Below are 288358 nucleotides of genomic sequence, written 5' to 3' on the forward strand. Positions count from 1 at the left end.
TATCATGCTATTATTATTGTAATTATAACTGTTCATAGAGTACTGGATAAAATGAAACTTGAAAAGAATAAAATGAGATATAAAAATATTCAAATTGAACTTATATGTATACTTAAGAAATCCAAGGAAATCAAATAATAAAAATTTTTTAAGCTAGTTCTATAAAGAGAATCTATTTAAAAAAGAAGCCTTCTTTATGCAAACAATAACTCATTAGAAAATATAATGGAAGAAAATAATTATTATATCAATATTTAACATTATTGAACATTTGTTAAGTGTCAGGCACTATTGCAAATATCTTAAATTTACTGTATTTATTAATTCACCTTCCAAACTACATTATGATACCATACTACATATGATACCATATTTCATGAAATCTAAGACATCATTGTTAAGACACATCATAATTTCAAAGATGTTTAAAAAAATGGAAAAATGTGTGTCAGAATCACTAAGATACAGTATTACCATTGCTAAAAAGAAGAAACTGAGAGGAGAAGTTAGAAAATTTGCTCAGAGTTACTCAGTACAAAAGTAGAAGGCAGCCTGGTTCACTTTAGCTATTTCTTGTTGTACAAAAATGAAATCATTTTTCTAAATTAACCTTATACCCAGAAACTTTACATTCTAAGTATGTGTCTATAGATCTGTTCTACATTTTCTACTTACACAGTCATAATCTGTAAATATTGATAGTTTTATATCTTCATTTTCCTAATTACATTTACTTATTTCTCTTGCCTTCCCCACTGGCTGAATAGGAGTGGTGATTCTAGGCACCCTTATCCTGTCCTTAAAGAAAAGATCTCATCATTTCACACATAGATATAACATTTTCTGTATCTATTGAAGATGATCATGTTTTTGTCTTTGTTATTCTGTTAATGTGGTGAATTCATGAATTGATTTTCAATTGTTAGGTCAGCCTTACATTCATGGAATAACCCAACTTAGTCATGGTGTATTGTTCATTTTATATGTCACATGTTTGATAATATTTTCTGAAGGATTTTTGAACCTATGTTTCTGAGTGAGGTTGACTTATACTTTTCCTGTTTCTTAATTTCATTATCAAATTGTGTTATTTTTTAATTTCATTATCAGATTTTGTTATTTTCTAAAGTTAGAGTCATGAGTTTAAAGCAAACATAGATTGAACATGTATTAAATATCAAAATTTATGTTTCTATTTTATGTAATTAATTTCTTTTAAAAACATTGTTACCTTGGGTTAAATTTCTATTCTTTAACTTATGATTACTGCTTAGCTTACTCATTTTTGGTGATTCTCCTTATATTTGATATATATATATTTGTGGCTATAAATTTCACTGGAAATACTACTTTAATGTTATTTTGCAATTTTGATATGTCAAAATTTTCACTAGAAATTTGTTCAAAACATTGCTAATTTCACTTGGGTTTATTCTTTGTGCCATGAATTATTTAGAGATTTGTTTAATTTCCACATATATGATGATTTTCTAGCTATCTTTTAGGGTGAGAAATGGCAACCCACTCCATTATTCTTGCCTGTAAAATTCCACGTACAGAGGAGCCTGGTGGGTTACAGTCCATGGGGTTGCAAACAGTTGGACACCACTGAGCATGCACACACACACACACACAAATCTATCTTTTATTAAAGACAAGTAACATAAATTTTACAACATTAACCATTTTTAAACATGTAGTACAGTAATGTTAAATATATGCACATTGTTGTACAACAAATCTCTAGAACATTTTCACCCGGTAAAATTGAAACTCTGTACCCATTGGACATCTTCTCTTTCCTTCCCTACCCCCAGTCCCTGACAACCAATATCCTGTGTGTTGTTTCTGTAAGTTTCTGTACTTTAGATAACTCATATAAGTGGAATCATACAGCATTTATCTTCTTGTGACTAGCTAATTTTTTTTTTTTTGTGACTAGGTTATTTCATGTAGTATAATGTCCTCAAGGCTCATCCATGTTACTGCATATGATAGAATTTCCTTTTTTTGTAAGGCTGAGTAAAATTCTATCATATGTAAAATCCTATCATATGTATACATCAATTTTTGTTATCTGTTCATCTGTCAATGAATATCTAGGTTGTTTCCACATCTCAATTACTGCAAATCATGCTGCAATGAATGCAGGAGTGTGAACTTCTCTTTAAGATCCTGGTTTTAGTTATTTTGAATATATATCCAAAGGGAGGATTGCTGGGTCATATGGTAGTTCTATTTTTAATATTTTGAGGAAACTCCACACTTTTTCACATAACTGCTGCACCATTTTACATTCCCAACAGAGTATACAAAGATTATAATTTCTTTGCATCTTCACCAACACTTGGCACTTTTTCTGTTTTTTTTTTTTTTTTTGATAGAGGCTATCCTAATGTTTTTGTGGATTGGTATCATGCTATAGTTTATTTATTTCCACACCCTTGATAATAGTGATGATGAGAATTTTTTTCATCTGTCTGCCATTTGTAGATGTTGGAGAGATGTCTATTCAATTCCTTTGCCCATATTTTAACTGGATTATTCTTGTTATTATTGTTAAGTTGCAGGTGTTGCATACTAGGATGATTGGCAAATATTTTCCCCTATTTTGTATGTATTTTATTGACTGATTCCATTGCTGTGCAGAAGTTTTTAAGTTTGATGTCCTATTTGTTTCATATTCTTGCTTTTACTGCCTATGCTTTTGTTATTACATCTAAGAAATCACTGCCAGATGCAATGTCATAAAGTTTCCCCCTATATTTACTACTATGACTTTTACAGTTTCAGGCCTTATGTTTAGGCATTTAATACATTTTGAGTTAATTTTTGTACATGGTAAAAGGTAAGGGTCTAAATTTATTCTTTGGCATGTAGAGAGCCAGTTTTCCTAGCACCATGAAAATAGCATGCTTTCCCCATTGAGTAGCCTTGGCATTCTTGTTGAAGGTCATTTGACCATGTATATGAAGGTCCATTTCTGGCTGCTCTATTCTGTTCCATTGACTTACATGTCTGTTTGTATGCCAGCACCATAATGTTTCAATTACTGTAACTTTGCAATATGTTTTGAAACCAGGAAGTGTAATGCCTCTAGCATTGTTCGGTATTCTCAAGACTGTTTTGGCTATTGGGGTTCTTTAAGGTTCCGTATGAATAATATTTTTTATTTCTGAAAAATCAATGCCATTGGGATTTTGATAGGAATTGTACTGAATCTGTGGATTGCTCTGAACAGTACGGATCATTTAACAATATTAAGTCTTCCAACCTATGACTGTCTTTTCATTTATTTGTATCTTTTATTTTTTTTCAGCAATGTTTTGTAGTTCTCAGTGTATTAGTCTACCATCTACTTATTAAACTTGTTCCTAAGTATTTTTTTTTTTTGAGGCTACTGTAAATGGGACTGATTTCTTAATTTCCATTTCAGATTTTTTTATTGTTGGTGTACAAAATTGCTCCAGCAGTGTTTTATGTTTTGATTTGTATACTGACATTTTATGGAACTTGTGCATTAATTTTAACAATATTTTTGTAGAATCCTTAGGGTGTTCTGCATATAAGACAATGTTACCTAACAACTGAGAAAATTTTACTCCTCCCTTCCTGATCTGGATGCCTTTACAACTTCTTCTTGACTAACTGCTCTGATTAGGACTTCTAGTACCATATTGAATAGAAGCAGTGAGAAGGCACCCTTGCCTTTTTTCTAATCTTAGGGGGGAAAGCTTTCAGGTTTTATCACTGAGTGTAAAGACAGCTGTGGGCTCTCCGCTATGGGCTTCATCACGCTCAGGCAATTTCCTTTTCTTCCGAATTTGTTGAATGCCTTCGTCATGAAAAAGCTGTTGAATTTTGTGAAATGCTTTTTCTGCATCAATTAAGACAATCATGTGGTTTTTGTCTTTCATTCTCTTAATGTGGTATGTTATATTGATGGACTTTCATATGTTGAGCCAACATTGCTTTCCATGAATCTCACTTGGTCATGGTGTAGAATTTTTTAAATGTATTATTGAGTTTAGTTTGGATGTAGCTTGTTGAGGATTTTTGCATCAACATTCATCAGGGGTACTGGATGATAGTTTCCTTTTCTTGAAGTATCTTTGCCTGATTTTTTTTTTTCTTGCAGTATCTTTGCCAGGGTATTGCTGGCTTCATAAAATGAACTTGGAAATGTTCCCTCATTTTCACTTTTGTGGTAAGAGTTTGAGAAAAATTGTTAATTTTTAAAATGTTTGGTATAATTCTTCAGTGATGCCATCTGGTCCTATGCTTTTCTTTGTTGGGAAGTTTTTGATTACTGATTCAATCTCTTTATTAGTTATAGGTATGCTTAGACTTTAAATTTCTTCATATTCAGTCCTGACAGGTTGTATGAATTCTAGAAATTTATCCATAACTTGTAGGTTATCCTACTTGGGGCATATATTTTTTTAATAACAGTTTTTGTTATTCTTTATTTTTAGGATACTAGTTGCAACATAATCTCTATTACTTTTTATTATTTGAGTCTTCTATTTTTCTTAGTCTAGCTAAAGAGTTGTCAATTTTGTTGATCTTTTTCAAATAACCAACTCTTAGTTTTGCTGTTCTTCTATATAATGTTTCTGTTCTGTTTTTTTCTGCTTTAACATTTATTATTTCCTTCCATTAACTTTGGCTTTAGCGTATTCTTTTTTCTAGTTCTTTGAGGTGTAAAGTTAGGTTGTTGATTTGAAATCCTTCTTCTGTTTTATTTTTTCCCCATTCATCTAAAATAATTTTTTTGAGTCAACACTATTTTATAACATTATGTAAGTTTCACGTGTACATCATATTTTTACTTCTGCAAATACCACCAAAAATTTAATTTCCACCCCTCACCATACAGTTGAACTCTTTGACCCATTTCACCTTCTCTCTCAATATCTTCCCCTTTGATAACCACTACTCTTTACTTTGGCCACCTGATGTGAAAAACTCTGCTTTAGATTTATGTTTTATGGCTATCATGTGGTTCATATAAAACATTATAATTATAAATAAGATAGTCATTTTCCTGATAGCATCTTATCTTCATTTGCCTATAAAAGTTCTTTTTCTTCTGTCTCTTTTATGTTCTTATTGCCTCAAATTATTCCTTTTTATGTTGTGAATTTTTTACTAAATTGAAGTAGTTATAATTATTTTTGCTGCTTGTTTCTCCTTTAACCTTTACAAATCTATTCTTAATTAGAGTTGCAATTTTCTGATTCTTTACTCAAAATTTTGTGTATATTTGTCATTTTGTTTCTGATAAAGAGCTTCTTTCAACATTTCCCATAAGGCAGATCTAGTGTTGATGAACTCTCTTGGCTTCTATTTGTCTGGGAAAGACTTTATTTCTCCTTCATATCTGAATTATAACTGCAGGATAGAGTGTTCCTAGTTGACCAGTTTTTATTTTTCAGTATTTTTAGAGAGTCATTCCATTGCCTCCCAGTGTATAGTTTCTGATGACATATCTGCTAACTTTATGGGGGTTCCTTTGGAAGTTACCACTTTTTTTTTTTTTTTTTTAAACCAGGCTGCCTTTAAAATTCTTTCTTATTAACTTTGACAATTTTAATTTAATGTATCTTGGAGAAGATCTTTTTGTGTTGAGGTAATTGGGTGCTCTCTTGGGTTCATGGGAGTGTATATCCAGTTTCTTCTCCAAGTTTGGGAATTTCTGAGTTATTAAAAAACAAAAATAAACAACACTCTCTTCTCCCTTCTCCTTTTCTTCTTCTTGAATAATTATTTCTTTATGTCCTCTTCCTAAAAGAGTCAGATAGGTAATGTAGAATTTCTTCATTTTTCTTAAATCTTAATTGTCTTTCTTCTTCTACTTGCATCTTTTCTAGATTTCTGTCTTTGAGTAATATTCCATGACTTTACATTTGGTTTCTGGAGAAGTATTACTTTATGTTTGTGATACAGTGTTACTGTGAGTCTTTATGAGGCTTGATGATTTGTTCCTCATCTGAAGCAGTGAATAACTTTCTTCTTTAGGTAAAACTTTTTTTTTCTTTTTACAATAAAGAATTCAAGATTAGACATTAAAGGTCTCTCTTTTACTTTTCAGTAAGTGGCGCTACAGCACAAGTTGTTGGCTATTCTTACTTGAACAGCCTCTGGTTATACATTAAATATACATATATGTCTATATATAACATTGTAGAGATGGCACTGTCCACCCTCCCTTGCCTCCATCATTCAGAGGTGTCTCCCAGTCCCTTTGTCACTCCTTGTTGGGGCCTTGCTGCTGCTGGTGCTGCTGTCAACATCTGAGGCACCGGGATGATAGGTGCTACTCCTGTGCTGGGGCTCTCCTGAGTCACAGGTTCCGTGGCTATAGCAGATGAGGAGGAACTGGGGTTTTGGGTGCTTCTGCTATGCCTGGAGTTGTTGAATTTGTGGATGCTACTGTTGATGGTGTGGTGGCGGTGGGTCAGGAGGGCCGAAGTCGTGGGGGCATCTACAGCTAGAGAGATAGGGTCACAGGCCCTGGACCACTCTTGCCCAGTTACCTGTGACCCCAAGTACTGGCCTCTTCAGACAGCCATTTTGCTTTTTTGCATTTCTTTTTCTAGGGGATGGTATTGATCCCTGTCTCCTGTACAATGTCACGAACCTCCAACCATAGTTCATCAGGCACTCTATTAGATCTAGTCCCTTAAATCTATTTCTCACTTCCACTGTATAATTATGAGGGATTTGATTTAGGTCATACCTGAATGGTCTAATGGTTTTCCCTACTTTCTTCAATTTAAGTCTGAATTTGGCAATAAGGAGGCCTTACAAATAGCTGTGAAAAGAAGAGAAGTGAAAGGCAAAGAGAAAAGGAAAAATATACCCATTTGAATGCAGAGTTCCAAAGAATAGCAAGGAGAGATAAGAAAGCCTTCCTCAGTGATCATTGCAAACAAATAGAGGAAAACAATAGAATGGGAAAGACCAGAGATCTCTTCAATAAAATGAGAGATACCAAGGGAACATTTCATGCAAAGATGGGCTCAATAAAGGATAGAAATGGTATGGACCTAACAGAGCAGAAGATATTGACAAGAGGTGGCAAGAATACACAAAATAACTGTACAATAAAGGTCTTTATGATCCAGATAATCATAATGGTGTGATCACTCACCTAGAGCCAGACATCCTGGAATGTGAAGTCAAGTGGGCCTTAGAAAGCATCACTACGAACAAAGCTAGTGGATGTGATGGAATTCCAGTTGAGCTATTTCAAATCCTAAACGATGGTGCTGTGAAAGTGCTACACTCAATATGCCAGCAAATTTGGAAAACTCAGCAGTGGCCACAGGACTGGAAATGGTCAGTTTTCATTCCAATCCCAAAGAAAGGCAATGCCAAAGAATGTTCAAACTACCGCACAATTGCACTCATCTCACATCCTTGCAAAGTAATGCTCAAAATTCTCCAAGCCAGGCTTCAGCAATATGTGAACCATAAACTTCCAGATGTTCAAGCTGGTTTTAGAAAAAGCAGAGGAACCAGAGATCAAATTGCCAACATTCGCTGGTCATTGAAAAAGCAAGAGAATTCCAGAAAAACATCTATTTCTGTTTTATTGACTATGCCAAAGTCTTTGACTGTGTGGATCACAATAAACTGTGGAAAATTCTGAAAGAGATGGGAATACCAGACCACCTGACCTGCTTCTTGAGAAATCTGTATGCAGGCCAGGAAGCAACAGTGAGAACTGAACATGGAAGAACAGACTGATTTCAAATAGGTTAAGGCATACATCAAGGCTGTATATTGTCACCCTGCATATTTAACTTATATGCAGAGTACATCATGAGAAATGCTGGGCTGGATGAAGCACAAACTGAAATCAAGATTGCCAGGTGAAATATCAATAACGTCAGATATGCAGATAACACCACCTTTATGGCAGAGAGTGAAGAAGAACTAAAGAGCCTCTTAAAGAGCATCCTAAATAGTAAGTTAGTTCAGTCACTCAGTCGTGTCTGACTCTTTGCAACCCCATGAAAAAGCAAACTCTCTTGCTTTTTCGATGATCCAGAGGATGTTGGCAATTCGATCTCTGGTTCCTCTGCCTTTTCTAAAACCAACTTGAACATCTGGAAGTTCACGGTTCACGTATTGCTGAAGCCTGGCTTGGAGAACTTTGAGCAAGTAATGCTCTTTACTAGCGTGTGAGATGAGTCCAATTGTGCAGTAGTTTGAGCTTCTTTGGCATTGCCTTTCTTAGGGATTGGAATGAAAACTGACCATTTCCAGTCCTGTGGCCACTGCTGAGTTTTCCAGACTTGCTAGCATATAGTGTGCAGCACTTTCACATCATCATAGGATTTGAAACAGCCCAGCTGGAATTCCATCACCTCCACTAGCTTTGTTCAGTGAGAGACTTTATTTTTGGGGGCTCCAAAATCACTGCAGATGGTGACTTCAGCCATGAAATTGAAAGACAATTACTCCTTGGAAGGAAAGTTATGACCAACCTAGACAGCATATTAAAAAGCAGAGACATTGCTTTGCCAACAAAGGTCCGTCTAGTCAGGGCTATGGTTTTTCCAGTAGTTATGTATGGATGTGAGAGTTGGACTATAAAGAAAGCTGAGCACCGAAGAACTGATGCTTTTGAACTGTGGTCTTGGAGAAGACTCTTGAGAGTCCCTTGGACTGCGAGGACATCTAACCAGTGAATCCTAAAGGAGATCAGTCCTGAGTGTTCATTGGAAGGACTGATGCTAAAGCTGAAACTCCAATACTTTGGCCACCTGATGTGAAGAACTGACTCATTGGAAAAAACCCTGATGTTGGGAAAGACTGAAGGCAGGAGGAGAAGGGGACCACAGAAGATAAGATGGTTGGTTGGCATCAATGACTCAATGGACATGAGTTTGGGTAAACTCCGGGAGTTGGTGATGGACAGGAAGGCCTGGCATGCTGCAGTCCGTGGGGTCGCAAGGAGTCAGACATGACTGAGTGACTGAACTGAACTGAACTGAAAAAATACTGGAGTACTGCTGTTGCCAGGAGGCCAGAGTTGTGTGTGCTGCCTTCCTGTAGCTATTGGGTTCCCTAGGGCTGTAGGTTCAGCTGTTGCAGCAGGGACTAGGATCACAGGCACCGCTCTTGCTTTTCCTTCATTTTGCCTTCCCTATGGGCTTGCGTCCACCCACCTTTAAATGTACAGATGTGTGAAATTCTCATGTTCCAGTTTGTTTGGCAGAGCCATCTTGGCCGAGTTGGCTACTTTCCTGGTTGCAGATTAAAGGGGAGTGACAAAAGAGGGTGTCTCACTCCACCACGATGTTGACATCACTCTTTGTTTTTATTGTATGTGGTTACCACTAAAACCTTCCCTTTTGGTACTGCTTTTGTTGCAGTCTATACATTTTGGTACATTCTGCTTTTATTCTGTTTTGTCTCAAGATATTTTCTAATTTCTCTTGTGATTTATTTTGGCCCATTGATTATTTAACAGTGTACTATTTAATTTCAACATATTTGTGAATTTTTCAGTTTTCTCTGTTTTTGATCTCAAGTTTCATTCCATTTTGGTTTGAAAAGATAATTTGTATGATTTCCATCTTAAATTTGTTAAGAAGTGTTTTGTGGCCCAATATCTATCTTGGAGAATGTTCTTAGTACATTTGAGAAGAATGTGTATTTTGTTGTTGTTGTTGGGTGGAGTGTTACTTTAATGTCTATTAGATCCAATTATTCTACAGTATTGGTCAAGTCCTCTGTTTCCTTATTGATCTTTGATCTGATTGGTTTTTACATTATTGAGAGTGAGATATTGAAATCACTACCATTATTGTGTTACGGTCTATTTCTTGATTCACTTCTGTCAATATTTGTTTCATATATTTGGATGCTCTGTTGTTAGGTGGATATAGATTCATAGTTTCATACCTTCATGGTGAACTGACTCTTTTATTATTATATGATGTCCTTCTTTGCTTCTTGTGACAGTTTTTGACTCAAAATATATTTATCTCATGTAAGTATGGACACTCCTTCTCTCTTTTGGTTATCATTTTCATGAAATGGCTTTATTGAAACGTCTACATTCAGCCTATGAATAACCTTATATCTAAAGTGTGTCTGTTGTAAAGGGCATACTGTTGTTAATGTTTTAATACATTCAACCACACTATGTCTTTTGATTTTCTGAGTTGTTCCCCATGTAGATGTAATTTTGGTGTGTTTATAAGAAGAGTTGAGCTACAGGTTCTCTGACTCCACCATCTTGATCTCCCAGTGTGCATCCCTCCCATGTCTTTTGATTGGGAGTTTAATCTATTTAAATTTAAAGCACTTACTGGTAGAGAAGAATTCAGTGTTATCATCTTGTTGTTTATATCTTCTAGTCTTCTATTTATTTTTTCACTCCTTCCTCTTTTGCAGTTGTCCTCTGTGTTTTATTTTTTGTGGTGATACACTTTGATTCCTTCCTCATTTTCTTCTGCATATCCTCTATAGGTATTTTCTTTGTGGTTACTATATTGCATCAAACATCTATAATAATCTATTTTAAACTAATAAAAATTTAACATTAATCACATATATAATTCTATACCTTTATGCTTCTCTGTCCTACTTTATATTATTGATGTCACAAATTATATCTTTGTATATTCTGTATCCTCCTACATAGCTTGATAGTTATACTTTCATGACATTATTTATAACATTCTATGACAGAATTATAATTAATTTACATACCATCATCACAGTATTACAAAACTCTGTATATGTCTATATATTTACCTATATCAGGGAGTTTTACATTTTCAAGGGCTTTAGTGTTGCTGTCTAATATCTTTTTTTTTCAACTCGAAGAATTCCTTTCAGGAATACCTGTAAGTAAGGCAAGTCTAGAATTCTCTGTTTTCCTTTAACTGTGAAGGTCTTTTATTTCTCCTTTTTGGCTTTTCTGTATGTTTAAAATTTTCCTTAATAAAATATTGGAGTAAAATAAAAATGAAGTGAAGAAATTTTACAAAATTAAGAAAAATTATTACTAGCAGGCACACCAAAGCATAATAAAGTATGTTAAAGTTTTAACACAAATGTTATTAACTAGAGTTAAATATTTGTTAAATATTTCTTGAAGAGAAAAACCACAGTGAAATTGACAAACTTTAAGTGCACTATCAACGAGTTTTGACAAATGCATAACTAACATCCTGAAAGTAACTCCACTTTAATTTTTGAAGGATATTTTTGCTGGCTACAGATTCTAGAATAAGAGTTATTTTCATCTAGTGATGCAAAGGATAGAGCTCCATTATTTTGGATTCCATTTTTTGTTTGTTTAAAAGTTAGGTTTCATTCTAACAGTTGCTACTTTGAATGTGGCCTTTTAAAAAATTGTATTTGGACTATTTCTAATTTTTTTCTTTAACTTTTTTTCAGCAGTTTTATTATCACAAAGCTAAGGAAATCAACTCTGAATATTTATTGGAAGGACTGATGCTGAAGCTGAAGCTCCAATACTTTGGCCACCTAATGTGAAGAGTGGACTCATTGGAAAAGACCCTAATGCTGGGAAAGACTAAAGGCAAAAGGAGAAGAGGTCAGCAGAGGATGAGATGGTTAGACAGCATCACCAACTCAATGCATTTGAGCAAACTCTGGGACATAGTGAAGGACAGGGAAGGCTGGCATGCTGCAGTCAGACATGACTTAGTGACTGAATAAGAACAAAAATCTAAATATGGATCTCTTTTTATTTCATTTGTGGTTCATGAGATTTGTTGAATCTGTACCTTAGTGTGTCTAATTAATTTTGTAAAGTTCTCAACTATTACCTTTTCAATTATTCCATTTTTTCTCATTATACATCTCCTGACACCTTAATTATATACATTTTAGATGTTTTCAATGGTTTAATTTCTCAGCTTCTGTGTGTGCTTAGTTGCTCAGTCATGTCTGACTCTTTGAGACCCCATGGACTGTAGCCCTCCAGGCTCCTCTGTCTATGGGGATTCTCCTGGCAAGAATACTGGAGTGAGTTGCCATGCCCTCCTCCAGGGGTTCTTCCCAACCTGGGGATTTTCCCAACCCAGGTCTCTCTCATTGCCAGCAGATTTTTACCATCTGAACCACCAGGGAAACCCGCTCAACCTCTAATGTGTATTTTTTATCTTTGTTTCTCTTCAAGCTTCATTCTGAATGTTTTGACTTCCAATTCACTGAAACACTCTTTGGCTGTATCTATAGCCTTCTGGCAGGACTCTTAGCCGTTGCCTACCCAAATCCAACTACTTATAGTTTATCACTACCATCTGCTATATGACCAAAAGAATTAGTCTTGTTACCCTAAATCTGGGTTTAAAAATGTTACAAGAGCAGCCTCAGATTCTCAGATCATGTTTATTCCATAAACTCCAATCTTCATCTCTATGGGTAGTGAGGCAACCTTTCGCCATCCTCTCTTTTTAACATATTTAATTAATCTGTCTCATTCCATAGGATAAGGGCTCCATGAAAGAAATAAGTTTTGGTTGTCTAATTCATTATTGTTTCCTCACTGAATGAACAGTGCCAGTTGTTTAAATTTAAGCACTAAATAAATGTTAAATGGATAAGTAGTATGCCACCTTTTTAATGAGAAACTATTAAAGTGAAACTTTATGAAAATACTAATTAAAAACTTTATTTTTCAAAACAACACCAAGAACAAAAAGCTACATAGAAGAGCATAACAACTAAGTAAATACTAAGGGAAAAAAGTCACTTAGAATTGGAAAGAAGGGAAGGAAATAATTTGATTGGTTATTTTTATGATCCTCCCCCAAACTGATTAAGTCTATCAAGATGTGGGTTCAAAAACTCTTCTACTGTCCAGCTTGATTCATGACTTCCTGATACGGTGATAAATTGTTGGTAGTACTGAAATATATGCATTAGGGGCAGAAATGCATTAAGTAGCTCTCTAAATTTGGGTGAACATAATGCTTGATTTATTAATCTCCTCCAATGATCATTTATGGTAGCATTAGCACAGCATTACCTAAAGCCAAAATTTATCTGAATCACAAGCTATATCAGTAAGGTTTATAGAAAAAGGTTTTAAAACCTGCTAACTGCCTTGCTCTCTCTCAGCAGATCAGTTTTTTGCTCCTTACCTTGAGGTCAAAGATGGGGAAAGGCTGGGGTTGGATAGGAAAGCTGTGCTAAACAAATATTGATCAATAAAAGTCATCTTTTTATCTTTCTCCTTCTTTTGTCCCTCTGTAAGGAGAGCTATTATAATTATATAAAATATATAATTATCCCATGAATTATTTCAACAAAAAACAAAATTAAATGCTAAATGATCGTAGGGTACTTTAGTAAAACTGGGGCTAAATTTCTGTGAACCTTGACCTCTTTATAAATGCAATGGCTTTGCCAACAATTAATTTGAAATATTTCTCATGTAACTGTTTGACAAATCTAAAACAACTACGTAAGGAAGAAAGAGCTTCTGAATAGTTAAAAGTCTTGATTCTTCTGTTAAAAGTTATGCATTTTAATATGATCTTTTGGTTGATTTATGTAAAGCTTTGTATTTTTCATTTTCTCAAGCCTGTCATGGTAGTGATGTATGGTGTATTTTAGCATCAAGTTTGCCATAAGCAATAAAGTCAGAGCCCTAAAAGAAATTTTAATATATTTCTTCGTTTTTAACCTGGAGCTTTCCATTATTCACTTATTTTGTTTGGGATCCCATGTTTAGTTGGTATAATTTTTACACTCACATAAATAATTTAATATTTAATTCAAAGGTAACATTTAAATAGATTATTCAATAAAAAGTGAAAGGGTCATTATATTTAAAGTGAAAATCTTAGCAATAACTTAAATTTCATACTAACAACCTCTCTAAAGGTTGTATGCTATGTTCCAGAGTGCTTGGAGTATTTTATCTAACAAGATAAAAGAAAAATAAACAAGCAAGTGACTTTCATTAAATAATATGAAGCATGAAATGGAAGCATGTTTATAAAACCTTACATGAAGAAAAAAAAAGAAGTATGGAAGTAACAAACAGTTAAAAGTTCTTACTGCAGAACTAACTGCTGTTGTAGGAGCTATGAGATGAATAAAGAGGAGTCCTTCAGAAATGTTCATCCTAGTGGAAATAGTAAGTCTGTAAACATCCTGGTGGCTTAGAGGTTAAAGCGTCTGCCTCCAATGAGGGAGACCAGGGTTTGATCCCTGGGTTGGGAAGATCCCCTGGAGAAGGAAATGGTAACGCACTCCGGTCTTGCCTGGAGAACCCCATGGATGGAGGAGTCTGGTAGGCTACAGTCCAAGGGGTCACAGAGTCTAAGAGGACTGAGTGACTTCACTTACTTACTTACTTAAACATCTAAAACATAAGCTGCTTAAGTTAATTATCACAAGAAAAGGCAAAACAAAGTGTTAGGGCAGTTTATCTGATATGGTTAAGTCTACCTCAGTCTTATATAATGGACAAGATGTACACATTTAAAGAAAGGGAAGAAGAAAGTAAGATAGGAAAATAGAATAATCAAAGGCTGGGAGGAGGAAGCAGAAGGCCTGGTAGGGCATTTATTCAATGGTTCTTTATAACCAGAGCAAAGGTACATGTGGGAGAATCCTGGGAACAAGACTGAAAAAAAAATATTATGGCAATAAATGTGAGGTGGCCCTCAATTCATGGCTAAACATCTTATTTATTAAGAAAACCATGTGGCACCATTATGGATGTTTGTGCAGAGAAACAAAAACTAGAAAGCCAAATCTAACATGGCAGTGGAGTAGAATGTGGGAAGAATAAAAGCAATGAATCCACTTAAGTTTTATCTTGTCCAAGAGTCTGAGCAAGATACAACTTTAACTGGAGAGATGGGCATGGAGATGGAACAGTGTGACATTAAAACTAGTTTACAAGGAATCAGATAATCAATTGAATGCTTATGGTAAAGGAGAGATAGTCCTAATAGGTGGTTCATTTCTTTGTGTGCCTGAGTTACTAGGTGGAAAACAGTAGTGCTAAATAACAAAAAGAAATTGTGCACTTGGAGGGGAAAATGAGTTGAAAGTTGGTACATAATGAGCTTGATCCTTATTGGCAGTCATGTCCAGCAGCCAGTCAGAAATAGGGATGTAGAGTTAAGGAGGAAAAACAGATATTAGTATAAAGACCAGAAAGAGTGTGCCTTGAGAATTATCTATATAGAGGTAAAAAGTAAACTTGTAGGACAAGATAAAATCTCAGAAAGAGACTAATTCATCAAAGCAATTGATCAAAGTAATTGACAAAGCTAGATTGCAAATGTGTTATAAAGTATATAGAAAGTAAAGAAATTTTAGGAACAGATATAGATTTTCGAGTGGTATTCAAGGTATACATTCATGGTCTCACTATTATTTGGGGTAGAGTGTTAATTTGTTAATGAGTTTGAAATGACAATGTGATTTTGATAAACATGTGGAAGTCTATCATTTTTTTTTTGGCCATGCTGTGTGACACGTGGGATCTTCCAATGACTAGGGATCAAACCTGCATTCCCTGCATTTGAAGCACAGAGTCTTAACCATTGGATTGCCAGGGAAGTCCCATATCTGTCATTTTTGCCTTCTAGCATTTAACCATCTTTCTTTTGTTAATGACACTTTGTTTTCATTCTATAAAATCCCCTTCTCTACTACCTGAGAGGGCTCAGGGGTAGAGCTGGTGACTTGGCCAGTGCTTTACTCAATTGATACATAGTACAATTTCTGGGAAAGGAACTCTTAATTATTTCTTTCCTGATTCACACTAAGAATACTACCTTGATGTCTGTCATTTGCAAAAAAAAAAAAGTTGAAAGGAGGCAATATTTAACATATTAGGTTAGAATAATGAAAATAAAAAGAATATTCAAGCATATATACATAAAACTGATGAAATAAATCAAAGAAGAATAAAATAAGCAGATATCTCAAGGTCATGGATAGTAAGATTCAGTACTGTTAAGATGTCAGTTCTTTCCAACTTGATCTATAGATTCAATGTTATTCCATTCAAAATCTTACAAAGTTGTTTTGTAGATATAAAAAATGGACTCTGATGCTTAAAGGGAAAAGTAAACAGGTCTAGAATAGTCAATACAATATTGAAGGAGAAGAAGAAAGTCAGAGTGTGACATTATCTGACTTTAAGATACACTACAAAGCTATAGTAATTAAGACATTGTGGTATTGGCAAAAGAATAGACAAACAGATCAATGGAACAGATAGAGAGCTGAGAAATAGGTCTATACAAATATAGTCAACTGATCTTTGACAAAAGAGAAAGGAAATATAATGGAGAAAATACAGTCTTTTCAACAGATGATGCCAGAACCACTAGATATCTACACATAAAAAAATGAATCCAGGCCAAACCTTATATCCCTTTACAAAAACTAAGTCAAAATGAATAACAGACCCAAATGTAAAATGCAAAAATATAAAAATCATAGAAGATAAAATAGGAGACAATCTAGATGATCTTGGGTTTGGTGATGACTTTAAGATATAATACCAAAGACATAATTGATGAAAGAAATAATTAATAACCTGGGCTTCATTAAAACTAAAAACATCTGCTTTGGCAAAGTTATTGGCAAAGAATGAGAAGACAAGTCATGGACTACAAGAAAATATTTCCAAAAGACATAGCTGATAAAGAACTATTTCCAAAACATACAGAAAATTCTTAAATCTCAATAATAAGAAAACAGAGTTCAAATAAAAAATGGGCAGAAGGTCTGAGCAAATATCTCACTAAATATAATATAGAGATAGCAAATAAAATATATGAAAAGATGTTCCACATCATATGTCATCAGGGAAATCCAAATTAAAATATCAATGAGATACTATTACACACTTATTAAAATGACAAAAGTCCAAAACACTGACAATATCAAAAGCTGACAAGGATGAAGAGGAATGCAAATAGTGAACAGAGGGAATAGGAATAGAGAATAGTGAATCTCATTCACTGCTGGTGGGAATGCAAAATTGTACAGACACTTTGGAAGACAGTTGGATAGCTTCTTGTGAAATTAAATATACTTTTACCACATAATCCAGCAATCATGTTTTTTGGCATTTACCTCAAAGAGTTGACAAGTTATGTCCATACAAAAACTTGCATATGGGTGTTTTATAGTAGTTTTATTCAAAATTGCCAAAACTTGGATGCAACCAAGATGTTCTTAAGTAGGTGAATGGATAAATAAATCATGGTATGTCCAGACAATGGAATACTATTAAGCATTTAAAAACTTATGAAAAGACACACAGAAACCTTAAATGTATATTACTAAGGGAAAGAAGCCAATCTAAAAATGGCAACATACTGTTTTAGTCTAACTATATGACCTTCTGGAAAAAGCAAAACTATGGAGATAATGAAAAGATCAGTGGTTGCCAGGGGATGGAGGAAGTAAGTAATGAAAGGTGGAGCACAGATGATTTTTTAGGGCAGTGGACATACTCTGTATGACATGTATAATGATGGATACATGTCATCCATAGAACGTACAATACCGAGTTGATTGTCTATGGACTTTGGGTGATAATGATGTGTCAGTGTAAATCCCTTGTTTGTAACAAATGTACTGTTGTGGTGTGGGATGTTGATAGTTGGAGGGCACTGTGCATGTGTGGAGACTCTCTGTGCCTGCTGCTCAATTTTTCTGTGAATTCAAAAAACAGCCTGAAGTCAACATAGGTAATACTGAAAAATTGTGTTTTTAATCAGTTATAAAATAACCAATAAGAGCTAATGGTATTCTTCCTGATTGTCCAGTAATGTTGAAACAATGAACATATTATGAACAAAAATGATGACACCCAGTAAATGTGATTAACTAAATATAGTGATTGCCTTTTCATCTTCATTTTCAAATGCCTTTGCATCATGGTATCATTGGCTGAGATGAGAGCAGGAACAAGAAAAAGAAAATAAACTAGGGTGATGAAGGCAAAGAAATGTTACGAAGTGAGGACTGCAGATGAAGTAAAGGGAAAAAGAAAAAGTTACCAGAGATGATGCACAGGATGTGTTAACCAATCAATGGTTCTATTAATTTCTGATAAAGTAAATATTTCTAAGAATTAAAAAAAAGGGTAATGAGGAAAAAGTGGTACAAAATAATTAAGACAATGCTATGTAATTTTTTAAATTACATAGAAATAGCAAGTTAGTAACAAAAATGTTTTTCAAGAGTTATGTATATAATTAGATGTTCTGCAGTTGTCAGGTACTGGGGACACCTAAAAAAAAAGGAAACACACCATATTTATTCAGTGTCAATGAGTATTGTATCTCAAAGAAGTAACATTCTTTTCCCAAAGAGGGAAGATGGTCAGTAAAGACTAACGAAATACCCAAACAGTGTGAATAATGAGCTATTTAGGTAGAGCTGAATGTTTAACGGCCAACGTATCTAAACCAGAATTTGGTGGGTTTGGTTTTTGTGTGTGTGCACATGGCAGCAAAAGTAGCAGAGACCTAGAAATAAGAAGCTTCTTTCAGTGGATCTGAAAGAAACCTGGATAGTTTAGCTTCATTGTCTTCAGGGTTACCAGCTTTCGGGTAAAAGGTCACTTAAATAGCCTCCTTCCTGCCCAATTCAATGATCTATTTTCAACCCTATCTTAATTTTTCTGGAGAAATGACAGCAAATATCATTCTCTACTTTTGGAAACTCCTCCTGATTAAGAGATTTCTGGGGTTCCCATTTTTCTCCTTTCTTTGCTGATCATTGAGTCTATTGATTCTTCAGATTATCTATTATATATATAAATCTCTGGGTGTGCATCAAGACTTGGTGATAAAACACGAAAGATGCAGAAGCCTTTTCCCAATCCTTTATGTCTTAAGGAGCAGAACTTTTCATCAAAGGGTCTAATCTAGACCTTAACTACTTTACAAAACATTTAAAAATAAGTCTTCTGCTGTATCTTGACAGTATATTTAAAATAAAACTCTTTATCATATTTTTTGCTGAATTTTCCATCTTTTATTTGTACGTCTGTTCTCTTGTTTATTTTTGGAACAGCTTTAATTTCTCATACTCCTCTTAAATTTTGTATAAGCATTCAACTTATTCTCAAACCTTTCCCCTACAGCTAATGCTCAACAACCTAACTCTTAATTTACTAGAGGATTTGATATTTGGTTATACATTGTCCTGTCTTCTCCTTGATTAATGTATATATGATCCCTTTTCAGATGAACTACAAACTCTTCAGAAATGTAATGTCTTTTATATCATATAGAGCTCTCAAAACCATAAACATTTGAAAAATTCTTAGTTATTGACTGAGGATCTAAAAAAAATCATTTTTTACCTTTGATTTGTTGCTATGGAATTACATATATAGAGATAATGCACATATCCCAATTTTCACTTTAAATCACTGCAAATTTTAGATTACTTGCCTTGTCCTCCAAGTGCAATTCTAAAAAGCGTAGGTAAGCCACAGGTGCAAATGCATCAGCTGAATGTGTGACTACTTCTGATGAATCTCTGAAATAAAATAAAAATTATAGTTTATCTACTATGCAAAATCTGTTTTGTGCAAACTAACTCCTACTAGTGACTAGAAAAAACCAAAAATCCTCATTTATTTCTACTGGAATACTACTGTATACATATTTACTTCACAATTAGTGACTAACATCTATTTTTAATAATTAAATATTTAATTGGGAAAAAGATGGAGGAAACTAAACTTTCAAGAATAAGTAAAGAAACTTTTCATCTTTATGAGGACACACAGTTCAACTTTCAGTTTCACTCAAAGCTCTCTGAACAGTTTTACAACCTGAAGCCTCTTTTCAATTTCATTCTCACAAAGTTGGTTGGTACGGGCTAACCGTTAAACAATAGGGCTTTATCTTCATTATTCTTTTCATTTTCAAGAGGTAATTCATTCACTGTTTCACACAAAATCTCAATTATCCTTCACAAAAGCAGTACTGGTGATGGTTTTAAGCTCTAGATGAACTCTTCACACTGTAATATCATTGCTATTAAAATTGAATGTCTGACATAGCAATTACCACATTCAGGTAAAATAGTATGAACTGCTTGCTGGCACCATATGGATACACATAAATTAAATCAACTTTTATCGAAGATACCCTGTAAAGCACATGTAAATAAATAAGATTATGTGTGAAGTTCTAATAACTAATTATTTTTATTGTTGTTTATTAAGAAGCAGTGTTTTTGTATTTTAACTGAAATTCTAAAAGCAGACATTTCTCATCTCTTTTTAAAGCCTCAGGAACTAGTTGCAGTGTTCATACTAGTACATTGTTAGCATTTTAACCATTGTGGTACAGCAAAATAGATTCTTACTTTGCCTCTTTTCCACTTACATAAAATAATTTTGAATCAGTGTTTGTAATGAAAAGTTATTTAGTGACAATAGAAGAAATCTTAAAATACTAGGATCCAGTATATTAAATTTTCATGGGCAAAATCTGTTTACTTTTCACATGAAAATCAGAGATAGAGAAAAAGCAGTCTGATGATACCACTCATGAACCTTTTGTATTAAATATGAATCTTGTTAGTGCTTTAAATATTACATTAAAATGGGCTTCTATGACATTAAAAGAAAAGTAACACATTACAATAGAAATAAAATCATTAAAGAGTTGCGATCATGAAAGGAAGTAATAACCTGTCTTCACAGACTACCTAAACCAAAAGATGCCTCCCTGTATAATGAGCAAGAGGAGGAGAAAAAGGGAGCAAAGAGGAGACCTCTTGCTTTTTACCACTTGCCTCTCTGCCTTGTTAACCCTAGTTAAGTTGTCCTGCTTATTTACTCTGTACTTGTCTGTCCTGGTTCTATCTTGGTTCATTAGTTCAGTTGCTCATTAGTTCAGTTGCTCAGTCGTGTCTGACTCTTGGTGACCCCAATGACTGCAGCACGCTAGGCCTCCCTATCCATCACCAACCTGGAGTTTATACAAACTCATGTTCACAGAGTTGGTGATGCCATCCAGCCACCTTATCCTCTGTTGTCCCCTTCTCCTCCTATCTTCCATCTTTCTCAGCAACTGGGTCTTTTCCAATGAGTCAGTTCCTCACATCAGGTGGCCAAAGTATTGAAGTTTCAGCTTCAGCATCATTCCTTCCAATGAATATTTAGGATTGATTTCCTTTATGGACTGGTTGGATCTCCTTGCAGGCCAAGGGACTCTCAAGAGTCTTCTTCAACACCACAGTTCAAAAGCATCAAATCTTCGGCACTCAGCTTTCTTTATAGTCCAACTCTCACATCCATACATAACTACCGGAAAAACCTAAGCTTTGACTAGACGGACCTTTGTTGGCAAAGTAATGTCTCTGCTTTTTAATATGCTATCCAGGTTGGTCATAACTTTTCTTCCAAGGAGAAAGCGTCTTTTAATTTCATGGCTGCAGTCACCATCTGCAGTGATTTTGGAGCCCAAGAAAATAAAGTCTCTCACTGTTTCCACTCTTTCCCCATCTATTTGCCATGAAGTGACGGGACCAGATGCCATGATCTTAGTTTTCTGAATGTTTTCTTTTAAGCCAGCTTTTTCACTCTCCTCTTTGACTTTCATCAAGAGGCTCTTTAGTTCTTCTTCACTTTCTGCCATGAATGTGGTAACATCTGCATATCTGAGGTTATTGATATTTCTCCCAGAAATCTTGATTCCAGCTTGTGCTTCATCCAGCCCAGCATTTCTCATGATGTACTCTGCATATAAGTTAAATAAGTAGGGTGACAATATACAGCCTTGACATACTCCTTTTCCTATTTGGAACCAGTTGGTTGGTCCATGTTCAGTTCTAACTGTTGCTTCCTGACCTGCATACAGATTTTTCAAGAGGCAGGTCAGGTGGTCTGGTAATCCCATCTCTTGAAGAATTAATTTTCCAGAGTTGTTGTCGTCCACACAGTCAAAGGCTTTGGCATAGTCAATAAAGCAGAAGTAGATGTTTTTCTGGAACTCTCTTGCTTTTTCAATGATCCAATGGATGTTGGCAATTTGATCTTTGGTTCCTCTGCCTTTTCCAAAACCAGTCTCAACATCTGGAAGTTCATAGATCACGTACTGTTGAAGCCTCGCTTGGAGAATTTTGAGCATTACTTTACTAGCATGTGAGATGAGTTCAATTGTGTGGTAGTTTGAACATTCTTTGGCATTGTCTTTCTTAAGGATTGGAATGAAAACTAACTTTTCCAGTCCTGTGGCTACTGCTCAGTTTTCCAAATTTGTTGGCATATTGAGTGTAGCACTTTCACAGCATTATCTTTTAGTATTTGAAATAGCTCAACTGGAATTCCATCACCTCCACTAGCTTTGTTCATAGCGATGCTTCCTAAGGCCCACTTGACTTCACATTTGAAGATGTATGGCGCTAGGTTGGTGATCACACAATTGTGATTCTTGGGTCATGAAGATCTTTTTTGTATAATTCTTCTGGGTATTCTTGCCACCTCGTCTTAATATCTTCTGCTTCCCTTAGGTGCATACCATTTCTGTCCTTTACTGAGCCCATCTTTGCATGAAATGTTTCCTTGGTATCTCTAATTTTCTTAAAGAGATCTCTAGGCCTTCCCGTTCTTTTTTTTCCCCTTTATTTCTTTGCATTGATCCTTGAAGAAGGCTTCCTTAGCTCTCTTTGCTATTCTTTGGAACTCTGCATTCAAATGGTTATATCTTTCCTTTTCTCCTTTGTCTTTTGCTTCTCTTCTATTCACAGCTATTTGTAAGGCCTCCTCAGACAACAATTTTGCCTTTTTGCATTTCTTTTCCTTGGGGATGGTCTTGATCCCTGCGTCCTATACAATGTCAGGAACTTCCATCCATAGTTCTTCAGGCACTCTGTCTATCAGATCTAATCCCTTGAATCTATTTGTCACTCCCACTGTATAATTTTAAGGGATGATATGATTTAGGTCATACCTGAATGGTCTAGTGGTTTTCCCTACTTTCTTCAATTTCAGTCTGAATTTGGCAATAAGTAGTTCATGGTCTGTGCCACAGTCAGCTCCCAGTCTTGTTTTTGCTGACTGAATAGAAATTCTCCATCTTTGGCTGCAAAGAATATAATCAATCTGATTTTGGTATTGACCATCTGGTGATGTCCATGTGTAGCGTCTTCTCTTGTGTTGTTGGAAGAGGGTGTTTGCTATGACCAGTGCGTTCTCTTGGCAAAACTTTATTAGCCTTTTCCCTGCTTCATTTTGTACTGGAAGGCCAAATTTGCCTGTTACTCCAGGTATTTCTTGACCTCCTACTTTTGCTTTCCACTTCCCTATTATGAAAATAACATCTTTTTTGGGTATAAGTTCTAGAAGTTCTTGTAGGTCTTCATAGAACCATTCAACTTCAGCTTCTTCAGGATTACTGGTCAGGGCATAGACTTGGATTACTGTGATATTGAATGGTTTGCCTTGGAATTGAACAGAGATCATTTTGTCGTGTCTTGGCCCATCAATAGATTCAAATTCTTACTCCTGGATATGATCTCATTTTTACATTAAATTTTGATCTCTCAGGGTTACCATTTCCAGCTTTGGAAACTCACCCTGAGCCTGAATTATGCCTGATGTAGCCAGCTTGGTCTTGATATCCTTGACAATGGATATACCAAAACTATGACTAATCCAAACCAATGATGTGTCAGTAGAAAGGGTTTCGGGCCCTCCCTTCTAATGCCAGTTATCCCCACTAGAAACAGAAGATTGGCAGCAAATGGTTCACTTAATTGATATAATTATCACATTTGAATCAAGATTGTTTTCCAGAGAAAATATATAACAGAGAAATATATATATATATAAAATATATATATAAATTATATATATAGAAATATATAACAAAGAAAATATCTAATTATACTATATAACATAACTAAATGAAGAGGAGTAAGATTTTTATGGATTCTATTGCATACACAATTGACTAATATAATTTCATTCTCTTATACAAAGCCAGAATCAACTGGAAGATAGATAATAGATATCAAATACATAGCTTGTAGCTTCAAAGAGCATAATGCCACTATTGCTCTTCTTTTCTTTCACAAACTGTCACTTGAAACTCAACTTTCAAGGGTCTCTGGTTTCTGTTGGCTTCTGAAACCCAGAACAGGATCTGCGGGAGTATCCTCAGAGAAACCCCGAAATTAAGAACAACTGAACTACAGCAAAAATGCTTTCCAGTTGGCTACCATCCTCCTCTTTCCCTACTGATACAAGTAATCAGTGCAGCCTCGACCTCTTACAGAATGGAGATTTCTCTGCAGTAAACAGCTGGATCTGACATTCCCTTTCACTGCTGCATTAGGCTTATCCCCAGTTACAATTTCAAAAGGACAGCTACCTGAGCCAGGTCTGAGTCTCTCTTCTCTGAGCCAGATTCTCTCTCAAGGTATGAAATCAGGCCCTACGCTCTCACTTCAAAAAACTGATACTTTCTCTTGAGATTCAGCCATGATCTTGGTTCCTACTTCTCCTCTAAAACACAGCCACACATAGATATCCCCCATGAACTCACACTTATGCTCACATTTCTGTGAAACCTTGCCTGACATCCTCACACAGTGCTAGTTTTCTGCTTTCTGTGCCTTGATCATGCATGTGTGTGTGTGTGTGTGTGTGCGTGTGTGTGCACGCGCACACACACTCAGTTGCTCAGTTGTGTCCGACTCTTTGTGACCCCATGGACTGTAGCCCGCCAGGCTCTTCTATCCCTGGGATTTTCCGGGCAAGAATACTGGAATAGGCTGCCATTTCTTCCTCCAAGGGATCTTTGCAACTCAACAGCCCTTTCATAATACATCTACTATATTAGAATTATGTTTCTGTGCTTGTCTTCATTTTCAAAGAGGGACTAAGTTTCGTTCATCTTTGTCTGTTCCTCCATATTTCGCCTCTGGCTCAGAGAAGAATATATTGCCAGGTATTCACTCATTTGTTGAATAAAAAAATTTCTGTACAGTTTAACTTTGTTAAACATATTTACTATCAAAAATCCACACAGATTTTTCAATTACCTATCTTTATATGAATATATACATTTTCATACATGCATGTTACTTGTATACATATAGATGAACATAATCACACATATATATCAATAACATCATATAGCACCTCTGGCATAATAAAAATAATTATATAAATTTAAATACAAGGAAAATTAGTTCATAAATTTTAGTTTCCTGAGTGATATAGGAGAGACATGAGAAAGTAGATAAGGAAAGTACTTGACTCATCCCCACTGCTAAATGTGATATTAGGATGCTCTGGGCTGAGTTATGTCTTGACTTGAATAGGTAGAAACTAGGAGTGAGTGGGGAAAATGAGTGCATAGTGTTTTAATCATAGAATTTAGTTCTTTTTATCCCTTCTTCCTTCCCACTGTTTCTTCTATCCATCCACCCATTCCATACATAGCAACTGTGTAGCAGTAGTATATTAATATTGTAGTTCAAATGAAATGTGGGGCTGTATCAAATACTGACATTAAAGATGTGTGCATCAATAGCAAGAGGAAAATTATCACTTTCATTAATACAGTACTGGGACTTTAGTTTTTACTTTTTTCCCTAAAATATTGGCTATATTCTTGTGTTTCACTTCTTACTTTCGATATACATACATACATATTTCAAAGTAATAAACAATAGGAAAATAGGTGTATTATTTTTAGAACCTACAAGTGTCTTCTTCTCTTAAAGACTAAGCCATAATTTTTTTTATCAAGGCTCCTCAGGAAAAAACTCATTTTCTGATGTAAAAATTTGTATCGAGAGGTGGGTAGGCACATCGTAATTGATCTGAAAAGTATATTGTAAAATGTTCTAGTAAAAATTTTTCTAAATTACTTCTAGACAAAGACTGGTATGCTAGTCTCTCCTACAAGATTTTAAAAATGTTAATTGGAATGTCTCATAGTACATCTCATAATAAACTTCAAGAAAGTGAAAGTGAAAGTCACTCAGCCATGTCCAACTCCTTGAGACCCCATGGACTATACAGACCATGGAATTCTCCAGGCCAGGGATACTGAAGTGGGTAGCCTTTCCCTTCTCCAGGGGATCTTCCCAACCCAAGGATCGAACCCAGGTCTCCCAAATTGCAGGTGGATTCTTTACCAGCTAAGCCACATGGGAAGCCTAAACTTCTAGAACCACCTCATTTGTCTAAATTACTTCATTATACAAGAGAGTTAATCTGTGTTTAAAAAAAAAAATCACCATTTATAATCAAATAATTTTACATGAAAAACTTTATTTTTTTCTCCTGTTAGATGTAATCTCCTTTTTAACAATAAAATTTTGAGTCACAAATTTAAAAGGGAACTCCTAATAATCAACTAGTTGTATGCTAATTGTGGAAGATCACTACTATATCAAATAGAACAGGAAATAGCATAAATTTGTCTCCCAAATAAAGTCCAACTTATAGGATCCAGGATGATTAATAGTCAGTTGTTAACAAGTAGTTACCTGGTTTAAACTTATCATTTAACTTTATCACATGGACAACTATCTCTAAGTGAAATAACTTAATTTACATAATGGTTTTAGAATGTGCAACCCTTGTTCACTCACACCATCACATTCAGTGCTTATCAGATAGGTATGGTAAGGACATTTTCTATTTTAAGGTGAAGGAAAGATTTTATATATAGTGGGTGATATTCTTTTTCCATTCAACTACTATAACCTGTAAGTATAACTTAAGAAAGAAATGCAGGGCAGCAGCCTGCAGAGTTCCACCCACATAATTCTCCTCAACATTTGATTACCCAGTTCAACTGAACAGCTCATTTTGGAACTAGAGGGTTCTAATATGCTTCCCCTGACTTCCCTCTCTTTAACATCATGACTAACTTCCATCGTGCCATTGTCTCAGTTAGGTTGAGGTTTCCTTATCTACAGAATGATAACGTAAGATTCGTTTTTCAGGTCTAAAGTTTACTATGATAAACAAACCTTCTGGTTATGTAATGTAAAGCAGTACATTTCTTATAATTCTAGGTTGTCCATAAAGACTTCTAGGTGCCCCAGGAACTCAAGTTGTCAAATAAATAGAAAAAATATTCTTCTTTGGCCTTTTTTCTCTTATTGTGATTTTAATTTTTTTCCTAATTTTGTTAGTCCCATATTAATAAGTAAGTATATGTAAGTTTCCCATTATAGAGCAATTTCACCTGAGCATGGAAATGCCCTTCTTGAGTAACAAAACAGTATTTTTTCACAGAAGCAATACCTAATGCACAATTCAATCATGAATTGTTTTGTGATCACTGAAGTTAGGAGAAATACCTCCTATTTATGAAATTTTTCTTGTGGCTCTTATTCTCTACCATTTTGTGTCAAATTCTATGCAGATGTGTCGTCCTCCCATCATTTTGGAGACAGGAACTATGTTCAACATCCATTGTGCCCAATAGAATGTTTCAGGCATAATAGGTATAATAGGTACATATTTGCCAAATGCACTGTTATGTTGATGATTATTAATAGGAAAGAAGTTAGAAGAAATGAGAAAAGCAAGAGTGGGTAAATATTGCAAAGGATGAGGTCTTGGCTATGTTTCTCAAGATAAAGGTATTTTTTAGAAAATTCACCTCGAGTTGTCTTCACTTTTTAGAACACTCCTTCCCTCATTATTAGTATGTACAAAGAAATCACCTTTCAGTGTTGAAAACATTGAAGCTTTTCATTCAATCCAAGATTCTAATCTTTTAGCAGATGAGGTTTCTGAAATCAAACATAATTCTGACAACCGTTTCAAGAAGCTAAAGAGCTTAGGAAAAGCAAATAAAATGCTCTCTTAGCATATGAGAAGAGTGATATAAATTAAGAATATGGGTAATGATGTAACGAACTGAAGAAAGTCCCTGTCTTTTACTACACAGATTTTTAACAATTTATGGCAAAGAAATCACACTACTCACCACAAACAGAATTCATTTTTAAGAAGTTTATATGTAAAAATAACCCCAAATAATTGAAGAGAACTGTTTAGTATAACCATTCTAAGTTATTAAAGCCAAGAAAAAGGAAAAAGAGGACGGAGTTAATGGAACCCACAGGCTACTGATGTGGCAGTTTATCAAATGTAGCTGTAATGAAAGATAAATAATACAGGCAATTCACACTTCATGAAAGGATAAAAGTGTCAGTGTGTAGGTACCAGTTTTACTGCAGGCCATAATCAGCAAGTAAACGAAAGTGCAATGTCTAAAAAGTTTATAGGCTTCTATGAAGGCCTCGTCTTGTCAGGTATTGATTTAGGTATTCAGACGACTTCACTGGTATTAAACAAATTGAGTGTTTGTGAACTTGGAGGACATGTTCTATTTCTCCCAACAAAAGTTGCCTCCAGCTTAAAGTTAAGTTGCTTCCATCACTTAAATTTGAGGAAGGGGAAGAAAATGCTGAAATGATATCTTACACAATTATTTTCTTCTTAAATAGAGGGCAATCCAAAGTGAACGTTTCATATTCTCCACCTTCTCCACAAACATGGACTCCATATTTCTTAGAAAGCTGAAAATAGAAAAAAAAGAGAAAGAAACAGGAAAATTAAAATTTAGATAACAAAAATGTTCACTTATTTTGTCCTAAAAAAAATCCATGTCAGAAACTTTAATTCCAAAATAGACTGTGAGCTTTAGGAAAATGACTGTATATTTCTGTTTAAAAACTGTTGAAAATCATTTGAAAAATGTTATCATAAAGCACAGCATTTTAAATAATCCCCAATCCTTATAAAAAGATATACTGGACCAACATTTTTATGTATAATGAAAAAGCTTAAAGATTACTATAAAGTTTGACACTAGCTTTAGCTTCAAAAGGAGGAAAGATACTAAGTCATTATGTACTAAATGAGAATACATGCAGCCAAATTGTGCTTTCCCTGCCCTTTGACCTATATGTGGAAGGGGAAAAAATGTGTCTGGAAAATTTCTCAGACAACACAAGAGAATGTAATCTAAGGCCTTACCTTGGGCCTATGAACAAAAGGAAGTCATAAACATGGTTATTATGCTTAAGGCTATTATTAGTAGTAAAGTTCTAAGAATATCAAGATCTAATGAAGTTCCAATGCTACAGACAAGCCCTGGGAGGGTCTAACTTCAAGAAAGGTTGGAATAGCTTATAATGTTGTCTGATTAAGCCTGAAAATTAAAAAAAAAATAAGCACAGAAACAACCACCCCCCACCCCAACCCCGTGCTTTGCATGAAATAGAAGTTGTTATTCAAATGATCCTGATACTGACAGTAAAATCCTCTCTTATTGGGCTGGTGCAAGGCTGGAATCAGAGCTGGGGAGCACTCTCACTGGCTGTGCAACAGAATCTTTCTGGTCTTGTATGGAGGATTTATCACTGCGATTCTATCTCCTTCATTCTGAATTTCATAGCTTTTCCTGCTTATAGCCTCTCCTAGCCCCAAATCCTCATAGCCCAAAGGAAGAGTGACTCCATTGATGTTCTCTGTTACTGCCAGTGCTGGAACTGTGGCCTAAGTTTTCAGTTTTACCTGCATAAATATTAAACATTTATTTATTTGGTTATTTTTATAGTTGTGCTACCATTCCAACTCCATTACATTTCATCTATTGACTATGTGCCCTTCGGGACTGAAAGGATGGATCTATGAAAATTCTATTCCCTCTAAGGATGTGGTAATGTGAATGACCTGTAAAGCAAAACAGCAAGAAAAGTGAGGGAAAGAAAATGAGGTGGCATTTAGTATATGAACTTGCAAAAACTTAGTAGATAAATTTTCACCATGGTGGGTCATGAAGTAGGGAACTGGCAAGGCAGAATTATGGCAGCTGGTCGTTATGAGAGCAGCTAACAGGAATAGATTACAGTAGTAAACCAAATTAAATTAATGTCTGCTTTGCAGTAAAAATGTAGGAATAATAATGGGATATGGATTTCAAGGGCGTTTCCTTGTTCTGTCAGCTAGTGCCCGACCCCTTCTGTGCTCATCTCCCTTCACTGGTCTTCTCATTCTAGTGACTTTCTGCAAAGGGAACCTTCTACTCTCACCTTCATGGTCAGTCTTTTTTATGTGGGAATATATCTTAATAACCACAGACTTCTTTTTATTAGAAAATGTATAATTGAAGCTTTGCAAAATTTCTATAATTTACCACAAAAGCATAACTGGATTTTTTTTTTATTAATGTTGGCATAGCTGTTATCATACTGAAGTAATTCTGTTAGTCCCTAAGTAAAAATAATGTAAGCTGCTATATTAAACCAACCAGCACTAGGAAATCTAAAATTTGGATATATCCAGTGGTATTTTCAATTCACATAAAATATTTCCATAATATTCATCCAGTCAGTTCTTCCACAAACATTTACTGAATAGTGATTATTGGGCAGGCTTTGCTAGATGAAAAAGTTCCAGGAGTAAACAAACAATGTCCTTGGTCTCTAAAGTTTACTAAACATATTGCACCCTATATTTCAATACCACAGTATCATGAAAAAGTGATGTTGATTCTGTAAATAATATGTGCAATCTTTTGCCTCTCTGCCACTCATTGACCAGCATGGACACAGAATCCAAGTCAAGAAAGATTCTAGACAAGACAGATTTCAAAACTCCAGAATCCATGGGTTCCAGATTCCAAGAGTGCAGTGGATTTTATGGCTGATGAAACACGAAGTAGCCTATGAATCCTTAGGATGTCTTTTGCAGCCCCTCTAAACTCTATTAGCTTAAAGCTCTAGCAGACATAAGTATTCAGAAAAATTCCATCTTTTTTGGCTTACATTTGGCCAGTACGAAGGCCATTTGATGTCCTGAGAGAACCTCCTCAAGAAGCAAAGCCTAAGCTAGCCACTTTCTTTACGGAATCTTGAGCTAAGGCATAGCAATCAACAACCTGTTGTTAGAAATCAGCAACCTGGTAGCACAAAAGCGTGAGGTGTGCATTTGACTGGGCTTCCCAGGTGGTGCTAGTGATAAAGCACCTGCCTGCCAATGCATTCAAGCCCTAGATCAGGAAAATCCCTTGGTGGTGGGCATGGCAGCCCACTCCAGTATTCTTGCTTGGAGAATCCCATGTATGGAGGAGCCTGGAGGGTTATAGTCCAAGGGGCTGTAAAGAATTGGACATGACTGTGATGGACAGGGAGGCGTGGTGTGCTATGATTCATGGGGTCGCAAAGAATCGGACATGACTGAGCGACTGAAATTAATTGAACTGAAGTGACCTAGCATGCATGTGTGATTTGATTTTTTTAAAAAGGGGTCAATAAAGGTAAGTGGAGAATCTAGAGACATATTTGTGGTATGAGATGTTCAATCTGCTTTTCTAAAACATAAAACACTTGCTTACATAAGCAAGTGTTGCTCATATCTACATTACTCATAGAAAGTAGCAACCTCATTCTACATAGTTCAGGTCTGTGTCTGGGTTTCAACTCAGTATTATTGTTTTTAAAAAGGGGTCAATAAAGGTAAGTGGAGAATCTAGAGACATATTTGTGGTATGAAATGTTCAATCTGCTTTTCTAAAACATAAAACACTTGCTTACATAAGCAAGTGTTGCTCATATCTACATTACTCATAGAAAGTAGCAACTTCATTCTACATAGTTCAGGTCTGTGTCTGGGTTTCAACTCAGTATTATTGTAGGCAAGCACCTACTCATTCCAAATACAGTTTCTGCAGTTCACTTTGATAGTTTTTCTGTCAATATCATTGTAATTGAAAATACTGGATTGGTTTTCCTAAGGTTTAGTTCCTTACTGAATTATTGTGATTCTTTCCATAATTTAAATGAATAAGATAGCAAACTATATTGAAAAATTAAAAAAAAGTGGTTTTTCAAGTTGCTTTTTTCCCACTGAAGTATGATATAAAGGATTAAGATGTTCCTTAAATAGTTTCAGTTGGTATATAAAAAATGGGAGCAGACAATTGGTGTCATCATAACACCAGAAATATGCAAGATCAGCTACAAAACCACACCTTTGTGTTTTACATACAGAGATCTGAGAATGCAAAGGCATCTGGATGGACTAATAGCAGATAAGGATAAGCTTTTCTGAGATGAGTGAAGATTCATGGCCACCTTCCTAATGGGGCAACAGACAGAGCAGAAGCAAAGCTCCATGGATGTGGGATGTCCATCAGCGTATGTAGAAAGCCAAACTCTTGTGGACCTCTGTGATGGATTATTAAGAGTCCTGAAGAGACCCAGGGAGTATGTATAGCCTACCAATTATTTTTCAGAGTCTTAACTAAGTGCACACAGTGGCTACCTTCAGAAAACTGCCCCTCTCCAGGGCAGGAGAGAGGAGAGACAGAGATCCCTTTGATAACATCTGCCCATCAAGTCTTTTCTATTGAACTTTCAAGGCACCAAGGGGTGGTGACAGGGCAGGAAGATTGAGAGATTTCACCCAAGACTTGGAAAGCCATAGAGAAGGCAGAGAAAGGCTGAGAGTAGTAAGCCCTTGAAAAGGCACAAAACAGTGGTGAAGGACTTTAAAACATGGGGACAGGGTAGGGGGAAGAGGGAGAGAGAGATCTCTAGACTCATTGGAGAATAGATCACATGCCCTGATAAAGCGAGAATCTTTATCCTGCTTTCAAAACATTTCAAACAAGTAGCAAACTGAAACTAAACAAAAATCAAACCAGACTCACCTCAACTGGAGAATAGACTAAAAAGAATAAACACTTCAGACTAGATGTCACAGAGAGGAAGTGGTGTGACTTTTCTGGAGTAAATATTTACTTCAGTCTCTATTGTTGTTTTCTATTCATTATCTACCATAAAATATATAAAATAAATTAAGAGATAAAAAGTGAAAAATGTGATTGTAATCAGGAGAAAAACAAACAAAATAGAATCAAACCCACACATTAACCAAATATTGAACCCAACAGACAAGGACTTTAAACATAAACTATAATTATACACTAGAGATTTACTGGAAAAGACAGATAAAGTTTATGAACAGAGATTAATTTCAGCAGAATTGGAAAACTAGGGGGAAATATCTTTAGGTTCATATTCTGGTTCCAACATGTATTGGGCACAGGACCTGGGATGAACTGCTTGTTCTCTGAATTTCCGCTTGCTTAGGGAAAGCCTGCCCTCAGGGGGATGCTATATTAAAAAATATAATACATACAAAGTTTTAAATCCAATGCCTAGTGCACAGAAAGTAGTTGACATATGTTATCCTTTCTCTATTAGTTTGCCCTTCCCTTGGACCTTCTGCTCTTTATCTATATATACCTTCTTTGAGGATCTTGACTCCTACAATATCTATCATCTCTACTGCAAATGGCTCTCAAAGTGAAAACCTTAGTTATTAAACTCTCTCCCATGTATCTCCTCCCCCCACAACTCCAAATACTTATTGAGTGTTTTACTTGGGAGCATTGATGGGAAAGACTAGAGATCTCTTCAAGAAAATTAGAGATACCAAGGGAACATTTCATGCAAAGATGGGCTCAATAAAGGACAGAAATGGTATGGACCTAAGAAGCAGAAGATATTAAGAAAAGATGGCAAGAATATACAGAACAACTGTACAAAAAAGATCTTCACTACTCAGTTGATCACGATGGTGTGATCACTCACCTAGAGCCAGACATCATGGAATGTGAAGTCAAGTGGGCCTTAGGAAGCATCACAACAAACAAAGCTAGTGGAGGTGATGGAATTCCAGTTGAGCTATTTCAAATCCTAAAAGATGATGCTGTGAAAGGTTGCACTCAATATGCCAGCACATTTGGAAAACTCAGGCAGTGGCCACAGGACTGATAAGGTCAGTTTTCATTCCAATCCCTAAGAAAGGCAATGCCAAAGAATGTTCAAACTACTGCACAATTGCACTCATCTCACACGCTAGTAAAGCAGTGCTCAAAATTCTCCAAGCCAGGCTTCAACAGTATGTGATCTGTGAACTTCCAGATGTTCAAGCTGGTTTCAGAAAAGGCAGAGGAACCAAAGGTCAAATTGCCAACATCTGCTAGATCATCAAAAAAGCAAGAGAGTTCCAGAAAAACATCTATTTCGGCTTTATTGACTATGTCAAAGCCTTTGACTGTGTGGATCACAATAAACTGTGGAAAATTCTGAAAGAGATGGGAATACCAGACCACCTGACTTGCCTCTTGAGAAACCTGTATGCAGATCAGGAAGCAACAGTTAGAACTGGACATGGAAATGGTTCCAAATAGGAAAAGGAGTACATCAAGGCTGTATATTCACCCTGCTTATTTAACTTATATGCATCATGAGAAATGCTGTGCTGGATGAAGCACAAGCTCGAATCAAGATTTCTGGGAGAGATATCAATAACCTCAGATATGCAGATGACACCACCCTTATGGCAGAAAGTGAAGAACTAAAGAGCCTCTTGATGAAAGTGAAAGAGGAGAGTGAAAAAGCTAGCTTAAAGTTCAACATTCAGAAAACTAAGATCATGGCATCCTGTCCCATCAGTTCATGGCAAATAGATGGGGAAACAGTGGAAACAATGGCTGACTTTATTTTTTAGGGCTCCAAAATCACTGTAGATGGTGACTTCAGCTATGAAATTAAAAGATGCTTACTCCTTGGAAGGAAAGTTGTGACCAACCTAGACAGCATATTGAGAAGCAGAGACATTACTTTGCCAAGAAAGGTCCATCTAGTCAAGGCTATGGTTTTTCTTGTAGTCATGTATGGATGTGAGAGTTGGATTATAAAGAAAGCTGAACACTGAAGAATTGATGCTTTTGAACTGTAGTGTTGAAGACTCTTGAGAGTCCCTTGGACTGCAAGAGATCTAACCAGTCCATCCTAAAGGAGATCAGTCCTGAGTGTTCATTGGAAAGACTGATGTTGAAGCTGAGACTCCAATAGTTTGGTCACCTGATGCACAGAACTGACTCATTTGAAAAGACCCTGATGCTGGGAAAGATTGAAGGCAGGAGGAGAAGGGGACAACAGAGGATGAGATGGTTAGATGGCATCACTGACTCAATGGACATGGGTTTGGGTAAATTCTGGGAGTTGGTGATGGACAGGGAGGCCTGGTGTGCTGCAGTCCATGTGGTCACAAAGAGTTGCACACACTAAGCAACTGAACTGAATTGTTTTAAATAAAACATAGTTCTTGATTTTTCCTCAAGTTCTTCTCTCCCTGCTCAATTTCTATAATAGTTCAATCAAGTTTGAAATTCTGGAGTTGAGCTTAACTCCTTTTCCTTCTGCCACACAGCCTACATTTAAAATTTTTCTTGAATTTATTTATTGAATCAACAAATATTCACTCAGGACTTATTAAGTACTAAATCCTAGTCTATACATAAGGCATGTGGCAGTGAATGAGACAATGTAAACACTCCCTTCCTTTCTAACACCTTTCCTGATCATTTTGGGCTTTAACTGTTACAGTAATCTCTTGTCTCCCTGCTTTATTTTCACCCCTCTCATCTACCATACATGTTATCACCACACTAACTTTCCTTAACAATATAAGAGATGGCATTCATCCACTCAAAAACTTATGGTGTCAACCATTGCCTACTCAATAAAAATCAAGGTCTATAAACTGAGAGTCAAAAGACTTCAGTTATTTGATCCCACCCTTCACAAGAATACCAAGACATAAAGCTAATATAATAGGAAAATGAAATAAAGATTCAAAAGAATCTTGACTGGCTGAAAAAAAACCTGAGGACTAAACCTTAAAAACTGAAATAAAAAGTAGTAAACATCAACCGCATCATGCAGCTTCTTTCTGGTCTACTTCCAGAAGTCACCATTATTGCCTGTGGAATATCCTGTGCCGCCTTGTGACATATTTCTGTATTGTATCACTATGAATTTCAGTGTTTGCCATGAGACTATAAGTTTCTAAGTTTCTCAAACCCTCTCAAACCCATAGTTCTCTCCCAGTAGTGTGTGTAGCACATGGTACTCAAAGACCAAATGACTCTCTTCTCCACGGTCAAGATATCCTGCATACTTCCAGAAAAGAGTCTAATTGGCCTTGTAGTCACAGAAAGTAAGCCACCACCAAACAGAATTATCAAGTAAAAGGGAGGAGAGAGTTACTGATTGCTTTTGATATACCCTTGGAAATAGGACAAAATAGGATCAACATTTTCTGTTTCTGGAACTCTAAAACTAAATAAAATTTACACATGTTAGTCAATGCTTTTCTCATCTAACCCACTGAATCAAGAATGTTACTATTTTTTACCCATTTTTAACCATTTGGGGAATGTTATACAGAAAAAGATTCAAATCAGATGACTATTTTATAAACTTAATATACCTGCTATTTTGTCTGACATTAGTCAAGTAGTCTCATCCTTCATATAAATGCAAAAAAAAATAAAGCTGATAAAATCAATAAAATGAAACAAAATTTCAAAAGGATCTTGACCAGCTGGAAAGAAATATGTTGCTGTTTTCTAACCAGAAGCAATAAGATCAGTTTTTACTTGTGCCACAATATAATTTTCATTGTATAAAAGCATGCTCTTTGTTTCATATACATCTAAATTATTCTATGTTCTATTTTGAATAAAATGTATAGGGAAGGTGAACATTAATTTTTCAACTGACTATTGTTAAGATAAACTTTCTAAAACACATTTTGAACAGATGTGGCTGACTTGGGTCATTTCATGACTTATAAGAAGTCCTTGGAGTCTGAGCATTTAAAAAGTGAATTCTTAGAGTTAATGTAAAGGAAATTACTAGTATGATTCTATTTTTTCCTGGTAGATTTATTCACATAAACATTCATATTCATAATAACACCATTTGAACTCTACTGATTATTGAACTAAAAAGGTAATCAGGCATCATCATTTTCCTGTTTAATTTTCTTTTTTTTAAATTTATCTTTATTAGTTGGAGGCTAATTACTTTACAATATTGTAGTAGTTTTTGTCATACATTGACATGAATCCCTTTAAAAGATTGTAATGATCATAGTTGTGAGAATTTCTTATTAAATCAAAATATTTCTTCTTTTAAACCTGTCTCATTTGCTGTTAGTAATCTTAAAACTGGAAAAAAATAAAAGAAGGGCCAAATGAAATTGCACTTTCTTCATCCCTCCTACCACCTAGATAAAACCATGATGTTTATAGAACTCATCATAATTTCTTATATAAATATTGTATTTAATATATAAAATAATTTCACCCTGCATATATTCATTCATAGCAGTTATTAAAGAAGTATTTATTGAATGTCTACTATAGGTTTGGCATTGTTTTAAGTGCTGGGAATAACAATAGGAACAGACATAAAACAGCTTACTGTCTGCAGGTACAGGCAGAAAGTCAAACAAGTAGTTACAATAAAGGGTAGGGATGGGTTTGGTGAATGCCTGAAATGCGTGGGACTACAAAGCATGAGATCTAACTGGAAGGACCGCAAAAGGCTTCTAAAAGAATCTAAAGGATAAGTTAACCAGAAAAGTCTGAAGGGAGAGATGGAAAGAGAAAGAGGGAGGGGTAGGAACAGCATGTGTTAAGTCCCAGAGTACATGATGGGTACTAGAAATTGAAGTAAGTTTGGCATTTGTAGTTCAGTTGCCAAGTTGTGTCTGATTCTTCATGACCCCGTGGACTGCAGCACACCTGGCTCTCTGTCCTCCACAGTCTCTTGGAGTTTACTCAAACTTACGTCCATGGAGCAGTGATGCTGGCTAACCATCTCATTCTCTGGAACCTGCGTCTCCCTTTGCCTTCAATCTTTCCCAGCATCAGAGTCTTCTCCAGTGAGTGACCTTCCAGTGCATATTCAGGATTGATTTCCTTTAGGATTAACTGGTTTGATCTCCTTTCAGTCCAAGGAATTCTTAAGAGTCTTCTTCAGAAACACCATTCAAAAGCTTCAGTGCTCAGCCTTCTTTATGGTTCAATTTTCACATCTGTACACGACTACTGGAAAAATCATAGCTTTGACTATACGGACCTTTGTTGGCAAAGTGCTGTCTCTGTTGTTTAACATGCTGTTTAGGTTTGTCACAGGTTTCCTTCCAAGCATCTTTTTAATTTTGGCATAGCCGAAGTATAACTAGATGAGTAATAGTGGAGAGATGAGGCTAAAAATCTAGAAAGAGGACAGATGTTACGGAGCTTTATAAGCCATACTGAGTTATTATCCTCAGGTCAATGAGAACCCATGGGGATGTTTTAAACAGAGAGTTGACCTGATCTCATTTGTCTTTTAGAAACATCATTCTGGCTGCACATGGAGAATGGGCTGGAGGGCAGTAAGTCAAGAAGCAGATAGAACTGAGAGGTCGCTGGAGGAATCTTGGCAGAAGGTGAAGACTTCCTGAAACGGGCAGGAGCACTGAGGATGGAGAGCAGAGGGCAGGTAGATTGACAGAGTTTTTAGCAGGCTGAAATAAGTGAATGGAGAAGTGATGAAAATTTTTTTTTTAAATTAAGAAAAATTTGCAGCTTTCTGCATAGGGAAACTGGACAGATGGTGGTTCTGTTTACTGGTATTTCAGTACAAACAGCAATGGGCTGGGACACTGTCTAATGACTTTTTTGCAAATTTTATGTATCACATCATACGACTGATGTCTCAAATCTTTGTGATTATTTTCCTGAGTCTTCTATGTTACTGTGTTTTCTAAGCTACTGCTAGGCTTTTCCAACTCCTTTCCTTCCTGCTGCTCCAAAATTATAAACATCCTTCATGACTCTCTCTATGCTATATTCTTCTATATCCATTTATTCCTCCTGATAGCTTATGCAATCCATGGGTTCAGCTAATCACCTTTAAGTTATTCTGTTACTGCAAACTGTTGAGCAGACAAACTGATGGTTTGTCAGTACTGATGAACACTGTCACTATTAACTAAAAAATATTTGCTTTATGCATTGAAGTTAAGAAAATGATAAAATTATCTTATTTAATCTTCAAAATGATTTTTAAGAATAAATAAGAGCATAGGCTCTGAAATCAGACATATTTATAGCATAAATTCCGGTTCTGAAACTTCCCAACTCTGTGACTTTGGAAAAGTTACTCACCTTCTAAGTGATCCCTCATTTTTAAAATGTAAAAATTAATAGTAGCAACCTCATAGTCTTGTTAGATAATTAAATAACATAATGCATAAAAAGTACTTAGGTCAGAGCTGTAATACACAGCTTAACTATAAGAGTAGGTAAAGCACATACTGTAGTGAGGCGCAGTGAAAGCAGCATTGTGTAATATATTGGACAAAAGCAGTAGCTCTGGAGGCAAATTGTTCTTGGTTCACATCGTCCTTCATTCAAATCATAGCTCTATCACTTTGTAGCTATGCAGTCTTAGGTCATGCAAATTCTCAGAGCCTCAGATTACTGATCTGTACAAGGGAGAAGACAATAGTATCTACCTCACAGGAGTACTGTTTTCAGTAACAAAACCATGTGAAAAAAAGGTCTAATATATTACACAGCACACAATAGATACTCGATGAAATGGTTACTAATTTTATTTTTTTTCCTTTTCCAGAGACAAAAACTAAATTGATTTGCAAAGGATATGTAGCTTAGAACTAAACAAACCCATAATTTAAAGTTGTGTCCTGACTCATAAACTATAAACCTTAGTCTTTAGCCTGAACACCTCAATTGTGTGCCAACCTCATAGTTTTAAAAACACATGCTTTGGTTTATAATTTAAAACTCAGTATGTTTAAGACCAATCTTATCATGTTCCTTTCAACCCTGTTCTCTGCAAACATGTGTGCTTCTTATTTCCCCAATTATTTGTGTGTGGATTAATCTTTGATTCTTCCTTTTCCAGCTTCTGGCCATTTGGTGCTAATTTCTTTGTCATTCTTCCATCAGAATCTTTGTTTTGTTCTGTGTCTCTATCCCTACTGTCAGAGGTTTCATGCTTTAAGCCCTCAGACCTGTTTCAATAAGAGCATCTTAGACTCTTTGATTTCCAATTTCTTCTCTCCAAATCCAGGAATACTGCCACCACACTAAATTTCCTGATATATCTTTTAATAATAAATACCCCTGTTGATGAGCCTTCCATATCTTATTTCTTACCCCAAATTGCTTGGTTCATCTCTCAAGGCCCTTAATGACTGGGGCCTAAATTACCACCTCACCTGGTTCTTATTAATCTACCAACATGAGCTGTTACTTTCATTTAAATAAAATTCCTTATTGTCCTTACATGTCTTCTTGCCAAGGAATCTACAGATTGATTCACTTTGTTGTCACCACCAATACAAAAAAGGTCTTAATGATCCAGAAAACCATGATAGTGTGATCATTCACCTAGAGTCAGACATCCTGGAGTGTGAAATCAAGTGGGCCTTAGGAAGCATTACTACAAACAAAGCCAGTGGAGGTGATAGAATTCCAGTTGATCTATTTCAAATCCTAAAAGATGATGCTGTGAAAGTGTTGCACTCAATATGCCAGAAAATCTGGAAAACTCAGCAGTGGCCAAAGACTGGAAAAGGTCAGTTATCATTACAATTACAAAGAAGGGTGATGCCAAAGAATGTTCAAACTACAGCACAATTGCACTCATTTCACATGGTAACAAGTTAATGCTCAAAATCCTTCAAGCTAGGCTTCAACAGTAAGTGAACTAAGAACTTCCAGATGTACAAGCTGGATTTTGAAAAGGCAGAGGAACCAGAGGTGAAATTGCCAACATCCACTGGATCACAGAAAAAGCAAGGGAATTCCGGAGAAATATCTATTTTTGCTTCATTGACTCTGCTAAAGTCCTTGACTGTGTGGTTCACAACAAACCGGAAAGTTCTTAAAGAGATGGGGGTACTATACCATGTCACCTGCCACCTGAGAAACTGGCATGCAGGTCAAGAAGTGACATTTACAACTGGACATGGACCAACAAATTGGTTCCATTTTGGGAGAGGAGTATGTCAAGGCTGCATATTGTCACCCTGCTTATTTAACTTATACGCAGACTACATCATGAGAAATGCAGGGCTGAAAGAAGCACAAGCTGGAATCAAGATTGCTGGGAGAAATATCAGTAACCTCAGATATACAGATAACACCACCCTTTTGGCAGAGAGTGAAGAGAAACTAAAGAGCCTCGAAGAAAGCGAAAGAGAAGAGTGAAAAAGCTAGCTTAAAACTCAACATTCAAAAAACTAAGATCATGGCATCCAGTCCCATCACTTCATGGCAATGAGATGGGGAAACAATGGAAACAGTGGCAGACTTTATTTTCTTGGGCTCCAAAATCACTGCAGATAGTGACTGCAGCCATGAAATTAAAAGACGTTTGCTTCTTGAAAGAAAAGCAATGACAAACCTAGACAGTGTATTAAAAAGAGACATCACTTTGCCCACAAAAGTCCATATAGTCAAAGTTATGGCTTTTCAAGTCATCATTTATGGATGTGAGAGTGGACAATAAAGAAGGCTGAGTGCCAAAGAACTGTTGCTTTTGAATTGTGTTGGAGAAGACTCTTGAGAGTCCTGTGGACTGCAAGGAGTTCAAACCAGTCAATCCTCAAGGAAATCAATCCTGAATATTCATCAGAAGGACTGATGCTGAAGCTGAAGCTCCAATACTTTGGCCACCTGATGCAAAAAGCTGACTCAGTGGTAAAGACCCTGATGCTGGGAAAGATTGAGGGCAGGAGAAGGGGGCAACAGAGGATGAAATATTTGGATGGCATCATCGACTCAATGAACATGAGTTTGAGAAAGCTCCATGAGATACTGAAGGACAGGGAGACCTGGTGTGTTGTAGTCCATGGGGTACAGAGTTCGAGATGACTGGAAGACTGAACAACAAAGTATAAGTTTCATCCATCCTTTAGACCAATTTAAGTGCTAAGACTCCCATGACATTGCTTTCAACTATTCTAGGTCAGATGGTCATCCATTTTAAGCTTCCAATTATAGTAAACACCAACTGGGCTTTATCTGATCCAAATTATTAGGATCCCTCCTCATAAGACTCTAAATTTAATGCAAAAACAACTTTTTTACTTATTTTATAATACACACTCGATGAAATGTGAGGAACATGTTCATGATCATATATTAGAAGAGCCACTAACTATGGAGGACCTTCATTTCTTCTCTTTAACTGCAAATGTTAATAGGCTCTACTGTTGAGTCAAATTCCTTAAAGTACACCTTTCAGAATTCCCTTCCACTAAAACCTTTGGTTGTTCATTGCTTAGAAAATTAAATCCTCAATTCAGTATTCAGAATTTCTCACAGTATGGCTTCTAAATTTTTCGTTTCCTCTCCAAGTACTTAAGACATATTCCAAACAAGCCAGCCAGTCAAAAGTTCTATCCCCATTCTTAAAGTCCAGTATGGTTGTCAATTTACCTCTCAATTTATTCAGAATTCTCTCAAAAACATACAATGTTTTCTTTGAAATTCTTTGGTACATATTTTATACTATCTTAGAGTACATTTTTTAATTTAACAGTTTTCATTATATTTTTAACTGGAGGATAATTGCTTTAAAATATATGTTAGTTTCTGCCATACATCAACATGAATCAGTCATAGGTATACATATGTCCTCTCCCTCTTAAACCTAGACTATGGCCTCACTGATTCAATGAACATGAGTTTGAGCAAACTCTAGGAGATAGTGAAGGACAGGGAAGCCTGGCATGCTGCAGATCATGGGGTCACAAAGAGTCAGACATGCTTAGGGACTGAATATTTTAATACTTCTTGTAAATTATAAGAGTCACTGAACATCTCAGCCGTAAAGCTCCACATATCCTTCCAACTCTGTTATATTCAAAATTTAAAATTTCCTCTCAAGGATATTCTACCTTTCTCTTAACTTTCAAGGTCAGTTATAGGTTTTCCTTTCCATAAGTTCAGCAGTGTAGGGAATAAGGCTTAAAGTTCTGTCTCTCACCCACAACATCAAATCAACTTTAGTGAAATTCTTTGTCTTCTGCGTTGTTAAGTGATATGTAGCTGGGACTGTAAATTGTTCTTCTGTCAAACTCATGAGGAAGACAAGTTAACTCAAATAAAAGAGAACTTGAAATAGAGCTTTAAGTTTGACGTTAGCATTAGTATCCTGCTTTAGCTCTTATAGCAGCCACCTGAGCAGTATACTCCTTAGTCAATACATATCTGCTTACCTTTGACTCAAGACTAGAAGTCAGATTTCCCAATTCTATGTGAATAGTTCTGGAAAAAGCAACCAGATCTACATATTCAACATTTTTATATAATATAATACGATTTCACCTTCCATTTAGCAAACAACTTTTACTTGGATGATCTCTTGATTAAAGAGTAACCACTGCTGGTAAAGATAGTGAATTGAATCCACGCACCTACTCTTACCCCCTTCTAAAACTTCCATGGAAGGTATTTCATAAAAAGGCATAAATTCAAAAAAGATGGAGAAAATCAGAGAGCAAGCAACAGAATCAAGAACACTGGAACCTAAGCCAACAGGACAGCATGCAAAGGACTGACCCAATTTATACAGGAAATTAACTCTTTACTCTAAAGCAATAAAGTAAGAGGTTGATGACACCAGTTACTTCTGGAAGTAAAGGGGAAATGTGAAAAGGAAACCAAAATAAGAGGGATAGATAGGCAGTCTGTTTAACAAGCAGTCAGATTCCCTAGATCCTTTCTTTTTTTTTTTTTAGAGACTTAAAAATTTTTTATTTTATTGAAGTATAGTTGACTTACTATGTTGTATTAATTTCTAGTGTGCAAAAAAGTGGCTCAGTTATACATATGCATACAATCTTTTTCATTTTATTTTCCATTATGGTTTACCACTGGATGTTGAATATAGTTCCCTCTGCTATATAGTAAGACCTTGTTGCTTATCCATTCTATATAAACTACTTTCAATCTGCTAATCTGAAATTTCCAATCCATCCCTCCTCCACCAGCCCGTCCCCTTGGCAACAATAAGTCTATTCTCTGTCGAGAGTCTGTTTCTATTTTGTACATAAGTTCATCTGTATCATATCCCACATATAAGTTATATCATATGGTATTTGTCTTTCTGACTTATTTCACTTAGTATAATCTTTAGGTCCATGTGTGTTACTGCAAATGGCATTCTTTCACAATTTTTATGGCTGAGGAGCATTCCCCTAGATCCTTTTCCTATAGGCTGACAACCACCTCTACTTGACCCTGTCAGAACACTGAAGGTTTATTCTCTGCAAAGGGAAAACAAATGAACTAGCCTGGGAGAAACAAGACACAGCTGAGGACAAAGGTACTATAACAAAAATAGAGAGATTAGTTAATATATGCACACAAGATTCTAAGACCTGTAGCCATTTTCTTTGTCAACTCCAACAACAACAGCAAAAACCTGCAGCATGTCTTCACGTTAAGAGGAGGCTGGAGAATCATTTTCTTTGGAATATAACCAGCTCAGATTAAATGACCCATATACACTCCCTTCCAGTGAAACTCAAGGTCACAAAGCTCCATCCACATACTTAGGGCTTGCAATAAAACTTTTAGGTCTCCACTCTTAAATGTGAGTAGAACACCAAAGATTAGCAGAAACATCTATAAGATGAAAGATAGAGATCAAAATTAACAAAGGAAAAGACTGACTGTGAAGGAGAGAAGAAAAATTATTTAAGGATAAAGTATTACAGATTTAAAAAACATTCAGAGAACAAAAATGTGCTTTTAGAAATTAAAAATAAAATATGAAAAAATTTAACTAAAAGTTTAAGTGTAAAATTGTGAAATTCTTCCAGAGAGAATAAAATGATGTGGATGAAAATTAAGAGAAAAGTTAGAAGTTCAAGGAACATCTAAATAATAAGAATCCAAAGAAGCAAAATTGGGACTGGTTCAAAATTGGGAAAGGAGTACGTCGAGGGCGTACATTGTCACCCTGCTTATTTAACTTATATGCAGAGTACATCATACGAAATGCCAGGTCAGATGAAGCATGAGCTTGAATCAAGACTGTGGGGAGTCAACCAGTTATATCAATAACCTCAGATATACAGATGATACTACCCTCTTTGCAGACTGTGAAGAGGAACTAAAGAGCCTCTTGATGAAGGTGAAAGATGAGAGTGAAAAAGCCGGCTTAAAATTCAACATTTAGAAAACTAAGATCATGACATCCGGTCCCATCACCTTCATGGCAACTATGTGGGGAAACAATGCAGACAGTGGCAGACTTTTTTTTCTTGGGCTCCAAAATCACTGCAGATGGTGACCGCAGCCATGAAATTAAAAGATGTTTGCTCCTTGGAAGAAAAGCGATGACAAAGCTAGACAGTATTAAAAAGCAGAGACATTACTTTGTCCACAGAGGTCCATATAGTCAAAGCTATGGTTTTTCCAGTAGTCATGTACAGATGTGAGAGTTGGACCATGAAGAAGGCCGAGTGCCAAACAATTGATGCTTTTTAACTGTGGTGTTGGAGAAGACTCTTGAGAGTCCCTTGAACTGCAAGGAGATCAAACCAGTCAATCCTAAAGGAAATCAACCCTGAATATTCATTGGAAGAACTGATGCTGAAGCTCCAGTACTTTGGCTACCTGATGTGAAGAGCTAACTCATTGGAAAAGACCCTGATGCTGGGAAAAATAGAAGACAGGAGAAGGGGATGACTGAGGGCTAGATGGTTGGATGGCATCACCGGTTCAATGGACATGAATTTGAGCAAACTCTGGGAGATGGTGAAGGACAGGGAAGCCTGGGCATGCTGCAGTCCATGTGGTTGTAAAGAGTTGGACATGACTGAGTGACTGAACCACAAAAAGAAATTAAAAGAAAGAGTAGGTAAACACCAGTGAAATAATTCAAGAAAATTTCCCAGAACTGAAATTTTCAAGCTGAAAACCCTTCCTGTCTAAGCACAATGGATAAAAACATTCATGCCTAAGACATAGCATGTAAGACTTTATAATTCTTGGGGCAAAAGAAGTATCTTACATACTCTTACACAGAGGAGATGGAGAGAGAAATAAATAAGGTTGCATACAAATAGTCAGGAATAAGAATGACTTTGGGCTTCTCGACAGCATACCAAGCTGTAAGGGAATGAAGCAATACTATCAAGATCTGGAAGGGAAAATATTCCTAAAATAGAATTTATGACTTGCTAAAGAACCAATCAAATGAAAGGAAAGAATGAAGACATTTACAGATATGTATACTGTCTCAAAGAATCCTGTGGACTCTTCCTTAAAAAGAAGGTGCTTCACAAAAATGAGATGGAAACAAAGATAAAGACAGACACTGAATCCAGGAAACAAGGGATCCAACAGAGAAGAAAGGTAAAGAGATCTCTTGGATTATGAGAAGATGACGGATGACAGCCTTGTAACAGGCACAGAATGAAACTGACCCAAATTATATACATCTGGTCATAAGGCCCTTGGAAAGACTTCAGGGAGAGGAAACTGAAAAACTATTTAGTATGTCTGAACACCTGGCTAAGAGACTAAGAAACTGTCAGTGAGTAAAGCACTGAATTAGTGATTAGTACATAGAATACTGAATAAATGAATAAACCAAGACAATTATAATTCACATGAAAATATATGAGGATCAAGAAGCAACAGTTAAGAACCTTGTATCGACCAGCTGATTGGTTCAGGATTGAGAAAGGAATACGGCAGGGCTGTCTGCTGTCACCCTGTTTGTTTAATCTATACTCTGAGCATATCATGAGAAATGCTGGACTAGAGTTACAAACCGGAATCAAGATAGGTAGGAGAAACATTAACAACCTCAATATACAGATGATATCACTCTACTGGCAGAGTGAAGAGGAACTAAAGAACCTCTTGACCAGGGTGGAAGAGGACAGTGAAAAAGCTGGTTTAAAACTAAATATTAAAAAAACTAAGGTCATGGCATCCAGCCCCAGCACTTCATGGCAAATAGAAGGGTAAAGGTGGAAGCAGTGATAGATTTCCTCTTCTTGGGCTCTAAAATCACTGTGGATGGTGACTGCAACCATGAAAACAGAAGACAATTGGTTCTTGGCAGGAAAGCTATGACAAACATAGACAGTGTGTTGAAGAGCAGAGACATCACTCTGCTGACAATGGTCCATATAGTCAAGGCTTTGGTCTTTCCAGTGGTCACATATGGTTGTGAGAACTGGACTGTAAAGAAAACAGAACACCAAAGAATCGATGCCTTCAAACTGTGGTGCTGGAGAAGACTTCTGAGAGTCCCTGGGACAGGAAGGAGATCAAAGCAGTCAATCTTAAAGGAAATCAACCCTGAATACTCATTGGAAGGACTGATCCTGAAGCTGAAGTTCCAGTATTTTGGTCACCTGATGCAAACAGTCGACTCACTGGAAAAATCTCTGATGCTGGGAACAACTGAGGGCAGAAGGAGATCAGGGTATCAGAGGATGAGATGGCTGGATGGCATTGCCAATGCAATGGACATGGACTTGGGCAAACTCCAGGAGATGGTGAGGGGCAGGAAGGCCTGGTGTGCTGCAGTCCATGGAGTCACAAAGAATTGGACATGACTGGGAGACTGAACAACAATACAGGAAAGGTTTACTATCAGAGTCTACTACTGAATGAGGAAGTGTTTTGAGTTTTTATAGTTATTGTCATTTAAACACTGACTATTCATACAACCAGAATTGCAGTATTAACATGGGAAGATGGAATAAAGAAAAGGGTACACATATTTGATGGAGACAAAGAGAGTAAAGAGCTAAATCTGCATAATCTAGAGTGAGAGATCAGTAAATAGTGCTAAATTTGAGGGAAATCATTAAGTAATACAAAGACATAGAGGTAAAAATCAACCATAAGACATGAAAGTGAGATGATGAAATAAGTAAAAGGCAAGAAAGACTCAGAGGGTTGTTTACATAGCAAAGTATGAACAATCATTTGAAAGACTGAGTTCAACAAACATTGTAAAATATCACAAAAATAGGAATACTCTTCAAAAGCATTTAAAGAGCAATCCAAAGCTTTTAAAATTTGATGTAATTTTATATTAAAATTCATTTCCTTTTTTGAAAAATGAGAAAATAATCCTGCGGAAAAAAGCACAAAAGATAAAATAATTTTTTAATCCATTGTTCATGTATCAGATAATAATTTAGGAACTTGCATAAATTTAAGAAGCAATGGCTAATAGTTAATTTAGAGTAGTAAATGTATAAGCCTTGAAGTTTTATTTTTTGATCCAGAAATTATAATTCCTAGGAATTTATCTAAAGAAAGTAATAATCAGAAATATACATGAAGAGTTACTTGGAAAAATAACAATCAGAATATTATTTATAATAATTTAAAAAGAAATAACTTTTTAATAACTTATTAGGTTGTTGAAAAAGTAACTGTGATTTCAGATCATGAATTTTAAATCATTATAACTAGACTCAAACACATCTTTATTAATTAAAATAGAAACGATTACAATCAACACGTTTTTGCCAATGAGGTAGAAGTTTGTTTATTCCTGTAGCATAAAAACCCATGCTTTGGGATTTGATAAACTCTTGAAAAGCATTTTCTGCCTCCTGCTAGTTGTGGAAGCATTTTCCCTACAAAAAGTGGTGGAGATGCTTGAAGTGGTACCTGGTTGGTGAGAGGTCAGGTGAATATGGTGGATAAGGCAAAACTTCTTAGCCCAATTTGTTCACCTTTTGAAGCACTGGTTGTGTGACATGTGGTCAGGCATTGTTGTGGAGAATAATTGGGCCCATTCTGTTGACCAATGCTAGCTGCAGGCATTGCCGTTTTTGGTGCATCTCATTGGATCTGTTGAGCATACTTCTCAGATATAATGGTTTCACCAGGATTCAGAAAGCTGTAGTGGATCAGATGGGCAATGGATCACCAAACAGTGACCATGACCTTGTTTTGGTGCAAGTTTGGCTTTGGGAAGTGCTTTGGAGCTTCTTCTTGGTCCAAGCACTGAGGTGGTCATCGTCATTTGTCATATAAAATCTACTCTTTGTCAGACTTCACAATCCAATTGAGAAATGGTTCATTGTTGTTGCATAGTATAAGAGAAGATGACTGTTCAAAACAACAATTTTCTGATTTGTGTTCAGCTCATGAGGCACTCACTTACTGAGCTTTTTCACTTTTCCAGTTTGCTTCAAATACTAAATGACCTTAGAATGGCTGACACTGAGTTCTTCGGCAATTTACCCAGTAGTTGTAAGAGGATCAGCTTTGATGACTCCCTTCAATTGGTAGTTGTCAATTTCTGACGGCCAGCTACTACGCTCCTCACCCTCGAGGCTCTCTTCTCCTTTGCAAGACTTCTGGAACCACCACTACCCTGTATGCTTATTAGCAGTTCCTGGGTCAAATGCATGGATACTGAGAGTTGCCTCCCTGCTTTATGACCCATTTTGAACTTGAATAAAAAAATTGCTTGTATTTGCTTTTTGTCTAACATCATTTCTATAGTATAAAATAAATATAAAATAAACATCAAGTCATTAGCATAAAAACATAAAGTAAGATATGTGCATGAAAATGATGTATAGTATAATCACATTTAAGAAGTATTCCAATCAAATGGAAAAGTTCAACAATGCAAAACTGCAATTACTTTTGTGCCAACCAAATAGAGACAAATATTCCCAAAAAGAAAATATTCATATGTAGAACATGAATATGATGGAATTTACACAGCCATTAATTAATGTATTTTCAAAGGAGATTTAGTTCTGTGGGAAAGTAAACACATCATAATACTATGAGGAAAAAAGGAGACAAACTATATGTATAGTTGAACCAAATTGTGCAAATAAAATATGTACAAATATTTAATGATATGAACTTGAGTGTACAACAAAAGCTCAGGAAATAAAAATCAGGGACTACACCAACACGTTAGCAACATGCATCATGGGGCAGAAGAATTATGCTTTTTTTTGCTACCTTATACTTCATCGTGTTGCAAATTTGCTGTAATAGGTATTTTTATGTCTTATTAAAAAATATATATCTTATTTATTTGTTTGTTTGGCTGTGCCAGGTCTTGGTTGCAGCACACAGAATTTTGATCTTTGGTATGGCATGCAGGGACTTAAGTTGCAGCATCTAATTACCTGACCAGGGATGGAACCTGGGCCCCCTGCACTGGGTGTGCAGTCTTAGCTACTGAACCCCAGAGAAGTCCCTTATGTTGTTATTTTTTAAATCTCCATTTATTTATCAATGAGAAAAGGGATGGGGGATGGGCAACATAGTGGTGGAGAATTAAGAGCTACAAACTATCATATAAAATAAGCTATGGGATATATTATAAAGTACAAGAAATATAGTCAATATTATTTAGAAGAACTGTAAATGGAGTATAACTGTTAAAAACTGTGAATCACTACATTGTACATCTGTAACATATAATACTGCACATCAACTATACTTCAATAAATAAAAAATAAAAATTCCCATTTATCTCTATTCCTTTTCCCCTTTTCCATATCACAGGCAAATATTTAAAAGTATTCCATGTGTATCTTTTGTCTATGTCCTTGCAAATATATTATTATTTTGTGTCCCTGTATTTTTAATTTATTTCAATGGTTCTTTTATTCATTCAGCACTTTGCTACCACTGGTACATTGACAGTAAAATATGAAGGGATTTGAAACTTGAGGAGCAGAGAGGGAATAAAATGGTCATTATGGAGAATGGGTAGAGAATTTTTCTAGTGAAATGTAAGACTGACAGGTCTTGTGAGGAACTTGCTGAAGTAGAATAAAATAATTTCTGTGTTTAAACATCTTATGGTAACACACAGGTTAACTCACAATCAACATCATGGTAATCCTAAAGCTTTACTTGCCTTTTCTAAAAATAATCTACCCGTGCTTGAAACCTGACCCCACAACTTCAAGTTTTAGAAGCATCTTTTGCCAAAACTCCAGTCTCCTATCTCTGAAGTTCCCTTTCTTTCACCCTCATAAGTTTAATTACATTATTTATTTACACTGCTTTTATAGAAGCAAAATTTAGCCTGATGGTAGTGAATAGATGTGAACATAGATATGCTGGGCATAGAACAAATTACTATGAAAAGAGTCCTATCAGAGGGGCATGGAAAGCAACGATGTCCATCAGATAGACTTAAATAAATGATATCAAATTATCTAGAAATCAAAATAATTTGTCACAATTATACAATCATTTCAATTTTAATCTTTTACTATTTTCCTAGTTCATTTTCAAATCTTTTCCTAGCTCACTTCCAAATCTTTTACTATTACGTCGTTCATTGGAAAAGACCCTGATGCTGGGAAAGATTGAAGGCGGGAGGAGAAGGGGATGACAGAGGATGAGATTGTTGTATGGCTCCACCGACTCAATGGACATGAGTTTGGGTAAACTCTGGGAGTTGGTGATGGACAGGGAGGCCTGGCGTGCTGCAGTCCATGGGGTCGCAAAGAGTCAGACATGACTGAGTGACTGAGCTGAACTGAATTGATTTTCTTAGCACATGTTAGGTGCTTAATAATGCTTAATAAGGGGCTTCCCTGGTGGGCTTCCATGGTAGCTCAGCTGGGTAAAGAATCTACCTGTAATGCAGGAGAGCCTGGTTGAATTCCTGGGTCAGGAAGATCCCCTAGAGAAGGGATAGGCTACCCACCCTAGTATTCTTGGGCTTTCCTGGTGGCTCAGTCAAGAATTTGCCTGCAGTGCGGGAGACCTGGGTTTGATCCCTGGATGGGAAGATTCCCTGGAGGAGGGCATGGAAACCCACTCCAGTATTCTTGCCTGGAAAATTCCATGGACAAAGGAGCCTGGTAGGCTACAGTCCATGGGGTTGCAAACAGTCAGACACAACTGAGTGACTAAGTACAAGCATAATGCTTAATAAAACAAGAAATGAGTATTTTAGGGATTTCTAAGCATTTGGTACATAATGATAAGCCATAAAATAATCAAATATCTGAAAGAAAAAAGTGAAACACATACAGTTACTGACAGGTATAACTGCTAACAGTTCATATTACAGCATTGGTATTAACAGTGTCCAAGACAATTTGATGAAAAACATGAGAGGGAAAAATGGTAACTTAGTAGAGGAGTTCACTTCTTTCACAGAAGTAGGGTGATTTTCTTTTTCATTGTTTGTAACTGTAAAATTTCAAAAATCCAAGTTACACTATTCTCGTTATTTCAGAATTGCCATACTAATACTAACATTTGACCCCTAATTCTAATAAAATATAATACAATTAATAGAGTAAAAATAGCAAGATCTTTCTTTAATATTTAAAACACATTTAGACTTTGACAATGATAAACAGCTGTAACCTGAAGCCTTGGGATAATTTGTTTACTACTCGGCAAGTTAATTTCCTAATTGGTAAAAGAAAAGAGGTTAGATTAGATAATCTCTAAAGGAAATTTCCTCTTCCATTTCTGATGGAAATGCACCTCATCATGGAGACCCTCAGGGACTGTACTTTGAAAGTGAAAGTGTCAGACGCTTAGTCGCGTCCAACTCTTTTCAACCCCATGGACTGCAGGCTGCCAGGCTCCTCTGTCCATGGAATTTTCCAGGCAAGACTAATGGAGTGGGCTGCCATTCCCTTCTCCAGGGGATCTTCCTGGCCCAGGTTGGTTAAACCCAGGTCTCTGGCATTGCAGGCAGATTCTTCACTGTCTCAGTTACCAGGGAAAATAAAAGTAAACTTTTTGACAAACAATTTCCTTTTTAATATAGCTTATTTAATTATTCTTTTAGCGAGCTCAACAAAGCAGTCATAACTTTTGTAATTAATTTTAAACACTTTCATACCCATCAGAGGTTTAATTTTTTCACAAAGTTGTATCATCAATGTATCTGAGAATTTCTAAAAATTGATTGTATAACCAGCATATCATGGCATTATTTATTTTCCTCCTTTAGATGCCTGTATTTTGAGAAATACTCTAAATTCTTACCTCTAAGAGATAGGGCTCCATTTGATCCAAGGTTTTTCCAAGATGCTTATCTGGATCTAAACCTGCCAAGAAAGGTCAAATATTTTTTACGTAACTATTAAACTGGAGGTTTAAGAACACATTTCCATTCCCTTGGTTCCTCTTTGCCTAGTGTATATGTATTTTAAGTTGCTCTGATCCTAAAGCAAAATTTACTTTGCTAGTATTTATTTTTCTATTCCCTTTGGGTAACTGCTTTTCTTGCTCCTGAAAAATAAGTTTCATTCCAATTCATTTTAACTGCACTTCATCACTACCAGATCCATTGTTTCAATCCCTTTTTCATTTTTGAGGAACTGTAATTAGGATAAGAAAAAAAACTATCATTTCAAAGATATGAAATTTAAATCCAAGGCATTTTAATTATTATAATTTGTTTTTACTTATGGAGAAAACAGTGAGAATTTTTCTGACACACCTATTTTGTATAAATTTCAAACTTATTTGGAGAATAATAGTAGAAAACAAGAGAGTGGTAGACTGTAAGCCTATATAATTAATTCACTTAATAAGATATGAACAGAAATATTACCAAATTAAATGACAGCTTATTTTAATAACCGCTTGTGTGACAAGTGTTTTCTAAGAAAAAAAGAAACACTCTGAAAAATCATTACAGTACCAGTAGCATGTGCATAATCTCTGATGAAAGTGTTCCAACTGATAATAGCAGAGTTTATGTGAGTGATGGGGTATAGGTAGATAACTGTGGACAACATGAACTCTTCCTACATTCCAAAACTAATCTTCCAAGGGAAAAAAAACACATGCCACAATTCAGCTATGAAATGAATGAACTCATTTTAGATATTTACAGCCATAATATTTGTAGCAGCTTAAGTTTATTTAAATATGTTATTTTTACATTTAATTGGTTTAAAACATTTAGCTCACTGAGTATACAAACTGAGTAACAATTTTCTGCTTCTAGGTGGCTGCCTGTTTTGGTAACATGATATTTGTTATAATCACATACAGAATAATAAAAGGGAAGTCAGATAAAGATTAAGGATTCCTATACAGTAAAGGCAAAGCAAACAACTCAAACTAGTAGCACTAGGTAGACTGAGTCAACTCCCTTCCTCGCACCCTTATTCTTGTGGTGTATTCATTAAACGCAAAATTTCAGCTGGCTAGGTAAACACATTGATGAAGTAATAACTGACTTATTCTAGTCTCTATTCATGTAGACCACTTTTCAAAGTTTAAAATAAATAAGTAAATGAAATATTTTGAGAGAAACACCTATGTAATCATCATTCAGATTTAATAAACATTAATATCTTGCCATATTTCCTCCACAACTTCAAGAAATAAACACCACCAACATAATAGAATTTCACAGTATATCTACCCCTAATTAATCTATTTTCCCTAGTCTTTCAACATGAATAATCACTTTTATCAAGTATTTCCTAACTATGCTTTTATAATTTTATTACAAGTGTATATATCCAAAACAGTATTTGATGTTGTTCATGTATATCAAATTTTAATATTAATGATAACTTGTTTTTTTCCAGTTCCCATTGTTAATGAGAGCTTTATTTGTATTGATTACTGTGGCTCTGGTCCATCCATCTTTACTATTCTATTTCATTATGGAGTTTACATGTCCATTTTCCAGTAGGGGGACAGCTGGGCAATGACTTATTTCTAATGTCTGTTTTTCTACTAGGAAGAACTTTCTATGCTGCAGTATATATGCATTTATGTAAAATTACCATGATAATATAGAAAAACTATTATATAATTGCTATTATATATATATATATATATATATACATATATATATATATGTAATCTTCAAGTCTACTATATATTGCCAAATTGCTCTCCAAACAAGTATTGTTACTTTCTACTTTCACCATCAAGGAAATAAATCCCTAGTTCCCATAATATGAAAAGAGTTTAATATCAGATTTTTCATCTTTGCCAATCTGATATACATAGACATATAAAAAATGTTTTGGATATTTGTATTAATTTTACCTCATGATTACTATTAAAAATAAGCACTTTTCCATATTTCATTGCCCATTCATTCAGGTTATCATTTCTGTGAACTGCTTATTAAAATCATTTGGTTTTTTAAATGCTGTTTTACCTTTTATTTGATGATTCATTGTTCTTGATATATTCTGAATGCTAATTCTTCATCATTATGGGCACAGTAAATATTTTTCTAACCAGTGGCTTGTTATTACACTTTTCTATTGGGGGAAGGTCTTTTGATAAACATAAAAAATTTAACCTTATAGTAGCAAAAATAATTGTTACTTAAAAATGTTTTTCCTTTGTATTGTAATAAATTCTTTCCTTCCCCAAGGAAATAATGTGAGGAAATAATATATTTTCCTTTCAAAGTTTTAAAACTTTGTATTCACATTTAGATATTCAACATATGTAGAATTTACTTTCAGTTATCATAGCTGGAGTGTTAAAATTTTATCTCTTATTTATGGGTAAAGTATTGTTTATGGAATCCTTTCCCTACCTCTGCCAAACACAGCATCTCCATCAATTCAGTTCACTCTCTCAGTCGTGCCTGACTCTTTGCCACCCTATGGACTGTAGCCTACCAGGTTTCTCGGGTCCATTGGATTTCCCAGGCAAGAGTACTGGAGTGGGTTGCCATTTCCTTCCCCAGGGGATCTTCCAGACCCAGGAATCGAACCCAGGGCTCCTGCATTGCATGCAAACGCTTTACCCTCTGAACCACCAGGGAAGCCCATGTTACTCCATTCAAGGAGTAAGCGTCTTTTAATTTCATGGTTGCATCACCATCGTTAGTGATTTTGGAGCCCAGAAAAACAAAGTCAGCCACCATTTCCACATCTATTTTCTATGAAGTGATGGGACTGGATGCCATGGTTTTCGTTTTCTGAATGTTGAGCTTTAAGCCAACTTTTTCACTCTCTTCTTTCACTTTCATCAAGAGGCTCTTTAGTTCTTCTTCACTTTCTGCCATTAGGGTGGTGTTATCGATATATCTGAGATTATTGATACTTCTCCCGGAAATCTTGATTCCAGCTTGTGCTTCTTCCAGCCTAGTGTTTCTCATGATGTACTCTGCATATAAGTTAAATAAACAGGGTGACAAAATACAGCCTTGACGTACTAGAGGTTCCAATTTGGAACCAGTCTGTCGTTCCTTGTCCAGTTCTAAGTGTTGCTTCCTGACCTGCATACAGGTTTCTCAAGAAGCAGGTCAGGTGGTCTGGTATTCCCATCTCCAGAATTTTCCACAGTTTATTGTGACCCACACAGTCAAAGGTTTTAGCATAGTCAAGAAAGCAGAAATAGATGTTTTTCTGGAGCTTTCTAGCTTTTTCAATGATCCAGCAGATGTTGGCAATTTGATCTCTGGTTACTCTGCCTTTTCTAAAACCAGCTTGAACATCTGGAAGTTCACGGTTCACGTATGGCTGAAGCCTGGCTTGGAGAATTTTGAGCATTACTTTACTAGTGTGTGAGATGAGTGCAATTGTGCAGTAGTTTGAGCTTCTTTGGCATTGCCTTTCTTTGGGATTGGAATGAAAACTGACCTTTTCCAGTCCTGTGGACACTGCTGAGTTTTCCAAATTTGCTGACATATTGAATTCAGCACTTTCATAGCATCATCTTTTAGGATTTGTATGCATCTCCGTACATATGCAAATTTGTCATGCTGCCTATAACTTACTTTAAAATATTTTGCAAAACCAATGAAATATACAAGTGTCTGTCTTAGTCTGAACTGGAGTGGGTTGCAATGCCCTCCTCCAGGGGATCTTCCCAACCCAGGGGTTGAACCCAGGCCTGCATTTCAGGTGGATTTTTTTAAGGCCTTGAGCCACCAGGGAAGTCCCAGAGATGGTTAGTTGGCAGCCAAAGGACTCTAATCAGAAGCCATAACTCCAGAGGCTATAACTTCTAGTGTTAACAATTATATTTATCCTAGTTCATCAAGAGAAAGTTTGTTAATTAACACCTGCTAGAAAAGATTTTTCCTTGTGAAATTTATTTTAAATTTTATATTTTTATTTATTTTGGGCTGTGCTGGGTCTTGGCTGTTTTACACAGCCTTTCTCTAGTTATAGCAAGAGGGGCTACTCATTGTTGCAGTGCTCGGGCTTCTCACTGTGGTGGCTTCCCTTGTTGATGAGCACAGGCTCTAGGTGTGTGGGCTTCAGTAATTGTAGCATGCAGGTTCAGAAGTTGTAGCATGTGGGTTTAGTTGCTCTGGCATGGGGAATCTCCCCAGACCTAGGACTGAACCCATGTCTCCTGCATTAGCAGGCAGATTCTAATCCACTGCATCACCAGTGGACATATTTTTAAAATATGTAAGTTATATAGTACTATGTGCAAGACACTATGTGCAAGTGCTTTAATGAATTCTCATAGTGCAATAAGTGGTATTATTATGGCCCCTTTTAACATACAAGAAAATTGAGGCACAGAGAAGCTTAGTGACTCGAAGATCACCCACTACCAACAGATAAACATCAAGATTCAAATGTAGGCAATCTGGCTGTACAGTCCAGGCTTTCAATTGCCAGACTATAGTGTTTTACTAAATTGGGTTAAGGATGTTGACATCTATACTTCATTGGCTAAGATTTCTTTGCTGTTTTCATGATTATACTTAAACTCTGATGTTATATAGCATGAAAGACACCAAATTTTATACATATTTTGTACATATCTACTGAGCTGTGTTCTCTAACATCTTCACCAATTATCGATATTATTAAATTTAAGACTTTTGCTATTTGGATACAAAAATATTTATTTCCTAGGTATTTTTAATTGTGTACCTTTCAAAGAAGACTCTTGAGAGTCCCTTGGACTTCAGGGAAATCAAACCAGTCAATCCTAAGGGAAATCAACCCTGAATATTCATTGGAAGGATGGATGCCTTATGTCAGAAAGTGAAGAAGAACTAAAGAGCCTCTTGATGAAAGTCAAAGAGGAGAGTGAAAAAGTTGGCTTAAAGCCCAACATTCAGAAAACTAAGATCATGGCATCTGATCCCATCACTTCATGCCAAATAGATGGGGAAACAGTGGAAACTATGGCTGATTTTATTTTTCTGGGCTCCAAAATCACTGCAGATGGTGTTTGCAGCCATGAAATTAAAAGACGCTTACTCCTTGGAAGGAAAGTTATGACCAACCTAGATAGCATATTAAAAAGCAGAGACATTACTTTGCCAACAAAGGTCCGTCTGGTCAAGGTTATGGTTTTTCCAGTGAACATGTATAGATGTGAGAGTTGGATTATAAAGAAAGCTGAGCACCGAAGAATTGATGCTTTTGAACTGTGGTGTTGGAGAAGACTCTTAAAAGTCCCTTGGACTGCAAGGAGATCCAACCAGTCCACCCTAAAGGAGATCAGTCCTGGGTGTTCAGTGGAAGGACTGATGTTGAAGCTGAAACTCCAATACTTTGGCCACCTGATGCGAAGAGCTGACTCATTTCAAAAGACCCTGATGCTGGGAAAGATTGAGGGCAGGAGGAGAAGGGGACGACAGAGGATGAGATGGTTGTATGGCATCACCAACTCAATGGACATGGGTTTGGGTGGACTCCGGGAGTTGGTGATGGACAGGGAGACCTGGCATGCTGAGGTTCACGGGGTCGCAAAGAGTCAGCCATGACTGAGTGACTGAACTGAACTGAACTGATGCTGAAGCTGAAGCTCCAATACATTGGCCACCTGATGCAGAGCCAACTCTGTGGAAAAGACCCTGATGCTGGGAAGGATTGAGGGCAGGAGAAGGGGATGACAAGGGATGAGATGGTTGGATGGCATCACTGACTCAATGGACATGAGTTTGAGCAAGTTCCAGGAAATGGTGAAGGACAGGGAAGCCTGATGTACTGCAGTACAGGGGTCACACAGAGTCGGACACAACTGAGTCACTGAACAACTCTTGTATGTAAGAGTAAATGGGAGATGGAGAGTAAAAAAGTCACCTTAAAACTAAATATTAAAATAACTAAGATCATGGCATCCAGCCCCATTACTTCACGGCAAATAGAAGGAGAAAGGGTGGAAGCAGTGACAGATTTCTTCTTCTTGGGCTCTAAAATTACTGTGGATCGTGACTGCAGCCATGAAAACAGAAGTGGTTGGTTCTTGGCAGGAAAGCTATGACAAACATAGACAGTGTGTTAAAAAGCAAAGATATCACTTTGCTGACAAAGGTTTATATAGTCAAGGCTATGGTCTTTCCAGTAGCTGTGTACAGATGTGAGAGTTGGACCATAAAGAAGGTAGAGTGCCGAAGAATAGATGCTTTCAAACTGTAGTGCTAGAGAAGACTCCAGAGAGTCCCTTGGACAGCAAGGAGATCAAACAGTCAATCCTAAAGGAAATCAACCCTAAATACTTATTGGAAGCACTGATGCTGAAGCTGAAGCCCCAATACTTTGGCCACCTGATGAGAACAGATGACTTATTGGAAAAGTCCCGGATGCTGGGAAAGACTGAAGGCAGGAGGAAAAAAGGTAACAGGATGAGTTGGTTGGATGGCATCACTGATGCAATGGACATGAACCTCAGCAAACTCCAGGAGATGATGAGGGACAAGGAAGCCTGGCATGCTACAGTCCATGTGGTTGCAAAGAGTTGGACACTAACTGGTGACTGAATACCAACTCCTGTATGATTGCAGTGGAACATGTTTTTCAGAAATTTGCAGCCAGATTTATAATTTTTATTTTTTACTGTGAAATGACTCTTCATATTCTTCGACCATTTTTCTAATAGACTACTCATCATCTTTTCTTAATAATACTGAAACATCTCCAAACAAAGTCTATTTATTTCATGAATTCACATAGGGTAGAAGACTTTACTGGTGACTGGTCTTTTACTTTAAATAGATTTCATCACATATTTGGCAACTTGGGAAGTTTCATCAAGGTGCCAGTTTTTTGCTGATTTTACTATTTTTTCCAACTTTCAATTTCATAAACTTTACTCTTAGTTTTATTACTTCCTTGCTTCTATTTACATTTATTCAGTAGTTTATCTATTCTAGATTCTTGATTTGAACATTTGATTCATTTATATTTACATATTTCTTATTTTTTAAATAGATTTAAAATACCAATTTAGCTGTATCCCCAAAGATTTGAAAGTGGTGCATTTGTTGTCATTCAGTTGTCAATATTTTGTCACATTTATTGTTACTTAAGATTACTCATGTGTCAAACATGTTTGTTTACTTCTACTACTTTTTCCTTTTAATTTGACTGCATATGGTCAAGACTATATCTTTATACAATAATTCTTCAAAATTTGTTAAAGTTCCTTCATGACTTAGATAATTAAATATTATAAATGCCCCATCTGTGCTTGGAAAGTGGATCTGTTGAGAGCAAGTTCAGTTCAGTCACTCAGTTGTGTCCGACTCTTTGTGACCCTATGGACTGCAGCATGCCAGGCTTCCCTGTTCATCACTAACTCTTGGAGCTTGTCTCAAACTCATGTTCATCAGTCAGTGATGCCATCCAACCATCTCATCCTCTGTCATCCCCTTCTCCTCCTGCCTTCAGTCTTTCCCAGCATCAGGGTCTTTTCCAATGAGTCAGTTCTTCAACTTCAGCATCAGTCCTTCCAGTGAATATTCAGGACTGATTTCCTTTAGGATGGAGTGGCTGGATCTCCTTGCTGTCCAAGGGTCTCTCAAGAGTCTTCTTCAATACCACAGTTCAAAAGCATCAATTCTTCGGCACTCATCTTTCTTTATAGTCCAACTCTCACATCTATACATGACTACTGGAAAAACCATAGCTTTGACTAGATGGGCCTTTGTTGGCAAAGTAACGTCTCTGCTTTTTAATATGCTGTCTAGGTTAGTCCTAGCTTTTCTTTCAAGGAGCAAGCATCTTCTAATTTCATGGATGCAGTCACCATCTGCAGTGATTTTGGAGCCCAGAAAATAAAGTCAGCCACGGTTTCCACTGTTTCCCCATCTATTTGGCAAGAAGTGATGGGACCAGATGCCATGATCTTAGTTTTGCAAAATAAGATTTTATACTTAAACACACAAAATCGTGACCTTAATTGTTAAGTCTGCTGTTCAAATCTATGACCTTACTAATATTTCATATACATGAACTATTATTTAAAATAGAGAGGTGGTATAACCTCTCAGTACTATCTTGCTCTTAATAGTTTGCTATAATTCTGTCAGTTTTGTTTTATACACTTGATACGTAAGTTGTTACATACAAATTCATAATTTCTAAAACTTTTGAGAGTATTATTCCTTTATCAAGAAGTGGTAGGCTTTTCATCTCCACATATGACTTTTATCATACATTCTATTTATCAACATTATAATATCAGCTTTCTTTTGTTAATATTTTTCTCATTTACACATAACCAGGGTTTGAAAATTTTTATTTTATCTTATAAATACAAGTTCACAGAATTGAGCTTAAATATTTTATTTTTATATTCTACATTTTTTTTTCTGGACCCGTTTCTGTCACTTTATTGTGGACTTCTTGTTATATAAACTTTATATATCATTTTTCTTTTGCTATTTTCTGCCTCATACCAAAAAAAAAAAAAAAAAAAAAAAAAGATCAAAACAGTGTTTTGTCTGTTTTCTCGGCTGATTAGAAAGCTGTTTACTGGACTTCTACTCTTTCAGTAATCACTGGTAATTTTTAACACACATTCAAAACCACAGAAAAGTTTTAGTCACTCAGTCATGTCCAGCTTTTTGTGACCTCCATAGACTACAGCCCTCCAGACTCCTTTGTCCATGAAACTGTCTAGGCAGAATACTGGAGTGGCTATCCATTCCCTTTTCCAGGGGATCTTTCCGACCTACGGATTGCCTTCTGGATGAGTTATCTTTTTCTGCTTCACTCATTCTCTCTTTGACTTGGTTCATCTAGAGTTTATTCTGCCCACTGAATATTTTGTTTTTTAAATGACTATATGTCACTGCCAAAATTTCTAATTGTTTACTTTTCACATCATACTGTTGCTGTTTCATTTTGAGCGATTTAGTTTTCAAACTGATTGCTTTTTCTTTAATGGATGCTTTATTTTTATCTTTTTCAGGTTCTCCCTCATAGAGGGCACTTCCAGTCTGTTTTCCCACAGGGCTATGATCATCCAATTACTTTTGCCTATTTCCTGACCCTTGGTAGTACAGCCTCACAACTTCAGTTCTGAACTATTTTGTATTCTGTTCATTCCTAATTCACAGTGATGTTTATAATGCTTTCAGTCTTTCATGACTGAATCTATGAATTTATGTTTTGTGTTCTCAATAAGGATCTGGGAGTAAATAAATGCCTATCTAAAATTCATAAAAAGTATTTTAAGAGCACATGGTTTTATATAGGTGGGCACTGAAAGATCAAATCCAGAGTCTTCCCATTTTCCTTGCAGTCTTTTAATTCACTGCAAAATCATCAGGCCCCAGGTCTGAACTATTAGAGAAATATCTGTTATATCTCATTTCAAAGATGGCTGTATTCCATGACATACCAGTAAAGTGATTTGGCTTGGCTTTAGATAAGACAGTCAGTAAAATATGTAAACATAAGTCACATTGGGAACATTTTATCCAGATGAACTCATATTCATCATAGAAGAATACTGTGGTAAAAATTAGTTGATTATTTCAAGATTTTCATGTATTCAGAAAAATATTTTCAATTTATTTATTCCCAGGATAAGCACTGAAAAGTCTATGGAGCTGAAACAATTAGAATAAATAAAACTTTAAAGCTTTTGGGGGGCAGTCCTAAGATGGCGGAGGAATAGGATGGGGAGACCACTTTCTCCCCCACAAATTCATCGAAAGATCATTTGAATGCTGAGCAAATACCATAAATCAACTTCTGAACACTCACGGAGGACACCAGGCACCCAGAAAGGCAGCCCATTGTCTTCAGAAGGAGGTAGGACAAAATATAAAAGATAAAAAGAGAGACAAAAGAGTTAGGGACAGAGACCCATCCTGGGGAGGGAGTCTTAAAAGAGGAGAAGTTTCCAAACACCAGGAAACCCTCTCACTGGCGGGTCTGTGGGGAGTTTTGGAATCTCAGAGCACAACATAACCGGGAGGGAAAAATAAATAAATAAAACCCACAGAGTATGCGCTTAACTGCAACTCCTAGTGGAGAAGTAGCCTAGACACTCGCATCCGCCACCAGAAAGCAGGGGCTGAACAGGGCGGCGCGGGCTGCAGTGCTTAGGGTAAGGACCAGGCCTGAATGCCCTGAGGGCAATCTGAGGGAGCTAACAAGAGATAGCAACCCAAACTGTGGGATAGCCAGAGAGGGAAAAAAAAAAAGAGGGGAGAGAGAGAGAACTATCCCACAAAAAGCTCTAACCTAAGGCACTGCTGGGCTGCTCACAGAATAAAAGGACTGAGCGAATACCAGAGGAGAGTTAGCTGGCTGTGGACCCACCTATCCCCCACTGGAGACAGGGAGGCAGGCGGGTGACGGTCAGAGCCTGAAGGCAAGGGGTAAACTTGGCCCCAGAGACAGCATCCCCTACCAAACTGCAAGCAGGCTCCCAGTTGATAACCAAGTCTTCCTGGGATCCTGGACAGTTGACATTCATCAGGAGGGTCGCAGCCAGGGATCAGCGCCCCAGAAGAGACAACGGCACACCTGAGACGGCGTTCCCGCTGCACACCCAGGACACCAAGTGGCTGGGAAGAGTACTCCTGCTACGCTCCTGGCCGCCTGAGCTGCTCAGATCTGGGACGGGCACAAAACGCAGGCCCAACTGAGTTTGTGCCTTTGTGGAGTACCTGAGAACCTGAACCTGAATGGCATAGATCTGGGAAGTGCATGCAAGCCAGGGCCCACTTTAGACAGTTCCCTGGCAGAGCAACCTGGAGTCTGACCAGTGTAGACCGGAAAAGTACACACGCCATGAGTGGGGGCAAACCCAGTGTGATCCAGACACCATGAGCACTCCCCACACACACCAGTGATATTTGTATGCAGTGTTCCTCCCTCCCCGCAGCACAACTGAGCAAGTGAGCCTAAATAAATTACCACCTTCGCCCCCTTGTGTCAAGGTGGAAGTTAGATACTGAAGAGATTTGCAAACAGAGGAGGCCAAAATAAAGAAAGAAGAGGCAACAGCTTTGGAAGTGCAGGTGCAACAGATTAAAACACTTGTAATTAGCACTGGCTACATTGGAAGGGACCTATAGACCTTGAGAAGAAGTATAAGGTGGAACAAGGAACTATATGAAATTGAATTGACCATACACTGCCCACAACAGCACCAGAGATATTCCTAGACATATTTTACTATTATCATTTTAAAATTTAAAAAATTTTTATGTTCTTTATTACTCCTTTAATTTTCATTTTTAAACCTACTATATTACCTTGGGGAAAAAAAGACCCTATTTTTAAAGCAAATTTCATATTTTTTATATAACTTTGGTGATTTTTTTTTCTAATATTGTATTTTTGAGAGTCTAACATCTACTCTAAATTTTTAATCTTTGCTTTTTGGTATTTGTTATCAATTGTGTACCTTTAAGAAACCAAAATCAGTACCCATTTTAACTTAGGAATGTGATTACTATCTTGACTGATCTCTCCCTTTTGACTCTCCTTTTTCTCTCCCAGGTCCCCTCTATTTCCTCCCTCACCCTTCTCTTCTCTACGTAACTCTGTGAATCTCTTTGGGTGTTTGGGCTATAGAGGAAACCTAGTGAACTGACCACAGGCTAGATTGGTCTCTCTCGTTTTGACTGCCCCTAATCTCCTCTTGGTCACCTGTATCTCCTTCCTCCCTCTTCTCTTCTCTATGGAACTCCATGAACCTCTCTGAGTGTTCCAGACTGTGGACACAAATAGGGAATTGATTACTGGCTAGACTGGTCTCTCCCTTTGGATTCCCCCTATTCTTCTCCTGGTCACCTCTATCTCCCTCCTCTCTTCTTTTCATGTAACTCTGTGAACATCTCTGGGTATCCCTCATTATGGAGAAACTTATCATCATTAACCTAGATGTTTTATCACTGAAGCTGTAAGGATGGAGAAGTCTTGAGGCTACTATAAGAATAAGACTAAAAGCCAGAAGCAGGAGGCCTAAATCCAAAACTTGAGAACACCAGAAAACTCCTGACTATAGGGACCATCAAACGACAAAATCTCAACCAAAAGCCTCCATACCCACACTGAAACCAAGCTCCACCCAAGAGCCAACAAGTTCCAGAGCGAGACATACTATGCTAATCCTCCAACAAAGCGTGAACATAACCCTGAGCACAAAAATACAGGTGGCCAAAAGTCACACCAAACCCATAGACACCTTAAAACTCACTACTGGACACTTCATTGCACTCCAGAGAGAAGAAATCCAGCTCCATCAACCAGAACACCGACGCAAGCTTCCCTAACCAGGAAACCTTGACAAGTCACTCATCCACACTACCCACAGGGAGGAACCTCCACAATAGAGAGGAACCAAAAACTGCCAGAATACAGAAAGGCCACCCCAAACACAGCAATTTAAATAAGATGAAAAGGCAGAGAAATACTCAGCAGGTAAAGGAACACTTAAATGCCCACCAAACCAAAGAGAAGAAGATACGGAGTCTACCTGAAAAAGAATTCAGAATAATGATAGTAAAAATGATCCAAAATCTTGAAAACAAAATGGAGTTACAGAAAATAGCCTCGGGACAAGGATTGAGAAGATGCGAGAAAAGTTTAACAAGAACCTAGAAGAAATAAAAAAGAATAAATTAATAATGAATAATGCAATCCTGCTGCTAAGTTGCTTCAGTCATGTCCGACTCTGTGCGACCCCATAGATGGCAGCCCACCAGGCTCCCCAGTCCCTGGGAATTTCCAGGCAAGAACACTGGAGTGGGTAGCCATTGCCTTCTCTGGAATAACGCAGTAACTGAGATCAAAAACACTATGGAGGGAACCAACAGTAGAATAACTAAGGCAGAAGATAGGATAAGTGAGGTGCAAGATAGAATGGTGAAAATAAATGAAGCAGAAAGAAAAAAAGAATTAAAAGAAATGAAGACAACCTCAGAGACCTCTGGGACTAGTCAAAAAACCCAACATTCGAATCATAGGAGTCCAAGAAGAAGAAGACAAAAAGAAAGGCCATGAAAAAATATTTGAGAAGATAATAGCTGAAGACTTCCCTAAAAAGGGAAGGAAATAGCCACTCAAGTCCAAGAAACCCAGAGAGTCCCAAACAGGGTAAACTCAAGATGAAACATCCCAAGACACATATTAATCAAATTAACAAACACAAAGAACAAATATTAAAAGCAGCAAGGGGAAAACAACAAATACCCACAAGAGGATCCCCTAAGGATAACAGCTGATCTTTCAATAGAAACTCTTCAGGCCAGAAGGGAAGGGCAGGACATACTTAAAGTGAGGAAAGAGAAAAACCTTCAACCCAGATTACTGTACCAGCAAGAATCTCATTCAAATATGAAGGAGAAATCAAAAGCTTTACAGACAAGCAAAACTGAGAGAATTCAGCACCACAAAACCAGCTCTTCAACAAATGCTAAAGGATCTTCTCTAGACAGGAAATACAGAAAAGGTGTACAAACTCAAACCCAAAACAACAAAGTAAATGGCAACAGGATCATACTTATCAACAATTACATTAAATGTAAGTGGGTTGAATGCCCCAACCAAAAGACAAAGACTGGCTGAATGGATACAAAAACAAGACCCCTATATATGCTCTCTCCAAGAGACTTTAGTGGGAGACTTTAGTACCCCACTCACACCTATGGGTAGATCAACTAAACAGAAAATTAACAGGGAAATATAAACTTTAAATGATACAGTGGACCTGTTAGATCTAATTGATATCTATAGGACATTTCACCATAAAACAATGAACTTCACCTTTTTCTCCGTATGTGCATACGGAACCTTCTCCAGGCAGATCACATCCTGGGCCATAAATCTAGCCTTGGTAAATTCAAAACAATTGAAATCACCTCAAGCATCTTTTCTGACCACAATGCGGTAAGATTATATGTCAACTACAGGAAAAAAAACTATTAAAACTACAAACAAATGGAAACTAAACAACACAGATCAGAATAACCAAAAAATAACAGAAGAAATTAGGGGGAAAAAAAAAGTCTAAATAGGCATAGAAATGAACAAAAATGAAAATAGAACAACCCAAAATCTATGGGATTCAGTAAAAGCAGTACTCTGGGGAAGGTTCATAGTAATACAGGGTTACCTCAAGAAACAGGAGAGAAAACAAATAATAACCTAACTCTACACCTAAAGCAACTAGAAAAGGAAGAAATGAAGAACCCCAGGGTTGGTAGAAAGAAATAAATCATAAAAATGAGGGCAGAGATATATGCAAAAGAACAAAAGCCCAGGACCAGATGGCTTCACAGCTGAACTCTACCAAAAATTTTGAGAAGAGTTAACACCTATCCTATTCAAACTCTTCCAGAAAATTGCAGAGGAAGGTAAACTTCCAAACTCATTCTATGAGGCCACCATCACCATATTACCAAAACCAGACAAAGATGCCACAAAAGAAGAAAACTACAGACCAACATCACTGATGAACATAGACGCAAAAATCCTTAACAAAATTCTAGCAGACAGAATCCAACAACACATTAAAAAGATCATACATCATGACCAAGTGGGCTCTATCCTAGGGATGCAAGGATTCTTTAATATTCACACATCAATCAATGTAATACACCACATTAACAAATTGAAAGATAAAAACCATATGATTATCTCAATAGATGCAGAGAAAGCCTTTGACAATATTCAACATCCATTTATGATAAAAACCCTCCAGAAAGCAGGAATAGAAGGAACATATCTCAGCATAATAAAAGCTATATATGACAAACCCTCGGCAAACATTATCCTCAATGGTGAAAAATTGAAAGCATTTCCCCTAAAGTCAGGAAAAAGACAAGGGTGCCCACTCTCACCACTACTATTCAACATAGTTTTGGAAGTTTTGGCCACAGCAGAGCAATCAGAGCAGAAAAAGAAACAAAAGGAATCCAGATAGGAAAAGAAGAAGTAAAACTCACTATTTGCAGATGACATGATCCTCTACATAGAAAACCCCAAAGACTCCAACAGAAAATTACTAGAGCTAATCAATGAATACAATAAGTTGCAGGATACAAAATTAACACACAGAAATCCCCTGAATTCCTATACACTAACAATGAGAAAACAGAAAGAGAAATTAAGGGAACAATTCCATTCACCACCAACAAAAAGAATAAAATATTTAGGAATAAATCTACCTAAGAAACAAAAGACCTACATATAGAAAACTATAAAACACTGATGAAAGAAATCAAAGATGACACAAATGGAGAAACACACCATGTTCATGGACTGGAAGAATCAATATAGTGAAAATGAATATACTGCTCAAAGCAATCTATAGATTCAATGCAATCCCTATCAAGCTACCAATGGTATTTTTCAGAGCATTAGAACAAATAATTTCACAATTTGTCTGGATTTACAAAAAACTTCGAATAGCCAAAGCAATCTTGAGAAAGAAGAATGGAACTGGAGGAATCAACCTGCCTGACTTCAGGCTATACTACACAGCTACAGTCATCAAGACACTATGGTACTGGCACAAAGACAGAAACATAGATCAGTGGAACAAAATAGAAAGCCCAGAGATAAGTCCACGCACCTATGGACACCTTATCTTTGACAGAGGAGGCAAGAATATCCAATGGAGAAAAGACAATCTCTTTAACAAGTGGTGCTGGGAAAACTGGTCAACCACGTGTAAAAGAATGAAACCAGAACACTTTCTAACACCATACACAAAAATAAACTCAAAATGGATTAAGGATCTAAATGTAAGACCAGAAACTATAAAACTGCTAGAGGAAAACATAGGCAAAACACTCTCTGATATGAATCACAGCAGGAACTTCTATGACCCACCTCCCAGAGTAATGGAAACAGAAGCAAAAATAAACAAATGGGACCTAATTAAACTTAAAAGTTTTTGCACAATGAAGGAAACTATAAGCAAGGTGAAAAGACAGTCTTCAGAATGGGAGAAAATAGTAGCAAACAAAGCAACAGACAAAGGATTAATCTCAAAAATATACAAACAACTCCTGCAGCTCAATTCCAGAAAAATAAGCAAGGCAATCAAAAAATGGGCCAAAGAACTAAACAGACATTTCTCCAAAGAAGACATACAGATGGCTCACAAACACATGGAAAGATGCTCAACATCACTCATTATCAGAGAAATGCAAATCCAAACCACAATGAGGTACCATCTCATGCCAGTTAGAATGACTGCCATCGAAAAGTCTACAAACAATAAATGCTGGAGAGGGTGTGGAGAAAAGGGAACCCTTTTACACTGTTGGTGGGAATGCAAACTAGTACAGCCACTATGGAGAAGAGTGTGGAGATTCCTTAAAAAACTGGAAATAGAACTGCCATATGACCCAGCAATCCCACTGCTGGGCATACACACTGAGAAATCTAGAATTGAAAGAGACATGTGTACCCCAATGTTTATCACAGCACTGTTTACAATAGACTAGAACATGGAAGCCACCTAGAAGCCCTTCGGCAGATGAATGGATAAGAAAGCTGGGGTACATATACACAATGGAATATTACTCAGCTATTAAAAAGAATGTATTTGAGTCAGTTGCAATGAGGTGGAGGAAACTGGAGCCTACTACACAGAGTGAAATAAAGCAGAAAGAAAAACATCAATATAGTATACTAACGCATATATATGGAATTTAGAAAGATGGTAATGATTACCCTATATGTGAGACAGCAAAAGAGGCACGGATGTAAAGAACAGACTCTTGGACTCTGTGGGAGAAGGCAATAGTGGGATGATTTTTGAGAGAATAGCACTGAAACATGTGTATTATCATATATGAAACAGATTGCCAGTCCAGGTTCAATGAATGAGGCAGGGTGATCAGGGCTGGTGCATGGGCATGACCCTGAGGGATGGGATGGGAAGGGAGGTGGGAGGGAGTGTCAGAATTGGGAACACATATACACCTATGGCTGATTCATGTGAATTTATGGCAAAAACCACCACAATATTGTAAAGTAATTAGTTTCCAATTAAAAAAAAAAGCTTTAAAGTTTTAAGGAAGATTTTAAAATATTTTTCTGAAACACATTACATATCATTTCACTAGGAAAAATAGCTAAAATAAAAGCAGTACATTTTTTCTCAGAGCTAATAATGAAATAATCTGAATGTGTAAGTCTTTATAATTTGGTAATAGGGTCTACATTGTGTTTGGTGAGGATGGTAGGCGCTATTTCCAGCCACAGTCTGATGATTTTTCACACAGGGCACACCAATCAGTAATGACACTTCACATACACACATCAATAGATTATTCCAATGGACATGTAATCCCAAGGAAACATGAGGCCTGAGAAACAAACAGTTTTGACACACTGTCAATTTATCAGAGATTGTCTGGTGCTTTGGTAGGCATCCTTGGCCTACCAAATGATTTAACAATTTTTATTATATCTCATGAGATGATACTATTTAAATAGACTAAATTTCATTTCCAAAAAATATCTAAGTTTTAATAATGAAACAACTTGTCTAGATTTCACACAATAGTGTACATATTTATCTCAATCTTTCTACTTCAAGTCAACACTATATATAATACACATTTGTTACTGTGGTTGGTAATGTCTACTCAAGTCCTTTTCTCCTGATGCTTGTTACTCAGCCCAAGTGCAATCTGTCTTTCCTTTCATTTCTCTGTTCATTATAAAGTGACAAATTACTGGGGATCTCATGATCACTACCCATAAGACATGCACTTCAAATTGTTTTTATAAAATATTTTCTTGGATTAGATCCAGAGATCCCTAGCAATTCAAGCTCCCGACCTTGAGAAATCAATGGCCTAAAGCCACCATGATCTCTGAGATCGCTTTTAAATTGGTATACCACTACATGTGCGATGATGATAGTCGGGGATGTGGTAGGAAGATTATTCATACTACCCTGGAATATACTCAGATATGGAACTTTTCTCAAGAAATTTTTTACTGCCTGAAACACTGATGTTTCCATAAATACTAAACTATATGCAAATGAAAACTCTTTGTAACTTATTTTTATAAATATAATAAATGAATATTTAATTTTCTTACACTTACACATTTTTTTCACAAGTTTCTCCATTTAGAAACATCTTAGCATTGTATGTACAATCTTTATGATATTTAATTTCTCTAAATGGAAGAAGACAGTTATTAAGATAATTTTAAAACAAGGATCTGGAGAGACAGATCACTTCAACATAAAAAAACAAACCTGTTAATTTATCTATAATTATGAAGCTCAAAGATGTTAATCTTTATCTCATGTATTTTGGTTTTGGTATTTTTTTAACTAGATGATATGCACAGAGAATTCTGACATTTAAGATCCTTCATAAGTGAGAATGGAAGGGCAGGGTCCTATTAGTATCAATAAAATATACTTACCACTGGATTTATGCTTTAAGCTCTTTAGAGAGAAATATTTTAAATAATAAAGTCAATGTTTGAGCTAACATTTAACATAAAGCTTAACAAAATAAATAACTTCTTAGTTTAATTTACATGTATTATCAACAAGAATTCATTTATATTTCTAAGCTCAGCTAAAGAAAGATGCTAATACACCAATATATTTGCTCTCAAATGACTCTACTATATAGAACCATTTTAGAATATATGAATATATAACAATACCTCAGTAATTTTAAGATCCATCAATATATTCATTCTATTTTCAATTTTTAAGCAGTAGGCATTTAACTGGTAAGTGTAGCCAGCCCAAAGTCATAATCTTCTCTTACTTTGAATAAATGCTAGTATCTAGACCCAATACAATTTCAATATAATTTGAAATGTCTATCCTAATCTTTGTAATTTCATCATTCCCGTTTTATTTTATACAATGTTAGAAACCTTTGAGGGACTGTGAAAAGACTATGAAAAAGCCACAATGGCTCATGGGCTTTTTCAATGCAATTCAACTTTATCTAAAAGCTTCAGCTTATGCTAGTTTTTGGGAAAAAAAAAAGTTTCTTTTTCAGATTCACTCAATTTAGGTGTCTCTTCTCTAGTGAAGGCTGGGTCATGAAAGGACATAAACTGTGCTTCACCAAAACCCTAATAGTCTGTTCAATTTACCTCCTGAATCAGTCAGTTGTGGAATGTGTTTCAGTGTTTCTAGTTCCCTTATGAAAACCTTTATAATCATTGAGATAGTAATATTTAACAACATTTATATAAATGCAAACATCAAAAATATTAATATTAATAAAAATGAAAGTGAAAATGAAATTTACTCAGTCATGCCCAACTCTTTGTGACCCCATGGAGTATACAGTCCATGGAATTCTCTAGGCCAGAATACTGGAGTGGGTGGCCTTCCCCTTCTCCAGGGGATCTTCCCGACCCAGGAATTGAACTGGGGTCTCCTGCATTGCAGGGAGATTCTCTACCAACTGAGCTATCAGGGAAGCCCAATATTAATAAAGATTACTACAATCCATAAGACCCAGGATGATGCTATACTTAAAGTACATTTTAACTCAAATACATAAATAAGTTAAAGTTATTAACAAAATTTTCTCAAAAGTGGAGAAAAATTTACCATAAATCCTGACACCTAAGCATTTATTCATGTATTATAGACATTCCTTGATGGAAGCTGGGTGGATGAATAAACCCACAATAAGACCTAGGCATTGGATAACTCCATGCAGAATTAAGAAATTAATTAGGAGGAAGAGCCATAATTTGCAGAGCTGACATCTATTTTACTTTACTTGCATGTATCAATGGGAAGCAATTACAATTCAATTAAAATATTCAATTTTATTACTTTACTGACTGACCTTGAAGTTAATGCCTGTTTTATTTAATTGCATCATCTATGAATAAATGTTAACCCTACAATGTTATGCCCCATTATTTTCAATGCATTTTTCAACTTCTCAACTGAATTATATCAGTCAATTTATTGTCTACTGTCATGAGAGCAAGTGGAGGTTTATTTCTTTGCGACAGCCCAATATATGAGAGAAACATTACAAAATGTTTGATAATGCTATTTTTAACAGAGTCAAGCAAAATGAATTGTGTTCTCATCTCAACTTTTGTACCCTAGGCTTCTACTGTAAAATCAGTAGGTGATATTAGAAAAGGTATAATCACTCTGAGAATCAATTTATAGTCTGACTGTAATTCTTGATAAATATCATTGCAGGCAGAAACGGAACATCCTGTATATCTTCAGAAGTTAAACATACACACACACACACCCTTACTAATCTCTTCCTATTTTTACCAGGCTCTCTGGCTATCAGAATAAGTGGATTTCATCTAAAAAGCTCTAATGTTTTTGTTAGGGCTTCCCTAGTGTCTCAGTGGTAAAGAATCTACCTGCAATGCAGGAGAGGACGGGTTTGGTCCCAAGGGCTGGAAGATCCCTGGAAGAGGAAATGGCAGACCACTCCAGTATTCTTGCCTGGAAAATCTCACGGACAGAGGAGCCTGGTGGGCTTCAGCTCATGAGGTCTCAAAAGTCAGATACAACTTAGTGACTGAACCACCATCACCATGAATTTTTTTGTTCCCAGACTTCAATTGAGCATACTAGTATCCTACAATTGAGAATTCAATTAATGAAATCACTATATTCATGTCAAAAAGAACAAATAAGAAGACTGATTATGCGATCTCTAAAGCAAAAATTAGCTCACATGTTTTGAAAGTTGACTATTTGGAGAAGGATCTTATTTCAATTTCCAGATTTTCCATTTCTACAATTAGATTACTAAAAGCATAGTTGTCTTAGAGGGTATGTTAGGATTCATCACAACATGTAACTTCTTTCTGAAATCTATGAACTTGTAGCTTATTTCAATGTATGTAATATAAAGGAGACTCAGATACTTAATGGATTCACTTTTGAGATCCATAGAACCCATGAATTGAATGATAAAAAAATCATGTTAAATATAATTATGCAGTTAATGATAATCAATACTGATGATAGCCTAAATGGTCCTTTGTCTATTTTTAAAATACTATAAAGTTTTAATATATAAAAACTGAGTAAAAAGTGAAAGATATGCAAATTAAAGAAATTTTTAAAGTGAGGATTTGAAATACTTATTAAAAATATTTAAGATATTTAACATAAATATCTTCCTAATTTTTCATATTAATTTTTGACATAATGAAAACTGGAAAGTGAAAGAAGCCTGATAATGAGTAGAGACTGCTTAAAGGGGTGAAAGTTGAAGTTAAAAAAGCAGACAAAAGCCAAATCCTATGGATGTTTGTGTTTAATTTTAAAGAGTTTATACTTGAATGTAAGGTCAGAGAGAAGACAGAGGAATTCTAAGCTGAAGATGGCATGATTCAATTTAACCTTTAGAAAGACCACTCTAGCTTCAGTCAAATTCATTGAGAGAAAACAAGACTGACGGTAAGAAGGCAAATAAAGGAACTGCTGCAATAATTAGTGAGGCAGGATCTAAGAGACAAAAGCAATAGGTACGGAAGGAAGGGAACAGATTTGAGAGCAACATATAGTAGGCAGCATACATATTACTTGCTGATGAATTGGGTCTGGGGAATAATACAGGAAAAAGAAAAGGCAAAGATAGGGACTGTCTTAAGATGGCAGAGGAATAGGATGGGGAGACCACTTTCTCCCCCACAAATTCATCAAAAGAACACTTGAATGTTGAGCAAATACCACAAAACAACTTCTGAATGTTGGCAGAGGACACCAGGCACCCAGAAAGGCAGCCATTGTCTTCTAAAGGAGGTAGGACAAAATAAAAAAGATAAAAAGAGAGACAAAAGAGTTAGGGATGGACCCGTCCCAGGTGGGAGTACTAAAAGAGGGTAAGTTTCCAAATACCAGGAAACCCTCTTACCGGCGGGTTTGTGGGGAGTTTTGGAATCTCAAAGGGCAACATAACCAGGAGGAAAAATAAATAAATAAAACCCATAGATTACTTGCCTAATGGCAACTCCCAGCAGAGAAGTAGCACAGATGCTTGCGTCTGCCACCAGCAAGCTGGGGCTGAACAGGGAGGCACGGGCTGCATTGCTCAGGGTAAGGACCAGGTCTGAATGCCCTGAGGGCTATCTGAGGGAGCTAATGTGAGACAGCAACCCAAACTCAGAAAGAGAGAGAGAGACAAAAAAAAAAAAAAAAAAAGAGAGAGAGAGAAATTTCTCATGAAAAGCCCTAATCTAAGACACTGCAGGGCCTGCTCACAGAACAAAGGACTGAGCCAATACCAGAGGAGATAGGTTGCAGACCAGCCCATCCCCCGCCAGAGACAGGAAGGCGGGGGGGGGGGGGGGGTGGGTGGGTGGTGGCAGAGAGAGCTGGAAAAGGGTAATCTTGGCCCCAGAGACGGCATCCTCTACCAAACTGTGAGCAGGCTCCTAGTTGCTAACCAAGTCTTCCTGGGATCCTGGACAGCTGACGTCCACCAGGAGGGTCGCAGCCAGAGATCAGCTCCTGAGAAGAGACACACGGGACACCTGAGACAACACTCCCACTGTGCACCAAGGAAAGCAGTGGCTGGGAGAGGAGAGGCGATGAGAAGCACCACACCTGGGGAGAGTGCGCCTACCAAGCACCTGGCCGCCTGAGCTGCTCGGACCTGGGATAGGCACAAAATGCAGGCGCAACTGGGTCTGTGCTTTCGTGGAGTATCTGAGAACCTGAACCTGAGTGGCTTATACCTGGGAAGTGCATGCAACACAGGGCCCACTTTAGACAGTTCCCCTGCAGAGCAAACTGGAGCCTGAGCTGTGTAGACTGGGAAAGCACACACGCCATGAGTGGGGGCAAACCCAGTGTGTTCCAGACATGCGGGCACTCCCCACACAACCAGTGATGTTTGCAGTGTTCCTCGCTCCCCACAGCACGACTGAACAAGTGAGCCTAAATAAGTGTCCACCTCACTCCCTTGGGTCAGGGCAGAAATCAGACACTGAAGAGACTTGCAAACAGAGGAAGCCAAAATAAACAGAGGGAACCGCTTTGAAAGTCACAGGTGCAACAGATTAAACCCTGTAGTTAGCACCGACTACACTGGAAGGGAAGGGGCCTATAGATATTGAGAAGTATAAGCTGGAACAAGGAACTATCTGAAACTGAACTGACCCCACACTGCCCACAACAGCTCCAAAGAAATTCCTAGATATATTTTATTATTATTTTTTTTAATTTTAAAAATGTTTTTAAATTCTTAAAAAAATTTTAGTCCTCTATTACTCCTTTCATTTTCATTTTTATAACCTACTATTACCTTGCAAAAAAAAGACCCTATTTTTAAAGCAAATTTCATATATATATTTTATAACTTTTGTGATTTCATTTTGTTTTTTTAGTATTGTATTTTTGAGAGTCTAACCTCTATTCTAGATTTTTAACCTTTGCTTTTTGGTATTTGTTATCAATTTTGTACCTTTAAGAATCCAATCTTCAGTATCCATTTTTACTTAGGAGTGTGACTACTGCTTGATTGCCTCTCCCACTTATGACTCTCCTTTTCTCCCCTAGGTCACCTCTATCTCCTCCCTCCCCCTTCTCTTCCCTACCCAATTCTGTGAATCTCTTTGGGTATTTTGGGCTGTGGAGAACACTTAGGGAACTGATTACTGGCTAGATCTGTGTCTCTCCTCTTGACCACCCCCCCTCTTCTCCTTCTGGTCACTGCGATCTCCTTCCTCTCTCTTCTCTTCTCTGTGGAACTCCATGAATGTCTCTGGGTGTTCCAGGCTGTGGAAAGCACATAGGGATTTGATTACTGGCTAGATTGCTCTCACCCCTTTGGATCCCCCCTCTTCTACTCCTGGCCACCTCTACCTCCCTCCTCCCTATCCTCTTCTTCATGTAACTCAGCAAACCTTTCTGGGTGTCCCTTGTTGTGGAGAATTTTGCTCCATTAACCTAAATGTTTTATCATTGGTGCTGTATGGATGGAGAAGTCTTGAGACTACTGTAAGAATAAGACTGAAAACCAGAGGCAGGAGGCTCAAGTTCAAAACCTGAGAACACCAGAGAACTCCTTACTTAAGGGAACATTTATCGATAAGAGTATATCCAAAAGCCTCCATACCTACACTGAAACCGAGTTCCACCCAAGAGCCAACAAGTTCCAAAGCAAGACATATCACACAAATTCTCCAGCAACGCAGGAACATAGCCCTGAGTTTTAATATACAGGCTGCCCAAAGTCATACCAAACTCACAGACATCTCAAAACTCACTACTGGCCACTTCACTGCACTCCAGAGAGAAGAAATCCAGCTCCACCTACCAGAACACTGATGCAAGCTTCCCTAACCAGGAACCCTTGGTAAGCCACTCATCCAACACCACCCACAGGGAGAAACTTCCATAATAAAGAGGAACCATAAACTGCCAGAATACAGAAAGACCACACCCAAAACAGCAATCTGAACAAAATGAAAAGGCACAGGAATACTCAGCAAGTAAAGGAACATGATAAATGCCCACCAAACCAAACAAAAGAGAAGGTAGGGAGTCTACTTGGAAAAGAATTCAGAATAATGATAGTAAAAACGATCCAAAATCTTGAAACAAAATGGAGTTACAGATAAATAGCCTGGAGATGAGGATTGAGAAGATGTAAGAAAAGTTTAACAAGAACTTAGAAGAAATAAAAAAGAGCTAATCAATAATGAATAATGCAATGACTGAGATAAAAAACACTCTGGAGGGAACTAACCAACTGAGGCAGAAGATAGGATAAGCAATGTAGAAGATAGAATGGTGGAAATAAATGAAGCAGAGATAAAAAAAAAAAGAAAGAAAAAAAGAATTAAAAGAAATGAGGAAACCTCAGAGACCTCTGGGACTGTCAAATGCCCCAACATTTGAATCATAGGAGTCCCAGAAGAAGACAAAAAGAAAGGCCATGAGAAAATACTTGAGGAGATAATAGTTGAAAAATTCCCTAAAATGGGGGAGGAGATAGTCACCCAAGTCCAAGAAATCCAGAGAGTCCCAAACAGGGTAAATCCAAGGTGTAGCACCCCAAGACACATATTAATCAAATTAACAAAGATCAAACACAAAGAACATATATTAAAACTAGCAAGGGAAAAACAACAAATAACACACAAGGGGATTCCCATAAGGATAACAGCTGATCTTTCAATAGAAACTCTTCAGGCCAGAAGGGAAGGGCAGGACATACTTAAAGTGAGGAAAGAGAAAAACCTTCAACCCAGATTACTGTACCAGCAAGAATCTCATTCAAATATGAAGGAGAAATCAAAAGCTTTACAGACAAACAAAACTGGGGGAATTCAGCACCACAAAACCAGCTCTTCAACAAATGCTAAAGGATCTTCTCTAGACAGGAAATACAGAAAACGTTTATAAACTCAAACCCAAAACAACAAAGTAAATGGCAACAGGATCATACTTATCAACAATTACATTAAATGTAAATGGGTTGAATGCCCCAACCAAAAGACAAAGACTGGCTGAATGGATACAAAAACAAGACCCCTATATATGCTCTCTCCAAGAGACCCACCTCAAACAAGGGACACGTACAGACTGAAAGTGAAGGGTTGGAAAGATATTTCACGCAAATGGAGAACAAGAAAGCAGGAGCAAATGATACTCATATCAGATAAAACAGACTTTAAAACAAAGCCTGTGAAAAGAGACAAAGAAGGACACTACATAACGATCAAAGGATCAATCCAAGAAGAAGGTATAACAATTATAAATATATAGACACCCAACATAGGAGCACTGCAAAATGTAAGGTAAATGCTAACAAATATGAAAGGGGAGATTAACAGTAACACAATAATAGTGGGAGACTTTAATACCCCACTCACACCTATGGATAGATCAACTAAACAGAAAATTAGCAAGGTAACACAAACTTTAAATGATACAATAGATCAGTTAGACCTAATTGGTATCTATAGGACATTTCCCCCTAAAACAACTAATTTCACCTTTTTCTCAAGTGTACACAGAAGCTTTTCCAGGATAGATCACATTTGGGCCATAAATCTAGCCTTGGTAAATTCAAAAAAATTGAAATCATTCCAAGCATCTTTTCTGATCACAGTGCAGTAAGATTAGATGTCAACAAAAGGAAAAAAGCTTTTAAAAATTCCAACATATGGAGGCTAAATAACACTCTCTGAATAACCAACAAATCACAGAAGAAATCAAAAAAGAAATCAAAATATGCATAAAGGAATGAAAGTGAAAATAGAACAACCCCAAATCTATGGGACTGCTAAAGGGAAGGTTCATAGTAATACAGGCTTTCCTCATGAAACAAAAAATAAGTCAAATAAATACCCTAAATATACACCTAAGCAAGTAGAAAAGGAAAAAATGAAGAACTTCATGGTTAGTAGAAGGAAAGAAATCACAAAAATGAGGCTAGAGATAAATGCAAAAGAAAAAATGAGAGCATAGCAAAAATCAACAGAGCTAAAAGATGGTTCTTTGAGAAGATAAATAAAACAGATAAACCATTAGCCAGATTCATCAAGAAACAAAGTGAGAAGAATCAAATCAACAAAATTAGAAATGAAAATGGAGAAATTACAACAGACAACACAGAAATACAAAGGATCATAAGAGACTACTATTAGCAACTATATGCCAATAATCAGACAACTTGGAAGAAATGGACACATTCCTAGAAGTATAACTTTCCAAAACTGAACCAGGAAGAAATTGAAAAGCTTAACAGACTCATCACAAGCACGGAAATCAAAACTGTAATCAGAAATCTTCCAGCAAACAAAAGCCCAGGACCAGATGGCTTCACAGCTGAACTCTACCAAAAATTTTGAGAAGAGTTAACACCTATCCTATTCAAACTCTTCCAGAAAATTGCAGAGGAAGGTAAACTTCCAAACTCATTCTATGAGGCCACCATCACCATATTACCAAAACCAGACAAAGATGCCACAAAAGAAGAAAACTACAGACCAACATCACTGATGAACATAGACGCAAAAATCCTTAACAAAATTCTAGCAGACAGAATCCAACAACACATTAAAAAGATCATACATCATGACCAAGTGGGCTCTATCCTAGGGATGCAAGGATTCTTTAATATTCACACATCAATCAATGTAATACACCACATTAACAAATTGAAAGATAAAAACCATATGATTATCTCAATAGATGCAGAGAAAGCCTTTGACAATATTCAACATCCATTTATGATAAAAACCCTCCAGAAAGCAGGAATAGAAGGAACATATCTCAGCATAATAAAAGCTATATATGACAAACCCTCGGCAAACATTATCCTCAATGGTGAAAAATTGAAAGCATTTCCCCTAAAGTCAGGAAAAAGACAAGGGTGCCCACTCTCACCACTACTATTCAACATAGTTTTGGAAGTTTTGGCCACAGCAGAGCAATCAGAGCAGAAAAAGAAACAAAAGGAATCCAGATAGGAAAAGAAGAAGTAAAACTCACTATTTGCAGATGACATGATCCTCTACATAGAAAACCCCAAAGACTCCAACAGAAAATTACTAGAGCTAATCAATGAATACAATAAGTTGCAGGATACAAAATTAACACACAGAAATCCCCTGAATTCCTATACACTAACAATGAGAAAACAGAAAGAGAAATTAAGGGAACAATTCCATTCACCACCAACAAAAAGAATAAAATATTTAGGAATAAATCTACCTAAGAAACAAAAGACCTACATATAGAAAACTATAAAACACTGATGAAAGAAATCAAAGATGACACAAATAGATGGAGAAACACACCATGTTCATGGACTGGAAGAATCAATATAGTGAAAATGAATATACTGCTCAAAGCAATCTATAGATTCAATGCAATCCCTATCAAGCTACCAATGGTATTTTTCAGAGCATTAGAACAAATAATTTCACAATTTGTCTGGATTTACAAAAAACTTCGAATAGCCAAAGCAATCTTGAGAAAGAAGAATGGAACTGGAGGAATCAACCTGCCTGACTTCAGGCTATACTACACAGCTACAGTCATCAAGACACTATGGTACTGGCACAAAGACAGAAACATAGATCAGTGGAACAAAATAGAAAGCCCAGAGATAAGTCCACGCACCTATGGACACCTTATCTTTGACAGAGGAGGCAAGAATATCCAATGGAGAAAAGACAATCTCTTTAACAAGTGGTGCTGGGAAAACTGGTCAACCACTTGTAAAAGAATGAAACCAGAACACTTTCTAACACCATACACAAAAATAAACTCAAAATGGATTAAGGATCTAAATGTAAGACCAGAAACTATAAAACTGCTAGAGGAAAACATAGGCAAAACACTCTCTGATATGAATCACAGCAGGAACCTCTATGACCCACCTCCCAGAGTAATGGAAACAGAAGCAAAAATAAACAAATGGGACCTAATTAAACTTAAAAGTTTTTGCACAATGAAGGAAACTATAAGCAAGGTGAAAAGACAGTCTTCAGAATGGGAGAAAATAGTAGCAAACAAAGCAACAGACAAAGGATTAATCTCAAAAATATACAAACAACTCCTGCAGCTCAATTCCAGAAAAATAAGCAAGGCTCAAAAAATGGGCCAAAGAACTAAACAGACATTTCTCCAAAGAAGACATACAGATGGCTCACAAACACATGGAAAGATGCTCAACATCACTCATTATCAGAGAAATGCAAATCCAAACCACAATGAGGTACCATCTCACGCCAGTTAGAATGGCTGCCATCGAAAAGTCTACAAACAATAAATGCTGGAGAGGGTGTGGAGAAAAGGGAACCCTTTTACACTGTTGGTGGGAATGCAAACTAGTACAGCCACTATGGAGAAAAGTGTGGAGATTCCTTAAAAAACTGGAAATAGAACTGCCATATGACCCAGCAATCCCACTGTTGGGCATACACACCGAGGAAACCAGAATTGAAAGAGACACGGGTACCCCAATGTTTATCACAGCACTGTTTACATAGCCAGTATATGGAAGCAACCTAGATGTCCATCAGCAGATGAATGGATAAGAAAGCTGTGGTACATATACACAATGAAATATTACTCAGCTATTAAAATGAATACATTGAATCGGTTCTAATGAGGTGGATGAAACTGAAGCCTATTATACAGAGTGAAGAAGTGAGAAAGAAAAACACCAATATAGTATACTAACGCATATATATGAAATTTAGAAAGATGGTAACAATGACCCTATATGCGAGACAGCAAAAGAGACACAAATGTATAGAACAGTCTTTTGGACTCTGTGGGAGAAGGTGAGGGTGAGATGATTTGAGAGAATATCATTGAAACATGTATATTATCATATATGAAACAGATCACTAGTCCAGTTCGATGCATGAGACAGGGTGCTCATGGTTGGCTCATTGGGATGATCAGAGGGATGGGATGGGGATGGAGGTGGGTGGGGGGTTCAACATGGGGAACACATGTACACCCGTGGCTGATTCATGTCAATGTATGTCAAAAACCATTACAATGCTGTAAAGTAAATAGCCTCCAATTACAATTTTTAAAAATTGCATTTCACTGAAACACACACACACACAAAAGAAAAGGCAAAGATAATTCATAGGTTTCTTACTTGTCAAAGTAAAACATGGTGGCACCAAACACGACTTACTTCAGATATAAAAGAGAACACAAGAAAGTTTGGGAAGTAAAATAAAGGGCAAATTCAATTTTAGACATGAGTTTGAGGTTTCAGGGAATCAACCAAGAAGAGGTATTTAATGGTCAACTAGGAAAATGGGGTGAGAGCCCAGCACAGAAGTCTGGGCTGCAGATACTAACACAGAAACATATGCCATGAGATGAAATCACTCAAGGAGAATTTGTAAAGTGAGAAGATAAAATATATTTAAGAGCTAGGAGGAATACCAAACTTTGATGGCCACAGCAGTCAGAGAACTGTCCAAAATACAGATTTTATCTGATCATCTTTATTTTATAATCCTTATTCATATTTCTGGGCAAGATGGTTATATGAGCACTGGCATTCGATTCTTTCTTTTTCTTCCTGAGATGGTTAATTTTACGAGTTGACCATGGGGTGCCCGGATGCAGCATTTTTTCTGAGTGTCTGTGGAGGACACTGGCCCTTGAATCAGTGGTCTCCCTCTCCCACTTAGGTGAGCAATACTCAGTCTGCTGAAGGCCTGAGCAGAGCAAGGGACAGAGGAAAGAGGAACTGACCCCTTTTTTATTGCCTCACTGTTTGAACTGGGACATTTATCTCCTCTTCTTCTGCTTTCAGACTGGAATGTACATTACTGGCTCCTCTGGTTCTGAAGCCTTTGAGCCTGAACTGAGTTATGCTACTGGCTCTCCTGGATCTTCACTTACAGACAGTAGACTGTGGGACCTCACAGCCTCCACAATTATGTCAGCCAGCACCTCATAATACACTTCTTTTTATATCACATTGGTTTTACTTCTCTGGCGAATCCTGACTAATACACGTCCTCTCCATTCCAAACTCCACTTAAAAGATCACTGAATAAAGGAAGAGGAAAGTATCAGCACTGAAATTGCCCAGAATTTGAACTAAATTTGTTTGCTTGAGTGAAGTTGGAATCAAATTCAGAAGAAAATCTGTCCTAAGACATTTCCAGTGAAAGAATAACTTTCTACAAAGAGAGTACAGGTGACTCCAGAGAACCCTGATTATTGTCCATACCTTAGATCTTACACTGTGAGATGCAAATCTCGCCTGGTTTTTATGTAAATTTAGTCTCTGATCCATAAACATTTCTAAATATTTACCTACATATGTTTGAGATATCAACCAACACCATAGTACCTTTCTGAAAGAGAATTTGTCAGAGGCCAAAGCCCAACAAATGTTATAACATATTCTTGTTCCAAGCAGTTTTAATACATAAATGTTGGGCCCACGCCTATGGAAAAGTTTTGCTGTCCAAACATTGCAGATATAGAATGATATTGGAATATTCCTATACACAAATATCTGCTTAGGCAATACAGTTATTAAATAGTCTTACTACTAAATAGAAAAACAGAAGAAGACTCAAAGACTTATCTTTCCAGGAGGAATTTTCAGTTAATTGTTACATATTAACATGAAAGTTGTTCTAGTGTAAACTGACTAACACAGTCATAAAGGTTACTATAGAGAGACAAGTTTTATAATAGCAAGCATTAAAATAAGATTTTATTTATTTGTGAATATTGTGTTTTGTATATTTTAAAGAACAAAGGGAATTGTAGAGTTGAAGGCAGAAAGACATGTTCTAGAATTATAACACAGTGCATACTTTTTGGAAGGCTATACACACACATATATATGTATACATACAGAGATGGTTGGAATGAATAGAATCTTAATGTATTCAAGAATTCAAAGACTATATCCAGACTAGAACCAAACAGTCATATGAGTAACATTTTTAGACCAGCTTGCCCTACGTGGTGAAGAAAAGATGGGCTTTTCAGTCATAAAATGAACAAAATCAGCATTTATTTCCTCTGCTGTTATATATGTGCTGCCTTAGCCAGCACTCCTCTGCTGTTGTAACCTGCTACTTCCCTTTACAGATTGAGCAAAAGGCACTCTCTATTCAGAGATGGGGACTAGTAGTATTTGTATTTGAACGTTAAGGAAAGATTCTATTGCTTAAATCTGATATTTAAGCCTTGATATTTTTTTCTTTCAATTTAAAATGGTATTTACAACACATTTCCAGGATACACACAAGACGGTGGAGTAGGAGGACATGCACTCATCTTCTCCCGAGAGAACTCCAAAACTACAACTTGTTGCTGAAAAACCATCGACAGGAAAATGTTGGATCCCAACAACAACAACAACAAAAATACCCCACATCCAAGGGCAAAGAAGAGGCCCCAGCATAACCCACCAGAGATCTCAGACGGTTCAAACAAAACCTTGTGTGCACCAGGACCCAGATATCCCACAGAGACTGAGCCAGACCTGACTTTGAGTGACTCCTGCAGAAGCAAGGGTCAGCAGTGGCCTGCCACAGGGACAGAGGCTCTGGGTGCAGCAGACCTGGGACATGTGGTGTGTGGCTTAAGCCCTCTTTTTTGGAGGAGGTTTCCATTAGCCCCACCATAGAGCCGCCAAGTAGACGACCCACAAACTGCAGAACAAGTATACCAAAGAAATTCTCACACTGTTAAGAAACTTCTAGGACCCACAACAGATTTCCCAACCTGGGGATCTGGCAAAGGGACTGAGAACCCCCAGGGAATTTGACTTTGGAGGCCAGTGGAATCTGATTACAGAACTTCCAAAGGACTGGGGAAACAGATTCTTGGAGGGCACAAACAAAACCTTGTGTGCACCAGGATAAAGGAAAAAGGAATAGTGTCCCCACAAGAGACTGAGCCAGACTTGACTGTGAGTGTCCAGGAGTCTCAGGCAGAGGCACGGGCCAACAGTGGCCTGATACGGGGTCAGGAGCACTGAATACAACAGTGCAGGCATAAGTTCTTTTGAAAGAGGTCACCATTACCATTGCCACCATTACCCCTACCATAGTTAGACCTTAGGACAACCAACAGGGAGGGAACCCTGCCCCATCCATCAGTAGAGAGCCCCACCCATCAAAATAAGACCCAGATTTCCCCACAGTCAACCTCTCTCATCAGGAAGCTTCCAGAAGCCTCTTATCCTTATTCATCAGAGGGCAGACAGGATGAGAAACAAAATCACAAAAAACTAATCAAATGGATCACATGGATCACGGCCTTGTCTAACTCAGTGAGGCTATGAGCCATGCTGCGTAGCTCCACCCAAGACAGACAGGTCATGGTGGAGAGTTCTAACAAAACGTGATCCACTGGAGAAGGGAATGGCAAACCACTTCAGTATTCTGGCCGTCAGAATCCAAGAACTGTATAAAGGCAAAAAGATGTGACACTGAAAGATGAACTCCACAGGTCAGTAGGTGCCTAATATGCTACTCGAGAAAAGTGGAAAAATAACTCCAGAAAGAATGAAGAGACGAAGCCAAAGCAAAAAGAGCTCCCAGTTGTGGATGTGACTGGTGATGAAAGTAAAGTCTGATGCTATAAAGAGCAATATTGCATAGGAACCTGGAATGTTATGTCCATGAATCAAGGTAAATTAGAAGTGGTCAAACAGGAGATGAAAAGAGTGAATATCCATGTTATAGGAATTAGTGAACTAAAATGGATTGGAATGGCCAAATTTTATTCAGATGACCATTATATCTCCTACTGTGGGCAAGAATCTCTTAGAAGAAATGGAGTAGCCCTCATAGTCAACAAGAGTCCAAAATGCAGTACTCGTCTAAAATGACAGAATGATCTCTGTTCATTTCCAAGGAAAACCATTCAGTATCACAGTAATCCAAGTCTATGCCCCAACACTAATGCCAAAGAAGCTGAAGTTGAATGGTTTTATGATGATGTACAAGATCTTCTAGAACTAACACCCCCAAAAAATGTCCTTTTCACCACAGGGGACTGTAATGCAAAAGTAGGAAGTCAAGAGATATCTGGAGTAACAAGCAAGTTTGCCTTGGAGTACAAAATGAAGCAGGGCAAAGGCTAACAGAATTTTGCCAAGAGAATGCACTGGTCATAGCAAATACCCTTTTCCAACACAAGAGATGACTCTACACATGGACATCACCAGATTGTCAACACCAATTTCAGATTGATTATATTCTTTACAGCCAAAGATGGAAAAGCTCTATACAGTAAGCAAAAACAAGACCTGGAACTGACTGTGGCTCAGATCATGAACTCCTTACTGCCAAATTCAGACTTAAATTGAAGAAAGTAGGGAAAACCTCTAGACCATGCGGGTTCAGTTCAGTTCAGTTCAGACGCTCTGTTGTGTCCGACTCTTTGAGACCCCATGGATTGCAGTAAGCCAGGCCTCCCTGTTCATCACCAACTCCCAGAGTTCACGTGACTGATAACACATTTGGGAGATATTAAAAGTTTCAACTTCTGATGTTTCAATACTTGAGCTAGAAATTCTATGCTGAAGTACTTTTTGTAAAGGTAAAAATATATTTCTAGTAGCAATTAAATAAGCTTGAATGCACATTAAGTAACCTTTTTTAAACAAAATAATTATTTGAACAAAGTTCAGGGTGAAAAACGTTATGCTAACCACAGAATATAAAAGAATAATGGAATCTGCTTTTAATCTTCACCGTTCAGCATTATTTTCTAGGAAAACTATTGCTTGTGAATGATTTTAATTATGCCCATTATTATCCAAATAAATGACAGAAGAATGCAATGTGTAGAAGCAATAATTAATATGCCTTATCTTGGCTTATTTGGGCAGTTATAAAAGAAAAAGCAGATTAATGCATTGTATAGGAAATTACTGTAGGTTAGTATGTGTAGGAATAAAATGCAGCAACTGGGACATTTGCACAATTAAAGCTTATTTTCTAATTAGTATGGGCATCTCTTAATGTTAACCCAATGAGTGAAACTTTAAAATGACTATGTTAAAAACTTGAAGAGAAGAAATGGTTAGTAGCCTTCTGAGAGGAAAGTAAGGGAGTTAAAAATAATCCAGGCTGCTTGGAAGACATAAAAGGACAGTAGCAGTAAGAGATACATAGCATGCCATTATTTGAAAGGTCAAAGAGAAATCTATGGATAGTTTAAAAAAAAAAACTGGAAATAATTTCACAGAGTCACTTATGAATACATTGAAAGTATTTAGAATATTTTTTTTCACATTTGTGTTTTTTGCTCTGAGTTAAATACCAAAAATATATTGTTGGGGGAAAAAAATTTGAAAATTAAAAGGACAAAAAAAAATAACATGAAGATGAAGTAGCCAACCTGAGTGGCTGGATTAACTGCTGAGTTTCTCCCCATCAGTGAGGACTTGCAATAAGGACAAGTAAGAGAATAAGAAACAGCTGCTGCTGCTGCTAAGTCGCTTCAGTCATGTCCGACTCTGTGTGACCCCATAGACGGCAGCCCATCAGGCTCCCCCATCCCTGGGATTCTCGAGGCAAGAACACTGGAGTGGGTTGCCATTTCCTTATCCTAAGAAATAGCAGAGAAGTTTAATTCCGTTTTATTTGACATTGACCTTTGCTGCACAGCATAGTGGGGAAACGACTATTCCAAGGGCACTTTCTGAGAAAAATCAGTGGGGCAGTAGCAGAGAGCAATCTCCTAGGAGGAAATAATAGAGCGACTTGAGAAATTCCACAGTAATAAATCACCACGGCCAGATGGTATTCAACTGAGAGTTTCTGAAGGAAATAAAGTGTGAAATGGCTCTGCTACAGATTAGAATATGCAATGTATTCAGAAAATCACAACTGTTTTCAAATACTGCTATTTTTCTAATATGGTAGTTTTTCTGTAAGAAATAAAAACAATCAAATTACAATTTATAGAAGTACAGACCAGTGTCTCTCCTAGTGATAATGGAGAAACTGATAGAGTCTAATTAAGAATAGCTTCCTTCAACATCAGGATAAGGTTAACCTGCTAAGGTCAAATCACCCACTGAGTCTATAAAGAGAACACTGTTTCTCTCCATCCTATTAAACTTATCTGGAAATGTCAATAAAATACTAGATAGAAGTAAACCAGTAAATGTAATTTATTTGGGAATTACATGAAGCTTTTAACAAGGTCACATGAGACTACTGGGAAAAATAAATAAGCACAGTCTTTGGGAAGAGAGGCCACAAGAGAAACTTCAGTCATTAATTGTAAAACTTGCTAAGTAATGAAAACAAAGTTTCAGGGCCAATTTCTCTTTTCTTCCCTAACACTGTGTTACCTCTTCCAGACACACAGTTCACCTTTGGTTTAAAAAAAAAATAATTTCACTATAAACAAGATGTGGAGTAACAGTAGGGAAGGACATGTGTACATGCTTAGTCACTTAGTCGTGTCTAACTCTGCGATCTTATGGATTGTAGCCCACCAGGCTTCTCTGTCCATGGGATTTTCTAGGCAAGACTACTGAAGTGCCTTGCCATGCCCTCCTCCAGGGGATCTTCCTGACCCAGGGATCGAACCCAGGTCTCCTGTATAGTAGTTGGATTCTTTACCATCTGAGCCACCAGGGAAGCCCAAGAATACTGGAGTGGATAGACTATCCCTTCTTCAGGGATCTTCCAGACTCAGGAATCAAACTAGGGTCTCCTGCATTGGAGGCAAATTCTTTACCAGTTGAGCTACCAGGGAAGCCCGTAGGGAAATATCCTTCTAAATCATGTGCTTCCAAGTCAAGAAAAACAAACAAACATATAGCAAGAGACCAACAAGCAAGGGTAAAATAAACATGTAACAAAATTTTTACCTAACAAGTGGAATCTATAACTAGTTTAAAGTTCTCTTCATGTTCCATGTAAGTTTCAGATTTTAATGAAAACTAAGAAGTCATAATGAGACTGATTTTTATGTATTTAAATGAGGGCTGTCACCTTCACAGTGGCCACCTTTGCATACTATATATGCTTATTCCAGTAGAATACATATTCGCCTTTAATCAATCCATTTCCAAAATTCTCTCTATAGAGCTGCCCTCAGAGCAAGTGGCATATTGTTCTAAAGTTACCTAATGGGGGCAAAACTTTACCCTTCATGAATAGAGCCATAAGTCTTTGGGGAAGGATAGAATTTCCTCCCCAAAGCAACCTTAGTCAGCTCAGTTCTTCAACCTCAGATTACTTCTTTTTCAGCATGAGGGGACAGTTTTATATAAGAAAGAGCAAGGGCATGCAGTAGAAGCTTGAAGAAAGTCACACAAGGGCCTATGGCAACCTCCTAATGCCACTATTTGAGAGCTCCAAATGTCAAAAAGTTCTGATACCAAACCAAGATTTGCTTCACTATACAGCTTCCACTTTCTCTTAGAATTGTTCTCTGAAGCAACAGAAAGTATCATCAGACTTTCAAATACTATGGACTGCTATAAAAATATCCATTCTCCTTGGCCCAGTAACCTGCTGCCTTCACTTCAGCCTAAATATATGGTTCCTTTAAATAGTCCTTGAAAAAGCAAAAGAGTCTCAGAAAAACATCTACTTCTGCTTTATTGACGACGCCAAAGCCTTTGACTGTGTGGATAACAACAAACTGTGGAAAATTCTTCAAGAGATGAGAACAACAGAGCTTCTTACCTGCCTCCTGAGAAATCTGTTTGCAGGTCAAGAAGCAATAGTTAGAACTGTACATGGAACAGACTGGTTCCAAATTGGGAAAGGAGTACGTCAAGGTTGTATACTGTCACCCTGCTTATTTAACTTATATGCAGAGTACATCATGTGAAATACCAGACTGCATGAAGTACAAGCTGGAATCAAGATTGCCAGGGAAATAACAGTAACCTCAGATATGCAGATGATACCACCCTTACGGCAAAAACCGAAGAGGAACTAAATAGCCTCTTGATGAAAGTGAAAGCGGAAAGTGAAGAAGTTGGCTTAAAATTCAACATTCAGAAAACTAAGACCATGGTATCTGGTCCCATCACTTCATGTCAAATAGACGGGGAAACACTGCAAACAGTGGCAGACTTTATTTTGGGGGGACTCCAAAATCACTGCAGATGGTGACTGCAGCCATGAAATTAAAAGACAGTTGCTCCTTGGAAGAAAAGCTATGACCAACCTAGACAGCACATTAAAAGGCAGAGATATTACTTTGCCAACAAAGGTCCATCTAGTCAAGGCTATGGTTTTTCCAGTAGTCATATATGGATGTGAGAGTTGGACCATAAAGAAAGCTGAGCACCGAAGAACTGATGCTTTTGAACTCTGGTGTTGGAGAAGACTCTTGAGAGTCCCTTGGACAGCAAGGAGATCCAACCAGTCCATCCTAAAGGAGATCACTCCTGGGTGTTCACTGGAAGGACTGATGTTAAAGCTAAAACTCCAATATTTTGGCCACCTGATGTGAAGAACTGACTCATTGGAAAAGACCCTGATGCTGGAAAAGATTGAGGGCAGGAGGAGAAGGGAATGACAGAGGATAAGATGGTTGGATGGCATCACTGACTTGATGGACATGAGTCTGAGTAAGCTCTGGGAGTTGGTGATGGATAGGGAAGGCTGGCATGTTGGGGTCGCAAAGAGTTGGACACAACTGAGCAACTGAACTGAATTGAACTAAATGGTCCTCCTATGGCACCATTTCTTGTCCCTTCAATGTTCTGGTCACTCGCCACTCACTGAATTATAGGTGTTTCTGTTTCCCATCTTACTCCAATCTTTCCCCCGGTTTAAAAAAGCAATTTCCATTCCTTAAAGGAAATACAAGAAACATTAAAAAATTTTTTTACTTTTTTCATATTTAACATTTTCTGGAAATATTTGATTATTCATCAATATCATCAATAATTCATCATAGGTTTTATTTTCAGGTCCCCTCCCTCCCACCAAGGAATAGATTTTGTCTAGTCTGAGGATCCAAATATTTATCCTGTTTGTTAATGCAACCCCTCAGATTTCCTTAGCTGCTTCAGCACCTACTTTGTACCTACAATTTACACATGTAAGTGTAAAATCAAAACCTCAAAGATTTTTCTCTCAAGTCCTAGTGTTAAGCAATATCACACCCATTCTATGTTTTGAAGTTGGTTTTAGGGATTAAAAATCAGAACTCTATATTACCTCCATTACATTGCGCCTGGTCAGATTTAGTGTCTAGTTCCAGCCAATAATGCGAGTCAGTATTCTGATTCTATCATTCAAAGTATTATTATCCCAAGAACCTCTGTGTCACAAATTTAATCAGCATACCATGCAAGTGCTTATTCAAATAATTGTTTAAAAGAATGAAAGAGCAGGATAGAGAAAGAATGATGTAATACATCAACACAGGCCTTCCTACATGTTGATACTAACCTATTATCAACTTCCTATCAGGTTTGTTTAATTAGACGTGAATTAATTATTAAGCCATTTGTTTTATCTTTACTTGCAGACATACATTCTTACATACTCATACTCTGATTCTTTATACAAAAGATGTCTTTGAAAAACTGTAAGTTAAATCACATTTTAAATATCAACAGAATTCAATATTGTAAGGATTTCTGTAATGAGAAAAAACCTACCCCTGATATAAATAATATTTTAGTAATGCTATTTTCACTGAGTATTGGTGTGTAGTTTTTATGAGTGAGGAGTGGCAAAATCAGAATAGTGATTAACAGGAGCTATATTCCAGGAGATTTTGTACAGAATAGATAAACCTACACTTTGGGGGGGAATAAAGAGGAAAAAATAATTTGTTATTGTGAATCTGTGTCTTGGAAAAGCATTAAACCTTTTTAATTTGTAAAGACTGAATTGAAAAGTATCAAAATATAATATTTACTTGTTCAAATATATATTGTTTAAGTAAACCTTGAATTTTTTTAGTGTGGTAAACAGAATGAAGTACAACAAAGGATGGAAGTAGTCTTAAGTCATGTTAATGCTACTGAATTAGGGAAACAGAATAACTGCACACCATCAGCAACATTCATTTCTGACTGTAGTCTACTACTTGTTAATCCATTCATTGCTTCTTTGCATATAAAGTACATATAGTTATTTACCTAAAAGATAAATGGACACCCTATACTTTAATATTTTTGCTACTGATATGTTAAACAACCTTCATATTTGGAAAAAAAAAAAGTTGCAATTATTGAAGCACAGCTGAATGGCCCCAGAGCACATAGACTCCATTAAATTTGCTTACATCTAATTACTCCTGCCTAAGGCAGGTGACAAATTTATTCTTATAAAATATTTCTTTATCCAGTACCCAAATAATAAAATGAAATAAAATCAGTCACTTTCAATCTAATCACTATGTAAAACTATTTGTAGTATAGCATTTGCTCTTTAAGACCTTATAAAGATGGGCTTTGTGCAATAATCATTATAATTATGTTTTTAATTGCTTAATACAAACATTTTCTCCCTGAAAAACTGGTGTAAGTCAATTATGAAATCATCTATTATCTTTCAAATTAAACCATTTGAGTCACTTAAAAACATTGTTATTTTGAAATTGTGATACTATTCTAGTATCCCAAATCATAACTATATCTCATCTGAAATACCTGAAAAATCTTTAACAAAGCAGATAAAAATGTGAGATTAAAAGTATAATACAGGAAGTAAAAAAGTCCCAAGATTTAACCACAATTTAGACACTGACTTTTCTGAACCTGTCAAAAAAGAAAAATACATCTTCTAGCTCCACTGAAAACCACAGGCTTAATTGTCCTGCCTATATTCCATCTGCTGCATGGAAAACTTCCAGTGATTTTTAGAGGTGGAAATAGAGAGGTGAATTGGATTTATGTTGCAGCACAATTATACAACAACTAAGTCTCTCCTTTTGCATAACAAGAAAATAAAACAGTAAAGGAAATATATGAAAAACAAACAAGCAAGCAAGCACATTACTTACAAAAGGAGAAAACTCAAATTATCCATAAACATGTGTTGACTTTCATATGTTAAAGCAAAAGAAAGACAACCTGAGCTCAAGAAAAAAAATTTTTGAAATACATACAATTCCTGAATAAATATTGAAGACATATTTCACCAGAACAAATTAAGAAAAAAAAAAACAGTTACGGGAAGGCAAGTTATAACATAAAATAACTGGTGTCAAGAACCAAAACCCAGTCAGATATATAATTGTGTCAAAGAAGTTCTATAAATCAGATCATGAAATGCAAATGTTGACTCTAGAAAACACAGGGCAAGAGGAGAAGGGGGGTGACAGAAGATGAGATAGTTAGATGGCATCACTGACTCAATGGACATGAGTTTGAGCAAAGTCCTCTGGGAGATAGTGAAGGACAGGGAAGCCTGGGGTCACAAAGAGTCGGACATAACTTAGCGACTGGACAACAACAACATACATATGGATTGCAGGCAGATTCTTTACTGTTTGAGCCACCAGGAAAGCCCCTGTGTGTGTGTCTATATATATATAATAACTATATATATAGTAACAATAATGTGTGTTCAAACTTCAGGGAGTAGAAACTGGGGGAGAAATATTGGAAAAAGTAAAGAATGTATACCAAACACATACAGGCAAGGATTCAAGTTCCTTTAAATTAGAAGAAATAAGAATTGAATGAAGATACCTTGTCAACACAAAGAATCAGTAACATTCTCCCATGAGAATGCTTTAGAGGCAGGATTCTGAGTCTCAAATCCCCTCAAAGATACCTAGTTACCAATAAAAGTGTCTGACTAGAGTGAAAACCCATCAGGTCTCTTCTGGAATTGGTAAACATTTTCTACAAGCCAAACAGTAAACATTTTGGTTTTTGTGGGCCATATGGTTTCTTTCGCAATTACTCAACTCTTACACTGTAACAAGAAAGTATCCACAGACAATTTGTAAACAAATGAGCATGGCTATATTCTTATAAAACTTTTTTTCTATTCACCTTTATTTTCAGCTTATAAAATAGAACATATAAGGCCCATCATGTTAAACATATTACTGAAAAAAAAAAAGCAAACCATTTTGAATCAAAGGTCAATCCTTCGTATCATTGGGATATAAGGATCCCAAATAAGACAGTTTCTGGACTGTCTATAGGCTAGTCCCTTAAATTCCTTATATTGATTAGGAAGGACTGAAAAGGTTTTATTGTATTTTTTGTATTAATATTTTAAAAATTATAAGCTGAAAAATAATTTTGAAAAGATTAAAGCTAATTATAATTAAAGCTAATTAATCCCTCTTAGAACAATGTGAAACATTAAAATATCCCACAGACCAAAAGATAGAAATTTTTTTTAAAAATCATGAAAAATAGTTAACTTTAAATGATAAAATGAAAATGGGTAAGAAGAAAAATTAAGAAATTACCTACTGACTCACCAATCTTACTGAGAATCTCTCAGACAACAGAAAAAGAGGAAACACTTCTAAGTTTTATGAGGCCAGGGTAACCTTATTACCCGTATATGTCACTACTAGCAAAGAAGATTATATCCTTCTTTTCAACATGCATGCAAAATTCCTAAACAGAGTGTGAGCAAACTGAATCAAGCAATAAAGAAAGGGACTATTCATTATGGAGTGTTATATGGCAATAAAAAGACATCAAATACTGATCCAGGCTATAATATAGATAAACCTTGAAAACACTATTTCAGGTTTTGAAAGAAGCCAGTCATGAAAGACAACATACTGCAGGATTCCATTCATAGGAAATGTGCAGAATAGCAAATATATAAAGACATAATGATGGGAATATACTATGAATATACTAATAATTGTACACTTAAAATGGGTGATCTGCATGGCATATTAATTATATTTCCATAACTGTTATAAATAGTGTACAGTATATAATAGCTATAAACTCAGACAAAACAGATACAGAACTTTTAAGAGATAAGTGAAATTCAGGAGAGCACATGTAAAAAATTATTTTTAACTGTTTTCAACAATTACAGTGATGGTGGGGGTATTAGCATTGTGATTCTGAAACTGTTTGACACATTGCGAAAAATTTTAATATCCATATTTATTAACATGCTGAAAGTCAACATGAATTTCTTGGAGCAGAACAGATAATACTCATACAGACAGTAAAGAGATAATTCCATTCTGGTTCTTCTTGGTGCCAGCTCTTTACTCAGAAGCAAGATGATGAGAATGAGATGCAATCTTTCAAATAGTTGCATCCTCTGTAGGTAAGGTATAAAGCTGCATATTTACTTAGGAAAAAGGGGACAGTTGTTTCCCCTCTCCTTCTGAGAGATTCTTTGGAAAAGTAAAAGCAAAGACTTGTGCCTTCATTTTGTAACGTAAAAAAAAATCTCTCTGGGGAGGAATAAAACTAGTGTTTCCAGTTTTACAACCCAGGAGATGTCTCCAAGGTCCAGGTCTCATCCCTCAACCCTTGAAATGTAAACACAGACCTCCAGAGAAGTAAGTCTCTCTGGACTCCTCTCTGTCTATTCCATCATACATTAAATTCTAATGCGTGCTTTTAACTGAGGTCCCAAGTTGCTGTAAAATTTGCTCAGAAAGCCCTAATTGTGCAGAAGCATAAACGCATTTTCTCTACAACCCTACTTATATAATATGGTACAAAATAAATGAGAAATTGAGTTAAACCAAAAGACTCGATTGTCAAGTCAGATTCAAACAAATCTGAGACCTTATTCAGCACCAATTTTTACTGATAATTTAAAGAACAGAAGTAAACAAACAACACAGTAAATCAAGAAGAGGTCAGGGACCATCAGAACAACTCTCCATGTCCTTCACTGTCATACTCTGTCATACATATGCTCTGGCATACATATATCTGTCACACATATGCTCTGGCACAGGAGGACATAAGGAGTCAATTAGGATTAAAGCACCATTCTTCATTTCTTGTCCATCAAAATCAACTTTCTTTCGCATACATTCACTTTCACTGTGACTAGGGTGGTGTGACCAGAGATATTACCGTTCAATTAAACTGTGGATTCCATCTTGTTTGAAGATTTACCTGTATCCCAGACATCACAGTATAGGTTTTAGCAGCCATTGGTTTCCAGATGTCATGGTGCAACATGCTCTCTTCAGGTAAACAGTGTTATTCCTTTATCTATCCAATCTCCATCAATGCACCATGAAAAGGCAAATTTCATTTAGATCTGTGGTACTTGGGCCATTAGAAAACAAGCATAAGGGTCACATGTTCAGTAATGTCTTACCATAATCTATGATAATGGTAGTATACTAACTGGCATCCTTAGCTTGGTTTCTGATACTCCTGATTGTTGATCTTTAAACATAGCAATTTCCATAATGATTAGAATATCCCATAGTCTCCTCTGGGTAAGTATTTAGGCCCTATTCCAATACTGTTGAATGACACAATGTTCCAGGAAAGTAAATACTCTATTATTAGTCCAGTTATTTAGAGTTCTGTTGTCCCTCCAGGGCCATTTCTAGATGTAGTCAGTCTCCTGGAAAAGAGCTCCCTCTAGTGTCTATATTTGGACTAGTAAGTTCTTTTCATCATGATGAGCTTTCAGGAATATTATGCATTTTGGTCCAATATAGAACTGAAAAGTCAGGATCAAAAATCCATACAGAACATCTAGCACAGCAGAGGAAATAGTAATCAAGCCACAACACGTGTTATTACCATGGTACATTAGTGACATTTGTATAGTTTACAAAAATGGTTTGTACACAATATGTAAATCTCTTGAGATTATCAATTAGCATATTATACCAAACACAGCTCTTCCTGGCCGTCACAGGTTTTCCACAAATGTACTTTGCATAACTCCAGAGAAGTGTTATCAGTAACATCAATTCATTGTATCTCTAGTAAGTCCATCTCCCTCAAGAGCAGTGTTCCAATTCCTTAAATGAAGTCCATTCAGTCCAGTTCAGTCACTCAGTCGTGTCCATTCTTTGCAACCCCATGGACTGCAGTACGCCAGACCTTCCTGTCCATCACCAACTCCTGAAGATTGCTCAAACTCATGTCCATTGAGTCAGTGATGCCATCCAACCATCTCATCCTCTATCGTCTCCTTCTCCTCCTGCCTTTGATCTTTCCCAGCTTCAGGGTCTTTTCCAACGAGTCAGTTCTTCCCATCAGGTGGCCAAAGTACTGGAGCTTTAGCTTCAGCATCAGTCTCTCCAATGAATATTCAGAACTGATTTCCTTTAGGATGGACTGGATGGATCTCCTTGCAGTCCAAGGACTCCAAGAGTCTTCTCCAATGCCATAGATCAAGTGCATCAATTCTTCAGGTCCTAGCTTTCTTTATGGTCCAACTTTCCCATCCATTTATGACTACTGGAAAAACCATAGCTTTGACTAGATGGACCTTTGTTAGCAAAGTAATGTCTCTGCTTTTCAATATGCTGTCTAGGTTTGTCAGAGCTTTTCTTCCAAGAAGCAAGCATCTTTTAATTTCATGGCTGCAGTCACCATCTGCAGTGATTTTGGGGTTGACACTGTAGTGATTCTGCAGTGATTTAAATGAAGTCCATTACATTCACATATTTTGTATTTGAAGGACTAGATCAGGCTATAGTATTATTCTCTCAGTCATGTCTGACTCTTCGTGACTCCCATGGACTGTGGCCCGCCAGGCATCTCTGTCCATGGAATTCTCCAGGCAAGAACACTGGAATGGGTTGATATTTCCTTCTCTAAGATCAAGCTATGACAGGCGGTAAAAATCTGCTTTCCCTTATACCTAGGTAGGTGTCTTAGCAACATACTGTTTTGTTTTATGCCCACAAAGAATGAAAAAGCTCTACTGTTCAGAATTTTTCACCTATATAATTCATTAGTAATTATCATCAGAAAAATGATCAGAACAGTAACTATAGACAACAAATCAATAACTGAGTTATAGTAAATAAACTACCCCTACACTGAACCATCAACTGGAACTTTGTCCTTCTGTTGCTTCAGATTGCCCAGGTAAAATCTTCAGGTAGGGCTCATATATCAGCAACTTCCATTCTCTGTAGAAAAGAGGTCCAGAGTTTCCTCTCAACATAAGTAGTTAGCATTAGATCTGAGAGGGATGCCTTAAGTGTGTTATTCTCTAGCTCAGAGGGGCTGGCATGGAGGTCACATGATTGCACTCTGCTAGAACTGTAATCTACTTATAAGTGCTTCCCCATCTCCTCTGATACCCTGAATTCCATTTACAGCCTGTTTTGACCTGTACCCTTTCCCCTATGATTGGCCTTTCTGGCTCAGTAGATGTATTATAAAACCATGGGAGCAGTAAGAAAGCAGCCTTGTTAACACTTCTCCTTGGACTCACTCCAAGGTTGATATTACAGATTTTGACAGATAAAGAATCACAGGACACATGGCCCTGTGTTTAGACATAGGCCTTAATTTACCTCTGTGGGTAAAGCTGTGACATACTCCCAAGAGTCTTTAAGGATAGGCACTGTCAGATTCAGTAGTGTTAATATTGTGTTTTCTGCACTGATAACATTTTCTTTTGGTACATGTAACTTTAAGCTCAGGCCTGGGACCAAGAGATCAGGCAAAACAAAAGAAAAAACTTGTAAAATGGGAAAAACAGATAGTTGTATACTTAAATCATCCCCCATCACCTCATTCTTACCTTCCAATCCCAGAAGTATTCCCAGTAGAATCTTGGCATTACTTGCTACCATAGTCAATGTTAGCATTAAATAATTTAATTAAGCTAATCATTAAATCTTTTTTTCCTTTCTGGCCATTTTAATTAACTAGTGCATCAATTTCCTGTTTCAGTCTTCAATTATATTGCTGCTCTACGGATGTTAAATGTAGCACACCTGTGAGATATTTCTTGTCCATTTCTGTGTATTTATAGCAGTGAAATGTATACAATGGTCAGATTATACTGAAGTGGGTCAAAGGATGGGGAATTGGCTGCTCCAAACATTAACCATACTTCCCAATGTTGCCTAAGTTAAATCCAGCTTAGTGTTAAACAGGTATCATCCCAGTTAACACTCATTTGCAGCCTCTTGGGGCTTTTGGTAAAGGTCCAATATAGTCTACTTGTCAGCTAATATTCCAGTTCTTGGCTTTGGGAAATTTTTTTAATTCACTGCCATGTTTGTTTTCATTTTTAAAATTGGCTTTAAAATAAAATACACCAATTTAAAATTTCAGTAAATATATACAGGCATGCAAGCATCAACATAATTATACAGAATATTTCCACCACGCTAAAAAAGTTAATGAGAAAAGTTGGATGCTGTTATCTTCCCACTCTGCAGTCAGTCCTTTCTCCAACTCCCAGCATCTGGCATCCAGTTACTTACCATGTGTCTATAATTTTCTATTTTTAAAATGTCACATAAATGGAATTATATAATATGAACTTACTTGTATCTTCACAACTCTCAATTTTCTCTCAATTCTCTACTCTCTTCTTTGATTAGTGGGTTAATAGAAGTATGTTGGTTAATTTCAAAATGTGGCGTGGGGATTCTCCAGATACATCTCTGTTAATTTTGTATATTTGGAGAACACATATATATCTTTTCTCCTATGTTTTCATTTCCCTCCTTTTTGCCTCCTTTCTTTTGGATGGCTTGGAAGTTTTATTTATTTTTTTTATTTTTTTTTAAACTATGTGACCCTATGCAAGGTAACTAAGTTGGAAGATCTGTTATTTCCCCCTGAATAGTTTCTTCACTTCCCAAGAGCAAGGTTTTCATGACCTACTCACATGACATCATTTATGCCAACGGATCTGTGTTCAACTTAATGAATTTTAAAAAATCAGACATATTTATGTAATCAAAACCCAAATCCAGATTTAGATCATTGCCAGTATCTCCCTAGTCAATACTTGCCCTCCTGGAGATAACAGTTTTCCAGATTCTTAACACTGTAAATTCCTTTTTTTCTATTCTAGAATTTTATATGGTTGAATCATACAGAATATACTCCATATATGTGTGTGTATGTTAGTCGCTCAGTTGTGTCTGACTCCTCACGACCCTATAGACTATAGCCTGCCAGGCTCCTCTGTCCATAGAATTCTCCAAGCAAGAGTACTGGAGTGGGTTGCCATTCCCTTCTCCAGGGGATCTCCCTGACCTAGTGATCGAACTGGGTCTCCCACATTGTAGGCACATTCCTTACCATTTGAGACACCAGGGAAGTCCCAATATTATATATACACATACCAAAAAAAGATGATCAGCATCACTCCAGTGGTATCTCTGGGAAAGGGAATGATTGGCAAGAGAAGAGTTGAGAGAAAATACAACAAATTTTTTCTGTATCGTGAAAATTTACCATATATGGCAAGAATGTTTTCATGTAATACTTATACCATTAAAAATAAATATTTCTAAATGGCAGGATTGTTCTGAAATCCAATAATGGAAATAGTGTTTAAATAAGTCTAAATACCAGAAACATCAATAAATACTAAGTCATTAATATGAAAGTTTCATGACTTCACTCATACCTGTAAGACACTGAGGTTATGTAACACAATTATTAGAAATATATTTCTATACATCCATACAGAGCCAACCCTCATATAAGACCATTGCATAATTTTATGGCCACAAAACTTTGCTGACATCTTCTCCACATGGAAAGGTCCTATTGTTCCATTTTTTTTTTGCTTAAAACTTCTTCTGGAAATTAAAGTGTGTATATGTTGGGGGTGGGGCAGGGGGAAGTCTGAAAACCTACACTGCATCATTTATATCTGTGTCTTTAGAAGGAATGTGCCACTAAGCAAATCTTTCTTTAATAGTGTTCTTGAGAATAATTTCTGTCTCTGTACACCTATAGTCAATCAATAGAAACTATACTATAAATGTTAAAATCAGGTCTATACTTTTGTCATTGGAATGTCAAGAACAAATCAACTTGGTTTTATACTTTACCCAAAAGTTTAATACCGTTAATCACCATCTCCAACCTTTACACAGAGGTGCACACACAGACACACAAATGATAGTAATATCAGCCACAGTAAGGTCATATTCTATAGCTCTGTTTTTCTAACAGGGCAGGTTCTCTCAGGGTTATAATCTATTCCATTTTCTAGCAGTATTAGGGGTAGAATATGTACTATCCAGTGAAGTGTCACATGAACTTCAATATGGAACTATGCAATCTTAGAAAATCTGCAAGTGGGCAACAAAGAAAGCGACAGCTTACTCTGTACATTCATAGGGAAACTCAAGACAAATATATCTGTAGTGAGAATTTCAATCATAAGAGTTGCTGAGCAACATTTTCTCAAAAATGAGAACACAAAACCACCTCATTTTTTTCTTTTTAACAGCTAAGGAGATCAACTGCATGTTCTCTAAATAAGGCTTTCCGCTAAAGATAACACCTTGATTTCCACAAGAAGAGAGTAGCTTGGTGTTTACCAAGAAGAAATACTATGGAATCTTCCTTTTAACGCTGTTTAAAATGTGAATGTATTTGTAACATCTTCCACAGCTTGAGACCTTGTTATTTCAGAGATCAGCAAGGTATACACTATCAAATGAGGTATATGATTTAGGCTTTGAGAACCCTGAGGCTCCAGGGCATTTACTGTAATAGGCTCATGAAATAAATGAATTGGGCTCAAACCCCATGGTTTCTTGAACATGAATATAATTATAAAAATTCAAAACAACAAATTAAATGTGCTCACATGCAATATCCATATTTGAATCAGATTACCACCTGCCTGTTGTGTCTATGCTAACTGATCAAATGACACTGTCTCAAACGTGAATTTCTCATTGTCTTCAACAAAAATCCACTACCCAGCATATTTCTGATACCAGAGAGTCAATCTTTCTAGTGATACTTAGCATTATTCAAGGTGTGTTTAAAAAAAAAGATAAAAATATCATGTGTTGTGCCAAATACAGATTTTAAAGAGCTTCAAAAAATAATCAATCTATATTTTTGTTCCCTATGAATCTGAATTCCATATCTTATAAAAGGAACTTAAACTGAAGGACTACAATATAATACCAATTTAGAGACAGTTATAGATTTAGGAACAAAAAAGAAAGCCAAAAAAGAAAAAAGACTCACTATTAATCACTTTGGTAAATAATCAAAAGCCCATTCTAAAACTTCCCCTCACTCAATTCCTTTAGCTTATAACTCCACGTTTTTATATTCTAAGTCAATCTTCCTTTTAAGTTGTAACTATTTATTAGTGAACTCAGAATATCTGAGTGGTAACAGACAGCTCCCTTGAAAGTCTGGCTACATACCTAGAGCTGCTACTTTTATGATGATTGCATGAATGTTAGATGATATCATCTCTTGGAGCAAATCTTCCTGGTTTCTCTGCCAAAGGTAAGTTAAAGGCTGGAGATTAAGCCTTTCACACCTATAAAATAATTCAAAAAAAATCACATAACGTTTTAATGTTCTATACTTAGATCCATAGCAATTACTTTGATTTTAAACATATTGCTTCTCTCAAGGATTTTAGCATATAAAATACTTTAAAAAGTATGTTTTGCATAATGAAGTTTATGTATACAACATAAACATATTTAATTTCCACAAGCTATTCCTAAACAGATAAAATGAAATCTCCAGGCAGATTAGAAATATTAATCTTAGTAAGACTAAATCTATGCAAACAAGTTTCCAAATGCTAATGGATGATTATTCTTGTTTTTAGAACTTCCTTAGGAGTCAAAAGTGCAAAGCTTATGCAAAATAGGCAAATAACTGTATCCTAATAAAATAATCATATTAATTAGGATAAATTTATATCCTAATAAATAGGAAATAATCATATCTTAAAAAAATAATCATATACTGATTAAATTTATAATATCTATGGTTATATGATTACCCAACTTTGCAATTTTTTTTAAGGGTAGAGATAAATTGAAATATGAGTTAACAGATAAAAATTATCTATTATATATATAAAATAGACAAACAACAAGGGTTTACTGTGTAGTACAGGGAACTGGAATTATATTCAATATTTTATAATAACCTATAATGGAAAATTTAGAACTGGATATGGAACAACAGACTGGTTCCAAATAGGAAAAGGAGTACGTCAAGGCTGTATATTGTCACCCTACTTATTTAACTTATATGCAGAGTACATCATGAGAAATGCTGGGCTGGAGGAAGCACAAGCTGGAATCAAGATTGCTGGGAGAAATATCAATAACCTCAGATATGCAGATGACACCACCCTGATGGCAAAGTGAAGGTGAACTAAAGAGCCTCTTGATGAAAGTGAAAGAGGAGAGTGAAAAAGTTGACTTAAAGCTCAACATTCAGAAAACTAAGATCATGGCATCTGGTCCCATCACTTCATGCCAAATAGATGGGGAAACAGTGGAAACAGTGCCAGACTTTATTTTTGGGGGACTCCAAAATCACTGCAGATGGTGACTGCAGCCATGAAATTAAAAGACACTTACTCCTTGGAAGGAAAGTTATGACCAACCTAGACAGCATATTAAAAAGCAGAGACATTACTTTGTCAACAAAAGTCCATCTAGTCAAGGCTATGGTTTTTCCAGTGGTCATGTATGGATGTGAGAGTTGGACTGTGAAGAAGGCTGAGCGCCTAAGAATTGATGAACTTGAACTGTGATGTTGGAGAAGACTCTTGAGAATCCCTTGGACTGCAAGGAGATCCAACCAGAGCATCCTAAAGGAGATCAGTCCTGCGTGTTCATTGGAAGGACTGATGTTGAAGCTGAAACTCCAATACTTTGGCCACCTGATGCGAAGAGCTGACTCATTGGAAAAGACCCTGATGCTGGGAGGAATTGGGGGCAGGAGGAGAAGGGGACGGCAGAGGATGAGATGGCTGGATGGCATCACCAACTCGATGGACATGAGTTTGAGTAAACTCTGGGAGTTCGTGATGGACAGGGAGGCCTGGCGTGCTGTGATTCCTGGGGTCGCAAAGAGTCAGAAATGACTGAGCAACTGAACTGAACTGAACTGATAGTGGAAAATAATCTGGAGAAAATATATGAGTTTGCTATATACTGAAACTTTGCTATACCTACTTTGCTATACACTTTGTTATACTTTGCTATATACATTTTGCTATATACCGAAACTAGCATAATATTGTAAATCAACTATATTTCAATACAAAAGAGAAAAAAGGTGAAAAAATATTTTAACAAAAACAAGCAGAAAGAATTAAGAATAAGCATAACTATAATGACAGCAAAAAAAAAAAAAAAGAATTCATGTCTGAGTGAAAAGAAAGAAAACAGCAATAACAAAAAGTGCATACACTGAGCACCTAATATGCTGCAGGCATTGTACTACAAATTGTACATTATGGTGCTGGAAGAAGAATTCGGATTTTGGAGTCCAGACAAATTTGAGTTTGAAACTTCCTCCTAAACTCACTAGCTGCATGACTTTACCAAGTCAAAGCTAAGCTTTAATTTTCTAGTTCATATATAGGGACAAAAATATTTCTTTCCAAAGTTCTTAAGAAGATTACAATATTAGAAAGTGAAGTCAGCCTTTATTCCTCTTTTCTTCACATTCTACATCTACCACAATGCAGAATACAATCATTCCTCACCAGTACCACTGGTAACATGCTGGTCGGAGCCACCACTATCTTTCGGCATACAGGATCCTAGTTCCCGAATAGGGACTGAACCCACCCCCATGCAGTGGAAGCACAAAGTCTTATCCACTGGACAGAGAAGTTTCCATTCTTGTCCTTTTAAAATAATTTTCAATATAATAGTCGGTGTGATCCTTTTAAAACATAAATGGGTCATGGGATTCCTCTGCTCTAAAGTCTCCCTTATCACTCCTAGTAAATAAGCCCTGCAGGGATCCCACACTGGTCGGCTCTCAGCCCTCACCTCCCACTACCCTCCAGCCTACCCACCCCTACTCCCCCAGCCTGCTCACTCTTGTCTAACATACTTGACATGTTCCCTACCTCCCTCATTTGCTTCATGCCTTTAGTTAGATATAACTTCCTAAGGGAGGATTAATTAATCAAAAATAATATAGATTAACTGATAATTAATTAAAAGTAATATAGATTAAATTGCTGCACAATCCCTGGATAAACTAGGTATTCAATAACCAGTATAGACAAGTGATTCACTCAAGTCACACTGTAAGTGGTTGAGCTCAAATTTCAAGTAAAAAATATAGCTCTAAGCTCCACCATCCCTAGTGTCAGTAAGGTTTCCTGGATGACTACTCCAGCAGACATGGAACTCTCTGTCTTGCAGAAAATCCCAATGCTTATTAAATGTACCACATATTTGATCATACAAGGTCTTAAGAAATATTAATACCACTTTTTTTTTCTTGTACGTATACCTTGACTTTCAAAGAAATCAAGATCTTCCTTAATGTTGAGACTGTTTTATATAATTTTCCTTTGTAAAATTTCCTGAGCATCTAAATCAACGCTGAGACAATGCTGAGGCATTTAATAAACATAAAATAATAAAACTGTAACTACCCACGTAACACAAACATTACAGTTTTTGCTGTCCTATCACCAATATTTAATGTCTACTAACCAAATTTTTCTCTCCATATTTTTGAGGTAAAGATTTTTTGGTTGTTTTTTTGAAGAAAATTTTATTCCTTCCTGGCCTTACTGGAAAATTGGTTGTTTCTTTGGTATCCCTGATCTATTGAGTATTTTTAGACTTAAGTCATATTTCTTTGGGGTCTTCCCTGGTGGTGCAGTGGTAAAGAATCTGCCTGCCAATGCAGGAGATTCAGGTTTGATCCCTGGGTGGGGAAGATGCCCTGGAGAAGGTAATGGCAACCCACTCCAGTATTCTTGCCTGGAGAATCCCATGGACAGAGGAGACTGGTGAGCTACAGCCCATGGGGATACAAAAGAGTTGGACATAACGAGCCTAGTAGGCTACAGTCCATTGGGTTGCAAAGAGTCGGACATGACTGAGCGACTTCACTTCACTTCACTTCACTAGCGACTAAACAACAATGTATTTCTTTACCTATTTAAATTCTTTAACAGTATAAAATATCATGGTTGAAATAGTTTCCTCTGTAAATCACTACTGTATTTGAGCTTGTGACATCTATTAATCTCTTTATATCTTGAAAATATAATGAAGAAATTACAAATTGGAGATTGGCTAATTCAAAACTGAGTTTGTAGACCAATGGCTCCCAATAAAGAAAGTTAAGTCGATCAGTTGTGTCTGACTCTTTGCAACCCCATGGGCTGTAGCCTACCATGCTCCTCTGTCCATGGGATTTTCCAGGCAAGAGTACTGGAGTGAGTTGCCATTTCCGTCCCCAGAGGATCTTCCCAACCTAGGGACCAAACCTGGGTCTCCTGAATTGTAGGCAGATGCTTTAATATTTGAGCCACCAGGGAAGATTAAAAAAAACATACTGCAGATATGCTTTTTTTTTTCTCTCTCTCTTTTTTGGTGCTGAAACCCAGGAATGAATAGATGTGCTTTATGGTATATAATATGGTTAAACTATTTGTTGAACTGTACCTGAGACTTCATTTGGAGAAACAATTTGCCTCCACTTTTGAGTATCCAATGGGCCCCTGTCTCATGTAGATATAAAGTGGCTTCCCAATAGGAGCACATTTTTATATTCTCCATAAAGCTTTCATAAATAGATGTCAGTCCTACCTACAGTTTGGCTACCCATAAAATCACATACTTTTGAATTTTTTCAAAAGCAAAGATTTTTACACAAAATATTCTCAGAGAATATGACTTAAAACTGGATGAGAATAATATTACTTTTAACATTAGGCTAAGGGATATGCAATTCATCTCCATCTATAAATCAGTTCAGTTCAGTCGCTCAGTCATGTCCGACTCTTTGCAACCCCATGAATCGCAGCACGCCAGGCCTCCCTGTCCATTACCAACTCCCAGAGTTTACTCAAACTCATGTCCATCGAGTTGGTGATGCCATCCAGCCATCTCATCCTCTGCCGTCCCCTTCTCCTCCTGCCCCCAATCCCTCCCAGCATCAGGGTCTTTTTCAATGAGTCAGCTCTTCGCATCAGGTGGCCAAAGTATTGGAGTTTCAGCTTCAACATCAGTCCTTCCAATGAACACGCAGGACTGATCTCCTTTAGGATGCTCTGGTTGGATCTCCTTGCAGTCTAAGGGACTCTTAAGAGTCTTCTCCAACACTACAGTTCAAAAGCATCAATTCTTCAGTGCTCAGCTTTCTTTATAATCCAACTCTCACATCTATACATGTCCATTGGAAAAACCATAGCCTTGACCAGACAGACCTTTGTTGGCAAAATAATGCCTCTGCTTTTTAATATGCTGTCTAGGTTGGTCATAACTTTCCTTCCAAGGAGTAAGCGTCTTTTAATTTCATGGTTGCAGTCACCATCTGCAGTGATTTTGCAAATGCAGGCAGACAGAACACAAGGAAAATTTTTTCAAAATACACATTACTATCTCACATGGGAGGTGGGGGAGATGGGAGGAGTAACAGTCTAATAATTCCTTTAAAGTTGAATGGGTTTTTATAGAAATATTTCAATCTCATGAATGTTCTTTTCCAAGAACTGAGTTTGAAGAACCAAAGAAGATATTACTTAATGCATTTTTTCCTTTAAAATATTACTACACTACTTCTATTTGCTCCTGATTTTTATTACAAATGATAATGAGTTAAAAAATATTAGAAAGTTACACCATTTCAAATTAGGGAAATTTGAGAATAATACTTCAAAAAAACCTTTGCTTCAATTTTTATTATAATTTTTCCTTATGGTAAGTAAGTAAGTTTTCTCATGCATAGATATAAAGATAGAAAAAAAGAATAAAAATGCAACTTTTGTTACTTAGGGCAATATATTTAGTTTCATGGGACACGTGGTGATGGTGGTGGTTTAGTCACTAAGTCGTGTCTGACTCTGCGATCCAATGGACTATAGCCCACCAGGTTCCTCTATCCATGGGACATGTAGAATACTTTATCTGTTTATTATTTGGGTACAATTATTTATTTTTCATTAATTATCATTCTTAAATTACTACATTTAAAAAATATAAAACAAATTAATGTTCTCTTACACATTTTTTACTCGAACACGCTGATAGTCAGAGAGTATAGCACCTACTGATATTCCCTCTACTTCTTCTTTTTCCTGAAAATAAAGCAAAACATGTTTAATAAAATAAATAAACATGTGACTCTGTATTATGTTCTGAAAATTATAAATGAATTATTTCATTTAGAAAATCACTTGAAACAGAATAATTTACTGAATATACAATCCACATTCAGGGGGAAAAAGTATATTAAAAAATATATGTTTAACTCACCCTCTCAGGTCTGGGGAGAAATAATTATTCTTTTTACCAAAAACCCCAATAACTAGAGATCATTTTCCAAGGAGAAGATAAAGGCAGTACTTTCAAAATGTTTTCTCACTTGATATCCCTTTAAGATTCACTGATGTTTGACAGAAATTTCTAAGAAATTTCTATTTAAGGACAATGTTTTCTCAGATTGAGTAACTTTAAAAAAATTGAACCAATGGTTCAGTTCAATCTCTCAGTCGTGTCTGACTCTTTGTGACCCCATGGACTGCAGCATGCCAGGCTTCCCTGTCTATCACCAACTTCCAGAGTTTACTCAAACTCATGTGCATCTAGTGGGTGATACCATCCAACCATCTCTTCCTCTGTCGTCCTCTTCTCCTCCTGCCTTAAGTCTTTCCCAGCATCATGGTCTTTTCAAATGAGTCAGTTCTTTGCAGCAGGTAGCCCAACTATTGGAGTTTCAGCTTCAGCATCAGTCCTTCCAATGAATATTCAGGACTGATTTCCTTTAGGATGGACTGGTTGGATCTCCTTGTTGTCCAAGCAACTCTCAAGAGTCTTCTCCAACACCACAGTTCAAGTGCATCAATTCTTTGGTGTTCAGCTTTCTTTATAGTCCAACTCTCACATCCATATATGACGATTGGAAAATCCCAGCTTTGACTAGATGGACCTTTGTTGGCAAAGTAATGTCCCTATTTTTTAATATGCTGTATAGGTTGGTCATGACCTTCCTTCCAATGAGCAAGTGTCTTTTAATTTCATGGCTGCAGTCACCATCTGCAGTGGTTTTGGAAGCCCCCCAAAATAAAGCCTGCCACTGTTTCTAGTGTTTCCCCATCTATTTCCCATGAAGTGATAGGACCGGATACCATGATCTCAGTTTTCTGAATGTTGAGTTTTAAGCCAGCTTTTTCACTCTCCTCTTTCACTTTTATCAAGAGGCTCTTTAGTTCCTCTTCACTTTCTGCCATAACGGTGGTGTCATCTGCATATCTGAGGTTATTGATATTTCTCCTGACAATCTTGATTCCAGCTTGTGCTTCCTCCAGCCCTGCATTTCCCATGATGTACTCTGCATATAAGTTAAATAAGCAGGGTGATAATATACAGCCTTGACGTACTCCTTTCCCGATTTGGAACCAGTCCATTGTTCCATGTCCAGTTCTAACTGTTGCTTCTTGACCTACATATAGTTTTCTCAGGAGGCAGATCAGGTGGTCTGGTATGCCCATCTCTTTAAGAATGATCCAGAGTTTGTTGTGGTCCACACAGTCAAAGGCTTTGGCATAGTCAATAAAGCAGAAATAGATGTTTTTCTGGAACTCTCTTGCTTTTTTGATGATCCAATGGATGTTGGCAATTTGATCTCTGGTTCCTCTGCCTTTTCTAAATCCAGCTTGAACATCTGGAAGTTCACAGTTCACATACTGTTGAAGCCTGGCTTGGAGAATTTTGAGCATTACTTTGCAAGGATGTGAGATGAGTGCAATTGTGCGGTAGTTTGAACATTCTTTGGCATTGCCTTTCTTTGGGATTGGAATGAAAACTGACCATTTCCAGTCCCGTGGCCACTGCTGAGTTTTCCAAATCTGCTGGCATACTGAATGCAGCACTTTCACAGCATCATCTTTTAGGATTTGAAATAGCTCAGCTGGAATTCCATCACCTCAACTAGCTTTGTTCATAGTGATGCTTCCTAAGGCCCACTTGACTTCACATTCCAGGATGTCTGGCTCTAAATGAGTGATCACACCATCGTGATTATCTGGGTCATGAAGATCTTTTTTGTATGGCTCTTCTGTGTATTCTTGCCACCTCTTCTTAATATCATCTGCTTCTGTTAGTTCCATGCCATTTCTGTCCTTTATTGTACCCATCTTTACATGAAATGTTCCCTTGGTATCTCAAATTTTCTTGAAGAGATCTCTAGTCGTTCCCATTCTATTGTTTTCCTCTATTTCTTTGCATTGATCACTGAGGAAGGCTTTCTTATCTCTCTTTGCTATTCTTTGGAAATCTGCATTCAAATGGGTATATCTTTCCTTTTCTCTTTGCCTTTCACTTCTCTTCTTTTCACAGCTATTTGTAAGACCTTGTCAGCAAACATTTTGCCTTTTTGCATTTCTTTTTCTTAGGGATGGTCTTGATCACTGCCTCCTGTACTATGTCATGAACCTCTGTCCATAGTTCATCAGGCTTTCTATCAGATTTAATCCCTTGAATCTATATGTCACTTCCACTGTATAATTGTAAGGGATTCCACTGTATAATCATAAGCAATGGTATAAGTAGATAAAGGAATACAATGATTTTTATCTGTATCTTAAAAATAAAATGATTGGCAGAGGAACATCCAGGAAGTAGAGATGATAGAGGATAAAGAAATCCCAAATAAGAAGGACACAATGAAATCTTGTCAACAGAGTTACAAGTCAGAACACCCAACAGTACATTCAGCAGTATCCCCCACAGATGAGGGCTAACCTATCTATCTAGCACACCCATTAAAAATGTAATTTCAAATATGATCAAGTTTCCAGATGAAAGCTAGATTGGATTAAAAAGAAAAGAAAATTAATCAAGTACCTTGATGGATATGGACAACACAGGGATTTGGAAGGACAGGCCCAAGATGAGAGTTAATGAAAGGAAGTATAAAATAATACACTAAGGGAAGACTCATACACAACACAGGTATAAATTAGGGAACTGTTATCTAGAAAACAGATATGAAAAAAGTGACTAGGGGTGATTACTAATAAACTGAACAGAAATTCTCTGAATAGGCATAAAAGAAAAGTCATCCTAGACATATGAAGTACAGAAGAAACTACTTCAGAGAGATGATTTCTTTATTAACACTCTGGTCTTTCCAAACTTGAAAACCTACAAAGTACAACAGCGTTTCACATAAAAATAAATGTAATACTTTGAGATATTCTAAAATAACCTTGAATGTCCTAAAACGATGCCATAATAAATAAACAAAAATGAACAACAGGAATCTCTCATGTCTTTGAAGACTAAAGCAAATTTAAAATTTCTACTCTAAAATGATAGACAAATATCTTCCCAAATTTGTTCAAAATAAATAGATTCTCCAGGAAAAGAGCTATTTCCTTTGTTTTCTTATTTCAGCAACTTTGTAAGAACATTTGCTTGTGACCTTTCTCTAACCTTCCCAGCCACTTTATTTTTATAAAAGTCATTGTATTAGTAGAAAAAAGGCAAAGTGTAGTGTTTCTTGTTACATGCAAATATGGCATAGATCACAGAGTAGTGAGTGATATTATCAACAAGATCAAAATTTCAGCTATATTCTTATACCATATATTGTTTATCTGAAGTTCTGTCAAAAGAAAATATAAGGTCTTGAATATTATATATAGGTGTGTTTTTGTGTGCGTTTCTCAATAGATCATGAAAGCAAATATCAGTCACTGAAGTCTTCTTTGCACACTAAGTCAAGCCACTTTAAACTAATAATTGACATTTATTATCTATTTAAAATGGGTTAATGTTCTATCATTCTCATTTATTATTCACCATAACCCCAAAATAATTATTATTTAATTCCTTTTAGTCTACATGAAGTCTCTGGGATTCTCTTCTATTTCTATCTCTCATTTTTTATTTCATAATATTGAACTAATCAGTTTTAGAATTATATACCCAGCTAAATTTGGCTGTTCTTCAATCTAAGCTACCTAAACAAAGATTATTAGTTACATTTTTTTCAACAATCAGCATTACTACTACCCATTAGAAATTCAGTCCTATTACCTATTTAGCTCTGTGATTTTGAACAAGCTATATAATTTCTCTGTTTCTCAGTTTCATTATCTATACAGTGAAGATAGTTATAGCTCTGTTTTCGAGGGTTATTATGAACACTGAGTAAAATAATATAGAAAAATAATAGTGACAAGCATCTAGTAAGCACTGAGTAAATACTTTCTTCTGTCACTATAAATCTTCTTTATTATTACTAATATTATTCTATAACTATGTCAGCTACTACTTCTACTATTGCTACTACTAACTACCACCACCACCACCACTACTGTTACTACTACTACAACTAGATAAAGGCCTAACATGACAGACAAAGCCCTTCATTCCTGGGCTTTAATCTCTTGCTCATTATTACTTTTTAACAAAGGTTCCCCAACTTGTAATAGTTAATTTTATGTGTCAATTTGACTAGGCTAAGGAGTACCTAGATTGAACATCTAGTACCTGATAAAACATCATTTCTGTGAAGATGTTTCTGGAAGAGATTATGATTTGAAGTGGTAGACTGGGTAAGGAAGATAGCCCTAACCAATGCAGGTGAGCATCGTCCAATCTCTTGAGGGCCTGAATAGAACAGAAAAGTAGAGGCAGGGCATATTTACTCACTTGAGCTGGGACATCCACCTTCTGTCCTCAGACATCAGTGTTCCTGGTTCTAGGGCTTTTGGACTCAGACTGAGATTTACAACACTGGTCCTCTTGTTCTCAGGCTTTTGGGTTGGGATGGAACTATATCACTAGTTTTTCAGGCCCCCAGCTTGCCAGTGGCACAGCATGGGACTTCTCAGGTTCCATGATCAGATGAACTAATCCCTCAAAACAAATCTCTTTCCATATATCTTTATATATTCTATTGGTCTTGTTTCTCTGGAGAATCCTGACTAATACACAATCCTTGACAACCAACTCTACAGTCCAGTTACAAACTTTGCAAACCTAGTGAGCCCCGTACAATCCAAAGATTAAGACTTTTGTTGAACCCTTATCATTCAGAACATACTACTAATTCTGAAGAAAGACAAAACAGATCTTTAAAAGGTAAATATCTAGCAGATAGTCAATCTAGTCTGTAGAAAATACAGAGCTAAGCTCAGGTCCTAATGTGTGACTCATACCATTTGGGGGAAAAGTTGGTAAATTAACAGTGTGTGTGTGCTTCCTACAAGTCATGGCACCCTCAGGGTCATATACTGAGTCCTCTTCTCACTCTGCGCCCTGCTTCTTGAGGCTCTTGTTTGTTTCTGTCGCTTCAAGTTCTCCTACATGCTGATAGCACCTCCATCTTTCTCTAAACTCTCTTGAGTACCAGAGTACAGCTGTTCCTTGGTATGTGAGGAGGATTGATTCCAGGACCCCACTGTGGATACCAAAATCCTAGGACGCTCAAGTCTCTTATATAAAATGGTGCAGCATTTAGATATATATACACATTCTCTCTAAAGAGAGAATACCTTAATAAAACAATGTTCTTGCCATATAATAGTTATAAATACAATGACTAGATTAGTCAAGCAGATATCACGAGCTTATTTGTTGCTTAGATCACTGTTTCCCACAATTTTGTCAATATGAAGCACAATTGCAAGACTGCTGGGGAGCTAGTCCAGGCAGCTCTCTGACCTACCTCACCAATTGTAACAATAGAGAGAGTAAAAATGTTAGTTGCTCAGTCATGTCCAGACTCTTTGTGACCCCATGGACTATGGCCCACCAAGCTCCTCTGTCCATGAGATTCTCTAGGCAAGAATACTGGAGCAGGTTGCCATTTGTTTCTCCAGGGGATCTTCCTGACCCAGGGATCGAACCCAAGTCTCCCACATTAAAGGCAGATTCTTTACTCTCTGAGCCAACAGGGAAGGGTAAAATAGAGAGGTCACTTGCAAAAACAGACACATACACATAAACTGGTACAAAACATAGCTTCATTATTACCATTTGTACACCTAACTTGCATGTTCAGAAAGGACAAATATATCAATATATCAACACTCTTGTTTAAGAATCCAATGTCTGATTACAGAGGGTCAAATGTGCTTCTCAGAATATATTTTTAAATTCTGGAGACCAGAAATAGACCAAATTGCAATAATGCTTAATTCTGAATAGTAATTCATCTTTGCTATTTTATTTCTAACTTTATATTTCCTCAAACATTTTTACAATGTATTTACCTTTTTGATTAGGGGAAAATTTATTAAAATCCATGTATGCATATATATACTTATCCTATGAGCTGGTAAGCTGGCAGACAAAGTTATTCATGTGTTTATTATGCAGCAATTTATAAAGGCCTATTGTGTGACAGGTCCTACACCAGGAAGGCTGAAACACATTTGAAAAAAGCACAGATGTTAACCTTAAGAAATTAAAATCTAGTGGTGAGGGATGCAGGAGAATGGACACACTGAGAAAGTAAGTAAAATAAGTGACATAAGTCCATGCAGAGTATATTGGAACACAAAGAAAAGAATCTTTCTGGGGGGATGAGATTAGAAAATACTTAAAAAAAAAAAAAACATAATTGAAAGAGATGCATGTATCCCAATGTTTGTTGCAGCACTTAATACAATAGCTAGGACATGGAAGCAACCTAGATGCCCATCAACAGATGAATGGATACAGAAATTGTGGTATATATATATACAGTGGAATATTACTTAGCTATAAAAAAGAATGCATTTGAGTCAGTTCTAATGAAGTGGATGAGTCTAGAGCCTATTATACAGAGTGAAGTAAGTCAGAAAGAGAAAGACAAATATTGTATATTAATGCATGCATATGGAATCTACAAAAAAGTACCAATGAACTCATTTTCAGGAAAACAATGGTGATGCAGATATAGAGAAGAGACTTGTGAACACAGTGGGGGAAGTAGAGGGTGGGACAGATTGATAGAAAAGTATAGAAACATATACAAAACTATATTTTAAATAGATAGCAAGTGAGAATTTTCTGTGTGACACAGGAAGCTCAACCCAGTGCTGTGTGACAACCTTAGAGGGGTGAGATGGGGTGGGAGATTGGAGGGGGATTCAGGAGGGACGGTACATATGTATACCTGTGGCTGATTCAAGTTGATGTATGGAAGAAACCAACAGAATATTGTAGAGCAATTATCCTCCAAAAAACAAATTATATTCCAAACATGAAACAGTCAGAAATGTTGGTTCTTTGCCCTTTGTGATCATAAGAAAATAGATAACAGTTTCTACTGTTTTCCTCCTTCAAATAGGATTTGTGTACAAAATCCACCAAATATTTTTCTTCAAAGAAACAAACCTGGTTCTAAAAAGACATGTATATAATTTATCAGCTAACAAATCAACATACACCTGTTTATCTCCATTTGGTATCTGACTGTGTGGTCAAATCTTCTATAACAAACAGTAATCAATAATCATTAAAAAAAAACAACATGTCAATCTGTTAGGGCCACAGAAGTGGGTCCTGTGCCAACTTGGCACCTTTTTTCTGTGGCTCCTGGGATGTTTGCTGCTTTTGGCCTGGGCCTGGTTCTCCGGAAAGTAAGAGTCCTCTGCTGGGTGAAGAGCTGCCCTGAGGGCTCCATGTAGCTTCTATGGGTGCAGTTCAGGCCTGGTCCAAGGTTTTGTATCAGGTTGGGGCTGTATAAAATTATTAGACTTGTCCATGTATAACCTAGTCCTAAAGTCTTATTAACTACAAAGCCTTATCTACGCCTTTTAAAATCAACATCCTAAGGCATCAGGATCACAGACACACAAGGACAGAAATGGACGTTTTACTATGAAATGTACCTAGTGTGTCCTCATTTACATGCAAAGCTCTCCCATGCAACAGTTCAAAGGCACCCAATTCAGAGACTGGGATGAAGACAGCATACCCTCAGTCATATGGTAGCAGTGAAAATTACAAGTTTAGAAGGAGGGTTTAAAGGTAGAAATCTAGACCAAAATTAGCTTTATTCACTCAACATTCACTTATCTTCATACTGAGAAGCTGATTCACAAAGCCAACAGCATAAATTTTTCAACCAACTTTTAAAATGCAACTTCTATAACTGAGGATTAGTATTTTTTATGTTTTTTAAACAGTTTCAGCTTTATTGAGATATAAGTGACAAATAAAATTGTAAGATGTTTAAAATGTGCAATGTGATGAAAACAAGCTGTCCCTTTTTACAAATGAAAACTAGGCCTATTTATTCCAAAGACGAGAAGATATGCAGCTTGCATTTATCGGGGATATTATTTTCTTTGAAAAATGCTTCAGTTACCAGTATTATTCTGTTAATGAGTTCCTGCCTGTTGAGAAAAAAATGATCTGCTGAATTTAAAATGTTTTTCATCTGAAAGGCATTCTAACATTTTTAATATGAACCATTCATTAAAGAAGCACACTTGCATTACAGCTCTGAGTGGTGATATTTGGACTTCTGGCAATGTGACATTATTAAACAAGAAACATTTGTGAATGCCAATGATATTCTGGGGACTGGATAATGAAACGAGAAATTTATGTGGCCAGTAAAGCACTAGATAATTTTTCCTTAAACTTTTAATTCTTCACTTCAGTAGAATTACCTAAGACCAGGTTAAGAAAAATAGCCACAGAAATGAGTACTCTTTTACATGAAATAATTCTGAAAGTGACACTGAGAATTGCCAAGAGATATATTCAGGCATCTGACTAAAATTTTTGTTCAACTTATTATTGTTTTTCTTAGTATCATCAATATAAAACATTTCCAAAATGGGAAATGATCACCATCTGGAGTTCTGCCATTAAACAGTAAGCTCATGACGGAGTACTAGGTCACTAATTTGTAACATTATTATCTCCCTTTGTGAGCTTTCTCAATTAAACAGGGAAAAAGTTGTTAAGGAAATCATTTGACAAAGAAACTGTAGATTAACATAATCATTTGCCATTTAGGTCCATTTTAAAGCTAAAGTGACTTCTTCTACTTTTGAGTTTCCATCTTAGTTGTAACAGTATGACACTCCTAGTTTGGAATAATCTGTCATTTGCTACCTGGAGGGTCTTCCAACCTCAGTGGACACATTCATACATTGCTAGTCGACCTAGGTCAAATTCAACCTGAAATAAAACTGAACTCTGGAACAATTCTTCCCCCCTTGGGTTTCCAAGAATATTCATCCTGCTAAGAAGGTGACATTTTGAGGACTTCTGTGAAACTCTTTAACAACAACAACAACATGAATAAAGGATTAAGCTGTTACTCTTTGTGGGAAGAATAAAAAAAAGATCAAGACTCTTTGTGGGAAGAATAAAAAAAAGATCAAGAAGTACTCATTTCTAAATAAATCAGTTTGGTAGCAAGTGTTTGACCTGTTTAAAAGCTGCTTTCTAAACTCATTTTCTAAGCTCCTAAGAAAACTTTCTTTGATTAGAGATAATGTTTAAAATGCAAGTTATATAAATGGGGATTATTGTATTTTATGTTTTTTAATTACTCCAGCTTCACTGAGGAATAATTAACAGTCAAAATTGTAAGATGTTTAAAATGTTCAACATAAAGATCCATACGACCTAGACAGCGTATTAAAAAGCAGAGACACTACTTTGCTGACAAAGGTCCAAATATTCAAAGCTATGGTTTCTCCAGTAGTCACCTACAGATGTATGTGAGAGTTGGACCATAAAGAAGGCTGAGCACCGAAGAACAGATGCCTTTGTACTGTGTTGTTGGAGAATGCTCTTGAGAGTCCCTTGGACTGCAAGGAGATCAAACCAGTTCATCCTAAAGAAAATTAACCCTGAATTCACTGGAAGGACTGATGCTGAAGCTGAAGCTCCACTACTTTGGCCACCTGATGCGAAAAACTGACTCAGTAGAAAAGACCCGGATGCTGGGAAAGATTGAAAGCATGGGGAGAAGGGGACAACAGAGGAGGAGATGGTGATGGAGAAGGAAGCCTGGCATGCTGCAATTCATGGGGTTGCAAAGAGTAGGACACGACTGAGTGACTGAACCACAATCAACAATACTTAGGTTGTTTCCATACCTTAGTTATTCTGAATAAAATTGCAATGACCTTGAGAGTACAGATATCTTTCAGAGATAATGATTTCACTTCCTTTGGATTTATACCTGGAAGCAGAATTGCTGGATCATATGACAGTTCTATATTTAATTTTTTGAGATACTTCCATATTGCTTTTCATAATGGCTGTCCAACGTACAAGACCATCAACACTGTACAAGTTTCCATATTCTCTGTATCCTTTCCCACATTTCTTATCTTTTTGACAATAGATAATCCTAACAGGTGTGAAGTGATATTTCATAGTGATTTTGGTTTGTATTTCCCTGATAATTAGTGATTTTGAGCACCTTTTCATATATTGCTGGCCATTCATGTCTTCTTGGAAAAAGTCTCTTCAGCTCCTTTGGCTATTTTTCAAATTGGGTTACTTTTTTTTTTTCCTTTTCTTTCTTTTCTAGTTTTAATTTTTTTGGGGGGGCAGGTATTGAGTTGTTTGAGTTCCCTGTATACTTCAGAGATATTAACCCCTAATAATATATATAGTTTGCATATTTTTTCCCACTTCATAAAATGTCTTTTTACTTTGTTGATTTCTGAGGTGGAACAGACCTTTTTAGCTTATGGAAACCCATGTGTTTAGTGTTGCTTTTGTTGTCTTTGCTTTTCGTGACAAGTCCAAAAAAATTATTGCTAAGATGAGTGTCTAGGAGTTTATCGCCTATGATTTTGTCTAGGAATTTAACAGTTTCAGATCTTACATTCAAGTCTTTAATACATTTCGAGTTGATTTTTATGTATGGTGTAACACAGGGGTCCAGTTTCATCCTGTTGCATGTGGCTAACTAGTTTTCTCATTGCCATTTATTCAAGAAATTATTCTTTGCCCATTGTACATTCTTGACTCTTTTGTCAAAAATTAATTGATGATATATGCACAAGTTTATTTCTGAGTTTTCTATTCTGTTCTATTAATTTATGTGTCTGTTTTGTGCCAACACCATATTGTTTTGATTACTACTATTTTGCAATATAGTTTGCCTCCATCTTTGTTCTTTCTCAAGACTGCTTTGGCTATTTGGGAAATTTTTGTGGTTCCATACAAATTTTAGGATCTTTTTTCCTACTTCTACAAAAAACACCACTGGAATTTTGATAGGGCTGCACTGAATCTATAAGTTGCTTTGAGTAGTATGGTCATTTTAACAATATTAATCTTGCCAATTGAGTGCCAAATGCTAAATACTTAACACTCTTGCACAATTGGTTTTACATTTTTAAATGACTATGTAGGAATATTGATTGGAAAAGTGTATAGAAGCAAAATAACTACTAAGGGGACCCTAAAGAAATCTACATAAGAAATGATGGAAGTCTAAAGCAAGGCAGTGTTTATGATGATGATAATGAAAAGGCATATTTGTGATATAAGAAATGATGAACAGATTTTGGTGGCATGTGGCTGAGAAAGAAATCCAGAAAGCTCTCAATATTTTGGCTTGGTCACTTGAGAGAGAGCAATGGCATTACTTTCATAAGAGATACACAAATTTGAGGAGGAATATGATGTGTACTATTTTGGACATTAAGCTTTATGGGTCTTTGGTCAATCAATGAGGTCTACTCAGCAGACATTCGAGTATGGAGCTCAAAGAAGATATAATTGGGTGACATAAATGTGCACATAGTACGAGTGGTAACTATGACTTCCCTGGTGGCTCAGACAGTAAAAGTGTCTGCCTACAATGCAGGAGACCTTGGTTCGATCCCTGGATAGAAAAGATCCCCTGGAGAAGGAAATGGCAACCCACTCCAGTACTCTTGCCTGGAAAATCTCATGGACGGAGGAGCCTGGAAGGCTATAGTCCATGGGGTTGCAAAGAGTCAGACATGACTGAGCAGCTTCACTATCAGTGGTAACTGAAGTCAGAAGAAGAGATGATATGAGGTCAAATGGAAGTGTAGAATAAAAGAGGGTGAAAAATGAAGCCATAAGGAACCACAACATTTATAAAGTGGGTAGAGAATGAAGGATCTTGAAGGACAATGAAGGACAGAAAAACAGATGGAGAACTATGACAGAAGGAAATCACAGAAGCCATGGTCAAAGAAGAAGAGGTTATTAGCTCCTAAAGAGATCAAATTGGGAAAGGAGTACGTCAAGGCTGACAGAAAGCAAAGAAGAACTAAAGAGCCTCATGATGAAAATGAAAGAGGAGAGTGAAAAAGCTGGCTTAATACTCAACATTCAAAAAACGAAGATCATGACATCTGGGCCCATCAGTTCAGTTCAGTTCAGTTCAGTTCAGTTCAGTCCAGTCACTCAGTCGTGTCCGACTCTTTGCAACCCCATGAATCGCAGTATGCCAGGCCTCCCTGTCCATCACCAACTCCCAGAGTTTACTCAAACCCATGTCCACTGAGTCAGTGATGCCATCCAACCATCTCATCCTCTGTCGTCCCCTTCTCCTCCTGCCCCCAATCCCTCCCAGCATCAGGGCTTTTTCCAATGAGTCAACTCTTTGCATGAGGTGGCCAAAGTACTGGCATTTCAGCTTCGGCATCAGTCCTTCCAATGAATACCCAGGACTGATCTCCTTTAGGATGGACTGGTTGGATATCCTTGCAGTCCAAGGGACTCTCAGGAGTCTTCTCCAACACCATAATTCAAAAGCATCAATTTTTTGGTGCTCAACTTTCTTTATAGTCCAACTCTCACATCCATACATGACCACTGGAAGAACCATAGCCTTGACTAGATGGACCTTTGCTGGCAAAGTAATGTCTCTGCTTTTTAATATGCTATCTAGGTTGGTCATCACTTTCCCTCCAAGGAGTAAGCATCTTTTAATTTCATGGCTGCAGTCACCATCTGCAGTGATTTTGGAGCCCAAAAAAATAAAGTCTGGCACTGTTTCCACTGTCTCCCCATCTATTTCCCATGAAGTGATAGGACCAGAGGCCATGATCTTAGTTTTCTGAATGTTAAGCTTTAAGCCAACTTTTTCACTCTCCTCTTTCACTTTCATCAAGAGGCTTTTTAGTCTTTTTCACTTTCTACCATAAGGGTGGTATCATCTGCATATCTGAGGTTATTGATATTTCTCCCGGCAATCTTGATTCCAGCTTGCGCTTCTTCCAATGTGATGGAATTCCAGTTGAGCTATTTTAAATCCTGAAAGATAATGCTGTGAAAGTGCTGCACTCAATATGCCAGCAAATTTGGAAAACTCAGCAGTGGCCACAGGACTGGAAAAGGTCAGTTTTCATTCCAATCCCAAAGAAAGGCAATCCCAAAGAATGCTCAACTACCACACAATTGCACTCACCTCACACGCTAGTAAAGTAATGCTCAAAATTCTCCAAGCCAGGCTTCAGCAATAGGTGAACTGTGAACTTCCAGATGTTCAAGCTGGTTTTCGAAAGGCAGAGGAACCAGAGATCTAATTGCCAACATCTGCTGGATCACTGAAAAAGCAAGAGAGTTCCAGAAAAACATCTATTTCTTCTTTATTGACTATACCAAAGCCTTTGACTGTGTGGATCACAATAAACTGTGGAAAATTCTGAAAGAGATGGGAATAGCAGACCACCTAATCTGCCTCTTGAGAAAACTGTATGCAGGTTAGGAAGCAACAGTTAGAACTGGACATGGAACAACAGACTGGTTCCAAAACGGGAAAGGAGTACGTCAAGGCTGGGCCCATCACTTCATGGCAAATAGATGGAGAAACAATGAAAAGATTGAAAGACTTATTTTATTGGGAGAAAAGCTATGACAAACCTAGACAGCATATTAAAAAGCAGAGATATTACTTTGCCAACAAAGGCCCATATAGTCAAAGCTATGGTTTTTCCAGTAGTCATGTATGGATGTGAGAGCTGGACCATAAAGAAAGCTGAGTACCAAAGAATTGATACTCTTGAATTGTGGTGTTGGAGAAGACTCTTGAGAGTCTCTTGGACAACAAGGAGATCAAACCAGTCAATCCTAAAGGAAATCAGTCCTGAATAGTCATTGGAAGGACTGATGCTGAAGCTGAAACTCCAATCCTTTGGCCTCCTGGTGCAAAAAGCTGACTCAGTGGAAAAGACCGTGATGCTGGGAAAGACTGAAGCCAGAAGAAGGAGATGACAGAGGAGGAGATGGTTTGATGGTATCACTGACTCAATGGACATGAGTTTCAGCAAATTCTGGGAGATGGTGAAGGACAGGGAAACCTGGCGTGCTGCAATCCATGGGGTTGCAAAGAGTCAGACACGACTGAGTGACTGAACAACAATAGGTTGTTTCCATACCTTAGTTATTCTGAATAAAACTGCAGTGAACATGAGAGGATAGATATATTTCAGAGATAATGATTTCACTTCCATTGGATTTGGAAAAAAAAAAAAGAGTCAGGCATGACTGAGAGACTGAATTGAATTGAACTGAAAGAGGTCAAAGAAAGGAAAGACTGAAGTGAAAATTAATAAAACAAGGATCTAGATGTCATTGACTTTAACAAGACAAGTTTTAATGTACTGGTGTTGATGAGAAAAAAATTGAAGCAGCATATGAGAATGTGCAACGAGGAAGAAAATAAACATAAATAAATATTCCAAAAAGATCTCTTACAGAGAGATGGTACAATTGCTAGGAGAGAATGTAGGATTAAGGGGGAATGCATAATGTTTAGTATTACATGATCATAAAATATAGTGGTGGCACCACCATGAAAAAAAATAACATGTCTGAGTTCAGTCTTACTTCGACTAACATACGGAAACATTATCCAGGTCAAGAATGACCATAAGAAAATATATGTAGCTTCATAATCCAAAAGCACAGTTGTCCTCCAAAAAGTAAAAGAAAATGAGAGAAAATTTCTTACTTTTATCTCAAATTGTACTCTCAGAAGAAAAACTTTAAAAAATATTTCTAACTTAGGCATTTCACTACAGTACTGCTAGTTCAGATCTTCTCAGCTCTCCTTAGAATAATATCAATGGAATCATCCTTGCTCTCTCCACCTGTAACTTCTTCTCCCTCTAGCTGATCAACTAGCAGATTTTTGTTCCTAAAAGCAATCCCTTCACACTTCCCTACCGGCCAAATTAATTTCTCTCTCTAATTTAGACTTATTTACATAAATCCTTAATGTAAGTATCTTCTACTTAAACTGAACGTACTAATTTCCTATCTTACTCTTCTTTCCATTTGTCATTGTCTACCAATCCTCTGACCACAATCTCCACTAAATGCAATCCTACTCGTTCTTCACAACCCATGAAACTTTGTCTGATCCCTCTGATCAGAGGTGATTTCTACTGCCTTTCAAGCCTTTCTAACTCTTACTTTATACACTTCTTGAGTCACATTACAAATACTATTTTATAAATATATAAAATACATTTTACATATATGCTTGTATATATATAAAACAACAAAAAACTCTATCTGATTCTGTTGGCATTCACAGGCACCCAGTACCAAGTTTTACATTAACTTACCATAAAAGCACATAAGAAGAATTCAGTCACTACTATAGATATTACAGTGATAAAAGTGAAGGGATGAGTGATTTATTTAGCAACATTAAAATTACACTTTATAAAATTATCACTTTGATGACTGTACTGGTCAAAGTACAACTAGAGAGAGAGAGAAAAAAAGGAAAGAAACCACTCTGAGTTTAAAGAAAAGTTGTCATTTAGTATCAAAGTCATGTCTGAACCTTTGGGACCCCAAGGACTGCAGCACACCAGTCTTCCCTGTCCTTCACTATCTCCCGGAGTTTGCTAAATTCATATTCATTGAGTCAGTGATGATATGCAACCATCTCATCCTCTGTTGCTTCCCTTCTCCTCCTGCCCTCAGTCTTTCCCAACATCAGGGTCTTTTCTAGTGAGTCAGCTTTTCGCATCAGGTGAGCAAAGTATTGGAGCTCCAGCTTCAGCATCAGTCTTTCTAATGAATAGTCAGGAATGATTTCCTTTAGGATTGACTGGTTGGATATCCTTGCAATCCAAGGAACTCTCAAAGAGTCTTCTCCAGCACCACAATTCAAAAGCATGAGTTCTTCAGTGCTCAGCCTTTTTTATGATTCAACTCTCATATCCATACATGACTCCTGAAAAAATCACAGCTTGACTACACAGACCTTTGACAGCAAAGTGATGTCTCTTCTTTTTAATACTCTGTCTAGCTTTGTCATAGAGATTTCCTTCCAAGGAGCAAGTGTCTTTTAATTTCGTGGTGGCAGTCACTGTCCACAGTGATTTTGGAGACTAAGAAAGTAAAATCTGTCTCTGTTTCTACTTTTCCCCTGTCCATTTGTCGTGAAGTGATAGGGCTGGGAATTAATTACATGGGTTACAGAACTGAGAAGCCTACAGCACACTGCGTGAGAACTCAGGGACCAGAAATTGCAGAAAGCAATTATTATCCATAGTCTGGGTTTCTCCTTCACTATACACTACTACTACACTCAACACACTTTTGACTACAAATGCCAGGTAAGGTTGCCCCACATCAAGAAATTCTGCAACATCTGCTTAATGTCATACAATTTAACTCAACTCTGACACTACCTGCCTGGAAATAGCACCCCACAGGTTAAGGGCTCAGTCTTACAAGACCATTCTCACAACTCCTTCAGATGCCAATCTATAGTGGGTCTCCAGGTGCTTACAACTTTTCGTCCAGTTGTCTACAAATCAAAGGTCCCTTGAACATTTTGAATTTTGAACCAGGTGACTACATTGCCTATTCAATAAATAAATAAAATTAACAGCAACTTCAACAGCAAAATCCTCTGAATCTTTTTGCCCTTAGCAAATTTGGCAGGAAACTGATTTCCAAACCAATTTAATTTTCCCCCCTCTCTTTAAGAGACAGAAAAATCCAAGGGAAAAATTCCAATTAGCCTTGATCTACATATTATTGCCTGAAGTGCTGTTACAACTATACAGTCACTAGGTTTAAGACTCTAGCAGAATGTTGCCACATAAACATATGGAACTACACAAAGGAGAAGCAAACATGGAGGACCAGCTACATTCTTAACTCTTCTTTGCCCCTGATAAACTCAAAATAAAGCACCAACAGACATAACATTAAAGTTTCAAAGCAGAGACAGTAGTTTTCAGATTTCTTTTAAAGTTAACCTGCTAATAGTCTGCATGCACATGGTTAGGATAATTAAGTTAAAACACAGATTTTTTTTTGCCAATTTTTCTTGGTAGATCATCTTTTAGTTATTCATTTAGCATCCCTGAGTAAAAAGAATGCTGACCACCAGCCAAACAGTGTTTCTCTCAAACCATACTGGAATACTATGTAAACGTAAAGTGTTAAATAAAGATTTTCTAAGTTTAGTACTAGTCATCAATAATGTTCAGTTCAGTTCAGTCGTTCAGTCATCTCCTACTCTTTGCAACCCCATGGACTGCAGCACGCCAAGCCTCCCTGTCCATAACCAACTCCCGGAGCTTACCCAAACTCATGTCTATTGAGTCAGTGATTCGATCCAACCATCTCATCCTCTGTCATCCCCTTCTCCTGCCTTCAATCTTTCCCAGCATCAGGATCTTTCCCAATGAGTTAGTTCTTCCCATGAGGTGGCCAAGGTACTGGAGTTTCAGCTTCAGTATCAGTCTTTCCAAAGAACACTCAGGACTGATCTCCTTTAGGACAGACTGGTTGGATATCCTTGTAGTCCAAGGGACTCTCAAGAGTCTTCTCCAACACCGCAGTTCAAAAGCATCAATTATTCGCCATCAGCTTTCTTTATAGTCCAACTCTCACATCCATACATGACTACTGGAAAAACCATAGCCTTGACTAGACAGACCTTTGTTGGCAAAGTAATGTCTCTGCTTTTTAATATGCTATCTAGGTTGTCTAGGTCTAATATGCTATTTAACTTTCCTTCTAAAGAGTAAGCATCTTTTAATTTCATGGCTACAGTAACCATCTGCAGTGATTATGGAGCCCAAAAGAATAAAGTCTGCCACTGTTTCCACTGTTTCCCTATCTATTTGCCATGAAGTGCCAAAATTTTGAGCATTACTTTACTAGCATGTGAGATGAGTGCAATTGTGAGGTAGTTCGAACATTCCTTGGCATTGTCTTTATTAGGGATTAGAATGAAAATTGACCATTTCCAGTCCTGTGGCCACTGCTGAGTTTTCCAGACTTGCCGGCATATTGAGTGGAGCCCTTTCACAGCATCATCTTTTAGGATTTGAAATAGCTCAACTGGAATTCCATCACATCCACTAGCTTTGTTTGTTGTGATCCTTCCTAAGGCCCACTTGACTTCACATTCCAGGATGCCTGGCTCTACGTGAATGTTCACACCATGATCATCTGGGTCACTAAGATCTTTTCTGTACAGTTCTTCTGTGTATTCTTGCCACCTCTTCTGAATATCTTCTGCTTCTGTTAGGTCCATACAATTTCTGTCCTTTATTGCACCCATCTCTGCATGAAATATTCCCTTGGTATCTCTAATTTTCTGGAAGAGATCTCTAGTCGTTCCCATTCTATTGTTTTCCTCTATTTCTTTGCATTGATCACTGAGGAAGGCTTTTTTATCTCTCCTTGCTATTCTTTGGAACTATGCATTCAAATGGGTATATTTTGCATTTTCTCCTTTGTTTTTTGCTTCTCTTCTTTTCACAGTAAGGCCTCCTTAGACTGCCATTTTGCTTTTTTGTATTTCTTTTACTTGGGGATGGTCTTGATCCTTGTCTCCTGCACAATGTCATGAACCTCCAGTCATAGTTCATCAGGCACTCTATCAGACCTAGTCCCTTAAATCTATTTCCCACTTCCACTGTATAATCGTAAGGATTTTGATTTAGGTCTTACCTGAATGGTCTAGTGGTTTTCCCTACTTTCTTCAATTTAAGTCTGAATTTGTCAATAAGGAGCTCATGATCTGAGCCACAGTCAACTCCCAGTCTTTTTTTGCTCCCTTTACAGAGCTTCTCCATCTTTGGCTGCAAAGAATATAATCAATCTGATTTCAGTGTTGACCATCTGGTGATGTCCATGTGTAAAGTCTTCTCTTGTGTTGTTGGAAGAGGGTGTTTGCTATGATCAGTGTGTTCTCTTGGCAAAACTCTGTGAGCCTTTGCCCTGCTTCATTCTGTATTCCAAGGCCATATTTGCCTGTTACTCCAGGTGTCTCTTAACTTACTACTTTTGCATTCAAATAAGGTAGCATTCTCTAATTAAAGAATATTACCCCCATAACTGCACTGGGAAGTAACACATGCATGCAAAGTCTTCATTCAGAAGATCTTTGATATCAAGAGTCAGGACATAAAAGTCCTAGTCCTATGAAGAGAGGAGTTAGAATATTGGCCCTCATACTACCTACTCACACTTGGGAAACTGAAAAAAAAAAAAAAAAAACCTTAAACATCTACCACCATTCTTGATTTTCTCTCTCCTTCCAGTTTCATCCCTGTAACTGAATAGTAAAGTATTGCAACACAGGACTTAGTAAAGGATATTATCCTGGAGGTGGTGGTGGCGGTTGTTCAGTCGCTAAGTCATGTCTGACTCTTTGTGACCCCATGAACTGCAGCACACCAGGCTTCCTTCCCTGTCCTTCACCATCTCTTGGAGTTAACTCACATTCATGTCCACTGAGTCAGTGATGTCATCCAACCATCTCATCCTCTGCTGCCCCCTTCTCTTCTGCTGCTGTCAACTTTTCCCAGAATAAGGGTCTTTTCTGGTGAACCGGCTCTTCAGAAAAGGAGGTGGCCAAAGCAGCTTCAGCTTCAGCATCAGTCCTTCAAATGAATATTCAGGATTGACTTCCTTTTGGATTGGCTGGTTTGATCTTCCTGCAGTCCAAGGGACTCTCAAAGAGTCTTCTTCAGCACAATTCAAAAGCATCAGTTCTTCAGTGATCAGGCTTCTTTATGGTCCAACTCTCATATCCGTACATGACTACTGGAAAAATCACAGCTTTGACTATACAGACCTTTGTCAGCAAAGTGATGTCTCTGCTTTTGAATATGCTGTCCAGGTTTGTCATAGCTTTCCTTCCAAGGAGCAGACCTCTTTTAATTTCATGGCTGCAGTCACCATCTGCAGTGATTTTGAAGCACAAGAGAATAAAATCTGTCACTGCTTCCACTTTTTCCCCTTCTTATTATCCTGGTACCAGCTGTCAAACATTAAATATTGCATAGAATGAAGACAGGATGAGAGTGAGAGTTAAAACACAGAGATGGTCTTTTATATGTCTTCTTTCCATACATACATCCAAGAGACTGCTGGTGTGATTTTCTATTTTCAGGGTATCAGTTATAGGACACATTTGGAAATAAATTCAAAGATCAGCAGTGGATTCAGAAGCTATAGACATCATGTTTATTTAGTTTCTCTGAACCTTCTGTAATCAAAGGCCCTCAGAAACCATAAATCTGGAGAACTTAATCAGAACCAGTATTCCAAACTTACCAAGGTCTTTCCAGACAAAATATTGACAAAGATGACATCGAATTACAATTAAGGAGACTGCAGTGCTATTGAAGACATATTAAATTGAAATATGTACTTCTTACATCAAGTCTTTGATATTCTGTAGTTATTTACAGAAAAGTAAACTTTTCTGATGCATTTGGTGAAAAAAATGTTTAATGTTGCTTTGAAGCATTTTATTATTTTGCCAGTTGTAAACATGTCAACATTTTAATAGCGTTGATTTTTGGAGTAAAAGCATCAGAGTAACATGAAATTAACAGATACCAGATAAAAAAGATAGTCAAGAAGAGGGGTAAGAGTAGCAGAGCAGAAATAATAATAAATTACAGCAGGAACAAGAAAGAAAAAGGACAGAATATTAAAAAGTAAAGTAAGCCACAGTATCTACCCTCAAGAAGCTTATTGTAGCTGGAGAAGAAGATATATGAATAGAGAATATATAGTTAATTAATATAGAAGATATATTAATAGAGAATTAATAATATGAAACAATAAATGAAAAGAACAAAATAAAAATTTTTATAAAACAAAGCAGCAAAACATCATTGCAAGTGGCTACAGAGGTTATTAAGATTTAAGACTACTGAAGGCTTACAACAGCATGAAAAGGTAAAAAGATATGACACTGAAAGATGAACTCCCTAAGTTGGTGGGTGCCCAGTATTCTACTGGGGAAGAACAGAGAAACAGCTCCAGAAGGAATGAAGAGGCTGAGCCAAAGCGGAAACACACTCAGTTGTGGATGTGTCTGGTGGTGAAAGTAAAGTCCGATGCTGTAAACAACAATATTGCATAGGAACCTGGAATATTAGGTCCATGAAACAAGGTAAACTGCAAGTGGTCAAACAGGAGATGGCAAGAGTGAACATTTTAGGAATCAGTGAGCTAAAATGGACCAGAATGGGCAAATTTATTCAGATGCCCATTATATCTACTACTGTGGGCGAGAATCCCTTAGAAGAAATGGAGTAGTCCTCATAGCCAACAAAAGAGTCCAAAATGCAGTACTTGAGTGCAAATTCAAAACCAACAGAATGAGCTCTGTTCGTATCCAAGGCAAACCATTGAATATATCATATTAATCCATCTATGCCCCAAACACTAATGTTGAAGAAGCTGAAGTTGGATGGTTCTATGAAGACCTAAAAGATCTTCTAGAACTAACACCAAAAAAGATGTTCTTTTCATCATAGGGGACTGGGATGTAAAAGTAGGAAGTTAAGAGATACCTGGAGTAACAGGCAAGTTTGGCCTTGGGAGTACAAAATGAAGCAGGGCAAAGGCTAACTGAGTTTTGCCATGAGAACGCACTGGTCATAGCAAACACCTTCTTCCAACAACACGAGATGACACTACACATGGACATAACCAGATGGTCAATACCGAAATCAGATTGATTATACTCTTTGCAGCCGAAGATGGAGAAGCTCTATACAGTCAGCAAAAACAAGACCCGGAGCTGACTGTGACTCAGATCATGAACTCCTTATTGCCAAATTCAGACTTAAATTGAAGAAAGTGGGGAAAACCACTAGACCATTCAGGTATGACCTAAATCAAATCCCTTACAATTGTACAGCAGAAGTGACAAATAGATTCAGGGGATTAGATCTGAAAGAGTGCCTGAAGAACTATGGACGAAAGTTCGTAGCATTGTATAGGAGGCTGTGATCAAAACCATCCCCAAGAAAAAGAAATGCAAAAAGGCAAAAATGGTTGTCTGAGGAGGTCTTAAAATAGCTGAGTAAGGAGAAATAAAAGGCAAAGGAAAATAGGAAAGATATACCTATTTGAATGCAGGTTTCCAAAGAATAGCAAGGAGAGATAAGAAAGCCATCCTAAGTGAACAATGCAAAGAAATAGAGGAAAACAACAGAATGGGAAAGACTAGAGATCTCCTCAAGAGAATTAGCGATACCAAGGGAATATTTCATGCAAAGATAGGCACAATAAAGGACAGAAAAAGTACAGACCTAACAGAAGCAGAATATATTAGGTAATATCATTAAAGCTAGTGGAGGTGATGGAATTCCAGCTGAGCTAGTTCAAATCCTAAAAGATGACGTTGTAAAAGTGCTCCACTCAATATGCCCGCGAATTTGGAAAACTCAGCAGTGGCCATAGGAATGGAAATGGTCAGTTGGAATTCCAATCCCAAAGAAGGGCAATGCCAAAGAATGTTCAAACTACTGCACAACTGCACTCATTTTACATGCTAGCAAAGTAATGCTCAAAATTCTCCAAGTCTGACTTCAACAGTATGTGAATTGAGAACTTCCAGATATTCAAGTTGGATTTAGGAAAGGCAGAGGAAACAGAGATCAAATTGCCAACAACCATTGGATCACAGAAAAAGCTAGAGGGTTCTAGAAAAACAACTACTTTTGCTTCATTGAGTATGCCAAAGCCTTTGACTGTGTGGATCACAACAAACTATAGAAAATTCTGAAAGAGATGGGAATACCAGACCACCTTATCTGCCTCCTACAAAATCTGTTTGTCTGTCAAGAAGCAACTGGACAAAGAATAATAAACTAGTTCCAAATTGGGAAATGAGTACATGAAGACTATATATTGTCACCCTGTTTATTTAACTTATATGCAGAGTACATCATGAGAAATGCTGGACTGGATGAAGTACAAGCTGGAAACAAGATTTTAAGGAGAAATATCAATAACCTTAGATATGCAGATGACACCACCCTTATGACAGAAAGCGAAGAGGAACTGAAGAGTATCTTGATGAAGGTGAAAGAGGAGAGTGAAAAGCTGGCTTAAAACTCAAACATTCAAAAGACTAAGATCAATGCATCTGGTCCCATCACTTTATGGCAAATAGATGGGAAAACAATGGAAACAGTGAGAGACTTTATTTTGGGGGCTCCAAAATCACTGCAGATGGTGACTGCAGCCATGAAATTAAAAGATGCTTGCTTCTTAGAAGAAAAGCATGACCAATCTTGACAGCATATTAAAAAGCAGAGACATCACTTTGCCAACAAAGGTCCATCTAGTCAACGCTATGGTTTTTCAAGTAGTCATGTTTGGATATTGAAAGTTGAACTATAGAGAAAGTTGAACACCGAAGAATTGATGCTTTTGACCTGTGGTGTTGGAGAAGACTCTTGAGAGTCCCTTGGACTGCAAGGAGATCAATCCAGTCAATCCTAAAGGAAATCAATCCTAAATATTCATTGGAAGGACTGATGCTGAAGCTGAACCTCCACTACTTTGGCCACCTGATGCGAAGAACTGACTCACTGGAAAAAACTCTGATGCTGGGGAAGATTGGAGGCAGGAGGAGAAGGGACCACAGCAGATGTGGTGGTTGGATGGCATCACCGACTTGATGGACATGGGTGTGAGCAGACCTTGGGCATCAGCGATGGACAGGTACGCCTGGCATGCTGCAGTCTATGTTGTCACAAAGAGTCGAACACATCAGATTGACTGAACTGAACTGAACACTGTATTCAAGGTACAGAAGAAAAACTGAATTAAAGGAAAGAAACCCATTCACTATCACATCAAAAAGAATAAAACATGTAGGAATAAACTTATCTAAACAGGCAAAAAACTTGTACTCTGAATACCACAAGATGCTCAGGAAAGAAATCAAAGATGACACACACAGATGGAAAGATATATTATGTTCTTGCATTGGAACACTCAGTACCGTCAAAAAGACTATACTACCCAAGGAAATATACAAATTCCATTCAGTCTCTATCAAATTACCAATGGCATTTTTTACAGAACTAAATGAAAAAATTTTGAAAATTTAAAAATTTTTACTAAACCCCAAAGACCCCAAATACGCAAAGCAGCCCTAAGAAAGAAAAATGGAGCTGAAAGAACCAGGCATCCTGACTTCAAGCTACACTAGAAGTTACAGTGATCAAAATAGCATTGCCCTGGAACAAAAACAAATATAGATCAATGAAATAGGATAGAAAGTCTAGAAATAAATCCACTTTGGTCAATTAATCTATGACAAAGGATTCCAGAATATATAATGAAGCAAAGATTGTATTCAAGAAGTGTTGTTGAGACAACTGGGCAGCTACATGTAAAAGAGTGAAATTAGAACATTCTCTAATACCATACACAAAAGTAAGTGCAAAATGGGTTAAAGACCTAAAGGTAAGACCAGATACTATAAAACTTAGTGGAAAACAGGCAGAACACTTTTTGAAATAAATCACACTGATAGCTTTTTGGATTTACCTCCTAGAGTAATGACAATAAAAATAAACAAATGAGACCTAACTAAACTTAAAAGCTTTTGCACAGGAAAGGAAATCATAAACAAAATGAAAAGACAACTCACAGAATGGGAGAAAATATTTGCAAAGGAAATGATCAACAAGGAATTAATCTCCAAAATATACAAAGAGCTCATGCAGTCAAATTAAAAAAGAACAACAACCCAATCAAAAACTGGGCAAGAAACTTAGACATTTCTCCAAAGAAGTCATAGAAATGGCCAAGAGGAACATAAAAAGATGCTCAACATGGCTAATTATTAGGGAAATGCAAATCACAACTACAAGGAGGTATCACCTCACACAAGTCAGAATGACCATCATCAAGAAGTCTACCAAAAATAAAGAGCTGGAGGTGATGTGGAGAAAAGGGAACCCTCCTACACTGTTGGTGGGAATATAAATTAGCACAACCACTATAGAGAACAGTATGAAGGATCCTTAAAAAAACTAGAACCAGAACTACTGTGTTGCCCAAAAGGCTTGTTTAGCTTTTACAAGCTCTAACATCTTACAGAAAAACACTAGCAAACTTTTTGCCCAACCCAATACCATATGACCCAAGAGTCCCACTCCTGAGCATTTATTAAAGAGAAAACCATAATTCAAAAAGATAAATGCATCTCATTTTTCACTGAAGCACTATTTTCAATAGCCAAGACATGAAAGCAGACTAAATGTCCATTGACGAATGAATAAAGGAGATGAGGTAAATATATATAATGGTATATTACTCAGCCATAAAAAGAAAGAAACAGTGGCATCTGCAGCAACATGGATAGACCTAGAAATTATTATATTAAGTGAAGTGAGTCAGAGAAAGACAAATATCATATGATATAACTATATGTGGAATCTAAAATGATACAAGTGAACTTACAGAACAGAGACAGACTTCACAGACTTTGAAAACAAATTATGGTTATCAAAGGTGAAATGTGGAGGGAGGGATATATTAGAAGTTTGAAATTAATATATACACAGTACTACCTATAAAATAGATAATGAACAAGGACCTACTGTATAGCACAGGGAACTCTATTCTATATTCTGTAATAACATATGGGAAAAGATCTGAAAAAGAATGGATATATGTACATGCATAATAACCACTCTGCTGTAAACTTGAAACCAACACAACAGTGTAAATTAACCATATCCCAACATAAAATAAAAATTAAACAAAGCTCTGTAATTATAAAGTCGTCAAGTTCTTTCCTAAGGTATTACTTAGAGGTGAAACTTCTTTAAAACAAGGTCCTGTGATTGACGAGGTACAAGAGAGACTGACTTTAGATTGAGTTCCACTTACTAGTAACAATGTATATTATAGAGAAATCCTGATACATTATTTAGCCTTCAGAGTATTCACTATAGAATAGTTAATATTAAATGTTAAGAAAAATAATCTAGGAAATATAGGTAGCAAAAGACTATGCAGATTTAGAGTTAACAAAGCTTTTCATTTTTTATAACATTTTCATTCTATGGAAACAAAACTTCTAAACTTTTCTGTAATAAAAACAATCACAACATGAGACTCTCAAAAACCAAACCAAACCAAACCAAACAAAAACAAATACATTTGAGATTTGTGACAAAAAACATTTAGAGGTAGCACAATATTATATCTACAAAGACTTCTTACCTATAGGTTTTATTTTTCACACAAGCTGAAAGGATTAGGCTATTTTCATTTTTATTATACCCTATGCATATCATTAATGAAAGTGGGGGAAAAACCCTGGAGGCTTACTGTTAGATTAAAATGTACAATTATACAACAACTATATATCCAAGTATAACATTTATTGTCTGAATTACATAAAATTTTAAATCTTTTTTTAGTTTTTTTGTTTTGTTTTGTTAAGGGATATTTAGGTGGGGGGTAAATGTTCTCAAATACTAACATGGAGTTACTGTACTTTGTAATATATTATGTAATATTTTTCCAAGTAAAAAAAATGAATCATTTTATGAAGTATTAAGAGCTATATAACAAACAAAGGCACTGCAAAAGCTCAATGCCATCAGGGTATTCCATCAATCCAGCATATTCATTCATTAGAGTAGTGCCATCATACACATGGATGGTAGTGATGCATTAGTTCCTGGTAATGTATTACTTTTACAGGTTAGACCAGTGCAATATTTTATAAACTTACAGTACATAATGATTTCATTCATTTAGAAATTTCATTTTCTTGTCACAGCCTAAAATGAGTTTTCTGAACATCCATAGTAGTTTCACTGTCTATATCCAAAATGTTTTAACTGGCCAACTAACCAATTGTTTAAATTAGTGTGTGACTACATGGGTTTTCTTCAATTTCACATTCTCACTTCTTATCTAGCCATCTTAGGGTTCAGCAAAAAGAAAATTAGTGATAATGCTTTCAATTTAATTAGTATATTACATGCACTGTAATTATTAGCGGGAAATGTTATATTAATGAATGTAAAAGTTAGCAGTAAATTACCTTGTAGCTATTATCAATTTCCCAAGCTACTGCTCCTTAAGATAACCCTCTCCCTATGGTCCTTCCAGTAATTTTTCTTTGCCTGATAAACATGATGATTAAATAGCACACAGAGCAAACCTTTGATACTTTTTAAATTAAATCCATGCCCAGCCTAAGGGCTGCGTCTGATTTCAACTAAATGTGTCAGTTAATCAGATAAAAAATTATCAGTAACTGAAAGAAATAGCAGCCTTAGGCTTCATCAGTGCCAGGGAAAGCTGAACAAAATAAGACATTCAGACAATATCACATTATGTGTAAAGGTTACTGATAAGCCTATAAGTAAACAGAACTGCTTACCATTGTAACAATGTCTGTCTGGGAAGAAATGTTATAGTCAACATTCGAATTACCTCTAAATTTTTTAAGAAAAAAAAAATTTAGAGAAAAGACCAGGGGTATTTTATCTATACAGACACACACACACACACACACACACACACACACACACACACACACAAACATGTGTGCAAACTTTTAAATATAAACAAAACCACATAAAGATAGTAAAAATATGCAGTGGATTAGGGAAATGGAATTCTTAAAACTAGATTTTGAGAGATTTTATTGAAAAAGTGCTTATTATTTTTAATACTACTTCTAGGAAACTTGAATTACACCAAGTAGACCAAACATTTAATGGTTAAGGGAAGGTGTATATGAATTCCAGATCATTCATTCACACAACTCATTAAAATGGTATCATTTCACCAATTTTTAAAAAATCTAAGGTATATTAAACTACAGCAAGATCCTAAATTAATTAAGGAGGGGGGCTTCCCCAGTGTCTTAGTGGAAAAAAAAAAAATCAGACAATTTTTAACCTGTAACAACTAGCACCAACAGTCATTTGCAATATTACCAATTAAAATAATACATATCATCAGGGCCTGATTATTAATAAGAGAATTTAAAAGCTCCTACAATTATGGCAAACCTTTAAACTTTCAGAGCATATTATGATTTTCAAAGCATTCTCAGATTCCTAATTAAGATTGCTTTAACTAGAGAAAAGGGCTATCTTATAAATGGATATATCAGTAACAAATGCAAGAAGAAACTAAATCTGAAAAGAATAGAAAATTATCTTTGAAAGACATAATAGGCAGTCGTTATGAAAAATCCATTTATAAATCAGAGCAAGAGTCCCAAACCCTCTGACAAGGAAAATTTCAAATTAATACTCCATCATCTCTCTTCTACTATGATCAGATAATATAATCAACATCAATAAGATTCTCATATTCTTTTCATCAAATTCAACTTTTCAGTTAAGTAGACCATTGACAGGATGAGAACTGAGCTGATTCTACACAAATATAAGCTGCTAAGTATCAGAGGCCCAATATTAAATCCAATATGGATAGAGGATCAATGTAACAGAAATAAAATATTTCTCAATACATTAAAAAAGCTTAATACAGACCCTCTGAAATCATTGTTTTTGTGAAGAATTACCTGAAGTGCAGAGGAAATGGTTCTGCTTTCCTAACTGCTACATGCAGCAATATATACCTTTCAGGAAACACATGGATGATGGGCATCCATCAAGGACTAACATTGGTTATAACCAGGTTAAAGCTTCTCCAAGATGTCTACACATTTTGAAGTTCACCACAGAGCAGTTGAAAAATTATCTTAGGGTTACAGGATGAAATTCAAACCAGTCACCAAAAGGTGACTTAGTTTAGCAGCTTCCAGCAATTCCCAGGGCTTTTGGTTTCCTCTCATATTACAGAGTTTATTGATGCATGTTCCCTGACCTCTGGATGTCTCACTTTAACGGTCACAACACTGTCCTTCTGAATGCTCCACAACTTCAAATCCACACAAGAGTATTACTTAACAGCTTGTTTAAATAAAAAGCATAATGATTCATATGTATTAAAAATTCTAATTGAAAAGAAAATTATCCAAAGTTTTAGTTGAGACTATAATTATAACACTGGGTCCATCCTCAAAAAGTTAACTGCAAGGAAAATTATAATAATGTCATTTATTAAAATAATGCATTTATTACTGTTCTAAATACTATTATACTTTCAAAAGTATTTTCCTGAACAGTGAAAATGTTACTCTTTAAAAAATTACTCTAATAATAAAATTTATTTGGATGTATGATTATTGATATAAACTTGAGGTAAATATGTAAGATATAAATATGACACATTAACTTTTATGAAAGCAAAATAAAAATTAATCTTGAATTTAAAAAATTATAGTAACAATCCAATTCTGCTTCTGAGATGAGTTCAAGTCAATCAAAAAACTTCATAACAATATTAGCTAAAGAAATGCTAATATTAGGCAGATGCTTTTCTCTGTGAAATACATATGAATTTTGGGGTTTTTTTACCTGAAAAGCTCAAATACTTACACAGCATGTGCCTATAGACATTTCCTTCAGGAAATCCTATATATAAGGATGACCTCCATTACAGATCTGAGGATGACTTATATTTATGTCATGTCAAAACTGAATTTGATATAAACAAGTTTCCCAAAGCTTAATACACTAAAATTATTTTGCAGTGATGAGGTGACAGTGAACAACCACAACAAATTAAGTCTAAAAGCTATGTAAGTTTCTATCCAATACCAATTACAAAAATATCAAATACAACTGTGGGACTTTGCACAGAATACCTGTAAAACCTATAGTAGTTTTATGTTTTTATTCTTCAATAAAATGTTTAAAACAAGCATTATAATATTTTATATATAGAATGCTAATATTTAACCTAAGAATTCCATTAAAATAATTTAACAAGAGAAATTAAATCACCTTATATTTAGGTTGGGTATTATCTTTAAGAAAATATTATTTTCAAGTAAGTTAAGAGTTAACAATTTGCCCTGTCTTTCTTATATACTACTGGGCAGCTGCCATTGTGTGCTCAGTCACACAGTCATGTCCGGCTCTTTGTAATCCATGGACTGTAGCCCACCAGACTCCTTTGTCCATAGAATTTTCCAGGCAAGAACACTGGAGCAGGTTGCCATTTTCTAGTCAAGGGGATCTTCTTGATCCAGCGATCAAGCCTGAGTCTCTTGCGTCCCCTGCACTGTAGGTGGATACTTTACCATTTAACCACCAGGGAAGCCTTAGGTAGCTGCTAAGTAACCAAATAAAGGTGAACAGAAGTCTCTTTTCAATAGACTGTTCCAACTAATGAATGAAGCACGAACAATAGAATCAATTTTTTTTTCAGTAGAATCATTAATATCACCATTTTGCAACCTCCTTTTAAATAATAAATCTACGAAACTATCATTGGCAGCTGCTAACATCATAAAAACGAGAATTAGATGTTATGCCTCCTATTGGAAGAACATAAAATAATTTGTGAAGTAGTCTTAAAAAAGGAAATTCAAACCTGAATTTAATGAAACTTCTAGATTAGTGATTTCCATTGAGCTTCCAGCAGTGATGGAAATGTTCTATCTGTACCATCCAATATGGAGACTATGACCCACCTGTGGCTACTGAGCATCTGAAATGTGGCTACTGACACTGAGGTAGTAATTTTAAATTTTACTTAGCTTTAATTAATTAAAATTTAAATTTATTTAATGACATGTATCTCACAGCTGTCAAACGAGACGGCAAAGCTTTAGATTCAAAGATGAATTGGGAGGAAATTAGAGAACAAAGAAATATACTTCACTACACTGTGGGGTTTTTGTCAGTCTGTGGTAAACCCTACTGGACAAGTGACCTAGTTTATTCAATGAAGAAGTTTAAAGAGAGACAAAACTTAGATTATGTACAAGGGACTTAAAAAATATGCCAGCCAATTACAATCCGTAAAACTTAACTTGGATCCTGATTTAAACAAAACAAAACAAACAATGTAAGACATTATGAAACAACTGAAAATTTGAACACTGACTGGTATGTACAATAAGTTAAGAAATTACTATGAATTATTTTAATCTGTGATTATGGTATACCATTATACTTAAAAAGAAAATCTTATCTCTTAGAGATAGATGTTAAAATATCTGTGAATGATACATGATATCAGGTGTTTGCTTTAAAATAATAATGGAGGGAGGTAAGTGGGTGTACACATGAAACAAGATAGGTTATGGTTTAATTGTTGTTGAAGTGTCTACTAGGTACCAGCATATTTATTACTTTATATTACTTTACCTTCTTTCTAAATGTTTAAAATTTTGGAAAAGGAAAACAACAACAAAAACAACAAGTTTCAAAGAGAAAATAAGGCATGGTGATTATACTACCAGCAAATCCTGTCCATAAACAGTTTCTTGACAAACTGTCAGAAACAACTATATCAGAGCTCTGGAAATTGATCAAAGGTATATACTAAATTAAGAAGTGGTTATACATGAAAAACTACTGAACTTTGGGAGTCTGTGGCATTCTTGCCTGGAGCGGCTCTCATATCAAGGCAGGGGAAGCTGTGAAAAACAGCAGTTTTATTGCTAGAGGCTGACTCGATTTGGAATGAGACATGGAAAAATGTCTCATTGTCTCTCAAGGTCAGTTGCTACTAACAATGCCACACCCAGTAGCATTCTCTGTAACTGATCTCCCTGACAAATGAAGTGAGAAGACCAGTGACTCATGGCCTGAGGTTACAACCCTGGTTGGATTAAGCAATGGACCTTTAGACCAGCCAGATATTTAACAGTGAGACCCAGAAAATGAAGCAGTATAGAACAAATTAGTAAATTCTACACACATATATGTAAGATACACCAGAGACAATCCAAGCTACACATTCCTGACAATAGTAAGCCTATGTGGATAGGACATAAGAGAGAGCTGCTGTTGCTGCTAAGTCACTTCAGTCGTGTCCGACTCTGTGCGACCCCATAGACGTCAGTCCACCAGGCTCACCTGTCCCTGGGATTCTCTAGGCAAGAACACTGGAGTGGGTTGCCATTTCCTTCTCCAATGCATGAAAGTGAAAAGTGAAGTCGCTCAGTTATGTCCAACTCTTAGTGACCCCATGGACTGCAGCCTACCAGGCTCAGTACTGGGTGTTCACTAGAAGGACTGATGCTGAAGCTGAAACTCCAATACTTTGGCCACCTCATGAGAAGAGTTGACCACTGGAAAAGACCCTGATGCTGGGAGGGATTGGGGGCAGGAGGAGAAAGGGACGACAGAGGATGAGATGGCTGGATGGCATCACCGACTCGATGGGCATGAGTTTGGGTAATCTCCCGGAGTTGGTGATGGACAGGGAGGCCTGGCGTGCTGCGATTCACGGGGTCGCAAAGTCGAACATGACTGGGCGACTGAATTGAACTGAACCTTCATGGGGCAGCTCAGACACTGCAGCCAACATTCTCTCAGAGTGAATGAGCAGGAGAGCAGGAAAGGAAGGACACAAAATAACAGTCTCTTTGTAACCTCCTCTTGTAGTAACATCCTATCACTTTTGCTGTATTCTGTTGGTAAAAGTAAGTCATTAGGTCCAGGCTGCATACAAAAGGAGAAGATTACAAAGGGTCAGGAACACCAGAAAACAAAGATCATTAAGGATGATCTTAGAGGCTGCCAAACCCAATAGGGGATGGGTAATTGGGTTAGTTATATATTCCTTCTACTTTTGTGTATGTTTGAAATTTTTCCTAATAAAAAGTTCAAGAAGAGAAAGTATCATTTGCAGAAACTGAATTCAAGTAAATGTTTTTTATGTTTAACAAAATTTCAGAAGTTTCTGTGGCTTCCCTGATGGCTCAGCAGGTAAAGAATCTGCCTGCAGTGCAGGAGACACAGGATACGTGGTTTGATCCCTAGATCAGTAAGATCTCCTGGAGGAGGAAATGGCAACCCACTCCAGTATTCCTGCCTGAAATCCCATGGACAGAGGAGCCTGGCGGGCTATAGTCCACTGGGTCACAAAGAGCTGGACACAACTGAGCGACTGAGCACAGAAGTTTCTACGAAGTAGCAAAATAATGAAAATGTCATTAAGTGAAAAAACAGTAAAATGACTAATTTAACATTTTTTGACTACTTCTCAAACACCAGCATGCATGCTAAATCACTTCAGTCATATCTGACTTTGCAATGCTATAGACTATAGCCCACCTGGCTCCTCTGTCCATGGGGTTCTCCAGCCAAGAATACTGGAGTGGGTTGCCATGTCCTTCTCCAAACCAGACACTGTTCTAAACATGTAACATCTATTAGTGTAATTTAGTTTTCACAACAGTCCTTTGTAGTAGGTATTACTATATCTTCAGATGAAAAAACTAAGGCACATGGAGTTAGATAAGCTGTCCAAGGTCACATAGCTAGTAACTAGTAGAGCCAAAAAGTTCCATGGGTGGTAGGGGGGAGACTGGTGATTAAACAGCACATAGGGAACACATCAAAAGTTCAGCATAAGGAATTCTTGGAGAAGGGGATTAAGATTTTTTGTATTGATATGTGTTGTCTTAATAATGTTTAAATCATTATTATACAATCTGTGTGTCAGGATATGTTATTATGTCAAAATAACTAAATGGTCTTGATCTCCTTTGTTAACCCCATTACATGATCAGGTCATTACAAAGACAAGTTAATTCTATTGTTCACCCTCTGCTCCAAAGATCAGCATGGGTTATTCTCAGATGTAAGCAATCTTTAATAGCTAATGTAATTTCTCATTTATACAAATCATAAATGTAGCCAGCTGTCTTTTTCAATTCTCTTTTGTTCTTCTCACAAAACACATGTCTTCATCAGTCTCGATCAGTTGGTGGGGCAAGATTTCCTTTTCTTTCCCTCTGTCAAAATCAAACGTCCAATAACTGTTTGGGTAGAATATTTCTGAATTTATGAAGCAATTTCATATTTATTATTTTGTCTGACCCTTTTCACAACTAGCCTGTAATGAAATCGACAGCTTACAGTATTGCTGTTTTTAGATTACAATAATATGACAAGTAGGAGAGAAATCACAACTCATACCCAGACTTCTGCTTGTGAGTCCAGAGCCCTTCCTAGTGCCCACTATGCCTCCCCAAATGGTTTTGGAGTTTAGCAGAACACTAATCACTAGTTAAAGTAGTTAAATATTAGTTTGAAAGGAACAAAAAAGGAACAAACTATATATTATGTAAAATAAAGTTCTATGGGTTATGAAAGAGATAAAAATGATGAGGAAAGGAAATTATAATCAGGCAAATGGCATTTAAAAATCTGGCCTTGAGGGCCATAGACATTTTAATTCAGAAATAATGAGACTTTGAATTTTTCTAAATTTCCTAAAAATACAAGATTGATACTGTAACTTTGTGGACAGTAAGCTATAGAAAGCTATAAAAATCACCTAGCACCTTGTCATTTCAGTGAATACAGTAAATACATATTTTGTTGTCTGTCTAGCATCTCTTTTGAGGAAGATGCCCACCCATCACTCATGTGGTAACCACAGCTATTTTTCACAAAATAATTTGGTCCCTAAGGCAATAATTAATTGGTCTAAAGTGGGTATTCAAAGCTGGGCAACAGTCTCCTTCTCAGAAATCTGAAATTGAAACTAACAGATTTTAAAATCAGGCTAAGACAGATTCTTAAAAATAAGAGCTATAACCTTGAAAACTATGAGCATCCATGTTTTCTACTACGCAGTCTGGGGATCTGAGAAAACCTGTCTTTTTAGAGAAAACAGAGTGGATGCTTAAAGAGAAGCAGAAGTAATAAATAAGTTTTGAAAGTACTTGAATCCTTTGCTCTAGTTTCATGAGGTTCCCTTCTGTTTCTAACATATTTTTTCTAGCTTAAAAGAGATCCAGCTAATACATCATAAAAAGAATATGACACATATTAATTAATAGTAACTAGAATTACAACCAAAACTTACTCACCAAACTTTTACAAGAAAAGGGCCTATATCTTTCTTATGTTCATATCATAGTGTACATAGAATAAGATCCTTTCTGTTTATACAATAAAACATTAAATATAAAAATAATTTTTCCTGGTAAAATATATAAAATCTATTAAATGTTTTGCTTTGTGGGGATGGAAGACAAGTCCTATACTTTCATGTGCAATTTTATTAGTCTAATAATGCACTATTTTTTCAAATATTAGCATAAGTTATCTGGGTACAGGATTACAAGGTGTTTTTAAATAATTTTTCTGAATTAAAAACCTAATAATGATTACTTTTAAAAAGCAGCAGAAAGCAATAAACCATTTTTGGTAAACAATTAGACAAAACTACTGAAAATGCAGCTATAAAATTAAAAGACAATTTGCTCCTTTGAAGAAAAGCTATGCAAACCTAGACAGCATATTAACAAGTAGAGACATCACTTTGCTGACAAAGGTCTATATAGTCAAAACTATGGTTTTTCCAGTAGTCATGCATGGGTGTGAGAGTTTAGTGCCAAAGAACTGAGGTGCTGGAGAAGATTCTTGAGGGTCCCTTGGGCAGCATGGATATCAAATCAGTCAATCCTAAAGGAAATCAAACCTGAATATTCACTGGATGGACTGATGCTGAAGCTGAAGTTTCAATACTAGGGCTACCTAATGCAAAAAGCCAACTCACTAGAAAAGACACTGATGCTGAGAAGGACTGAGCGAAAGAGGAGAAGCGGGCGACAAAGGATGAGATGGTTGGATGGCATCATCTGCTCAATGGACATGAGTTTGAGCAAACTCCAGGAGAGAGCAAAGGACAAGGAAGCCTGACATGCTGCAGTCCATGGGGTCGTAAAGAGTTGGACATGACTGAGCAACTGAACAACAACTGAAAATGTATAAGCCCTAGTGTTGGATTAAAGAAAACACCAGATGGAAATTTAAATATATCATAATCAACTCGGTAACCATGAATAACAGAAAAGAGACCATAGGTTCTCCTTAGGAGAGGAATTACCACGGACGTCATGAGGTGTTTGTGTAGTAGTAAATGCCGTGATGACAGGAGAAAGGTTTGAAATGTGAACAGTTTAAATACGTAATCATAAACTTTTGGACAAGAACAAAAGTTAAAAACTTGTTTTGTAAGACCTGAAGTGAATGTTCTTCATGCAGGAGGGGCACCTGAACTTAAAGAACACCCAAGGCTAAAAGAAGACTGAACATTTATCTCTGTATCTGTCTAAAACTACTCTAGTATCACTGGCCCTTTTTCAACTGCACCTCAATTCCTGGGTTAATTTGCACTTCACTAAGTAAAGTCTGAGATTTCTTTGGCTCCCATTTAGTCCCTCTTAAAGAAAAACATATCCCCCCAAACCAGAAAAGAAGGCAGCCTGAATGTCAGTTATAAAGACAGATTTGTAGTGGATCAAGTAAATGTGGAATATTGTTAATAAATGAACTATGCTCCATCACTGTAAAACAAAATACCTTCAGTCTATTTGACTAGAAAAGGAAAAAAAAATCACAAATTATTATGAGTATGTGACCACATAGAGTCATATAATGATAGCAGTCTGTTGTGCCAACATTTCATTTTCTTTAGGTCCAGGATTATACGAAAGAATATTTTCTTATAACAGATTCTTGTGTGTCTCTTCATTCATTCCATTTTATTTAGAATTTTTCTTTTCTGAGATAGCCTCCTGGGACACGCATCTCATTTCCATGAGGGTCCCTGAAAGACTGGAGCATACAGTATTTACTTCAGTACAATGTCAACAACATATTGCAGAACATTTCATCTAAAATAATAATAGAAAATGTTGAACCATCTTTCCATTTGGAAAATATATCTGGAAGAATGTGATGTCTGATGAAATCCACATTGCTTAAACACATTGTGCCATCTCAGTTTGTTATGGGAATTTAAAGATACATATATGTGTGCATATATATATATAAATATATATATATTTACACACACACACATATATATTTATTAAAGAATGGAAGAGTGAAGAGAGATAAAAGGCTATTCCCTTAGGGAAGAAAAGATTAATGGATATTATACACAGTGCCTGGCACAGAGTAAACAAGAATGCCATAAAGTGAGCTGACTACCTTGTGAGGTCAAAGGTAAAATTACTGAATTTGTAGATAAAGAAAATTTTTCTACAAAGTAAAGTGTTACTGAAATTAATGTCCTAAAATATCTTCTTTCAAGTTCCTATAATCACTTTCTCTGCAGCATTTTTAATTAATCCTTTCAACTGCATGGTCAACATCAAACATGAGGCCAATGAAGGAAGATAATTAAATTTATCTATTATGTTATCCAAGTTTTTCATTCAGACATGATATTATTATTTATCAACTAAAAAATGAAAAAATTGTCTGTCATGTGGATGCTAGATAGTAATCCACCAAATTTCCCTCCCCCTTTATCAATAATAGCAATCTATCGGAATAAGATTTCCTAAGATTCAGAAACATTTTTCTTGGTAAGCCTTATCTCTCCTGGCCTCCACTAACTGAGATTTTCAAGGCTGAGAGTATTGCTAACAATCAGTGAGGTGTTAAATAAGTGCATGCTCTCTGCTAAGGGTTTACATGTATTATCTTATTCAATCTTGATTATAACTTCATAAGGTATGTTCCTCTATTTTTTATTTTACTAATAAGAAAACTGACATACAGAGGGATTAAGGAACTTGTTGAAGAACATATAACTACTAGTGCAGTTTGGCTCAAGAGATTGGGCTTGTAACCACTATGCTTAAACATCAGGCAAAGGTATAGAAAGAAATGAATAATGAATTCCACTATTTTGGTTTACTAGAAATAAGACAGAACTTTACAAATAGATCCTAATGTACAAACTACTTTTATCTGATTCTGAGTGTAATCCTTAACATGGGTCTACTTCCTACGTCAGGAAGACCACTAACTTCTAAGTTCTTTATTCAGGAGTAGTATAGTCATGCTGATCTTCCAACATTCTCTCACCTGCAGTCAAAATAAAATGTGTGAAGTCATTTGGTTTAGGAAGCAGAGTATTAGGCAGAGAGTTAGACAAATGATTTAATAGTAACAGGTGAGAGAGGAACTATGTACTCAGTACACACACAGGCACAATTAATGAAGCCATAATGTGGAGAACTCTTGTATTTCAGGTGAGATATCTGAATTACATTTTTGTTGCTTCTGTTGTATTTTTTGAGCCTGAGATTAAAATGTATTACTACCCATCTATTTTAAGATTCTATTTTAAAAATTAAAGATTTCTATCTCAGCCTAACATAACACAGACTTCAAAAGAAAGCTTTGGAGCCAATTGCCTGGGTTCAAATCATGATTCCATCATTTATTAGCTTTGTGGCCTGGAGAAAGTTCCTTATCTTTCTGTGCCTCAGTCTCCTTAAATAGTAAAAAGGAAGGATGAAATTGTTGTATGAGAGTTAAATAACTTAAAACAGTGCCTGATCAAAAGTAAGAAATCTTTAATTGTTCAAAAAATATTACCTTTACTTATTATTATTATTACTATCTTTAGTTATTATTACTAATAATTACTATTAATATTAGCATTAACATCATGACTATTTTTTGTCATCCATCTGTTTCTGAATAGCATACTTTTTAATGATTTCCAGATATCTGCAAAATGAAAGCTATTTGCGCAATGCACAATTTAACTTTTGCACACACTCACTGTTTTGGAGCACCAAACTCCAAATACCAAAGCAAAGAAACCAGAGCAGTTATTTCCATTATTAACTGAAAATACACTGCATAACAACATTAGTTGGCAAGAATTTAAAAAAAAATCATGTTAGAATATTCAAGTGCTGATGATTATAAATATCTGAATCTTTAGAAATATTAGATGGCTGAATTTTTAACTTTTTCAATAAAACTTCATATTTTGAACAAGAAATTTCTCTTTTCCATCATTCTTCTATCAAAAATTATCCACCAGTAAATTCAACCAACTTGTCTCCATTATAACAATTTCATATAGTCTAAGAGTTTCAAACTCAGTTCATGATTAAAACAAACAAAGCAAAAAAACAAACAAACACAGCAGCAACAGAAAGAAAGCTACCATGATTTGATAAAAGTGTTTACAAAAAGCCCATAGCAAGTTTCTTCTTAATGGTGAAATACTAAAGGCTTTCACTCAGATCAGGAATAAAACTGCCATTATTCACAGGTGATGTAATTATGTACAAAATCCAAAACAGTTAACAGAAACACTATTAGATTAATAAGTGAGTTTAACAAGATCACTATATAAATACAAGGTCAATATTCAAAATTAAAACTGTATGTCTGTAAGTCAACAACAAACAATATGACACCATTGTGTTATGGGCTGAATTCTGTCTCCACAAAATTCATATACTGACGTTCTAAACCCCAGTACCTTAGAATGTGACAGTATTTGGACATGAGTCCTTTAAAGAATATGGTAAAATCAGGTTACAAGGGGGGGCCTTACTCCACTATGACTATGTCTTTATAAGAAGAGTAGGTGTTCTATACCTTATATTAGCTCACAGATATACACACAGACACAGGGAAGACCATATGAAGACATAGGGTTAAGGTCATCTGTAAGTTAATGAAAGAACCTCAGAATGACACCAATCATATTGACACCTGGATCTTGGACTTCTAGCCTCTAAAGTGTGAGGAAATAAATTTCTATCGTGTAAGCCACTGACTCTGTGGTACTTTGTTATGGCAGCCCTAACAAGCTAATGACACATTGGCTCTAGCACCAGAAATACTCAAACAAAAATCTAAAAGGATATGCAAATGACTTCTACACAGAAACTTTAAAACATTAAGAGGAATTAAAGAAGACTCAAATATATGGAGGAATATATTAATACTACATTCACACTAATTAATGTAGTGTTAATGCAGTATTGATGCCAGATCTCTTCAAATTAATTTACAGATTCAGTATTGTTTACTTGCTAAGTCATGTCTGATTCTTTTGTGACCCCGTGGACTGTAGCCTGCCAGGCTCCTCTGTACATGAAATTCCCCAGGCAAGAATACTGGAGTGGGTTGCCATTTTCCTCTTCCAGAGATTCAGTATAATCCCAATCAAAATCCCAGCAGAGGACTCCCTTGGTGGTCTAGTGGTTAAGAATCCATCTGCTAATGCAGTGGACACAGGTTCAATCCCTGGTCCATGAGGATCCCACATACCATGGGGCAACTAAGCCTATGGATCACAACCACTGAGCCTGCACTCTAGAGTCCCCGAGCTGCAACTACTGAGCCTAGAGCCTGTGCTTCACAACAAGAGAAGCCACCCCAATGAGAAGCCCATGCATAGCAAAAGAGTAGTCCCCGCTTACCAAAACTAGAGAAAAGCCCAAGTAGCAATGAAGATCCAGCACAGTCAAAAATATATAAATAATTTTAAAACTTCCAGATTATTTTTGTAGAAACTGGCAACTTGATATCTAAAATAGCTGAAAAATAGTCATAATACTTTTTAAAAAGAAAAAACATTGGAGAAATTACACTACCAGATATAAGAATTAGTATAAACTTGCAATAATTTAAAAAGTGTTCTAATGGCATAAAAAGAAACAAATGAACCAATAGAATAGAGAATTCAGAAACAGATCCACATATATAAGGTCACTTATTTTATGTCAAAGATGACAATGTGGTATAGTGAGGTCTTTTCAAAACACAATACTGGGACAAATGGATATCCATTTGGAACAACAACAAAAATGAATCTTTACTTCTAGCTCACATCATACTCAAATCAAGTTCAAGTGTACATCTAAATGTGTAAGTAAACAATAGCTTCTAAAAGACTGTATAGGAGAATACTTTTTTGACTTTTGCGTAGGTAAAGATTCCATTAACAAGGTATAGAGATGCCTTGTATGTGTGCTAAGTCATTTTCAGTTGTGTCCAACTCTTTGTGACCCTATGGACCATAGCCTGTGAGGCTCCTCTGTCTATAGGATTCTCCAGGCAAGAAAACTGGAGTGGGTTGCCATTTCCTCTTCCAGGGGGGCTTCCCTACCCAGGGATCAAACCTGCATCTTGCATCTCCTGCATTGGCAGGCAGGTTCTTTACCACTAGCACCATCTTGGAAGCCCACAGAAACACCTTATCTAATCATAAAAGAAAAACTGATAATCTAAATTTTTTAAGCAGCAGAGTAGAAGACATATTTCTACCACAGAATAAAAGATATTTGTATTATAAAACCTCTATCTGACAAAAGACTTATATCAGAAACATAAAGAACTCCTAAATTAATATGAGAGAAAGAGAATCAAATAGAAAAGTTGTGAACAGGCTTGGCTGGGCACTACCCAAAAGAGAATATCAAAATGGGCAGAAAAAACACATAAAAATTTTCAACCTCAGCAGAGAAATGCAAATTAAAATCATAATGCATAACATCGTATGCCACCAGAATGACTAACATTTTTTAAAGTGGTAATGCCATGTGCTGACAAAGACATAGAGCAACTGGACCTCTCATACATTACTGGTGGGAGTATAAATTGTCACAATTTCCACATTCTGGAAAACTATATAGTAATATCTACTAAAGTTGAACATATGCATACCGTATAACCTAGCAATCTAATTCCAATATAGATTTCTAATAGAAATGAGTCTACAAGCACACCAAAAGATATATACAAAATAGGCATAGCAGCATTTTCTGTAATAGCCCCAAACTGGGAAGTGCCCAAATGACCATCCATAAACAGAATGAATAAACAAAATATAGTATTTTTATAAATTGGGTTACTATGCTGCAATAAAAGTGCACAAGTTACTGCTCTGTGCAAACACAGAAGTATCTCATAGACATAAAAGGGATCAATAGAAGCCAGATATAAACTCATAAATACTATGATTCTAATTATTTCATGTTTAACAATAGACAAAAATAACCCATGGCGACTGAAGCCAGGGTACTGGCTACCTTTAGTGAAGACAGAGTGGTAAATGGGAATGGATGGAAGGGAATCACTAGGGTGCTCTTTTGTTTGCCTTAAAATAGTCTTTGGAGCTGTAAAATATTCTTTGGAGCCTTAAAATAGTCACTGAAGTAAATCTAAATTTTAATCAAACTCTTTAATTGAATTAGAATGCATATATAGAAGAGTGTATCAAAGTGGACAGCTTGATGAGTACTTACAAATAAAACCACTCACGCAACTGCTACCCAAATCTACCCACTTAAGTCTCTTCACATATCACTCTCAACTTTCACTCTCAGCACTGCAGCTGTAATACCTTTCTCTCAGCTTCATATTCACCAGGTTGCTCTCCTGCCTGCTAAGGACCTTTGCTTATGCCCATATGTGGAACGCAAATGCTCTTCCTTGTCAGCATTTAATCAGATCCTGTTCAGATGGAGAAATTTCTTACACTCAGACTTCACTTCAAGGAAGCCTTTCATAACCTTTGGCCAGTTTAAATTCCTTCTCAACATCTCTTGTACCTCTCCTTTGTAGAACTTGTTAGAGCTGCAATTCTATGTTTTAGATGGTTTATTTGATTAATATCTATAGATGCTAATAGCTACTTATGTAATTACTTAGTAATTAACATAGACGTTAATTACAAGATGCTAAGCAGATGCTCACCATTATACTCCTAGCAGTAAGCACAGGGCCTGTCACACAGTAAGTACTCAATGAATATTTGTTAAATAAATGAATGAAAAGAAATTTGACACAATCAGACAATAAAATAGTACGGAATCAAGAAATATATATTAATGACTTTTCCCTTATACAGCAGTTTTTATTTTTGCTGTTGCTCACGAGTGAATTTATAATTATTTACACGCTTTGGAAACCATCACTGACACCAAGATACAAAGTTTTCCAACTAAGGTATAATCAACTCTATGCTCTAAAATGTGTTCCTTTTTCATATAGCAAATTTTCTTGTACTGGGAAGGGTAGGTACTTCTAAATTTTTCATAACTATATCCATAGTCAGAAGTTGAGAAAACAGAGCTCCATAACGTGGGGAACTATTGATAGTAAAATCAAAACAAACAAAACCTCAAAACCTCTTTTTTAATCAGTCTCTATATTCTAGGGGGGAGGGTGGGGAGGAAGGGAAAAAAAGAATACTAACCCTATTAATCTATGAAAATTTTAATCAACTCTCAATATGATGTAGAGAAAAGATGACTCAAAATCATAGTTTGAAATAATAAAACCAAGACACAAAACTGACTGTCTTCAAACTTCAGTTAACATTATCCAATGTCATTCCAAAGTTATTTATTCAAAAGTACAAGGTATTGTAAAAAAAAAATTACTATTCTACTAACATTACCCAATAGAGTAAAAATAATAAAACAGTTTAGAAACACCAAATACCACACAAATGGAAGAATACAGACCAAAAGCTGGCCATCTGTTAAAATGGCCTATTGTTGACTGGTACAGAGCTGTGTTCTTTTTTCAATACTAGAAGGAAGTCTATGCAACATGAGTTCATCACTCTGCAAACTATCCTTTTTACTTGCTATAGGTTGAGCAGATACAAGACTCTTTAAACCCAGCACACGGAGGATCATAGTTGAAGAGTTAGTGCGTTCTCTCTCCTGAGTTTAGAGGGGCTTAAAAAAAAATGGGGCTTCCCTGGTGGCTCAGCTGGTGAAGAATCCACCTGCAATATGGGAGACCTGGGTTTGACCCCTGGGTTGGGAAGATCCCTTGGAGAAGGGAAAGGCTATCCACTCCAGTATTCTGGCCTGGAGAAGTCCATGGACTATACAGTTCATGGGGTTGCAAAGAGTCAAACATGACTCAGCGACTTTCACTTCAGTTCTCAAGTTAAAAAGCCTTAATACTATCTCATATGTCTTTCTGATCATGCTCGTGGATGTTGTAAGGTCACAGAGAGGCTTGTCACAAATATATCTAGAATGATAAAATGTTTAAAATACAAAAAACAAAACAAAAAAACTTTCAGTCTGAGTTCTCTCATTTTTAACAGCAAAGTCATGAGCTTACATGAATACTAGTTTCTCTCTACCCTATCCCTCATTCAACCCTTCCTCCCTACTCTCAGTTTTAAAGATAAAATCACCTCTTGGGAGAAAATTAGAGAATCCTTTTATTCCTTGTTTGCCATAAGAAACAGATTTTTGCACAGGCTATCACGTGGTTATCAGAGCATACAGTTCAAGTTATTTAGAACTTTTCTATTCATTCCCCTTAATTCATCCCACATTCCCCCACTTCCCAGGACATACAGTTAAGAAATGGCTGCTGGTGGGAAGTACATGCTTCACTCTTAATGGGAATGGGCCATCCTACTGAGGGAGTAAATAACATCTGATCCTTAATGATTCTTATGTAATTCCAAACAACAGACACTTCTTAATACTTGCAACTTTTTTCTTCACTATGCCAAGTCTAGCATGACAATCTAGCAGTCCAACTAATGAAGTAGAAATTATTCCATTTCTGTTATATTCACTTTTAGTCTCAATTCATACAGTTGTTTTTATACAGATGTCAAAGTAAATGCAATTTTCTATCTTGTTATAATATATGCATTTTTATGTGTTAATGTATGAGGCTTTAGCACTGAAATATCCTATTGGAATATTTAATGGGATATACTATGGCACAAAATATCTCTTTTAATGGGATAATTTGTTTAACCATTCCCATAATGTTGTACCTCTTAATTAGAGTAGCAGGTTCTAGTAGTTTGCTCTTCCCTGAGAAAGCTCTATACTTTTCTGTTTTCCTAAATTTGTCTCTTGCCAGTTCTAGAACACTAAATAAAGAATGACCTTGTTATTCTCATACTCCTTTCCAATTCCCTTTGCTCTTGACAAATTTTCTCTAAAGATATTATGACCAGAAACTAACGAAATAGTCTAAGGGCAGGACTTATAGAACTTGCATTTAGTAGAAAAGCAGGATGCTCTCTCCTTTCCTTCCTTCCTCCTTCTCACCTCATCCTTCATTTCCTCTCTCCCTTCCCTTTCTCTCCCCACCCAAGTTATTTTTCTGATGATTATGAGACTTAACTTACATTTTGGTTACAAATACATTTTATGCTGATGTGCATATCTCCTCTGTTCCAACTACCAAATTTGGACCTAGTTCAAATTTTATGAATGGCACAGAATATAGAAATATCTGTCCCCTATTCTATGCCCATGGAAATCTGGGAAAAGGTTTAGATATGAAATAGTAATTTTTCTACTGTGTGTTTTAGGAGGAAAGTAGGAAAGGAAAGAGTTAAGAGAGAAGAATCTGCTATAAGGATAGAGACCTCAAGGTCTTAATGTCAACAGCATGGTTGTCATAGCCAAAATCATTTTATCAATTACTGAACTTAGATATTAAAGGTGACACTTCCCAGGTGGCACTAGTGGTAAAGAACCTGCCTGCCAATGTAGGGTTTGATCCCTGGGTGGGGAAGATCCCCTGGAGGAGCAAATGGCAATGCACTCCAGTATTCCTGCCTGGAGAAAGCCATGGACAGAGGAGCCTGGCAGGCTACAGTCCCTGGGGTCACACAGAGTCAGACCTGACTGAAGCGACTTAGCAGGCATGCACACAAGTATCAAAGAAAATAACCAGTCACAGAAGCAAATGGAAATCACAAGTTTGTGGGTCTAGCAGATTCTTGCTCCATTACTTTCTGGCCACTGGGTATTTGGCAGGTGTGCCTAGGAGGAGGTGTCATGCTGGGGAGCTTCCCATTTAACTCAGGAAATACCTTGCCAAGAGCTGCAGCAGTGTCAATATAAGCAGGAATAAGGTTCCTGCAATAACATACCAGTAACAATCAGCTTGCTAAAGCAACCATTCGGTCTTCTGAATGTCAACAAGGTCACAGACGATAATGTGGTTTCTTGACCTTGTGCAAAAAGGTCAAGAAGTTGATAAGAGGTGAAGCTAATAATTTTTAAATTGTCATATTTTTCTAGGTTCACCCTTATCATGAATATGAAGAACATTTCAGTCCTACGCTTTAAGTAAGTCCTCTGTTTTCCAGGATAATGAATGTATCAGTGTATGCCACAACATAATCAATATCATAACCGCTCCATATGATACTGATGGATCTCAAACTAGGAAGACAGTGATGGGCTTTCCCTTGATCAGAAACTTCCTACTCTCGGTCCTAAACCTTATACTCTCTCTGAGTCAAATCATATTGTTACAATCAATGAACAGATCACTGATGGCTACGCTCTCCATTTTGCAAATGTTTTCAGCATACTAACAAAGAGCTCAATATGATCCAAGTCAATTTAATTTGATATTCACTACCCTTTCTCAGAACTGCATTTGCTGGCAATGCAATCCGGTGATCATGGAGAATGATAGTGCAAGGATTATTCTTATGAACAAGTATATATTGATCTAGGGGTCCTTGTGATTTAAATAATAACTCAACCTATCATTCTGTAAGCAGTCTTGGTTATTTCACTACATACTTGTTCACATGAAGGCTAAACTCCCACTGCTTGGCTTATTGGCATTTACTTATTCACTTAACAAATAACTGGGGTACCTAAATATAGACAAGGCACCATGCCTACTCAAATTGTTCAGCGTTTTGTTTGTATTAGGAATAAACTGTAAGCCACCATATTTTAACATGTACTCTCTTTTCATGATAATTTTTAATATTAACTAAAACAAACTTAGTTTGATTATGTATGATATGCATTTCTTCATTCAAAAGACTGTCTACTTATTTCTCCTATTTTTTCCCCCTGTCTCATTGCCCATTCTCTTTTCAAAAAATTCCATAATGACAGTTAACAACAAGGGGCTTCCCAGGTGGGGCTAGTGGTAAAGAATACATTTGTCAAAGCAGGAGACGTAAGAGATGTGAGTTTGATCCCTGGGTCGGGACGATCGGTTGGAGTAGGAAATGACACCCCACTCCAGTATTCTTGCCTGGAAAATTCCATGGGAAGAGGAACCTGGCAGGCTACAGTCCGTGGAACGGCAAAGAGTTGGACACGACTGAGCAACTGACCATACATATATAATTAACAACAACCATAATAATAACCTAAAATATGGAAAAATATTAGAAGCTTAGTCACCTGCTGAGACCTCACAACTTACAACACTTTCTGTTGAAAACCACGCCCTCTTATCTTGTTTTGAACAAAGTGAGTCTCATAAATGCCAGAGCAGCCTTCCTATTAGCATGAGTATTTAGCTTAGTCAAAAACTCAATTAGTTCTCTAAACTGCTAACATGGGTTAATTTCTAGCAAGTAATATACTTCTTAGAAATTTTCATCATGTTTCACATAAAAGACAAAAAACACAGAAAAGTTGGTTGTACATTACAAGTTTTCTTCAGCTTCCTGGTGAAAGACAAAGGCTCAGTCTCTTATACACAAAGAAAAACTTTTAGGAACCATTGAGTTGATTTGTGTACTGGAAAAGTCAAGTCTAGTTGTTTGTTCCGTTGTTTTTTAATACATAAAGTAAATGTGTTCCTGAAAAATCAACCCTAAAATAAAACTCTGTTCATACTTTTCTTCCTTCATTAAGAAACTTCTGAAACTCAAGTTTTTACATTTATCTCATGGAGAAAAGGTAGGAAGCCATGCTGGTTTTAATTCTGTTCATATACTTTTAGGGGTGGCTATATTTTAAAATAGTTCTCTGAGATTTCTTAATCAAGGTAAAAAGGACTATTGAATGGGTCAAAGACATTCTTAAGCCAGACCTTAACTCATCCAATTTAAGTTTAGCATGTAACATTTTCAAGGTCAATTCAATCCTTACACCTAGCCAGCGAATATTCTTTACTTCAATCTCTCATTTGATAACCTGAAGTTATGCTTTAATTTTCCTAACTGGAAAACGATAAAATCAATGGCTTTAAAATGCTCATTTAGAGAAAAAACTTATTTCTTCAAACTCTTCTTATGAAATTTAACAATTTTAAATGTTACTTTATAGTTTTTTATATTTATAATTAAGATACAGCTAATTATTGATATATTGGCACCAAGACATCATATAAATCTGTATACTTAAATGAAACAGTCCATGAGTAGAAAATTACTGAATTCACGATATACCTATATGGGTAGTCATAATGTTATTCTCTCTACTTTTATTTATGTTTGAAAAATTTCCTCATTTCAAAGTTAAAAAAGAAAAAGAAAAATTAAGCATTAAATAGCTACCAAAATACCACTAGAATCTCTACATTACTATTTCCAACCACTGTCCTATCAACAAATAATTGCCCATTCAGTTTGTTTCTTATCGGTGAACTCAAACTATAAGTTGTTGATTTCTCAACAGTTAAAGAACTGTAAGTAGTTGACACTGGGATATTTACTCATCCTTTGTAATATAAATTAATGTAAACTAAGTGACAACATTTTAAAGATTATTCTCTATCATTAAAAATAAGAAAATTGCTTTATAAATTAAATATAGGATAGCATTTAAAGAGGAATATTTGAAAAAATAAAATAGTTATTTGGAATAACTTTTGAAGCAACTTATACATAAAACAGAAAAGCTACAACACTATGTTGTTATGCAGACATTTATTTAACTTATATGTTGATATCTCATTTTGTTTTTAATTCATTTAATAAGAACTTCCAGGCACCTATTTCTATTTAGGATCATTATTAATACTAGAGTGGGAGGACTATTTGTTTGAATCTATGAATGGCTGATTCATGCCAATGTATGGCAAAAACCACTACAATATTGTAAAGTAATTAGCCTCCAACTAATAAAAATAATTGGAAAAAATTAATAAATAAAATTTAAAGTAAAAAAAAAAAAGAATTGTTTTCTGATATGTGATTCTTTCATCACTGACAGTTAAGTGCCCATTGTAAAATGACTGCATCATCTGTTGTTTGTTGCTGAGAGGATATAATCTTTGAGCAACTGCATTATTTTAAATTCATACTAATATTGCATTCTTCCCTCTGAAGCATGAAAGGTCATTCTCACTTTTTACTTAGCAATTGCTTTCTGCCATGGTTTCTGGAATGCTTTATTTATATATTCCATAATTAAACATATTTATTATTTAGATTTAAGTAAATAAGAAATCTGCTTCCTAAAATGTGATCTTACCTACTAAATATCCCTAATTCTTCTCAATTTAATTGAAGTTGAATTTTAAAAACTGTCCCCTTATCAAATTTCTGATTTCTAACCACACATGGCTCTAGGTGGTTTGGCAATCCTCAGTCCCCTTTTCTGTTCTCCAAAAGGAGCATTACAAATATTTAAAATTCTCCTCAAACCCCTTAATAACTTCCATTATTTCCACCCACTAGAAGTAAATGGTCTTGCCTCCAAGATAACAGAGAAAAATAGCAACAGACAGATAGTCAACTATCACTCCATTTCTCTTTTCTAAACATATCTGTATCCCTCTGTCCAGAGCTAACCTGCAAACATGTGCTCTTCACACCGTCACCCTCCTGCATCTTCCTGTGTCTCTTTCAGTTGCTTGATCTTCAATAACTTCTCAATGGACTTCTTTTTCTTAACTTATAAACATATCCCAATCTCTCTCAACTCACAAAACTCATTCCTTCTACTGAAAAGTCATTTTTTTTCTTATCAAGACACTTCATAGGGGGAGAAAAAAACGACTCTCAATTCTGTATAAAAGGATAATATTAATAATAATATTTAACACTACATTAACTCATTCAATCCTCACCACAACTCCATAAGCTAGGCAGTATTTATCTCCATTTTATGGGAAAGTAAATTGAGGCACAAAGACATAAAGTGACCTGCCTAAAGTCATCTAGCTAGCAAGTGATAGCTGGGAAACCAGGTACCAGAGCCCAGGTTCTTTCCCACTATGCAGCACTTCATCCCTTGGGTAAGCGTATTTACTCATGTGACTTTAATAGTTACACACTAATTATCACTATCATCAATCTATCCAGTTTTAATTATTCCCTAGTTTCATTACCTTTTATTTTAAAACACCTTGATTTCAACATAATCAAAAGACCTAGCCTCCATCTCTTTCCCCCCATGCTTTCTCTGCACTGTTACAAAATAAAAATCTATCCAATATGCTTTTTAACTTACAAACCTTCAATGACTCTCCATCACCTACAGAATAGGGTCTCCAAACTCTTTAGCAAGACATGGGAGACTCTTCATAACCTGCTCCAAAATTATCTTCTCACTTCTGCTTCTGTAATTACTTATATATATATCCTCTAACCATCACACTCTGAGATGTGTCTACCATGCTCAGTCACATCTTCTGTTGCACACAGAACAGATGTTCTACACACAGAACATTTTCTGTTGCAAACAGAACAGAATTTCCATTGCACACACATCGAGAACCTTCTCTATGTTCCATGAACAACTTGGGAAGTCATTTCTTCCTTCTCCCTTGATGAATCATTACTGTATTTTCTGAACTGCCTCTTCTGCACCTTCCCCTGGTAAAGCTAATCTCTCTCTCCTACTTCTGTATTACCAAAATACTAAAAAAAAAAAAAAAAAAAAAAGCCCTCTATCATCAAAATATAACACTGTACTGTCATCAGTAATGTAGACTATGAGTTCTTAGAGAACTGGAATTTTCTCTTATTGATATTCGTAACCAGTACCCAGAACAGAGCAGTCACTCAGAATGTATTTGATAAATGAATAGATGTAGCTCTTCTTTACTATTCAAAATCAATGGGCTCTGGACATAGGAATATAAATGAATACGTCATAGAAGACATCATAACCATTATTTACCTATAAAATGCCTAAAAGCCTAACAATATGCAGAGAATATCTTTGTTCAAATAGTAATACAAGAATAGACTCTTTCTTGAAGTGTCAGTGAACAAAGAACTCTACGATTTACACAAGCAATCTTTAAGAGATAAAAAAATACATGAAGGCAAAAGAAGTTGGAAATGTTAGGCCTATCTAAAAGTCACAAAACTTGATTATGAATGACCATCATATTATAAATATTATAAGCTACCCACATGAACCAAACAAACACTGAAGTTTTAGTCTCAATAGTTTTTCTTGCTACTCTAACTCCTGAGTGTATAAAATAAAATATTTTGGCACTTGTATGATACACCGTGGCATTTATTAAATGGCTTACTAAATTACATTTATAAATCACAGAGGCATCAGTTTACATGCCAAATGCTTACAAGTTGTGAGGTGGATTGAAGCTGCTTCACTCAGCCTTAAGTGGAGGAAACTCATGGCATAGTTTTTGCTTATAGGAGTAAACTGTTGCAAGTAGATCTTTAAAGAAAAATTCAGTCAGAAAGCAATGTGATTTTCACTATGTTTTAAATAGCAGTTTCCTCTGCAGGCAGTTCCTTTTAATTCTACTGAGAGAAAAAAAAAAATACAAAGGTTACAAAGTAAGGTGATGAGAGAAATGCAAAGTAGCACAAACAGAACAATAATGAAATACTCAGAGCAGTTTAGTTACTTATGCTACAATGGAGTCGACTTAACGTGTCTTATTTCTTTAAAAACTATTGAGTATCTCACTGAGTTTTTTCCTAATTTATAGTACATTCTAATACCAACAGTCTCTGATGGCATTTAACAATATGAGTGGTCTTGAGTGATTCTGATCCTGAAGTGACTTCCTTATACACTAAGGTTCACACATAGGCTGGTCTAAAGTTCAGAGTTCAAAATAATTCAACTTTTAATACATACAATGAAAAATTACACCTAAGTCACTCACCAGAACACAAAAGCAACATTAATATTGCTGTTGTAGACTAAACAAAAGCAGGAGTAGGCAGTCTTTAAAACTTTTACTGTTTTTTTAGCCTCCAACAGGAAGAGCATTTTGGAAATACAGGACTCATTAAAGAAGCCCTTTAAACTACTGTTGGAACTCAGGATTTTTGCCTTATGGAGGGAACTCTAAGCAGAGATTTAATGATCGTTCTTATTTATACTTGTCAGTATTTTAAAATTTTATATTCTACAAAGAACAGCTGATGTTTGACAATGCAACTTCATTATTAAAAGCATAGTATGTCAAAGCCCAAGACACAAAAAGAGAAATAAAACTGAACTGACTTAAGTAAAAATCTTATCATGTACAGTTTACTTTGCTTCCTGCATCACCAAATCTGTATTTTTATCTTACTTGCAATTTATGGACTAAAAATCAAATGAATTAAAATTAATTAATTAAAAAAAACCAAATGCACATATTAAATCACCAAAATATGAGAACAAAAACAAATCTCTAGGAATGCTTAAACAAAAATTCTGGAGCTTAAAAAAGAGCTATTTGCAAGCTTTCCTGAATTAACAAAAGGGCAGGTAATAATGATGGCTTGTATGACAATATTGTCTTTGTTAGTTTAGCCCCAACAGAACTAAAGATTTCCTGATTACAACTTGGTAATCTAAGTCAACTGAAAAGATTTCTGGGGAAGGGAAACAAAGAGGAGTCTGAGTGCTAGCACTTAAGTGGAATATATTACCTACATTTATACTCTTCAGTGTGGGACACTGTAAATAAGAGGGGCTCCCACTTTGACAGCCCATGTAGGTCATGACCTGAACTCACTGTACTGGTGTAAAAGAGAAAGTTCTGCGGGACTCTAAGATTTGCATGCTTCTCTGCTTCACCTTCACATAGGGCCTTACAATGAAGTGTTCACTCTGTACTCTATCTCATTGTCAAGATTTTTAAACAGTTGCTTTTTTATTGTAATGAGCCAATTATGAGCCAGTCACTCACGCAGTCATTAACAATAGATTTTTTTAATTGCATTTTTAATGAATTTTATTTTGGATAAAAGCCCTTAAAAGTACCTATGGCAAAGGGTAATCATACTCTGAATTAACAGCAAAATCTGTTTAATAATTACTTGTCTTTTATTTACTACAACAAAATAAATTCCAGTGAGAACACTAAAAAATTGACAGTGTCAGGGAAGAAAGGTTGCAGGGCTGGAGAGGGACTTGTATTCTATGCTGCTAAAAAATAAAACTGAAAACATGAATTTTTCCTTTCCTAACTTTAATACAAATAACATCTTATCAATATAGACCTTGCTCTATATTTAGAAAATAATGTTATTAATATTTTATCCATAAGCTATTGAAAATGCTTAATATAATTATAAAACAAACTAAATTGAAAAGGGAAAAGAGGCTCATTTCAAATTTAATGTGCTCAAAGATGAATATACAGATATTAGTTTTTTAAAAAACTGTGTTGTTTAAACAAAATCTTTAGTGTAAAAAACTTCATCTCAAAATACTTTCTATGCATGTATGAATGGAAATGTCCTTGTTGAAGATAAAAAAATGATCTTAATGAAAATGTGAATGTATATTGTGTATCAGTCAGATACATATATGTATTTTTTTAGGTTGACTCTATTGAAACCTCTTAAGTCTTAATCATAATGAAGAGCTCACTACCCAATGTGATTTAATAAATCATTAATCAGTAAGTTTTAAAGATGTACAGTGGCACTAGAAAAATCTTCTCATTGGGGGCTATCAGTGTCATACCTTGGATAGATTAAAAAAAATAATTCATTCAAATCACTCATTGGTGCAAAGAGACAAAAATTATACATATGTTCATATATACACACATATATACATATGTATAAGTAAAAGTATTCCCAGAAAAAGTCTCACTATACACTGATTTTGTTAAGAAAATAAAAACTTTTTTGAATGTTCAAGGTTTTAAAAACCTTGCATTTTCTGCTTCAAGAATGGGCTGACTTGAAAGCATGAGGCTCTGCAGCCTCTGGTTAATTAATCTGAGGCTGAATGACAGCGCGCCTAGGGGCATGGCGCTGGCATCCCACACAGGGTCCCAATGTGCTTTAAGCCTTGGATAGCTACATATTGCACGCCAAGACTTTGCCCAACAAATAGCATAGAGGCCTTCAGAGCCTTTCTTCTTCTGTCTGAAACATTCCATTAATTAATGTAATCCCTCTTTATCTTAAAGTTTTAATAAATTTAGGTGAGGCAAAATCAACACATCTATTGCACTGAATGCTACAACTAGTTGCCCTAAAACTTTCCTTATGTACTCGAAAGGCTTCTTCACAGAGCATAAAGACAATGAAAGCAAAAAAATAAAAAATAAAAATGCTATAACAGGTTTAGAAATTTTCAAACATGCTACTTGATCTATAAAAAATAAATATTTGTACAATCCAATGTTTAAAAATTCAATTAAATGAATCTGGTAATTTCCATTCTATCAAACTTAAAGATTTTGGGTTATAAAAATATAAATCATATATCCACCCCAAAATACTTTGAAAATTACTAATACCTAGTCTTGAGCAAGGTGAGGCTGTTTTTTTAGCAACAGGATACAAAGGACATTCTTCTAATCCCTTTTACTGCCAGAACAAAACATCTTTCAAATCAAGATAAAATCGCTGCATCATGAATGTTAATATCATTCTGAGAAAAAATAATACCTTATGACTAAGGTCCTCATCCCTTTAGGGAGAAATGTTGTGTTAAAGTGGATTATTCTCTTAGTAGTATAATAGAATAGCTTCTACCTAGTCTCAGATGGAAAATCAAAATCTGCATTTAAATGGAAATATTTTTAAAACAGATAGGACAAAAGGCTAAAACCATAAGGAATATCTCCATCCCTACATTTCAAAAATCCAAAATGTTTCATGAGAACTTTTCTGTATGGTACAGCTTTGAGATTTTGTTTGTATGTTTGTTTCATTTTCATGAAGAGCTTGCAGAGTAACATAATTTCACAGTTCTGTGATTAACACATACTATTTGTGCATATTATATCAAATTCACAAATTGGTGCAAGAAGTAGGGCCACAAAATTTTTACTATTACAAGAAACAGATTTATGATTTAGGTTTATGCAGAATTAAGAATGAGTCCTCTATTTTCTTCCCATTTTTAACCATGCTCTTTATATGTAATTCTTACAAGGCAATAGCAGTTTGCTGAAATCAAATAAAATCTGAGTTTCTTCAGCATTGACTCAAATCACCACCATGGTTAGAGTAAAAAAGAAAGCAAAGTGCTAGGCAATATTATAACAACTGCTCTTTGCGACCTAAAAGATTATTTTCAGCTCTTCAATAGTTGGGGCAATTTTCTTAAATCCTGAAGGAGCCTGACAGCACTGCACATTTCTTAAAGCTTGCATTTACTTTTACATTATAAAACAATAAAACAGCAGGGTAATGTTCATGCAGTTTAGAGACTTGTAACATTACCACAAATAATTCTACTGTATTATGGCAAAACATAAGCTTTTTAAATGTAAGGCTGACTAAAGAAAGGGCAATCTATATTCATTGGAAGTACACAGACAAATAAGGTTGAAAATGTAACATAAATGTTGTATCTAGTTCTAAAATAATATTTGCAAAGGGTTGAAAAAGCAAAATCCATGCTGGATGAAATTTTCTGACATAAATTAAAATACAATTAATTTCAAGGGTAGGGCTTACTGGCAAGGGAAAGGCTTCTCTCCTTTCTTTGAGGTACAATAGACTACATGGCTCTGTCGCCTCAGAAACCAACTACATTAGGTAACTTGAGCATTTTCCTCAACACTGTTGTAAACCAAGATACTCTACAATTACCAGCTTCAAAGATGTAGGCATTCTGACGGGAGTCACATTTGACTACCGGACTCCAAACAATAGACCAACCTGCAAAACTTGGCCATATCATCTCCTTTCTAAAATCAGCCCATCAGTTCTGAAATGTTTTTATTGCTAGAAGCTGCTGGCTTTTGCACAGGAAACTGTGTGGATCTCTTTACTTAAAAGACATAAAAGACACCTTATTAAAAAGTGTAATAAGAACAAAAACTCTTGCATGTGTACTGCATGTTTTTCTCACTTTCAACAGGTAATTCATTTCAATCCAGTTGTCTGTGATTCTAAGGGATAACCATAGGGATGAAAAGAATAAGAGCATTTATCTATAGCAAGCTAATTCTCATTTACACTAGAGCCTCCATGCCTGCTCCCAATTCCCCACCTCTAGCCCTCATTTCCAAACCTTCCAGCAGAAAAATTTTCAACTATCAGCAGGAAATGATATAACAAAATCTAATCATCAAAAGTAAACCTTGATACATATCATCATTAATCTAACTAAGTAGCAAACTAAATTTGGGAAGCTGTATATGGGACATCACAGAAGATCTAAGACTCATGGATATTTTAAATCATCTGCTTTACAATTGCCTAGAGAACAATTGCAGAAATGTAGCAAATTATGATTTAAAAGAAACTACCTCTCCAATCTTGTAGATATTAGGCTTTTAGAGCTAATGCTTGAAGAAACAGATGTTTAAACTCAAATACTCCTGTCCTAAATGAATGGTACTCTCAGTTAGCAGAGAAGCAGAGTCTAAAATCTCACAATTCTAAGTGTGGCCTCACACCTACAGCAATGGCATCACCCAGGCACTTGTTAGAAAATCTTAAGCTCTTCCCAAACCAACTGAATCAAAACATGAATCTTTAATAATTCATCCAGATGATTTATCTGTAGTTTAAGAAGCTCTGGTTTAAGTTTTTCTCATTCCACCATTTGTTATTCACTGAGAAACATAAAAGAACAGAACAGCTTGTACTCATGGAAACACATTAATATTAGAGATGACCACAATTTAAATAATAAAAGAGAAAATGGGGAAAATGCAAGTAAAACAAATAAATTAGATCTAGAATCTGCACTCACTGCTTTTAACAGTTGAAAATTCACTTATAAGTGTGGATGTGCATGCACAGACACATGTGAGAGGAGAAAGAGAAAGAGAGAAAGGAAAGGGAGAAAGAAAGAAAAAAGAACAGGGAATGAATGGAACCGAGAGAGCACACATAGGGTGCAGATGCAGATGTATTCAGGGCTGGAAAGTAGGCGGAACAAAGTGAGAACCCAGCAGGTTGGAGAAGAGCAGAATGCCTCCTTCTTAACCACTTTCCTACACACTCCCTCTTACACATGCCCAAGACAGGGTGGCGGGAATGCTTTTCACCCCAGTAGCAAGAAACCATCAATAAATTAGCACTAAAAAGCAAAATATGTCACAAAACCCAGGATTCCCTAACTATTTTAAAAACAATGCAGGTAAACATGGCAAGAATTAGTTCTGAGAAAGTAAAGAGACCAACACCACAAGGTAACTATACTATTAAAAAGGTGATTTAATATTTTTTTTCCAAAGTCTAAATAATCATTCAGAAATAAGTACCATAAAATAAACATTATTTTGTTTTATTCTTACAAATGAATGCACTGTTGTTACTGTTACTATTTCTGTACTAAAACACTAAATTTAAAGTAGTAGCACTACTTTTTTTGTTGTTCTTAATCACATAATAAAAATAGCGAACAATTAATAACATTAGTTCTAAAAGAAAGAGAAACATATTTTCTATCAGACATAAAGTAATGGCTTAAACCTGCAGTAATAATTTGAAGAGTGTGAAGTTTACCTAAAATATTACATTTGATTTTAATGTATATATGTGTATATATATATACATCTAAAAGACTAATCTATTATTAATCCAATATTTTATCATTTATTTAATGAGAGAAATACTGACAAACTTGATGATACCAATAGCAAATAAACCAGTTGATATCCAGGAGAACATAATGGTTAGAAACAGAACTTGCTGGGAAAAAAAAAGTATTATAATTAATGTTACATTGTACCTGTTACAGATAATGTATATGTCTATATCTGTGTCTGTATTCATCCACGTGGCACATTATTAGTAAAAGGTGTACTAAAATTCAGCTCACTTTGCAGCTGATCATCATTCGAATATAGCCCCATTAAATCACTGAGACTGACTTCTCACAATAATAGAGGGGGAAAAAAAATCACCCTATGTCTTGCATTTCATGACTGAGCTGCCCTAACACATATCTCTCTGGTTTCGCTCCAAGAAAAAAAAAAATGCAGTAAAAGATGGGCAGGATGCTACTCCCAGCTTGTATTCACAAAATGCCAGGAACTGTAAAGACCGGATTCCAAGTTGAGGTTTCAGATACTCATTAAACAAAGACTCAGAATTTCCAAATATAAATAATACATGTACAAACAGGTATATTATTTATCAAATCAACTAGGCAATTTATATCAATGGCTTTAGAAATAATCACATACTTTGATCCATTAATTCTATGTCTGAAAATCTATCCTAAGGAGTTAATTTTTTAATGTAGACAATAATTGATGTATCCACATCAAAGTGCTATTATTTATAGTAAAAATTAGATTGAATCTAATTTACAAAATTAGGGAATCATTACGGAAATTATTATACAGCCACATGATGGAATGTTAAGTAGTCATTAAATTATATTCATAAAGAGGTTTTAGTGACATGAAAAATCCTCCTGATAATTTAAGTTAAAAAAAAGTGTTGTAAAGTTATCCACAAAAAGTGGATGTGCGTATATCTATATATGTGTGTTAACTCTATGGATGTGGAAAATATGTCAAAATATTAACTCTGAGATCCCCTGGAGAAGGAAATGGCAACCCACTCCAGTATTCTTGCCTGGAAAATCACATGGACTGAGGATCCTGGTAGGCTACAATCCATGGAGTTGCAAAGAGTTGGACACAACTGAGCAACTTCACTTTTACTTTTCACTAAATTTTGAGTAAGATCTTTTCTATACTTTTATATGTCTGTATCAGTCACTCAGTCATATATGACTCTTTGTGATCCCATGGACTGCAGCCTGCCAGGCTCCTCTGTCCATGGGATTCTCCAGGCAAGAATATTGGAGTGCATTGCCATTCCTTTCTCCAGAGATATTTTAAATATTTTTTTAAAATTTAATAATCAATTGTTTTAAATATCAAAGAAGATTAAGGAATAATTTAGATTAAAAAGCAAGGTATGAAGAGTAAGGGTGGGACACTACAAGGTTACTATGGAGCTGGATAAAGAAACAGTGTGATTATCTGAAAGAGAAGTACCAGAACCTAGTGTCAGAAGCTCTTTCTTCTGACTACCCAGAGGTAAAAGACAGATGAAACAAACAAAAAAAATCATAAAAAATAAAAGAATGTAGAAAAGTCAGGTCTATTAGAATCTAATAATTAGACAAAGAAAGCAAAGGGGATACCATCGATGCCAATGTGATTTTTACTCTACAAAGGAATCAAAATAGTTTCAGCAAGTAAGTTAAAAAACTAAATTATAGTAACACTTAGTTTGATAATTTTTATTCCAAGTCTTGAATTGAATACAAGGAAAGAATCTAACTACTATTAAATTGTAACAAAATAAATTTCTAGATCTTCATTTTGTTTTCTACAAAGATGATAGGTACAAAGACTGCTTTTTTACCAAAAAACAGAATACGACTTTAAACTGTCCAAGTAATAAAAATTATACACTGAAACGTGTATTGATATTCAAGTTACATCTTTTATGAAATAATATTTTAGCTACTATGTTAATTAATAACAGTAAATTGTAACTTACTATGTTTTCTCTTAAATTTTTCTTGGCTGTAAATGCTTCATAATCATTTTCACTTCAAATTGCTTGACTGATTTATTGATTCCAAGTCAATTAAAACATGGAGTAAAGAGCAGTCACACTAAATCCATTATATAAAATAGGGAATTCAGTATATATACTGAATTTATACATAGTAGGGAATCAGTAATTACCAGTTAACCATAAAGCAGAAAGTATCGACATGTTTGACATCTTTTAACTCTGCCAACTCTTCACACAGCTAGATTAGTTTTATCTATATACATCATTGTTTTGTCTAAAATATACACAAGTAACAATCTGAGAAGAAGCTATATATGCTCAACAGCAGGAAGGATCAAGCTACTCAAAGCTGAAGACAAAATTTCTACATAAGTATAAATGCTCAAGACCTTCACCTGAAAAACAAGGTCCTTGATATTAACCTAAAATTAAGGTTTAAATGACCTAGTCTTTGACAGAATCTAGCCTATGAGATCCCTGAAGAATACCTAAAATTAATGAGATGATGCTTCCATAAATAAAGGGGAGAGGTAGTTTCTGGCTTTCCAAAGTAACTAATTTAAAGCAGTACATAGTGTTGAATTAATGACCCCAGGATACACTGAATTGGAAGTCAGATCTAATTTTAGTATAAAATCACCCTTGACTTTGGCAAAACTAGTACTGTGGTAGAAGCTGTTAACATGTAATTATCTGCTCTCCATCGTGGAGCACCAGGACAGGTAGGAAACTTAGACACTCTAAATCGGTTAAAAAGAAATGACTAAATTATGATCAAAATTATAAGTTAAATCAAGATTCATAAGTATAATCCACAAACAGGCCCCGTTAGAGCAACACTGAGCCTTAAAGACCACAGGACTCTTGGGTGAAACTAAGTGACAAATGGCAGATGAATGCCAATTCATAGAGCAAAGGTACACTACAAAGAATATGAAATATTATTTAAAAAGCTAAGAATTCATCACAAATTATAATTCTGACGAATGCATAACAGTAACTTTTTCCCTTAAAACTCAAAGTGCCAAGTCCTGAGACAGGTACTGTGCCTTAATCATTTACATGTCTAGCAAACTAGAAAAAAATCTGGAAAAACAAGAGAAAAAGTAAAACTGTATTAATGTTCTACAATTCACATGTGTAAACACTATGAATAATGGTTACATAGTATGTGACTTCTTATCTTTGTATCTCTTGCATCTGTAATTTTATTGAAGCTCAAAGGAAAAAAGAGAATAAAATCATCTGAAGAATTCCTCCTCATACTGTTTTCTCATATAAAGTTTTCAAATTCTAGTGATGTCTGTCCAGGCAATTAGTTTTTAGTAGCTGGGCACATGAAAGACTCTTTAGAAAAACTGAACCCTGGAAAACATTCAATCAATTCCAGTGGTATTGAGCTAAAGCAAAGGGAAAAACAGACACAGTGAAATGCATACGTTTTGACATCATATTCACCAAGGTCAAAGCAATTCATACCTATCGCATAAAGAGGAAAGACAATTAAAGACAAAATAAAGAGTAGCAGAATTTCTACCACACTATACCTAAAGACACAGAACACCATGGTTAACTTCTCTAAGAACAAGATCAGCAAATAAACCACAACAGACAACAATGATCTTAAGTTAGTTAAGAGCAATGCTCTATTGCTCCAAAGCAAAAACACAGACAAGTATGACTACAGGTCCTCACTTAGCCTTTGGAAACAAAACATCTCCCAACATTTCTTGTTACACACAACCTTTGCTTTCTGAAATATATGTAATTATGAAGATATCACCGGTCATCATTAAAGCATAAAGGGAAAGCAAAACGCATAAAGCAAAAAGGGAAAATATACAGTGTTACGTACATGCATGGTAAGTCACTTCAGTCAAGCCCGACTTTTTGCTAACCCATGGACTGGAGCCCACCAGGCTCCTCTGTCCATGGGATTCTCCAGGCAGGAATATTGGAGTGCATTCCCATGCCCTCCTCCAGGGGATCTTCCCGACCTAGGGATCAAACCCGTGTCTCTTATGTCTCCTGCTTTGGCAAGTAGGTTCTTTATCACTAGCATCACCTGGGAAGCCCATACAGTGTAACAGGGGCTGTTAACTTCTTTTTGATCTCCAAACACTGTCACAACATATTATCCTTCATCACAATCCAGTGAGGAGCTGAGGAGGAAATAGCACCCAGCTAATCCTGATATACCCAGCTTGAGAATTCCACAGTATACATATATATCTTTTTTTGAAAGCAACAGCAACATCCAGATCTTGCTGAAGTTCTTAAAGATTTTAAAATAAAATGTATATTCAAAGGTTTCGGCCACATTCCTCTCACACAAGACTAATATTAAAAAAAAATCCATCACATACTTCAATATCAACTTATAATAAAGAAAACTGAATTAATAAAAATAACAAAAATGCTATTTTGTCTCAGGTTTAATCTTCATTCAGCAATGGCAATGATCTCGTCTCACATTCTACCACCTTGAAGAAATTTAAAGAAGGATTTTTTTTTAAGAGGACTGCTATAAAATTATCATTGACATTTTAATTAAAAAAAGAAATGTATGTAGAATAAACAGGACATTTCTTCTAACAGCCTGCAGTGGCTGTGCCATTGCTTCTTTGTACAGTCTGGGTAAATTATGCAGGCTCTCACTAGACAGAGCAGCTGTATTTCACTGTCTTCAGTAATGTAATCTACATTTATCATTATTTTAATTAAACGGATTCTTAATTTGGTACTTTCATTGCAAAGAAAAAATACCTTACTCATTCCTTCTTGGTAGACAGCAGTTTGCCAGTCTTATAAACCAGAATTTAATTTTAAACATGTTTCCTACTGCAACTCGCCATTTTACCATATCTGGTTTATTAAGAGCTTGCTCATTTTCAATCTACAGGCATAAACATTGGTTGCTTCTCTAGGATGATTTTAAAAAATGGTTTTGTAGTTATCAATGTTAACCTAAATTATATGCTAAAACCAATATATGCTTTATTATAATATTAAATTTAAGGTTATTCAAAATCAATATGAAGCACAAATATGAACTTTATAAGAAAAACAGCACTTTACAAACTGTTGAGAAAATTCAATCCAATAGCTCTTTGAGAAAGATTATGTTTATAATCAGGTTATTTGAAATGACCAATTCTTTAGCTAAATCTACCACTGGGTAATACAACCACTTTTAATCATTTTGAAGACAAGTTTTGAATTTTTAAAAATTCATTTATGATTATTATTTGTAGTTATCACAATTTGACTTTAAAGAATTACAGTTCTACTTTAATGAATTACTTTGGAGGTGTGCTTATTTTAAGTGGTTCACAGAGAAATAGTTACTGTAATATCATGCCACTACATAAAATTGCATATTTGAATACATATATCTTGAATCTTATGTATTAATTTAAAAAAAGCTTGATGCTATTTTTTTTTATTCAGCACACATTAATTGAGATTAATGGAGCACCTTTTATGTGCCAGGTAAAGAATTGAGCGCTTTTTATTCAAACCAAAGTAGAACAAAGATTTTGCTCAAAAAAGGAGGGTGTGTGTGTGTGTGTGTGTGTATGTGTGTGTGTGTGTGTATGTGTGTGTGTGTGTGTGTGTGTGTGTGTGTGTCTACACACCCAAATACATTTATGGTACAGTACCAAGTGATTTTTAAACTCTGTTCTTTCGAAGGGGAGGGTTTTCAGTCCCCCAAGTCCACTTTAACCAGAAAAGCTCCACTTTCATCTATTTTTACATATCTTTTTTGTAGTTGGGTGAAGAGAGCAAAAGCCATTTACTACAAAATAGAACAAGGGCTCTAGACTACCACTAAGAGCAAGGGTAATGAAAAGTATCCTAAGTGCTCCCAGATATACTGAATGGAAAAAATAAAAGATTCCTTTTTTTGAGTTTCATTTATTATCAGCTTTTGCATGTTGCCAATATCGGTTTGTGGGTAAATGTCTACTAAAGTAAAGTTTATAAACATGGCCTGTTTAAGAAGTTTGGGGATGAGGTCTGTAGGGATTTGAAAGTTAATGCACATCTCACTTTATCAGTCCACATTACCAAGGAATACTATGCCAACTTTCAGATTCACATAAATCATCAGAAGTTATGAGATCAGAATTTTTAAAGAAATCTATAGTATATTAAATGTGTTCTAGATTTATATTAAAACTTCTCCAGGTAAGACAATACCACTTACCTCCACACTGTGATATTTGGATTATGGCTACCATTTGAACACGTATAATGCCTTGTCCAGTTAATATACATTATCTCTCACCCCTTACAAAACCCTCAAAAGATAAATTATTTTCACTTCCATTTGGCAGATGAGAAAGCAGACTCAGAGGTTAAGAAATGTGTTCAATATTACATAGTCAATGTAGAAGAAGCTATGATTTGGGTCTATGCTTTTTTAATTAAAACACTTTCAAAAGCTATAACTTTTCACATGTAATTTTTCTCTTCTAATCACAGATAAATATGATGCCTTCTTTTACTATCATTTAACAGCTTCATGTAAAGTTGTTTTACAATAAACAATTTAGCTATCAACTTATATGATCAAATAGGTAACCAAAAAAGAGAAAGGAAAATCTAAAATTTAAATTAATGCTAATGAATGAAAAATAATTTAGTCATTGTGTAACTCCTTTAACTTGAATTTAAATAATGTCATGTATAAAGCCTGGGTAACCCAATTCTAGAATTAGTAAAAGTTAAGTTCTAGGCAGCCCACTCAGGCTCTAATTAAATAGAAGAAATGAGTAAAAAGGAACTATATTATTTTCTAAAATACTCTTATTGGAACTCAACTTCAAAAAGATATTTCATGAAGAGATAGTACAGCTTGTAAGATTCCTTCTATCTCAGATTACTCTGATGAATGCCTGATAAAACTTGATATTTACCACTGGGTAACAACAAGAGGTAGCCAATAATTCTAAATGAAAACTCAGAATGGTTTTTTGTTTCCTTTGTTTAAAGTAAAGCCACTAGTGAAAAACAAATATGTCTGCTTGGGAAAAAGGAGTCTCTTGTCTGAGCAAAAATTAAATTTAAATATCCTGCTTCTTACCTGAATATTCTAAATCATCTACATTTCTCTACTGCTCACTCGAAGACTACAGAGGGCACTGTTGCACCAACTTTGAAGCTCTACAACGGAATCCGAGAAAAGCGTCTATAATATGTAATTTCTTTAAAGGGTCAAACACATGGAAATCTACTAAGCCTAAAAAAGGGAAAAGGCCAAAATGTATGTTTTTCTAAAATAGGCTAGACTTCAATGGGGCAAAAAACTTAACAAAAACAACTGTCAAATTGAGAACACCACATTGCACACATTTTGCATTTCCCTTTGTAGTGCTTTCATGAGAAAGGTAACTAATCATGGCACCTCCTTATCCCATGGAAACAGCACCCCACTGAAGAGTTCTCCTCACAATCAATAGGAAAATGAATGTGGCACCTCATGCAATCCTTCCATAATTCTATCAACAGAAAGAATGCAGTCTGTTTGCATACTTTTGTCTAAAAGGCCAGTTCCATTTGTCGCCTCTGGGAAAAATGATAGGTACAGATCTATCACTCTCACATGAAAGTAAACACACTGCAAAAACAAAACAAACAAACAAAAGGATAAAAACTGAAATCCTCACCTTTTTAAAGTGATATTCTGTTATATGTAAAAACTCCACGAAAAATAGAAAAAACAAGTTTTTACTCAGAGATAGGAATTTTGTTGCTATTATGCAACAGTTCTGGCATATAAAAGAAATGTTATATACAACAATATTCACTAATCTTATAATTACATATGGACAACATTCACTTAAACTTCCAAGTATTTTCTGCCCTGTCACATCATTCCTGTTATAATTCTTTGAAACTAAATTCAATTAAGTACAGGGCCAAAGATCTCTTTAAATACATATGTTTGTAATGTATTACAATAAGACTAGCATATAAAATACAAAGGTTCTTATTATACTACCACCTAAACTTTTCCACTTGTTTATTCACCAAAAATTAAAATTTTTGACACTATGAATAGTATAAAAGGGAAAGGGAAACCAAATTATTTTATTTTGGTAATTTAAAAATAATGCCCTGAATTGCTGAACCTCTGTAGAAATACTAACATTAGCTGTAAGAATTAAAACATCATGACCAGGCAACTAGAGATAACACGTAAAATGAGAAATGCATTAATGCATATCAGGTCACAACATTACATCAGAAGTTAGATGAATCAACATTAATAAAAGTATCATCATAAAGCTAAGGTCTTGGAATTCCCTGGCAGTCCAGTGGTTAGGACTCCTTGCTTTCACTGCCAAAGTCAAGAGCCCAGGTTCAATCCCTGGTAGGGGTACTAAGATCCCACAAGTCACACACTGCAACCAAAAAATAAAAATAATAATAAAATAAAACAAAACTAAGGCTTCAAATAAAGAATTCCAAATTCCCTAGAAAAACAGTATACAGCTCATTTTGTCACTCTCAAAATTCCAGACAGATTAGCACCTTCTCTGAAATCAAAGTGCAGAACTGCGAAAGTGTTAAAAATTCTTTAATAATATGTCAACTTACTCATAAATCAAAAAGAGGGGAAGGGGCTTCAGATGGTATGTTAGATTTAATTTTATTACAAAAGCTCCAATTTAACAAGTTATTTTCTGCCAATAAAAGTCAGAATTAAAGCACTGTTAAAGTAGCCAGTACTGACTCTAAAGCTTTAACTTATTAACTTAACCAAAATGCTACTTGAGTATTGCTCCCTTAAATTATTAATTTATGAGTTTTGCTTAGTCTCCTCCTGAGGCAAGGCAGTTTGTAGGTATACTGAGTTCATGTAAATAAACAGAAAGCTTCTATAATAGTCTAATAATAAACTAAACATAATAAAGCAACCTTTTTTAATCAACATTGAATGCACAATCCTATGAACTAAGTTTATACAAATGGGCCATATAATTTTAAGAAACTGTATGATTTCTAGGAAGTAAATGTACAAAACCAGAAAAAATAAATACAAGCCCATGGCTTTTCACTGATCTGATAAAATGCATTCAATGCAATCAAAGCGGAGCTGTGACTATGAAGAGTATGCCACATGCAATGTCAAAGAAATCTAAGAAATGTCATGAACTGTGAGAAAAATTGTGATATTGCTTTTCATCTACCACAAGGATGATTGCAAAAAAGGAAAGCAGGTAATGTCTTTAGTATTAAGGATATTTAAGTAGATATTTTAGTTTCCTATTATAAAAAGAAATGTAGCATATTAAAATCAATTTTGTTTAACTTGAATTTATGCAAAGCTTGATTGTGAGCAATAGCTGCTAAAAGGATGCAGCATTGTTGATTCATATACAAGCATTTTACTTAACTACATTGCATAATAGCAGTGCTTCTAAAGGAGTATAAAAAGCAAAGCGATTAGCAGTCATTACTGTTAATTAGTGCTCACATTACATTCCTTGGGATGAATCTCCTTTAACTTGTATACATGGAAAGTTTATTTTTGAAGGACTGCCAAACCTTGCCTAGGTAACTAGTGGAATAAGCCGTCAACTACCAGTAAGCAAAATAAAAAACAGGGACAGATCAGTATCCAATTAGTATGTCTAAGTTTTTAAACAGGAAAAGGGCTGAGGGGAATGAGTAAAACTGGAAACTCATACTTCACATTCTGCAATCTCACTGATAAAAGGAGGAAATGTGTGTTTATCAAACTTGCTGTGAGCACACAGTTCATTGGGAGTCCTGTAAACAATCGCCTGGCTGCCCACTTCCAAATGCATGTGAAAATCTTGGAGATTCAGAGCATCATATTCAGCAAGCAAGGTCATTCAAGCAATGCCCTGGAAATGGGAAATTAGAAAAACGTGGCAATCAGAGGATTCTGGCTGACCAGAAAAAGCCCCGGGGCTGGCTCACCATCTTTCACCACCAGCCAGGCTGTCTCTGCCTATTCAGTATTAACACGACAGCGCTGCAAATGAATGAAAAGAACTCCACACACCTAACTGGGACATTGGCTTTCTTGTTTAGAAAATGATAGGCATTTGTCACAGAAGGAAAAAAAAAAAACAACCCTCACACATAGCTTTCAAGAACCAGCTCTAAAAGAAAAGAAAACAGGCTCCTGGTGAACCTTCAGAACAGGACCTGGGGAATGGCAACATCCTGTTGATTTTCAGGTATCCTTCATTCCTATACTATTTCGTAGATTTTAAGATGGAGGCTACATCTTCAACAAAAAAGCTTCAAAAGCAATACATGCTCATTAGAGGAAAGAATCAAAAATTCAAATGAGCAAAAATTATATAAAGCCTCTTAATATTTTCCACAGATTTAAAATTTATCTTTCAGATGTTTTTCTATGCATGTATTTGTACAAATACTTCTAAAAATGTAATTATACCAAAAAGAATATTTGGTAATCCATTTCCTTTCCTTCATAATACATATAAATGTATTTGTGCAACTTCATTTTTGATCTATACATCATTCCATTGTGTGGATAAATCATAATTTAGCTTGCGAGTCATTTCTAAATCTTTGAGTCAACTTAATATATCCTTGAAACTGGAAGGGCTGGATAAAGAGATGCTGTATTTTTTGTTTTCTGATGAGTTCTGCCAAATTATCTTCAAAAAGGCTGAACCAACTTAGAGGACTACATACAGCACATAACAGAACTCACTTCTCCAAAACCAGTATCATTTCTTAATCTTGCCCAAATGATGGACTTCCCAGGTGGAGATAGTGGTAAAGAACCCACCTGCCAATGCAAGAGACATAAGAGCCACGGGTTCGATTCCTGGGTTGGGAAGATCCCCTAGAGGAGGGCATAGCAACCCATTTCAGCATTCGTGCTGGGATAACCCCATGGAAGAGAAGGTTGGCAGGCTACAGCCAGAGGGTCACACGGGTCTGACGCCAATGAAGCAACTTGGCACACTCACACACCCAAGTGATAGCTGCAGCTTTGGATTACTGAGATTGAACACTGGCTACTTCAATTTCTTTCTCTATGAAATGCCTGTTCATATCCTCAGCCCATTTCTCTATCTGGAGGCCAACTTTTAAATGTCCAAAAAAATGGTGATGAAAAGAACTCATCAAATGCTGCTTTAGGGGATCACCAAAAAGAGATTATTTTAAAGAGGAGATGGTAATCGTATGAACACTAAAAGACTCTATTAGGATTAGTAACTGAGCATGTAATTATTTTACAACATTATATTATAGAAGGCTTCCCAATCCACTTAAAAAGAAAAATTAGGAACTAAACTGGTTTTGCAAATATTAATTTAGTGAAGCTATCTTGCTTTCCATAAACGTAAAAGCTATTATGCCAACATAGCATCATCTGCAATGTCTTGGAGCTATCTTTCTTCTTTTCTGTTATTCCAGTAAACAATTTGAACACACAAAAAATTCAAAGTACCTTATTAGCTACTTTGATAAGTCAAGGAAGGAAGCTGCAACTATAAATGATAGACATGGCCCTCATGCTACTATCTTGTATCAAGGACTAAATTAAAATGTGTCATTCTTGAGAATAATACTAAGTATAAGGGGGAAAAAAGTCCTCCTTCCCTAAAAAGTCCATTCAATTTAAGGCCTTTTCTCACAGGATCAAGAAACTGACCAAGCAGCCAAATACACCAATTCCTAATTCATCTGCAGTCAAGTTTAGATTAGAATGTAATTTCAAGCTCTAGATCTTGTCTTGTCTTCTTCAGACAAATAACCTAAAAACTTGATGCTTTTGAACTGTGCTGCTTGGGAGTCTTGAGAGTCCCTTGGACTGCAAGGAGATCCAACCAGTTCATCCTAAAGGAAATCAATCTTGAATATTCACTGGAAAGATTGATGCTGAAGCTGAAGCTCCAATACTTTAGCCACCTGATGAGACAAGACAACACATTGGAAAAGACCCTGATGCTGGGAAAGATTGAAGACAGAAGGAGAAGGGGGTGACAGAGGGTGAGACTGTGGATGGCATCATCGACTCAATGGGCATGAGTCTGAGCAATCTCCAAAAGACAGTGAAGGACAGGGAAGTGAAGCCTAGCATGCTGCAGTCCATGGGGCTGCAAAGAGCTGGACATGACTGAGCAACTGAACAACAGGACCAGTGCTTCTCCAACTGTGTTAAAGTTCACTTTAAGAAAAAAAAATGCAAAGCTTCAAAGACCACAACTTTTGCAAAATACAATTGAAATGAATAACCAAAAAAATTTTAAAAGATACAAGGCCAAATTATCATTATTAGGGTCAGTAAATATAAAATTACTCTCAAATAACTATAAAAGTCTCTAAAAACTTATTTTCAATTTCTGTAAAAATTAGCTGACCTTAAACCAACGGAAAACAGTTCTTGGACTAGCACCAGCCCCTAAACCAAACTTGAGTAGCAATAATCTAAAACTATTCTGAAAGCTTTGAAATGAGATGAGATCATAGATATATCACTTAAAGTCATGATTTAATAATTTCCTCTCCTTATCAAACCACATATCTGTCCCTCTGTCTCACTGTTAATACATACATGCCTTATTGGTCTGTTATGTGGTAATATCTGCATGAGTTAACACATATGTATTGTTGGGAGACAGCAGAACACAGAGATTAAAAGTACATGTTCTACTTTCTAGCTGTATAACCTTGGACAAGTTATTTTTCCTGTATTTCAATGACTTATCTGCAAAACAGGGATAATAAACAGGGCTGAGGTAAAAAATCAAAATATAATGTGTAGAGATTAGGGCAGGGCCTGGCAGGTAGTGCTCCATGAACAACAGCAATTATAATTACAAAAATAACTGAAAAAAAACTCATGGTTCAGCACTAATAACCAATATAGAGAGGAAACTAAAATTAGTTGCATGATTTAGTGTTCATACAATAAAAACTAATAGATGGAATAAGGCAAACTGATATAAAGACTAAGTCCTGAGAGAAATATCACCCTTGATTGTTATAAATTTGTATATGTAATATGGGAAAAATCTTCAACAGCCTCCCTAGGGAAAATATATAATGAAAAATTCTGTGTATTTCTTATGAACAGGTCACCATGATGAGCACTGCAGAGTATCCAAAATGAAAAAACACAAAGCCGTGCCTTCAAGAGGTTATAAACTAGCAAAGAAGATACAATATATAAGCAAATAAGGGTGCAAACAAAGCATAATGTAATGACAACCAAAAAGGGTAACTAAACACAACAGAAATTCAGAAGAAGAAACTTGTACTTGAGGAAATCAAGAACACTGAATTTGTATCCTTGTCCTTTTCTCCTTCAATGGAAAAGCCAAAGGCCTATTGAGAACCATCCTGAAAACACACAGGACCCAAGCCTATTGGTCCTTCTCTGGTCATCTACATTTCTTACATAAAATTATAAGATGGCATTTTTCACTCTATTATCTTTCAGTTCAGTTCAGTCACTCAGTCATGTATGACTCTGCGACCTCATGGAATGCAGCACACCACACTTCCCTGTCCATCACCGACTCCCAGAGCTTCCTCAAACTCATGTCCATTAAGTCGGTGTTGCCATCCAACCATCTCATTCTCTGTTGTCCCCCTCTCCTCCTGCCTTCAGTCTTTCCCAGCATCAGGGTCTTTTCAAATGAGTCAGTTCTTCCCACCAGGTGGCCAAAGTATTCAAGCTTCAGCTAAGCATCAGTGCTTTCAATGACTATTCAGGACTGATTTCCTTAAGAGTTGACTGGTTGGATCTCCTTGCTGTCCAAGGGACTCTCAAGAGTCTTCTCCAACATCATAGTTCAAAAGCGTCAATTTTTCAGCACTCCGCTTTCTTTACTGTCCAACTCTCTCATTCATTATGTAACTACTGGAAAAATCACAGCTTTGACTATACGGACCTTTGTTGGCAAAGTAATGTCTCTGCTTTTTAATATGCTTTCTAGGTTTATCATAGCTTTTCTTCCAAGGAGCAAGTGTCTTTAAATTTCATGGCTGTAGTCATCATATGCAGTGATGTTTGGAGCCTGAGAAAATAAAGTCTCTCACTGTTTCTATTGTTTCCCCAGCTATTTGCCATAAAGTGATGGGACTGGATGCCATGATTTTAGTTTTTTGAATGACGAGTTTTAAGCTTTTTCACTCTCCTCTTTCACTATAATCAAGAGCTCTTCAGTTCCTCTTCACTTTCTGACATCAGGGTGGTGTCATCTGCATATCTGAGGTATTTGGTATTTCTCCCGGCAATCTTGATTCCAGCTTGTACTTCATCCAGCCCAGCATTTTGCAGGACATACTGTGCATAGAAGTTAAATAAGCAGGGTGGTTAAATAAGTTAAAAATACAGCCTTGACATATTCCTTTCCTGATATGGAACCAGTCTATTCTTCCATGTCCAGTTTTAACTGTTGCTTCTTGACTTGCACACAGATTTCTCAGGCGACAAGGAAGGTTGTCTGGTACTCCCATCTCTTTAAGAATTTTCCACAGTTTGCTGTGATCTACACAGTCAAAGGCTTTGGCATAGTCAATAAAGCAGATGTTGTTCTGGAATTCTCTTGCTTTTTCGATGATCCAGCGGATGTTGGCAATTTGATCTCTGGTTTCTCTGCCTTTTCTAAAATTAGCTTGAACTTCTGGAAGTTCACAGTTCACGTATTGCTGAAGCCTGGCTTGGAGAATTTTGAGCATTACTTTACTAGCGTGTGAGATGAGTACAACTGTGCGGTAGTTTGAAAATTCTTTGGGATTGCCTTTCTTTGGGATTGGAATGAAAACTGGCCTTTTCCAGTCCTGTGGCCACTGCTGAGTTTTCCAAATTTGCTGGCCATATTGAGTGCAGCACTTTCACAGCATCATCTTTTAGGATTTGAAATAACTCAACTGGAATTCCATCACCTCCACTAGCTTTGTTCATACTAGCTTTGTTCATAGTGATGCTTCCTAAGGCCCACTGGACTTCACATTCCAGGATGTAGGGCTCTAGGTGACTGATCACACCATCATGATTATCTGGGTCATGAAGATCTTTTTGGTATAGTTCTTCTGCTACCTTTTCTTAATCTCTTCTGCTTTTGTTAGGTCCATACTGTTTCTGTCCTTTATTGTATCCATCTTTGCATGAAACAGTACTTTGGCATTTCTAACTTTCTTGAAGAGAAAAAGTTATCTCTAGTCTTTCCTGTTCTATTGTTTTCCTCTATTTCTTTGCACTGATCACTGAGGAAGGCTTTCTTATCTCTCCCTGCTATTCTTTGGAACTCTGCATATCAGATGGGTATATCTTTCCTTTCCTCCTTTGCCTTTTTGTCTCTTCTTTTCTCAGCAATTTATAAGGCCTCCTCAGACAACCACTTTGCCTTTTTGCACTTGCTTTTCTTGGGAATGGTCTTGATCACTGCCTCTTGTACAATGTCATGTATCTCTGTCCATAGTTCTTCAGGCACTCTGTCTATGAGATCTAATCTCTTGAATCTATTTCTCACTTCCACTGTATAATTGTAAGGGATTTGATTTAGGTGATACCTGAATGGTCTAGTGGTTTTCCCTACTTTCTTCAATTTCAGTCTGAATTTGGCAATAAGGAGTTCATGATCTGAGCCACAGTCAGCTCCCAGTCTTGTTTTTTGCTAACTGTATAGAGTTTCTCCATCTTTGGCTGCGAAGAATATAATCAATCTGATTTGTGGTGTCAACCATCTGGTGATGTCCATGTGTAGAGTCTTCTCTTGTGTTGTTAGAAGAGGGTGTTTACTATAATCACTGCATTCTCTTGGCAAAACTCTGTTAGCCTTTGCCCTGCTTCACTTTGTACTCCAAAGCCAAACTTTTCTGTCACTCCAGGTATCTCTTGACTTCCTACTTTTGCAATCCAGTCCCCTATGATGAAAAGGACATCTTTTTTGGGTGTTAGTTCTAGAAGGTCTTTTAGGTCTTCATAGAACCATTCAACTTCAGCTTCTTCAGCATTAGTGCTTGGGGCATAGACTTGGATTACTATGATACTGAATGGTTTGCCTTGGAAATGAACAGAGATCATTCTGTCATCTTTGAGACTGCACCCAAATACTGCATTTCAGACTCTTTTGTTGACTACTAGGGCTACTCCATTTCTTCTAAGGGATTCTTGCCCATAGTAGTAGATATAATGGTCATCTGAATTAAATTCAGATTATCTTTGAGTTCTTATTATCTTTGAGATCTTAATATCTTTCTTGAGAGATGTTGGACATCCACATCTGCTGTCAGGAACACTAACTCCATGCTACTTTCCTCTTTACTTTTTGGAAGCCACAGAAGCCCCTTCTGACTTCATACCACATAGCATATTATAGGCTTAGTGGACAATAGATTCCTAACTTGAGTAGTCATGGCTACAAGTAGCCAAGTAGCCTAGGCTACAAGGCTTTCTGAAATTGATGGTTTAAACTGTAGTTCTTAAACTTTAAAAAAAAGAACAGATCATTGTGGGACTATAATAAAAATTTAGACCTCTCATTAGAAAAATTTATATTCACAAAAGAACTTCACAAAAATTTCAGGGTTCAAAAACACGTATCCCCTCTAGGTTAAGAAATCATGTCTTAAAAATATCACATTTCCTGCACTGAACTCCACTAGACTGACTCTTATTAGCTTCATGTGATCAAGTCCAAACTATATGATCAGCAAAAATCAGTAAAACTTGTGTGAGGTTTAAGGAAGTCAAAAAATGACTGTGAGACCAATAAAAATTATTAAAGGAGTGAAATTGTGAAAGGCTCAAAAGGGAAGGCCACGGCGTATGTACCAAGTGACAATGACTCCTTCTCCTCTCTGGTAACCTTGCAAAATTACTACACAGAAAGGAATTCACAAGGGAACTTGTTTCAAGACAGACCACCGATCATTTCAATGGCCTTGGAACCAATCTTATAATAGATGGCAAAGAATTGTGCACACAGAAGGGAAATGCCTCTTATGATTTGTTTCTATTTGTATAGAAATCTATAAGGATCAATATTAGCTAAATTTTGTCAAGTTCTGTTCAGTAAGTCTAATTAAACAACTGCTCATTGAGCACCTACTATGTGCAAGTACATAAAATGATCACATGCATGAGCACTGTAGATTCTATGAGCAACAGTGGGATAATTCTGCTGGCAGTGAAAGATAACTGCTCTTATATACAGGAGTATGCTTAACAGTTCCATTTTAATGCCCTGCCTTGTTTTAGAGCCATTTTTAAAATCTCTTAATTCTTCATATACTGTCTCAAAAGTTGAAAATTCTCTAAATTTAGTTAATGGAACTTTCAATTAAAGTTTTTGCTTGAGGCTTTTTACAAATGAGTTAATAGAAAATACACTGACTCAATTTTAAAAATAAGCATAGAGTTAAACCCTAAAAGAACATGCCAAATAATTTTTAATGGAAAAAAAAGCATCTAGTAATAAGAACCTTTGTCATCTTTGGGTTACTTCTTTATCTTCTTTTGAAACAATCCATGCCTTTGTTTACCTATATAGGAAACTGACAGGAAACATTAATTCCACACATCTTTTGGAACACTGTATTACTGGACTAAAAGAGTCTTAAAAAAAAACTCTGGAGGGCCAAAAATTATAGGCAACAAATGTAGAAGAATAAATGCAATCCAATATATAATATAAATTTGCCCCATTAAAACCTCTTTCACAATTTGAACGATTACCACTTTTTTTCTTCTCTGTATTAACATACTAATAAAGTCAAGAGGAATTACACTCATCTCAATGGCAACTTGAAGTCACTATTAATATTAATATACTAATGGAAATTTGTATGCAATAAAAAAATTGATTTTATTTAGTTTTACCAGAGTATTTGGGAAGCTATGGAGTAAAGACAAAAGAAAATCTGAGACTGACATGAAATTGGCAGGTTTTAAAAAAACTAAATTTTACAACATCTTTTATTCTAGAAACCTAAAGAGGCTCTCATATATTTTCTCATTTATTCTCAAACAAATACAAAGGATATAAGGAAGCTATATACAAGTTTTACAGACAGAAAAAGTGAATTCAAGAGAGTAGTTGAACGTAATGCCTGCACAGTCCAAGGAGAGTGTGGGGTTTCATAAAAAATAATAAAGAACAAAATACAATCCTTGCCCCTTGAAGTAATTATAACTTTTGAACAAAAACCCACTATAAGAACAGAACACACAACACAACAAAGCTCTGGGTACAAAGATGGATTGAGTCCCATAGGGGAGTACAGTGTTACAGGACAGTTTCAGAGGAGATGCTATACTCACTGGAGGCATATCATGGAAGCATTAAGGAGATGCCATGTAAAAGAATGCATTGGAGAGGAAAAATTATTTCTGAATAAAACATAGCACTAGGCAGGAAAAACAAGGACTATATAGGGGAGAAAGAGTCCTGACAATAGTCTAGTGCAGGTGAAACATAGGTTCTATGTGGGGGTATACTGGGAAAATGTGAAAGGGAAGATGAAGTAATATTGCAGAGAACCTTGTGGGCCAGTGGTAAAGATTTTTGATGAAGAGAAAAATGTGCCTGGATCTATGCTCTAGAAAAACTAACCTGGCAGGAGTTTCCAGAAGACATTATGGAGTGTGAAAGACTGGAGAAAGACCATGGTAATTTGAATCCCACCTACATACATTATTATTAAGTCAAAAGCATTTGTATTGTATATTGCACTCCCCTGTAGGTACTTTATTATTTATTTAAAGTCACAAAATAGGATAGAATATTTCAGTTGCTGTGTACTACATATAACTCTATGAAGAAAATGTAAAAGGACCAACAAGACTAACATTTATTAAGAGGTAATCTTGATTAAATTAACCCAGATTGATATGAAGTATCTTCTATACCATCCTGTACAGATTAAAGAGATGACAAAGTTAGGGTGCTGAAAATTGAGGATCACAATATTTGTAATAGACAGCTATAATTAACTCTGATCATCAACACTGCCCAGGGAAACCTGAGTAGATCAGCCATGTAACTGTCAGTTACCAAGCTGCCTTACATAGACTCCTTGTTCCTTTTTATTTCAATGTTACCATCAAGCCTTAACAACCCACCTCTTCAATGTCCCCTCTTCAACCCTCTCACTTGTATTACCCCAGCTCATGCGCTCAGAACCTTCCAGCTAACCAAGTGTGTGAGTTTTCACTTTGAACCCTCATCTCCAGTCCACAGGGTCTCAAACAGTCGGACATGGCTAAGCAACTAAACAACAATAACCCACTTCTTAACGTAATTAGTGGTTCAAACTAATGCCCTTGAAGCTTCCTTCAGCCATACATTTCTACGTCATTTCTTTTGCAAAATCCTTCAAGGTGGTGGCTTTCAAACTTGTTTAACTGCAACTTTTTAACAGTAAGCAACATATATATATATATAAAATGTTAACAGTTTAGCATGCACATCACACATGTGTATACACACACACACACATACACACACATATGTTTCACAAAATAATAAACAGCCTTACTATGTACAATAGATTTTGATATTTTCTATTTTATTATAGGTTCTTTCACTTAAAGGAAAAAATGTGACCACTAAATTCAGTTTGGAAAATATCATTTTGGGTCTCTTCACTGCCTGAACTTGGTCTAAAATGTAAGTCACTCTTCTTGGTAGCTTTAATCTATCTTTCCAGACTTATTCCCCCTACTACTTAAAATTGAGCTTTAGCCAAACTGAACTACTATTTCCCTAATATATCTCATGATTTCCTACTTACATGACTGTGGCTAAACTAAGCTCTTAATTTGCAACATTCTCTTAGGCATGGTCCATGCCTGCCTTTGTCAAAACTGACACAACCTTTAAGGATATCAAATGTAACTTCCCCTGGAAAGCCTCTACTGACTTCCCAACACAGGGGACATTTTTCTTTTCTGAATCCCCACAGCTCATTAAAGGCACACTGTAATAGCAACTCTATATTATATTAGTTTTTTGTTTCTGTGTGTTATCAGGATCTTGTACATCTCTTTACTTTACAATAGTGGTACATTATAAGCATTCAGTTAATGTTCACAAAATCAAAGACTTGAAGAGTGAAGGTAAAAGGAGAAGGGGGTGGCAAAGGATGAGATGGTTAGATAGTCTCACTGACTCAATGGACTTGAATTTAAGCAAGCTCTGGGAGATAGTGAAGGACAGGGGAACCTGGCGTGCTGTAGTCCATGGCGTCGCAGAGTTGGACATGACTTAGTGACTGAACAACAACAATGACAAAATGAAAGACATAAGAAACGTCTCCAAATATTAATATCATTAGTAGAGGTTAAAGTTAACACGAAAAGTCAAGGTCAATTGACACATATTTTGATTCTCACATGTCATAAAACAAGCCCCTGTTAAATCATTCCCTATCAATTAAAAAACCCTCTAAATATTTATTGATATTATCATTGATTTTACGGTTAATTTGAGGTTTGTAGTAGCATGCATGTGTGCTCACTTGATCAGTCGTGTCTGGCTCTCTGCAGTCCCACGGATTATAGCCCGCTGGGCTCCTCTGCCCATGGGATTTTCCAGGCAAGAACACTGAAATGGGGTGTCATTGCCTACTCCAGGGAATATTCCTTACCCAGGGATCAAACCCATGGCTCTTGCATCTCCTGCATTGGCAGACGGATTCTTTACCGGTAGCACACCCAGGGAGCCCCACTTTACAATTTAGGCACTAGGAATTGCTGGATGAAGATGTGCCCTATTTAAAAGGGAAAGTCAACATAAAAAGCTCAATTCACGACCTATCATTTTGTGTGAGACCATCAACAGAGTCTTATGTTACAAGAAAAGCAAAGACAACAATAAAGGAATAAAGTAATCTATACTTATAAATCTTTGTGATGTGTTCCCCTTATTTAATAGAGAAAATAACAAGATGTGGTAAACTACAGGTCTAGAAATGAAATAATGGGCTGTGGAACAGAAACATACAACTCGCATCTTAGACAACTCTAGAAGTAGATTAACAAAGGATTTCTTAAAAAATAAACAGTAGCATAGTCAGGAAAAAAGTAAAAAAGTCAATAGGACACAAACATCAGAGTTTGAAAAGCATAAAAGAAAGAAATTTGAGAAACAAGTCAAACATACCCAACACACTTTAAAATATACAGAGTAGATGATAAGATAGAAAAGAAATCTATGGTTCGTAGAAGAAAGGAATACAAGGACATAAAAGGAAGTCAATTGGTGAATTTATAGAGGCAATGAATCAGACAAAAGATAAAGAATATGTAAGTGTATGTGTAATGTACACATACAATCACTGATACTAAGTTCAAGGATGAGGAGACAGAATGACAGCTTTGCTAGGATGAGGAGGTCATGTTTTTCAGGCTTTAAGGGAAATCTATAGGTGAAGACTGTAGACCTGTGATAAGTTTACACACTGTAATAACTGACAAGTGTACTCTAACATTTTATTTCCAGACAGATCATCCACCGGGTACTTTCTCATGCATGCTTGACTTTATCATCAAAAGGGCCAGAGATGGCACAGCCTCAATACAGACACACCTGGAAGTCAAAATGACACTGGTCTGTGCTAATTCAAAATCTTCTTGTTTGGAGTCCAGAATCAACACTAGCAAAGTATTTCTTATGCCAAGGGACTAGGCTTAATGTCCAAATCTTGGGAACTGACAGGGCTTGAGGCAAGCTGTACAATACTTAAGATCCAGGAGCAATGTGTACAGTGCTATGTGCCTGTTTAATTAGCACTATGGGTCCTCCCTGAAAATCTTAAGGCCATCTTATATGTTCTTCCCTCTCAAAATTCTGGATTTACCTTAAGCCACCCAATGATCTATGGTTTTTTCCCCTGAGATCCAAGGTGAAAAGAGATTCACAAAGCAATTTTCCACCATAATAAGGTTTCTAAGATACATGTATCAATCTGAAAAAATGTCTGCTTAGCATTTTTATAAAATATTCTGCAGCTGGAAATTATTCCTGGTAAACTTGGTGGCACTGCCAAATCAACAGGACACCCTATTTTGAAAAGTTTCACTATCATGTCCATTCTAGTTAAGCTTCTAAATGAAAAACAAAATAAAATTGCCAATGGTTTTACACCATATTTTTAAACAATATTGTGACTTCCCTTGCATTAGATAAATTATTATATAAAGAATAATCTGTTACATTTTGGACTAATTTGTTTAACAATCCTTTAAAAGACATCTATATGCCAGGAACATAGCTGGACTCCAGAGACATGAAAGTGAACACACTGAGATTGTCTTTGAGGGCCTCACGGTATAGCAAGAGACAATTATATAAACAATCCGAGGAATGTACTGAGAAGTACAGTAGAGGTACAGACAAGCTGCCAAGATATAGGAATGTAAATCAGAACAGATTCCACAGAAGGATATGAAGCAAGAGGGGTTCTTCAGGAGAACAAAGAGACAAAGGCAAAGAAAAGCATAGGCAAAAACCTTAGCTATAAGAAAGCAATCTCCTGGAAACCTAATTAGTTCAATATAACTTGACCCAGAAGCTTGTGTGAGAATAGCAGGATCAGATAGGTGGGATTGCAAAGGCCTTTTCCTAAAGAGTCTTTTTTGCCAGGCTAATTTGTTTGGACTTTATCTTAAACGTGGATATTTAAGTACTTAACGCAGATCATACATGCATGCTCAGTTACTCAGTCATGTCCAACTCTCTGAAACCTCATAGACTAGGGCCCATCAGGCTCCTCCTCCAAGGGGTTCCTTCCCACCCAGGGATTGAACCTGCATCTCTTACGTCTCCTGCATTGGCAGGCGGGTTCTTTACCTCTGCACAAATTGGGAAGCCCATTTTCACAGATCAGCGGATAACAATGTGGTACAAAGGTTGGCAGGTACACAAGGCAATACTGAAGGCAAGTGGACCAGTTAGAAGACTTGTACAGTCTAGACAAAAAAACCAGTTATGGCCAAAATGAAGTCAAAGGGTCAAATTCAGAAGTAACAGAAGTAATATCAAAAGGTCCCTGAGATCTAAGGATTGTGGTTGAGATGGGAGGGAACTGAGAGAAAGTGGAAGTCTGGTAGTGAAGCCCCTGGTTACACTCAAGTAATGGGATAAATAATAATGCTTTTAACTAAGAGGGAAATACAGAAAAGGAGCAAATTTGCACAAAAAGATAATGAGGAAGTATTGAACTTGTTGAGTTTATCATGCCTATCATGAGCAACTAAATATCCAGGTCCTAGAGTATAGGCTCACTGTTGTGGCTCTAATCATCAACGTTTTTTTTTTTAAAGAAGCTAAGAAGGAACAGAAAGAGGGAGGGAGGAAGCCAAAAAAGAAGGGGTGGGGACAAAGGGAGAAAAATACTGAAAGAAGAACCATCAAGAATGGCTCTCAAGCTTGCAAGCAGTTGCAACCTATTTATCTTCAGGAAAATTGTTATTCTTTAACCCCTACCACAGTTTAGTCTCCTTCAGCAACAGCCTGCTTTATATTTAGAGAACTACCTTCCAACACTGGGTCTTGTTTTTCCCCCAAAACCACAGTAAATGTGGTTTCAGTAATTATGACTCAGTCTCTTGCCCCAATCCTGGCACAGGATCTAGACTTGTCATATCAAACAAAGTCATCTTCTCCCAACAACAATGGGTTCATGGATGATACAAGTCAAGCCACTGAATGACACTGAACCATAACTGCATTTTTCTTCCAGCTATTTGAGATTACCACTTTTCCTACTACGTATGGACTTCCCAGGTGGCACAATGGTAAAGAACCCATCTGCCAATGCAGGAGACACAAGAGATGCAGGTTCAACCCCTGGGTTGGGAAGATCCCCAGAGCTGTACATGACTGACTGTGTGGGCAGGTATTATCTTCAGGTCATTATCAGTAAATTCTCTTTTTATTTAAATCAGCTTAAACATGACTTTCTGCTCCTTGTAATCAAAAGAATCTTAACCAATATAAAGAGTAAAGTAGTAATTGATGTTTTCTAAAAATATTAAATTAAAATCCAGTTTAAAAAAATCAGTTATTCACAAGTCTATCAACAGGAAATATTCTATTGAAAAAAGAAAATTATTCATCTATTGTTGCATTCAAATTAAAACTATCCACTAAGTACTTTAAAATCATATTTAACATAATTAATACCAATATAAAATGCCTAATGCAAAAAGGAACATGAAAGAAGAAAAGTATCAAAGATTAGAAGAGGAAGATTGAAACTGAATATTCAACTTAGGGAAGAATATTAAATGAATTTCATTAGAATGAAATTAACACAGATTTCTGGATCAAGAGATTCCATTAAAATGAAAACAAAGTTATAACCTCTAAAAAACAAAGAAAACTGGGGGGCAGACATCAATGGAGTAGGGATTTCAATTAGATTCTTGAGTCAGAAAGCAGCAGAAGAAGGAACAATGACTGATAAATCAGCAGAGGAAGTTGTAACCCACAGTGTGTACAGGAGAGAGGAAAGCCAAGAAAGGAATTAAACAAGGCCGCACTATCCTGAGCTCCAGGTATAACAAGGATGAGGTGTGAAGCTGGAAAAACTCTAATCTCAAAAAAAGCATCTATTCAGCTTTCGCCTTGCCTTATTCTTACATATGAACAAGTAACCAAGACATTTGAGAAAAGCCTTCAACATGAAAGAGAAATAAACATGAGAAAATAGACCCCAAGGAAAACATGAATATTTCAGAGAATGAAATGTTTAAAGACTCTAATCTGTATTTTCAGATGGACATAAGGATGTTATTAATACATCTATAGAAGGAAAAAGAGGTTGTTATTAAAAAGGAACAATCAATAAACAAGTAAAGTTCCTGATTGCTATAATAAAAAGAAAATTTCAACAAGAAAGTAGGGTGTTTAAAAGGGAAACCTCACAGAATGTACAACAAAAAAATATAGAGATGGAAGATACAGGAGTAAAGACAAGAGACATGAAAATTCAAACTGGGAGGTCTAGAGTGTGATCAATTAGAGTACCAGCAAAAGAGAATCAAGAAGGTCAAAGGGAGTCAATTATCAAATAACGGGAGGACATTTTGCAGAGCCAACCTAACATTGCAATTCTATTGGCTCTGCCACTTTTGTATGTCAGGTTAGACAGCAGGTTCTCCTCTTTCTCTATCAAAACAAGAAAGCAGTAGCAGTTTTAGGTCTCATATCCACACACTGCTCTGCACAGAAGAAAACCTTGTCTTTTGCCAAAAATCCATCATCTTAGGGTTCTTCCTATGTGGTACAATGCAGATTAATAAAACCAACCCAACTAATGGCTACGGCCAGGATGCCATGCTGTGACTGGCTTTCACCTGGATTAATGCCATCCCTAAACAATTATTAGGAGAAAGAGGAAAGAGGTACGCTGTTACTTAATAGAAAACTGTAGAAAGGATACAGGGGAAGCCACTTTCAATGTCCAGTATGCTGCTGTGACATTTCATTACATCAAACATAAAGACACAATCACAAAAGACAACAGAGAAGAAAAACAAGTCAGCTAAAAAAGGAACAAATATCACATTAGCATGAAACTTCTCATCGCAAAATGCTAGAGGACCATGGAGCAGTGCCTTTAATGATTTGAGGAAAAGTGACCTTCATCCTAAAATATTAAATTTAATGGACAAACTAACCAAATATGAGGGTAGAATAAGAACATTTGCAAACTGCAAGGACTTGAAAGAAAACTGCAATTTCCTTCTCTAAGGGAATCTCTTAATGAAATTAGGGAATAAACCAAGAAAGAGGACAATATCAGATCCTGTAAGAAGTAGCTCCAGTTGAGAAAGAAAGAATATGTGATCCTTAAATATATTCTCTATAGAGTTATGGTATTTAGACATATCATGCAGGAACTATTGCATTGTTTTATGTGACTTAAAAGAAGACACCCACAGAATTTGAAAATTACTATATTTTTAGAGAATAATACAAGTTATCTATATGCCAAACTAACCCAGATGAGAATCAATTGATATTTTAATATTAAATAAATTTTAAGGAACAAAAGACTAGCTATATGAAAGCCAGATATTTTGCAAACAGCTTGAGATATATATATACACACACCTGTCATAATCACCTAACAATCCATAAGACATAAAGGCTTATTCCACTTCTATTAGCTTTCATGACTTCTACAAAATATTGATAGTTAGGAAACCTTTAATTCTGCAAATTCTTCCAAATCTTTCCTACTTCTTTTAAGCAATTAGTCAATTAAACTCTGTAAAAAACAAACATCTCCTATTCAAATATTAGCTCTAATATCTAGGGGTAAAAAGAGTTAACAAAGACAAAGTCTGACATACATATGAAAGTCACAAAACTACAACCTGTTATAAATAAATGTTTAAAATGAAAATGAATCTAAATGCTTTCAATTCATTAATATTCAAAGGATTAAAAAAATGCAATTCTACCTTTTTCTTAGAACAAGTGAAGACGAACTTGAAGAATTATAGCTCTCCTCAACTCGTTTTTTCCCATAATTACTCAATTATTCATCAGAATATGTAAGACCTCTACTGGAATCTTTGCACCAGTGTTTCATAAATGGATTTAACTATAAAAGCCTGGTTATACAATCTCTTCCATAAAATCAGTATATTTCTGATATTTATGTCCTTAAAATATCCTATAGTAAAATTAATATTTTTGCACAGGAAAAGAAGGAACATTTAGTCCCAGACAACTTGATAACATCTCTTTCAGCTATAGTTATAATTATCATGTATGAACTTCCAAAGCAGAAGTTGTCAAGATTTAACATTAGCATTAATTTATGTCATAACTGACGGTTACTATAAAGATAATGGCAAAGCATCCATTTCAACAAAGACAGAATGTATCAAAAGGGAAATTTCTTCTTAATTACTACTAATCAGTCCATTTTTAATTAAATTGATTAGTAATTTATTATCTTTCCCTTTCTCGGAAGGATGTTATTATCACAGTTTCTCCGAAGTTATCAGTTATCAGTGGTTTTTAAGCAACCTAATTACCTGTAGTATTGAGTCCTACCACTTGGTAATGTTGGTTTATGCTACAAACTTAGTACCTAGTTTCTTTGTACCATGAGAAAGAATTCTGAGAATGAAGAATTTGTGCTCAGTATTTCACACCTCAAAGTGAACGTTGTCAAAGTCTTAGTCGTCCACATGGAGAGAAGTGGAATTTCTTTTATGCCTTCTCTGTTGTTTGATAGGACTTTCCAGTTGGTTCAGTGGTAAGAAACCCACCTGCCAACACAGGAGACACAGGAGAGGTAGGTTTGATCCCTGGGTTGGGAAGATCCCTTGGAAGAGGAAATGGCAACCCACTCCAGTATTCCTGCCTGGAAAATTGCATAGACAGAGGAGCCTGGTGGGCTACAGTCCATAGGGTCGCAAAGAATTAGACATGATGATAATCAAAATAGTTGTTATTAGCATGAATATTCCCAGAAGGAAGAAATCAGGTCCCTGTGATTTCCTGTGAAAAGTATTTACCTTTTATGCTACCCATATCCAAACAGTAATTTTTTTTTCTAAATAGTAAATTATAGAATCATTCTTTCCCTATCAGTTTTGTTTTTTAAAGGGTAAATAAAAATAAGAGTGTTCTGTGTTGGAGAAGACTCGAGAGTCCCTAGGACTGCAAGGAGATCAAACCAGTCAACCCTAAAGGAAACCAGTCTTGAATATTCATTGGAAGAACTAATGCTGAAGCTGAAGTTTCAATATTTTGGCCACCTGATACAAAGAACGGACTCACTGGAAAAGACTCTAATGCTGGGAAAGATTGAAGGCAGGAGGAGAAGGGAATGACTGAGGATGAGATGGTTGGATGGCATCACCGACTCAATGGCCATGAGTTTGAGCAAGCTCCGGGAGTTAGTGATGGACATATAGAAGTCTGGCGTGTTCCAGTCCCTGGGGTCACAAAGAGTTAGACACCACTGAGCAACTAAACTGACCTGAACTGATGTAGCAAATAAGAGATATTTTCAAAGTGAAAAGAATTGAAGAGTTTCATCTATTTTTAAAATCAAAATTCTTAATTAATATTAGGCTTTGATCAGCATCAAATCTGAAGTATAGCACTAAAGTAGCTACTTGGGACTAGCAAATTTTTTCATGACAGGGGTTCATAACAGCTTCTGAAAAGCTTAACTTTTCTAAAGAATGAGAAAATAAAATGCAATGTCCCTTGGTACAAGAAGGGATAGAAATTTTCTTTCCTTTGTAAAAAAATATTAAGACATCAAGGAAATATTTGGTTTAAATTATCTATTTCACTAGCTACACCTTATATGAATTGCCTGTAGTTGACTGGATAAAATTCATATTTAAGAGTACTGAACTGTATTTAAATAGTTGACTATAATAAGAATAAAAAGATGACTGTTTAATATAAAAGGATATCTATTAATTAACATTTACTAAGTATACTGCCTATTAGATAGATGAGTCCCATACTTTCTCCCTCAGTTTTCCATATAGAGAAATTAAGAATGAATGCACAATTGCTGCAAACTCTTATATACAGAAACTTTAGTATTTAATTTATAAACCTCTTTCACTAACTTAAAGTAAGGCTCAGTCTCTCTTTCTTTAGGTCTATTTAAATTTCACCAAAGCAGAAAGATCTTTCTGGACCACTCACTGCCATCACTCATCATTACCTTGACTCCGCTTCATCTTTCTTCATAGTACTCTTCACCAGCACGCATATAATTTATGTATTTGCTTATTGACCTGTCTCCTACAGAGAAGTAAGCTCCAACAACACAAGACTTTTTCTGTCTGTTCATTGTCCTATCCCCGGTGCCTAGAACTACATATAATAAGGCATTCAAAAAAATATTTGCTAAAAACATGATTGAAAGCTCATCAGCTCCAAAATTCTAAGGAAAACTTGGGTAAATATCATTTGACAATTATCGGTGCCAGACTATATCAAAAATTCTATCTTTAAATAATATTTAATATAAAGGCATAGTAACAGTTTTCTAACTGAAAAGACAAAATGGCTTTTCAAAGAATAGTTGGGTTGCTTAGAGTTGTAAAATATTTATTATTAAATAATTCAGTAAATATAATTTACTAAATTACACACCAAACTCAGTAAATGTAATTAGTTGCTCTGCATACCTTAACAAGTTTCAAAAGCTCATAGAGATCTTCAACCTCATCACCTTCACATTTGGTGTACACTGGTCCCGTATCCATGCTCTTTCCCCTTATGGTACGGCGATAGAGGGGAAGAGCCATTGCTTCTGCATACAAATCAATGGCATGATGACCCACTGTCTGATACATGTAGCTATCCAGTTCATCTGACCCCACTGCAACAAATAAAGGGAAATAATCAAACAGAACGAAAGACAGTGGATTTGAAAGTCCACCTGAGTTTCATAGCCTATAGAGCAGTCAACACAATTTGATTCCAAAATTATCAATAAGAACAAAAATATTCAAACAGATAAGTCACATGAAACTTTTTAGTGATACAAATGAACTTAGAAATATACTGGAATAGGCTTTTTGATTTCTTTACTCTATTTTTTAGAAAAAAGAATCATGAATATACATAAAGCAAAGATATTCATCACAGCATTTTTTATAATACCAATAGATTAAAATTATAGTATAGTCACATAATACTATGCAGCTATTAATATAATTTTGAAGAAGAGTATTTTCTAAAGTATGTTCTGCAGAATAGAAATCCCATGAGATATTATTAAGTACTAGATGAAAAAATAAAGGATTCTGTGGGCAAATGAATTTATATAAAAAATGAGGATAAACCAGATTAAATAGGTGTTTTAACTGCAATTCTTCCTAGGCTAAGCAGCTTTAAGATGCTCTAACAAGGCGAGAGAGTGTGAATTATCTCTCAAATTTATCTATCTATACAAAACTTACATTTTCGTAGGGTATTTGTGTTGCACAGACAATATCTAGAAATGCTGTGGTAGAATATTAATGACAAGGAAGGTGTTAGAAAATATTTTTAAGCTTTTAAAAAGTTACAAAACAATGTTTGACACATATGTGTGTATCTGTGTGTATACGTGTATATATGCATATATGCCAAGCAGATCTAGTCTTTCCACTGAATGTGAAAGAATTCTATCAAAAGGCATGAAAAATTATATTGTAAGGGCCTTCAATAATCAAAATTGCCACCGGATGCTATCAGATTTTGGCTCACACAACAGATTGGCCTCCACGTACTCATACTATTATTATAAATCTGTCTAGTCCTGGTTTCAGTAGGAAGGAGAGGTATAGCCTTTAAAGTAACCTAAAAATCTCTTAGAGTACCTTCATCTCAAATTTAAACCAGATCTTTAAATGTATTAGCTTTAAAGACAATTAATACAATCGAATTAATATATTTAAATAACTTTGAGTTTCTCAGCCAGAAACTTCCTGATGTTAGCAAAATAATTACATTTTACTGAATTCAAAAACCTAGATGACAATTTTCCTTTAAGGCTCCATTTAGTCCCAACCACAATGTAACTTTTATTAATGGAAGCTAGATAACAACAATAGTATGAGATCAAATAAAACCAAAAGGCTCCACTGTTGCCTGAAGCACCTCAATTAACATACCACAAACGTTCCTACTACAAATTTAAAGAGATAGCTTTGTGAATTTTATGCCAAATTCACATTTATCCCCACTATGGGGATAAACTCTTTTCCAGACTACCCACTGAAAACTCAGTGCTATGATTTAGTTTAACCAACTTTATACCAGAGTCATCTCTACCAGTCATTCCTTGTTAAGATTCCTTTTACATGTTTGGGGGAGGAAAAAAAGCCAGTCAATGAATCATTCAATAATCATCAAATCCTGTTGATTTTAAATCAAGATTAGCTAAACTCTCCATCTACCAACCCACAGCCATCTATTCTCTTCCATTACAATGAGAGTGCAGCTGATTTCCACCAGCTTTTAGTTTGTAATATTCCAATTCCATTTACTACTAAATCCTTTCTCACTTACAATATTCTAGGGCTTCCCTGGTGGTTCAGCTGGTAAAGAATCCACTTGCAATGCAGGAAAACCGGGTTTGATCCCTGGGTTGGGATGATCCCTTGGAGAAGGGAATGGCAACCTCCAGTTCTTGCCTGGAGAGTCCCATGGACAGAGGAGCCTTCCACTAAGAGGCATAATTTAAAGACATAATTTGCTTGTCATCTTACCCACCCTGCTAGTGAATCTTAAGCACAAGAAAGATTATAAAGATGATTCGAAGCAGGATTTTTCAACTTTATAGTGGTTCAAAAGCAATACACATTAAATAAAAATTGTACTTCAAATTTTGAATTGTTATCTTTTCCCAGACTAGTGATACATGGTCCATACTCTCTGTGATACTGGGCAGCAGTAGATAGCCACAGCTCCCAGGCAACAATATGATCAAGACAGTAAACAACTGATACACTTAAAAGCCATTCTGTACCCATACAACCATTCTGTTTTTCAGTTCCACACACTACAGAATTCAATAAACTACATAAGATATTCAACACTTTATTATAAAAGAAACTTCATGTTAGATGATTTTGCCCTACTGTATGCTAATGTAAGTGTTCTAAGCGGAGTTAAGGTAGGCTAGGCTAAGTTATCATGATCAGTAGGTTGGGTGTATTAAATGAATTTTCGACAGGACATTTTCAACGAATGAATTTCAACCTAACCACACTGTAAGTCAAAATCTGTACATCAGTGATTCAGTAGAAGGGAACTATAACTATTCATGTAGAAAAGTTGAAGACAAGATAAAAACTCCACGGAGTCAAATTACATCAAGCATGTATTATATAAACAATCTTCTTTTTAAATACCAACACCTCTAAAGATAGAAAGCTTAAAAAATTACTTGCCTGACTGGCCACAAAAGATAAGAAAATTCTTTCCTTAAGTAACAGAATACAACCTGCAAGGAAATTCTGCTGCTTCTTTTATAATACAGAAGTTGTAGTATAGTTCCCACTCACCCTTAAAAGAATTTTCTCTTCATTATTTAAAGTCAGAAAGAGGAGGTCGCTTTCTAAACATACCACTTTGAAAATGCTATTATTATTAATCATCAGAAACCCATACAATATCCAAAGTGTATGTTTACACCTGACCCTCCACAGGACCTTCACAGGACCTGTTCTACTTCCTCCTATAAAATACTTCTAATCTCTATATTCCCACTTCACTTCAAGCATTACTTGGCTCTTAATCAGAGAAGGAAAGAAAACTCAGATAACCACTTGCCCTTGCAGGGTTAATTCTAGTTAGTTCATTATTCATCTGTCAATCAATAAACCTTGAGTGAATGCCTACCAGGGGCACAGAGTTGTCCCAAGTACTGAGGAACAATTAAAGGAATATAGAAGATATGACCTCTCCTCTCAAGAAGTTTAAAAACAATCTATTTGGGCATTAAAAAAATAAATAGAAAACAACTGTAAAATGATATACAAATAAAAATTCAATATGCCAGCAGCACTGAAGAAGGAAAGAAGGAAGGAAGGAAGAAGAATATCTAGTGCAAGATTCAGATTTAACTGGCTTCCCTGATAGCTCAGATGGTAAAAAATCTGCCCGCAACCCAGGTTCAATCCCTGGGTCAGGAAGATCCTCTGGAGAAGAGAATGGCTACCCACCCCAGTATTCTTGCCTGGAGAATTCCATGGACAGAGGAGCCTGGTAGACTACAATCCATAGGATTGCAAAGAGTCAGACTTAACGAAACAACTAACACTCACTTTTACTCACTCAGAATAAACTAAATTTATTGGGGACCTACTTCACGCCAGGAATTATTAGTGTTTTTGCATATAATATAATTTAATTAATCCTAAAATAATAGTAGAGTAAAAGCATGGAATCTTAAAAGAAGCTGAGTAAAGGGGATGATAAAAAGATCTTAGTAGAAAAGCAGTAATCGAGTTAGACAAGTTTAATCTCCCTCTATTACATTTCAACAGTTAATATCTATGGTTGCATGGGTATAATAAAAGAGTATAAAAAGCAAATCAATGAATATTTTTCTTTTATTTAAAAGTCTGATGGGAAAAAATATATAATTATGTGAGGTGATGGATGTAAAGTAAACTTGTTGTGCATATATGTGTATATTATATACATCTATATAAAATCACTGTTATACACATAAAATCAATACAGTATTATATATCAATTATATCTCAATTAAAAAAAAAAAGATTTTGTTGGTTGAACTGTGTCACTCCCAAATTCTTGGAGTAAAGTCCTAACATCTAATACCTCAAAACGTTACCTTGTTTGGGAATAGAGTCATTGAAGATGTAGTTGGTTAAAATGAAGTCATTAGAGTGAGCCCTTCACCAAATATGACTGGTGTCCATATTAAAAGAGGAAATTTGGATACCAACATGGACACAGAGAAAAAACAACATCTAAATGGAGAAATTTCATTGGAGAAAAACTGAAAAAAGTAGCTAAAATAAGGTCTGTGGATTATTTGCAGATGTCATTATTACCATAGATGAATAAAAAGTGGAAATGTATTGTTCAATGGTTTTCTCAAGTATCACACATTTAGTTTACATCTAAGATGGCTAAACTGAATGCTTTTAGTAACAAAGTGTATGTATTATCATTTATTCACATATATCTTACTTTCCAAGCTCCAAAGAGTTGTATGTTATTTACCCGTGCATTGCCAACAACACTTGGAAAAGTGTTGTAGTGGAACAACAGTGCACTCTGAGGTAAGAGGATTCAAGTGTCAGCTCTACAAGTTTGTATTAGCTATTTTACCTTGGACAAAATTATAAAACTCAAAGCTTCAGTAACTTTGCCTAGGAGTAAATTTCTAGGAGTTCTTAGGAGGATTAAAGATTACATAATTGAAAACACTTAGCACAGAATGTAGCATCTAAACAGTGCTAAAGATATGAGTTCCCATTAATTGCATATTGTATATAAGACAATGCAATTATGAGGCTGGAATTTCAGTCATTTAGAGAAACTTCCAATATATGTACACACTTACCTTGGTTTTCCGCAGGTCTTAGATTTGCTAAAGCAACAATCTGATGCCCAGCAGCAACACACTGCATCATATTGTAACAGCTATCCTTCCCACCACTAAAAAAATAAATAGATAAGGAGACAAATAAATATCAGGTTACTGACTGTTATTTAACATAGTCTCATTATGCATCAAAATAAAACACATTATTTTTTTCAGCTTTTCAGAATATTTGAGGGACTTATTTTGCAGTAGAATGTGTAATTTCCACAGCATATGCAACTGATCAAAGGAATCAGAATATCTTAAGTTGCTACTCGCAAGGGCTTATGAAATTACATGCCATCATAACAAAGATTATGCTAAAATGGTAACTCTTTGGTTTTTGATAGTGGTTTTGCTTTAATATATAAAGTGTTTTGCAAATAAAAAATGATTTAATTTTACATTCCAGTTGAACACATTATATATACTTCTCAGATGAAATTTTCTATGAAAAAGTATAAAAAGTACCTGTTCTCTCCCACTTTGAGAATGCTAATGATGGTCACCAACACCAATTAAAGGATCAAATTAAAGATCTGAGATCCAGTCAAATGACAAAGTTTGACACACTTGGTGGGTTCAAATTCTGTAGAGGTTGAAATCTAAAAGCTGAATTACCCTGATAAAGTTAAACATTAGTACTATAAGTACTTCAGCTTTCAACCATCACCACATTCGATGGCAGGATAAGGCCTGAGGAACTTCTAAATTCTGGTACCAAATCTATCTAAGGCAAATCACTTACTCAAGACCAGTGTTAGTTCATCATTAACAAGGTTGAATTGCAACCAATATACTATTTTGGTTAAATACTCTACTGCTCCTCTCTATGCATGTTTCTTCTTTTTTAAAAATCATTGTCTCCCTCCCTTTGTTTTATTCCTGTTTCCTTTCATTCTAATCTTTGCTTAAAATCTGCAAATGTATCCCCAGACAATGTTTAGACCTACTCATTAGCAAAGAAACTAAGAGACTGATTATCCTAGAAGCTGACCCTTTTGCCTTTTTAGTTCCCAGCACTTGTCAGCCTCTACTACATTCTGAGGGCTTCCCTGATAGCTCAGTTGGTAAAGAATTGGCCTGCAATGTGGGAGACCCTGATTCGATTCCTAGGTTGGGAAGATTCCCTGGAGAAGGGAACTGCTACCCACTCCAGTATTCTGGCTTAGAGAACTATACAGTCCATGGTGTCGCAAAGAGTCAGACATGACTGAGAGACTTTCACTTTCACCACATTCTGAGGGCTTCCAAGGTAGCACAGAGGTAAAGAATCCCCTGCTAATGAAGGAGCCTCTGTTTGATCTCTGGGTCAGGAAGATCCACTGGAGAAGGAAATGGCAACCCATTCCAGTATTCTTGCCTGGGAAACCCCATGGACATAGAGACCTGGTGGGTTAAGTCCATGGGGTTGCAAAAGAGTCAGACATGTCTTAGCAACTAAACGACAATAACCATATTCTGATCAGTAACAACAGTTTTTCCTGAACTTCTCAAGGGGAGGGAAATTGCAAAGGGCAAAGTGAAGTTACATATCACACTCTCATCCCTCAGATTCTGATATTCCCATAAGTATATCTTGCACAACTTCTCCTATTGAACCTGGTTGTTTGATTTCTGCAGGATGTAATGATCTAATTCTTTAGAATATTTAGAATATTAAAGACTAAAGGGTATATATCCTAAATCAGAACTTGGCCTTTTATTTTAAAATATGCTAAGATCTCAAATATGATTCTAAAATAGTATTTCCCAAACTGTGCCCTGTGGGTAGCCGTTCCCTTCTCCAGGGGATCTTCCCAACCCAAGTATCAAACCCAGGTCTCCGGCATTGCAGGTGGATTCTTTACCAGTTGAGTCACCAGGGAAGCCCAAGAATACTGGAGTGGGTAGCCTATCCCTTCTTCAGGGGATCAAACCCAGATCTCCTGCATTGCGGGCAGATTCTTTACCAGCAGAGATACACGGGAAGCCCCCTGTGGGACAACAGTGTCCAACAAATGCTCTAAGAACATAAGCTTTTCAAGGTCAAATTAAGTTTGGAAAAGGCTGAGTCCCTTACTCACTTCTTAGAACATCACAGAATACATAACATATGTTAGGGGAGACATCCTACAGAAGATCAGAAGTTTATTTCCCAATTCTGGAATACTAAGCTAAGTTACTCACTGTGCTTGGGTCTATATGCTTTGTTATAAAATTAGAGAATGGCCTAACTAATCCTCAAGGTGCCATTCAACTGTAAAATTAAATGACGCAATCTTTTATGTATTAGGAAAATAATGTTCTTCATGGTCTAAAGATATGTAAGAATATTGGTTTCACTTATTCCCTAGAATGCACACACATATCTCATCTCTTAGTGCACCCACATACACACACTAAACATACTTATTACAAGTAGATTCATAGTATTAAATTAAAATCCAAAAGTGTATGTGCATACAAATGTATATATGTATTATGTATGCATTCACATTCATATTGGAGAAGGAAATGGGAACTCACTCCGGTACTCTTGCCTGGAAAATCCCACGAACGTAGGAGCCTGATAGACTACAGTCCATGGGGTGGCAAAGAGTCAGACACGACTGGGCAACTTCACTTCACTCACTTCACTCACTTCATACTTTATCAAGGAAATGGCAACCCACTCCAGTATTCTTGCCTGGAGAATCCCATGGACAGAGAAGCCTGGCGGGCCATGGTCCACTGGGTTGCAGAGAGTTGGACATAGCTGAAGTGACTAAGCACGCACGCACGCACATTCATATGTACATATTATATTCTGTACTCCAACTTAGAGCATATCTTCCAACATTTATATAGATCTTACATTTTAGCAATAATTTTCCAACATTGCTTCTTTAAAAAAGTAACTAGTTTTATTATAAAAGTAAAATATGCACACAATATTTAGTGTAATAAATTATACCAATTTTCTTCTCTCTTTCCCTCCAACATTTCTGAGACTAGTTAAATGTCTTACTTGAATGGTTAAACTTTTGGTTAACTGCATGTGGATGTGAATTACTCATTTCCTGGACTGCTTTTTATTCTTACTGATCTATATCAACTGAAGCTCATTCATAATACTGAAAGCTTAATCATTCAGTTTACAGAAGAAATTCATTGTATAAAAATAATTATTTTGGCACTACAGTCTAGTATCTTAACAATGGCACTGAAGTAAAAGATGTTATATCAAGAGTTCTAAGCGGGTCACACTGCTTTCAGTCAGTATTAGTTTCCTAAGGCACTGAACAAAGATTTTCATGAAATCTTCCAGGTTGCATGGCTGCATGCAACTCACTCTACATCGATCCAATTCTCATCAAACAAACGTTCAAGCAGTTTAAATTCCCTTTTGCATGTTGTTATTTTGTTTCCTTTTGTTTCAGTTCACAGAACTAGTATGGAGCCATTTAAACTGACCAGCCTTTGGTCGTCATAGACACCTAAACATGATGGGTTACTATAGATTTCAAACTCTTTTTGAAATGTGGAGTATGTTACCATAAAGTCACTTTTCTAAACGCAATGAGTCTCCAAAGCAATGGCAGCTGGATCTAGGATAAAACAGGATGATTCCATCTCTATCCTCGACACCAAGCTAAAGCAGATCCTCGTCAGAAGCAGTCCAGTCACTACTGGAACGCAGAAGAGGGAGAGGTGGTCTTTTGTGAGAGGGGGCGGGGCTGGTAGCAACCTCGGGAATAAGGCTGAGCCGGAGGACCCGCAGAAAGATAGGATCCTGAGAAGAAAACGAAGAGAAAAGGGTAGGGGACACTAAGTGGCGTCAAGTGCTGCCTCTCAAACGCCAGACAGCTTTTGAGAATCCGACCCAGGTCCGGGTCAGACTAACTAAACGCTCTGGCGGTGAGTCCCAGGCATCAGTAGTTTAAAACGTAAATCCAATTTGAACCCAAGTCTGAAGTCCATACGACCAGGGAGGCGGCGAAGGGCAGAGAGGATGTACCAGCCCAGGGCCTGGGACCCAGCAGGCTGTAGCCCGAAGGCTCCGCCTCTTCCTGCGGCCAGGAGGAGCCGCCGAGCCCGCGAGGAGCGGCTCCTGCACGGGCACCGCCCGATCGGCGGCGGCGGCGGTTCCCGCCCGGTCAGTCGAAAAGTACTAGAGGCTGACAGGGAAGAGGAAGGCAGCGCGGACGCCGCGTTACCTGATCAGAGCTGCGACCCTCATGCTGGGCGCAGTGCGCGTGCGTGAGGCGAGCGCGGGAGGGAGCCGGGAAGTCGCCGCCGTTGCCGTCGCCCCCGCCGTGACGTGCCCGGGGCCTCAAGCGCCTGTTCGCCCCGCCGCCTGTCAGCAACCGGCGCAGCCGCCCGTGCGGCGGCCAGAGGGATACCTGGGCGCGGAGCACGCGTCACTTGGCGCCTAGTCCGTGAGTCACGGATGTCGCGTCCCCGGAAAAGAACGCTGTTCAGGCGCGGCCTAACCACCTAAGTGAGGGCACTGAAGCTGCCTGGGAAGGGCAAGGCCTGCATCGCAGAGCTGGGCTCGGGGGCACTGGATTTGTTTGGGTAGGAAAACGTTCAAAGTCACTTACGCTACCACTCGAAACACTTGTGGACGAACAAAGGGAAAGTACTTTGGTCTTTACTAACTCAGCCACCCATCTAAAAGAACCGAACCCTTCAGTTTTTTAGGTTTGATCTCCTCAGTACCCCAAACTTCCTTCTGGAGCTATTCCCAGGACCGCTAGGCTCCCTGGGCTTTGGTCACTCTGTGATAAAGAGGCTAGGAAGCTGATTAAGGCTTGATTACCAAAGACCAGCAGCCTTGCAGAAGGAAATTCTAGCTTCTAAACTTTTTCGCCAGGTATTCGTTGAGTGCCTTTCAGGTAGCTGGCTGTTTCAGGGTTTTGTGTTTCAGGAAGGGGACCTCTATCCAGGGCCTGAGAATGAGCTCTTGTCTAACTCTGGAAGTGAACTGTCTGAGGAGACACAGGTATGGACAAAGCAAGAGAATTTATTGTGAAGGGGTGCCCCTGCGCAGAGCAGAAGGGCAAGGGAGCCCAGAAGGACTGCTCTGCCACCGTGGTTGCAATCTCAGGCCTTATGTTGATGGGGTTAGTTTCCTGGTTGTTTCTGGCCAATCACTCTTGACTCAGGATCCTTCCTGGTGGCATGCACGTTGCACAGCCAATATGGATTCCAGTGAAGAGGATTCTGGGAAGTTGGTAGGACATATGGTGTCTCCTTTTGAACTTTCCCAAATTCTTCCATCTTGTTAGTTCCTTGTTTCTTACCAGAAAGTGACCTAAGTTACTGTGGTGCCTGGCCAGGGTGGATGGTTTTAGTCAGTTTCCCCTAATACTTGGGATGCATCCATAAATAAAATAAAAATCGCTTATGTCCCACTTTACTCCTGTGGAGTGTATGTGGAGGTGGGGAGGTGCAATGTTCTGCTAAAAAGTTACATAGTATATTAAAAGAAAAGTAGTGCTGTATGAAAAAGAATAGAGTTTGACAGGAATCAAGAAGGTGAGGGACCAGTTGCCAACTTGAAGAAAAGTCAACTGTGTAAGTAACTTGTCATACTCTAGGCAGAAGAAGGGCTTCCCTGGTGGCACAGGGACTCTGCTGCAATGCAGGAGACTTAGGTTTAATCCTTGGGTCAGGAAGATCCCCTGGAGAAGGCAATGGCAACCACTCCAGAATTCTTGCCTGGAGGATTCCATGGACAGAGAAGCCTGGCTTGCTACAGTCCATGGTGTTGCAAAGAGTCAGACACAACTGAGTGACTAACACACACACATGTGTGCACACACACACACACAGAGAAGAAAAAACTAGAGCCAAGACTTTAGATGCATTATGTGTCTGTGGAAAAACAAGGCTAGCCAGTGTTGCTGAAGCAGCCCAGAAAAGTGCGAAAAGAGTTTCTAGTGATGGAGGAAGGAGCATCATATTATTGATACCAGCCGGTGTTCTTGGCTTGCCCGATCAATAGAAATTGATAAGAGGTCAGACAAGAACTTCAGGCAAACAGAGGACAGTGAAAACAAATAACAGATTCCCTTGCTCACTCCTGGAGGCAGGGAAAGAGTTGGTTCCTTATACAAGGTGAGGGTAGCGGTGTGTCCAGAAGTCATATTGGAGGGGTGGTTTGGGTGACTGAGGTGGTTTGCCCACTTCTTTAGGGGGCTTCCTAGGTGGCACTAGTGGTAAAGGACTTGCCTGCCAATGCAGGAGAATTAAGAGTGACAGGTTCAATCCATGGGTCCAGAAGATATCCTGGAGGAGGAAATGGCAACCCACTCTAGTATTCTTGCCTGGAGAATCCCATAGACAGAGGAGCCAGGTGAGCTATAGTCCATAGGATTTCAAAGAGTCTCACATCACACAACTGAAGCGATTTAGCATGCACACACCACTTCTTTAGTAGTGTTGGGGCTTCCCATGTGGCACAGTGGTAAAGAATCCTCCTGCCAGTTCAGGAGACATAAGTGATGTGAGTTTGATCTCTGAGTCAGGGAGATTGCCTGGAGTAGGAAATGGCAAATGACTTGTTAAGTGCAGGGAGCATACACAGTACCCTCCTCCTTTTGCTCCCAACACCTTGTGTTTGTGCCCAGTTCTTCAGAAGTGGTAGTTAGAATATTTTTGGTCTTTTTGTATCTTGTATACTTCTCATGAAAGCATTTATTTTTAGTCCCTTAAAGTTTCTTTGTATTTTGTTCCTGGAGAGATGTTTGTTCAGGTGTAAGCACTGTAGCAAAGGGTCCCAGGTCCCAGCCTGTCTCATATTACCAATCCTTTTGTTAGGGGGAGCACACTGACTGAAACTACCACTCTGGCCAGGTACCATGGTAACTATTTGCATGAGTTGTTTTACAACAGGAGATCCTGGTAAGTATCACAGAACTAATAAGCCACCACCAACTGGAAGAGTTCAGGAAAGGTCAAAAGGAGACACCACGTGTCTGACCACCTCCCAGAATCCTTCTTGCTGGCATCCATCTTGGCTGAACAAGGTGTGCACCACCAGGATGGACTCTGAGTCAGAATGATTGACTAAAGATGACTCAGAAACTAACCCCATCACCATAAAACCCAAGACTGCAGAACAGTCAGTTCTCCTGGGTTTTCTTACCCTAACTGCACCGGCAACCTTCCCCAATAAAATCTTGCTTTGTCAGCACATGTGTCTCCTTGGACAATTCATTTCCGAGTGTTAGATAAAAGCCCAGTTTTGGGCCCTGAAAGGGGTCCCCCTTCCTGCAACACTTTCAAGTTAGGCTCTAACAAGGGTCCTCCTGCCTGGTTCTACTCAGTAGCAAAGCAGAGCTTTGTTGTTGTTCAGTCGCTCAGTCATGTCCTACGCTTTGTGACCCCTGGTACTGTAGCCTTCCAGGCTCCTCTGTCCATAGGATTTCCCAGGCAAGAATACTGGACTGGGCTTCCTTACCCTTCGGTCAAAGAATGGAGAGATGTGAGTTCTAGAAGAACAAACTCTCCTCCACAGGCCGTGGGCAGGGCTGCTTTATGTGGTTTTTGTCAACAGGAAGAGGCACAATTGTGTTGTTCAGGGTATTGTATTGTTCAGCACTTAAGTCCTGGGATGTCAGATGTAGCAGTTCTGCACTAGAACTCTAATCCATGTTTTAGGGGCAAAACCTCTACACAGATCCCCTATAGTAAGTGAAACTAAACACAAAAGAAATTGGACCTGGACACCTAGATTTCATCTTATTTTTTTCATGGAATCTCGTGTGCTTTGCCAGTGACATAGGCTCTTGTAGGCCACTGAGGACTTTGTCTTTCATACTAAGGAAGTGAGTGGCCTTTGCAGCATTTTGAACAGAGGTATGACTTAAAACATTGAAAGGATGACCCTGGGCTGTATTGAGAATACAGCTATTAGGAGGATTTTGCAGTAAGCCTGGAGAGAAATGATGGGGCCTGGAATCAGGGTGGTACTGGTGATTTGGATGAGAAGTGGGAAGGTTCTGGCTCTGTTTTGAAGGTAGAGCTAATAGAGTCACATGAGCTAAATATGGAATGTGAGTGGAAGAAAACCATGAAGGATGATGCCAATTGTTATGAATTAAATAAATAAATATATACGGAACTTGTACCCAGTATATAGTAAGCATTCAATTTTATTATACTATAATGTTCTCAGCTATCCAGGTGGCCAGTGGGAAAGAATTCACCTGCCAAGCAGAAGACTGATTCAATCCCTGGGTCAGGACGATCCCCCAGGGAAGGAAACAGCAACTCACTCTAGTATTTTTGCCTGGAAAAGCCCATGGACAGAGGATCCTGGGAGGCGACGGTCAGTCCATAGGGTCACAAAGAGTTGGCCACAACTTAGTGACTAAACCACCACCACCATGATGTTTTCATTAACTCTACTACTCTTACTATGGGTGACTAGAGCAGTGGTAGTCTGCATACCAATTTCAGCATCTAAAATGCAGTTTTAAAGTTGTGTGATTGTGGACACTTATTAAATGAGCCAAATATTTAAGGAGCTAGCAATGTAGTTGGAGAGATATGACAAATGCATAAAACAAATATTCACAATACAAGAGGGCATATTTTAAAAGCAACAAGCTATGTAATGCATATGGCAAGAGTTCCATGAGTTGAATCCATAGGATAAATTCTAGAAAAAGACTTGGATGATGGGTAGAAATGAACAAGAGGACTAGGTGGACCTTACAAACAAAGATAAAGGAGTTCAGAGCATGTCAACCCCAAATATGCCATTTTGACATATTGATTATTTTAAACTAAGGGCACTTGAGAAATAGCAGGTGCAAGAAGGGCAATCTGACCTCCTTTTTATTTCTGAAAGCAGGAGATAAAAGCCCAGCGTAGAAAATGCTTTCTCTGTACTTGGGAGGGGAAAGACATTCTCATTGCAACAACAATCCATTTGTCAATAAGCAGGCTGCCAAAGGGCTTCCCAGGTGGCTCAGTGGTAAAGCATCCACCTGCCAATGCAGGAGACATGGGTTTGATCCCTGGGTTGGGAAGATTCCCTGGAGAAGGAAATGGCCACCCACTCCAGTATTCTTGCCTGGAAAATCCAGGGAGCTGGTGGGCTACAGTCCATGGGGTTGCAAAAGAGTAAGACATAGTGACTAAAACAACAATTTGCCAAAACTTCAAGAGAAGTTGGCTTAGCCAGAACCCTATATGCATATGTTCTACATGGATAGTGTAAAGGTAGCAGCAGCCCAGTCAATGTCAACAAATTAAATTTTATATCAGTATAGTCTAAATTGATACTTTTTATACTATATTGAAATGACTTGCCCAAGATTTACCATTCAAAGCCATTGTGAGCTCACTTCCTACAATCTCAAACTATTATAAATCATTATGGATTAGTTTGCAGAGCCAACAAAATAGGTGAATGGAAAACTGGCTTTAAAAAAATCTCAGTTCCTTGCCAGTTTACTTAGGGGAAACTCTCATAGCCAAACACTGTTGCTGGTAATAAGAAGTTGCAAGCTGTCACTGAATTCTGCTTCCTTGGCAGCACATCTAAATGATGTACTGATTGATAAAGAGTCAGATGCTCAAGTCAAAAACCATATAGGTAGTTAGTTACTCAGAGAGTATGTGTGGATTTACATCTCAAGTCAGTGCATCTCTCTGAAGTCACTTCATACAGGGACTCATCAGAAGTTTCCTTGGTGAAGACTTAGGAAAAAAGTAATTGAGTGATTATTTGGAAGGTAAATTGAAGGGCATCCTACACGAGTATCTTGATGCATTTATATTAATAATGTAACTTCTATGGACAAGGCACTCTTCTAAGTGTTTTAGGTATAGAGACATTTAAACATAGCATCAAACCTGTGATGTGGGATACATTGGTTTTCCCATTTGCAAATGAGAAAACTGAGCACAAAGAAGTTAAATTACCTGGCAGTTTTAGTCAGCTTGAGCAGCTTTAACAAAATACTATAGTAGTAGTTGACTTAAATAACAGCTATTTCTTTCCGTTCTGGAGGCTGGGAAGTCTGAGATCAGAGTGCCAACATGGTCAGGTTCTTATGAGAGCTCTGTTCCTGGTCTGTGGGTGGATGTAACCTCACATGGTGGAGAGACACATTTCCATTCACGAGAGTTCAATGTCAGCTCCAAAAGGCCCCACCCCCAAGCACCATCATAGAAGGGATTACAACTTCAACATACGAATTTTGGGGTAATGCAAACGTTCAGTTCATAGCACTGCCTTAAGTTCTAGAGCTAATAAGTGACAAAGCCAAGATTCAAACCCAGGCAGCCTAGCTCTAAAGTCTGTGTTCTTAACCACAGTATTATACCTGCCACTGAAGTGGCCAGCTTGAAATTTTGGCTAATGTATTTCCAAAATACGTCTGGAAGGACGTTACCATCATTCACTTCCTGAATTTCCTTTTTCTGTGCTTCCAAACTGATCAGTCCTTTTTCTGAATGACATAGACTGTATTACATGAATTAATATATTACATTAGGTCATGGTTAAATATTATACACCTGAGAGTCATTTTGTCTCTTTTAGATATCTTTTTTCTTTACTCCACAATGTGCTGTGCTGTGCTTAGTAACTTAGTCGTGTCTGACTCTTTGTGACCTCATGGACTATAGCCCGCCAGGCTCCTCTGTCCACAGGATTCTCCAGGCAAGAATACTGTGGTGAGTTGCCATTCCCTTCTCCAGAGTATCTTCCAGATCCAGGGATCAAAACCAGCTCTCCAGCATTGCAGGTGGATTCTTTACCATCTGAGACATCTAATGTAGAATGGTAAATTTGGAAGCCATAGGAGCCAGTCAGGTAACATAAATGAGTGAAGTAACCTGGAATAAGAGAATTTGGAATGATGAAGACTATGGCACTCATCACTTTGTGGTAGCTATCTGGGCAAATGTGAACCCAGTGTTACCAGACCTTCCAATTTTCCAAGAGATGACAGAAATCTTCATTTTAGTTAATTACTTTCTCCAATGTTGAAAACTAATTTTTAAAATTGTAATTACTATGCACAGCAAACAAAACATATCTTCTTATTTTTAATTTTAAAATTTAACTTTAGAGAAAAGTTAAATTTAAAATTAAGTTCTAATTTAATTTTAGAGAAAAATCTTTATTCTTTTGCTCAATTAGTATTTATTGATGGCCCATTATATGTTTATATATAAAAATTTTAAATGTTAACACAGCTACAGAAATATTTTGCACTCATACATGTGCAAAAATGTATGAGAATGCCCACTGAAGAAAAATGGATATCTCATCAGGACAGGGACTTTTAAATTGTTATATTATTACATATAATATTATTTATTATATTATTCTGTTCATTAATTTATATTATTATTTGTTATTCACTTATTGAACAGTCCTGGTATATAGTATGTCCTTATTTATATATTTATTGACATACATATATATGTAATTAACCCAAATTTCATCAACAGAGTTGGTTTAGTAAATTATTGTGCCTCTACATGGTGAAATAATGTGTAACAGTTAAAGGAAAATGAAACATTCTCTAAGACATATTTTCAAGTGTAAAAAGTCAGTTGCAGAAGATGTTTTCATTTATATCAAAAGAAAATTAAACATTTATACATAAATATATAAGTGAACATTAAAAACTCTACAGAGTTATATATTAAACTGTTAAAATGATACTTCTGATGAGAAAAATGGGAGGTGGGACTTCTACTTTCACTTCATATCAGTCTATTATTTCACTACTTTTGATGAATACATATGCATTACTTGTATATCTTACAAGACTAACAATGTAGCTCCAATAACAAGCAAATGAAATAAAATAATGTGATATTATTTGTTAACTTTCAGGTTAGCAGAGACTATAAAAAAGCAAAAACTGGTGAGGATAGAGACCAATGCTGGCAGGAATACAGGGAAAGGAAAAATCTCAAGCTCAGTTGCTGAAGAAGTAAGTACAACTTTTCTGGAGGGCAATTTGGGACTACATAGTAAATCTTTAATGTGCATAGAGTCTGACTAAGCATTCCCATCACTAGGAATTATCTTAAGGGGATAAGTGGGTAATACTACAGAGAGTGTTTTTTGCAATGTTATTTGTAGTATTGAATAAGAGAAAATGTGATAAAATTTTAGGTATTGGTTACATAAAAGTACTATGTAAATATAACCATGAGTTGACATACAAAGAATACACACACACACACACACACACACACACAGAAGCAAAAATATGGTAGACAATGTAGAATTATGGTTAAGTATTAGGTTGGTACAAAAGTAATTGCAGTTTTGGACTGAATTTTAAATCATTAAAACTAGATACATCTTTATTAATCAAAACAGGAACCGTTACAATCAACACAATTTTGCCAATGAGAAATAAGTTTGTTTATTCCTGTAGCATAAAAATCTGTGCCTAGGGATTTGATCAACTCTTGGAAAGCATTTTCTGCCTCTTGCTGGTTGTGGAAGTGTTTTCCCTGCAGAAAGTTGTCAGGATGCTTGAAGAAATGGTAGTGGGTTGACAAGAGGTCACAGACAGATCAGACAAAACTTCATAGCCCAATTTGTTCAACTTTTGAAGCATTGATTATGCTACATGTGGTCGCACATTATCATGGAGAAGGGTTGGACACATTTTGTTGACCAATCCCAGGTGCAGGTGTTGCTGTTTTCAGTGCATCTCATCAATTTGCTGAACATACTTCCTAGATATAATAGTTTCACCCGGATCCAGAAAGCTGTAGTGAAGCAGACCAGAAGCAGACCACCAAAGACTATGATCATGACCTTTTGTTGGTGCAAGTTTGGCTTTGGGAAATGCTTTGGGGCGTCTTCTTGGTCCAGCTGCTGAGCTGGTTGTCACTGGTAGTCATAAAATCCACTTTTCATCAGATCAAGAAATGGTTCATTGTTCTTGCATAGAATAACAGAAGACGATGCTTCAAATCAACAATTTTTTTGGTTTTTGGTCAGCATATGAGACACCCACTTATTGAGCTTTTTTGCCTTTCTGATTTGATTCAAATGTTGAATGACCATAGGGTGGTCGACCAAAGTTGAGTTCCATGGCAACTTCTCTTGTAGCTATAAGAGGATCAGCTTCAGTGATAACTCTCAGTTGGTTGTTGTCAACTTCTGATAGCTGGCTGCTACAGTCCTTATCTTCAAGACTCTCATCTCTTTTGCCAAACTTCTTGAACCACCACTGCACTATACATTCATTAGCAGTTGCAAGTTATCTCTGCTGCTTTATGAACCATTTTGAACTCGAATTAAAAAAAAATGCTTGAATTTGCTTTTTGTCTAATATCATTTCTATAGTCTAAAATAAATATAAAGTAAACAGCAAGTAATCATTATCCAAAAAACTTAAAGAGAGAAATGTGAATTAAAATGATTTATAACATAACCACACTTGTTTAAGAATGTATTCTAATATCAAATGGAAAAGTTCAACAATGTAAAACCACAATTACTTTTGTACCAACCTAATACTTGCAGTCTGGAATCAAACTAACTCCCTCAATATGAACGTCAATACTGCCAATTACTAAGCTTTGTAATTTGAGACAAAGTACTGAAAACTTCTTTTCTTTAGTTTTGTTATCTGTAAGATGGGGTTAAAATATGATCTACCACACAGTTGTTTTAAGAATTTAATTAAATAGTTAAATAGTTCATTATAATAACATAGTCTATTTTTATTTTACATAAAGAAAAATTTGAAAAAATTCATTAACATGTTGATAGCGGTGGTCTTTGGGAGGTAAAACTGAATGGATTATTTTTACTTTCTTATATATATCTTTCATTTTAATTTTCCAAAACTAACACACATCTTTGTAAATAGAGTAGATATTTGGAAAAATGGATGACTAGGAGACTGGAAGGAAGGGAGGCAGGATACCTGACTGCTTCAGGTTAGGTCTCACAGGTAGGCAATACTCTGATGAAATTACAGAAAAGTATAGGATCTAGTCTTTAGTTTCATAGGTTCAAAGAGTCTTTATCATTTATGCAGTATAGATCAGATTTTAGGGAACGAATAGAAGCTACACAGCTTCATGGATTTCTTATTAACAAATCAGAATACATGTAAGTCAGTTGATTTATTGCCAATAGAAAGTGAAGTTGCTCCGTCGTGTCTGACTCTTTGCAACCCCACGGACTGTAGCCTACCACACTCCTCTGTCCATGGAATTTTCCAGGCATGAGTACTGGAGTGGGTTGCCATTTCCTTCTCCAGGGGATCTTCCCAAGCCAGGGATCGAACCCAGGTCTTCCGCATTGCAGGCAGATGCTTTACCATCTGAGCCACCAGGAAAGCCCTATTGCCGATAGGAAAATGCAATTTGGAAACACAACTCTTTCACTGAAACATTGCCTAACAAATTACAACCACAATGAGACACCAATACATACCCACTAAAATAGCTAACATAATAAAGACTGACAGTACTAAATGTTGACAAGGATATGGAGCAACTGAAACTCCAGTGCATTGTTAGAGGAATGCAAAAATGGTATATCCTCTTTGAAAAACAGTTTGGCAGGACCTTATAAAATTGGACATATTTTACCTTATGATCCAGGGATTCTATTCCTTGTATGTACTTCAGGAAAATAAACATATATATCCTTGTAAAATGTGTATTTGACTATTCATAACAGTATTATTTATAATAGCTAATAACATAAAGCAACCCAAATTTTCATCACCTGATGAGTGAATAAATAAATTATGGTATATTCATACCACAGAATACTGCTCAGCAATATACACAGCAACATGGGTGAATTTTAAAAGCATGCTAAAGTGAAAGAAGTCAAGCACAAAAGACTACATGTTTGCAGCTCCATTTTTATGAAATGCTAGAAAAGGCCTAAGCTACCAGTAATAGAAAGGGTATCAGTATTGCCTGGGGTCAGGCATGAGACAAGCTTATCAAGGACAAAAGGCCTTAAGGAGACTTTTTAGGGTGAAGGAATTACTCTACACCTTGATAGTAGAAGTGGTTATACAATTATATGCAATTTCCAGAATTCATCAAATTTTAATGTACACTTAATATACAAATTTTAATGTATACTTAAGATTGGTAATATTTATTGTATGCAATTGGTATCTTAATTAACAAAACTGTTATTGGTAAGGATGGAGTCAGTTTTTATTATCTGATAAATAGTATCATCCCATTAAGTCCCTTTCTCAAAATACATGGATAGATAGATAGATAGATAGATAGATCTATGAGCCTGGCAGGCTGCAGTCCATGGGTTGAGAGTAGGACATGACTGAGGTGATTTAGCACTCATGGATATAAGTGCCATAAGATTTAAACTTTGAAGGAGACCAGAATATCTTCATCCATTGGTGGGGCCTCCTTTTCCTCTTATTCATTTTCTGAAACAATGGGAGTTCTAGGATTTCTATATCAAAAATGTTTTAGGAATGTCTATATGGTTAAAAATGGAGGCAAGGGATTATAAGGGGGTTAGAGCATCTAAAACCATTTTAGTGCAGTTATATTTTCAAATATTATTTTGATTTCAGTTAGGCACTAGTCAGTTATAAATATGTGAAAATAAATTTCCATTACACATTAAAAATATTGGAATATATTTTAAAACCTTGCCTTAAGGGTAAGGTTTACTTCTGCAGATAGCTAATTTCTTCCTTGTGTTTTACTGTAGTAGCTTCAAAGAGAGAGCGATAACATTACCATATTTTGAATTTATTTCTAAATTCTGCCAATCCATTACATTTAGACCCTGTATCTTTTTATAATATTCACATATATATTCAATAATTTAAAATTTAATAACAATTCAGTTTTTAGTTTATGTCTTTTTTATGGGATTCTGATTATATCAAGGTTGAAAGTTATTGCATTATTTTCCTATTATTACAATGTATGTTTTGGAGTCAGGCAAACCTGTGTTTTAATTCTTGTTCTGAGACATTTGTTTATAATTTCAACAATATGTTTTTCCTTCACCTGCAAAATAGGGATATTCACTTTTACCTTATGAGGTTAGGATTACATATATATGTAATATATATATGTGATATATATTACATAATAATTACATAATAATATATATGTAATATATATTACATGTGTATATACACACACACACATATACATACATGTGTGTGTGTTAGTCACTTATTCGTGTCTGACTCTTTGCAACCACATGGACTATAGTCCACCAGGCTCCTCTGTCCATGGAATTCTCTAGGCAAGAATACTGGAGGGGATTTCCATTCTCTTCTCCAGGGGATCTTCCTGACCCAGTGATTGAACCTAGGTTTCCTGAGTTGCAGACAAATTCTTTACCATCTGGGCCACCAGGCAATTTCACACACACACACACACACACACACACAAACACACACTAGTCACAGTAGCTGTCACATGTAAACCCTAAAGGAAACACTGAGAGATTATAAAACAAAAATTTATAGCTAAAAAGCCAAAAAGGAGTTAAGGTGGAATCATATAAATATACTGTATTAGTCTAAAAGAAGGCAGAAAAAAAAGAGGAAGGGGGGGGGGAAATGATACAGAAAACAAATATCAAGATGTTAGATTTAAATCCAGTAATATCAGTAATCACATTAAATGTTGATGTTTAAACACCTAAAATGCAAGTAGAAAGATTAGACAAGGAAGCAAGACCCAACTATATCGTGTTCATAAGAAACTCCAAATGTGAAACCACAGGTTAAAAGTAAAAGTAAGATATAAGTATTTACTATGCAGTAGTAGTAGTGTTAGTTGCTCAGTCATGTCCGATTCTTTGTGGCCCCACGAACTGTAGCTCACCAGCCTCTTCTGTCCATGGGATTCTCCAGGCAAGAATACTGGAGTGCATTTCCATGCCCTTCTCCAGAGGGTCTTCCCAACCCAGGAATCAAACCCAGGTCTCCTGCATTGCAGGCAGATTCTTTACCATCTGAGCTACAGGTACTGTGCAAACACATTCCAAAAAAAGCTAGGGTGGCTGTATACATATCAGACAATGTAGATTTCAGAGTAAGGAATAAAATTAGTCTTTCTCCCTCCTCAGACCTCCAGTCTTCCAGATCCCTTCCTGTGAGGTAACACTTTACCCACTGTTCTGTATCTCTCCAGAATGAATTTATGAGGGTATAAACATATGTCACTTTTATTTTTCACTAAGGGGAGCATACTATATTCACTGTTGTGACATTGTTTTTCTACATATTTCTAGGGCATCATTTTGTACCATTATATATAGATATATCTAATTCTTTTTAACAACTGCATAGTAAAGAATTAAGTATTTTTAAGAGAACCAGAACAAATTCTAGCTAATGTGGCTAGGTGAAGTTCCTCTAAAGTAAGACTAGATACAACTAGTTTAAGGATGCTGGACACCTGCATCTACAGCACATTCAGAACTGAGTTCAATATCTTAACATGTCACACTCCTACGCCATTACACCAACTGGCACTTCTACCAATTTGTTGTTAGTTGGGGATGGTCTGCATGGTAATTTTTAACTTCTCTTTCTCCCTTATCCTTCCACAAACTGGAATCAATTCTATTACAGAATAGAATCTTATAGCTTCTATTCTCAAGATATCTCAATAAGTCAGAAATGGATAGTGAAATTCTTTTTGAAATTCATTGCTACTTATTCAATATATTGTAAATAAGACTAATGTGGTGGTGGTTTAGTCGCTGAGTCATGTCCGCCTCTTGAGAGCCCATGGACTGTGGCCTGCCAGGATCCTCTGTCCATAGGATTTTCCAGGCAAGTATACTGGAGTGGGTTGCCATTTCTTTCTCCAGGGGATCTTCCCAACCCAGGGGTTGAACCTGGGTCTCCCACATTGCAGGCAGATTCTTTACCAACTGAGCTATGAGGAAAGCCTCAATAAGACTAACATCTACATCTAATTTCAGTCTCCAATGTCAGACATTTTATCTATAAAATTGCATCATAGAAGAAACTTAGAGTTACTTAAAGTGACAAATTGATGTTTTTAATATTCCCTATTCAAAAAGTTTCTTTTCAGATTCTTTCTTTACAATTCTATACATCATTCTTATTTATGAAAATGTTTCTGGAATACATATAGTATTGTATAAATATAATGAGGATTTGTGGATTATCTTTCTTTTGACAAATGCCAAATACTTCAACAAGTCCTATTTCATGTATCCTAATAATATACCTTTGAAATAGGAAGAAAATATTTTCTTCTCACTTTATTAAAGAAAAGACAAAAACAAAGATATATCAGATAACTAATGCTTGCCCACACAGTGTGATAATGACAGAGCTGGAACTAGAACCCAGGTTTCCTGACTTTCAAGCCATTGTAAGTTTCAAAATCATAAAACTGTCACCTCTGCAACTTTGCAAAAGTAATAGCCTATACTTTCATACATTTTGAATTTCTAGAGCTTAATAATAATCCATTAAAAAAGAAAAAAAAAGTCTTCCTTCTAATTTCATTGGGAAAAAACACTTCTCAAGAAATGTAGAGAATATGTATTCAACCACTGATTCTCTTCAAGAATTTTTCTGTAAAATGAGCTTAAAAAGTAATGACATCAGGCTCAATGTTACAACTATTTTCACTCCTCTAAATTATTATCCAAACATATAAATGCCTTAGACTCTAAATCAATCATTTGAAACTGATCAACCACAGCTTTGAAAATATTGGAAGCATCATAAACATCATGCCCATCTGTCACTTCTGTTTCATCATGGAACATATATAGCCTGTAATCATTCATAGCAATATCTCATGGCTCTGGTAAAAGCTTATGAATAAACTTTTCTGTCCAGCTGTGTATTCTGAGTAATTAGATAAATTAAAAAATCCAACAAACTAAATTCTGAATGATGACTCAGTGGCAACAGAAATAGTTAAATAAATGAGTTTGTTTAAGTGGAAAACCTATATTTCTCTGAAATAGAGCAATTTGCAAGAAAAACTGAGAGAAAAACAGTTTATAAAAAGAGAATTTGAACTTGGAAAATTTCCATTGTAACTATAGTAGTATGTTAGAATTTGATTGAACAACATTTTAATTATGGTCATTTTCTCTTTGAGCTTTTCATTTCATAAATTTCTATATACATACATTGGCTTTGCTCTTTTTCTAGAACCCAATAGATTAATTTTTTTATTGGGTTTAGCACTGTGTATTTTGGATTATGTGTGTACATGATCCTAATATTGTTTTTCATTTCTCATACCTGTATCTGAGCATGTGCACATACACAAAGAAATAAGTGATATTTGAGAACTACTCGGCTGTGAGGAAGGAGAACAAATATTTGATATGATTTAATTTATCTACAGTAAAATACATGACAGAAATAATATAGGTAGGAGTTCTGATCAAGCAAAATTTACTATATAAGCATGAATATAATAAAAATCATGGGAGATTTTGATAAATAATAGGCAATGAACACTTTAAATTATTAATCACACAATTTGTATTATAATTCTAGAAATTAAACAAGATATTCTGTATTTTTTTACTGATATTAATTTGAATTTTTCCACATTTTATTTGTATCTATATACAAACATAATTTTAACATAACTGTAATTTTGATAGAATGTGTTCTGATTTGGAAAAATGAATACTTTTTATAGATAAGAAGTTATTTGAAAAAGTACAGTAGATATTAATTTCATTTAATATTTTAAAATATGTTTAAAATGAGGAAGAATTGTTCTCTAAATTCTTCTCCTTTTTTTAAAATAAAAGGTAAAGATATAAATTAATAAAGGACAAATATTTAGCCTACCTGATTTGTTTATAGGATTATTCATCACTGATTCCTTTTTCTCTCTTAGGCAAAAGGAAACTTATACGTCCTTAATTCTACTCTCTTTTAAGATAATTGTTGTCCAATCCGTTGAAATATTCTAATGTGATTAGTACAGAATACTAATATGTGGACAGATGGGAACATTTTGCTTATATCTGTTAGACCAAGTTAAAAACTCAACTTTAACTTCATATCTTATGAAAAGACTTTTGCTTCCTAAGACCCTACCAAGACTTTTCAGTCATCAATTGATAATTTCCCATCCATTGGCAAGATCCCATCTGGTAGATGTAGTAGTTTTTATTACTGTTCACCAAATATTTTATTTTTCTTCCCTATGAAGTCCTTTGGCCAGAGACCACTGGTCTCTGGCCAAAGATCATGTGATTTGTTTTTGCCAAATAAATGAACAGAGGAGACAGAAGTCATTTCTGGCAAGAACTTTTAAGATCCACCACATAGTTCACTGTTTCTCTTTTTCTTCTACCAAGAGACTGGTAATCAGAGTGATCATTGCTCTACTAGTGTAAATCCTGAAACAAAATCCCTACCTGTTTTAGGATGGATACTTAGAATGATTGAGAAATAAACCTTTGTTGTCACAAATCACTGAGACTTTAGGGGTTATTGAAATGTGAAGTCCACCGAATTATCTAAAGGAGGAGGTAAACCTGCCAGTTGGTATGGGCAGCAATCTCTAAAGAAGCAAGGGAGGAAATGGTGTCATTGGATCTTTCTAGATACTGGAGTGATGGGAGAGGAATCAGTCACTAGATAGGAGCTGTAGTGACTGAGGGATACAGTCATTATCATAATAGTACACCAAGAAAAGAGAAATCACTGATCTCCTTTGCTTCTGGTTTGCCATCTCCTACCAGTGCCTCTCACTGACTGAATTCCACAGGAAGAAGATAAGGAAGCATGTGGATACAATTCACGAGATGAGCCCCTTGGGGCTGAGTTGGCAGAGAAGGCAATAAAGGATGAAAGGTTGGTTTTGGAAGGGCAAACTCAAGAACCTTAATGCTTCCTTGTTGCTCTATTTCTAATTCCTGTTTGTTTGCCTGGTGCATAGGAAATACCTAAGGATATTTAATGGATGAAAGAATAACATAGACTTTATTTATTTATTTTTTTTAACTATTATTTTATTAGTTGGAGGCCAATCACTTCACAACATTTCAGTGGGTTTTGTCATACATGGACATGAATCAGCCATAGAGTTACACGTATTCCCCATCCCGATCCCCCCTCCCACCTCCCTCTCCACCCGACTCCTCAGGGTCCTCCCAGTGCACCAGGCCCGAGCACTTGACTCATGCATCCCACCTGGGCTGGTGGTCTGTTTCACCATAGATAATATACATGCTGTTCTTTCAAAACATCCCACCCTCACGTTCTCCCCCAGAGTTCAAAAGTCTGTTCTGTACTTCTGTGTCTCTTTTTCTGTTTTGCATATAGGGTTATCGCCACCATCTATCTAAATTCCATATATATGTGTTAGTATGCTGTAATGTTCTTTATCTTTCTGGCTTACTTCACTCTGTATAATGGGCCCCAGTTTCATCCATCTCATTAGAACTGATTCAAATGAATTCTTTTTAACGGCTGAGTAATATTCCATGGTGTATATGTACCACTGGAGGAATAACATAGACTTTAAAACCAAAGTAATCTGGATGCTAAGATTAGGCTACATTTCTTGATACTAAAAAGTAAAGTAATTGGGGAAGCAATTGTGAAAGAGATCATATTGGTATGCAAAAATGAAGTGATTCATTTTGAACGTTTATTTAGCAGATAATTAAGTGAAGAAGGTGAGTCAGAAAATGTAATTCATGACATGCAGTTATACACAATTATTCCAATTATCACTGTTATTGATATTGGGTAGAGATCAGCTGGGGCAAGGCATTAGAAGGTCACGTGGTTGTAGCATCTGATTACTATGGCAACAATGATGATTAAAAGACTGTGGGATAGATTGACTATCTCTGTGTTGTAAACCTTATGAAAAAGAAAAAAAATTAATCTTAGCATTTGAACTCTTAAACCAAAGCATGAAGAGAATATCAGAAGGTTTATATGGAAGTTTTAAGCAAGATTTTCTAAACCTAGGGTACACGTTAAGAATTCACATTTCTTATCTAAGGTAGGGGCACTTGTTGGGAAGAAGTGAAAACTATTGTTTGAAATAAGGACATTTGGACAGGCATAGATGAGACTGAGAACTTAGAACCTCAAATTCCTTTGACACTGCTTTGAGAATAGAACTGCTTTTTCCCACTGTCTGATGAAACCAGTCATTTTCTGTAGAAAAACTTTTCAATAACTTCAGCTGGGGCAGTTTCCTCTCAAAAGTGTTTCTATTCTCCTAAGGACACTTCTGCCCTAGAACCATAATATTACCTTATTGCCTCCAGAACCATAATAAGTTTAAATCCCAGCATAACCTTGAGAGAAAATTGCAAGGTCTGCTCTGAGAGATCGTCTTGTCAATTTATAAAACAAGAATCTGGCAAACATGAATTAGATTGAGTACTAAAGAGATTAGGTCAAGGTGAATGAATTATAAGATTTGATTGGCAGTGGTTCTCAAAATTTGGTCATTGAACCAACCAGCGTTAGTGTCACCTGAGAACTTGATAGGAATGCATATTTCCTAGACTGCCATCCTAGACCTAATGAATCAGAAACTCTAGAGCATGGGGACTGGAAATCTGTTTTAACAAATCATCCAGGTGATTCCGGTACATGTTAAAATTTGAGAATCATTGGAATGTGCTAACTGTATGCTTAATGTGGCCTCTATTAGAATTTGAGATTTTGGTATTTTAGCCAGGAAAAATTGAGAGTAAGTCTAACAGTTTGCTGGTAAATAAAAGTCTGAACTCAGCAATTGCCTGTGGTGAATGAGTTTAAGATTTCAGAACTACACTGATATAATGTAGAAAAGGAAGCCTAATGGCTTAAAGAAATGAGCATATTAGAACAGATTTAAAATGTACAATTTGGTCTACACCTTCTCACTCAGTCATGTCCAACTATTTGCGACCTCATGGACTATATATAGCCCACTCAGCAAGAATACTGGAGTGGGTTGCCATTTCCTCCTCTAGAGGATCGTCCTGACCCAGGGATCAAACTCGTGCCTCCTGAAACTCCTGAATTATCAGGCAGCTTCTTTACCACTGAGCCACCTGGGAAGCCCCAACTCTTATCTTCCATGGAAGTCACCTACTTCATTCAAAACATAGTAGAATGCAATGGTTAAAGGAAGGGTGGCATCCTTTAAAACCTCTGTGCTGGCATCCCTAACAACTGATGATGGACATGAAAGATTGCCACGAAAATGAACTCCCTGAGTAGTAGGGTGAAGTGACTGCTCAAAACTGTCAGAAATAAGGTGGACACATTATTCTAGTATTCTTATTAATAATAATGTCTCAGTAGTAGTAGTAATAATTCTATTACTACTAATAATATAATTTATTAATAATAATAATATATTATTAAACACAGTTTACAGAGTGGTAACCAGAGTGTTTTGACCAGCATGGATGGGTGTCAATGACTAGTTGATCACAAGGTCACTGACAATTAAATATGTGGGTAATCTTCTAAGGTGTTTCTTGATTAATATAAAATATAAACCAATATAAGTTGTTATAGTGAAAATTAGCCTCATACCCAATTCCCAGACTTTAGCCAATTCACAGATCTGAAATTCTTTAATTTGGGAACAGGCCATGTCCCTTTGAGGAAGAATGTAGCCTGAAATATGGCCACAAATGGCATCCATGTCTTTTCCAGACGAACTTGTCATTTACCAAACATTTTTACTGGGATAGGGAAATCCTCAGTCCTTCTGAGGGGCTTATTAAATAGTGACTCTGAGGTAATGCCAGTCTGTAGGAGACAAAACATTATCATGGGCCAGGATGGACTTATAGATATCAAGTGATGAATGAAGTCTTGACTTCATTTAATCTGACAATGTCTTCAGTAACACAGCATCTTCCTGTGGTCACAGTTTTCTGTTTTCCACAGTTTCTGAATATATTTAAAAAACTAATCAGCTGAAGCATCAACTTAGAAACAACTGGTAAGTTTAGGTTGCTATGCTATAGAATGTAGTATGTGACTTAAACTAACATTAGATGTTCAATATACAGTGCCATTTTCCCAATAGCCAGAATTCAGAGATTCAGGAACCAAAGAATGGAGGTGGGAGTTACCTCTGTCAGTATTATATATCATATTTCAACTAAGTATTCAGAAGATTTATAAATCCTAATTTCCAAGGTAGAACAATTTTTGACAGGAAATATTGTCATTGTTCCATTAAATTAAGAGCTGAGACAATCCTTTGACAATTTGGGGGCTTCTCCCACTGAAGAACCAACAGAAAGACCTTACTTTATTGTCTAAAGTAATTGTATGTGAAAATTGGGTTACTATGATACAATAGAGGCAAGAAGAACATGTGTGAAACTCAAGGATTTCACTGGGGAACTTCTTACTCTTCCATGAGAATAGTCTATGGGAAACTGTGGAATCTCAATAAAGTCATCACCACTAAGAATTGTTAAATTGCAAAAATAAAGGTTTAGTTCACCCAACCAGGTAAATAACCTCAATCAGAAAAGTATTAATATATTAAAAAAGTAATATATATATAATTTTAGATCTCATACCCAGCTACCAAAGCAGATATTTTAAAAAGTGGCTATATTTTATGCTAATTTCTTTTCATTTCCCTTGTTTGCTGCTATTGAATATAAAAAAGTTCTGATGGGAGGTCATTTATAATTTACATTTCAGGAAGGAACATGAATGAACTGAAAACACTCCGTGTTTATATAGCACAGCTGATGTCAATTTTGTGTGTGGGGTAAGAGTTTCTCCATGTGATTGAGGGGCAAAAATTAATGCTATGAGGCAAAAATGGTGAACTAAGGCAGTTATGCTCTCTCCCCACTCTTCCCATATATTGATTATCTACTGTGACATAAAAAATTACTCCCCAAACCTAGCATCTTAAAACAACAATCTTTTACTAGCTCATAATTTCTGTGGATCAGAAATCCAGATATGGATTATTTAGATACTCTGACTCAGGTTCTCTCAGAGGGCTGAAGCCTATTCAAAGACTTGGCTGATAAAAGTCTACTTCCAAGGTCATTCACATGGCTATTGACAGGATTCACTTCCTTAGGGTTGTTGGACTGAGGGCCTCAGTTCCTTGTTGGACTGGAGATTTCTTTTTTTTTTATTTTTTTTTTTTATTTTTGCATGTGGACCTCAGTAGGGCAGCTGGCTTCCCATAGAATGAGGAAGTAAGAGGGCAAGGGAAAATGTCCAACGTGGAAGCCCATGATGGAAGCCAAGAAGGGATCATATCGTGGAAGTGACTTTTCAGCACTTGTTACATTCTGTTCATTAGAAGTGTGTGACTATATCCAGCCTTGATTCAAGGGGAAGATACACAAGGGAAAGAATACCAGGAGGCGGTGATTGTCGGAAGCCACCTTGGAGGCTGCTTCTCTTACTCTCAATTCATTCTGTCCGCTATTCTGCTCTGATATGGATGTCAGTTGGACAGCATCACTCAGGCTCTTACCCTTTGCCTTTCTATTGGGTTTTGCCAATGGGAAATCCAGGCAGAAGAATAAAAAGGGAAAGAGAAGCAGAAATACAGTAGAAATATTTCTTTTCTTTCTTTTTTTCTGCCTTCATGCTGTGTTTCCGGCAGTGGCTAAATTCTTCTGCCTCATAATGCACCTCACCTGAGTGAGTTTGAGCTCCAGACATCACTGAGTGTTGATAATGCCATTTCCTCCACTTCCCTCTTCAGGCTTAAGAATGGTTTAGGCTTCCCACAATTTCCAGTCCCTGAAATACCTCAACATCCATTGCTGATTCTTTAATTCTGCACACACATCTATAAATGTTTCTTTCATTAAATTCTTTTGTTTCTCTAATAGAATCTTGAATAGTATACATTTCTTAAAGGAAGACATTTTATATTATTAGTTTTTTAGTCCTAGTGCCTAACATGGTAAACATTTAACCATTGTTGGGTGATTAAGGGCATGAGTGAATGGATAGATGAGTGAGCCTAGTTTGAGTAATATGAAAGAAATAAAATATATTGTTATATGAAAATTCTTTACTGACACAGAGACATTAGGATTCTTATGTTTTGTTTGAAACTATAACAGAGAAAAGAATAAAATGATCACTAGTGAAATCTGACTGTGACTCAGATCATGAACTCCTTATTGCCAAATTCAGACTTAAATGGAAGGAAGTAGGGGAAACCACTAGACCAATCAGGTATGACCTAAATCAAATCCCTTACAGTGGAAGTGAGAAATAGATTTAAGGGACTAGATCTGATAGACAGAGTGCCTGAAGAACTATGGACGGAAGTTTGTAAAATTGTACAGGAGTCAGGGATCAAGACCATTCCCAAGGAAATGAAATGCAAAAAGGCAAAATGGCTGTCTGAGGAGGCCTTACAAATAACTGTGAAAAGTAGAGAAGCAAAAAGCAAAGGATAAAAGTAAAAATACACCCATTTGAATGCAAAGTTCCATAGAATAGCGAGGAGAAACAAGAAAGCCTTCCTCAGTGATCAGTGCAAAGAAATAGAGGAATACAATAGAATGGGACAGACTAGAGATCCCTTCAAGAAAATTAGAGATACCAAGGGAACATTTCATGCAAAGATGGGCACAATAAAGGACAGAAATGGTATGGACCTAAGAGAAGCAGAAGATATTCAGAAGAGGTGGCAAGAATACACAGAAGAACTATACAAAAAAGATCTTCACGAACCAAATAATCACCGTGGTGTGATCACTCACTGAGAGCCAGACATCCTGGAATGCAAACTCAAGTGGGCCTTAGGAAGCATCACTATGAACAAAGCTAGTGGAGATGATGGAATTCCAGTTGAGCTATTTCAAATCCTAAAAGATGATGCTGTGAAAGTGCTGCATCAGTATGCTAGCAAATTTGGAAAAATCAGCAGTGCCCACAGGACTGGAAAAGGTCAGTTTTCATTTCATTCCCAAAGAAAGACAGTCCCAAAGAATGCTCAAACTACCGCCCAATTGCACTCATCTCACCAGCTAGTAAAGTAATGCTCAAAATTCTACAAGCCAGGCTTCAACAGTACATGAACCATGAGCTTTCATATGTTCAAACTGGTTTTAGAAAAGGCAGAGGAACCAGAGATCAAACATCCACTGGATCATTGAAAAAGCAAGAGAGTTCCAGAAAATCATCTATTTCTGCTTTATTGACTATACCAAAGCCTTTGACTGTGTGGATAACAACAAACTGTGGAAAATTCTGAAAGAGATGGGAATGAATACCAGACCTCCTGACCTGCCTCTTGAGAAATCTGTATGCAGGTCAGGAAGCAACAGTTAGAACTGGACATGGAACAACAGGCTGGTTCCAAATAGGAAAAGGAGTATGTCAAGATGGTATATTGTCACCCTGCTCATTTAACATCTATGCAGAATATATCATGACAAACGCTGGGCTGGATGAAGCGCAAGGTGGAAACAAGATTGCCGGGAGAAATATCAATAACCTCAGTTATGCAGATGATACCACCTTTATGGCAGGAAGTGAAGAAGAAATAAAGAGCCTATTGATGAAAGTGAAAGAGGAGAGTGAAAAAGTTGGCTTAAAGCCCAACATTCAGAAAACTAAGATCATGGCATTTGGTCCCATCACTTCATGGCAAATAGATGGGGAAACAGTGGAAAAAGTGGCAGACTTTATTTTTTTGGACTCCAAAATCACTTCAGATGTTGACCTCAGCCATTAAATTGAAAGATGCTTACTCCTTGGAAGGAAAGTATGACCAACCTAGACAGCATATTAGAAAGCAGAGACATTACTTTGTGAATGATAGCCCGTCTAGTCAAGGCTATGGTGTTTTCCAGTAGTCATGTATGGATGTGAGAGTTGGATTATAAAGAAAGCTGAGCACTGAAGAACTGATGCTTTTGAACTGTAATGTTGGAGAAGACTCTTGAGCGTCCCTTGGACTGCAGGAGATACAACCAGTCCATCCTAAAAGAAATCAGTCCTGAATATTCATTGGAAGGACTGATGCTGAAGCTGAAACTCCAATACTTTGGCCATCTGATGTGAAGAGCTGACTCATTTGAAAAGACCCTGATGCTGGGAAAGATTGAAGGTGGGAGGAGAAGGGGATCACAAAGGATGAGATAGTTGGATGGCATCCCCGACTCAATGGACATGAGTTTGAGTAAACTCCGGGAGTTGGTGATGGACAGAGAGTCCTGGTGTGCTGCAGTCCAAGGGGGTGGTAACGATTTTGCACATGACTGAATGACTGAGCTGGATGACTGACTGAATGATAACTGGAAATTTTAAAGAAATAATTTTTTTTTCTTTTGATAAGGTAAAAAGAAACTTACTTAAGCCAACAAATTTACAGAGGTGTAAACAGAGATTTTTTCAGGGGATTACTAAGTTTATGAAGGCAAAATGCATACCAATACTAGATAGGCATGACCGAAAGTGTGGCTATTTTTATGCCATTTCTAAACAATTAAGATTGTTCTAGCCATATGTGTCATGAAAGATATTTAAATTTTTGTTAGTGATAAAGGACAATTAAGCTGATGTTTGAAAGTATTTAAGAGTTTTAGGCATAAAATACAACAAACCATACTGTGTTCTAAATATCAATATTCAATTAGTAAAGAACTCTAACCCATTGAAGAAAGACAATTAAAAGCATTTACTGTTGTATAACTTCATTCTGCAAGATGTAATATTATGGAAATATGGATTTTTCATAATCTACTTTGTCAAGGCAAAGTACCATATTCTTTGAGATTTTGGCTTCTATCATTTCGCCACCATAGTAAGAAATAGCCTTAGTGTTCTGGATTAGAATTTACCTGTCAATACAAGTCAAATTCTGGAGACCATATGTTTTCTTTCTGTAAAGTATCTTATAGCTGCCTTGTAAATAGCTTTCAAAAATTGACTTTCTCATTATTTTCCCTACCTGTCCTAGCCTTAGGGGACATATATTTGAACAGGAAATTCATAGTCTTTGCTACAAGGCACACTTGGTTACTTGCAGTGGATAAGTGAATAAGGAAATATTTGCAAGACTCATGTAGAGACTATGAGGATGAGTAAAATTTAAAGGTAGAATCCAGTCAACTCAAAAGCATCTTATTAGTAAGAAATTTATTTTTGATGTATTTATATATAGTCCAACTACCTAGCTAATTTGTTTTTAAAACAAAATCTCTAGGAGTACCTTTTCTTAATTGGCAGTTTTATTGGCATAGTGTTGACAACAGTCCTCATTAATACAACATTCATTGCACTTAAAGAAACCTAAGATGGTGTGCTGCAGGGTGTAAAAATATCTCAAGCAACTCTGCACCTTCTTCCCAACATTTGCAATGAGTAAAATTAAAAAAGTTGAGAGATATTAATAAAGTGACAGAAACCAATAATGTTCAAAAATAAACTCTAAAACCAAGAACTTCGACTTCTTAATTACGTCTTCTCTTCCATTTCAAACACAGACATGCACAAACCTACATATATCTTCATATCAGCATATTCAAAGATACACTCACTTTTTCAGACTTGAACTAACTTACAGATTCCCAAAGAGGTGCAAGGTTTAGGAAATAGTTCAGTTAACAGAGAACCAAGAATTCTTTTAACTAAAAATATTTGTAATCAACCTCCCAAGTGGGTAATAAAATATGTGACTGAATGTGAAACAAGCAAAAGTAAGAAGTGACAAATTCATTTATTTCTTAAAAATCAAAACATTATATTGAAAAATCTGTTACTCACTTACCTGCCAAGTTCTACGATAAGAAATCTTTGTTTTCACTGCAACAGTTGATGCTACTGCAAACTGCTAAGTCACTTGAAGAACCTACCCCCTGATTTCAGATGTTTCTTCTTCAATAGCTTCTTAATTAAAAAGCTTTACAGATAACCCTAAACTTAGAGTCATAAGAACAATGTTTTTAGATTTTTCCCCTCTCTCATGTGTGTATATATGTCTATAATTCTCCAGATTTATTAATATTAAAATAAGTGCTGTCCTGAAGACTGGAATAAAGCTACAAGTACAATATCTGTCTCAGTTCTTTAATTACCTCATGGATATCTACCAATGTATTAGTTAACTTCTGGACTTAATGACTTTGTCAATGGTACAGTTACTTCTCTCAGTATCTGCTCTTGGTATTGTTCATAGTTTTAAAAATCAAATCAGTCATTTTCTATAGGTTTCACTTGATTCAATCACTACAGCTATTTAGTTTATCATCTCATTAAGATACTACTTATTTATAATATTATCATGGTATACTTATTTATTTGTTTGCAATAGAGAGAAATATAATGAACCACTAATAGTATCATAGTATCCAATAGTCATGTATAGATGTGAGAGTTGGACTATAAAGAAAGCTGAGTACCGTATAATTGATGCTTTTGAACTGTGGTGTTGGAGAAGACTCTTGAGAGTCCCTTGGACTGCAAGGAGATCCAACCAGCTCATCCTAGAGGAAATTAGTCTTGAATATTCATTGGAAGGACTGATGCTGAAGCTGAAACTCCAATACTTTGGCCACCTGGTGCAAAGAACTGACTCATTTAAAAAGACCCTGATGCTGGGAAAGATTGAAGGCAGGAGAGAGAAGGGAATGACAGAGGATGAGATAGTTGGATGGCATCCCCAACTCAATGGACATGAGTTTGAGTAAACTCCGGGAGCTGGTGATGGACAGGGAGGCCTGGTGTGTTGCAGTCCATGGGGTCGCAAAGAGTCAGACATGACTGAGCGACTGAACTGACCGAACTGAATAGTATCATGGGTTAACAGATGCTAAAAGTCCAGAGTCTGCTGAAAGCCATTCTTCTATACATGGTACAGTGTGTAAAACTCTCACCATCAGTGTCACTTTATTTCATTAAGTTGAATGGACCAGGACAATTATATAACCTGATACTATTACAAGGAAGTAATCTAATATCACAACAGTAACATGATTGGGATAACTTGAAACCAATCTAAAAAAAGAAAATCTTTGCCATTGGGTTTGGGACCTAACTTAACTTTTCACTGACTCTTCAAATTCTACAACTTATCCATCATTTAAGATGAATTATTTAAAACTCCAGGAAAAAAATTAAAGAAAAAAGAATCTTTTCCCCCACACACTATTACATAGCTAAGGTTTAGACAAAGCTCCAAATGTAGAGGGATGTATGTAAAAGATCTTAAAGGACAGAGCTGTTTTTGTTCACTACCCCCTCCTCAGCTTCAAAGAAAAACAACATGAGTTACCTATAAGGATAAGGGAAACAGATTTCCATCTGTAAGCCTATAAGGGGCCATTGAAACAAGGATGTGAAAAAAACTTTTAAAAAACACACTCAGTGAAGACTTTCAAATGAAAGCAAACAATTAATGAGTTGGGTAACAACAGAAATTGAGCCTATGCTGAAGCCTGCCATCTATCTCATGTCTCTTCAGTGACAGAAACGGCTTTTTTTTTTTCTTTCACTATGTAACCCTATCCTGAACTTTGTGACCTTTACAAGAAAGAAAGGTATTCACAAAATAAAATAAGATTATCATTGCTGGTGGTAAAATGAGAGACTAGTGGGTTTACTGTTTAGAAACCATTCTAAGTACAAATACTAAAGCAAGGAAATTAAAGTTTGTCTGAAAATAACTTTGATACAAAGAACACATTGAAGTTGCAAGTCTATAAACTGCATCATGTTCTAGAGTAACTTCATGGGCAACAATGGCATGATATTTTAAGGAGTTAGCTTTATGTATGAAGATACTTAATCTGGATAATTTAAAGAAGTAGTTATAACCTTGGGCAAGTTTGTTAATCTTACTCTATGTATTTCAGTTTTCCTATTCTTAAAATAGAAATAACGACTCATTTCATAATTTGTTTTTCTGCTGCTAACCTCTACAACATATTTAAAATATTTAGAGTTGTGACTGACACAAAGTAAGCACTCAATAAATATTACTACTATGCCCTTAAAAACAGCTTTTGTAAAATATAAGTCACAGTGTCACTGGCTAAGACACAGCATTTGGCCTAGATCAGAAATTTAATCTCAGTGCTCTTCTTGGCATAAAATAGAATCCACCAAATTTGCAGATGTTCTCCTATTTTTTTGTTTGTTTGTTTGTATTGTCACTTAGTCATGTATGACTCTTTGTGACCCCATGGATTTTAGCCCTCCACGCTCCTCTGTCCATGGAATTCCCCAGGCAAAGATACTGGATTGGGTAGCCATTCCTTTCTCCAGGGGATCTTCTCAACCCAGGAATCGAACCTGGGTCTCCTGCATTGCAGGTGGCTTCTTTTCCATCTGAGTTTAAGTGATCCTTATGAGTCTGAAAGCTACAAACCAGTGAGCTATCTTAGAAAACGTTTGGTTACCAGAATTTTTCTGGTACTCCAACAAAATTTGTACATGATTTATTCACTAAATTAAGCATCTAACTGTGGACCAGTCAGATCGTTCACTTGATGGTAAATGATTATCCATCTAAACCTGTTAATTAAAATATACAGTATTAGGTTTTTGTAGCTCAGTCGGTAAAGAGTCTGCCTGCAATTCAGGAGACCCGGGTTCAATTCCTCAGTCAGAAAGATTCCCTGGAGAAGGCAATGGCAACCCACTCAAGCATTTTTGCCTGGAGAATACCATGGGCAGAGGAGCCTGGCAGGCTACCGTTTATGGGGTCACAAGAGTCGGACATGACTAAGCACACAACACACATATTAGGTTTTTTTCCATCAGAGAACATCTCTATTGCCTACTGATTAGTCAACTAGAAACAATACTCTGAGATTTAAGTGGTTCTTATTTTGGAGATGATACGTTTCTTCCTATGGCAATGAATGTATGCAAAGCCCACAAGAGCTGGTGTATAAGAAATATCAAGAGGCTTTGTGATTTATGAAACCTAGGTTAAGAATTCTTGAGGCAGAAAGAATTTCAAATATGAAGCAAGATTTTCAGGCGTTTTTGTGACAACACAGAGCTTAGGGTGTCAGTTTGGATTTTTGTCCTGAATTGGTAAGAATTAGTTGCATCATATATCTTTAATGCATTTGAGTGATAGAGTTGGCAAAAACTAATATTATATTTGATTTGGTGTTGCAAATAGACTTTTATTAAAACTTTCTACTTATATAGGATAGTGTTTTAGTTGTCTAGGACTGCTATAAGAAAATTCCACAGACTGAGTAGTTTAAACAACAGACATTTATTTTCTCACTATTATGGAAACTGGAAGTCCAAGATCTAGGGACTGGCCGAATTGGTTTCTTCTGAGGTCTCTCTTTAGTTTGAAAAATAGTGCCTTCTTGCCACCTTTTCTTACAGTTTTCCCTCTGTGAGTTCATACTCTTAGTGTCTCTTCATACATCCAAATTTTTTCTTCTTATGACACCAGACAGATTCTATTAGGATCCACCCATATGACCTCATTTAATTTTTACCACTTCTTTAAAGGCCCTATTTCCTATACAGTCACATTCTTAGGCATAAGGGTTGGGAGAGTAGGGCATCAACATTTGAATTTAATGGGGACACAATTCAGGCCATAACACAATTCATAACAGTATATGAATTTAATTGGTTTTCTTTGCTTCTAAAAGTGTTATTTCAAATTCCAAATTTTCTTAGTTGAATTATCTATCCTTCAGAAACATTACATTGTATAGAAATTGTACCTCGTTTTCTTATGTTAACCTGATGTCAATAAAACTAATAATGGTTAATTTGTGACCAAAAGAAAACAACCATAAACAGAAGGCTTTATAAAAATAAAATAGTAATAACTGTAGTTTGTAGAACTTTTCTTGACCTTAAATGTCATCATGGAACAAGTAATGTAAATAATTAATATGTAGTTTTGAAAAGATTTATAATATTTGTTTAATTGTCATGTTTGCTTTTTACGTAGAAGAAATGGTATACAAGTTATTCTTGGCAATGGAAGGGCTATACAAATTATGTTTTAATTCTTACCATGCTACTGATTTTGTTGTGTTAGAAACATATCAATAATATATTTGCAAATCCACCAGCTGAGGTTGGAAATTGCAAGGGAGTAAGAATTTATAGGTTTATATATACAACAGACTAAAAGATCAAACATTAGAATTTATTTAGAAATAGTATATTTATTGTTAACTTTCACTGTTAAACTAACCTTCCCAAATAAAATATCTTATGTTGGTGTGCATGCAGAAATGACAAAGCTGAATACAAAGAGGTAAAAATTATACAGCTGAACAGTGGACGCAAATCCAAAGCAAATAAAATCAATATTGGATATTAAAATGGTAAAATTTAGGCAATAAATCTTAGAATATGAAGATTATCAGTAGGTCAACTTCCACATTTGTGAAAAAGATATCAAAAAGGGACCAGTCTACTTAGTCCTTTTCACCTATCAAAAATCTTTTTTGCAAAGAGGAAATCAATATTTTGTGAGAATTAGATTTTTTTAAAAAATTTTCCAATGTGGAACCAGTTTTAAGTAATATTAAAAGCATTTAAACCCAGAAAATGTGCAAAATATCAACAAAAATTTAACCCTATTCCATAGTGTGGTTAGATGAACAACAGAAGAAATTGCTGTCAGTTTATATTTTTTTGACCAATAATTCTCTGTATTTCCTGCAAGTAACTTGAGTGATGCAAATGACCTTATTTTTACAGCATGCTTTTATTAAATAGTTTATTATTTTGGCAGACTAATAAAGATTTTGGTATTTGCTTTTATTTGCAATAATATTACCACCACATAAAAAAGGATTTTATGTTCTTTTTGAGGAACAAGGAGGATAAAAGTGGTGATGGATAGCGCAACTGAGGCATCAGCAATGAGCTGGAAATGAGACACATAAATATGAAAGCAGAGCTAAGAAAATAGAACTGCACCCTTGGCCTTTCTTAAAAGCACAGGCACACTTCAAGGTTCATTCACACTGTTACAAAAACTCCTTTTGTTTCCGATGAATCAGGGCCTGCACTTAAAGTCTGAAACACTCCTTACTCATAACTGACTGACTCCTTCTATTTAATTAGATCCATTCTAGGGAAATATTTCCAAGCTTTCTGAGGATGTTTTGATTTGAGGGGGAAAAAAAATCAATTGAAAATTTGGTGGCTGGAGGCAGTGGAAGGGAAATCAAAACAGATTGACTATTTTTACCTTTATTTAGCACAGTGCACAGAAATGAAAGCTTTCCACACTGTAGCATCTTAGAGTCAATACAGCAATTGTGTAGTATTTAAGGATGTAGGTGACTAGGCAATTGAATGTGTCATTAAGGACAAATAATATTCAGTGTGTATATATATATATATATATATATATATATACACACACACACACATATACATATTCAGTATATATATACACACACATATATAAGCACATTGGGCAGACTGCATTGGACAGAGCCTTTGGGAATTATAGCATTATATCTTGCCAGTGATGGTATGTGTTTATTCAAAAATCATTATTGTTTTCATGTTGCATGTTTTCTGATTTAATGTCAGTATGTAAATTTTACATGTCAAATATTATATATGTATTGTCACCAGAGTATGTTTAGCATTAATTTCATCTTTTCCCATTAATAACTTGTTTCCCTGTAGCAGCATTTAATTGTTATCATGAATGAAAGAAAGCAGACTGTGATAAAGAGAAGAGGGAAGGTAAATCTTTTATTTAGGGCTAGAACCTGAATTGGCAGCTCAGCTCAGTAATATTCAAACGTGGAACTATTTTTTCTTTGCACATGAAAGTGCAGCCAATAGATGAAAGTAGGAAGAAGTAATATGTTGTGAGCTGAGAAATCCACTGCTTCATTATCGACATAATTCTGCAGATCTTACAGAGGGAGAGAGCTCTACCATTTGGACTCTTGTCGCAAAGGCTTACAATAGACACGATTCTGACAAGAGGTTGGTGGTAGCTGAACAGACTTAACAATTAATGGTATGCCAAGGCTGAGTTCAGAGAATTGCTTTACCCAATGCCAATCATTCATTCCTGGCAGTAGCACTTCACATCTTTCCTGGGATGCCGTCCAACCACAGTGGCATCTAAAATATATCGAGCAGTGTTACAGTTGGAGGTGAAATTGAAATTTGCGCCAAACAGAAGTGACAAATTCACATGGCTGAGTGTTGCCTAGCAATCAGGTCCAAGGGGATGTGGCAATTCTGCCTTTACCCATGGGGGTGTGTAAGAGGGAAAAGAAACAGTTATGTTAGAGCTTAGGTGGGTTCACAAGTAGAGCCAGGTGTATGAGTGACTTCATTTTACTTCCAGAGTGTAAGGAGGTAGGAATTAAAGTGGCATAGGGAAAGGAGGGCAGCAGCTGAAGTTGGTAGGCTAAGCAGTTTTCATGTTGGAGGTTCTCAGCAATTAACCTGGGGGAGGGGGAGAGCAGCGGGATGCCAAGTTGCCAGACTTCCTGAGAAATTCATGGCAATTGGCCATCCTGCTGCCTTTTGACTGCAGGCCTCTGATGCACCTCTGTTCAGCTGACACTTGGCAGCTGGGTGGCCCCAGGGTAAAGTGAGCAAATGGTGGCTTTCTCTTCCCAGAAATCCACCTGGGAGCAGAGCTCAGCCGGGCAGCCAGACTCAAGAGATGAGTGGAAAGAATGAAACAGTCAGGCCGAAATTCTTATCTTGTGCCCTCATCTACTGTTTCTTTGGGGGGTTTCCCATTGCACGTATTTTTTATTAGTCTCCTCTCTATCTTGAGGAATGCTACTCAAACTCCCCCTACTCTATCCTCTAAAGGATGAAGTGACTGTCAGAATTAGTGATCAATATACAAAACAGCAAAAGGGTATATCAAAATACCAACTCTGGGGAAAGAAACCCAGTGCTTGCCCTGTACAATTTTCTCAGGTAACCATCTAAGAAATCTTGTGTAAATTATTTTGTGTTGGGTTTTCTGCCTTTCCTTGTTTGGAAGAAGCATGAACCTGGAAATGCATGGCGTAGATTTAACTGTTTAGTGGAGGAACCCATGGGCCTATTACAGCCATCACACCATAGGTTGTTTTCCTTTTTGCCTACTTTTTTGATATTTTTTTTTCTTTTGAAATGTTAGGACCTCATTAATCTAATGAGTATAGTCTTCACAGCCCTATATGAGAGAAGAGCCCAACCTCGACTCAGATGGTGTTCACTATCATTCCCCAGTGTGGTGCTCATTAATCCATAGACTTACTCTTAATGACTCTCAGCCTGAGCAAATGCCTATTCATAGTGTTGCAAAACTTCAGTGCTATGTCTGGGATGTTTGGCTAAATTTGTATGTAATCTCTTGTTTTCTCAAGGCAACTAGAACTTCCTAAGGGTAGGAACCTAAGTAGGATCAGATAAGATAAAAAGGTGAAAATGTAAATGCTATATAATTGTGAGGTATTTTTGTTATTCTTATGCATAGTATGCAGTTCATTTTGCAAAAGATGTTTAATAAATTCTGGTGGATTAATGGTCAAACTAAGTTCATGGATCAATTGATAGTGACTGATGAATGTATAAAACTACATATATGTTTAAGAGAGTCTATAGATCATAAAACTGGCTAATAATAGCAACAACTAAATTTATGAACTGCTGATTCTGTTATCCTAAATTCTTTAATTAATTCATTTAATTCTCATAGCAACAATATGAGGTAGATATTATGATTCGCCTTTAAAATGAGTTGTTTGCACAAAAAGGTTAATCTGTTTTCCCAAATTGTTAATAAATGAGAAGAATTTGTTTCTAACTGGACTTCAGAAATAACCTCCATTAATGGCATTAATTGCCCATATATGTTAAAATTCAGATCTATTCTATTTAATTTCTGTTAGAATGAAAAGTTAAAGCAGAATGCAGTCAGTACACACTTAACGGTCAGCAGAATTTGCTATTGTTTAGTCTCAGTCTTGTCTGACTCTTTGCCACCTCATGGACTGCAGCACACCAGGCTTCCCTGTTCTTAACCATCTCCTGGAGCTTGCTCAAACTCTTGTCTATTGAGTCGATCATGCCATCAAATCATTTCATCCTCTGTTGCCCCCTACTCCTCCTGCCTTCAATCTTTCCCAGCATCAGAGTCTTTTCCAATGAGTCAGTTCTTCATGTCAGGTGGCCAAAGTACTGGAGCTTCAGCTTCAGCATTAATCCTTAAAGTGAATATTCAGGACTGATTCCTTTAGGATTGACTACAGTTCTAAGGAACTCTCAAGAGTTTTCTCCAATATCACAGTTCAAAAGCATCAATTCTTCACCACTCAGCCTTTTTTATTGGCAGAATAGGACACCTCAAAAATTACCATATCCATCCCTGAAACCTTTGAATATGTTACCTTACTTGGCATAAAGGAATTAAGGTTGCAGATGGGATTATGGTTGCTTATCAGGTGACTTTTATCTAGGGAAAGCTTATCCTTGATTAACCAGTGTGTCCAATGTAATCTAATCACAAGAAAATACAGAGATACTGAAGAGAGAGGCAGAAAAGTGTCAGAGGAATCACTGTGAGAAAGACTTGACTGCCATTACTAGTTTTGAAGATGAAAGGAGACCATCATCCAAGGAATGCATACAGAGTCTAGAAGCTGAGACAGGCAGAGGTCTCTGGGCCCTGCCCATATCTTGATTTTAACACAGTGAGACCCTTTTCAGACCTCTGACCTCCAAAGCTGAAACATAATGAAATCATGTTGTTTGAAGTAATTAGGTTTGCAATAATTGTTATAGCAGAAGTAGGAAACTAATACAGTTTTCAGATTCCAAGATTAAAGAATGAATTTTGATTTCTGCAAATCTAATGCTGGAAGAGTTTATTGATATAAATTCCAGGAGTCAAAAATTGGAAGGCTTGGCCTGATTTAGATTCATTATTAATCTTATTTTCATTTGAACTAGTACAAGGAAAATCTCTCTACATAATCTATAAATTCTGATCACTTTCTTTTCTCTAAAACAAGCAATATCTATTTTTATTCCATTTTAAGCATATTATTTTATTTTATTCCAATTTAAGCATATTATTATTGTTAAACTTATAGAGATAGGCACCCAAAATTACCTGGAAAAGAGAAACATCAAATTCCATGGTTCATGATTTAAGCTATTCTGCCCTGTTACTTCACATTTCTTGCTCTTTTTGTCTTCCCTCCTCTTTTCTATCTTCCTTTACTGGTCCTTCGTTTAACTCTCAAAACGATGATTTCCTCAAATTTGATACTTCCCTGGCTAAAGATCGATAAGAATACATCCCTTTTTAAAAAGTCTCAGTAACCTAATATTTCTATTTCTCTTCTCTTCCACTTTAGTAATTGTAGTAATAATAATAATAAATGAAAATTTTAAGCACTTCCTATGTGCTAATATTGTGAAAAATGCTTTGCATACATTATATCATTTAATCCTCATAAAAAATAAGAGATAATTACTCTATTTTTGTTTTTCAAATAAGGAAAAGGAGGCCTAAAGGTTAGAGACTTGCGCTAAGTCTGCTAGCTCAAAAGTAGAAGAGCTGGGATTCAAATCCAGAGAAGTGTCCACTTCAAATGAGTGATTTTAACCTCACTTTCTGCTACCTACTTGTTTAGTTTCTCCCTGGGAGCAGCTACTGTACTATCTCCTATGCAAAAAGTACCTGAATGCACAGTGCTTAGGATAAAAAATTATAAAGTGTTAAGTGCTCTGTCCTGAGGGGAGCTCTAGTTGGTTAAGAGATAGAGTAAAAGTGGGGGAAGTGAGCAACACAGGCAAGTGTTGTGGATGCAAAAGTCAAGGGTATCCACGTTAGAAAGTAGACCCTATATTTCTGTCTTTGTGCCAGTACCATACTGTCTTAATGACTGTGGCTTTGTAGTAGAGTCTGAAGTCAGGCAGGTTGATTCCTCCAGTTCCATTCTTCTTTCTCAAGATTACTTTGGCTATTCGAGGTTTTTTGTATTTCCATACAAATTGTGAAATTATTTGTTCTAGTTCTGTGAAAAATACCGTTGGTAACTTGATAGGGATTGCATTGAATCTATAGATTGCTTTGGGTAGAATAGCCATTTTGATAATATTGATTCTTCCAATCCATGAGCAGGGTATGTTTCTCCATCTGTTTGTGTCCTCTTTGATTTCTTTCATCAGTGTTTTATAGTTTTCTATGTATAGGTCTTTTGTTTCTTTAGGTAGATATACTCCTAAGTATTTTATTCTTTTTGTTGCAATGGTGAATGGTATTGTTTCCTTAATTCCTCTTTCTGTTTTTTCATTGTTAGTGTATAGGAATGCAAGGGATTTCTGTGTGTTAATTTTATATCCTGCAACTTTACTATATTCATTGATTAGCTCTAGTAATTTTCTGGAAGAGTCTTTAGGGTTTTCTATGTAGAGGATCATGTCATCTGCAAACAGCGAGAGTTTCACTTCTTCTTTTCCTATCTGGATTCCTTTTATGTCTTTTTCTGCTCTGATTGCTGTGGCCGAAACTTCCAACACTATGTTGAATAGTAGTGGTGAGAGTGGGCATCCTTGTCTTGTTCCTGATTTCAGAGGAAATGCTTTCAATTTTTCACCATTGAGGGTGATGCTTGCTGTGGGTTTGTCATATATAGCTTTTATTATGTTGAGGTATGTTCCTTCCATTCCTGCTTTCTGGAGAGTTTTAATCATAAATGAGTGTTGAATTTTGTCAAAGGCTTTCTCTGCAGCCCAGAGATAAATCCACGAACCTATGGACACCTCATCTTTGACAAAGGAGGCAAGGATATACAATGGAAAAAAGACAATCTCTTTAACAAGTGGTGCTGGGAAAACTGGTCAACCACTTGTAAAAGAATGAAACTAGAACACTTTCTAACACCATACACAAAAATAAACTCAAAATGGATTAAAGATCTAAATGTAAGACCAGAAACTATAAAACTCCTAGAGGAGAACATAGGCAAAACACTCTCCGACATAAATCACAGCAAGATCTTCTATGACCCACCTCCCAGAATATTGGAAATAAAAGCAAAAATAAACAAATGGGACCTAATGAAAATTAAAAGCTTTTGCACAACAAAGGAAACTATAAGTAAGGTGAAAAGACAGCCCTCAGATTGGGAGAAAATAATAACAAATGAGGAAACAGACAAAGGATTAATCTCAAAAATATACAAGCAACTCCTGAAGCTCAATTCCAGAAAAATAAACGACCCAATCAAAAAATGGGCCAAAGAACTAAACAGACATTTCTCCAAAGAAGACATACAGATGGCTAACAAACACATGAAAAGATGCTCAACATCACTCATCATCAGAGAAATGCAAATCAAAACCACAATGAGGTACCATTACACGCCAGTCAGGATGGCTGCTATCCAAAAGTCTACAAGCAATAAATGCTGGAGAGGGTGTGGAGAAAAGGGAACCCTCTTACACTGTTGGTGGGAATGCCAACTAGTACAGCCACTATGGAAAACAGTGTGGAGATTTCTTAAAAAACTGGAAATAGAACTGCCATATGACCCAGCAATACCACTTCTAGGCATACACACTGAGGAATCCAGATCTGAAAGAGACACGTGCACCCCAATGTTCATTGCAGCACTGTTTATAATAGCCAGGACATGGAAGCAACCCAGATGCCCATCAGCAGATGAATGGATAAGGAAGCTGTGGTACATATACACCATGGAATATTACTCAGCCGTTAAAAAGAATTCATTTGAATCAGTTCTAATGAGATGGATGAAACTGGAGCCCATTATACAGAGTGAAGTAAGCCAGAAAGATAAAGAACATTACAGTATAGTAACACATATATATGGAATTTAGATAGATGGTGGCGATAACCCTATATGCAAAACAGAAAAAGTGACACAGAAGTACAGAACAGACTTTTGAACTCTGGGGGAGAACGTGAGGGTGGGATGTTTTGAAAGAACAGCATGTATATTATCTATGGTGAAACGGACCACCAGCCCAGGTGGGATACATGAGTCAGGTGCTCGGGCCTGGTGCACTGGGAGGACCCTGAGGAGTCGGGTGGGGAGGGAGGTGGGAGGGGGGATCGGGATGGGGAATACGTGTAACTGTATGGCTGATTCATGTCAATGTATGACAAAACTCACTGAAATGTTGTAAAGTGATTGGCCTCCAACTAATAAAATAATATTTAAAAAAAAAAAAAAAAAGAAAGTAGACCCTGGGACTATCAAGGCAGAGTCTTTGGATTATTTAGTTTCATATTTTGAGAACTTCACACCAAGTCTGTGTACAGTGAGTGTTCTACCAGTGATTTTAAAGGTGATATTGCTGGACCGTTAGGGATGTGATGATAATACTGGAGAATCATGTGTTTTATAGTCAGTATTCTAATATGTCAAAGAAAATTATCCCTCTACAATGATAAGACTACACAGACTGTTTTAAAAGATGAGTTTCTTGACTGTTGGCTAGGATTATATCAGTTCAGTAAGGTTATATCCTTGTTACTTCATCATGACCAGAATCTTTGCTTAACAGATGTGTATGTGTAAGAAAATAGGAAACCAAATATTACTTAAACTGTTTGTTAAACAATATATATCAAAACACAAGGATTGTGGAGTGTAATGAATTAAAAAGCTTTACAATGGTGAAATAGGCCAGAACTGTAATGTGTACTCAAAAATTAATTCAAAGTTGAGTTCAGTTCATTTCAGTCACTCAGTCATGTCCAACTATTTGCAACCTCATGTACTGCAGCAGGCCATTCTTCCCTGTTGATCTCAAACTCCTGGAGCTTACTCAAACTCATGTCCATAGAGTCGGTGATGTCATCAAACCATCTCATCCTCTGTCGTCCCCTTCTCCTCCTGCCTTCAATCTTTCCCAGCATCAGGGACTTTTCCAATGAGTCGGCTCTTCGTATCAGGTGGCCAGAGTATTGGAGTTTCAGCTTCAGCATCAGTCCTTCCAATGAACACCCAGGACTGGTCTCCTTTAGGATGGACTGGTTGGATCTCCTTGCAGTTCAAGGGACTCTCACGAGTCTTCTCCAACGCCACAGTTCAAAAGCACCAATTCTTCTGCGCTCAGCTTTCTTTACAGTCCAACTCTCACATCCATACATGACCACTGGAAAAGCCATATCCTTGACTAGACGGACCTTTGTTGGCAAAGTAACATCTCTGCTTTTTATTATGCTATCTAGGTTGGTCATAACTTTCCTTCCAAGGAGTAAGCGTCTTTTAATTTCATGGCTGCAGTCACCATCTGCAGTGATTTTGGAGTCTGCCAAAATAAAGTCAGCCACTGTTTCCACTGTTTCCCCATCTATTTGCCATGAAGTGATGGGACCAGATGCCATGATCTTAGTTTTCTAAATGTTGAACATTGGATTACTCTTACTAAAATAGATTTTTCATTCTCTCTTCTCGTAGTAAATAGAAGAGGGCATCTGAAACTCAAGGGACCCCTTTTTTCTACTCATGACAGCCCTAAGATTCTCAACTTAGAAGCTGGCAAATTCTATAGTACTAATCAGAGGGCTGGGCCCGTAGATCCACACAATAAATACTCTCTAATTATACAGTGAAGAATAAAAAATATTTAGCTTGGAGTTCTCAGCAAATGGCAACTCTGATACTTCATAGCAGTATGAATTTGGGTCAGTTATGATTGATTTAGTTTTCCTTATCTGTATAACAAGATTACTAAGTTCAACAAAAGATTAACTGAACTATAAGCATAACTGAGGTAACATGTAAAAGTGTCTGATACTTATTAAAAACTCAAATGTTGAGTATAAATTTGAAAGGTGACCATATTGCTATATACAGCTGGAGGCTGACACCTTTCATTGAGGGAAGTTGTGTGGTATTTAGAAATTGGGTCTTTCTGCTCCTCAGTTTTTTTACCTATGAGGACCTTTAAGGCAGTTAGTCCTGGAAGATCACTGAAATTCTGTTTCTGAGAAGCAACCATCTAGTACATTCTTTCTAGGTCCTAAAGCACTGATACAATATATAATACAAAAAGATTAATGGAAAATTTAACTACACTCTGCTCATTGTGCATATGCTTATATCTTGCTTGTGTATCAGTTGGTGTCAGTGGGTGATGGTATTATTAGGCTGGCAAAATTAAAAACAAAAACAAAAAGTAGTAAGCATTTTATCTAGTCAAATGTATTTGATTTAACAGGAAACCACATCTTATTCAGGGATTCTTTCTACTATATTGGTATCAAATTATCTTTTCTTAATACAATGGTGATAAAAGATAGTAATTATTCAAATTACCTTTCATAGGAAAATGAAAAATTTTCTCTCTATATCAGTTTCCCAGTTTTTTCTGTTGTTAATTAATTTTTAAGTTAATTAAATTTGAAAGTCTAGGAGTTCCTGACTGTAGCACCAACCAATTAATAGTTTTTATTTTTATTATTAGCATTGACATTATCATGAACAGTGCTAAGAGGAAACTTTCTGAAAAGAATATCTGACTGTTCATTGAAAAATGCCAAGTTTTAAAATCCTTACTTGCCTTTCTCAGTATGAAAACCTAACCCCCCCACCCCCTCAACCTCCCATCCCTAGCTCTGAGGAGGAAAAGATGTGAGAGGAAAGAAGAAGCAAGAGTCAGACATTTTTGTGCTCCTGTGGGATCCTACTGACTGAAATATTTAAAAGTATGGAAGTGGCACAGAGGAAGCCCACTTACTGCTAAGAAGAAAGGTTGCAATCGGGCTTGCAGCATCCTCTGCAGCCAGCTCCGAAGGCTTCTCTGCCCTGACCTAGCTCCAGGCAAGTGGCTATCAGGCCTGTTTGGGGTAAGCAATACAAAGAAGATAAAACACCAACAGCAGTTTGAATATCAGAACTGCTACTTGAGTTGCCACACTTCCAGCAGAATAATGCAGTCATGTTTTAGAGGATTTTCATGGGATGAAATTTTAACAGATATAGTAGAAAAATTGAAGGAAATAACTCTATAAAAGTTTAAAGTCTATGCACAGTGGTAGATTTTAAATCCATTGTAAAGTCTTGGTTTTGACTACCTCTGATTAACTTTCTTGCTCTGCGTTCAGTTATTTTTTTGATGAATTTCTAGGAGAGAAAGTGGTCTCTCCGTCCTACTCCTCCGCCATCTTGGCTCCTCCCCCAAAGACATTTATATTGTAAATTAATAAACTTTTATAAGGACTGGAGATAGTTTCTGACTTAAGAACTTAATCATGAAGTTGTTACTCTTTAAATGATTTGCAAATGTAAAAAGCTACTATTTTCTAAAATTTACCAGCAATATTTGTCATATTCTTATCATTTATCTCTTCACTGAATTTAACTTTTAAAGTAATTTTTATTTGCAAATGTCAACTCTGAGTGTTATGGTGAGTTGTATCAGACCTGTTATTCAGACATATTCACATAAAGTAAAGAGAAACAAAGAGAACCTAGGAACTCTGAGATCTCACCAGATTAATCTGTTATCAGAGCCAAAAACATATATTTAGAAAGATTGGTTTGCTCAAACTCTTTCAAGCCCCATTCATAATCCTAGACAGTTATTTAATCTGAACATATATTTATAAGGGAATTTGCTGAAAAACCTCATGTCAATAAGTGACAAGAATAGTTGCAATAATACAAATAGACTCGACAATAGCAATGATAACACACACTCCCTACAGAACAAATATCCTCTCCAACATGGTGGCATTTATGGTCTTCGATTAAGTGTTGATATTTTACTGCCCAGGAGAGCATCTCACTCTTTGACCTCTTCTTCTGAGTTAAGAATTATTAATTGCTCATGCTCTGATTCTGTTTATCTGTTAGAAAAAACAGAAAGGAGTTTCACCTCTTTCCCATTTTTATGCATCCTTTGTGATTGGCTAAGCTATATTAGATTATACATAATATATATATATATGGTTAAGTATATATGCCAAGAGAATGCACTGGTCATAGCAAACACCCTCTCCCAACAACACAAGAGAAGACGACACATGGACATCACCAGATGGTCAACACCAAAATCAGATTGATTATATTCTCTGCAGCCAAAGATGGAGAAGCTCTATACAGTCAGCAAAAACAAGAGCTGACTGTGGCTCCAATCATGAACTCCTTATTGTCAAATTCAGACTTAAATTGAAGCAAGTAGGGGAAACCACTAGACCATTCAGGTATGACCTAAACCAAATCCCTTACATTATACAGTGGAAGTGACAAAATAGATCTGATAGACAGAGTGCCTGAAGAACTATGGACAGAGCTTCGTGACATTGTACAGGAGGCAGGTATCAAGACCATCCCAAAAGAAAAGAAATGCAAAAAGACAAATGGTTTTCTGAGGAGGCCTTACAAATAGCTGTGAAAAGAAGACAAGGGAAAAGCAAAGGAGGAAAGGAAAGATATACCCTTTTGAATGCAGAATTCCAAAGAATAGCAAGGAGAGATAAGAAAGCCTTTCTCAGTGATCAGTGGAAAGAAATACAGGAAAACTAGAATGGGAATACGAAGGGAACATTTCATGCCACGATGGGCACAATAAATGACAGAAATGGTATGGACCTAACAGAAGCAGAAGATATTAAGAAGAGGTGGCAAGAATACACAGAACTATACAAAAAAGATCTTCATGACCCAGATAACCACGATGGTGTGATCACTCACCTAGAGTCAGACATCCTGGAATGTGAAGTCAAGTAGGCCTTAGGAAGCATCACTACGAACAAAGTTAGTGGAGATGATGAAATTCCAGGTGAGCTATTTCAAATTCTAACAAATGATGCTGTGATAGTGCTGCACTCAATATGCCAACAAATATGGAAAACTCAGCAGTGGCCACAGGAAAAGGTCAATTTTCATTTGACTCTCGAAGAAAGGCAATGCCAAAGAATCCTGAAACTACTGCACAATTGCACTCATGTCACATGCTAGTAAAGTATTGCTCAAAATTCTCCAAGCCAGGCTTCAGCAGTACGTGAACCATGAACTACAGATATTCAAGCTGGATTTAGAAAAGACAGAGGAACCAGAGATCAAATTACCAACATCCTTTGGCTCATCAAAAAAGTAAGAGAGTTCTAGAAAAACATCTAATTCTGCTTTCTTGACTATGCCAAAGAAAGCCTTTGACTGTGTGGACCACAACAAACTGGAAAATTCTGAAAGAGTTGGGAATACCAGACCACCTGACCTGCCTCTTGAGAAACCTGTTTGCAGGTCAGGAAGCAACAATTAGAACTGAACATGGAACAACAGACTGGTTCCAAATAGGGAAAGGAGTAGGTCAAGGCTGTATATTGTCACCCTGCTTATTTAACTTCTATGCAGAGTAAATCATGCAAAACACCCTGCTGGATGAAGCATAGGTGGAATCAAGATTGCCGGGAGAAATATCAACAACCTCATATATACAGATGATACCACCCTTATGGCAGAAAGCGAAGAAGAACTAAAGAGCCTCTTGATAAAAGTGAAAGAGGAGTGAAAAAATTGGCTTAAAGCTCAGCATTCAGAAAACTAAGATCATGGCATCTGGTCCCATCACACCATGGGAAATAGATGGGGAGACAGTGGAAACAGTGAGAGAGTTTGTTTTCTTTGGCTCCAAAATCACTGCAGATGGTGATTGCAGCCATGAAAGTAAAAGACACTTACTCCTTGGAAGAAAAGCTATGACCAACCTAGATAGCATATTAAAAAGCAGAGACATTACTTTGCCAACCATGGTTCGTCTAGTCAAAGCTATGGTTTTTCCAGTAGTCATGTGTAGATAGGTGTGAGAGTTGGACCATAAAGAAAGCTGAGCACCGAAGAACTGATGCTTTTGAACTGTGGTATTGGAGAAGACTCTTGAGAGTCCCTCGCACTGCAAGGAGATCCAACCAGTCCATATTAAAGGAAAGCATAACCAACTCAATGGACATGAGTTTGAGTAAACTCCAGGAGTTGGTGATGGTCAGGGAGCCCTGGTATGCTGTAGTCCATGGGGTCGCAAAGAGTTGAATGCTACTGAGCCACTGAACTGAACTGAACCGATGTTAAAGTGGTTACAATGTGTAACAGAACACCATTCATGCATGCACCTGTCTTCCTCAGGTTTATTCTGGTGTGTGTGTGTGTGTGTGTGTGTGTGTGTGTGTGTGTGTGTGTGTGTGTTTGAAGGGAAGATAATAAATACAGCCATATATATTTTGACACAATATTGAATGTCATAAAGCAAAATTTAATATTTTTCTTTTTTAAAGCCTGAAAAAAAGACCATTCATCAATGAATCTATTAAAGTTAAATTGACTAGAGAAACGTGTTTATTTTCTTTAACTTTTATTTTGTGTCTTGATGTTGAAAATTATTCTTAAATTTTCCCCTGATCCTCATTTTATATCTGTAGTTTTTTGATTGACTTAATGTAGTTTTTTTGTTGTTGTTGAAGTATAACTCTGTAATTTTTAAAGATAGCCTCACCAGTCAGAGTGGATCTTCAGGTGTATGTGTGTGGAACCTGGGGAAAGGTGGCACATACGTCTTTAATATCTCTCCAGCGTTTAGATTTATGGCAAAATCCTTTAAACATAGTATTATGTTTTTATAACATCATTGGGAAATTGAAAAATTAAAATTTTTAAATAATTTGCCAGAACTAGAGCATTATAGTCTAAAGAATATATTTGAACTCATGCTACAGCAAAACTCAGGACAGGCATGGCTCTTCAGGTGTTGCTCCCTGGTCAAGTCATGCAGGGTAAGATTTTTGCTTCTAGACTTTCAGACAAGAAGTTTTAGAGAATGAATATATAGTTTATCTTTAGTTAATTTCCTTTGAAATCAATATATGTTATTGATATTAAAGGGATATATAGACTGCATTAATGTACTGGATTTGAATGGACCATTCTAAGAATGAGCAATATATTTGTATATAAGGATATGTGTGTGTATACACACACATTTTTAATATCTAATAAAAAAGAGTTCATGGTCTATATTCAAACCTGAGTACACATATTCATATTTTATGATCAAGCACAGTCTGACATCACTGACACTTTGCATTGGAATAGGACAAGCTGGTGTCACCAAACAGGAAAATTAATTCAGTCAATCCTTATTACACTCATGGAAGCCATACAATTCATTATAAGCATATTGCCAATAGAAAGACAAACAACATGTTTATTCTATTAGATCTAAATCATAGCAGGGAGCTGGGCTGGTGGAAATATAGTGCATCCAGCCTTAAGCATTCTGAGTTGTAATCATGAATGACTTACAATATGCCTGGGTTCCACTCCAGTTCCTTATAATTTACACTGGGTTATTATACATTGTGCTTCTTCCCAAATCAGCTGTATCCATAAGAGACTCATGCATTATGGAGCCAGGGGAACACTCAGGACCAGCCCAAGAATGCTCTGTCCACTGGGGAAATGGCAAAATAAAAACCACTCCCTATATAAATGCACAAAGAATGCTGCTCCCTAAACATCACATATTTCTGAAACCCCACCTAAGAAAAGTCTAATGTCTGATCTCAAGAAGTGTGTGAATAGCAGTTTGGAGTAGATAATTTTAGCTGTCATCAAGTTGGGGAGCCTGGCTGATTAAATCTTTTGCAAGTCAATTGCTTTTCCAAACATTCCTCAGGGTATCTAACACACAAACACACTTTATTGAGCAACAATAAAGATTGTTTTCCACTCACCCCTACTATGTTACTCAGACTAATACAAGAATGAAGATCAATGAAAGGGGAAAAGACCAATGAAAGGGAAGAAATAAAACCCTAGGTGTTTAAAGTTCTTTGCCCAGACAAGATTTTTTTTTTTAAGTTTTTAATTTGTAGCACGCCTTCATGGATACCCTACTTTTAAATTTCAGTATAGCATTAGTAGCACTTTCTACTTTAAAAATAGATAGCCTATAGGGTTATCATTACCATCTTTCTAAATTCCATATATATGTGTTAGTATGCTGTAATGATCTTTATCTTTCTGGCTTACTTCACTCTGTATAATGGGCTCCAGTTTCATCCATCTCATTAGAACTGATTCAAATGTTTTCTTTTTAATGGCTGAGTAATATTCCATTGTGTATATGTACCACAGCTTTCTTATCCATTTGTCTGCTGATGGGCATCTAGGTTGCTTCCATGTCCTGGCTATTATAAACAATGCTGCGATGAACATTGGGGTGCCTGTGTCTCTTTCAGATCTGGTTTCCTCAGTGTGTATGCCCAGGAATGGTATTGCTGGGTCATATGGCAGTTCTATTTCCAGTTTTTTAAGGAACCTCCACACTGTTTTCCATAGTGGCTGAGGGTGGGATGTTTCAAGAGAACAGCATGTATATTATCTATAGTGAAACAGATCACCAGCCCAGGTGGGATGCATGAGACAAGTGCTCGGGCCTGGTGCACTGGGAAGACCCAGAGGAATCAGGTGGAGAGGGAGGTGGGAGGGGGGATCGGGATGGGGAATACATGTAACTCCATGGCTGATTCATGTCAATGTATGACAAAACCCACGGCAATGTTGTGAAGTAATTAGCCTCCAACTAATAAAAATTAAAAAAAAAAAAAAAACCACAATGGCAATTATAAAATTTCAATGAAGAAAAAAATAAAATAAAATAAAAATAAATAGCCAATGGGAATTTGCCGTATGACTCAGGGAACTCAAACTGGAGCTCTGTAACAACCTAGAGGCGTGGGATGGGGAGAGAGATGGGAGGGAGGGGGTATATGTATACCTATGGCTGATTCTTGTTGGTGTTTGGCAGAAACCAGTGAATTCTGTTGCTTGACCTAAGGCCAAACTATGGTAGAGGTAATGACCTAAGTCAAATCCCTTACAATTATACAGTGGAAGTGACAAATAGATTCAAGGGATTAGATCTGATAGACAGAGTGCCTGAAGAACTATGGACAGAGGCTTGTGACATTGTACAGGAGGCAGGGATCAAGACCATCCCCAAGAAAAAGAAATGCAAAAGGGCAAAATGGTTGAATGACAAGCCCTTACAAATAGCTGAGAAAAGAAGAGAAGTGAAAGGCAAAGGAGAAAAGGAAAGATACCCATTTGAATGAAGAGTTCCAAAGAATAGTGAGGAGAGATAAGAAAACTTCAGTGATCAATGCAAAGAAATAGTGGAAAACAATAGACTGGGAAATACTAGAGATCTCGTCAAGAAAATTAGAGATACCAAGGGAACATTTCATACAAAGATGAGCACAATAAAGGACAGAAAAGGTATGGACCTAACAGAAGCAGAAGATATTCAGAAGAGGTGGCAAGAATACACAGAAGAACTATACAAAAAAGATCTTCATGACCCAGATAACCACGATGGTGTGATCACTCACCTAGAGCCAGCCATCCTGGAATGTGAAGTCACGTGTAGGTGATGGAATTCCAGTTGAGCTATTTCAAATCCTAAAAGATGATCCTGTGAAAGTGCTGCACTCAATATGCCAGCAAATCTGGAAAACTCATAAGTGGACACAGGACTGGAAAAGGTCAGTTTTCATTCCAATCCCAAGAAAAGGCAATGCCAAAGACTTCAAACTACGCACAATTGCACTCATCTCACACGCTAGCAAAGTAATGCTAAAAATTCTCCAAGCCAGGCTTCAACAGCATGTGAACTGTGAACTTCCAGATGTTCAAGCTGGTTTTAGAAAAGGCAGAGGAAACAGAGGTCAAATTGCCAACATCCATTAGATCATTGAAAAACCAAGAGAGTTCCAAAAAAACATCTCTTTCTGCTTTATTGACTATGCCAAAGCCTTTGACTATGTGGACCACAACAAACTCTGGAAAATTGTTAAAGAGATGGGATTCCAGACCACCTGACCTGCTTCCTGAGAAATCTGTATGCAGGTCAAGAAGCAACAGAACTGAACATGGAACAACAGACTGGTTCCAAATGGAGAAAAGAGTACATCAAGGCTATATATTTTCACCCTGCTATTTAATTTATATGCAGTGTACATCATAAGAAATGGTGGGTTGGATGAAGCTGGAATCAAGATTGCCGGGAGAAATATCAGTAACCTCAGATATGCAGATGACACCACCCTTATGGCAGAAAGTGAAGAGGAACTAAAGAGTCTCTTGATGGAAGTGAAAGAGGAGAGTGAAAAATTTGGCTAAAACAAAACATTCAGAAAACAGATCATGGCACCTTGTCTCATCACTTCATGGCAAATAGATGGGGAAACAATGGAAACAGTGACAGACTTTATTTTGGGGGGCTCCAAAATCAGTCCAGATGGTGACTGCAGCCATGAAATTAAAAGATGCTTGCTGCTTGGAAGAAAAGCTATGGCCAACCTAGACAGCATATTAAAAAGCAGAGATATTACTTTACCAGAAAGGTCCATCTAGTCAAGGCTATGGTTTTTCCAGTAGTCATATATGAATGTGAGAGTTGGACTCCAAAGAAAGATAAGCACAGAACTGATGCTTTTGAACTGTGCTGTTGGAGAAGACTGTTGAGATTCCCTTCAACTGCAAGGAGATCCAACCAGTCCATCCTATCAGAAATCAGTCCTGAATATATTGGAAGGGCTGATGCTGAAGCTGAAACTCCAATACTTTAGCCACCTGCTGCGAAGAACTGACTCATTTGAAAAGACCCTGATACTGGAAAAGATTGAAGGTGGGAGGAGAAGGGGACGACAGAAGGTGAGATGGTTGGATGGCATTACCAACTTGATGGACATGAGTCTGAGTAGACTCTGGGAGTTGGTGATAGACAGGGAAGCCTGGGTGGTGCAGTCCATGGGGTCACAAAGAGTCGGACACAACTGAGCAACTAAACTGACTGAAACAATTCTGTAAAGGAATTATCCTTCAATTAATAAATAAATAAGTTAAAAATAAAAAAACTATATTCTTAAGCCTATATGGAAGGGATGCTTTAAGTTCTATATGAGACTAGACTAACAAGTTTAATAGTGCAATATTCAATTAATGCTGTTCTAATATATGAGCACTTTTTAGCAAACTTTTAAAAATGGAAACTAGATATATGCTCTAATAATAGTTTTATGTATTTTTCTCACTATTGTACTGCTAGTGTACCTAGACCATAGGAGACATTCAATGCATATTGTTAAATAGGGGAAAGAAATCTATGGTTTGGTGACATGTCAGAGAGAGAATACAGCTTTGAACAGGTGGTATGTTTATCACAGTGGAGTTTATTTCTCTATGTATGTATGCTTGGAAATCCAGAGGATAAGGCGTTAAGCAAGTTTTAATAAAGGGTGTACTAATATCTGTTCTGATCTTTGTCTGTGGTCAGAACAGGGTCAAAGGGGTCTTCAGGGATGTATTTGGCTACAAGTATCAGAAAACTTCCACAGTGGCCCTAACAGACCTGGTTTTGTCTTCTGCAGCAAGAAGTTTGGAAGTAGGTAGAACAAGGTAGGTGTGTTATCTCAATAATGCTACTAGGAACCTCAATTCTTTCCATCTTTCTGTCTGTTCTGCCAAACATAATTTGTGGGCTCTTGCTCTCAAGCTTGGCATCTTATGATTACAAGAAAGATACCTGCTGCCATGTCTTATGCTAATATTTCATCAGGCAAGAAGGAAAGACAGAGGGAACAGGGAGTTGGGAATGGATGGTGACAGTACCCAGAAGCAACTGTTTTCCCATCAATCGCAGCAGATGTCTGCTTACGTTTCATAGAGTAGGAGGTGCCACATCATTAGGATACCATGCAGTCTGGGATCAGTTCAGTTCAGTTGCTCATTCATGTCCAACTCTTTGTGATCCCATGGACTGCAGCACGTCAGGCTTCCCTGTTCATCACCAACTCCTGGAGCTTGCTCAAACTCATGTCTATCGAGTTGGTGATGCCAGTCAACCGTCTTATCCTCTGTCATCCCCTTCTCCTCCTGCCTTCAATCTTTCCCAACAACAGGGTCTTTTCTAATGAGTCAGTTCTTCACACCAGGTGGTTACAGTATTGGAGTTTCAGCTTCAGCATCAGTTCTTTCAATGAACATTCAGGACTGATTTCCTTAAGGATTGACTGATTTGATCTCCTTGCAGTCCAAGCGACTTTCATGAGTCTTCTCCAACACCACAGTTCAAAAATCCACAGTCTGGGATAGCAAATGATTTTAGCTAGATGGTTTGTTCCATCTCCAAAAGCCAGGGTTTTATTAGACAAAGCAGAAGTGAGGAAAGATATTGGGTAGGTATCTGGCTCTATCTGCCCAAGGACTAAAGTGAAGAAATTAACTGTCATAACATAAAATCTGAGCAGTGTTCCTCTTGATTTATCCTTCTATAAGTAAATTCATACTAAAGCAGTTCTATGGGGAAACAGTTTTAGTGGACATTTTCTTAACTGAGTTAATTCAGACCTTTTGTTGTTTTCATAAATAGCTTAATAGGTAAAGATTTCATGATGGATTTTCATCCTGCATTTATGGCCTAGGGGACAGAAAATAATCTTTCTATTGCCCTGAACTTAGAGCCTTCTCTTATCTGGGTCAACTTCTTCCATTTTTCTCCTTTCAAAATCATTTTCTCTAAGTAGCTCTTAGAGAAGGAATATTATAAAGAAATTTGCACCCAAATGTAAATGTTTGGCAGTGTTTTTCTATGTTGTCCTGTTGGTGGGATATTTGAAGTTTAATGGGATAATTGCCTTAAAATCTATCTCTAATTTCAGAAAAAGTGGCCAAGAGACATATTTTTGAATTCAGGAATCTTAACCTTAGATATGTAGTCACCTATTATAGGCAGTTGTCTTTCTTATCTAAGAATTGAACTTTATTTTTCTTTACCAAGAGTGGTAAAAGAGTAATAATAATGTCTCTTTAATACTTGATAATGTGCCAGTGAAACAATTGATTCCTTTAGCAGATGACTTATATGACGCATGTAATTCTATGACTCTTTGCTTATAGAAGTATAAACAATTTAATACTTGTTAGGAGTTGGAGATGCTCAAATTTTTATTTAAGGTTCTGGCCCTTTCGTTGGATTCATTACTTTTATATTAGACCAAGACTTTTATTAATATAATGTAGGGAGATGTTTGGCAGAAAGGTATAATGTAAGCTAATCCTTTGTAAATTTAATAAAACTAGAAAGAGGGGAGGGAATAAGTGATTCATGACTAAAATAATGGAAGCTATTGTTGCAGGTGTTCATGGATGTTGCATGTGGACCAAGAAAGTCTTTATAGTCTTCAAAACAATTTGTCTTCACCTACAAACCACACAGCCTTATCATGTATTTACTGCTCACCACCCCATTTGCCCCTATACGTTTCCTTTTTTGCCTTCAGTCTTAATGCTCTTGGCAAAGGAGAGGGCTTATGGAAAATATTCATTGACTTCTTACTGAAGCAGTGTTGTTTCTGCATGGGAGCCAGGCTCAAGGAGTATAGCTACAGATCCCAGAACAACTTCCTTGATTTTACAAGAAGGGCTCTGAGGGACCTTTACTGCAGTAATACAAGCAGAAACTCTCATTCTAAGGTTTCAGAGAAATGCACACTACCCTCTCTTCACTCACATTGCTGGAAGACCGTGCCCTTAGAGGATCAGAACCTGGGCTGTAGGTGTATGTGGACGAGAGACATCTGAAGGGGCACTGTTTTCACTGTTATTTTCTCTAGGATACCGTCTCAGCTCTGTTCCATTATCTCCCACTCAGGCCCTTCTGTGCTGTGTAGGGTCTTCTTCTCTGCTGAACTGCATAAGAGCCCCAAACTTTCTGCCCTAGGTTGGAAGTGGGGGATAAGGATGTGTAGAATAAATGTAAACGGATCTTTTCCAATAATTGTCAAAGAACAAGGAACATTAGAGAAGAATTTCTTTGCCCACATATGGAGCACATTGTCCCTGGCTGTTCAGAATATGCCTGTCAGTCTCAGAGAATCCTGTCTCTCAGGAATGCCATAGGAATAGCCCCAATTTACAGAATGTAAATTACTTGATTCAGGATCATAAACTTAATAACAATCTTTCCTCCCAAATGGCATGAAGTCTTGAATAATTTAGAAGGAAAAATAATTAAATATAAGGGTACTCTCTTTAGAGTTAGGGGGTGCTTGTGACCATGCCCAAATGTACATTTGTGCCATATGGGAGGGTTAGTACTAGAGAAGTTTAACCAGCTTTAAGGTGGAACAGAGTTGATATTTTTAACCTTTAGAAAGTTCTCTTAAATGCATAGAATGACATCAAGATCCCAGATAAATAAATGGACAAAAGTTATCGAGGCAACTTATTCAGGAGAAAGTAAAACAAGGAAACAGAGAAAATATTCACCTTCTTTTTTGGAGGAATCCAGAAAATGCAGATTAAAACAATAATAAAGGCCTGTTTTATCATTAAAGTAAGTACAATTTTAAAAAATTATGTAATAATAATGAGATTGTGGAGAAACAAGTATTTATATCTATTGCTGGCTACAGTGTAAAACTTCGGAAACAAGTTTGGACATTTTATTTTATTTTATTTATTTTACATCAAAAGCCATGAGAAGTTTTGTGACCAATGATCCTAAGAAATAATTCAATAAAATATTGAAAACTACATGAATGAAGAGTAATTGTTATGCTTTCTATAATAGCTAAAATTAGAAGCAAATTGATGCTTTTGAACTGTGGTGTTGGAGAAGACTCTTGAGAGTCCCTTGGACTGCAAGGAGATCCAACCAGTCCATCCTAAAGGAGATCAGTCCTGGGTGTTCATTGGAAGGACTGATGTTGAAGCTGAAACTCCAGTACTTTGGCCACCTGATGCAGAAAGCTGACTCATTTGAAAAGACCCTGATGCTGGGAAAGATTGAGGGTAGGAGGAGAAGGGGACGACAGGATGAGATGGTTGGATGGCATCACCGACTCGATGGACATGGGTTTGGGTGGACTCTGGGAGTTGGTGATGGATAGGAAGGCCTGGCGTGCTGCGGTTCATTGGGTTGCAAAGAGTTGAACACAACTGAGCAGCTGAACTGAACTGATGAAAAAGACACAATAGTTACAACTTATAAAATGACAGTTCAGTGGAATCAAATGTCTTTTAAAATGGATGATTACACTATGCTAGCATATGATACATGAAATAAAAAAAAAATCAAAATTTAAATTATACTCTGTATATAGCTATGTAAAATATTTAACTCTATGTATAAGCCCTAAAAAGAAATTTATAAAATAGTATCAATATATTAATTTAGTATGATTTTCAGAGATTTATTCTTAAATTTGTTTTAAGATGATAAAATTTAAAATATGTATTGAGTTTTGTGAGGAGTTTCAACTTGTTAGGGATAAACGTGAATTAGATTTATTTCTCTGATAACTCTGTACTGTGCTGAGTTCTTTAATTTTTTGCTGAGGTACTACTTCCAATTGTATAACTTAACAATCTTATAAGTTATCAGGACAGTTTCTCTAGTTTTTTAAAACTCAGTCCTATTTTGCAAGTTCAATCTCACATTCAATTCAAAACTTTCCCATTTCCCTCCATCTTCAGGTTAATGGATTGCATGTCTGTGCTTCACCAGAATTCGTATGTTGAAACCCAAACCCCACTGTTATGGTATTTGCAAGTAGAGCCTTTGAAAGGTAATTAGGTTTAAATGAAGTCATGAGGATTGACTCTTCACAATGGGATTAGTGCCCTTATAAGAGGAGACCTGTTCCATACAAGGATACAGTGAGAAGGTAGCTAATTGTAAATCAGGAAAAGGGGCCTCACCAGAACCCAACAAACTTGAAGTTGTGTTTCCCATCCTTCAGAACAACGAGAAATAATTTTTTGTTGTTTAAGCCACCCAGTCTATTATATTGTTACAGTAGCCCCAAAGGACCAAGACATGACTCATTTCCCTTCCCTTTTCCCTGTACTTCTATTTTGATGGACATGGCTTCTTTGTGTATATGTTTCTTTTTAACAAGTTAATCTCCATCTAATGCCGATTGGCCATCATTCTCCTTTGGTTTAATGAAGGGTCCGGGAATGCCCCTCTGTGTCTCCTGGAATGGCTTTAATCTTTTCCTCCTAGGTCAACCCTTTTCACAAGCCACATTTGCTATAGCCTCTTACTGCTGGGATCCTCTTAGTTAATAGATAGCCTTATTGCGGATGGGTTGATACCAGCAAGTCAGCTCAAGCCAGCCATCCTATGAAACACTGAGTAGTAATTATGGCTCATAGTCCACACTTAACAGTGAAATGCAAACTGTTTCACTGACCTCCCTTACATGCCATCTTCTTCTTGCCCTTTATCCATATTTAGTATCACACATTCTGCTGGCCTAGTAGCCTGGAAATTTTAAAATAAGGTTTAGGTAGTCATTGAGAGTAATTCTCCTGGAACCTTCCCCTCTCTATTTTGGCAACAAGTATGCCATCTTTATTCTTCTGCGGGAAAGCAATAGCCTTGATTTTTCAAATTTATAACCCTTGCACTCTCCAGAAAAGCCATGCCTCGTTTCCCATAACCAGTCTTTCTCTTATACTGGTGATGACGGTGGTGGAGGTGATCTTTATGGTTATGTTGAAAGAGTGCTTTTCTGCAGACCTTATAGGGAAGATGGTGCTAGCTACAATTACTGACATTCCTTTGAACTTAGAAGATTATTTAGATTCCAGTTCTGGCACCATTTAAAAACAGGGAATTATAATTAAATGGTAGTTTGTAGTTAATTTATAAAATCAGGGGAATAAACAAGATGCTCTATTACTGGTAAATATAGTTAATAACATTGATATTTATTGACTGAATTATTAAATGGTTTTTCAAAAAGATCAGGACAATAATTCAAAATGTTTCAGAAAGGATTCTTAAAGCATCCAAACACAGTCACATAGATTATTTTTGGAATTACTGCCATAGAGTTCTATCTGCTGAAAATCCTTTCTCTCTCCAAATACTTGTCTTGTATAAATCTTCTTCTACAGACGATCAGTTAAACTTGTCACTTCTGAGTTAAAGTTGTCACTATTTAGATAGAGAAAGGAGATTTTGAGTGAATAGATCTGGAATGATGGAGCCAATGGAAAGATGGGACTTCTAATTACTTGTTTTATGTTTTACCAGGGTTAGCACCAGCAGCCACATGATAATCAGCAGGAATTCTGTGCTTCCTTCTCAAATCTACTTATGAGTACTTATTAACTCACAGGCAATTAAAGGGCCTGAGGGCACAATTCTCTATCTTGTCAGTAAAATGCAGAGGTATTGCCTAACACTAAATAATATGGAAGCTACTATTTTGAGTCTATTCTTGCATTAGAAGACAATGGTACAATTTCAGATCACTCAATTTTTCAGAGCTAAAGATAAAAATACTATTTAGAGTTGACGAAGGAAGGAGAGAAAGTCTTTTATTGTTCCTGTTTGTGAACTTTTGAAATTTAGAAAAATGTCATGGAAACCTAAGTCTTTGGGATGCTTTTGAATTTAAGTCAAAATATTATTCTGGTGGAGCTATTTATCTATATTCCAACAAAAGCTGTCCATTTTTTTCTTATGGATTTTACTTGAGATGTGCATCATAGATATATTTTTAAATTAATCAATTTGACATAGTAGTTTAAAATACAACATGTCCCTTAAGACCCAACATCTTTGAAAGTGGGAAGCTTGAGGTTGAAATAGCTTAAGGCAGAGTTCAAAAAATGGGCTATATTAATATCAGTAAGCTTGTTTTGCTTTTGATCATGTACCAACAGAAAATCATGTCTCAGAGGTGAAACTGTTGAGTATTATCAACATGCCTCTCCATTGTTGTTACATTTTGCAGTGAAAGCTGATTCTTTATTTAAAACCAAGTGTTCAGTTTTTTAGACTATCTTTAAAATGACATGTCATTGGATATAATAAAATCAGTAAAATGTAAAATATCACACGCTAGCTGAATCTGTAGTAGCTGCTGTGATAAATTAGACTCTGGAAAGAGAAGAGCTAAAGGGTCTGTTGATTGTAATTCTGATCTATACTTGATGCCTGCCTCCCAAGAAACAATAGCCAAATAGCATATTTAAACATAAACTTCAAATGAACCAAGTGAATGAACATTTGACTTTTTAAAAAAAAAATGTAGGCTCAGTCATATATGTTATTACTATCTAGCATTTAACTGCAAACTGTTTTGTTTTCTATTTAATATTATATGTATAAATGTTATGTATATCCAAAGATTTTATTTTCTATTATATTTCTTGTCTATTTCTAGCCTGCAATCTCTTTATATCTTATCAGAAAGATAAAGAACATGGAATATGCGGGAAACCTGGGCTCAATCCCTGGGTTGGGAAGATCCTCTGGAGAAGGGAAAGTCTACCCATGCAAGTATTCTGGCCTGGAGAATTCCACACAGTCCAAGGGGTCGCAAAGAGTCAGACACGACTGAGCAACTTTCACTCACTCACTTTTTTTTTTTTTTCATTTATTTTTATTAGTTGGAGGCTAATTACTTTACAGTATTGTAGTGGTTTTTGTCATACATTGACATGAATCAGCCATGGATTCACGTGTATTCCCTATCCTGATCCCCCCTCCCACCTCCCTCTCTACCCGATTCCTCTGGGTCTTCCCAGTGCACCAGGCCCGAGCACTTGTCTCATGCATCCAGCCTGGGCTGGTGATCTGTTTCACCCTAGATAATATACATGTTTCGATGCTGTTCTCTCGAAACATCCCACCCTCGCCTTCTCCCACAGAGTCCAAAAGTCTGTTCTGTACATCTATATCTCTTTTTCTGTTTTGCATATAGGGTTATCATTACCATCTTTCTAAATTCCATATATATGTGTTAGTATACTGTAATGGTCTTTATCTTTCTGGCTTACTTCACTCTGTATAATGGGCTCCAGTTTCATCCAACTCACTCACTTTTAACTTGGTGCAACATTTAAATGTCTGATTTTTCCTTCCTGCAAACTTGTGGGTGTGATAATACCTGGTTACAACTTTGCTGAACCTCTGGTACTCAGGTCTCTCTCCTAGTTTCAGCCTCACTTGCATTATATTCCTTACCCCCGTACCTTGTAGTAACAAGTAACAGTTTAGTGGCTAACTGATTATGGATGAATACTGGTAGTCTCACTCATACTTCTATTACTGAGCCTCAGAAGTGTAGAAGTAGCAGGCAAAAGGCTAAAAGTAGCTCAATTTTGTCAAAATGATTTGAGTTGATTGATGGTAAATGAAATCTGATATTTTCCCACTTCCTACATGGCTAGGAATTTTGGTTCTCAAAAGGTGTTGAATTTAATAGTCAGAACTACTGGGAGCCACATCTATGTCTCTGAGAACAATGATTAATTATATAGGTTCTTGAAAATCTAGTTCCAATCTATGTTACTAAAGAGAGCTGCTGAAATTAGATTTTTTTTTCTATTTCAAGATATCAGTACTGAAATTCCAAGCTTTCATAAGTCATGGTCTTCTTTGAACCACATTTCCCATATGTTTTATATTGTCACTGCATGAATTCTGTATTCCTTTGATGTAGTCAATAATTTATTACTTTTTGCATTTTTTTGTGACACAGATCAAAGAGCCATAAGAAACTGACCATTCATTTCATATGATTTGGGCTTAAGAGATAATAGAAAACAAGAGTAAAAATAGTCACTATATCAAATTACTTTACACGTAACAAATCTTATTCCATTGAATGAACTTCTCTATAAAAGAATGATCTTGTTATAAACTGACAACCTGTTCTACAATAAAATTCTGCTTATGTCTATTATATAATCATAAAACCTGAAGTTTTCATTCCTTTTTTACAAAAGCCAGTTGAGCCAGAGAAAAAGACCCAAATATTTAAAGTTTAATATAAGCCATCATTAAACTCAACCAATTATGGTAACTAAGACTCAAAATGGTGAATATTGCATGGCATCTACCACTTTTCCTGACCACATAAACGTTTTTTTTTCACTTGCAAGCTAACTCAGACTAGGGAAATGTATCAGATTCTTTTTATCTTTATCACCCCTGGATGGCAAGTTAAATTTCAAGTAAGATTCCATTCTGAAGCAATTGGAGAACCGTATGCAATTTTTTTGAGTGTGTTTCTAAGTTACAGAAATCTAGAAACATAGGTTAAATTCCATTATAAATCTGTGTGTGTGTGCAGTCTTGTGGTACATGGAGAGAAGTGGGCAAAGATACTATGTACATTTCCCCATCAAAAGTCAGAAATATAACACCTCTCTGCAAACTCAAAAATATTCATAATTTCTATCTATAGTTAAAATACAATCACTCATCTTGATTGTTATATAACATTTTAAAAGACTCTAATATTGGAAAACGTATGACTCTATTGTCTTTCAACACTTAAATAGGATTGAGGGAATATACCAAGGAACACAAAACATCTTATTTTATCAAGAACAACTATAGCTACCTACTTGGAGATGGGCATGAATATATTAAGTCCTGAATCTTTTTGCACTCCTAGTATTTTCTAACACTGAAATCCTGAGCAACAGAAGGGTCTTAGCATTCTTTAATTACTGTTAGACATTCTCTCCCTTTTGTTATGGTATTTAAAATGTTTACTTTTACCTTTCAAACATAAATAACTAGTTATTGTTACTTTTCTATGGCCAATAGTTACTTTTCTTTACTGTAATTTTATTGATTTTTGTCCTCACACATTTTGTGGCACATGTATTCCTGTGGGTTCTCTTTCCTTTATGCTGAAATGCAGGCCTTATTGATATTTATGGTGAGGATCTGTGTGTGACGAACTCTAAGTCTCTATAGGTCTGATGATGTGTTTACTTTGCCCTCATTCTGAAGTAACAGTTTGAGCAGATATAAAATTCTAAATTGATGTCTTTTTCCTCAACATTTTGAAGGTGTTGTTCCATTGTTTTCTGATTTCTATTGTCTTAGGTAACACATCAATCTATTTTCATTCCTTGGTAGATTTTCAGATAGCTTTTAAATTTTTTTGATATTTTACAGTTCAATATAGCTTTTGGTGTGGGCTTATTATTTTGGGTACATGCCCTATTTCATGTTTTTCTTCAATTATGGAAAATTCCTTTCAAATATTTACTCAAATATTGCTTCTCCTTCATAGTGTCTAGTTTATTTGTCTGAGACTTGTTAGATAAATTTGAGAGTTTTTCAATTTGTCTTACATTCTCAAAATTGCTCTTCCTATTTAAGAAAGCTCATTGTCTCTAACATACTGGGTGGTTTCTTTGCTCCTTTTCCTACTGTCACTAATTCTCTCTTCAGTTTAATCCAACCATTGCATTTTTTATTTTAATGGCTATATTTCTAATATTTCTAATTGGTCATTTTTGATATAAAAATTTCTTTCTTTTTTGTAATTTCTAAATAGAAGTTATTAACTCATATCTCTATAAGCGTTCAATTTATATTTATTCTGAAGTCCATCAACCTTTTCTATGAAGTTGCTTTCCTATGAAACAACTTCATGTTCTGAGTGCTTTATTTTTTTTTCTTATTGGTAAATTTCTTCATAAGTTTGGAAACACTGGTTTGCAAAGTTATTTTAAATAAGCTGTTTGTTCTCTCTCGGCTTACTCCCTTTCTTTTCTAGGAAATCTGAGGTCTCATCCATCTGGATCCATCTTAGCAAATATTCATGTAGTCTCCTACATTTTACAGCATTTTTAATATTTACTTTGGGGATATGTTACTAGTTCTGACAAATAGGCTATGAGTGGAAGTAACATGTACCATTCCTAGTCCAAAAATAGTTAAGGGCATATGTGGAATAGCCATATTTTCTATCTTATTGATGGGTATGAAGAACACTGAATTGGCAGATATGCTAGAGTCTATCATCCCAGATTTCCATGTCATTGTTGGAAGACAACTCTTGAGGAGAATCACCTGACCTGCATTGGACTGTGATGTGAACATAGGATAAAACTTTTTCCATGTCATCTAAGTCTGGTAATATTTTGGGTTAATTTGTTACTACAGCATAACTTAGCCCTAACTGATATACCACATGCCAACTCAGTCTTCCCTAGCCTTTATTCCCGAAGTAGGTTGTAAAATGGTGGTTCAAAGTTCATACCTTGTTATAATGTTTGATATATTGAAGATTAATGCATTATGCCAGCAGGCAAGTTTCAGTTCTTATTGGAAGGATGGTGTCTATACTCCCTATTCCTTAGACCTGATGCCTTCTTTTGTCCCAGGCAGGAATCACCATAAGTTCTCTAACCTCTGGCTACAAGCTGTAAAGCTGACTCTTGTTCTTCTAGAGTGCCTTACGCTGCTGAAGCTGAAGTACTTCCTGCCCATCTCTTGTGGACCTGATACTCAGTGAGTCAGGAGCTTCAGCCCTGCTTCTCTCTATGAATTTTGGTTCACAGTGATGCTTATTTTTTTTAATGCCTTTCTTCCCTTTTCAAAGTTACTGTATGTTTGTAGTAGAGGGATGTATCAAGTCATGCATTTACTAGCTTGACTAAGAAAACTTCAAATACATTTCTCTAATCTGGAGTTTAAAGCTTTGAATTCATGGGAAAGCAATTCATGTAGGCCTTCTCAGAGCCCTGTGGCGGTAAGAGAACGTGTAGTTGTTCTCAGCTATGGCTTCTGGTGTCATAATGGACTTTATGCAGTTCTTGACTTTCTGTATATATATATTCACTATCTGTATATACCTTTGCCATTTCACATTGTGACAACTTTTATGAGGCTTTTTAGAGATGTTTTGAAAGCTGTGGTAGAAGCAATAAGCTAGGCTAGTGAATCTCAAATTTGAATGATATATGGCCTTCTTTTGAGGGAGAAAAAACAAGGACCTCCTTAATGTTGATTGACATTGTTATTTATTAATTTACTTAACATACAAACATAAAACTAGATATATGCTTATTATTAGAGCTTAGACACAACTATAACAGAAGTAAATTTATAAATTAAGTAAAACTATAAAGCCAATAAAATTCAGAGTAATATATTTATTTTAATATGACAGATGATGTTGTTTTGATGAATTCAAATTGATGTTTGTAATATGAACAGAGTAATGACCATTGAGATTCATTGTATCAGTTGGATCATGGTGGAAAATGAAAAGCACTTATTTTAGGTGTAGTTGAAGAGGATTTAATAAAGGAAATATATACCATGGTGTAGACAGGCTCAGAAGAAACTGAAGAGGGTTGAATATTTTAGTAGTGAAGAGCCATTATGCTGTGAGACTATAAAGGCAAATGAAGATGTGATCATCAGAGCCTGGAGAGAGTGGCTGCAGCTATAGAATGATGTAGAGAAGCTGTGCTCTTTGTTAGAGGGATACAGTCCGTTTGTAGGAACCCAGTGGGAAGGGAGCCAGCAACATAAATGCCTTGAAAATTGTGTTATACATATATGATGGAATATTACTCAGTCATAAAAAGGAACAAACGTGAATCAATTGAACTGAGATAGATGAACCTAGAGCCTGTTACGCAGAGTGAAGTAAGTCAGATAGAGAAAAACAAACATATATTAACAAAACAAATATATGTTAACGCATGTATATGGAAACTAGAAAAATGGTACTGATGAACCTATTTGCAGGGAAGGAATGGAGGCACAGATGTGGAGAATGGACTTGTGTACATAATGGGAGAAGGAGAGGGTGGGATAAAGTGAGAAAGTAGCATTAAAACATGTATACTACCATGTGTAAAAACAGATAGCTAGTGGGAAGCTGCTATATAATACAGGGAAGTCAGCCTGGTGCTCTGTGACAGCCTAGAGGGATGGGATGGGGGAGTTGGAAGGAGACTGAAGAGGGAGGGGGTACATATATATACATATATATATACACACACACATATACACATTTATCAGTCATATGACTGATATATATTGGTCATATGACCAATTCGTGTTGCTGCATGGCAGAAACCAAACAACACTGTAAAGCAAATATTCTGTAGTTAAAAAACAAATGAAATGAATACCGTGACCTTACTCTTCTCATTCTTCAGCCTCCTGCTACTAACTCCCATTTACTGAACCCAATCAGAAACCAGAAAGCAAGGGAACCCCTTGATGAAGGTTATGGGCACAGAACAGAAGGGAGAGGGGTAGAGAGAGTTGTCTAGAAAGGTGAAGAAAAATGTTATCCAAATTCTTTGGAGTTCAATATGTACTATTAGATACTTTGTGATAACAGTTCTCTCATAACATTTTTTTAAATTCAAATGTGTAAAAAAATTTGCCTTTCCTTTGTCATGAATACAAATTTGCATTTGAAGTCCACTTTTTATTTCTTATTAGTCCATAGCAATTTAAATTGTAATTAGTGCCAACACGATGATGAACAGAAAGAAGGCATAAGCACTGAAATTTGTGGTATATTTAATTATAATATGGTCATCTAGCTGAACCTAAATTGTCTTTTTAAATGACTGTTAATGGAGAAAAGAAAATCCTCTTACACTGTTGGTATGTCAATTGATACAGCCACTACAAAAAACAGTATGGAGGTTCCTCAGAAAACTAATAGTAAAATTATGATATGATCCCACTCATGGGCATGTGCCTGGACAAAACTATAATTCAAAAAGACAGGCACTCCTGTGTTCATAGCAGTCAAATAGTCAAAACATGGAAACAGCCAAAATGTCCATTGACAGATGAATGGATAAAAAAGATGTGGTACATATATACAATGGAATACTATTTAGCCATAAAAAGAACAAATAATGCCATTTGCAGAAACAGGGATGCAACTAGAGATTATCATACTAAATGAAGTGAGTTGGAATGAGAAAGACAAATACCATATCACTAATATATGGAATGTAAAATATGACACAAATGAATCTAGCTACAAAACAGAAACAAGACACATAGAGCAATCAGAAGAAGGGGAGGAAGAGGGATGGACTGGGAATCTGGGGTTGGTAGATGCAAACTATTAAATTTAGAATGGGTAAACGACAACAAGGTCCAACTGTACGGCACAAGGAAACTATATCCAATTTCCTGGAAAAAACCATGATGGAAAAGAATAGTTTATAACAGAATGTATATATGTGTCACACTGAGTCATTTTGCTGGATAGCATAGACTGGCAAAGCACTGTAAATAAACTGTACTTCAATATAAAAAGAAAAGGCTATTTCATGGCATGAATAAAAAAATTCGTGAATATACAATATTTTAAATGATAAAACAAATAAGCAAATAATAACAACAACAAAATACTCAAAAAGATCTTCAAATTGTGCCTAAAGATCCACTGAGTTCATGGACCTCATGTGAGAAGTTTTGAACTAAGCCATTTCATGCTTATATCCGGATAATTTCTTCACATTCCAGAGCAACCTGCACTTGTCTGCTGAAAAAATCTACTGAAGCTCTACTGTGATAATATCTATTTAAAAAAAAAAACCTTTAATGGGTCCTCTTTTCCTACAGAATTCAATATAAGGTCCTCAACCTAGAATTCAAAAACCTCCACTTATTTTTCAAGCTTATATTCATGACTGTTCCCTTGGATATAGAATATATTCTAGCCAAACTAGGATGTGTATTGTGACCTGAATATATCCTATGTTATTCTGCTTTATTTTCACAATACCTGATTTTTTTCCTCTGCTTGGTATATCAGTTGCTTCATTTCTGCCTTTTAAAATCCTAAATATCTCTCTAAACTCATTTCAGATTCTGCCTCTTCCTTGAAGACTGAGTTAACACCAAGGATCAGAATGTCAGACCAAACTCACACAAATCATAGCCCTTACTCATTATCAAGCTTTTGAGCCATTTTTAAGAATGCAAGCACTCAAAAGTCAAAGGCAGAGCAGAGAGGAGCCTGGACATCCCACAAGATTTCCCTTATCTCCTTTTTGGTAGATGTGCTCTCCAGCCCAGAATAATAGGCAAGGTCTCTAATGAGGACGGCAGGTCACCTCACATAGTTCAAAGCATTTAAGTTAGGAAATACCTCCACCTCATGCTCCAGGGTCCAGGGAGCTGTACAGCTTATATCACATTCTATAGGGAACCCTGCATCATAAATTCATAGATTATAGGCTTGTTCATCCTAAACAGTCCTAAACCAGGGACATCCTACATTATCAGTCTTTTTCCCTAGAATTCCAGTAATTATATTTGCAAGAACATTAGATTCAGTCCTTGTCTTCTTTCTTTTTCTAGAGACATCCCTATGGCAATCAAGAAAGAAATGGATCACTGGCCAACTGCTTTAACTCCTTTCTCTATAAGCACCTTCCTGATTGCATCAATCTTATATAATCGTTTCCTCCTATCTCCTTGTGACTCTATCATAGAATTATTTTTCTTCTTTGCATTATACTTATATAAATGATGTCCTCCCTTCTTGTGACTAAGCAGAAGGGACATGCTTTATTAATTTTGGGATCACTAATAGCAGTTTAGGGCCTCCCAGGTGGCACTAGTGGTAAAGAATCTGCCTGCCAATGTAGAAGACTCGAGATGCAAGGTTGATCCTTGTGTCCTGGAGATCCCCTGGAGGAGGAAATGGCAAACCTCTCCAGTATTCTTGCCTAGAAAACCCCATGAACAGAGGAGCCTGGCATGCTACCATCCATGGGGGAGCAAAGAGTCAGACATGACTGAGCAACTGAGCACACACAAGAGCACTTTACAAAGTGTCTTGCATATAACTATTTTACATTTAATAACTGTTGGAAGAGATTAGGAGAAAGATAATTTTCTATTCTCATTATTTCCCACAAATACCACTGTTGAGTCCAGGACAATGGAGAAGAATGGGACCAAGTTTAATTGAATCTAAATATCTGCTTGTGTAGATAACTTAATAACAGCCCCACAAAACTATGCAAAATTACACAGTAGATAAAGTTGTTTTCAAGGTCTTCTTCCTGAGCACTATTTCTCTCTCTACTCAAGTGCCTATATCTGGATCTTGTTTGTGGGGTGGACTTTGCCCAGGTGAGAAGCTGGCTAGAAGAGTGCTTCACTGTTCATAACCTCTTTCACTTCTTAATGTCCTAGGGGATATTTTGTAGAAATTCACCCTTGAAATATCAGGATCAATAGTAGGAAAAATAAGAGCAATAATGGCACTGTGCTTGGTGGTGGGGAAGTTGGAAAATAATTAAAACATCAACAGGAAGGATAAAACAGAGACATCAACCATTGAGACACAATAAAGAAGACAGAGGACAGGAATATACTAGTCGTTGAAGTGAATGGTTCAATATACAGGTCTGAAAACCTGGAGTGTCTTTGGTGGTGTTGCTTTTATGTGGGTCTTCGAAAACTTTGCTGGATTAGGAGCAGAGACTTAAAAGTATAGAGCTAACCTGACTAACAGGGTTTTTATGCTCCTCAACTCATACAAAATTTCTTTTTCAATACGTGAAAATAATTGATAATAGTTTAGAATGTCTTTTTTTCTGAGGAATGTATACATATGCCTGGAATCCAGAGTCTTAGGCTAAAATGATGAAGGAAGTATTTGTTATTGAGTTGAGGAAAATTAGTGCCATATGGACTTTCCTTCACTGAGCGACTGGACTGACTGACTGAATGCTACTTAAATTACTTGGTTGGATGTCAGAATGTCTACTCTTTATTTGGCTCCTTAATACTGAGAATTTATGTACATTTCTAAGCCTAACCTTTCTAACTGGTAATATAATAACAAGTTTCATGCTATTTCTTTTTCCCTGTGGAGAGAGTTGAAAAGCCCATAGGTATATTTAATTCATGTTCTTGCTGTTTACATAATGTGTTTCCCCTTATCCGTTTTGAACAGTGTACTTCTTAGAGGTTTTATTATTTTTCTATGACTGATAAAAATTATCACAAATTGTTTAAAGCAACACAAATTTACTATCTCCCACAGTTTCTGTGGGATGAGTGTCTGAACATGACTCACCCGGGTCCTTGGTTTAGGTTCTCATGAGGCTACAGCCAAGGTGTTGGATTAGGTTGGGTTCCCACCAGAAGCTTGAGTAGGGAAGAATCTATTTCCATGCTCCTGAGGTTGTTGGTAGATTCATTTCCTATCAGTTTCTTTCTAGAAGTCTGTGACAGAGAGACTTGAGTAAGTTGGGTGCTATGCTAATATGCAGTCACACACATGTAATCACATATATTCCATCACATTTGCTATATTCCACAGGGTAGAAGCAAGTCCCAAGGCCTCTCCATAATCTAGGGGAGGAGATTACACAAAGATGTGAATACCAGGAGGCAAAAATCTTGGAGGACCATCTTAGGATATTTCTGCCACAGAGGTATAATGCTGTTTATATAAACTGAAAGTACAAATCAGTCTAGACTCATGTAGATTCTCCTTGGCAATATAGTGATAATGACTCTAATAGTAATGAAGATAATGGATATGCAGGGCCAGATAGCAGACATTTGTACAAGGCCTCTAAGGTAGAAAGAGGGCTTAAGTTCACAGACTTTCTCCAGCAACATTCAACTTCATGTGTGAAATGTATGCTAATAAAATGTCTTATAACCAGAAATTAAATTTCTATCCTATGCATCTTATAAACCTTGTAGTTCTTAAATATTATATTCCCTCCAAAATGTTTTAGTGACTTAACAGATCTCTTTCATCTGCAGTGATTTAATATATAAAGTAGGTAGTTAAAATAGCTTCAGTTCAGTTCAGTCACTCAGTCATGTCCAACTCTTTGCGACCCCATGGCACGCCAGGCCTCCCTGTCCATCACCAGCTCCTGGAGCTTGCTCAAACTCATGTCCATAGAGTCGGTGATGCCATCCAACCATCTCATCCTCTGTTGTCCCCTTCTCCCGCCTTCAATCTTTCCCAGTCAGGATCTTTCCCAATGAGTCAGTTCTTCGCATGAGGTGGCCAAAGTATTGGAGTTACAGCTTCAGCATCAGTCCTTCCAATGAACACCCAGGATTGAGCTCCTTTAGGATGGACTGGTTTGATCTCCTTGCAGTCCAAGGGAATCGCAAGGATCTTCTCCAATACCACAGTTCAAAAGCATCAATTCTTCAGTGCTCAGCTTTCTTTATAGTCCAACTCTCACGTCCAAAATTGATTACTGGAAGAACCATAGCTTTGACTAGATGGACCTTTGTTGGTAAAGTAATGTCTCTGCTTTTTAATAAGCTTTCTAGGTTGGTCATAGCTTTTCTTCCAAGGAGCAAGCATCTTTTAATTTCATGACTGCAGTGACCATCTGCACTGATTTTGGAGCCCAAGAAAAGAAAGTCTCTGTTTTCATTGTTTCCCCATCTCTTTGACATAATATGATGGGACCGGATGGCATGATCTTAGTTTTCTGAGTGTTGAGTTTCAGCCAACTTTTTCATTCTCCTCTTTCACTTTCATCAAGAGGCTCTTTAGTTCTTCGCTTTCTGGCATGAGAGTAATGTCATCTGCATATCTGAGGTTATTGATATTTCTCTCAGCAATCTTAATTCCAGCTAGTGCTTCATTCAGCCTGGCATTTCACATGATGTACACTGCATATATATTAAATAAGTAGGGTGACAACATACAGCCTTGATGTACTCCTTTCCTGATTTGAAACCAGTCTGTTGTTCCTTATTCAGTTCTAACTGTTGCTTCTTGACCCGCACACAGATTTCTCAAGAGGCAGGTCAGGTGGCCTGGTATTCCCATTTCTTTAAGAATATTCCAGAGTGTGTTGTGATCCACACAGTCAAAGGCCTTGGCATAGTCAATAAAGCAGAAATAGATGTTTTTCTGGAACTCTATTGCTTTTTCAATGATCCAGCGGATGTTGGCAATTTGATCTCTGGTTCCTCTGCCTTTTCTAAATCCAGTCTGAACATCTGAAATTTCACGGTTCATGTACTGTTGAAGCCTGGCTTGGAGAATTTTGAGTATTACTTTGCTAGTGTGTGAGATGAGTGCAATTATGCAGTTGTTTGAACAGTCTTTGGCATTGCCTTTCTTTGGGATAGAATGAAAACTGACCTTTTCCAGTCCTGTGGCTGCTGCTGAGTCTTCCAAATTTGCTGGCATATTGAATACAGCACTTTCACAACGTCATCTTTTAGGATTTGAAGTAGCTCAACTGGAATTCCATCACCTCCACTAGATTTGTTTGTACTGATGCTTCTTAAGGCCCACCTGACTTCTCATACCAAGATGTCTGGCTCTAAGTGACTGATCACACCATCGTGGTTATCTGGGTCATGAAGATAATTTTTGTATAGTTCTTCTGTGTATTCTTGCCACCTCTTCTGAATATCTTCTGCTTCTGTTAGGTCCATACCATTTCTGTCCTTTATTGTGCCCATCTTTGCATGCAATGTTCCCTTGATAACTCTAATTTTCTTGACGAGATCTCTAGTCTTTCCCATTCTATTGTTTTTCTCTATTTCTTTGCATTGATTGCTGAGGAAAGCTTTCTTATCTCTCCTTGCTATTCTTTGGAACTCTGCATTCAAATGGGAATATCTTTCCTTTTCTCCTTTGCCTTTCACTTATCTTCTTTCACAGCTATTTGTAACAGACAACCATTTTGCCTTTTTGCATTTCTTTTTCTTGGGAATGTCTTGATCCCTGTCTCCTGTACAATGTCGTGAACCTTCGTCCATAGTTCATCAGGCACTCTATCAGATCTAATCCTTTGAATCTATTTGTCACTTCCACTGTATAATCATAAGGGATTTGATTTTGGTCATACCTGAATGGTCTAGTGGTTTTCCCTACTTTCTTCAGTTTAAATCTGAATTTGGCAATAAGGAGTTCGTGATCTGAGCCACAGTCAGGTCCTGGTCTGGTTTTGCTGACTGTATAGAGCTTCTCCATCTTTGGCTGCAAATAATGTAATCAATCTGATTTTGGTTCTCTTGTGTTGTTGGAAGAGGGTATTTTTATGACCAGTGCATTCTCTTGGCGAAACTGTGTTAGCCTTTGACCTGCTTTGTTTTGTATTCCATGGCCTAATTTGCCTGTTATTCCAGGTGTTTCTTGACTTCCTGCTTTTTCGTTCCAGTCCCCTATAATGAGAAGGATATCTTTTTTGGATGTTAGTTCTAGAAGGTCTTGTAGGTCTTCATAGAACCATTCAACTTCAGCTTCTTCAGTGTTACTAGTTGGGGCATAGCCTTGGATTACTGTGATATTGAATGGTTTTCCTTGGAAACGGACAGAGATCATTCTGTCATTTTTGAGATTTCTTCCAAGTACTGCATTTCAGACTCTTTTGTTTGCTCTGATGGCTATTCCAATTCTTCTAAGGGATTCTTGTCCACGATAGTAGATATAACGGTCATCTGAGTTAAAGTCACCCATTCCAGGCCATTTTAGTTCACTGGTTCCTAAAATGTCAATGTTCACTCTTTCCCTCTCCTGTTGGACCACTTTTAATTTGCCTTGACTCATGGACCTAACATTCCAGGTTCCTATGCAATGTTGTTCTTTACAGCATCGGACTTTGCTTCCATCACCAATCACATCCACAACTGGGCATTGCTTTTGATTTGACTCTGTCTCTTCATTCTTTCTAGAGTTATTTGTCCTCTGATCTCCCATAGCATATTGGGCACCTACTGACCTGGGCAGTTCATCTTTCAGTGTCCTATCTTTTTGCCTTTTCATGCTGTTCATGTGGTTCTCAAGGCAAGAATATTGAAGTGGGTTGCCATTCCCTTCTCCAGTGACAATGTTTTGTCTGAACTCTCCACCATGACCCATCCATCTCGGTTGGCCTACAGGGCATGGCTTATAGTTTCATTGAGTTAGATAAGTGATCAGTTTGGTTAGTTTTCTGTGATTGTGGTTTTCATTTTGCCTGCCCTCTGCTGGTTAAGGATAAGAGGCTTATGGAAGCTTCCTGACAGGAGAGACTGACTGAGGGGGGAACTGGGTCTTGTTCTGATGGGTGGAGTCATGCTCAGTAAATCTTTAATCCAATTCTCTGTTGTGGTCGGGCTATGTTACCTCCCTGTTGTTTGACCTGAGGTCAAACTATGGTAGATGTAATGAAGATAATAGCTATCTCCTTCCAAAGTCCCATGCAAGCATTGCCACACTCAGTGCCCCCAACCCTGCAGCAGGCCATCATTGACCCACACCTCTGCCAGAGACTCCTAGACACTCATGGACAAGTCTGGGTCAGTCTCTTGTGGGGTCACTGCTCCTTTCTCCTGGGTCCTGGTGCACACAAGGTTCTGTTTGTGCTCTCCAAGAGTCTCTTTCCCCGGTCCTCTGTAAGTTCTGGTGGCTCTGTGGTGCGGTTAATGGCGACCTCCTCCAAGAGGGCTCCTGCCATACCCAGGTCTGCTGCACCCAGAGCCCCTGCCCCTTTGGCAGGCCACTGCTGACCTGCACCTTCTCAGGAGACACTCAAACACACTTCTGGCTCAGTCTCTGTGAGGTCTGGGTCCTGCTGTGCACAAGGTTTGTTTGAGCCCTCTGAGCATCTCTGGTGGGTAAGGAGTTTGATTCTAAACATAATTTCGCCCCTTCTACCATGTTGATGGGGCTTCTCCTTTGCCCTTGGACATGGGGTATCTTTTTTTGATGGGATCCAACATTCTCCAGTCAACAGTATTTCAGCAGCAAGTTGTAGTTTTGTAGTTCTCACAGGAGAAGCTGAGAGCATGTCCTTTTACTCCACCATCTTATGCCACACACTTCTGTGGGTAATGCTGTCAAACTGCATACTGATCAAATCTGCAGACAGGATTCCCTTAGGAATAGTAGATTTAACTGAGGGGAAAGGAGGCAGCCCTCAGGATCATCCTTGTATCATATGGGATCTGTCCATGAGGTAGGAAGACTGCAGATGGCTCCCAATTAAAATAGCTTGGTCTTTCTATATTCTGACATCACGAAAAGAAAAATAATCACTCTGGTAACTTGTGACTGTTTGGAGTTTTTAACTAACAAAGGTACAACAGGAAGGCTGTCACTGCTTGTCAATGTTAAAGAATTCAATACCTAGCAAAGGACCACGTGGGAAGAAACGTGTTGTTTCTTCACTGCATCAAGAACTTTTCATGATTTGTCTATCCTAAGTCTATACAAGTTAAAAGAGAAACATGGGGAGGAAGAGCATAGAAAGAAGTTCCAATTTAGACATTTACTATGAAAATTGTTTCAAAGATCTGTGTTTAAGACCTTCTTCAGAGAATGTCCTGTCACATAGCTCCTTGCCAAGAGGAAATGTGCCTGGTAGGAGGAAAGAGCAGCACCTGATTTTCCAAGCTACATTGGCCCCAATATTTTCTTTTACTACTCTCTTTTACTTATTCTATGACTGCTAAACAGGGCTGTCAGCTACTTTCTGCACATGACCTACATTTTCCTGATCTTTCTTGTCCCATTGAAAGTGTTCTTTCTGCTTCTACTGCTATTCTTCCTCTAGTCTGTCCTTAACTCCTAGATCAAACACCATTACCTTCTTTAGTGTTCTGATTTGTATTTACCAAGTGACTAATGATATTGAGCATCTTTTCATGTTTTTGGTGTCCATTTGTGTATTTTTGAAGTTATCCCATAGACTTTTATGTTCATTTCTTACCTTTCCTTTGAGACTACAAGTTTCCTCAGGATAGAAGTGTACTATTAATCTTAATCTCTCAGGGGACTTATTAAACTGATTTGGGCACACTTAATGCTCAACAAATGCTTATTGACCTGAATTTAGGAGTCATAGGGCTTCCCTGGTGGCTCAGATGGTAAAGCGTTTGCCTGCAGTGCTGGAGACCTGGGTTCGTTCCCTGGGTCAGGAAGATCCCCTGGAGAAGGGAATGGCAACCCACTCCAGTACTCTTGCCTGGAAAATTCCATGGACTGAGGAGCCTGGTAGGCAACAGTCCATGGGGTCATAAAGAGTCGGACATGACTGAGCGACTTCATTTCACTAGGAGTCATAACAAAATATTGTATTGCCTGAGTCAACCCTGAGATGAGGTCCTTATATTAATAATAATAATTTCAGTATTAAACCATTCTTACTTAGAACATCAGTAAACTCTTTGTTAATAAATCTATTGGATTTTTTCAGTGGCATCTGAACTGTTGACCATGTACTCCTTCAAATATTTTCTTTCCCTAGGCATGAGAGTAAGAATTGGTTAAAGGGATTTGGCTCAGGTGGCATATTAAGCTCATTAGAAACTGGGACCAGAATCTCTTTCTTCTTTTCTGTGGTGCAAAGAATGGGCTCTTGGAAGATGCTACTTACCCTAAGTAGGGCTTATGAAGAGGAGATTCCAGACCCTAAAGGGAATGGTCAATGTCCTGAAGGAAAAGAGAAAGCATTGGGCTCGGTTTCAAGGAGGCAATCAGAAAATAAAACAGAACTGACTATCCTAAATGTATGATGACACCATCTGCCTTCATAGTTTCACCTTGGGCAATGTCCAGTACTTTATGTTTCAAGAGGAAAAAAAATCCCATTATCTTATATATTTTTCACTCAGTAAATTATTAAAATCTGGAAATTATCCTTCATACTACTTTTATTTTGGTATTTTCCCCTTTGATAGTTGATTTTTTCAGATTTCTAAACTAGACTAGAACCTGAAAAATATTAATGATGATTGTTCCTCCTGCTGAAAGGCTGGGATGTGTATTGCAAGCTTGCAGGTATGATAGCTGCCTTGCCAGATTCAGTGTTGTGGAGAGTCCTTAGTGGGTCTAGAAAGGTTTGCAGAAAGAACAAGCACATCACATGTTCTAAATTCCTGAGATGTACTACTAGGACTTACATTTTCAGTCATTTCTTGATTTTTACTTGTTACTTCAGCTATATTCTAGCTAAAGAAGTGGGTGGAAGAAATAAAAAAGAGGAACAAAAGAAGTACATAGAACAACTTTGCTTGTAATCCTTAGCTCCTAGAGTTAGCACGAAGATTACCATTCAGTTCAGTTCAGTTCAGTCGCTCAGTCGTGTCCGACTCTTTGCGACCCCATGAAGATTACCATTATGGTAACTAAATTGTTAGCTTCAGAAAGTTACCCTTAGCTTTTGTTTAGGGTCCCCAAGCTAATGTTTGACTTCTGAATTGACAATCTAGATCAGCATGCTTTTGAACAACGTACTTCAACCACGATCAAAAGAGAAGGATTCATTGTCAGTAACTGTTAGAACATTTTCAGGTACTCTTCCCCATGACTTTTGGGCCTTTTTATAGAATCACAGAATTTTTGTACTGAAAGATACTAGAGATAATAAAATCAAGCCTCTTCAATTTTGAGCCCAAACTTTGGCCTCCAAAAAAAGTTTGGCCTCCAAAGTTTCAATTTCATAATTTGTTCTTCGTTATTTGGTTGTTAATGGTACAATTGTGACTAGAAGCAAGTCCCCCCTCCTTGTCTAGTGTTCTTTCCTTTTACACTTGATGCCCAGTGTTTTCCTCTCTTTTTTGATAGTTTTGTCTAAAACCTCCTCTGGAGTAGCTGAATAAGGCTGCTTGCCAAGTTTTTTTTTTTTCATGTGAGCTTCATTTTTATTCTTTCTCAATAGTAAGCTCCTCTGAGGGAAAGAATCATAGAATATTAGAATTGGAAGGGGTATTTGTGGATTCTGGTCTCCTTATTTTACAAATGTAAAAACCAAGGCCTAGGGAGTCAAAAGTATGCAGTTGTATGTATGTAAGGAGAAATCTGTATGCAAGTCAAGAAGCAACAGTTGGAACTGGACATGGAACAACAGACTAGTTCCAGTTCCGGAAAGGAGCACGTCAAGGTTTTATATTTTCACCCTGCTTATTTAACTTATATGCAGATTGCTGCTGCTGCTGCTGCTAAGTCGCTTCAGTCGTGTCCAACTCTGTGTGACCCCATAGATGGCAGCCCACCAGGCTCCCCTGTCCCTGGGATTCTCCAGGCAAGAACACTGGAGTGGGTTGCCATTTCCCTCTCCAATGCATGAAAGTGAAAAGAAAGTGAAGTCGCTCAGTCATGTCCGACTCTGAGCGACCCCATGGACTGCAGCCCACCAGGCTCCTCCATCCATGAGATTTGCCAGGCAAGAGTACTGGAGTGGGGTGCCATTGCCTTCTCCGATATGCAGATTACGTCATGCAAAACGCTGGGCTGGAAGAAGCACAGGCTGGAATCAAGATTGCTGGGAGAAATGTCAATAACCTCAGATATGCAGATGACACCACCCTTATGGCAGAATGCAAAGAAGAACTAATGAGCCTCTTGATGAGAGTGAAAAAGCTGACTTAAAACTCAACATTCAGAAAACCAAGATCATGGCATCTGGTCCTATCACTTCATGGCAAATAGATGGGGAAACAGTGAGAGACTTTAGTTTTGGGGGCTCCAAAATCAGTGCAGATGGTGACTGCAGCCATGAAATTAAAGGATGCTTACTCCTTGGAAGAAAAGCTATGACAAAAGAAAAGCTAGTCAACATATTAAAAAGCAGAGACATTACTTTGCCAACAAAGGTCCATCTAGTTAAGGCTATGATTTTTCCAGTAGTTGTGTAGAGATGTGAGAGTTGGACTATAAAGAAAGCTGAGCACTGAAAAATTGATGCTTTTAAACTGTGGTGTTGGAGAAGACTCTTGAGAGTCCCTTGGACAGCAAGGAGATCCAACCAGTCAACTCTAACGGAAATCAGTCCTGAATATTCATTGGAAGGACTGATGCTGACGCTGAAACTCCAATACTTTGGTCACCTGATGCGAAGAACTGACTCATTGGAAAAGATCCTGATGCTGGGAAAGATTGAAGGCAGGAGGAGAAGGGGACACCAGAGGATGAGACGGTTGGATGGCATCACCAACTTAATGGACATGAGTTTGAGTAAGGTCCAGGAGTTGGTGATAGACAGGGAAGCCTGGGTGCTGTAGTCCATGGAGTCGCAAAGAGTCGGACAGACTGAGCGACTGAACTGAACTGAGGGAGTCAACTTTCCCAAGGTCACAGAGTCATTGGTAATCCTGGAGTGTGAACTCAGCATTCCTGTGAAGTTAGTGGCTTGCAGAGAGCTTCAGTACCTTAGAAGAGCCATCTTTTTTTCTGAGCCACGGTACACAATGATTGAATACATTCTGCTATTAATTACATTAAAGACAAGGAAGATTTAGGACTCCAGATTCCATGAGACACAGATGTTCTAGTATACTATGTGTCTTAGAGAATTAGTGAGGAAAGAAAATAGCAAAATTTAAAGAAACAAAATTGTAAATAAAAGTCAGTATTTAAAATGGAACTTAAAATGAAACTCCATAGATAACAGTGATTTGTGCTTTTTACCATTACTGGTTCATTAATTAACAGCATTCCTGATGTTAAAGACTAGGGTCCAGTATTTTTCCTCTGGAAAATACAAAGTTACCAGCTTGTTTTAAGGCTCCATGCCATTCCCTGTGGATTGTTCATGGCCTCTGCTGTCACAGACAATAACCAGAAAAAGGAAATTGACAGACAGGAAGAAAAAAAAAATCCTTAACAGCTTGAGCTTCAATTTACCTACATGGGAAAAAATATTTCGGTTTTGAGATTTCTCCTGAGTTGCCTGATTTGGAGGTAGAAAGAGAAGCCAGAGGAAAAATCACCAAGAAAGCTTTTAAAAGAAACACTATGAAAAGAGCAAATCCTGAGAATTGTGTTTAATAACAGTAATGATGAATTTCCTGGCAGTCTGTACTGAGCAGTTAAAGACCAACCAGCATGTGAAAGAGGCTGAATTAGGATGGTCTAGAGCAGCATAATAAAGAGTGCCAGAAGATTTATCCTCTCATATGTATAATTTTGAGATATGAATGATTTTACATTTAAGAAATGTGTTACAACCATCACATTAATTTTTACTAAGAACTTCTAGTTTGACTCAAATCAGGGTCTGAAAAATGGAAGAACCATGCTTTGAGCCACCAAGTTAGTGCCCCGCAGAATATTTTAAAATTATTTAACACGCATCATCTCAGTGTCAACAACTCATCACAGATACACTATCTAATTAACAGAACCCTTCATACTATTTGATAACTGAGTCTTGGCTCAGTTTTTATACCAGAAGGGCAATCCTTGATAAGCAGAAATTATAAAAGCAGATTTTAAAAGCATTAATTCAGAAATAAAATCAAATTGGGCTCAAATTAACCCCCTATTGGTATTTAAACTTTTTAAAAACCACTTGGCTTAAAGATAACACTTGGAGAGGCTGCCTTTGACCAGAGTCAGGCTTTGTCTAGACTGTCAGCCTCTGTATTTTGATTCCTTTTGTTGTGTACCAGCCTCCCCATGCCCAGGATAATTGATATGGGTCCTGCACTAGGGACAGATGAGTTTATCCTGTCATTGAAGCCCTCCACAAGATGCCTTAATTATTAGAGCTAATTCAAGGATTTGGAAGCTCAATTGTTTTCTCATTCTAATTCCATGTTGGCAACATTTCCAATGACAAATCCAATAAAGAATTAGTAATTTGGCTTCCCGTGGTTGTGGAAAAAGGACAGCAAGAATGAGCAACGATAATAGTTTCTGTTTGTATAGTATTTTTTTTTTAATATGGGAAAGTTATTGCTACAGTTTAGGGACAAAGACTCATGAAAAAGTAGAAATGGATTTGAGTTTCTGTAAGGATGGTAACTTTTGATCCTTTGATCTCTGCTGATAATGTGCATTTTGCAACTAAGTTGGAAATTATAATTTCGAAAGGAGAGAATTGGGGATAAATAAAATGTAAGATACTGCCATTAAAAATGGTATCCCTGTGTTTAGAATACAAGGTGACAAAGAGGAAAAAGACACCATTAAATTGTGCTTGTTGTAATCAGATAAATCAGGTTACCAAACTCTGAACATACATATTTGGTGTAAGTGAACTCTTTGGGGCTAGGAATCTATTCTTATATTTCTCTATTCCTCTTATATTCCTTAATTAAACCACGTGTTTAATTAAGGCTTACTGAATCTCATCCTGCATAAAGCTGGAACAGCAAAGGCATCCATATATTACCAAAAGAATGTACTTCTCATGATTGCAAGCAATATTTACTGCCTGCTTCCATTTTGGTGTTATGGATGGGCCAGCACAGAGATGGTTGATACCCAGGTATTAATTGTAATGATTGCTGAGTGGTAAAACTATGACAATTTTTATTTTCTTTGTGCATGTGTGTTTGTTTAACTATATTTTCTAAAATGAGTATGCATTACTTCTATAATAACAAAATTTCAAAGTGCCTGCTTTGTGACAGTCCTTCAGATGCATACATACTGATTTTCAACATTCAGCTGGGGGAAATCAGGATATATAATAAATGCAAACACTCAGCTATTTCATTCATGCTATCTCACTGGTTTCTAGGGTTGGTTGTTAACTAGATTTTACCCTCCCTCTGAAAATTATTATTTAGATAGAGCAGATAAACATGAAATATACTCTTATTGCCCGGAGGAATCTTGTTTCTAATACACACAAATTCAACCAGCTGAACAACTTTTCCTCATCTCCCTTCTTACTCACTACTCTTTGCTTATAAGTAGACCAACAAGGAGGAAACTATAGCATTGTAGTTGTTCAATATCACACTAGCATTGTATAACTTAGCATAAGAATGGAAAGATATAGATTGTTTGTGTAGAAATTTTCTGGGTACCCAATTTAAGAATGGGCACTTTGTGGCAAAAGGACTTTGATGTCACTATTTGAGCTTCACACAGTGGCCCCCTTGAGTCTAGTCCCCTTGAAGAAAAGTTTAAATTCTCCAGATTATCTTCTTATGGTTATGATTATTTTACCTACTGAGTGATAATTTATACAATGAGCATTTCAGATTTCACAACCTCATTTGGAAGCCTATTAAAAATTAGATTTCCTTTTCTTAGCCTAAAATTTTCATACTTATTTTCCCATTCTTTTAATTTACTGCTTCTGTGTCCAGATCACTGCATAGAGATCATTCATGTACTTGCAGGCCAATATTAATTTATCCCTTAATCTTTCCTTCTCTAGGTTTAATGTCCTTATTTCCTTTAGAAAATATGTCTTTTAAAAATTAAAAAGTTTATTTGATGTACAATGTATATAAGGTTCAGATGTACAACATTGTGATTCACAGTTCTTTAAAGGTTATACTCCTTATAGTTATAAAATATTGGCTGTATTCCTTGTGCTGTATAGTATGTCCTTATAGTTTATTTAATACACAATAGCTTTACTTCTTATTTCCCTACCCCTATGTTGCTTCTCCTCCTTCCGTCTCCACACTGGTAATGACTAGTTTGTTCTTGTGAGTCTATATCTTTTCTGTTAAATTTACTAGTTTGTTTTATTTTTTAGATTTTGCATAAAAGTGTTATCATACAATATGTCTTTCTCTGACTGACTTATTTCACTTAGTCTAATGCTCGCCAAGTCCATCTATGTTGCTGAAAATGTTTGTTCTTTTTAATGGCTGAGTGGTGTTCCATTGTGTGTGTGTGTGTGTGTGTGTGTGTGTGTGTGTGTGTGAGTGTGTGTGTGTGTGTGTGTGTATTGGGCTTTCCTGGTGGCCCTAGTGGTAAGGAACCTGCTTGCCAATGCAGAACGTATAAGAGAGGCAGGATTTTTTGTGTGTGTGTGTGTGCTCATGCTTTATCCCTGGGTTGGGAAGATCTCTTGAAGGAGGGCATGGCAACCCACTTGAATATTCTTGCCTGAAGAATCCCCATGGACAGAGGAGCCTGGCAGAATACAGTCAATAGGGTTGCCAAGAGTCGGATGTGACTAGAGCTACTTAGCATACATGCATATATATATATATATATATATATATATATATATATATGTATGTATGTATGTGTGTATATATATATATATGTGTGTGTGTGTGTGTATACATACACATATATAGTACATCTTTATCCATTCATTTGCTGATGAACACTTAGGTTGTGTCTATATTTTGGAAATTGTAAATAATGCTTCTTTGAACATTATGTTACATGTATCTTTTCAAATTAGTATTTTTGCTTTTTTTTGGGTATATATGCAGGAGTGGAATTACTGGGTCATATTAGGCTTCCCAGGTGGTTCAGTAATAAAGAATCCACCTGAAATGCAGGAGATGCAGATTCAATCCCTGGGGCAGGAAGATCTCCCAGAGAAGGAAATGGCAACCCACTCCAGTATTCTTGCCTGGGAAGTCCCTTGGACAAAGGAGCTTGGTAGGCTATAGTCCATGGGGTTGCAAAAGAGTCAGACATAATGTAGTAACTAAATAACAACAATAACATGGTAGCTCTATTTTCAGTTTATTGAGAAATCTCCAAACTGTTTTTCTATCAGATTGGTAGCTGCAGCAATTTATATTCCTACCAACAGTGTATGAGGGTCTAAGGCGGTGAAAGACCTGTATTTGGAAAACTGTAAGACATTGATGATGGAGAAGGCAATGGCACCCCACTCCAGTACTCTTGCCTAGAAAATCCCATGGACGGAGCAGTCTGGTAGGCTGCAATCCATGGGGTCGCGAAGAGTCGGACATGACTGAGTGACTTCACTTTCACTTTTCACTCTTATGCATTGGAGAAGGAAATGGCAACCCACTCCAGTGTTCTTGCCTGGAGAATCCCAGGGATGGGGTTGCACAGAGTCGGACACGGCTGAAGTGACTTAGCAGTAGCAGTAGCAAGACATTGATGAAAGCAATTGAAAACAACACAAATGGGTGAAAATAAATATGGTGTTCTTGGATTCGAAGAATTAATGTCGTTATTGATACTTTCACTTTTTGGACTTCCCCAGTGGCTCAGACAATAAAGAAACTGCCTGCAATGCAGGAGATCTGGGTTTGATCAGCCCTGGGTTGGGAAGAACCCCTGGAGAAAGGAATGGCTACTCACTCTAGTATTCTTGCCTGGAGAATTCCATGGACAGAAGAGCCTGGCAGGCTACAGTCCCTGGTTGCAAAGAGTTGGACACAGCTGAGTGACTAATACTTTCATTTTCTTTCACCCAAGGCAATCTACAGATTTAGTGCAATTCCTATCGAAATACCAATGGTATTTTTCTTAGAACTAGAACAGGTAATCCTAACATTTTATGGAAATCCTAACATTTTATGATGGACAAAACAATCTTAGAAAGACCAGAGCTGGAGGAATCATTCTCTCTGACTTCAGACTATATTTCAAAGCTTCAGTAATCACAACTGATTTCATTTCAGTTCAGTCGCTCAGTCGTGTCCAACTCTTTTGACCCAATGAATCGCAGCACGCCAGGTCTCCCTGTCCATCACCAACACCCGGCGTTTACCCAAACTCATGTCCATCAGGTAGGTGATGCCATCCAGCCATCTCATCCTCTGTTGTCCCCTTCTCCTCCTGCCCCCAATCCCTCCCAGCATCAGGGTCTTTTCCAATGAGTCAACTCTTCACATGAGGTGGCCAAAGTATTGGAGTTTCAGCTTCAGCATCAGTCCTTCCAATGAACACCCAGGACTGATCTCCTTTAGGATGAACTGGTTGGATCTCCTTGCAGTCCAAGGGACTCTCAAGAGTCTTCTCTAACACCACAGTTCAAAAGCATCAATTCTTCGGCGCTCAGCTTTCTTCACAGTCCAACTCTCACATCCATACATGACCACTGGAAAAACCATATCCTTGACTAAATGAACCTTTGTTGGCAAAGTAATATCTCTGCTTTTTAATATGCTATCTAGGTTGGTCATAACTTTCCTTCCAAGGAGTGTCTTTTATTTTTTTTATTTATTTTTTTAAAAAATATTATTTTATTAGTTGGAGGCCAATCACTTCACAACATTTCAGTGGGTTTTGTCATACATTGACATGAATCAGCCATAGAGTTACATGTATTCCCCATCCCGATCCCCCCTCCCACCTCCCTCTCCACCCGACTCCTCAGGGTCCTCCCAGTGCACCAGGCCCGAGCACTTGACTCATGCATCCCACCTGGGCTGGTGGTCTGTTTCACCATAGATAATATACATGCTGTTCTTTCAAAACGTCCCACCCTCACGTTCTCCCCCAGAGTTCAAAAGTCTGTTCTGTACTTCTGTGTCTCTTTTTCTGTTTTGCATATAGGGTTATCGCCACCATCTATCTAAATTCCATATATATGTGTTAGTATGCTGTAATGTTCTTTATCTTTCTGGCTTACTTCACTCTGTATAATGGGCTCCAGTTTCATCCATCTCATTAGAACTGATTCAAATGAATTCTTTTTAATGGCTGAGTAATATTCCATGGTGTATATGTACCACAGCTTCCTTATCCATTCATCTGCTGATGGGCATCTAGGTTGCTTCCATGTCCTGGCTATTATAAACAGTGCTGCAATGAACATTGGGGTGCACGTGTCTCTTTCAGATCTGGATTCCTCAGTGTGTATGCCCAGAAGTGGTATTGCTGGGTCATATGGCAGTTCTATTTCCAGTTTTTTAAGAAATCTCCACACTGTTTTCCATAGTGGCTGTACTAGTTTGCATTCCCACCAACAGTGTAAGAGGGTTCCCTTTTCTCCACACCCTCTCCAGCATTTATTGCTTGTAGACTTTTGGATAGCAGCCATCCTGACTGGCGTGTAATGGTACCTCATTGTGGTTTTGATTTGCATTTCTCTGATGATGAGTGATGTTGAGCATCTTTTCATGTGTTTGTTAGCCATCTGTATGTCTTCTTTGGAGAAATGTCTGTTTAGTTCTTTGGCCCATTTTTTGATTGGGTCGTTTATTTTTCTGGAATTGAGCTTCAGGAGTTGCTTGTATATTTTTGAGATTAATCCTTTGTCTGTTTCCTCATTTGCTATTATTTTCTCCCAATCTGAGGGCTGTCTTTTCACCTTACTTATAGTTTCCTTTGTTGTGCAAAAGCTTTTAATTTTCATTAGGTCCCATTTGTTTAGTTTTGTTTTTATTTCCAATATTCTGGGAGGTGGGTCATAGAAGATCTTGCTGTGATTTATGTCGGAGAGTGTTTTGCCTATGTTCTCCTCTAGGAGTTTTATAGTTTCTGGTCTTACATTTAGATCTTTAATCCATTTTGAGTTTATTTTTGTGTATGGTGTTAGGAAGTGTTCTAGTTTCATTCTTTTACAAGTGGTTGACCAGTTTTCCCAGCACCACTTGTTAAAGAGATTGTCTTTTTTCCATTGTATATCCTTGCCTCCTTTGTCAAAGATAAGCTGTCCATAGGTTCGTGGATTTATCTCTGGGCTTTCTATTCTGTTCCATTGATCTATATTTCTGTCTTTGTGCCAACGTCAAATTGAAAGATAAAAACCATATGATTATCTCAATAGATGCAGAGAAAGCCTTTGACAAAATTCAACACTCATTTATGATTAAAACTCTCCAGAAAGCAGGAATAGAAGGAACATACCTCAACATAATAAAAGCTATATATGACAAACCCACAGCAAGCATCACCCTCAATGGTGAAAAATTGACAGCATTTCCTCTGAAATCAGGAACAAGACAAGGATGCCCACTCTCACCACTACTATTCAACATAGTGTTGGAAGTTTTGGCCACAGCAATCAGAGCAGAAAAAGACATAAAAGGAATCCAGATAGGAAAAGAAGAAGTGAAACTCTCGCTGTTTGCAGATGACATGATCCTCTACATAGAAAACCCTAAAGACTCTTCCAGAAAATTACTAGAGCTAATTAATGAATATAGTAAAGTTGCAGGATATAAAATTAACACACAGAAATCCCTTGCATTCCTATACACTAACAATGAAAAAACAGAAAGAGAAATTAAGGAAACAATACCATTCACCATTGCAACAAAAAGAATAAAATACTTAGGAGTATATCTACCTAAAGAAACAAAAGACCTATACATAGAAAACTATAAAACACTGATGAAAGAAATCAAAGAGGACACAAACAGTTGGAGAAACATACCGTGTTCATGGATTGGAAGAATCAATATTGTCAAAATGGCTATTCTACCCAAAGCAATCTATAGATTCAATGCAATCCCTATCAAGCTACCAACGGTATTTTTCACAGAACTAGAACAAATAATTTCACAATTTGTATGGAAATACAAAAAACCTCAAATAGCCAAAGTAATCTTGAGAAAGAAGAATGGAACTGGAGGAATCAACCTGCCTGACTTCAGACTCTACTACAAAGCCACAGTCATCAAGACAGTATGGTACTGGCACAAGGAGTGTCTTTTAATTTCATGGCTGCAATCACTATCTGCAGTGATTTTGGAGCCCAAAAAACTAGTCTGACACTGTTTCCACTGTTTCCCCATCTATTTCGCACGAGGTGATGGGACCAGATGATGGTACTGCACAAAAACTGACCCATAGATCAATGGAACAGATTAGAGAGCCCAGAAATAACTCATACACTTATGGTCAGTGAGTCTACAACACTGTAGTGAGTCTACAACGAAGGAGGTAAGAAAGTAAAATGGAAAAATAAGTTGCTCTGGGGAAACTGTACAGCTATATGTAAAAGAATGAAAATAGAACATTCTCTAACTCCATATGCAAAAATAAACTCAAAGTGAATTAAAGGCCTAAATGTAAGATCAGAAAACACAAATGTTTTAGAGGTAAACATGGAATATTTTTTGACATGATATATATATCAATAACCTCAGACATGCAGATGACATCACCCTTATGGCAGAAAGCAAAGAGGAACTAAAGAGCCTCTTGATGAAAGTGAAAGAGGAGACTGAAAAAATTGGTTTAAAAGTCAACATTCTGAAAACAAAGATCATGGCATCCGGTCCCATCACTTCATGGCAAATAGATGGGGAAACAATGGAAATAGTGAGAGACTTTCTTGTCTTGGGCTCCAAAATCACTGCATTTGGTGACCGCAGCCATGAAATAAAAACATGTCTGCTCCTTGAAGGAAAAGTTATGACAAACCTAGGCAGCATATTAAAAAGCAGAGATATTACTTTGCCAGCAAAGGTCTGTATAGTCAAAACTATGGTTTTTCCAGTAGTCATGTATTGATGTGAGAGTTGGACCATAAATAAAGCTGAGTGCTGAAGAACTGATGGTTTTGAACTGTGGTGTCAGAGGTGACTCTTAAGAGTCCCTTG

General features: G+C 36.6%; 1 protein-coding gene across 1 annotated transcript; it reads right to left on the reverse strand.

Moving 5' to 3' along the window:
- Positions 1-9089: 9089 nt before the first annotated feature.
- DPH6 (diphthamine biosynthesis 6) lies at positions 9090-204829 on the reverse strand. Its single transcript, XM_065940945.1, has 9 exons — positions 204632-204829; positions 200433-200527; positions 195532-195725; positions 108645-108718; positions 102831-102949; positions 52938-52999; positions 28475-28569; positions 19449-19536; positions 9090-18277 (listed from the first exon to the last, which is right to left on the reverse strand). Exons 1-9 carry the CDS (start codon positions 204652-204654, stop codon positions 18224-18226), a joined length of 804 nt encoding a protein of 267 aa, XP_065797017.1. The 5' UTR covers positions 204655-204829; the 3' UTR covers positions 9090-18223.
- Between the last annotated feature and the right edge of the window lie 83529 nt (positions 204830-288358).

This window comes from Muntiacus reevesi, chromosome 7, assembly GCF_963930625.1.
Source record: "Muntiacus reevesi chromosome 7, mMunRee1.1, whole genome shotgun sequence".
Lineage (NCBI taxonomy): Eukaryota > Metazoa > Chordata > Mammalia > Artiodactyla > Cervidae > Muntiacus > Muntiacus reevesi.

What these genes read in the sequence shown, in the direction of transcription:
- DPH6 (XM_065940945.1), bottom strand. Translation starts at nt 204,654, where the DNA reads ATGAGGGTCGCAGCTCTGATCAG. An exon ending in AGGGTCGCAGCTCTGATCAG is followed by an intron (nt 200,528 to 204,631) that starts GTAACGCGGCGT and finishes TTATTTTTTTAG; the next exon opens with TGGTGGGAAGGATAGCTGTT. An exon ending in AATTGCACTTGGAGGACAAG is followed by an intron (nt 18,278 to 19,448) that starts GCAAGTAATCTA and finishes CTTTTTTTTTAG; the next exon opens with GTGTCCCCAGTACCTGACAA.